Source organism: Phalacrocorax carbo, chromosome 4 (assembly GCF_963921805.1).
Source record: "Phalacrocorax carbo chromosome 4, bPhaCar2.1, whole genome shotgun sequence".
In the NCBI taxonomy this organism is placed as follows: domain Eukaryota; kingdom Metazoa; phylum Chordata; class Aves; order Suliformes; family Phalacrocoracidae; genus Phalacrocorax; species Phalacrocorax carbo.
The window spans coordinates 61,012,869-61,290,519 of NC_087516.1; the positions used below are offsets into that span (position 1 = coordinate 61,012,869).

At 41.2% G+C, this 277,651-nt stretch overlaps 1 protein-coding gene and 2 long non-coding RNA genes across 4 annotated transcripts; 1 reads left to right on the forward strand and 2 right to left on the reverse strand.

Moving 5' to 3' along the window:
• Positions 1-16,441: 16,441 nt before the first annotated feature.
• On the reverse strand, positions 16,442-74,889 carry LOC135313134 (uncharacterized). Its single transcript, XR_010372732.1, has 6 exons — positions 74,659-74,889; positions 32,439-32,585; positions 31,856-32,008; positions 23,728-24,247; positions 21,392-21,572; positions 16,442-21,090 (listed from the first exon to the last, which is right to left on the reverse strand). It is a non-coding gene; the product is annotated as an uncharacterized LOC135313134 (long non-coding RNA).
• TECRL (trans-2,3-enoyl-CoA reductase like) lies at positions 29,118-102,893 on the forward strand. Of its 2 annotated transcripts, XM_064450183.1 has the most exons (13): positions 29,118-29,283; positions 32,376-32,495; positions 46,789-46,840; positions 72,932-72,976; positions 74,268-74,371; positions 86,510-86,625; positions 89,264-89,369; positions 91,161-91,233; positions 93,286-93,329; positions 97,022-97,079; positions 98,395-98,480; positions 98,907-98,952; positions 100,511-102,893. In XM_064450183.1, exons 1-13 carry the CDS (start codon positions 29,194-29,196, stop codon positions 100,636-100,638), a joined length of 1,068 nt encoding a protein of 355 aa, XP_064306253.1. In that variant the 5' UTR covers positions 29,118-29,193; the 3' UTR covers positions 100,639-102,893. The 2 variants fall into 2 exon arrangements, with proteins under 2 accessions (XP_064306253.1, XP_064306252.1); XM_064450182.1 differs by lacking the exon at positions 29,118-29,283 and having other exon boundaries at positions 32,224-32,495.
• Positions 89,238-180,671, reverse strand: LOC135313135 (uncharacterized). The gene is made up of 3 exons (XR_010372733.1): positions 180,531-180,671; positions 156,830-156,998; positions 89,238-89,351 (listed from the first exon to the last, which is right to left on the reverse strand). It is a non-coding gene; the product is annotated as an uncharacterized LOC135313135 (long non-coding RNA).
• Positions 180,672-277,651: the final 96,980 nt, after the last annotated feature.

Here is a 277,651-nt window from a genome sequence, read left to right on the forward strand (position 1 = left end):
TGCCCACCAGCAGGTTTACTTTTCCAACAGCACTTGAAGTGAGGAAAGAATAACTGCAATTTTAATAATGAACACTTTCAGATGTGTATTTATTTTTAGTGAACAGTCTGTTCCTCCTTTCTATGCTTTCCCAGGTAATTGGGTACACATGTCCTACTAAATTACCTTTATTCTCTGCCACTGATAGTTGGACTTGATCTCGGAGGTCTTTTCCAACCTTAATGATTCTGATTCTTAGCCATTCTACGATTATCTTCTTACGAAGTTTTCCCTGTCACTCACACTTCCTCAGTAGTTTAGAAAGCTGGTCGGTATGCAATATGTTTTACTGTTTGTTTTATGACACTAGTAATGAAACTCCCTTTGGTTTTTTTCCAATTTTCCTGGACTACAAATTACACAGCATGCAAATACAGTCACTTAGGGTCTGCAAAGTCTAATTTTTCCTCTAGTCATTTAACTATCGAAGCAACCTTCCTCTATTTGACATATAGTTGTTGGCATTTCCTCTCTTCCTCTGCTTTCCTATCTCCAGCTTCATGTAAATACTGATAATAAGAGAATACAACACCTGGCTATTTCAGGATGCCAGTGTTACAGATACTCCTCAAGGAGTAAACGAGGGCACCCTTTATGCCTCTGTGACTTTTTTTTGCCAGGGGTGGTTGGCTGTGGGTGAGAACACAAAGACAGACAGATACCCCAGCTCAGCTCACCGTGGATAACCGTACTGCGTGTAAATCTTCACAATTAGCAAAAAAGGAAAGCTCGATGCTTCCTAGGGCTTTTGACAGTCAGAGCAATCTGCTTTGGAAAGGAGGTTTGTTTTGTTCTTTTTTAGGAAATAAACAATTGTGGTCCTGATTCAAAACTCTGTGTTGCTAACCACAAATTACTGATGCTCTTCAAACAATCTTTCAGTTATTGCTCATATTGTTTCCATGACATTTTCCTCTTCTGTTATTTTAAATGTCTGCTTCTACACAGCTGTGATTACCCACTAACCAGACACTATTGTCTTATGGTGTTGCACTGTAACACAACTGCATTACCTTTTTTTATCAACGGAAACAGGCAGTGTTGAGATGTGCTTGGCATCAGGCAATATCCAGGGAAAAAATTTGTTTGAGAGTGAAGTTCAAGGTCACTGTAAGAGAAATTCAACCTGGTTTTGGAAGGTAACTTTGCCTCAATAATTTTAAAGAATCTTTACCTGAATGTTAGCCAAGCACTTATTGTTATTCATTGTGCAGGGCTGTATTAAAATGCTGAATGCTTGCTTTTTCTCAGTTTTTCCTGTTTCATTCAGCAAATACTGGAAAGTTCTAATTAAGATGGAGGAAAAAAAAGAAATCAATGGAAATTGTGCTGCGTTCATCTCAGCTGCATCAAGTAAATGCTGAAAAACTGGACCAAGTGCAATTGCCAGTAGTAGTTCTGTATATGGTAATATCTGCTGCTCAGCTCCACCAGAATGAAAAAAAAATGCAGTGGTAACTCATAAGTAAGATCATAGAATCATTGAGGTTGGAAAAGACCTCTAGGATCATCAAGTCCAACCATGAACCCAACACCACCAGGCCTCCTAACCCACGTCCCAAAGTGCCCCATCTACACGTTTTTTGGACACCTCCAGGGATGGCGACTCCACCACCTCCCTGGGCAGCCGGTTCCAATGCCTGACCACTCTTTCAGTAAAGAAATTTTTCCTAATATACAATTTAAACCTTCCCCGACACAGCTTGAGGCCATTTCCTCTCATCCTATCACTAGTAACTTAGGAGAATAAACCACCCATCTCACTAAGATATATATATGTGAAGTATATATCTTATTATGAAGTTAAGTGAATATATGCCAGGCTAGTCTGAAAACAAGCAGATCCGCTTTCGGATGATCTTTGTCCTACCAGCCACTACACCTAGGGCTAGGGAAACGGTGGGGTTTGTACAATGTATGTACCTGTACGCTCTGAGGCATATCGCATAGTACCTTATTTGTAAAGGTATTTAGGGGCAGTTTCTTCTAGTGATTTTACTGAGTACAGGTGCCTTAGCAGCTCTTGAAGTATGACCCTTCCATTCTTTGTGCTCAAGTTACCTGGATGTAAAAAAGCAGTACAACATTTCCTCATAGTTAATAGGGATTGGTGTACTCAGATTTGAGATACTGAGGTAGTTTGGTGCCGGGAGGGGTGTAGGTCTCTGAGAAATCCCCAACAAGGATTCTTCACGTACCTAAATTAATCCCTTCATATTCCTGACCCCAACTCGACATTTCTGAGCCTAACTCATCAGCTCCAGTATGGCTGGAAGCAATGCAAGGAAGAGACTCTGCTGGTGTCCCCACAGAGGTGTGCGTGTCTTTCACCGACCAGGCACTACCAGCAGGCCCCAGGTGACAGTGGCACCTTCCCTTCTGGGCTGAATTGAGCTGCACTGAAATCAGCATCACCGTGCTCATCAGTTCCTCGGAAGGGTCATTCAGAGCGGCTTTGTTCTGAGGGACGTACACCACGCTGTATGATGACTAGGGCCTCTGGCAGACTTTAAGAAGGTTAGGTTTTTATATAAGCCTGTTAGGAGAGCCTCAAAGCCTGTTGAATTAACAGACATTTGCCCCTGTAGGTATGTGCCCAGTAACCCCAGCCATAGAGCTCTTTCCCACCTAGCATTATGGTGGCATTTCAGGAGACACTAGGACTCCTGTATTTAATAGGCTTAAGCCAGAGGATCTTCTTCGCCAAGTTCTTTCTTGCTGTACCACTTGATGGCACACTTGCATTAGCACACTGCAGCCTGAAGGCAGGACAAATCAACAAGCAAACCCCATCCAAAGTTGTTCCACTTAATTTGTTTTGCATCATGAATGTACCTGTTTAATTACAGGAACCTAACACTGTAATATTGAGTAGGAAAAAGCAGGGCATAGAAAATAATACACAATAAACCCTGAATTTTGCAATTTTAATCCCAGATACTGTCTTGATAATTCATTACTTTTTCATTCTTTCAGTAAATTTAGTAAGAAATTTGCCTTTGCCTTATTGAGCCTTTTCTTCCAAGGGTAGCAAATTTTCCTTGCCCAATATTTTCTTCTTTCTCTCTATCAGAAGGTTTGTAGCAGGTTTGTTCATTGCATGTGTTCATGCATGGTGCAGGGTTTTCCTTTGCCCTTTCAGTTCAAAAGCAGCAATGAATTGCTACTGAAACTAAACAACGATACCGTCTGTTTGGCTAGGCAGTAAATGGAAAATAATTTATGTCCTCCGAGCAATAATATTATGATCCAACTTCATATCAAATAAACATTCTCCAGTGGGCTATATGAGGTTAAGAAATGAGTATGAAGTGTTATCACATGCCCCTTAGCTCTAGATGGTTATAAATACATCAGCAAATGCTGCAGGTGGTTATAGGCCACAGGTAGACACAACTTGCTGGTCTGTTGGATTTTATAACTTCATGAAGAATGTATTAAAACATTTATTAGCTCTTTATATGCAGAATCTTAATGGCAGATGTAAGTGACCAGTAAAAATGTTTCAGGGACTGAGGTGAAATCTTCAGAGGGGGGCTGACTGTCATAGGAGCATCTTCTGTTCAAGGGCTGGGATCCAAGTTCTGAATGAGAACCTCAAGCGAAAACTGGAAGCATTTCAGTACAAATGACTGAGTGCCAAATGACCCTTGCATTTACCAAGGCCTAAACCCCACAACCCTTTTTTAAAGAATACCTGGTCCACAATGCAGCTGCCCGTGACTTCAACATGACTTCAGTCTTTCCTGCCCATGACTTCAAGGGCTGATCCCTTACTTTGACACTTCATCAACTCCCCTGAGGGGTGACTTAGTGACTGCAGGCTTCTTTGTTCTGTAATTACCCTTGTTTAATTTTTGAATTTGTTCCCCTCCTCCCCCAACACTCCTTCCCTACTCCTTCAAACACACAGGTGAAAAACGAGCTAGAGGTTTAAACTAGGGAGAGCTCATGCTTTTTATTCTTCCTGAAACAATGGAGGAGCAGAGATGGAGCTCTCATGACATAAATAAGTGTCATGGGTAGGTAGCACCTGAGAGGTTTTGAAGCATATACTGTCCTGACTTCCTCCATTACCCGCTGAATTGCATTGGCAACGATAATTGCAGCTTCAGGAAAAATAACGGCTAAACAATGATAGCAGTAAAGCCCTACAGCCTTTCTCAATTAAATTAAGTGGAAATTTAGTCCTTGAGTACTACTTCTGAAACTGGCTGAGCAGAATAAGAGCAAGCGCCCTGGTGGGTTGGGGGACAGTTTAGGGCAGGAGAAAGACTGCTCGCTTTGCTCTGTGACCATCCTTCTTACAGCCCCACCTGAAAAAGACAGTGGCCACCACTGCCCTATACCTAATGTTGGCATGAGAACAAAAGCAACGGATTGCAAGTTGAATCTGCTCTAACAGAGGCCATGTAAGCTGGTGAATTTAGGGGAGGGCCACTGTCATCTGTAGCTGTCATTTCTCTTCTGGTGCCTTAATGCCTTAATGAGCATTATTTGGGATGAAGATGGGATAGGAAGAACAAGTATTTATGGATAAGAGCCTGCAAATTGATATAACCTTTTAACATCTTTCTGCAGTGCTTAGAAAAAATAATCCAAATAAGTAGCAAGGTGTTTAGCCAACCTCTACATAAGGTAACTCTTAAGGAGTGCTGTCTCAAAGTGATACTGTCACTTCAGTACCAGTTAAATGAAGGCCATGCAAAAAATAAAGGTGAGATGAATTTAATGTTTTCTATTCCTACTGAAATAGAGTTTTCTATAGCTCAGAGTATTCACCTCTCTGTACAGTGTACAAGATCGCACATGGGTTTCCATGTAGAGTTTGAAGTGAATTGTATCAATGCAAATACCTTGCATTGAGAACAGCAACACGTGAGTTGGTAGGATAGGAAGCAGTGGCATGACAGAATAACAGTGACTTCTGAAGAGTCTCCTCAGCATGCTGGAGAGAGAATTGATTCAGGTCAGTCTCCAGGGGACATGGCTCCAACTGGTGCTGGGGAAAAGAAGCTAATTTCTCCCCTCCATTTCCTTGGAACATACCTTGGCTGAGGGTCCCTGCTTCTAGCACAGACTGTCCCCAGTGGCAATTGAGGAGTTTTTATCCTAACAGCATTTTTGTCAGGGGTTAATATTGCTTCCTTACATGCATCAGACCTTCTGTGAAGCACAGAACTGGGTGGATGCTTGGATATCTCTGCTGCTCAGTGCAAAAGGGAAGACGAGGATATGTCCTTACGCTTTCTCCCTTGCATCAGGCAATTCTCATTCACTAAAGTGCAGTTCTTATGTGAAGTATCTGAGCAGATTTCTGTATCAAATTTCTTCAGTTTTAGATAGTTTTTCTAAGCACTTTGGAAGGCAGGTTGAAACAACATGTCTGTGACAAGAAAACTGGGTGCGTTCACCTTGTCTACCGCCCAAAGATTGTCCACTGAATTGAATTTGTGCGGTTCTCCCCATAAGGTGACCAAGCTCTTCACAGTGCTTGGGCCTAGCCCGAAGTTCCCTTTCTCCCTTTCATCATCATTTCTCATGCCAGTTCCCCATGGCTTTTGGTGTATTTTGAGCAGCACTTAAGCCCAGCACTCTGTGACAGGCACTTTATCAGTGTAACAAAGCATCTCTGGTCTTGTGGGAAACACGAGTTGTCGTCTGTCTGGAAGCAGCCAAGACTTACTATGGGTTGTCATGTAGAGTCAGAGGCCGAGAAAATAGAACTTGTCAGCCTTACCTTGATAAGCCCACGAGTGTGAAAGACATGCCACATGCACTTTCCATTACAGAGATCACCAGGAATCCATGAGAAGCGTGAATGAGTGGAAGGAGTCAGGCATGCAGAAAATTACTCAGACCAGAGACCTTGGGCAGTTCCAGGTGTGCCTGCTTTCCATAGGAATCAAGGGGATTCTCAAAATTGTCTTACAAGATCAAGAGAAGATCATCCATTACAGAGTACATCATGATAGCAAGGTAATGTTTTCAGATTAACCTTCCTATGTTTTTTCCCCTCAAGCAAAAAAGGTGATAAATTCTCTCACAGTAAGAAAGCAGTTTCAGTATCATCCAAAAATGTTTTAGTGCTTTTCTGCATACTTAGGACCATCTTTCTGGTTCACCTAAGAGCCACGTACTACATCCTCCTTGTCTTTCCCTGACACCGGCAACTTCATCCGCAGGTACAAGCATCCTCTCCCTTTGTGCTGGAGGAGGGATTATGGGCTGTCGGTGGAGTTGGCTTTCGGAGGCTGAGAACCCCAGCTGTCCTTACAATGAGAGGTCAGAAATGAGGATCCATTTCTTTACCAGCATCTCAAATTCTGCAGCTGCACGAGCAACTCGCAGCAAAGGAATGGGCATGCGCCATGCTGCTACGCAGGAAGGTCCCATCCAGGAGCAGACTGCAACTTGGCAGGGAAGACGACTGGCCATCAGCTGGACACCTACCACTCCTTTTCCTCCCTCTGGAGCACAACAATGAATAAAGATCTACAGTAAACACTTGCACTGTGCCACCATTGCCAAGCAGTAGCAGATGTCACATCCTTGAATCTGGGGTTTCTATCAGATGAGAAGCCTTGATTTGAGGCATGTATTTGTACGGCAGTCTGATTAATTCATACTTGCACCAGCCTACGGTGGAAGAGGTCATGGCAGGAAAGACCCCGGAGGAAAGCAGGTGTTGTCCCCCACATACACTACGCACATGCCCCACTGCTGGCCATTAGGACCCTGTCAGCTCAGCAGCTGCCTTGCAGCTGACATGAGTCCAGCTGGGAGATTAAGGCTCATCTTCCTGAAGCTGGCTGGAGTCAGCTGGGGGGGTGCAAGGAGCCATGCAAAGCCCCCATGTGTTTGTGCTTGGCTTCCAGGCACCAACCTTGTTTTAAAAGCTGACTGCAGGTGAGGAAGGAAACAAGCTTTTGTTACTTGCATTCACCCCCTCACACAAAAAGCTTCTGCACCTGGAAGCTGGTAACAGCACAGCATATTATATGAGTTAAAAATACTGTTTTGCTTAGGAAAAATAACTCCCTTTTGAAAACAGCAATTAGTTGAAAAAATTATGTAATATGCTTATAAGATCTTTCAAACCAATGTTACCCCCAGCAAAGTGTTTGTTCATCAATACGGTGCTAAAGTAGCATCACTGTGAAAGTTCAGTAGCCCAGTTTAAAGGACTAAAGTCAGATAATGGTTACTTTTGCGAGACAAGTAGAAGCAAAGGCTGCTTCTGTCAATCAGTATGAAAATGTAATTTAATTCAGTGCAACAGAAATCAATTTTTCTCCTAGGATCTAAGATAACTAAATATCACACAGTCAGCTTAATTAGTTTCTGATATTTGTACAACTTCACCTTTAAACTCTGGAAAAAAGCACAGTTCATGTGTTTGTTCTTTGTAATTCCTTTCTGGTCTGCTTTACTGCTTAGAAGAAGGAGGCTTACAAAGCTTCACAGTGGCAATAAAATCTTACTCCAATTCACACTTTCTTTTGGTGACCAGGAGATGGAATCAATACTCCATCAGATCCATCAGGCCATCTCATTAGTATCTCTAAAGCAAGCTCAACACAAGGAGCAGCACAAATCCAGAGCTCCTTAAACCTTTCAAAAATATCCCTTTTCTCAGCAGTTGCCTTCCTGAGAAGCAGAAGCACATGAACTGCACAAGAACCTCAATCAAACAATTATCTCTTCTCCCCAAAAATGTATCTGTCCAAGCCTTTTTCAGTATCAGTGGCTTCTCTTAAAACTCCTGCTCTGCCATCTTGCAGTCCAGGGGCACCCAGGCCCCCAGGTTTAGGCAAGGCATTCTCATAAAGTAACCCAAGTCTGTTTACCGCAAACAAACTAAAGGCCCTGTGCCTTCATGTTGCTCTGCCCCGTGCATTCCCCAGCTGCATTTTCTGGGCTCTCACACGACACCTGGCCCTGCAAGGAGCATTAAGTTGCCAGCACCAGAGCAACTTGCAATAGCTGTGGCATGGGCAGGCCTCCTGTCCCAGGGGGTGCTCAGCCAGCCTGACCAGTCACTAGCACACAGGGCACCTACCTTGGAGGGCAGCAGCAGGGTGCTGGAAGAATAGGGCTGCTCCATTGCGGAGGACAAACTAGGATGCACAGGTTACCATGCCACAACAACTTCACCAGTGTGGGGCACACTCCCAAGCAGAACAGAGCTGGCAGCAATAACAAGTCCCAGGAACAGCCCAGTTACTATCAGAAAAACGTGCAAGGATGAATTAAGTCCCAGGGCAAACTGGGAAGTCTGGTAAGCAAGTCAGGCTCAGCAGAAAACAAGGCTGGGCCCAAACCCTCTCTACAAGACAGTGCACAGGAAGAGTTGGAGTGGTCAGACCTGACCTTATATAGAGCTTCTGGGTATGGGTGGAGGCACCAGGAGAGGTTGATGAGGGAAATTAGAGTCAATTAAAGCCCTCATGCCATACCAGCTGGCTCTCCTCAGGCTGCTTTGAGTCAAGAATTTACTATTGGTCCCTGCAACACAGCAGATACTTTGGTTTCCAAAATTCAGACTGCACTTCCTCAGCATTTTATGAGTTTTAGTTTTTATAAATGTTCTCAGCAGGCTCCTGCACTCATCCCTTATCCAATATAAGGTTTATAATGGCTGAACTAAATAGACTTTTGCACTTGAGTTTGCACCTCTAAGCCCAAGAGAAGGATAATTTTTGAGACCCCTGCAATGTCTCTTTTCCAGTTTGCCCTGAAACACTGTGCTTTTTCCACATACTCCCTTCTGGCTCCATAGTCCTTTTCCAGGCTCATAGGCTTGCCATGAGCATTATCACTGAAGAGCAAAGCCAGATCTGTGAATTTCAGGCATTCTGAGTAGGCTCGGTCCTACTGTGCTTATAACGCAACCTGAATGGCCCAAGGTCACATAAGTAGTATAGGATGAAGCACAGGTTTCAACCCCCATATGATTAGTGATATTCTCTAGACCACAATAAGCACTTTTATAAAGCCATGCTCATTGGAGGGGGCTTCACGGCATACTGTAGCTATCTAGAGATTTCTTGGCAACTGCTGGTTGGAGAGGGAGGGGGTGGTAGTTTTAGCAAAGCTGTGCACTCCTTTAAGTGCAAAGCCATGATGTGATAAGATGAAAGATGGAAATCTGCATGGCTGTGCAACGTGCAGTGATAAAGATGATTATAACCTCCAGTTCTCTTTAAACTTACCAAGGGCAATGGGGTGAGAGCTTAGTTAATCAATCCTGAGGAATCCTTTCCTGCTATCTTTTCCATCAGCAAAAGAATGAAAGCACAAATGATGAAGATGATTCATACCCAGCAAACAAAGGCATAAGAAGCTCAAAGTGCAGCTGGCTCAACAAAGCTTAATTAAAACAGGCATTGCAGGAGACTGGTGATAATGCCCTCTCAAATCTCTTCCCTCTGAAGTGGCTGCATCCCAGTCAGACAGGGTCTTGAGGTAAAACACCTCTGAAATAGACGGCAATGAGCGTGTCACTGTCCTACCCTAACACTTAGATACATTGGGCCAGAAGGCAGCAGTAGTATTCCAGGCAGGGTACATATGTCAAAAGTTGTATTGGGATCTCTGTGGTTTTGCCACACGTGTAGCTGCTTGAGGCTTTCAGAGGGATTATCTGAGAGAGAAGCTGGTTATTGGCAAAAGCTGAGGCACAGTGAAAAAAACACACTCCTGCCCTCAAAAGCTCACAATTCAGAATTTCATTATTGACTTTTGGCTTAGTTATAGGACTGCAGAGGTAAAAATGTTGAGAAAGGCGTGCATGTGTGTGGACTGATTGTAGAGGGAAAGAGAAAAACATAAAAATATTAAAATTCAGCCTGCCAGGGAAAGCAAGTTGCAGTGAGGTCAAGCCTCTGCAGCACATTTGATCACCAGTGATGGCAAGAATTCTCTGCATGGTTGAAAGTCCTCACCTTCATATTCCCATTGGAGTTGATTGTAATGGTAAAAGACGCGCCTTTCTAGACTCAGGGCTCCAGTCATTCTCTGCTAAGACAGACACTGCCCTACCAACACTGACATTAAAAACATCATGCATGGGGCATCAAAGATGAGAAGCCTAACTTTTTGTTAGCTAACTTTTTGAAAGCTGATACTGTAGCATAATCAATTTACTCCAAGGGGGTGGATTTTTCCAGGAAACCTCAAAACTTGCAAGGTTCATGCTTAAAATCTCTGCAGATCTGATTTACAGCACAGGGTGGTTTTGGAGAAAAATCAATCCTGTAGCCATAAAGGTGCTCATTATTGTGAGCAGCAGAATTAAAACAGGTAAGTGATGGAAAACAGAGGAAAGATCTCCCTGAGGAAGGAAGAGAGAAAATATGCTTAATTTCCCCTGTATTTCATTAGTTTAAAGATCAGCTAGTTTCAAATTACAGCCTTTAAAGTCCAGAATAATTTGCAGTGCAGTGCACCAGCTTGTCAGAACATCTGATGAGAGCTTGATTCAGGTCTCGGTTTGTCTTTTCAGCCTTACTTGCAACTTTCTCTTCCTGGAAATTGCTGGACAAACTGCTCAAATTTCAACTTTTTCCTGAATTGACTTGGCTCTTATCCTCTTATATAATTCATTTTTCACGTATACTCTGCTACATACAGCACCTCCTTTATGTTACTCAAAGTATGGTTAATTTTGGTTATTTAATAAGACATACCAAGGAATTGTCTAAATAGCAAATATTGTCTGATACAAATTGTCCAATGCTGAACAACTGACCCCTCCGTCTGATCTTTGGTGAGCATGAAGGGCTGTTTATTACTAGTGCTGTTTCCAGCGTGTCTGAGGAGACAGTTTTTATTTCGTTAACCTGCACGTAGGTAATTCTCAGGTGGCAGCCTGTTGTTCCTCTGTGCATAGTTTATGGGATGCAAAAGGTGTTCAGTTTTAGCGTGGAAGGGCAAGAAGCAAGCTACAGTCATCCTTCTAGAAGCTGGCAGTCACGCCACTGTCCCTTATGTAGCTGTTCTGAAAGAATGGGCAGGATGTAATTCCCTTCATCTCACACAGAAAAACTACTTGGCCATGTTGACATTTGCAGCCCTCTGGGATAGCCCCAGCTACTGACCTGTTTGCTAAACACTAGTTCAGCTGTGTCAGTTCTGTTGAAAACTATTTCCTGGCATTTGTGTTCAGCTCGCACTATTTTGCCGTACCCCAGCCATGACTGTTTCCTTTCTTGAGAAAAATAACCTCTCTACTTAGGCCATTCAAAACCTGGGTGTTAAATGCCTTTCATGTCTTTTATCAGCATTGCGTGCCCCCTTCTGTGTTGTGAGAAATCACTGCTGTTCATAGCATGTCCATTTGCTGTGCTTCACGTCAGCAGACTGGCTGTTAGTGGGGTTGTTTCTGAGAAACTGCAGGGCACAAAATGACCTCTTAACGCTCTGGGCGGCACGATGGCATTTATGCTTAGAAGCAAAACTCAGTAGCACCGTCCCTCGTGCAGCAGAAACAGCAACATCTGCCTTGGGCTGGGAGGGAAGCTGAGTCCTGAGAGGCACAAAAGCCTGAAGCTATTTCCTTCTGTCAGTTATTCAGCTGAAGTCATTGGGAAATTACTGAGGACACTACATCTAATTAGAGAGATCAGTTCTGCACATCATGACAGCACTATGCAGTACGCATAGTTCCTTCAGCAGCAAGCAATAAAAGTTACTCACAGACATGCCTGCAATTCTTTGAACGTATTCACGCTGCAAACAACATAGACAAGGAGTAGGTTTCTGTTTGCATAGCAGCTCTAACATTGCTAGGTAATGGTTCAGTTTGGAAGACAGCACTTCTGCTTCATTCCTCTGGTTCTGTGCTGTGGACTACTGTAAGCTCCACAGATGTTCCCCACATATCTCCTAGTGAGCAGGTTTGATCAGGTATTATGCCATTGCATTTCAGAAGCAGCTAATACCATACACTTAACTGGTGCCCACTCCAAGGAGATTTATTTGGGGCTTATGTTTTACTCAATGAGATAAACAGGGCTGAGATTCTGTGATTCAACAAGAGACAAATGCATTGGAGCAGGGAAAAACTACAAAACTATACATGGAAATGAGTTAAGTTGTACTAAATTGTATTTTTTCCAATTATTTTATTGAAAGCATCCACATGTGTACAGCACAGGGAGAAAATATTGAAGGAGACAGAGAGTCTACTGTTCTGATAGTAGCCCAGAATTGGACATAGGCTTGCAACCCATTTAGAAAAAGCCAGGGGCGTCTGGGCTGCCTTTACAGAAGTACTCTGGTGCCCTCATTTGTTGAATGTCGTGCTGAGTCTGGACATTCTGTTATTAGTAGGGAGAGATCAGAGCTGAATGAGAAAAAATTGATGAGCAGATCGTTGACTTGGAATGAGCAACTTGTACAGTATGAGAAAGATTAAAAGTACTAAAGTGATTTACACCAGCTGAGGATCTGAGCTGGTTAGTTTAGTTTTGGCCACTAGCCAACCTAAAGGGTGCGAATGGAGCTCAGCAGTCTGCAAACAACTGAAGGCTATTAAATACCAAGGAGGAAATGAAATAATTTAATGAAGGTGTAACTAGAAGTAGTTGGACTTAATTAAGGAAGGAAAAATTGTAAATGAGTATCCAGAAAGCTTCCGCTAATGAAATATAATAGTCTGCAAAATCACCTTTGCCTGAGACTTTTAAAACCGGGTATGATAGAATACAAATGTCTTGCAGGTTGAGAAAGATTGTATGTTTGTAGCATATGAATTTATAGTTACCATGGGGCTAAGCTAGTTGAGGCTTTACAGTCTTGGGCTCATCATATCGAGTACTTCCCAACAGACACACCAAATAATATGTGCATCTTACCTGCTGCATGCCATCATGTATGTTTGAGAGTTATAAGCACATACCCACTATATTTTTTTGCTCCCTTTAATGTATATCTGCTCCTCTCAATTCTGGAAAAAAAACAAAACAACCCCTAGCCAGTAAGGCACACTTACTAGAGAGCTGGTTTTATGATTAAATGAAAAAAAATGATTATAACTATGTGAAAGAGTAGCCAGGATAACCCTTGCCAAAGTTCTTGAATCCAATTATGTTTTCTGAGCTGTCCCCAAATTCTTAGAAAAAGTCCAGCCTGAAGTGAAGGCACTGCAGAAAGACTGCCTGTGCAGTCCCAGGCAGGAGAGAAACCTGAGCTCAGCTGGAGCATTTAGGTACCTCTGTGATGCATGGAAGAGGTATAGAATGGTATAGAATTGTTACTGCTCCCTTGACGTTAAAACCAGTAGCAACAGACTGGGAGAGTGACATTTCCATTTGTGAACAAACTGTGAATCATTAGCTCAGATATTTGAAAGATGGAGATTATTCTGAATTTGCTAAAATGGCCACATCTGAATTTATTTCACAGCTCATTAGGGAGCTGTGTATAATAAATTACCCAGCATGTTATGTTCAGCTAACCTGCCAGCTCCCTGGTTTGTTTTATGCTCTGGGTTGCTGAATGTGAATAAGCAAATAGTGCCTGTCTGACCATTTTTTCATTGTGCAAATGACAGAGGCAGCGACTTGACAGAGCTTTTTTTTCTTTCCATCGAACCTAAAGTGGTTTCTCACAAACCTAGAGGTGATTTCCTGCGCTCTACATCCATGAGGGCTGTTTCTAGTTGATAAGAAAGGACACATTAGCAGAAGGATAGAGCTACCTAAGGGCAGGGGGGTCTATTTTTCTTTCCTAATTGGTGCCCACAGGCACAGTTCCTCTCTGCCCAGTAATTTCCACTACCCCATGGGCAGGATTTCCAGACAGGCTTGAGATGTCTTGTAGACCTCAAGGACACGCTGGACACAGGCTGTTTTGTTATTCACTTTGGGCTGTGGTTTCATCTGGCTGCTGCACAGCATTGCGCGTAGGGAAAAGTCTTTGCTTCAGTTTCCATCTGTAATAGCTACGTGAGGTTTGGCTTGGTGTGGGGTTTTTTTTGGTGGTGGTGTTTGGTTTTTTTTTCAGTTGACTGTGCAGTCCCAGTTTGCTTTGTGGTCCCACATTTCCATCTCTAGAGTCGTCAGAAGGCACAGTTGCCGATGTGGGGGAGAGGGGCAAAGCAGGAAGAATTCCTCTATGTGTTTTTCTAAAAAATTCAGCTTTTCAAGGAAGAGGAGCCTTTTAAAATTTTTTTTTCCAGAATTTGAACCCTCTTGGCAAGATTTTCTTATTTTTGCTTAATCTTTTTTTTCCTTTTCTATTTTACAGTTATTACCTAAAATAGGTCTCTACAGAGTGAGAAAATATTTCATTAATTTCTTTGGTGTTTCCTGGGAAACAATAATGCATTACTGGAACTAGTGAAAAAAAATATGTATGTATGTATAATAGTATTTATGCTTTCTCATAGCAAAAGCTTTTGATGATGAACAGGGAGCTTTTGTGAGATGTTTCAGTGTAGGCTGTTTCCATTTTCTGTCAGCACTGTTCATCAATGGGATTGATTTTTTTCACAGGCTGGCTGTTCCAGGCCATAATGCTGGCTGCCCGAGACTGTGGGGACAATTCCTGTTTCTGCTTCTCTGGCACGTTTGCATTAAATCTGCTCTAAACACAAAAACTGTACCGACTATCTATGCAGATTTCCCAGCTGATTTCATTAAATCAACAACATCCATGACTTCGATAAGTATTTTAGATTGGAGAGTGCTTTTTTTCAGTGTTCCCTGAGTGATTAAACGGGAAAAAAAAAACCAACCCAGACAAGTACTGGATACTTTTATTTCATATAAAGAGTGTGCTGTGAAATAAATAAGTGTGTCTTTATCAAATCAGATTTCAAATAGATATAGGAAGATTGTTGCTCACATGGACTCAGATTCTTCCATAAAGTAAGTCACAATGTAGACTTTAATTTACAGGCTGTTGTTAAGGGATCAGTAGCATTCACAGGTGCGTGAAAGCAATATGCAGGTGTTAAGACACCTGAAACGAGCAACCGCATTTTTAAAATGATCCACTTCCATCTGCTGGGATAAGGGCAAGGTTTTGTCATGTGGTTGTACATAGTGCTGACCAGCTCTTGCACTGAGCTGGCATTTGAGAACCGCAGGCACCTTGGAGCAGTCAGTAGCTGTGAGCATAACTGGAGGCAGACTGTGCCATGCCTCTGTTTTGCCAGCTGTGGTCAGGGAAAGAATTGCACTCAGTTCTTTATATGTGCTTTGATGACAAGTGCTCTGTTATAGCCAGGCACTAAGGCTAAGAAAAATGGCCTGTTTTTATTCCCCTGTGCAACTGGTAACTCTACTAAACAACCACCCCCTTCGCACACACATACACCAAATAGCTCTGCAAACTTCTCATGTTTTCTGACACTGACCTAACGGGATAGAAACAACCTGCTCTATGCAACAGAATAGAGGGATTTCCATTTGCTCCAAATCGTACAGTGTACCTTAATTGCTTTCCTATATTAATACAGGGATACAGTGTTGGCTTTGTATGAATAATTCAGGGCATTAAAATGATAAAGTTATCAACAAAAGATGGCTTACAGTGATTATTCAACGCATTTCATAGATATTTCAAAGACAAAGATTTATCTGCAGATGGAATGTGAAATACTACATTGAGAATGTGTACAAATGTATTAACTCTATTACTGGGGTAGAGCAAAAATAAGAGTCAGCTGAAGATAGTGAATAAAAGATTTTTACATTCTCTGAAGGTATGCCATCTTCCTCTATTAAATAATGAACAGAAGATCTTTGCAAAATTCACATAATCTCTTGTGCAATAGGTGCACTGTATTTTATGAAAAGGAATGGGAAGACTTGAAGAAAATACAGGACTCCTCTCGTGGGGTGGTTAGTAAGGGTGGCAGTGTGTATGCAGCAGCAATATATAAGGGGACAGGTTTTATGTGTGGGCTACACTTATCTTGGGTGCTAATGATTTAGATTAGAAAGCATGCCCTGCATGCAAAAGCTCTCCTTTCTTTGCCCTCCTCTCTCCCCCAGTCTACATGCAATGCACGGAGTGGGAGGGGTGACCCAAAGTAGCAACTGAAGGCAGGTTAAAAACAAAGCATGAAACGTTGCTGCTCGGGGCTTTCAGGCTGCGGTAGTGTTTTGTGCCGCCTCTCTGGCCCAAGCTAGTGCTCGAGCCGAAGTAACTGAGGGAAACAGCTTTTCTGAGCAAAACCCAGTGGCTACTAAAACCTCTCGATGGCTTCAGCTGTGCTAACAAAAATCAGCGATGGGATGAAGCGCAGCCTGTGTTTCCACAGGTTGTCGTGGTTTAGCCCCAGCCAGCAACTAAGTGCCACGCAGCCGCTTGCTCGCTCACTCCCTACCAGTGGGATGCAGGAGAGAATTGGAAGGGCAAATGTAAGAAAACTCAGGGCTGAGACAAGAACAGTTTAATAATTAAAATATAATAATCATAATCATCATAATAATAACAACAATAATAATAATATTGTAGTGAAAAGGAAAGCCACAAAAAGGAGAGAGACTGGAACGAAACCCAGGAGAAACAAGTGATGCAACTGCTCACCACCCGCTGACTGATGCCCAGCCTGTCCCCAAGCAGCAACTGCTGCCCCCTGGCCAAGTCTCCCCGCTTAATATACTGAGCATGATGTCATATGGTGTGAAATATCCCTTTGGCCGGTTGGGGTCAGTTGTCCAGCCTGTGTCTCCTCCCAGCTTCTTGTGCACCTGGCAGAAGCATGGGGAGCTGAAAAGTCCTTGATTTTGTATAAACACTACTTAGCAATAACTAAAACACCAGTGTGTTATCAACATTATTCTCATACTACATCCAAAACGCAGCACTATGCCAGCTACTAGGAAAAAAAATTAATCCCAGCTGAAACCAGGACAGTATCCCAAACTGGCCAAAGGGATGTTCCATACCATACGACTGTGCTGCCATATGTCCCCAAGTGGGGAATGCATGGATGCTGAATTTTTAGGGACAAGTCTTTACTGCAAAGAACTTTACTGCATGGATAAACGATTTACATAGACCAAACTGTGGTCCAAACTTCAGAGTGACTTGAGACTTGTCCCTAAAAATTCAGTCTCCATCTTTACCGTCTTTGTTCTCCACAGCAGCTGAAAAGCAGTGGTCTTTGGTCAAGTAGTTCTCAAGGTCTAGGTTGCAAAGTCTGGAGGTCTCTTGAGCGGGCTGGCTGTGCCCATGCTGCTGTATGGAGCAGGGATAGCTACACCACAGTCTTTTGAGCCTCCACAGCAGAGGCAGCAGTTGAACATACAAACTGCCAAGAGCGTCAGGCAATTCTCCAAATAAGCATCCATGCATTCCCCACTTCTCCAAGTGCTTATATCAGGACATTGAATGGGAAAATCTCCTTGCTCGAGGGGGAGGTGCAGAAGTCATATGGTATGGTAAATCATTTATCCATGCAGTAAAGTTCTTTGTGTGCATTTAGCCTTGAGAAGTGCAAGAACCACTAGAGATCTGCCCTGAAATAAGCTTGCAGATTTCTCTTGTATTAAGTAAATTGCCTTGTTTTACATTCCCTTTTTTTCAGATTCCTCCACACTTAAAGCAAGTTAAAGAGGAACCTTTACTCTTCAGCATCAGAGAAAAAGAAAAAAAAATCTTGACTTTTTCCTCCCCGTTCAATCACCCTTACCTGTTCACTTACCTGTTCACTATTAAAATAACTATCTAATGGTGGCATTACTTGATGAAGTGATACAGATATGCTAAGTGGAGTGCGACAGATGAATTCCATAATTTGAAAACCTGCTAGCTATGAGGTAGCAAGCACTGCCTTTTTCTGTCTTTACTGACTATTAAAGCTCCATTTTGCAGCACATACTGTTCCAGTGACATAGTTTTCCATGCAAAAAGTCTTGGTTTTTTTTCTGAAACAAAAAATCTTCCCTTATGAGTTTGGGTGGGCTGTGTAATATTGGAGTCATTCATTCAGGCCAAAGAAAATACTTTGTTTTGTTAATAAAATGGCTTTGCATTAGCTTCCTAGAATGTAATTTTTTAAATAGGTAAATTAAAACCTTGCTTATTAATTGCAGTGCAGGCAAGTGCCATTGGCATTCTTTCAGTATACGCGTGCCAAAGCTGTTGCTGGCCAGAATGTGACAAGGCAAAGGGAGAGTTCTGAGGTTGTATGAACCCATCTGGTCTGAGCGATCCTGATGGAAGATCTGATCACAAGTCCCTCCTAATTCCGTTCTGCGATTGCTTTCTGCTCTAATTGCTTTGTGAAATACAGAATTATTATATTTTTGATAAGCTGACATACTTTTTAGACTGAAACTGCAAAGTGTTTTCCTTTGGTGGAGGCTTCCACTTTAATGGACTAGGAGTGATTACAAACTCAGTTAGCTTCTCATTTTGGCTCAATTCAGTTCAGCACCAAACAGCTGAGGAGTAACTTCATTAAACATGTGCTGTGTGGCAGGGGAACATTGCTTTGCCAAAATCTATACTTATTGTGAAGTATGTTATTTTCAAGAGGGAAAGCTAGGATTTCATTATATGTTTATTCCCATAGTAAAGATAATTGTATTTGTCTCTCATTCAGCCACCTTCATGGACTTTAACAAACACAAATTAAACCTAACCTATTTACTCTGCAAACAAAATGATAAATAAAAGCTCTCAGAATAGGCTTTTATTTAATATATGTATCTGTTGTTAATTGGGCTGCGTGCTGAAAAAGGAAGGCCAGACCTTGATCTTGGCTGCCCACTAAGGAATGACAATAAATGTGCTGGGGCTAACAGATTTATGCAGATGTTTTCATAATAAAAAGCTTGTCTGCAAGTGTTAACGTTGGAATGATGACCTTGTCCTTCACTCTCTGGTGGCAGGTGTGCACATGCGCTGCCCTGAGAGTGGGGTAGTAAGTAACTCGTCTTAAGTCTCACGGGAGTCCTGTGCTACTGGAAGGCTTTTTGTAGCTGAAATCTCAAGTGCAGTTTCTGATTACCTACGGCTTGACTGGACCCCTGCCCTCCATTTCTGAGAAGTTCGCCAATTCCAAAATTTAGGTTACATAGTGACTAAAGCAGACCAGAAAGCAGAGCTTTCATTCCTTGTGAGTTTCTGATGGTGGACAACTAGAAGGATATTCAGAGAGCCCAACCTTAGGCATGCAACTCCACAGAAAAGGGAGTGTTTTTTCCCAGGCCTGATTTAGGTGCCTTGTTCTACCTTCTGTCCACTGATTATGTATATAGGAAAGGTACATTTTTGTACCATCCAGCAGTTTCCTGTGCTGGATGGTGTGAATAGCCATATTTTATTAATTTCTAGGCTAAAATAATCTGAATGAGACAACAACTAAACTGAAATATCTCTAAACCTTTTATCCCATAAAATGTTACTATCTTTCTTAGGTTTCAAAATATTTCCTTTTTTAAGTCCTTCATTCAGATACTTTTAATCAAGGACATAAACATGTTGGTGTTAATCAACCAAACCCAAGTTTCTTCTGGCTGCAGCAAAGAATTTCATTTCGGTTTGTGTTGCTTCTGAGCTCAGCCTCCGGGTCACTGTCCACCGAGCACCCTGAGGCCTTCAGTTTTTGGAAAGCTCTCTCTGGCCAAACGCCCAACCCACGCTAATGCACTTGCTGTGGTTTTCAAAATTCTGCCCAGATGGTCTTTTACTCTGGAATAGTTTGCGATGCTCAATCTCCCATTTTCCTCAGGGGAGAAATATATAATTTAATTTGTGGGTTTCAGTAGTCTTGCTAATGACTTTCTGCTTGTTCTGGTGTTTTTAAGTAGTTACAGATGCTACAATGGCACTTTTATATTGTCCTGTATTGTTTCCATCAGTTGTTGGATTTCAGGAGGGAGAGATGTAAACTGTACTTCAGCTTCTTTGAGACAAAGCTGACAGAGCTATTGAAAATGAGGCACATGCTGCTGCTGAAGAGTTTGCCTTTTTTTGGGTTGCATTTTGCAAGAGAGCTGGAAAAGTATATCTATGTGAGAAACTACTGATACTGAAATGCTTGTCTCTCAAAATCTAGAGAGCATCAAGTAGGAACCCATTAATTTTTGGCTCAGAACTTGCCCTTTAGCAATACACAGAACAGTATTAAAGCAATTAAAATTAAGGATTTTGCTGGTGAAGTTGTCTGACTACTTCTTTATCAGCATCTCAGCAGTGCTAACTAAAGGCATGGGCCTGAGGAGCTCAGCCTGTCTCCTGGTCCGCCAGGTTTGCAGGTCTGCGCAGCGCCCCACCGGCAATGACTCCAGCCTGTGCATCAGCCACAGCAGGGGACCTGCTGGGCTGTACGTCTAGGATTCCTGGGGCCTCCACTGTTCTTAAAAGAACCTTTCACTTTGTTTAGGAGTGTTTTAAAAAGGTGCGCTGCAGTAGTTAGCATGTAATAACACAGTTTATACAAGCAGAACAAGCAGAAATTATTTCATCCTTACCTTCTGGTAAGATGTGCAAAAGCAAGATAGACGGTTGCTATGTTTCTGTTCTGACAGATTCTTTTTTACCCTTGAATGCTACAGCTAGCTGAAAATAGAGATATTTTCTGGGAGAAACTTCAAGAGAAACTCTTTTTTGGTCCTATTCATTAAAGCTGTATTTTTATTCTGGCTTAAGAACCATGTATTTAAGTTTAAATGGGTGTTAGTCTGGTAAGGAAGTGCTCTGAAGGAAATGTGTGAGGTCCCGGGCAGGGGGAATGGCCACAAGTTGCTCTTGGGGAGATTCCGATTGGACACAAGAGGAAAACTCTTCACAGTGAGGACAGTCACCATTGGAATAATCTCCCCAGGGAAGTGGTTGACTCGGCCATGTTGGACACCTTCAAGAGTCGTCTGGACAGGGTGCTGGGCCATCTTGTCTAGGCTGTGCTCTTCCTAGGAAGGTTGGACTAGATGATCCCTGAGGTCCCTTCCAACCTGGGAGTCTGTGATTCTGTGAAACATTCCAAGGTGGAGTCTCTGTTTCCCTCTGTATAGGTAGTCCTGTGCTTAGCTTACACCAGTGATCAGCAGCACCACCAGTGGTCAGTCTGCTTTGTTCTAAACGCTGTGAATTCAGAGAAAAGATTTGAATTCAAATGGTCATTAGGAACCTAAGGCTTTGCAATATGTCCATTTTTATTACTAAAACTGTATACACCAACAGTCCCCATGGCAGCTGGGTGCTCTAATAGCTAAACCTACAAAGAAAAACTGTAACAGACAGTGATTAAGTCTCTTTACTAGTTATTTTCCATGTCTGTTCTTGCCTGTTGTTCTTCTGCATGCACAATCAGCTTTTTTTGAGAACGAATGCAACTCCCAATTCCTCTGCATTAACAGCAGCAACAGCAAAGCAGGTTCTTTACCTGTAATGAGACTTGCAGGTACAGCCAGTTCCTCTTGAGGCTGTAATAACACCAAGAGCTCTGGCACAAAGACCTCTAAACTGCGGTACTGGTATGTGGTTTGCTCTCAGTAGAAAGCTGCAGCAGAAAGCAAGTTGGAGCAGGGATTTTTTATGGTAGTGATGACCACAGTTGTCTGCAGCTGTGGAGAGAGAGCAAAAGAGACAGGGACTGTGAAGGTACAGCATGGCTGTCACACATGCCCAGCAAGCAACCCTGGTCAGCTCACACCTCCCAGTCAGCACAACGGAGCAGTACACAGGGATTATGCTTAAGTACATCTGCAGCAGTACCTGGTTTGCCAAATGTCTGACAGCTTGAGGTGCTGGGCATATGGAAAAATATGATGGTCAGGGAAGAAAAAGCAAAGCTATACCTCATTGCTTTTCAGACAGGACACAGGACCGATTATTTATTAAGGCTGTATAGGATGTCTAGCAGCCTGGATGATGAGACTGATCCTTTCAAATGCAGAGAAATACTGCAGTCTCCTGCTGTAAGGTAGCACAGGTAAGCCAGGGTTCTTGGAGAGTTTCCCTATTTGTTAAAAAAAAAAAAAGAATTTATGTATCTCATCAGCTTGTGGAACTAGCGATAACTGCATCAAGTCCCACTAGACAACTATGGATTTTCCCTTTCCACTGGTAAATTTCTAGCCCTGGAAGATTGCAGATGTGATGCTGAATCTTCCTTAATTTCACCCTTATAAATGAGTAGCACCTTCAGCCTCTTAGAGTACTTCTTACAGTTGGGTATAGAGGGAGGACATTATTTCTGCTCAGGGGCTTTATTTTACAGCATTTTTAAAGCTGTCTGTGGATATAAGTTGCCTTCTGCAACAAGAAATCCTGGTGAAGCATGCCCATATCTTACTTGTAATCCTCCAGTGTTGCTTCCCAGACTGTTAAATGCCACACCTCTCCTTGTCACATCTATCTGTCTGACCTTGCCCCCAGGACGGCTATGGAAATTGCAGGAATGCTTTACAGACAGTTGCCAGCCTACAAACAGCATCAGCCTTTTGTTTTTTTTTTAAAGCAAAGATAATTCTGACAGCTGGATAAAACCACACGGTGGTTGTCCTGACATTGTTTGCAAGATGGTCACAGTCAGTCCTGACTAGGAGCTGTTAAACTGGAACTCAGACTCCAGAGGTGTTGAGTGACATGCTGTTGTCCTAATGTGTCAAGCAACAAGTGCTGTCTTTTGGCAGCCTGAGCATACATATCACCTCCTGTCAAGGTTTTAGAGTCTACTGTGGCAACCGTCTGCTTTGGCTTTGCTTGTCCTCAGAGCCAAACTACTTACCGCTGAGTTGTCACATGCTAACTAATATAAGCAGCAAGCCTCTCTCCTTTCTGATTTGCTACAGGACAAGGGAAGTCTGTGCATTGCAAACTTTACACAAATTAGTACACTATTCCCTGCCAACAGTGCTGTACAGAAGCAAATTTTTTTATTTTAAAGTGCTTCTGTGCCAATGTTGGTGTGATAAAACAAAGTATGAATAAATTGGGATGTGCCAGCAACAAAGAGCCAAGTGGAAAATGCTTTCTTCACTAGGAATACAAGCGTTTTACAAGAAGCCACAAAAGCATTGCTAAAGCTAACATTTTTCCTTGGAGCTCAAGTATAAAACCCTGTTCTGCTCAGCTTGTTCCAGGTTGCTGTGTGGTATAATACCATTACACAGATGAAAGGCAAACTTGTTTGTGTCTGTACTTCCTTCTGGTGATTAACAATGGAAGCGAACAGAGGCCTGGAGCTCACATGGGCCCCGTCCTCTTGTGCATGGCAGGATGCCCTGACGCTGTACTGAGATCCATCGACTTCATGTCTGCAGGCAGCTCACTTCCCCTATGGGTCAATTCTGCTTTCTCCTCAGAGTACAAACTTGTAGCACAGAGCACAGGCCACATCCTAAAAGGGACGCAAGTGCTATGGCACTCTGCTCTCGGGCAGGTGGGTCCTGGAGAGGTATTCAGAGTCCAGTGTCAAGGTACCGGGGCACCCTGTCCTGTGCAGGGCAGGCAGGTGTCTCAGCATGGGGTACTTGTCTGTACCTTGTCCTTTGAAGTTACGCAGGGACTCAAGAGCCTGATCTGCTGGACATTCTCCAAGAAGAGAGAGGTAGTCGGGACGCAGGACATCCTGAACCTGGTTTCTGGAGCCTTATCATGTCCAGGCATGAGTGAAAGGGACATCTTGCCCAACTAGCTTGTGAGAGAGCCAACTCTCACAATTCCGAATGGCACACGTGGATGTGCCACCGGGCTCCCCATGAAGCTACTACCTACTGTGATTCTGTCAGGATCCTGCAGTCTGGCTGGGTTTCCTCATGAAAGTCAGGTTTTATTTCAGGGTATGTGTCGGCTCCAGGTGTGAAGATGGCAAGTTCGATGAGGTGGTAATCTTGACCATGCGATCCTGCTGAACTGGAAGTAGTAGGTCAGTGACATTTTCACCCAACCCTGCTGCAAGCAGAGCTGCCTGGCTGAGCCCTGCTGCCCATGCTGGACCGGGCCCCAGCCCTAGTGGAAAAATGGTCTGATCTCAGGTGAAACTTCAATTCTGCTTCTGAGGTATAAATAAAGAGTGGGTTTCTTGTAGTGTCTTAAATATGGTATATTTCCTTTACTGTTTTAAACAACACTAGTGAGGGGATCCTGGTGTAGTCTTGGCAGAAATAAAGATGAAACAGAAGGCACTAGCCCAGGACAATATCCAAGTTGGGGTAGCATCACTTCTTCATCAGGGTCATTACTGAGAATGGTAGTAGTCTGGGGGCAGCTGATTTAGCTGTATAGGCAGAAAAGTCTAAACAGGAGACAAAAATTAGGAAAAAAAAAAAAAGAGTATTTAAATCTGATGAGCATGCTTGCTTTTGTTTTTAAATTTTGCTGCATGGAAACATTTTTTCCAAACATTTCAAGCTTGAAAAAAACTGGCACTGAACAACTGTTGTAACAAAATAAATAAAATCCTCTTTTGATCACTTGTCTAATTCCAAGTTTTCAGGAATTCTGCTGTTTCTCAAAATCGTTCTGCTTGGAGAGAAGAGTGTCACAAGAACATTTTTTAGTCACAAAATGAATGTAGAAGAAAGACTGATCATTTTTCTTTTAGCTCAAGAATAATTTTTGGGCTAAGCCTGAATATTAAAAATGTCATACTAAATGGCAACTTTCCTGAAAACTTGGAAGTTTGTGAAAGAAGGAGGTTATGCTGACAGATGTTTCAGAAACCTAATTAATGAAGCTCTGAAATGAAAAAGACTGAGAACAATCTGACTTCTTGTATGAGAAAAAATAACACGTAATATTTCAAAAGTAATAAAAGACCAACCACCCCAAGAACTTCAAACAAACAAAAAAAAGTAGTAACGTGAAACAGGAGTTAGGCTTCCTTTTGTCATCGTAAACTTTTTAAACCTCTTTCTGGCTAGAACTGGCTGAACGACCGTGATTATATTTTGTGACAATAATTGAGGTTTTAGTATTTTTGTACATTCTACATTAGCAAACAAAACCTTTTGAATATTTTTATGTTGAAATAGGTCCTTTAGGAATCTGTAGGTGTTCTAGTCAAGGTTGTTCTTCCCTCCTACTGGTCAGAAATTATTAGAGAGGCCAAATTGTTCTGAACCTCAGAATCTCTTCATCCAAATAAGCAAACCTTTAGAAGTGCTTCAGCATCAATAAAAACTGCATATTTGAACAACATTTTGCTTTCCTGAAACTGTTCCAAGTGCTTGCAACTTCATCTTGCACATAATAGTTTTGCACAAAAGAAAGATGCATTTAATCTCAGCTGGAAGAGCGTGGTTTTGCCAGTTCTATATTGCTGCCGTTTGTGAAAAATGGCTTTGCCTTATTGTATTTCTTTTCATCTTCCTTCCTTGGTGGCTGATCAGCTTCTGATAATGTGGTTACTCGATCTTATCCTGTGAAATTACAATCCATTATCTCCTCAGGATATGTTCTAGGAGGGGGATTAAAAACATGCTGTCAGTAATACATATACTCAATTGAAATTAAGTGAGAACGTGAAGTAAGGTTACAGTGCTGCAAAGTACAGAGGATCAGCACCTGCCCTTCATTAATCCTCTCAGTCCTCTCTCTTTACACTGTGAAGTGCCATGATAACATAAAGCCACAATGAAATACATGGAAACTTTTTGTCTGTCCATGTTTTGAGGACTCTCACCCACCTAGATGCTGCCTTGTTGCTTGCTTTGCCGCTGGGCATGAGTATGGGTGCTGAGATTGACAGGGAGCTCATCACAGTAACTTCCCTCAAGTAAGCAACGGCACCTGAGAGTGCACAAAGCCTGTTGTGAAACCCTGAAATGAAGCCAAACATTTGGAAGCAAGTTTCTAACCTTTGTTAACTGAGGTGCCAGTTTTATTAGGCAGAATTGATGATACAGTAAGGGGATGTCACACCATATTAAGGTCAATGTATGGAAACACTTGTTGCCATTGAAAGGCAAAGGCTGCTTAAGGAGATGTTAAAAGCTGAGTGTAATGCTGTAGGGAAAATTCGGCAGGTAAAGGTCAGTGGAAGTTTCCTTAAAAGTAGTTCTTGGACAAGCATGGGTGACATTTCTTTGTCTGCTTTCTACTACTGCTTTCTAATCTTTGCCTCAAAGAAACAGTGGGGTACAAAGCATATTGTCTGTGTGAGGACTTAAAAATGAACAGTGTTGATCTCCCTGTCTGTCTGCAAAATGCCAAGACTGGCTTAAAAATCATAGACTTTGTTCAGAAAAAAACCCAGTATCTTTGTTTCTAGACCTTTTGAGATCATGTTTTCAGGCATTCCTGTATGTTTCCAAGGTCTACACACTTACCTAAGTGAAAAAAAGACCATCACATGCCTCAAATAATGAGAGTTAATAACATCAGGAGTAGCACAAGTTGCACGGATTTAATTTAAACAAGAACTGAAAATTCTCTGCTCCACATCTGTAAATATACTCTTTATTGTCAATATCATTAAAAGACTGATCTAGCAGGTCACCTACAAAGATTCCTTTGGGCCTCTTCATCACCAGGAGCATCTCCTCAGGCTTCTTCTATACTGCAGTCCAACAGCTGCCTTTTACAATATATCCTGACTGTCATCAGATTTCTGTATCATGCTGTACTTATTTCTGGTAGAGAAGTAGGTGTGTGTTTGTGTGCGACAGGGACTGGGGGAAGAGGTTTCACTTTATACTTCTTGCAGATAGAATTACTGTGCCTGTCTATTGGCTTTGCTTATTTATCTTATGACTCTTGTGGCTATCTGTGAGGGGTAAAATAAGCACCAGCTTTGGATTTGATTTGCACTGTGAATATGCTTCTAACTGGCACCACCCACACCAAAGGTTAAAGTCAACATTTTCAGTTTTCAAAGCCAGAAGGATAAAGCCAGGCTACTGGAGTGAGATTTTAAACAGCTGGCAAAACTCCATTGCTGTGATAGTCAGTGTTAAAAACTCCTGCAGGGACGAGGTGGGCACTGGAGATCTCTGGGCCCTGTTTGCAAGCGGTTCCCTGGACTGTCCCTTCTCACAGGCTCTGAAGGATGTGGCCTGAGGCTTGTGGCTTTTGGCCATGTAATGTCTCCATTGCACAGCTCACAGGGTCAGAAAGGCTGTCATCCTTTGCTGAGGAGCCCTGCCAGTATAGCTGATGGGGAAGGCTATGGGTGTGCATCACTTTTGCCCTGTGCCTTAGCACTGATAAGGCCTAGTTCTGACTTCAGTATTATTTAAAATAGCTTTAGGATTGTTTTGTGTTACAGAGTCAGTGCATTCTCCTTCTGTGCCATTCTATCCTCTCCATTACTGATTTGTTAAGAGATGTAGCTTCTAGAGAAAAAATTAAAGTACCAAGTAGTTTTAATAGTAACACTGTGGAGCTCTTTTCAAGTGGCTTTTTTATGTGTATGCACATGTCAATGGAATGCTTTAAATTGATTTTGAGGCTGCTAAGGTAGGCATGTGCAGGCAAAGAAATCCCAAAGCTTCATACAGGTTTTTTTTTGTTGTTGGTGTGGGTTTTTTTCTTTTTCTTTTCTTTTTTTTTTTTTTTTACCATGCAGCCTTTATAAACAGTATTTGGGAATGATAGTATCAAATGTCACATAGTATACACTGCTATCTTAGATCTACATTCTTAATTTCTAATAGCTGGGGTTGCATGGTTAGATTTCTACTATGATTCAGAAATGTGGTTGTTACTGATATGATATGGATATCAGAATCAAACCAAATATTTAAAAGCATTAGTCCCCAAAATAACCTGGTAAACCTATTCCTAAACTGTCTGCCAGATGAAGCCAGGAGCCAGACAAACAAGCGTTTTTCCAAATGAGTACATTGTATCAGGTTCTTAAATCCTATTTTGGACACCTCAGTAAGAAGAGACTGAAAGCACAGCTACACTCTTCCCTGGCTCTGAAAACATTAAATCCAAGATTGAAATGGGGAGATGTGGAGCAGCGCTGATTAGATCAAGCGTGGTACCAGGTGTCTGGGCTGCACAGCTGCTAAGCAAGGGTGGTGAGGCCACGGAGCATGGTACCTACCACATGCACCTACAGGTTCAGACCTCCTTTAGCAAGGGGATCTCACTGCTTGTTTGCAACATAGCTGAGCACTTGGTCCCAGTGTTTCCTTCCCCAGCAAAATGAAGGGCAGAATCTCCAAAAATGGGACACTGAAGTTAAGTGTGTGTGACCTTGGGAAATCAATTTGCTTTAGGCTGCATGACCTGCAGCACAAAACCCCATGTACTTTGGGCTCTGGAGTCTTATGTCTTGGGGGCATTTTTCAGTTCTTTGGCATTGCAAAGCCGGTGGGAAAGGAATAACCCTGCTTCCACCAAGCATTCAAAGTGCGTGTGATAAAAAAGCAACTGGTAAGGGGCTGCTGACAAGCATCTGGAGTGACAGAGATGACCCTCTGATGCTTACTTAACAGTCGACATTCTGCAGACTGAGAGGAGATGACCAGTTGTCTGAGGAAGGAGGAGTACAAAACATGACCAAAGATGAAAAGGAACTTCAGAAGCGCCTTAAGGCCCCAGCTGGGATCTTGTGAAATCCCTTTGTGCCAGGCTGTCTGCAAAATCACAGTGCAAGAGAGCCTCATGCAGAGAAGGCATGTGGAATGGGAACGAAAAGCAGGAAAAACAGCAGTTCCCTAACACCTCACAGGAACTCAGTGTCATAAGCAGAAACTGAATGCTAAGTCTTAGTCCCTGCCCAATGCTTTGCCACCTGTTTTGTCATGACCTGTACAGGTTGATGCTTGTTCCAAGATACTGTATTAGATGGGTGCAAAATGTCCACTACCGGTGTCACTTTTGTTGTGAAAATATCAGCAGTTCAGTCAACCAGAAATTACGGCCTTGCTGCATGCTTTGGGGGCTAGCATCCCCTCCCTCCTGGAAAAAGTGCCTTTCAGAAGAATGGCTTAGCAGAATGCCTGACCATCTGCAAAACAGCTCATGTCAGCCAAGTGCCAAGTGAGGAAAGGAGGTATAGCCACAGTTTGAAAGAAGTTATGCCCATCCTCATGGCCCCTCGAAAATATTGGCCCCTTATATGGCAGGAAATTCAGTGCGAGTTGAAGCTGTCAGAGATGATTTAATTCTTGCTGAGTGCTCTTTGACTCCTCTCAGAGTCCCAGAATGAAGCTGAGGTCAGGGACTCAGTGACTGCTGGCTACTAGCCCTGACACAGCTCCGGGAAGCTGCTGTGGCACCAATGTAATGTGGATCAATAAATCTCACAATATAGGACTGATTGCTTGTCCCCATGTGCAGGGATTCCCCATCTCCGGTGTCGGGGACCGAGACGAGGTATGTATAACTGCATTGAAAGGGAAGATGTGCCTTTTGTCCAGCAATTAATGTTCCCCTTCTATGTGCACTTCTACATAGAATGGGCTGAATTACTTTGCATCGAGCCAGAATATCCAAACCCATTGACATTTCAAGCAAGTGCAGCAGTTGTCACGCTAATGGCAAAATCTCCACTGCTTTTATTAATCTCCCTTTTAGAGCTTAGGTTATCAGTGGTAACTCTATCCCTGATTATTTTTGGTAGATTAGCTCTCACCCACCTTGTATGTAAGTAATATGTTTGTTGTAGACATAGTGCTGCAGTCTAATCCTAGACCCATAATTTAATATAGAAAGGAAAGGGCCATCACCTTCACGGAAGCCCTACTAGTTTATGTCAGCAAAATATTTGGCTTTGTAAAGATTGTTGTTCATCAAGATATTGAAATTGAATAAGATCAGCTTCGATTGAAAAAAAAATATTTTTGTAAGCATTTTCCTGGAATTAGTTCAGATATTCAAGCGTTCATTGGTCAGTAATAACATTCAGATCATTTAAATGTCTTCAGTAAATCAAAAGATTTTTTTTCAGAAGCAGCAGCTCAAATGTTATCATTTTAAATAATGTTATAAATAAACCTACGGTAATGACTGCAACACCAGTTTCTTATATACACAGAAATTAACTATGATTATCAATATTATTCTTTATTGCTTTAGAATTGAAATGAATTTAGAAATGAGCTATTACAGCTCATTGTTCCATGGATTTTACAGCTAAAAGGGGATATTATATCAGTTTGTCTCATCTTTTGTACAGCAATTCCTTATAGCAGTCTCTGCAGAGAAGTGTATCTTACACTTGGAATTTAGGACCTGCATGTTCTGTTGTCTTTATCTGGCTGTTTTCAGTAAGCCCCTTACATCAGCCAATAATTTCTTACTCTCCACATTCTGACTAGTTTATACCGAAATGTCTTCTTGCTATATTGACTCCACCAAGGTGGTGGTTCCTTGCACACCTTTCATCTAAACTGGGAAACAGGGGTACTTATAGGCAAGACACTAACTGATTTCAGTATAGCGAAAGTTTAATCCTTATTTGTATTAGGTGACTAATATTGTTACACATCTGCATCCCCACAGCCAGGGCTTTCCACTAAGAAAGCCAGAGGAGGCATTCAAAGGCTGCACAGCTGCATTAACAAGTAATAGGGGCTTTCCTTTCAGACCTTATCTACATAGAAGTTTGGCATGTAATATGGACAAAAAGCATCTTAGTTATGAGTTGGGCTTAGCCTCTTTAGTCAGAGCACCTGGCTAAAGAATCATAAATAAATCAGACTAGTCTTGGTATTGCAAGTATTTTGTCATTGCAGATACCCAGCCCCGTTACCACTGAGCTCAGACCTGTTTGTGAGTTCAGCCCCTGCTAATTTGCTCTTTCCTTCTCCTATGTCTTTTCCGTATGCCTATGAGCAGGACACATTTCATGCATGCAGGCTTGATCCTCCAGAACTTAAGCATATATACAACTTGATGTAGCATGGATTATTCCATCAACATCAATTAGGTAACTCATAGACATGAAGAGGAGCATATCTGCGAATATTGTCAGGAGAAGAGCTTTAGTTTGCAAATTGCCTGTCTTTGGGCATCCCCCTCACTTTCATTTTTAATTCTTGCAACAGCTTATCAACTAGTTTCTCCATTATTTCATAGAGCTTCTTGCTGTGTGTCACTAGAAAAGATGCGGTGACCACTAAATTTTCTGTAAGTTATAGTACAATCAAAGAAAAGAGACCCGTTCTCTTCCCACCCTGCTTCCCAGAGTGGGTATTAGTTGTGCAGCCACTTTTATCTTGTGGAAGGTCTTTTTCACTTAATTAAATTTCCTTAGTGTCACAAACCTATATGATTTTTGTAATAGTGATCATAGTTTCCCTGTAGAAATAGTTTACCATGTAGAAATGCATCCAGAACTTACTCTGTCTCCCCACTGGAAAGAGCTGTCTGCAGGAATCCGTGGTGCCCTTCTCACACTAATCTTAGGCAGCCCAGGGAAATTCAGGGAGAATCTCAGGATGGAAAAGTGCTGCTAGTTCTATTAAATCCTATTAAAACATCATTCAAGGCAAAATGAAGTTCAAACAAGGTTTGGGGAAGCCCTTTTAGAGAAAATTTGTTGTTTTAAGTAATCCTTATTTTTACCTCTAAGGCTACTTTTGTTTTGCTGCAGTCTTGTATTGTGAAAATTACTTGTCAGGAAAGAATAAGAAAAGAGTAAAATGATCCAAGCCCTGAATTAGTGCCTTTATGGTTATAATTTCCTTTACTTCAGTTGAGTTTCCCTAGCAGACCTGCAAGGAAAGCTCTACCGCATTAAATAACAGAGTCCATATTACTAAATACAAGTAGGTAAAAGATCCTCTCTATATTGGCAAGCAACCCCTACATTTTTGCTGATGAACTCCTGGCATTTTGTTAGTAAATATTTCTAGAATAGATGACATCTGACATAATTTTGTAGATACATGCTAAGGGTGCATTCACACACACATATATATAACATGCATATATATACGCATACCTATACCTATGCGCGTAGGTAGACACTTTTAAACATCCGTCTCAGTAGGTAAGAGTGGAATTTGCTGCATTCATACCCGAGTCCTCTGGGGCTCTGGAATTTCAGGATCTGGCTTCTTCTAATAGGGACTCTCTAGATGTGTTATTTCAAATGCTGGTTTAAATAAAAACAAAAAAATAAAGCATCAGCAATACAGCACATCACAATAGCAGGTTAAATATAGACATGGATTACAGAGCCATTGTTTTCACTCCTGCTAAATAAGACAGTACTCTTAAAATGGAACACCACTTGACCTTTCGTGTCTCATCAGGCTGTGATTGTATTTAACTGATGCAGGGAGGAAACATTTTCCCCCTGGAACTGTCCCCTGTGGATATGACGAGCACTACTGCTGGGTCACACCATGCACAGGAGGCAGAAACCCAGCGCTCCAGAACACAAGAGGGATCTTGCAGCTCATGGAGGAGCTCTGTCCATGCCCCACAATGACACACGCTCTTTTTTCAACTTCTCTCAGCTTGTGCTCGCTGCTGGCCATCTTAAATCACCACCAGTGCTCAAACATTCAAAAATCACTTACTTTGAAGTGGAAATTCTTGATGTGCAAAGCAAGAAGCCGATCTGCATTGTGGACAAGGTGAGTGTATTATTCCGGCACGCCGGGGCCACACCTGGTTCACATGGTGCCGCTTCAAGGACTCTGTTTTCACTCTGTTGTGGTCGTATTCTGTAATAGAAAAAACTTTCATTCTTTTCTTTTCTCTGGGAGACACTCATAATTTCTTGTGAGTCACAATCCTTGGCTGTTTTTCTCCAGGATTTTTACAAATAATCCAACACTGGTTTCTCTTAGACCTCCTGGATGCTCTGTGGACTGAAGATATGTCCTTACGCTGTCTCTTGACACTTAGATTACAGTGTTTATTTCAGAGCATGGTACTTAAACGTCTGCTTCAGAATGGATACTCAGTTTTAATACATTTGTAAAGCTCAGCATCTCTGCAATGCTGTGGGCTCTTGTTGGTATATAAACGTACTCAGCTGCACCCTACTTATCAGATTGGGCGGGAATTTGGCAATTTAAAAAAAAAAATTTTTTAAACAAAGGGTCTGAGTCAAGAAAGGTATGTTTTTTTAATAATATGAATAAAAATTATAAACTACAGTCAAATTGTAAAAGTAGGATGAGAGAACTGGGTAGGAAGGAAATTTATAGCACAGTAAACAACAGCTGAAAAAATGCTTCATAAATATTTTCTTCACAGTTTTTGTGATTCATTGTCCCTCAGCAAAAGAGCTGGTCTCTTGCATGCCATGAAAATGAGAACCCTAATCTATTTAGACTATAGGATTTTTCAGTAACATAGTAGAGTTTTGAGACTTACTGTTTTGCTAGAAGAAAAAAATAAAAATAAACAATTCCCTAACCTCACTGGCAACAGCGGGAACCAGTGGATAAATTTGCTTCAGATGTTTAATTTAATGCCTTTGAAATATGCAGGGTGGAATACTACCAGGTTTCTAGTGATCCTGATTGATTAAAGGGTGTTTTTGCAATTTGTGTGACTAGCTCAAGGTAGATGTCTCATTTGGTCATTCTTAATGGGGCAAAACATTTTCTGAGATATTTTTTAATCTAGCTAAAGGGGAAACGTACAAAATGGTCAAACAAATATGATTATTAATACCAGTTCTAATGATAGCGTTTGCATTATTTAATTTACTGAGTGATATTTATGTAGTTATTAAAAAGGGTTATCTAAATTTTATACTGAACAAGGTTTTGATCCAAAAAAAGACTGAGTCTGTTTCTTATCATAAGCTTTCCTCTAGTGTCATTAAAAGAAATATATTAACAGAAGCAGAATTAGGCCAAAAGCCACATTTCAGTAATCCTTCCATGATGCTTGGAAGAGCAGTAGTCTGCTGGGACAATAGCAGACCTGCGTTTTAATCTTTATTCTGAATTCTGATGAGCCTGAACACTTTCTACACCTTCTCCAAACCATAGATTCTGCTCCTGTAGCAGCGGAAAAAGAGTTACGAATGGTGATTGCAAAGTACTCTCTCTCTAGAGGTAAAATACACACAGAGGATCAATAGCAACTGCAAACGGAAAGCGTCTGCTCAGGAATCTCTGTTCAACTTAGATGGCAAATGGCCAGCAGCAAGGACCTGTTCTTATTTTTTTTGTTTTGGCGCAGTACCAAGGGATTGGTGCAAGTTTAGCACAAAGCTGAGATTTCCAAGACTGCCTAAAGAATTTGGCTTTTGAATGCACATTCACATGGTTATCTAATTTGCTGGGATAATCCCTTTCTGAGGCAACCCTGAAAGTACGGAAGCTGAGTTCCTTACTTCCATGAACACTTGTTAGTATTGGTGAACTTAATTTCAGTTGGTTATTAGAGCAGACAAGAGACCGTTTTACTGGATTATGCATGAACTTCTGCTTAATTAGATATAACACTGATACAGACCCAATATGGCACTTCTAATGCCTGTTTTTCTGTTTGTAAGTTACGATTAGCTTCACTTCTTGGGGTTGCATGTAATTTTACTTGTCAGAATTTATAATAGGAGAGAATGGGAAGATTTTTAAAAGTATATATTTATACTCTTATTGCATAGTGTTAGTTGTTCAGACTATTATGATTTAGCAAACACATTTGTAATATTCTCACATTAATAAATCTAAAGGGACGAACTATATTATAATGGCAGAGAGAAGACCCCTTTCTTTCTCCACCTAATAGAAACTCAGGCAGAGTGATTAGATGATTAATGCTGTGTGGTTAAATACCAGTCACTGCTTCCAGAGTGTTAGTTTCTAGGAGACTCTTGCATATGCATATAAAACCTGTTCAGATTAGTGGGAGCTCTGTAAGTCTGCAAAATAATGATACATCTAACTAGCTTTGGTATTTAGAAAGAAAAGGTGTCTTGCGCTCAGTGCAGCGTCAGGGATTTAGAAGAGGTGTGTTCAGCTGGGTGATCTTGAGCAATCATCTGACATCAGTAGGCTTTGGAACCAGCATAAGTAACTGTGAATTAATTCTCCATCAGTAAAATGAAAATAACATTATCTTCTTTGGCTTTCTTAGCCGTCTTACACTTTGGGGAAGGATCAGTCACTTAATATAAGTGAACTGAGTGGTTACTACAAGGTCCTGATCGTCTTTAAGATTGGCTTAAAGGAACAGAATAAACACATATTTGCCTGGTTTTTAAGCCCATAAGATACGTGCACATACATACTGCAGGCTTTTCCACAGTCAGGAAATGCAGAAAAAAAATATTGAAAGAAAGTAGTAGAAGAGGAAAACCCCAGACATTTTGTCCCATAGTGACCCCCTCCAGGAGCTGGGTCTTGAAGAAAAATACCTAATCATGGAAAGCTGGAAGTAAATTCACAAGACTCAGCAACACTGGCAGTTCATTTTACACATGCGTAGTTTGAACATAAAATTCATTATAGGAGTATCATTCCTTTTATTTAATATTACCAACCTGCTTTGGGGACTTTCTCTGCTATGGATACGACATTATGCAAGTAGTTTGGTGCACATGAGATTTTCCAGCAAGTTACTTAAAGAATTTAAAAGAGAAAAAATAACAGCCTTGCTCCTGTTCTTGCTCCCCAGTCTTGCTCCTGGTACAGAAATTAATTCTGAGGTGAGATGTCATGGAGAAGAGGCTTCAGATTTTGGGGGTGGGGAGAGAAGGGACGAAACACAAACTTGTCTAATTTTTTTCCAATTATTCTACAAAATGTCCCCAAACTACTTCTGGCAGGACAGCAAGCACTGGTGATGAGACAAAAGGGGGCTACCTTTGACAGTTGGAAAAAGGCTTCAAGAAGGAGTTAATAGGGAAAGCTAATTTAAACCTAGGCTATAACCCCATCCATCTGTCCTTAAAAGCAGCATAAAAATACTCAGAGGAGGCATCCTGAGACTGTACTCCCATGACCAAAGGTATCCGCACGCTGATCTGGTGGCGGCCGCGGGACAAAAGGCACCGAGGTTTCCAGGAGGGCTATGAGCAGCCTCCTGCTCTGCACGCTGCCCACGGGAGGGCAGGAGCCCAGGCCTGTGGGCCAGTAGGGACGACAGAGTCCTGGGTCTTCCCTCCTTCCCAGGGAGGCAGGCTGGTATCCTCAGGCACAGCATGGCTCGGGGACACGCAGAGCACCTTGCCTGACCTGAGATCCCTCTATGGCCTGGGAGGGGATTTCTCAGAACAGAAAGGTGTTTACCCAAGCAGGCAAATGCCGTACAGGAACTGGTGGCTGAAAGCCACAATTAGGCAAATTTAGCCAAGAAATTTGGCCTGTATTTTGACGATCAAGGGGTGATAAGTAACAGCTGAGCATATTGTGGGTGAATCTTCACTGCAACATGCAAATCGATACTGCATTTTTTTAAGACGTTGTATAGTTGAAACATGAGTCATACAGGTTTCTTGCTCAAGGAGTGAAAGAAGTATTCAGCAAGGAATAAATCTTCTCTTTGGCCAGTGTAAAACAGCAGGTGAGCCTAGATGATCACAAGTCCCTTTTTTCCCTCACAATTTATTAATTTCTATGGAAGAAATTCCTGCCTGTCTCTAAAGAGGAGAGGGCATGTAATTAGTGATTTCTTGCTAGAAATGTTTTCAATGAAAGAGAGTCCTAAAATATCTAAGGATTTTGGCTCCCATATTACTTCCAAAAAGCTACAGAAAACAACAGAACATGCAAAATTCATCAGGTCTTAAAAATGAAAGAAAATAATTCTTTTTTGTATTTTTTTTAACAAATAATCCACATTTTTCATCATCAGCCACAACTTATGAAAAATACATAGCTACTCAAAAACTGTTTTACTTTTACATTATTCCAAAACCCTGATGTAGGTTAGTTTTAAAGTAATGGATGTGCAGTGATTTGATTTATAAATGCTGTTAAGGCAATTCGTAACTGTTTCTCTTATAGCAGCCATTGTATAATTTTTTTTTCTTCAAATTAACTTGTAGTAAAATGCATTTTCCCACAAACATAGTGCAATGTAATTAATTTTGCATGAGTTGCTTTTAAGGCAGAAAGTGTTACACAATATAGTTTTTACAGAATAAATCACCTTTGGGGAAAACGGCAAAGAAAGCTTTTTCCCATCCAAAACCTCAGAGCTCAGTAGTTTCGTGCTATACGATTTTGCAAGTTAAGCTATAAGCTGAGGTGCAAGCTGAGGTTCTGGCTGCTATACAGCAGCCCACCTTTCCAGAAAACTTCTTAAGGCCTACAGAAGAGAGCTGGTTTCCTAAGGTGTGCAGGACAGAGTCTCTTTTCTTGGTGTGCTGCAAAGATGATGGAAACTACTTTCCTACTGTTCCTTAAACCAGCCCTCCAAGCACCCAGCGCCCTCTCCCACTGAAACCTCTTCGGAAAACACAGTTACTGATAGCTGAAGGTTTGTGGCTAATGATATATACTGTAGAAACATTTATATGTTTGTGAGTGTAGCCACACTGTGCAATGCCTATAGTGAAAGTCATGTGAACATTGTTATTTTTCTTAAGTTAAAAGACCCTTGCGTAGGGTCCTTTTGTTACTCATTTTTATTGCGCCCAGTATAACACAGATCTATGCATCAATCCAGTCACTTACATACACAACTCTTCTTGGTGTTAAATATTACACCGTATGTGTATTACTACATCTTTCGCCAAAGATGAATTAGGGCTTATTTTCATTACCTTAAAGGCTCGTCTGTCTCTGAAGGAGTTCACAAACATTTTTGTTTGTAAACCACCTAAAACAACAGTGTCCTCTTATCTGCACACTATGGCTTAGCAATACAACGGATTTATACTGGCATGACAACAAAATCAGACACATGCAGAAATGGTATCTTCAGTACCAGGAATCTATTGCACTCACTTGTGGGTTGCAGCTCTGTCACAGAAACTGAGCAGCCAAGAACAGTCGTCACTGGCTCTCTTTTGCCTAGTCATCTCTAGCAAATAAAAATAACTTCTCACACCATGACTTGGAGGTTAGACACACCACATTTGTTTCATGTGAGCAAATACAATCATTAAAGTACGCAATGCGACTCTGCAAAGGAACTCTTTGCAGTACCAGGACATTTCCTTCATTCTAGGGAAGTATAGTAAAAAGAAGTCTGTTCCCAGAAAAGAGATTAATATTGTTGTTGCCTTGTATTGTCTTTTTTTTTTTTTTTTTTTTTTCCCCTGCAATTTCAGTATTTCACTTCACAGGACTCTATAGTCTTCCTTGTGGAGAATGAGCAAAACCTGTGTACTACCACAGCAGCAGCCTCATTTCATGCATAGGATTTTTAAGATCATCATCTTTCCCATTCAAGCAGTCTACCATTAGAGATGCCCTGCCTCTGATGCAAAGATGACCAAGGGATTGAATAACCAGCTATGTCACAGGAGGAGGCTTCCATGGGAAGACCACATGTTGGTGCCGAGTCCCACAAACTCAGGATTCCCACAGCAATACAGGTGAAGGAACACAGACACAAAACTAGCTGGATGTAGGCTCATTGCTGTGGAAGTCCTCTTTTTTACTTCCTTTTGGAAGGAGGATTTCATAGTGTCTTGTGTCTTTTACTGTATATTTTCACAGCATCCAGCACAACAGGGATCTGGTCCCTGCTGGGAGGCACTGCAAGAAAATACATTACATTTATAAATATGTTATGAAGTCTATGCCTTTTCTTGCTCCTAAGAATTGAATCTGATGTCTACCCCCCAGTGCTGGAGGTGATGACAGTAGTATTTTCTTCCTCAGTTATTAGTTACACTTGGTAAAGTAGGTAAACATATTCAAATTCTGTTGAAGCAATGCATTACACTCGTTTCTTCCTGCTCTACTAGAAATTCACATCATTTTAATGTCAATAAAGATACAGATAGTTTCAGATGAAAAGAGGCAACTAGACACATTAATTTCTGCTTGCTCTTTGCTGTCACCATTCTTGTTTCAATATGGCTTTTAAAATGGAATACCTGGGGAAATGGCCTTTGATTTATCTAGAAGAGAGAGACTGGGGAGGGGAGAAGCTGGTAACTTTAGGGGATTTAGCATTTGTAAAGGTATAATTTAAAGAATTACAGAAGCCACTACAGAAGACTAATGCTTCAGCTGATACTAATTTTCAAAGCTTAGAAGTGCCTTTAAATGACAGGTTTTATTCATCTCTTATTTTAGATAGAAAAGTCTAAGTTTGGGGGGAAGAAAGAAAGAGTGAAATATAATAAATGATCAAAAAAAATCTAAGCTTGATTCAAAGTTCAGTGAAAGTAAGAGAATGGGTTTCTGAGACACCAGTGGTACTCCAGCTCTTCATGAACAGAAGCCATTTTGGCCACCAATAAAACCCAGCTACGCTACCAGAGCAGTGAATATTGCCAAAAGTGTATCTGTAGAGACGGATTCCCAGCCAGCATGAAAAATTCCTCTTTCCCAAGAAAGTTATGACATTTCTCCCCAGCTGCACGTTTGCCTTATTGCATCAAAGATAATTCACACATTATTGCAAATTATAAATGTACTGGAGCAATGTAAGACCATAGGGAACTGTAGGTGTTCTATTAGTCTAACAGTTAATCAGCACAACCCGTGATGGAAATTTAGGTGTATAATGGCATCTCATATAGGCATTATTGTATCATTAAAATACTCCTGCCCATGATTTACTGGTCCATCAGAACATGCTTCAGGTTCTTTCTGAAATCAGGCCTGTGATTCTTCACAAAGTACCTGAGCCGTGTAGTAATGGATCTATAAATATCTAACAGTATATATATTAATGCTATCATTTTAACATATATGCCTACATTTAAACAATTTTGGATTTTAAAAAGTTCTTAAAATGCAAGGTTTCCTTTTTTAATATGTAGAGCTCTTGTACTACACGAGAAGAAATTGTGGCAGCCAGAGAATCTGTACCAGAAGTAGAGCAAGCGTGTCTTCATTGCACTCGCTATAGTGAAAAGTACCTAGATTTCTAACTGACCCGATGACGTCTCATTGTTCTTATATATCACTCTCACTTCCCTTTCTGCTCCCCTTTCTGCTTTTCAGCTTCATACTTCCCCTCATGGACCACAGGGGGCTTCTTGTCTCACCATCTTTCCCTGCCTGCTCTGCCCAGCATAACTTTGGACCTCCTTGTCAAATTTAAATATACATGAAAGAGAAAAAAAAGATTATTTAGTTCCTGCTTGTCTAGCAGAAGCTGGTGGCTGGGTGGGTAGCACACGGTTTCAGAGCAGGGAGCACAGGCAGAGTGCAGTTCTCACCCCCGCCGACCCACAGCAGCCAGCTGGCAGCTCAGTGTGCACATTCTGACTGGCCAAGCAGCGAGCGCACGGCAGCAAAACAGCCCCAGTTTCTTGCCCGCTGGAAATGTCATAGGAGACAGGGAAGGGATATGAGGCAGCTGGAAAACGCTTTGGGGTCCTTTATTAGTAGAAAGTAAGGCTTTATTAGCTCTGCTATTCATAGAACCACTTGTTTTGCCAATTCATGTTCTCCTGTGAAATTTCTTTTGAGTTGGTTGATCTCTTGCAGTCTGTTTTCATACTGTCCCCCAGATAATTTGTGACCATCCTGTGCTAAGCATTGGCTGAGTTTCTTGGGTGCTCTGCTTGATTTTAAATGTTAGCAGTTTGTATAGCTATAAAAAAAGCAAGCATAACTCTCCTCAGTCTTTTGATAGAAAAGGGAAGACAAAATGTAGAGATATTTTGCAGCCAAGCTATATGCTTAATCTGTGCTAGGACCAGCAATCAAAATCCAAACAAAACTCTAAACCTCACCTTCTTCCATTCTTCTTCAGAAGAACTGGTCAACATTAGCTTTTTTTTTTTAAGTGCATATCCAAAATGTTGTTTTCTTTGCAAATTACAGTGAAAACAAATGAATTTTGAATTTTTAATGAGGTAGAATTTGGGAAAGATTGTATTACAGATTAATTTTTGAATAATCCAATCTGTTATGACACAATAGATATTTCAAGTGGAATTTATTTTACAATTTAATAGTGTGTTTATCTGAATATTATTTCCTATTGGATTATTTTCCATGGCATGAAAGCCATGTGTTACATTATTTTATGCTATCATGATTGACATGTCATAAAATAATGCCAAAGTAATGAAAGTTCCATACCAATGAGAAATAAAAGAAAAGAAAATAGCACAAAGAAATGAATTTTCAGCATGTTCCTGAAGCAGGATTTAAAAATAAAATTCTATTTAATTTTTAAAATTTGTACTCGATACAGACTTATACCTCCAGAGTTTTGCCAGAACAATTCCATTTTCCTAATAGAAAAGTGTTGTGACAGAGGCTTCCTGACTGGTTCTGCTGTTAAGCTCTCAAAGTGAATACAGCAACTGTACTCAGTTTCCTTTAACAAAAGGTCAGAAGGCACACAGGGGCATGCCAGTTCTAGTCAGATTTGCTCAGATATAGGTGAACATAGCAAATTCTGTAAATTGAGGGGTGGCCTGCATGCCTTTTGTCTGCTAATGAATTGCATTCTTTTTACCTCCACTCTCATCTTTAGCAGAGGGAGAAAAAGCTCTTTCTGGTGTCTGACACTTTCTCAGAAAATTTCTTGCAAATGGAGAGGACTTTTTTAATGTAAGTACTCAGCTAGCAGTACAAAACCAGTATTATATCTTTAAAGATGAACTTGGCTAGCGTAAATTGACATGACTGCACCTGGAAAGCATGTGGTTATGTGTATTCTTAGATAATTTGTCCCATAGTCACTGGAAATATTGGTCAGTTGGATTATGTCATATGCCAAAATTCATGTGACCACACAATAATCTAGGAGATTACTAAGCAACACAGTCCCCTACTCACGTATACTGGAAGTGACTTGAGCTAAAACCAGTTTCTTGAAAGACTGGCTTGAGATTAGAGCTAGCTCTTTAGCAGGCAGTTCATTGCAGTCTACTGAGTAAAATACTAAATTCCATATAAAGCCTTTGTGTAGTTGCTGACAACACTTGTCTATATGTAGTTAGTTCTATGTCATCTCCGTGGTGGGCTCATCTATTTATATCTCTTTGGACATGACCAGCACACTGGTTCACCAGGCTAACAAGAGAGCAGTGTAGGACACACTGAGGGAGGTTACAGTAAAATGGTACCCAAATTTTAATACTGTCTTCGAAAATTAACAATAAGAAAAAGTAATCTGATCTAGAATCCAAATTCAAAAACACAGAGATCAATTAGAACAGGTGTTTCCCTTATTAACTTTCTGTGAAATACAGCTGATTTCTAATAATTAAGCATGGTCCCAAAGCAAGTACAGGGTGCAAAAGCAGTAATGATGAATTATTTGTTGAGTGCTGAATTTGGAAATGACTTAGCTTTCGCATTAGCTGGTTACCTGTTTTGGGGTCGGATCCTCAGCTGCAATAAGCTGATGTAACCCTTTTGAACAAATTTACCCTGTCTGAAGAGGAGCTGTGTGGAAAATGACTGCCTGTTGGAAAGTAGGTGACTCAGCAGTGCAGCGGTACTCACTGAAAAAACATTCAAAGGGAAATGCTGAATGAAAGATCGCTTATTTGCTAAAATTATATTATTCAGATTCTTATTGATATTCTGCTAAACTCTGACCCCTAAAATAATTCTTTAGTGCAAGAACTGTGTGATGCAATTACATACAGATCATCAGATTTGTTATAATTCCTGGACTTATACATGTGAAAGAGGTATGAAAGTGGATAACTATCTGATTAGATTGCACTCACAGAAGGTAGTATTAAGTTCCCATAATATCCTCCACTTAGTGCTCTTCCTTGAGTCATAGCCTAAGTTACTAATACGGTATTTTAAATCTTAACAAGAAATGTGATGCTTTGTGCATTGCTGCATAAAGGAAGGCTAAAACTGGAATGGATGACCCAGAAGGTCCTTTCATTCTTGAATTCCTAAAAAATGAAGAGTTGCCTCAAATTGAAAAGTATTTTTGCTGTGAAGGTACAGGACAATCAGGATTTGAGGTTTTAAAATCATCCTTTTCTGAATGAAAAGCGCAATGAATACAACACACACCTGTAAAATCTGCATTTCTTCATAACATTTTTTTGTGAAGAAAAAGTAGTCTTGAACCTCACACATGACAGCAACTTACTAGAGAGTTAACTATATTTAAAATCTGGTGCTAGACTACAAATTATGAAGTTGGAGGGGCAACTGCCTTCACCATCAGACATACAAGATACTTGCCAGGTAAGAGGTGGTTTTACAGTGAAATCCGTCTTGTTTTAAATAAACCAAGGGTGGTCTTTCACTCTCTTTTCCCTTTGCATATTTGAAAAGCACTGAAATACAGGAAAAGGAAGGTTATAAAACAGAAATAATTTAAAAGAATAAAAGGAGAGTAAGGCTAATAAATACAGCGAAATGTTCCAGGGTGTTTTATTCAGTTAGCACAAAGGGGTAATAAGAGCAGATGCTGTTCCAGTCCTTACAATTCTTTAGCTTGTATTGATGTACAATGAAAAGAACAAAAGATAATTAATGGACTACGAAGAGGACACTCTTAGTAGTAAGCTGATGTCTCGGCATCCATCTTCACATTGATCAATATTAGAATCTATAACTTCACCAGTTGTTTTATGGGGTCTTTAAAAAAAAGGACACAGAATTATCAAGATCATAAAAAAATGTATGTAATTCTTTTGTGGCTGTAGCTTCATTATTCTGCCTGGGAAAGGACACTGCGATTCCTCTATGTCATAGCCCATTCGGAAGAGGAAGGTATTTGTGTTATTTTTCAACTTGCGATCTGTGTAGTTTGTCTCAAGTGGAAGGGTCCTTCTCTAAGCCAGCTGGCCTGTAAAACAAATGTCTTCCTGCCCTCCTGGCTGGATGTGTGCTCCAGGCCTTCCCTGGGCATGTGCAGCCCGTACAGTGTGGTGCCACACCGAGCTGCCAGACTGCGACTAACCAACCAAGTACATGCTCTGCCTGGGCCTGAGCTGGCAGGATTTAAACCAGCCTAAAGCAGCTTGGATGTACTCAGGCACAGCAGTGCTCTTGCTAATGAGCTCTGCCTCTCACAGGTGTCGTACAAAGAACAGTCCCCCTCAGCTGTAGCTACGCAGTTCAAGTACCGGCTTCGGATGTAGGGGAGGAGGTGTGTGATGGTTCACATCACACCACATGGGTACACTCACTGCTTCCTCTGCTGCAGCAGGCCATTGTAAGCACAGATCCTGGCAGGCACTTTGTAACTTTTAAACACCTAAGGCACGTGACTGGTTCTACAGGTAGACCTAAAACACAAGCTTAGATGGATTTTTTGATAGCTAAAGTTAGGTGATATGAATCCCATGGCTGGCATAGCAGGAGGGGAGAAAGCACTGAAAGCCTCACGTTGAAAAATGGGAGAGGGATGTAAAAGTAGAGTTTCTAAGAAGGGCTAGACTAGAAATTTTGCACTGATTGAAAGCAATGCTGACCTGAAGTCAACACATACTCAGAAGTGCAGGAGATGGAGACTGTGGGCTCTGTTTTGAGCTAGCGCTGCTCTGTTAGCATGCCCAGCTTAACAGTTTTTCAGCTTCCCTTGACTTAATCAGATGATCAGCTTTCCAGAGCATGGGTTGGCCCTGGCTACTCTTTCCCAGAACCCAGCATGGTGAGATGCTGATCTCCTGTAGGGATGCCGGCCCTGCAGTAATGTGTCTTATACTGTATTTAGAAAGCTAGATGATACTCCATCACATCAGAAAAGAGTATCCAGGTCTTTGGGCTGGCAACGCCAGCTCTGAAAACCTGCACAGCTGCCCTGAGCTAGGAGACATGACAGATTTTGGGCTGCAGTCTTGTGTGCCATGTGGTCATTGCCAGCTAATGGCACTTGCATCCATATCTGACGGATTCTGGGCTCCAGACCTCACAGCTGTGAGATTACAAGGTGTGAGAAAATAACTTCAGATATTTTTAGAGGTTTTGAAAATATAACCCCCCCCTTCTCCTGTATTCAAGCCCATAGCAGTAGTACACACTACAAGAAAAGGCACATGTAGACTATGGGAGATGTGGTGTTCCACTGGAGGTTGCATAGAATGACTTAAGTACAATGAGTACAGATCAAATGTTTTCTTTCCTTTTTGCACTGAGAAAGATAAGATGATGACTTCTACTGTTCCCTGTAGCTGGGAAGGAAAGGGATCCAACTGGCTTCAGGAATTCCAAAAGCAATGTCCCCTTCATGGCCCAATACTGTTCAACATGGTTTGGGTGCAACACAGACCTTGGTGATGTCAGGGAGGGGGAAAGCGCACATCCTTGTTTCAGGGAATCCAGCCCCTGATTTGGGTGAAGTTGGAATTGTTTAGCAGGTGCATCAGAGAGACAAGTGGTGTTTAAGTAGAGGTTCATAAAGAGCAGTTTCCACAAATAAGGTCTTTTCCAGTGCCCAGTAAAACCCTCTGTGACTGTGGAAGAGAAAATGTTTTCTTCTAAACCCAAAGAAAAAGCTAGGAAAAATCTGAGCTTTACATACCATTTAGCACAGGTATCATTTTACAACTTTAGACCATTGAAACCTGTACTGAGGTCTCTGCCTGTTTGTATTATTACTGGGAGCAAGTTGGCTTACTCCTAAGCACTAACAGCACATATATTGTATATTTGCATGGGGTATCAAATTATATGAGAGGAAAACTTCCCTTTCTGCACTGATCTGTTGCTTTTGAGTCAGCAATTTTATTTCCTTACATGAGTATTTCTCCAGACTTAGTCTTTTCAGCAAAACAACCTGTGTTACGGTGCTGACTGATCTCTGCTAGCAGAATTTCTTACGTTCTTCTCTACAGTTTTATGCATGGTTATTGTTACAATTCACTAGTTACTGTGTTCTGCTTGGATTGAGGGAAGCTGGAAATGGAGTGAACCAGGTGATAAGTGTACAGCCAAGGAAAATGGTGCCATGACTGTTTTTCTACCTCAGCCCAAAGAAATTCTGCCGCTCCTCAAGATTTTGCTAGGTATTGCCACCACTGGTATTAGCCTATGCTGCGCAAGTTCCTGAGGTCTCCAGGGAAGGTGGTTTTCTGCATTCTGCTGTCTGACTGCAGCGATGAGGTCTCTCACTAGAGGCAAAGCAGATGCTCATGGTTAAGACACAGTTCAATTTACTTCTCAGTCTCTGTGCTTAAATGAACAATGTAGAATATCAAATCAGTGTCAACTGCAAAGGGATGGTCTTGTTAAGACCTTGTCTCTTGCCACCTCGATCTCAACTCAACATACTACTTCCTGAAGTGTTCCATTGCCTTTCTTTGTAAATGCAGGGTACTTCTAAGCCTTTCACTCTAGTAAATCCTGTTTCTCAGACACTTCGTACCAAGTGTATTAAGAAATCAATATAGGTAATAGAAGAGAGCCTAAAAAGCCTCCAGACTGCCATCTTACACTGTGACACCTGGATTGCTTCATTGTACATGAACAACAGCATGCAGAAGCAAACTCATTTAAGGCAGAAACGACGGAACCTGCCACCTTTACTACTGGCCCCTTTCAAGTCTCTAAGAGCTAGGCCCCAGCATGCTTGAACATAACTTTAAAGATAACCCTTCAAGTAGTCCCACTGGTTTGATCTTGGGGGCAGTTGCTGCCTCAAGCAGGGCCAGAAGCTTTCCCTCTTGACCCTTGAGATTTAACCCTTCCATTGGCCAAGCAGAGGTGGCCCAGGTAATGTGTAAGTCAAATGTGGGCAGTCAACATGTGAGAGCAAATTTGCCAGTTTGCTTCATTATTGCCTAAGGAACTTGCAGAGAAATTGAATCATCCCTTCGTTAGAGAAGGGGAGAAGGGATTACAGAGTGAAGAAGACAGAAAAATTAATCTGCATGCATTTTGTTTTCTTTTCCAGGTACCTCCATCATCTACCCTTCTTGATGTGAAACACAAATTTCACAAAGCATGTAAGTACTATGGCTAGCAGGCTGGAGGTGTGGTTAGAGGCCTTTCAGCTTGCATAAACTGTCAAATTTATTTTTCATGAAATATCACATGAAAGCCGAGACTGGCTTGACAGCTCTAGTGCTAAGAGCAGTGTTTGGACTAAGGTTCTACTGTAGCTATCGCAGATGTGAGAGGCTGGAAGGAGAGGACTGCATAATTTATCACTGCCAGCCCATAAAGGGCAATACTTACCTATCCTCTTTTTAACATTACACAGTGTCAATTCAAGACAGCAACTGCACTTGCCCTCACAGTGTTATACTAGATAAGCTTCGATAACATTAGACTGCTTCAAGCTGACCATAAACAAACCATATAGACCAAATAACTACTGTAGTGGGGAACTCAAGCGCAGAGTGATTAAATTACTTATTTGGGAATGTACAGGCAATCTGACAGACTTCTCAACTGACTTAGCCATGTCTAGCTCCTTAATGGTCACGGTAATGCCCCTTTCTTCTTGTACCAGTTTTTGTGTTTTTCATATCCATGAGGAGGGGAGAAAATAGGGGGGGAGAGGGTAATTTTTGCACATACAGACTGAAGATATGGACCTTGAACATGAGAAGGGATGAGAACAATCATACTTGTAAATCCCTCTTTTCTTCCTGTCAGAACAAAGCAGTTTTGCTGGATGCTTCCTTTCTGCCTCCTCTTAGCCACATGCCTCCAGCCTTGACTAGAATGAGGTGGTTGGAAAGGTGGGAGAAAGAGCAATGAAAGTAGCTGAGCACCAAAGATTGATGGCATTTACCATTATCCACAGAACTGATGGTCAGGATTTTGGGGAGTGGAGCCAAAAGTACCTGCAATGTACAGGATGTATATGTGTGTATTTTTTTTATTCAGATTTGAAAAGACCTTTAAGGTCATCGAGTCCTACTATTAATCTCGCACCACTAAGTCTACCACTAAACCATGTCACTATGTGCCACACCTACATGTCTCTTAAATACGTCCAGAGATGGTGACTCAACTGCTTCCCTGGGCAGTCCGTTCCAATGCTTGATAACCCTTTCAGTAAAGAAATTTTTCCTGATATCAAATCTAAATCTCTCCTGGTGCAACTTGAAGCTGTTTCATCTCATCCTATCATTTGTTACCTGGTAAAGGAGACCGACCCCCACCTTGCCACAGCCTCCTTTCAGGTAGTTGTAGAGAGCGATAAGATCTCCCCTCAGCCTCCTCTTCTCCAGGCTAAAGAACCCCAGTTCCCTCAGCCACTCATCAGACCTGCTCTCCGGACCCTTCCCCAGCTTCGTTGCCCTTCTCTGGACACGCTCCAGCACCTCAATGGCCCTCTTGTGGTGAGGGCCCCAGTAGTGTGCCTTGAGTTCTGACATGCCAAACTACTGCTGTATCTGTGTTTGTAGAGATCCTAACTGTGCCACCCTTGCTCCTAGACTGAGAAATTTTTCTTTTGCTCCTGCCTGCGAAGTAAAGTGCAGTTGATGAGAAGGACTGGTAGCCTTGAGTGTGACTGACATTTGAGACGTACAGGTCAATGCAGGGCCTATTAACTTGAACTGGACTTCTTAGAACTGCAAAGGTATTTAGTGGAGTAGAAAAAGATGTAACAAGAATTGAGGGGTGGAAGTGAAGGCCAGAGAAACTCAAATTCCAAAAGGCAGGATGTTTTACTCTTGGAGTAAACATCTTAGATGATGGGTTTTCATTCTTTTTACAAAAAAGGGTATATTCAACTAAAATCTAGATGCCTTTTGCAAAAAAGCTTTAGTCAGACACTAATATCGAGTTCAGAGTAGGGTAAGTAGAAGAAATATTATGATTCTCTCTATCCTTAAAATTATATAAAACACTAAAGTTGAAGGCTTCTGTGGTTGCACAAAGGTTCATTTGATGAAGCAAAAGGCTTTTGACCTGACTGCTCCAAAACTACTTGCTTTCACTCCCTATAGGGGCTTGTAAAATGCAAAGTGGTTAAAGTTCAAAACCCCCACAGCTGAATATGAAAAGACTGAGAGCACAAGTTTTAATATTTCAGTCAGAGTATGTGTTCCCATCAGTTTCTGAAATCCAGTGCATTTCTGCCTAGACTCTCTTGAACCAGTTGAAACTGGATTTATATTGACGCAGCTTAAATCAATTGATGATCACTGGCACAGAGGTTTATGCCCATTTAACTGTAATGAGGTTTTTAATGGATTTGGGCTAAAATGGTACAAGTCTGTATGTAAGCCATTTTAATGTCACCTGTTTTCATATTTAGAGGTACCTTACTTCTCAAATACTCCCAGTGATGTAAGTGGAGCTGAGTGTAAAGGAAGACAGTAAGCAATACAACAACGCATGATACAAATAGTGAACTGAAACTCTGGAAGGGCTGGCATGTGCCTTCAATGCTTTTTCAGTTTTCAATTTTTTAGTTCACTTCCCACCACTCCCAGGAATACACCATGTCAGTGTCCTATGTCCTTTCTTCCCATTCCAGCTCATTGCTTTGATCTCTCTTTTCCAGTTCAGCCTGGATGTTGTTGTCTCATGAGGTTCCCCCCTCCTCCTCCTTTCCTACTTGCAAAGAACAAACCTTCCTTTTTTTCTCATCATATGGTTTGGAGCATGACAGCTTACAGAATACAGTTCTTTCAGGCAAGAGCTGAGAAGGGGCTAAAGCTGATCTGTGGATGCTTTTGGTTAGCACGCTTTTTTGTACTAGCTCATGCATTCATTTCTGTCATTCTGTGTGTGCCAGACTCGCGTGTTCCCCTATAATCTCTTGCTAAAACGCACTCCTACGCACACCCCCTTACAGTCTCCCTGTCTTCATACATTCTTCTTTGATCACTCATGCAATTAAGCTTTTTCCTCAGCTGGTATCTTGCCAGCCCTTCAGTGAGAGGAACCCTGTGCAGCAATTTCACAAGCATCATCTCTGTCACTGATCAGTTTTCGCTGCCTTACTCAAGAAAGGAGGAAAAAGACTGAATTATGAATTGCAGCACAAGAGGCTGTTAATCATAAATATATAAGAAATGGGATGCAAGTGACACATAACATGTTGTTGCTCAGTAGTTTCTAAGTTAGTCAAACATTAGTCTGGGTCTGTGTTTATATGAAAAGCAGAATATGGACTTAGAAATCCAGGAACAAATACTGAAATACTCCTCAGACCTCACTTCAGCAAAACTGTCTCTGCAGAAACAACCCTGGCAAAGCCTAACCCTGTGCTTTCTGCGGCACTGAGTTCAGGGGGCCAATCCTAGTTTTATCGCTGGAGATTTGGGGATCTATGAGCTCTCAATGGAGAATAACCAATTAAGGCAAACTGCCATTTCCGTGGGAATTCAAAGGCTTTCTCCAGACTGAATCGGCCCCTGTTTGCTGAAGTCCCTGCCCCTGGCAGCACCAGTCAGGGTCAGCACAGAACAGCAGTTTCCCCTGTTGCAGCCTTCCAGCCATCAGCTCTACAAGGGCTTTCTGTAACAGATGTTAGATCCAGGCTGTCATGCTTAATAGCAAACATCACACCTGCCCACCATGAATATGTCTAATCCTTTTTAAACCTACTTACACTTTTGACCTCAGCAAAATCCGCTGGGAAGGAGCTTTGCAGTGTAAGTATGCTGAGGACAAAAATACATCTATAGTGGCATCATACAAATGTCTACATTTTTATTGCTTGGTGTTTTCTGCCTGAAATTGAGTGGCAGCTGAGTGCCTGGCTGTTACTGGCCATCACACTGTACTGTCTAAGGTATGGTCAAAGAAGCCTCAATCAAATTGGTGCTGTGCAGTAGGAGACTTTACTATTTTTCTCATTCCTTTGGCTAGGTGGCAGAGGGGAAACCAAGCCGAAAACTAAGTGTATAAAAAGGAATCCTTTTGTCCCATTTTTTTCAGTTGCTTCTGATGAGTTGGGTACGTGGCATTTTCTTTATCTGTAAAGATTATGTTTTCAATGGGGAAGGAAATACCTTGTAGGCTAAACTTCACAAGGTCTTGTCCTTGTCCATAACTCTTCACCTTTAATTTATTTTTATCTTTGCAAAATGTATTGGACTGGTGGGGGAGGAAATCTTACAGATAGAATATGAAAAACTGTAACAATAATGCTAGTAATTCAAGTACCACATAACTAAAAATACCTCTAGAGCAGGTAATATAGTGGAGTCAGTGATCATTAAATATTTTCAAGGTTACTGCACAAAAGTTGCTGAAAAAGCTCTTGAAAGAAGAGGAAGAACAGAAAGGAGGGGAAGAAATAAGATCTTAGCAATACTGTAACAAACTCATGGATGCAACCTCCTGCACAAGAAGGCAGCACAACTAGAGTTACTCTTTGAAGTCAGAAGAGTGAGCTTAGGGAGGCCAGAAATTGCACTCTAGGTAGAAGGAGCAGGCAGGGAAAGAAGGGCAGATGGGAGTAGAAATAGGTGGAAAGAAAAAGGGAAGTTGAAGAACAAACTGAAAACAACCCATACAAAATATCCCAATCTGCAGAGGGGAATGAGGTGCTCAAGGAATAAGGAACAATACAGGCTGCCACCTGTCCCAATAAAACATTAACTCCTTCAGCTCCAAAATTGCAGGCCCCCATCTAAGCTAACAGATGTTACATAGCGTATTTAAAATAAGCAATGTCAATGAAAGTAAATAATTAAGAAAGAAATTGTCAGTAGATGGCACTCAAGAATAAATAGCATCATTTCTGGACACTATGAAACTTCAGAAGTTTGCTATACGTTCTTCCAGCCGATTCTTACAGGTATTTCTCTAGCGATCCTAAGAACTATGTTCCCTGGAAAACCACTGAGATATTTTCTGTTACTTTCTTCTAGAGAGGTCAAGGAGAAAGACAGTGTAATTCTTTCTTCATGGTGGGGATCAATCTCTCTTTTACTGCCTTACAGGCTGTAGGGCAGTGTGTTAGGATGCATTCATCCACCAGGTTTTAACTACAGCTCTTGACCTGGATATACCCCAGAACCCATAGGAGAACTGTCAGCCCCTTAGATGTCATCACCCTCCACACCGCCCGGTCAAAGTGTACCCTGTCTGACTCCCTGCACAAAAGCAAGGTCAGAGGCTCCTGTGCACGCCCTTCCAACACTCCATTTCACTGAGTCTGTCAAACACTCCCACTGATTTCCAAGTGTCTCGAATAAGGTTGCCTAATGCAAGGAGATACCGTACCATCTCAGAGGACAAACATAAGCAGATGTACCACATCACACAATTCTTTCCAAGCTGCATGGGAGACCTCTGGAAGCTGGAAGGACAGCAGCATTTTAAAACCAACAGGTTATTGTTTACCCAAAACCCTGAAGCAGATCTTCAAAACACAGAACAGTGGAAGCCAAACTGGCCTGGTGAAGAGCAAGAGGAAGAATCCCTCATTGCTTAGAAATCACAAGGCAAGCCTTGTGAGAGGAGCTTAAGGCACATGAGGTACTAAAACTAATTCTTTAGTGGAAGAGGTTCTCTTTCTTTTCTCCTTTCCAAAAAGTCTACTAAGGGTTTTCATTCTCTGAATCTGCAACTTTCCTGTTTTTCACTCTCTGAATCTGCAACTTTCCTGTTTTTAACGACATCTGAGAGCTAGTAGTATGATTCCAAAGGCAAAAGCTTAAGGAAGAACTCCATATTTTGCCAGGCCCGTGCTAAAACACAAGAGCTGGATGCAGAGCTGTTGCTGGAAAGGATGGCTGTTCGTACTGCATCATGTAATTCCCTTCTAGAGGCTGGCTGTGATGTTAAACTGCAAGGCTCAGAGAGGTGAGAAAGGATGCTGTGGGGATTAGTCATTAAGAGCAGTACCAGGGAGAACGGTGACTGCTAAGCCAGTGCCTTGCCTACCGGCTCTGTGTAATCAGGACTGTCTGATAACAGTCCTGCTGAGAACCTGCAGTTCCTCTGATTTCTCCACACTGTCTATTACAGATGGATTCTCAGGTTGAAGAAAGTTAATGAAATGTGTCAATTTTGATGCCTGGAGAGACTCATGTGCCCGATGAATACACCTGCTGGGGACTCAGAGAAGCTGAATTATGCTATTTATGGCTCTCCCAAGCTGACTTCATAGTCTTGGCCTGTCAATCACCCAGAAGCCCTTCATGTGTCTCACAAACTGAAGAGACCCAAATAAGTTATATCTAGGACATAGAGCCTTCCAGAGGGATCTTTCTTGTGCCCTGTATTAGGAAATCAGGCTTTGAAAATGCCAACATTTTGGAAAGAGGGCAATAACCGGGTACTGCCATGAGTCGCCTTGTGTTGGATGCACTTCTCGGACAGAAAGGCAGCTGCAAAGTCTATGGCTTTTAATAAATCTCAGACTCCTTCCTCTGTGTTTTTATCCTAAGTAGTTCATGCTATCCCAGAGTCACAGCTCGAATCCATATACGAATGAGTTTTCAAAGGGACAGGCAATATCCTGCTGTGCAGGCTGTCTGACTGCAGAGCTCATAGGCTCACCGTTACGCCCCCAGTGCAGATTTGCAGAGTGCATTGGGTTGGCAGTCACATCCAACTATTGTTTTCAATAAATTTTTCCCTTTCTGCATTCATAACAACTCAATTGGAAATTAACAACGAAGGCAAATCACTAGGGATGGGCAGTTATTGCAAATGGGCACTAAGAAGTACAGTGATTTCATCTGGGTAAATTGCTCATTCATCTGTGCTGACTTTGTAAATGAAAATGACTAGATTAGGAGGAAACATGATTATATTTATTTCATCTTATATTTATAATTTATTTTTGGTTTAGTCACACAGCAGATAGCAATAGAAGCCGAGTTTACGGTGATTTTCAGTATCCCTCAAATGACACAATCCTAAGTTCTTTTTACTTCTCTATGCCTGTCAACACAACTCAGTTTACTAGAAACTCCTTGAATTTCTTGTTACTGCCACAGTGAGGCTTGTATATTCTTAAACTCTTTCCTTTGTGTTTTACAAGGCTAAGCACAAAGTAAGCAACAGCTGCTGGCACAAAACTCAAACCATTTGCTACCCTGTTCCTCCCCAGCTCACAATCAGAGATCTAGTGTGTGAGTAAATTGCTTCCTGCCTCTGCAGCGTGTGCATGTCAGAACAGAGACCTAAATTCTTGCCTTGGCATGCTGCTTCAGCCACGAGGCCTGCCCGTCCAGTAGGCTTCATTTCTGATGTGTGCAGGAAGACGTGTCAGGAGGATGACCTCCTCTCAGCTTATTTGTGGCATATCTGTGCAAACCTCTCAGCACAAAATACAAGAGTCTGTCTGCTGGTGCAGATTTGCATAACTTGAATTTATGGCTTAGCTGTCAAAATAATTGAAGCACGGTTGTGAAAGCTGGAAATACTTTCACTTCTTTTGTAATAACCAGACAGGAAATGAAAATGGCATCATTAACCTAACACAGTTAAAAGAAAGAAGCAGCCAAACTGAGTTAGCCTCATGATTTTAATTTTCAAAGTGACTAAAAATTAATGTTATACTTAGACCCCCCAAATCTCTCTTTTTCCTTTTTTTTTTTTCCTCCCACATTCTGTGTTGGAATAACAGAAAACCTTTTTTACAGAATTTACAGAAAATTCTGGCCAGTTTTTGAAAGGGAGAGACAATGCATGGAGCACTCCAGCTGCAGTTGCAGCGGTGTAGCTGTTGGGCAGCTCTCCAGAAGGTGCCATGCACTTCACAGACACTGTTTTGCATCCCGAGCTGTGGTCATAACCCTCCCATTTGAGCCCTGACTCATGTGTCTTGTTGACACTGCTAAAGCCCAGAACTTGCATTTGGGCATTCTAGCTGGGGTGGTGATTTCTGACTTCTTGCTCCCAACTATTGGACTTGATAATGAGAGCAAGCACCAGATGAGGCACCTGCAGTTCACTTTTGCTGAGAATTTTAATCTCTTTATAAGTTGTGGAGAAAGAAACGTTATATCAGTCTGAAAAACATCTGATCAGATATCCCTGGAGTTTTGCTTTCTGAAATGTACATGTGGTTACAAAGGATATTTTCATTATGTACTGAATTAAGAAACTATGGTTGAGGTCTTGCTCACCCAGATGATTTAGAAGCAGTGCACTTAGTAACATAGGATCTTAAGCAAGACTTTTAGGGTCAGACTTTTAAAGCATTTTGGTCTTTTATAGATAACAATAAAAGCCAAGGGCCAACTAGAATTTTTGAAGCCTCCTGATTCACACTGAAATGAAGGTGATGTTTAAGACTTAGGTCTTTAAGACTTGATTCAAAACGAGTGGGAGTCACACTATTGACTGGGGTGAGTTGTGTGCTAGACACTTTCTCCCTTTTGAGCTTCATTTTCTCATCTATAAAATAAGAATAATTAACCTGCCTTTCATCCACCTTGGGATCTTTTGTCTGTTTTGGCTGTGATCCCGCAAGAAACATTTGGGACAAAGAGTGACTTAAATATATGCCTAATGACCTATTGAACCAGAGGGAGTGAGGTGTCTAAAACACAAAAGCCAGGCTTTCCATTAAATGCTCATAGAATTAAGACGACCTTCAGAAAAAACCAGCAATATTTAAACTAGCAATATAAAAAGTGAATATCAACTCAAAAACCTTAATGGAAATTCACATTATTTCTCTTTTTTTTTTGGCAGCTGCTACATCTGATGTTGTTGCATTTCATTAGCAGGATTACAGATATCATTTCAGATGAGTAACATAATAAAAGAAAAGGCAGCAAATCTATTGAGATGTAGCTTGAAGCAGAACTGGCCCTCTCTGCTCTCTGGGATATTGTTCCCAGCTGAGATTTACAGGGCTCTAACAATGCATCACAAATGACATCTTATGTAAACAATCAGAGAACAAATGTGAGATGCTATTTAAATGCCTCATTAAGAAAAGGAAATTTCATAGCTAGATTCTTTGCTTTTCGTGCCTTTGCAGTAGATTTAATTGACAGATCTAGATGAGAAACAACAAAATTTGTTTACCAGAATTGCCTATTATTAGTTACAATGTGTCTTATATTAGTGCCTGTGGCTCAACTGAAAAAAGGACAGTACAAGGCCCTATAGAAACAATCCAGGCCCTAAAGAATATCTAGTCTCAGGTAAAATAAAGAAAGAGATCTTACTGAACTGTTAATAGAAGATGCCAAAGTAGTTTGGGTTTTTAAACAGCTCCTACGTTAATTTAAACGCAGGTATTACACTTTTGTCTGAAAAACAGATAGACTTCCAGAGTTAACCCGGTGTTCACGACCAGATGGATGTGGGCTTAATGTTCATTCAAGGAATTTAGGATACTAAAAGCCACAGTGGGTCTTCATGGTTGTAAAAAGAATCTCATGTCTGTTAATAGACAGATGCCTGTTGATTGCGGCAGGGTCAAGGGCACTTCAGGCCTTTAAACACGCTCTGAATCTACGTGAGGTTTTTCATAGGAATCCCTGGGCTTTTGGACAGCGGAGTTGGGCAGGTGGCTTTACAGAAAGATCCAACAGTTTCTCTTATGAGTAGCTGCATGGAACGAGTCTGCACGAAACATTGCAGGGACTTATTGTAAAACAGAGCTGACAGGCACTGGATGACAGAAGAGTTGGAAAACTCAGGGAGAGCATGAGAAAAAAAAAGACACGGTGTCACCTCTGCTAGAGAGGACAGAGAAGAGGCAGCAGCTTCAGCTGCGAAGTTAAGAGCTTCCTCCAGGTCTTCTCTGCCTCATGGCTTCCCTGGCTGTTCTTCTGCAGCTCCCAGCTTCCACAGGGCCAACATAACAAGTAGCTGCAATTCTGCGGGTAGGGTCAGGTGAGCAGGACAAGAGCAAGGGAGGCTGTTCAGACCTGAATGTGAGGGATGTCACACAGTGACAGTGACTTTTTTTGTATTTGTTTACACTGTCTCTTTCTCTCTCTCATATTTGTAGCCTATATATTTATTTATTTTCCTGTTTGGGCATGGGGAGAAAGAAACCCTAAAAACAACCAAAATAAATCTTTCAAACAAAACTTGATATCTGCCACTGTTCCAAGATAATGAAAGCAATACATCAAAGACAAGAAGCTAAACAAATGATTCACAATAAAAATAATGTAGTAGAGGAGACTTCTGCCTCTTTCTAAATTGTCCCCAAATTGCAATCATATTGAATGTATTTGCTGTTGGAGAAGATTCACCATTGAAATAATCAATATGCGAGTTATACTGGATCTGCAGCTCATTCACAACCTGTGCCGATGTAAAATGTGGGCTGGCCTTGCCCAGTGTCTGGTTCTCGTTGCTGCTACTGGATTTTAGGTGTCTTTATGCATCTACCCTTGTATTCCAGTCTTGCATTTAATTATTTCTAGTCTCCCAATCATGGCCTACCAACCAATGTTTGGTTGAAACTAATTCCTATCCCCACCAATTAGTCTCAAAGTTGTCAACGAAGGACCCAAACACCTCATCTCATATCTGGGGAAACAGAAGTAGAGACACCTCTAGAACCCTCAGAAAACCTGGAAAGAGAAGCCAGTCTCTGAGGCTATGGGGTGTTTAACCTACTACCTTCCCTTTCAAATTATTTTAATCTCGTTTTTGAACATTTGAAAAGAAGCAAACACCAATGCAAATAGATGGGGCCTCTGAAAGTGTGTAAAGCTTAGTATCTAGCTAAAAGCAGATGGGGACATTTCTGGAATAGTCTCATCTTTAGAAGAGCAATCCATTTTTTCCTGGAGATAAGCCCGGTATCCATTAGGTAAGAGCAGTGGTTGCTATATTCCCATGCAGAAAGCTGACAGCATGTGGTTTAGATTGACCGTTGCCAAGGACTGTCTTAATTTACACTGAGATGACTGTGTGGCAGCACCTTTGTTGAAGGAACATTTCTGATCCCTAAGAAAATGACACTGTTCTCGAGGTTTTGAAGATCTGTCACAAACTTTCCATTTTGAACCGAGTAGCTTTTGTCCAAACACACTGAATTCAGTACTGGCTAGATGCCTTGATATGAGGCGAGCTTTGAATGTGGCAAAGTATAGCCATATTTGCTGTATGATCCAAACAAGATTTACCACATAAAGCTACAGGCATTTGAGCCCAGGGAAAAGGCTGGTGTTTCTGTATACAGTGTCACTGAATCATAGACTCATTTGGGTTGGAAGAGACCTTTAAGATTATCAAGTCTAACCATTAACCTAGCAATGCCAGGTCCACCACTGAACAATGTCCCCCACCTACACATCTTTTAAATACCTCCAGGGATGGTGACTCAACCACTTCCCTGGACAGCCTCTTCCTGTGCTTGACAACCTGTTCGGTGAAGACATTCTTCCTAATATCCAACCTAAACCTCCCCTGATGCAAATTGAGGCTCTTTCCTCTCATCCTATCGCTAATTACTTGGGAGAAGAGACCAACACCCACCTCACCACAGCCTCCTTTCAGGTAGTTGTAGAGAGCGATAAGTTCTCCCCTCAGCCTCCTCTTCGCCAGGCTAAACAATCCCAGCTCCCCCAGCCACTCCTCATCAGACCTTCTCTTCAGACCCTTCACTAGCTTTGTTGCCCTTCTCTGGACACGCTCCAGCACCTCAATGTCCTTCTTGGAGTGAGGGGCACAAAACTGAACACAGTATTCGAGGTGCGGCCTCACCAGTGCCGAGTACAGGGGCACGATCACTGCCCTGCTCCTGCTGGCCACACTGTTCCTGATACAAGCCAGGATGCTGTTGGCCTGCTTGGCCACCTGAGCACATGCTGGCTCATATTCAGCCAGCTGCCAACCAGCACCCCCAGGTCCTTTTCCTCCAGGCAGCTCTCCAGCCACTCCTCCCCAGGCGTGTGGCATTGCATGGGGTTGTTGTGACCCAAGTGCAGGACCTGGCACTCGGCCTTGTTAAACCTCATACAATTGGCCTCCGCCCATGCTGTCCAGATCCCTCTGCAGAGACTTTCTACTCTCGAGCAGATCGACACTCCTGCCCAATTTGGTGTCATATGCAAACTTACTGAGGGTGGACTTGATCACCTCATCCAGATCATTGATAAAGATATTAAACAAAACTTGCCCCAAAACTGAGCCCTGGGAAACCCCACTTGCAACTGGCCACCAACTGGATTTAACTCCATTCACCATAACCCTTTTGGCCTGGCCATCCAGGCAGTTTTTAACCAGCAAAGAGTACACTTGTCCAAGCCATGAGCAGCCAGTTTCTCCAGGAGAATGTTGTGGGAAACCGTCAAAGGCTGCTGACTGGGGCTGATCACCTGATTGTCCTGTACATGCTGTGTGATGGCACTCAAGACCTTCCCCAGCACTGAGGTCATACTGATAGGCCTGTAGTTCCCTGGGTCCTCCTTCTGGCCCTTTTTGTAGATGAGTGTCACTTTTGCTAACCTCCAGTCAACTGGGACGCTCCCGGCTAGCCAGGACTGCTGATAAATGATGGAAAGTGGCTTGGTAAGCACTTTCACCAGCTCTCTTGGTACCCTTGGGTGGGTCCCATCCAGCCCCATAGACTTGTGTGTGTCTAAGTGGTGTACTAGGTCATTAACAATTTCCCCTTGGATTATGGGGGCTTCATTCTGCTCCCCATGCATGTCTTTCAGCTCAGGGCTGGGTACCTGGAGAACAACTGGTCTTACTATTAAAGACTGAGGCAAAGAAGGCATTAAGTACCTCAGCCTTTTCCTTATCATTTGTCCCTATGTTTCTCCCATCCACTAAAGGATGGAGATTCTTCTTAGTCATCCTTTTGTATCTAGTGTATTTATAGAAATATTTTATATTGTCTTTTATGGCAGTAGCCAGATCAAGTTCTAGCTGGGCGTTGGCCCTTCTAATTTTCTCCCTGCATACCCTCACGACATCCTTGTAGTCCTGCTGAGTTGCCTCCCCCTTCTTTTTTTTTTTACTGAGTTCCAGCCAAAGCTCTCTGTTCAGCCATGCCAGTCTTCTTCCGCACCAGCTTGTCTTCCAGCACACGGGGACGGCCTGCTCCTGCGCCCTTAAGGCTTCCTTCCTGAAGAATGCCCAGCCTTCTGGACTGCTTTGCCCTTCAGGGCTGCCTCCCAAGGGACTCTGTCAAACAGTTTCCTGAACACCCAAAGTCTGCCCTCTGGAAGTCCATGGTGACTGTTCCGCTGACTCCCCTCCTTACTTCTCCAAGAATCAAAAACTCTATCATTTTGTGATTGCTATGCCCAAGACATCTTCCAACCATCACATCACGCACAAGTCCTTCTCTGTTCATGAACAACAGGCCCAGCAGGGCACTTTCCCTAGTCGGCTCACTCACCAGCTCTGTCAGGAAGTTATCTTCCACGTGCCCCAAGAACCTCCTAGACTGTTTCCTCTCCACGGCATTGTATTTTCAGCAGACATCTGGTAAGTTGAAGTCCCCCCATGAGAACAAGGGCTAGTGATTGTGAGACGTCTCCCAGCTGCTTATAGAATATTTCATCTGCCTCTTCATCCTGGTTGGGTGGTCTGTAACAGATCTTCACCATGATATCTGCCTTGTTGGCCTTCCCCAATTCCTATCCTTAAACACTCAACCCTATTGTCACCATCATTAAGCTCTAGACAATCCAAACACTCCCTAACATACAGGGCTACCCCAGGGCCTCTCCTCCCTTGCCTATCCCTTCTGAATTGTTTCTAGCCATCAATCGCTGCACTCCAGTTGTGTGAGTCATCCCACCATGTTTCCATGACGGCAACTACATCATTGCTTTCCTGCTGCACAATGGCTTCCAGCTGGTCCTGTTTGTTGCCCACACTGCATGCATTGGTGTAGATGCACTTCAGCTTTTGGGGAAAGAAGTCCTTAGTCCTATGTGACCATTCTCAGGTGCTTCTGTAGTTTCTAATACATCAATAGGCCTTGCATCTTTGCTGCCTCATGGATCTCCATCCCCTACCTCCACTGAGATGGCAGACTGAAGGACCTTGCTAGCACACTGTCCCTCAAACATTGGTGTGCCACCCTCAGGCTTATCTCTAGCAAGCCTGGTTTTATCCCTTCCCCCCTTCAAATCTAGTTTAAAGCTCTTTCAATGAGCCCTGCTAACTCCTGTGCAAAGATCCTTTTCCCCCATTGAGACAGATGTACCCCATCTGTCGCCAGCAAAGCTGGTATCATGTAGGCTGATCCATGACCAAAACCCCCAAAATTCTGCCAGTGACACCAGCCTCAGAGCCAGATATTGATCTGCTGGCTCTTACTGTTTCTTCCCTCATCATTCCCTGCAACTGGAAGGAGAGAGGAGAACACTGCTTGTGCTCCTGATCCCTTAACCAGTTCTTCCAAGGCCCTGAAGACTCTCTTAATTGCCCTGGGACTTCTAGTTGCAACTTCCTTGCTGCCTACCTGAAAAATCAATAGTGGATAATAATCTGAGGGCTGTACCAGGGTAGGAAGTTTTCTCTTCATACTTTGCTCCAATTTGGTCTTAGATAAACTTTTAAATTATTTAGCACACACCTTGGAAAGTCTTAACTTTCCCTTCACCTCTTTTGTTATTACTGTTGTGATGACATATTGGGTGTGGGTTTAAGGCTGCAGTCTGGACACTAACCTGTTTTCAATGCACACTTACATTTTGACTTGTTTTTTGGGTAATATGGCTCATACTTTTGATTTACCATCACAATGAATATAGGAGGTACCATGTTTTCCAATCAAGATTTACAGCTCAGAAAGCTAAGTCATGCCTAGCATCTGTTAATGAGACTGGATTTTCTCCTTAAGGCAGGCAAGCTTAACTTCATAGCCTGCCAACCAGAAGTTACCAAAACTTCAAAGGTAAGAAAGTTTATAGTCTAAATTGTTCCGTAAACATAGTTAGAAACAAAATCTGATGGTAGAAAAAGTAAAAAGAGAACTGTACATGGAAAATCAGAGGCTGAAAAAGAAGCAGTAAGCCAGTCACCGAACACAAGACTAGGTTATTTTTTTCTGGTTTGAAATATACATCTTCACTTTCTCCATAAGCAACTCTGAATTCTGAAAAAATATCTTTGAAAACTTTCAACTAATTCTGCCTGCAAATAAGGCCAGATCCAAAAATGGTTACCGAATGGCACAGAAATAGAACAAACAGAAGGTCATGCCAGTGATTTATTTGCTTTGAACAACATATGTTGCTCTGGTTTAAATACATACTAACAGGAAGGCAATTTTTTCTTATATTCTGCCATTAGAGCACAAGTTCAGAGTTCACAAACAGTCTAGACGAGTTGAGGCTATAGCATTTGCAAAGGAAAATCAGTAGAGGTGTTCAAAGGCCACGAAGACTTTTCTCTATAGATTGGGATGAAATGTCATCCCTCAGGTATGACAATGAACATATTCACCAAGCAATATCACCATAATCAAGTCTCTCATGGGCTGTGTCTGTATAACTGTGGAAAAGCAGTTTGCTGATCAGTTTTAAGCACATTACACTTCTTTCTACATGGTTGTGTCGTGGTTGACATGCAGACAGCCTTCCTGGGCTCATTTCCTGCTGGGAGACCTTGGGATGGCTGGTCCTGTGTTCTCTGTGTGGGCTAAAGCATCACTCACAGCGTGCAGAGGAGGCGACCTGGAATCAGCCATGTTTGCAGTTAATCCTCACATCATTTCTGTTCACTGGAAAGGTACTATAGCCTCATCTCACAGCAGGGGAATGGCAGCATGCAGAGGGAAAATTATTTGTCCTCTGTCATAGAGCTGGGATGGGAAAAGCAGTTTCCCAAGCCTCGTGGCAGTGCTTCTGAAGCACTGAAGCCTCTGCTCAACCTAATTAATGTGGTGGGTCGGAGGAATTAAACCAGGACAAATAAACTTCTCCCAGGAAGGACATGGGAACATGACTGAGCCTCTGGCTCACATGCTAGTGTCCAATCTGCTGCCAAAGCAGGGCAGATCTGTGCTGCCTTTTCCTTGTTGCTTGTGGAGAAAATACAGTTTAGCCCTCTTATTAGTGGAGATTAATTTTCAGTGAGGTGAATTTACCAATGAATTTATAACAAATTAATTCGCACTAAGGAAGAAATCATGTCAGTTCAAATGTGTTCTGTTAATTGTCGATGGCACTGGTGTGGCCATTAGATACAAAAAACCTGTTGCTATTAGGGGTTAGTTGGGGAATGCATCCTGATTAGATTAGAGGCTGGAGGGAGCGCTATTCCCTGGACAGGCAAATAATGAAAGAAAATTATACTTCATTAGCATATTTTATTAGCTAATTGACTAAGGAATGCTTTTAAAGAAACGTAGCTAGAGCCTGGGATAAGACTCTTCTCTGCCTAGTACATCTGAGGTGGAGGCACAAACGAGCTTTTGAGGTATCTTTGCTGTATCAGCTGTGATTGTTGGACCACCGGGTACTTTCTGCCTGCTGTAACGTGCACGGGTGCTGTACCGCATTCAGACAGCATGCAAGCAGCACGGAGTAAACCAGCTACCTCGCCAGTCCCTGGTGCAGCAGCGTGGACAGCTGTTACTTAAATGTACTTCGCAGTTGTGCTGATTGTGGTAGTGTCCAGACAAGAGCTTTCTGAAGTGAGGGGGAAATGACCTGTGTTATCAGTGTTCTGAAACCCAGCGTATCACATACCACCTTCATTGCAAGGCACAGTACTCTCTGTTCTCTCAGAACCTGGGACAGGCTGACCATGAACAAAGGCTTTAAGAGCGACAACAGTTTAAAACTGGCCTTTATATCTTATTGCTTGTGTTTTCTGAGACCACAAGGACGGTCAGATACCTCTGTTTAAATGCTCTGCTTCGCCCCCTATGAAACCCTTGGCTGGGCTGGCTACTGCCACACCAGTAAAAGGTATTTGAGCAGTTAAGGATTCAGATAGACAGCAACTGGTTTCATAAACCACCAAACATTAAGCTGCCTTTTTAAAAATCCCATGTTAGAATATGGACAGACAGAGAAGGAAAGATATTTTTAGTCCCTGAAACACATATTTAGTGTGGCAAATGTATGTTCCTTAACATGCAGTTTCTCATGTTTGGGTCGCCCTTGGTATGAAGGTTTCGCTGAGAGAGTTTGTATTTAGGATGAGAATTCTGCTCGAGTTCTCACATCCCCCTGATATCTCACCAATTATCTTTGTTACCCTTTTGGAACTGGTAGAGACAGGAGAATCAAAGACAAAGATAACTGCCAGAATACAGATCCTCAATCGGCTTAAATGATTCATCTCTCTTTTAATTGGGGTTGGCATTTCAGAGCCAGAACACGATTCTGTAGATACGAAGCAAACTCAGTGCCATTTTAGCGTGTGGATCACAGAACACAGTCCCTGGGGGTCCCTGGTCAAAAGACTCCCTGAATCCATTACGCAGAGTCCAGCTTCACTGACCAACATGCCCACCACCACCCTGCAGCAACAGTGTATGTCTCTGTGCAGTGACTGTGTGTCACACAGGCGGTAAAGGCAGCACGAAGCCCACGCGAGGGGAGCCAGTCCTGCGGGCACGCTGCTCCGGGCCAGGCGGAGTGTGTGTCACGCTGCTGCGGCTGGGCACTTGCAGCCCCACTGCTGTGCCCTGCTGCAGCGCGATGCGTGCAGCACCTCCTCGCACTGATTAAGGGCAGCCCCTTATGGGAACATTGCTTCAAGCTCCAGGCTTGTCAGAGTATCTATTTTTTGTGTGTCTGTGTATTCTGCTCTATGGTTTTTATTAATGAAATAAATGGTGAGCCTCATTCCCTTTCCCTTCCCTTGCCCACGCACGTTAATTTAAATGCAAATCCACACAGAAAGATCAAAATTAATTATACTTTCTGCAGCAGGCTACATGGAAAATTGAAATGCATAGAGCTGGCTTTTCTATTTCTCTTTTCTGGTTTTTTTTTTTTTTAAGTGGAAAGGAGAAACAATGTAGCAAAAATATTAAAATCCACCTCTAAATGTTGCATACTTGCTTGCTCTTAGTTTCTGATGTTTTTTGCTTGGCAAAATTTCCACAGTTGCTTTCAGCATCAAGCTGTTTCAGATGGAAAATTGAAAGCTTAATCTGCTGGTGACATAAATTGACCTCTAAATGACAAATAATATTCTGTTTAGCACTAATAACAATCGATCTTCATTAAGAAAAACTATGCTGAGTCTTAAGAAATTTATCAAGTTTTGCCTGATCAGAATATAGCTAGAGCCTGAGGTTCTTTTTTTTTTCAGGTAAAAAAAAAAAAAGGTGCATGGGCGAGAGGAGCATTCTGTTCCTCAATGAATTCAGGCACTTATGTATAGTTTTTCAATATAAATGCAATCAGGTGAATTTGTGACCCAAGGTGTAGTGCAGAGTCCCACGGGCTGGAATTCCACGTCTGGGCACAGTCACAGAAGATGAACTGCTCCCAGGAACCAACACATGGACAGGGCTATCCTGTTCACCAGATCCTGGGCAAGGAAAGCAAAATTCTGATGCTTTTTAAGGGGAATGGCTGCAGGCATGGTATGCAATATAATACTCTCTGCTATGGAGACATTAGGTATGCTCTGAAAAACCTTCTGCATCAGGCTCTGTGGGGCTTCAATGGAGATGCTAGGGTGACAGTTACATTACTTTATGTAGGAAAAATGGATACTCACAGATTTTAAGCATTTAAGGCCAATGGGAACAATCAAATGGATAATTAAAAAGGAAGCATGTAGCCAGAGACTTTGTCAGACTGGGTCTTACTTGTGTAGTAGTCTGTGGGAAATGTGTGTTGTTCTGCCCCTTGGCTAGGCCCTTTCCTTAGCAATGCTGGTCTTAGCCAATGTCTGGAGACATCAATTCAGCCAGCCTGCTGCTTGTTCTCCTTGTGCAAGCAGCATGGTTGTAGCTAGATGCATTCATGTATTACAAAAACAAGAAGAAATGGATGCTTATGATCAAACAGTTCCTTTTCCAAATTCTATATGTCATTACATGGTTATTTGTGTCCTCATAGCAACTAGAGGTCAGGTGCCTTTGTAAAGCATGGGGCCAGAGATCTTCCCTGGAGAGCTTACAAATTAAATCAGAGAAAATACTCAGAGGAAGAAAGCTGACAAAGAAAAGGGATTTATCCATGGGTATGGAGCCATTAAAACAACATCTATTTCAGTACCCTGCTGAGATTTTACTGAACAGGACACACTGGATCTGCTCTTTCCACTGACTTCCCATAAAAACATGAATCTAGTTTAAGACCTTGCTCCCACTTTGCAAATATTCTATTTGTGCCCTAAAGACTTAGCAAGAGGTAGAATCAGCAGGTGGAAGGTGATATTTGGCCCCTGTGAGCCAGCTGGGCTCAGGAGCTCAGTACGGTGCCAGGCCAGTACAGCTGGGTGGTACCAGGAAGGGGCCTGGCAAGAGCTGGTCATTCTGCATTAGCCCTGAAGAAAAAGGTCCAGATGATTGTGCTGGCATTTAGCAGGTCAAAGCAGCAAAGCGTCTTTTGGTCTGTGGCCAAAGAGGGCCTTTTGAATGGGGTGATGTGAAGAGACACTGTGGCCTTGCCTGCCCCAGGCTTGCTGCTGAGAGCTGCCATTCTTCAAGTGGGCTGCTCATTCAGATTGCAGTACTTTGTAGTTTATTACAGTGGAGGCAAACAGTAAGTAACAGCTTCAGATATTTTCCTTCCTGGTCTTGTGGCCCAGCTTAGTTTTACTGTGGTTTCTCTTTACCGTGCTTTGCTTACCACCTTCATGCTCAGGAATCACTCAAATGCAATGTTAGTACAATAAATCCCACAGCCTTTTCTTCCAAATAAAAACAGAAAGAAACAATTTCAAGTCATTTCAGCATTCTGCTTTCCTGCTGTCAGGTCAGTGAAGCAAGGGTATGCAAACTTTAGTCCAGCAAAGGCTGCAACTGTCAGCATGGTGATATCTCTATCTATTCCTGTTTTCTCAGAAGCGTTCCTGAAAATGCTCAAACACACCTGCCACAACCAAGAGGAACAACACTTATGACCATTGCTGTTTAAGGTCACTGTTGTGGTTTAACCCCAGCCGGCAACTAAGCCCCATACAGCCACTCGTTCACTCCCCTCTGGTGGGACGGGGGAGAGAATCAAAAGCGTAAAAGTGAGAAAACTCGTGGGTTGAGATAAAGACAGTTTAACAGGTAAAGCAAAAGCCACACACACAAGCAAAGCAAAACAAGGAATTAATTCACTCACTATTTCCCATGGGCAGGCAGGTGTTCAGCTGTCTCCAGGAAAGCAGGGCTCCATCACCAAGTTCTCCTAAGTTTGTCCCCCTTAACGGGAACACAGAATGCCATCACTCTGAACATTCCCCCTTCCTCCTTCCTCCCCCAGCTGTGTATGCTGAGCATGACACCATATGGTGTGGGATGTCCCTTTGGTCAGCTGGGGTCAGCTGTCCCGGCTGTGCCCCCTCCCAGCTCCTTGTGCACCCCCAGCCTGCTCACTGGTGGGGTGGGGGGCAGAGAAGGCCTTGGCTCTGTGTAAGCGCTGCTCAGCAGTAACTAAATCATCCCTATGTTATCAACACTTTGTTCACCACAAATCCAAAACATAGCCCTGCACAAGCTAATATGAAAAAAAATAACTCCGTCCCAGTCAAAACCAGCACAGTTGCAGACATGGAACAACTGTATTTGTTCAGCCTTTACTTGTCAAGGGAAGACCTCGGCAAGATTTCATATAATCTGTGTGTTGGTATGTGTGCCAGTCTCTATATATAACACACAAAACCACCATTCCCACACATACTAATATGTGAATCTTTCCTAGCAATCTCTTCTTATTGCTACATAGATACCAGAACTACCACCTGGTTAAGGTGGCAGAATGCATTTAGCCATGCTCAGTTTATTTGCATAAGTGCCATTACATTTCTCAGCTAATGTGTAACATTTTGTGATCATAGAAGGGATATTGGTGCTGCAGTGGTCCCCAGAATTTCATGTATTTCTGCAAATTTAAACAACACACTGCTGCTGATTGATCATAGTAATTTTGTTGTTCATATCATCCTATTCATATCACAGCAGGTATTGCTTGTAATTATTAAGGCTATTTGTTATTAGAGATGCATGGGTGGTAAAATACAATGAGAAGCAAACAATTTACCTGATAACAAAATTAGCTGATCATGGAAAGTCAATCTGCTAATTATCTCCAAACTTTGTCCATCAGCTCTGTTTTGCATTTCCTAGACTCCTCGCTCCCCAGTGGAATAGCTTTTGCAGGGCTGCATTCCAACGAACACACCGAATTTCCCAGCAAGATAGGCCTTTATCATGTTACACCTTTGCTCTCACTCAAGTTCATAAAACTTCATAAATACCTTGTGACAAATAGGCATTTGATTGTGTAATATACTACAGAACAGGCAGCGCACTAAAGAATTTGTATGGAAGGTTCTTTAGGACACTTAAAATTAGACTGGCCCCTTCAATCTCATAACTATTGGAATGTACCTACCTACTTAGACTTCTTAGTCATTAAATTTTCAAAGCCTCTTGTGATACTTAAGCGGTTGGGCACACATTAAGGTCAATTGGAATCATGTGATTGGAGAGCACCTTTGGTCACTTTTAAAACTTCATATGGGCTTTTAAAACTGTCCTCAGTTCTGGTGATTGTCAGCTGATTCGTTCACTGAAATTCTAGTATAAATACAGTGAAAAAATCAAGCTGTGTGAGCAGCAGAACAGGTAGAACTTGGTTTTCTGTGCATCTTTGCATACTGGTATTGGCAGTTGGGCACAGCACCGATGCTGTCATTTTAGCAAGCATTTGGATGGTTATTTAGTAGCACTACATATCCTTTTTATATCCAGTATTAATAGATGGTTTCATAGCTGAGTATGGTCAAATTAAAGGTGGCTGTCAGTTTTTATGTATCCTGCCAGTTTGCTTATGTTTTAATTTTTATTTCAAATCCTTGCAGGTACAACAAATAACCCATCCAAAATTAAATATTTTTCCTCATGTCCATTTTTTAAAACAGATTATTGAAAGTAAACATTGAGTCATTTTCCAAGAAAATACCATCCTGCGTTGAAAAATGATGATGCTTTATGGGTATTAGTATTAAAATATTTTCACTGTTTTCAAATAAACGTATGAGTTTTTCTCCACCAAGTTGGAACAGATTCCTGACAGAGAAGATGGAATAAGGTATCAGGCTTGAAACTTCTCATTAATTGCTTACGCTTCCAGAGTAAAGGAAGCCTGTACACATAGAAGAAATACTGTGTGAATCTTAACAGAATGAATCATAGAATTATAAAACAGTTTGGGTTGGAGAGGACATTCAGAGATCATCTGGTCCAGCCCCTGCCATGGGCAGAGACATCTTTCACTAGGTCAGGTTGCTCAGTGAATGAGAATGATGTTGATGACACTTAAAATCAAGAAGTTTGTGAATAACCTCTCAGCTGAGGAATGGGCAAAGCTTTCAGGTGCCTATGTGCATGCAATTGAGGGGTGATGTTATTAAAGTCTGAGACAAACATCCTTAAAGAGAAGGACAATTCAGGAAGTAGAAATAATCAAATAGGACACGGAAAACCAATAAGACATCTCAATAGCTGTTTAAACACGCTGCAAAGAAATAAACTAAAACTGTTCTACACAAGTGTTAAAAATCTAAGAAATGTGATGGAGAACCGCAGTATCAGGTAAATATCAGAGGATATAATATCAGCTAAATAGACCTGTGGTTTGAACCATGATGGCCATTCTTATTTTCTGGTCAGCCTCTGTCTGCTTTTTCAAGTCAAAAGCAGTCTGGGATATAAGTGGGCTGAAATATAATTTTTACAGTTTTGTTCCAAGTCTGAAATGCATAGCCAAAACCACAACCCTGCAAAAGGGAGCTGAACACCGCTGCTGGTCACAAGGAATATACTGGGACTGTGGCCTACCAAGTACCATGTGGCTGAGTGCTGATACACCATCACAATATCAGAAAGTAAATAAATAATAATACATGCCTGATCTTAGATGCAACAGGAGTTACAAGATAAAACTTCAGTCACCGATACCCTTGGAATGCCATTAATCTCTGCAGGAGGCACCAACAGAAAGTGTTAATAAGAATAAACTGAGAAATAAACTCTGCTAAAATAAAACAACTCTGGAAAAGAGAAACCCTCCAGCTTTAGATTTGAAGCAAGGGGAACTTTGCCAGGTGTGGGAGTGCAGAGAGACCTTCAAGTGCTGCACACAGCTGCAGCTGTGTCTCTGTCTTTAGCGAGTGCTTGTTTACTCCGTCTGGGAGCATGCACTCTCCACATGCACTTCTGAACTCCTGCTGATGGCAGGTGAAGCTTATCTGCCAGATAGGTCTGGCTGTAGGTATCCAAGAGAGCCATCAACCCCCTATTCTGACAGGCAGTAGCAAGAATTAATGAGTGATAATGAATCACTGTGTTTGGCTTCTTTTCACTATTAAAAGAAAGAAAAGCTCTTCTCCTATAGGAATGGCATGAATGCGTGTTTGCCATTCCAGGCTGGACTGGAATGGCTTCCCACATTGCCAAACAGAAATCCAGAGCTGTCCTAGTGAGAGCTCTGGAGCATCCCTGTGGAAAACAGTCACAGTAAGGAGGCAGGTAAATGGTGACAAGTGGGACCAGGGTCCCTTAGCTGACTGCTACCAAGTGGTGAGCAGGAAAATCTCTGATGTCTAGGAATGTGTGGGGTTTCCTGTCTCTGAAATGAGTTTCATCAGGCTGAGAGAGCAGACCAGCCAAACCTCTGAGACTTCCCAAGAGCTAAAGTGTGGTCACACTTCTCTCCAGAAAGCAATGCTGTTTTTTGCAGGACCCTGGGCAGCTGCAACTTGGGAACAGCCTTGCTGAAGTCTGCGGCCAGTAATGACTGAAAATGGGGAACTTTCATGTTCAGACTAAAACCAACAACGCTTACAAACAGGCATGTGTTTGGACTCCGCTCCCCACTCCATTTGCATAGCATTTCTACTTGACATTAGTTAGTGGCCCCCCACCAATAGTAAGAGCTGGGAAGGAACATCCCAACACTGAATTCCAGGTCCCTCCAGCAAAATACTGGAAACCAGAGAGAGACAGTGGTGTGATAACAAGGTCGCTCGCTGTAGACAAGCAGCATCATCTGTCTGAATCTTTGAGAATCTTTGAACATAATGGTGTACTGAAGCTAAAGGACTGGAAATGTGGGATGACGTGCTTAAACGCACAACCTCTGTTTGCCCTTGTGAAGATTATGAGCCATACCTAAAAGCGCACTGCCACAGGATCAGGTAAATTGGCTTTTATTGAAACATACTGTGATATGGGGGTGGGGGCGGGGCTGGGGTGAAGATTCCAATTTAAAACAAGTACATTGCATTTCAGGCTCCCAAATAACTATTGATAACTGCTGTCCTGGAGCAAATCATATCTTCCTTGACAAGTCAGACAGCTGCTCTTTCTCTATCTTCCTTTTGTTATCTTTAATAGCCATGGATTGTTGTGGTGCCTTGAAAAAAAATGTTTGCGACTTGATGGATGTCTCGCCTCTTGCTATTAGCCCCGGTTCATGGGTTCACCTAATGCCTGTTCTTGCCGACAAAACTCAGATCAAGTGCTTTTGAAATGAGAGTGCGCTGGGTGCCGCTGCACAGTGGGTGCAGTGCACACTGTGTACAGCTCCCCTTCCCCTCCAGCTGGCAGCTGGTGGGGCTGAACAAACTCTCTTGACCATCCTGAAATACAGTTAAAGTAGAAGCAACCTCTGGAGCTCAGCTGGTCCAGGCTTCTGCTTAGAGCAGGGCCAACTTTCAAGTCCTATAAGATTGTTCAGGGTCTTTGCCGTCTGGGCCTGACTATCCACAGCTTCTCGGGGCAAATGTTCCCATGTTCGATCTCAGTCATTGCGGAGAATTTTTTTTCCATTTGTTTAAGTTACGGAAGTACTGGTATCTTAAATGCAGGAATACTAAGAATTGTAAGATGGGTCTAAAGAAAACCATGGCTATATTTGACTAATTTCACCCAGACTTTGTATTGAAAAGACAAAGCAGATCTCTTTCAGGCTATCAACTGTCCTAAGGTGTGTCGAAGTAAATAAAGACTAATGTGGTAGAAATGGCCGCCAGCGGTGATAGTGCAGCTCTTCCCTCGCTTTCCTCTGTCAGACTTTGCTGCCCCCAAATCTCAGTCAGCACTATGGGCTGTGTAAGGTCTCTCCAGGCTGCTCTAGGTCAGCCCTAAAACGTGCCAGGTCGGACCTAAAAACCTTCAACAGCTAACTGAAGTATGTGTGTGGGTTAAGCTAAGTTATGTGATGCCAAGAAGGAGTGCTTGTATCATCCATTCAACCAGCACAGCTGTAGGGCAGCCTTCTGCATACAGGCACTACAAAGAGCAGGACAAGTTAACAATTTGAGCAGCTGTGATCCCTTCTGCAGTCTTTCTGTGGCACCTACCTACTTGCCCTGACACAGAGAAAAAAATGCAGCTGGAGACCTGTACCTGTTCGAACAAAGTGAAGGGTGTCTGTCCAAAGTCATCAAAGGGCACCTAATAACTGCCAACCGCTATTGTGCATTTGGAAGAAAAATTTAAACTAAAGCATTTAAAAATCTGCTTCTAGGGAACATCCTTAAGTTGATGGGTATCATGGAAGTCATACATAACCCGGTATTAACTATCCAGGTGCCTCTGGTTTTTGTGTCTCTATTTGCCCGATTAATCTGTGAGTAAGGATTAGTGCTACCTGCATGTCCCTAGTAAGATTTTATATGCCTAAATGGGAAAACCCAACCCCTTTGGACAAGACTGTAGAAGAAGCATAATTTTGGAGGGCAGGGCAAGACTGACACATTTAGTATGGAGCTTTGGCAAATGTAGTAATAAACAGGTCCTCTTTATAGTTCCCAGTGGTGCATGCACATACCCATTTTTTTGCGTGCAGATAGAGCATTCAACACTGAGATTGGCCCTTCCAACCTCAAGTGGGGAGAAGGGATTTCTGCTCTAATATGTGTATTGTGTGCTCCTCCTATCTCTCTTGTATTATCCTTGAATAGCTGAGTCTGAAAAAGAGGATTCTTTTTCATCTCACATTTGTAGCTATCAGCTAAAAAGAATACTAACAGAAAGAGAAATTTAGATCCTCCACCATGAAATTAACAGCCATGCTTTGTGATTTCAACAGGTCCCCAGTGGTACCCTTCCCGTGTTGGCCTGCAGCTAGAACGCAGTAAGTATCCATATGGTTGAATACAACCACCTAACATATTACTAATCCTCTAGCAAATTCTCATCCTGACAGTATTGCTCTCTATATATGTGTTATTGGGTGAAATGTTAGTACTTTTTCATTAATTGATATAAATTATTAACTTATTAGCTTTCTCATTAATAAAGGAATCTAATGGTGGTTTATGAATCTAGTGGTTTATTCATAACCACTAAATATATATGTTTCATAATACAGTATATGATCAAATAATGAAGACAAGGCAGTTTTAAAACCATTCACTCACTTCCCTCACTAATTCACTCACTTACTGCATTAACTGTTTTAATACTTGCTTACAGCCTCATCAGAAGGTGCAACTGGCTGCAGGAGGCAGCCTCTTGTTTGTGCCAGTACACCAGGTCTTGGTGGACGTGGCAGTGGGAGATGAAGCTGCCATGCACGGGCTGTGTGGCATTTGGTCTGTGGACATGTAGCGTTGCAGAGCTCTAGAAAATGAGGGCTCAGTACCTGGTGGAATTTAGCACCCTCACTGACTTAAAACAGCCATCAAACATATGTTGATGGGGAGACACAATACACAAAGTGGAAAAGAGGAAAGAAATGCTGCAGCCATGGTAACACCCCATGCCAGTGGCTGTTGGTGTTTCCTAATATTCAACTCACTGCCTTTATAAAAAAAAAGAACAAGGTATTGCCATTTTATGACTGTGCCTGTACACTCTAGGTCCATCAGGACTGGACTCAGATGCCTCAGAATAATGTGAAAAGAAATGTAATGCTCAGATACACCTGGCCTGCCTACGTCAGACAGCTTACAAAGAAAACTTGGTCTGGGGGCCTTTGCCCAAGAAGTTACGTTCATCATGATGGTCCCACCTACTGTAAAATAGCCTCAGAATGCAAATGCTTTAGCAAAAGATATCAGTGAGGGAGACACTGCTTAACATCGACTTTCCTATTAGTCTTGCAAGACAGAACAAAAGCGCTCTGTAGATTGTCTGTGATTGCATGGCATGTTTCTAATGGTCTAGATTAACAGAGATAGCGTCATAATAATTGCTATGCATTGCTGCCCAGTGTCATGTCAGCCTAATGCTCTCATTAAAATAAGAGGAGAATAACTCCCATAGTAGCTAACCTAGAGAATAAGTACCAAGTCAACAAAATAAATCAGAATACAAGTTGGGCCTACACCTTGACCCAGGCAGGGCAGCCTATACATTGTGCTGAGCCGCTGAGAGGATGCCTGTTGTTCATGCTGTCTCCTTTTCCCTTTTTGTCATTACAGATGGGCCCTATTTGAAGGATTCCGTTAACATTCAAAGCCTTGCTGTTTCTTCCATCATTACACTGTATTTTACAGACCTGGGTCAGCAGGTCGGTTGGACCACAGTAAGTATGTCCTTGTAACAATCAACACAATATATCTTAAAGTACAAAGTGTTTTAGTATCAAATTACTCCAACTTCCTCAGCCTGTCCTTCCCTTTGTCAAGTAGCATAATTACTTTATCAGCAGTCAAACCAGAATTAAATAGTTAGTAAGCTAAGTTATCAATGTACTAACTCTGACATCCAATTAAAGATTAGAAGGTGGACATAACAATATTGCCTGAGGGAAAAAATTAAATTTTTAAAACCAGTTTTAGCTTATCTAGGGTTTATATGCAGGTGCAGTACCTGTAGCAAAATACAATCATTTGCTGCAAGGCTTCTCAGCTTCACAATGAGGACAGTCACCATTGGACTAATCTCCCCAGGGAAGTGGTTGACTCGGCCACGTTGGACACCTTCAAGAGTTGTCTGGACAGGGTGCTGGGCCATCTTGTCTAGACTGTGCTCTTCCTAGAAAGGTTGGGCTAGATGATCCCTGAGGTCCCTTCCAACCTGGGATTCTGGGATTCTGTGATTCTGTGATATTAAAGAGAAAAAAATGGATATCTGGTAATCCTGTTACTAATGCAGGAGAATTATTGGATGGGAATGTCTTACTCTTTAGTCATCCAAAGAACAGTTCTGAAAGAGTGGTGAGGCCAAGGATTCCAGTCAGAAGATGCCCAGCCAGGCTCAGGAGTCACAATACCTTTGAATCTTTTTGTAAAACAAAAGCATTTGCCGTGAGCAACAGTACCTGTATTATGCTGTGGGTAGAACCATGGTCTCTTTTTACTTTTGTTCTCACATTGACTTCAGTTATTTTAGTGTAAGCAGCTGTTGGAAGGTCAGGGTGGCGGGAGAGAGGCAACACATTCCACCCAAATGAGGTTGTGGGGAACTTTAATCTTATAGGCTCATCTGTGCAAGGATGAAGTGAAAGGTTCAATTCTTTCACAGCCCAAAGACAAAAGGCAGCAGAAGGGTTTGAAGAGACAGTGAAGGAATGGGAGATGAAGAGACCTTTTCAATGTCCTGCAGCAGGCATAGGTGGTGCAGCTGAAAGTAGTCTCACTACTAGACCAACCTAGCTTTTGCTGTAGTTTGCATGTACTGTGTTAGCTGGAGTAACACACAGCCCACATCTATATATTGGGTAATGAGAGTCCCGATCTCTGCAGTGAGAAACACGAGTAAGATAGAACTACTGTTTCTGAAAGCCATAAAAGCCACGATGAGACTATTCATAGCAATGGAAAACAAACTGCCAATTGCTTGCAGTTCCTTTAATGAAGCAAGTGAATTTTTCTTAACAGCCATCATGGCTGTAGGCCAAATTATTAGATTCTTACCTCAGGCAGCCCACAGATCCCATCCTGCTCACGTGAGGTGACCACAAGGCCACTGTCTTTCCTTGGCTGTGCCTATATGGATGGAGCTTATGAGTGTCAGGACTTTAAACAGATTGCAGATATTAGCACTGGTTCCTCTCTCCAGTAGGTCCCTACGGGCTAGGAAGAATTACTACAAGACACCTAGAATGGATATGATATTTTACAGCTCCTTATTTGTTAAACAGTACACTCAAGGTGGATGTCACTGCCAGAACTGCCCTTGACTTTGGGAAGAGTCAGCTTCTGGATCAGCACTGTAAGGTCACATATCCATCTCACCTGCTCAAGCTCATGTCCATTTCTCTCTCTCCAGGAAAGCAGATAGCACCTAGCAGCACACCCCCTGGGAGGCTTTAGCCCCTATGAACATGACCTATATCTGTCCTTCCCAGTTCTAACAACAGGTCCCAAATCCCCGGGTGGTGACAAGCAAGTAAACACTTCAGTGGAGGTAGAGCAGTTCACACTGTGTGACATACCTGTTACAGCAGAGGTTTGTGAGTTTACCAAGGCTAAGCCTTTACCCCACTGATTCCCATACTGATTAATGGCCTACTGGGGCCATACTGATTAATGCTAGTTGGGGTTCTGCTTCCCCCCCAGCCCATTTCACCACCTCTCAAACGTGGAATTTCCTTGCAAAGCAAAATTGTGAGTAGTGCAGCCTCCTGTTTGTTACAACTAAGTAATCTGCAAGAACCTTATTTATTCTCTCCTTTCCTGGTGGTTTATGTAGCCTAAGACAGTAACATAACTAAAGCTTAATATCCCGTTATAAATAGTGCAGTTGATACTGCAGGCAGTGGCATTTTTTATGATTTAATCTGTGTGTGCAGAAAGTTGACTCCATGAGTTTCTGAATATTCATCTTATCCCATTCTGTTCCATATTCTAAATTGTCTCCATTCTCAGTGGGAGAAATCTTCTTCCTAGCCACATCATTTAAACAGTCAAGGGATTTTAATATTATAGCTAGTCTATAGCAATAGGGAAAAAGTTCACAGAAGACTGTATTCTAACAGTAGCAATTAAGAATGTATTTGTACACAGGATATATAGTTTTACTGCCATTTTTACTGTGCTTAGAGCTCCCGTTCTCCCGTCCCCCTTGATGCTCTATCAGATTTATGCACACAGTGAGGGATGCTTCTGATTTAAAGGGTTGACATTTAAATAAACAAGGTGGAGAATAAAAATATTCTTATCATCATCAGCAAAATGATAGCTGAGGTGCAAAGGGCCACATTCCGGTCTGGACTCCAAAAATAGATACAAAAGCACATGTTGATATGTTGCTGTTCCAGTGGTCAATGCATTGGGCATGGATCTGTCTAGGGGAAAAATAAGCAGAGAATTGGGTCCTCTGGGGCTTGGTCACCTCACTGGAGATCACACTTGAGATGCCCACTTGAGGATCAAAAACACTAAGACCCTCAGTGCTGGGGATTTGCACCAAGGTAATAAGCTTGTGTTTTTTAAAAGGGGAAAGTGATACCCACCTCCACCTCGTGGGAGCAGTACGCTCTCCAAGTATGTTGTAAAATAAAAGATGATGCTATTGTCTGTTCACAAAGAGTTTGGGTCCCTAAGGGCTAGGAGCGTATTTCTGAATCAAGAAACCTCAGCTTCCCTTTTGGAGAACGTACAGTCTCTGATTTACAGTCCTTGTCACACTCTACCTTTGTGGCTCAAGAGTTTGTCATCTCCTCTTGTTGTCTACTCAGTCCCTCTGTCAGAGGCTGCCACTTTGTAGGAAGGATGTTTCCTTCTCATCCTCAGCCTTCTTAAAATGTGGTTGCACAGTGACCAATATATTTTTGGTGGCTTACACCAGAGCTCTGAGATTGGTTGACCAGATTTCAACAAGTTCTATAGCCTGGGTTGCTCTGAGGGAGGAAGGAGGTCAAATTGGGGTGAGGGATTTGCAATTATTCTCCACTGGAGCAATTACTTGCTAATCTCTTCTGAGAATGAGGCCCTTTCCTGGGATAAGGTGGGTAGAAATCCAACCTCATCTGGCTCTTTTAGAAGAATGGAGGCTCTCAAGGCTCGTCTCCAGAAAGCAATTCAGGGAGAAAACAAAACCTGTTTCTTAGTACCATGGATTATGTTAGAGCTCTCTCTCTAGTCTGCCTTGTTTTTTGTAAAAAAATATTATCTGAAACACGTAATTTACTTCTGCACAAGATTTACCAATTCCTTTACCCTACCTGGAAGGCATAGTTGAGGTTTGCTGACTGATGCTGCAGAGATACTAATGGGAGCTGTGTTTACAGATCTTTTCTATAAGCCTCCTGCAAAGATTGTACCCCCAGGGGTGTTTGAAATTCCCACCACTGGAGTGATGGGGTTTATTTTTAATCTCTGTCCAATTTTGGTCCTAAGCATATTTGACAGAGACCTCTTTTTACATATTGCAATGCAGCATGTGAGTTTTTGAAAGATGGCTGGTATTTTACTGCTAAGAATGCATACTGCTGCTGTAGTCAAAAGGAAGAAGAAAACCATTCTTCCTGCTCAGACTCAGACTTCTGTTAAAGCTTTCCTTCTTTAAGCAGTGATTGCAATTTCTGATTTATCATCTTCTGTTGTCTACTTGCTACCCAGGCAGGCTACCAGAAGGATCAAAATAAAGCTGGGAAAACAGCATAGAACTGTGGAAAAATATGTTTTGCCTCCAAGTCTGTGAATTTCATAAGATTAACCCTGAAACACAGTACTTCAGTAAATATTTTTTGTAACTGTTGTTTAAAATTAGGGATTGCTTAAATAGTTTGACTCCTGAGAGCCTTAAAATATTGAATCTGGCAGCAGAACTGTTCCATTTGCTTAGATTATAGTTCTTTGGGTTGTGCATTTTTTTGCTTTTTGTTTGTATAGTCCCCTTGCCTCACATACCCTCCCTACGTGACTCTGATTTCACACAGCTCTGTGATGCAAACAAATGATAACACAGAGAAAACCGTTGATTCTCTCTGATATGAGTTACGACTTCAATAGGCTTCTGCTGATGTTAAACAGAAACGGCTGAAAAATGGAACTGTATTTAATAGGTTTAAGATTGTATTATGCATAATTTTTCTGGAATAACTTCAAATTTCCCAATGAAAAAAATTCTGCTCAATTTAGAAATGTAGAGACTAATACTTACTTAAACCCAAGAACCTCTTTGAAATTTGAAAATCTACGCTTGCACTAATTGGTCTGTTCCCTTCTGGCTGGCAAGCAAAATTATCACCAAGTTAGACATTGCGGAAAATGAACAAGAAGCCAAGAGATCTGTGTCTGAGGCTTTGTGGTTATGTATAGCAGGTGTATACAGTGGGGAAGTGCATGCTGTACTGAATAACCAGGTGTGCCTGTTCCCTCAGGGGGAAGGCAATGTTTTGGTCAGTGTGGTTCTCTCCTCTTGCTCTCATAGCAAAGTTTTTCTGTCCTGTGGGAGTGGGTGGTGGCGAATAGGGGGGAAGCAGTTTGCTCTGGCTGTGGCTGGCAGAGTTCACTCGGTCCTGTAAATGTGGGACAATCCCATGAAGTCTGTGGGATGAGTGTAATACGAAGCAGTCTATGACTATTGATGGGTTTAAAAAAGAGGCAGCCAAATTGCTGCAGACTAATTTTCTCCACCTTCTCTATACTGAGGTCAGCTTTGGGCTTCCTATGCGGAACAACTTAAGATGTTTTGCCTAATTTGGGAACAGAAGAAGAGACTTCAGTAAAGGTTTATAATGTCTCAATGTGATTCAGAAGTACAGAGGATCATAGTAAAAGAAAACAGAACAGGATCTGAGGAATTTGAAGGAGTAGGAGGGCTGGGAGTCCCAGCAAACTAGTGGGCTAGTGTGAAGAAGATAAATGTAAGAAAACCCATATGATCATTGCTTAGGAAGGAATTTGAGATCAAGGTAAGAGAGAGAGCTGAGGAGTTGGAGGCTATATCAGTGGGGAATGTCAATGAATATATTTTTCAGCAGATACATATCAGAGCTTGCATATTTTGTGGCCAATTCAAACACAGTTAGTTGTAGGACAGGGCCCTACAAATTGAATAACACTTTCAGGGAATTGTGGGTGCCTGGAAAACTTTGCAGAGGTGCCAAATAAACAGAACATGTGATTCTGTGTAAATCTGTGAGTGGCTTAAGAATGACTGCAACAGAGTGCCAAAGAGAGAGAAATCCCCAAATGGTTTTTCATTGCTAAACCTCTTGGATCAATAGATAATTTGATCATAGCAGATGATCTCCAGGAAAAAAAGAAGTCACTATTTCCTCTACATCCCTTTTTCCAACTACAATTATTTGTAATGCAAAGCACCTCCATTTTACAGCTAGCAGTTTGTGCTTGCCAGACGTTTCTGCTTGAGCAAAGAGTAAGTGCTGCTCTACCTTGGTACAGCCAGCCAAGTCTCGAGCTGATCCCGGTCAAATGCTGTGAACTTTCAAAACATTGTAACCTTTCACAAAGGCAAACTACATACACAAGATTGGTCTTATTTTTCATTTAATTGTCTAATAGTTTTCAGCCTCCAGGGTTATCAGGAGAGAACAGCTTGCATTTGCCTGTTTTCTTGCCATGGTTTTATATTGTTTGTGCCTTTCCTTGGGCCACATATACTTTTGGCTCTTTGTTACTGCCCAGTGGCAGCATGAATTCAACTGATAAGTGAAGACCTCGGAAACTGCCCAGCTGGCTGACTGGGATTCCTCAGATGTTGCTTCTAATGAGGCAAACAGTGTTGCAATTATTTCTCTTGGTCTCAGCAACAAATGCCACAAGCTTACAATGAACCATGCCAGCATGTCAGTTTTTCAGGTGCCAAATGGAGTTAGGGAGCTACTAGGAAAATTAATTCTGAGGGGTGAACATTTTGGTTGCTGTTAAGCACAGTACAGGCTGAAGAACCTATGCATAAGTGCTTATAGTTTCAAAAGAAAAAAAGAAAGTAGAGGGAATTCAGTAAGCATAAACAGAACAAACTCTTTCTTTCAGTTGTATACAACTTTATGTTTAAACCCTTCCTGCTACTTAAGGAACAAAGAGCTACTTGATGTATGGTACTGATAAGTGCAAACCCTTTCCTATTTGTATTCAGAGTAACTAGGGAGGTTGACAATTTGTCAATCTACTCAAATTTGAGAAGTTTTAGTCCCTCTATAACGTGTCAACCTGGCAAAATTATTTTGTATGGGGAATTTTTGCCCAACCCCATACATGGGGATACGGAGAGCACAAAGAGGAGGGTGAACCAGTGTTTCAGAGAACCAGGTGCCCCTTTGTCAATCTTTGCCCACTTGTCTGGTGACCTTGACAGGTCACTGAATTTCTCTGTATCTCAGTTTCCAGATCTACAGCAAGAAGATAACAGTATTTTCCTCTTTGCAAAGTGCTTTGAGGCTTCTAGATGAAAAGCAATGTGGAAGAGCTAGCTGAGATTAGTAGTAATAGCCAGGTGTTAAAAAGCACTATTTCATTTAGGTATCTACACAGCAGATGATCAATATACATTTTAAAATGATATATATTATATGGCAGATTTCAAAATGCTGTCAAAGTCCTGTAAAGATTTGGCAGCAAATCTGAACTCACATTGGTGTTTGGTTACAAATAGAACTTGAGTGCTCTGCTGAATATGTATAGGTACCAACACATGTAACATGCAGATACGTGTGTGTATAAGAAGTGCATTTGTTAATTTGCAGTAATTTTCCATTTTGAGTAAGAAACATGTTAAAACTTGTGCTGTCAGGGAAGAATCTTGACCAGAGTAGGAGTGATACGATGCCAAACCAGTGGTTTCAGACAGCTCAGGAGAAAAGGCAGGAGGAAGCTGGGATTTCACCTCCCGTTTCCCTCAAAGGGAACACAGGCCTGGCTCAAGGAGGAAGAACGTCCATCACCCTTCAATCCCCAGCTCCTGAAGCTGGCCTGAGTCAGCTGCAATTTGCCTATAAAATCCTACAGCAAATCCATCCCTAACTCTGATATTTGCAGTAAATATCGAGCTGTAGCCCAAAATACTCTTAGACACTGAGTCACTGCAAAATCTGCTCAGACAAGGGAAGTTTCAGGTGCCCCTGCATGCACTATATAAGTTTTGTTGAATGGATTAGCCAGTTCCATGAGGAACAAAAATCACTGAATATTCAAGCAGCCCTTAAGAATTGTACTACTTGATACAAAACTGCTACTGCTGCAGATTTTTGCAAACATGAAAATACACAAATTTTAAGAAGATGAAGATTTAGATATGCTGCTAAAATTAGACCATTATTCCCAGGTAACTGTCTTTAATGAGGTAGCAAAGCATGTGAAGTAGAATTAGTCCAGAAATCAGTAATGTTTCTTAATGATCATCAGCTCAAGAGTACTTAGGGCTGGCATTATAAAAGGAGTCTGAGGTAGTTAGATGCTTAGTTTAATGTGATTTGTGGACTTGTGGGGTTCAGCTGCCTGTTTGTTTTGGGTTTCTCAGAAACCCCACTCTTTTCTGTACACTCACACATAGCAATGGTCTGTCTATCTGATAACAGTAGATCCTCCTCTATGTGGTACGTACTGTATTAGTCTGACCCTGGCTCAGACCTGCAACTAGTGCCTTTGTCTCACATTTATCAGAGAAACTAAGCACTGTCCATTAGATAATTTATATACTGCAGCTGCTTTTCCATCAAAGTTACTCAGGACATGCTTGAGCTATTTTGTATCTCTTGCTGTGCCGAGAGCTTCAGGCAATGACCCAAAGTCATTGTCCCAGCTGCAGGTATTATCCTCATACCATGCCCTCCGCCTCCCCTGCTTGAACCCAGACATCCTGTTGGCATTGGAAGAGAAAACATCACGACCAGCATCGATGAACTGGGAAACTGCCCCTACATGGCATGGAAAGAGCTGCAGGAAGGGATCAGTATGGAAAAGGCTACACGGCCTTTCCTCAGCTCTGCTCTGCAGCGTGTCGTAAATGAGATAATGTGAGACTATGCCAAAAGGCAACATGATACAAGATAGGGTCTGTTGTGTGGTATTACAGAAAGGGCACGCCGTAAACATTACAGAAAGGAATTAGCTGATGCCCTCATGTGAAGATTGCTAATCCATGGGCTGTTCATTTATAATGATTCTGTTGGACTTTTTTCAGACTCCCTCCACTCCACCACCTCTGGGTATAGCTTCCTTTTGTCCTTTTCACCTTTTCCTAACCAGTACACATGGTACTATTAACTCACATCAAAACCTTTACATTCCCTGTAGTAGACCTGCTGGGATGGTGTCAGGCACACACCAACTGCCCCTAGCAGCCAGAAAATTCACCTCACAGTCCCTCAAATAACTCTAAAGAGCTCCTTTCACCTCTGCTGCATTCATATCTCCCTAAATATCCGCCTTATAAGGTCTGGGATTATAATTCCTGACCTGGTTGTTACTCAGTTCAGCAAGGTGTTACTGGCATGATCATCTGAACAGAGATGAAAGAAGCCGGTATAATCTCTCTCATGCAAGATAAAGCGCTTTGCTGGTTTGCAATTTGTTTTCCCAGTTGTCCCATCATCTCTCGAACGATGGAGACTCCTACATTAGCTCCCTTTTGACATATTTCAGATCTCTGTTTTGTTCTTTATGTAGTAGATACAGTTTAGGTATTACTGAGTCAGGTCCCCAAGGACCTGATAATTGAGACAGTTAATGAAGCTTGAGTTTAGCACCCTGTATGGAGCTCATGCCTGGGAGAGGTTTGATTCAAGAACAGCACTTTCTCTATGCCACTGAGAATAAGAGGTATATACAGTATATAATGCCAGACATTGTAGAGGAGAGAAGGAAGGTAAGAGAACTGGACACTGTGCAAGGTATGAAATAGCATGTATAGGTGTGGAAAAAAGGGGCAATCTCCTTTTCTTGCTTCAGTGAGTTAATGATGAGCTCAACAGTTAAATTTTGTTGAGCTATCCACGTTGTAATGGAGATGTAATGCTCCTCCAGGAAAATATCTTAGTGTTTACTATCACAGAATCACAGAATCCCAGGTTGGAAGGGACCTCAGGGATCATCTAGTCCAACCTTTCTGGGAAGAGCACAGCCTAGACGAGATGGCCCAGCACCCTGTCCAGCGAATGTTAAAAGTGTCCAGTGTGGCAGATCCACCATATTTGGCTGCACCAAAATAATCTAGGCAGGCCCACAAGACGGTAAAGAAAAAGTAATTTGCTTCTAAATATTGGATATTTTTTCACAAATCTGCTGAAGAAAAATGCTCTGTGTTTTAAATTATCACTTTTCTGTTTTTTACAGAAATGGTATTTCGTTTGTCTAGAAACTACAAGATACAATGTTATTATTTTCAGGATTGTTTAAAATTTGTTTATTATTTTTACAGGATATGACAGCAGGAACTAGTATCTTAGTAGTTTTGTAGTTTATTTGAGCATCTGTAAAAATCATAGGTTGAACTGATCCTTACCACAACTCCACAACTAATAACTCCACAAGCCCAGCAATTAGTCAACTATAGGATGAGCTTGAAGATACTAGGTAGGCTTAATTGCATATATTCATTGAGAATCAACAGTAAAAGAATGGTGCTTGCCTTTGACTGCCAATGGTTAGAACCAATTGTAATTTTGTGTTAAGACTACTTTCCCTTCCACCTGTTTGAACCTGTGGGATTTTTAGCAGTTTCTCTGCCTGCCTTTCTGGAGTTCACTTTTCATTTTTGTTGAGTTTAAAATCAATGGGACAGAGAAGGAGAGCAGAGGTTGCAGCATGGGAGATGCAACAGGGGGAAACAGACTGAAACTCACCCAAAATGTAAAAAATAACCCCAAACCACTACAGCAAATTGAACTTCATCCTCTAAAACAGAATGCTACTGATCTTGGCTATGTTCTAGCAGTGTGCCACAGTTATGACAAAGGCAAATACAGTCCTGCCTGCCAGACAATACCTACTTTGATTGCAAATCTCACAGCTGACCCTGGACCGCCTGCCTCCGCATGGGTGATTAATGCTTTGTGTTGGATGTGACTCACACACAGATAAGATGGGACCTTGTCCCTGGCCTGTAAAGTACCCTAAGCATGCTGATGCTGCTCACCCCCAGAAACGTCAACTCAAGAACTGCTCTTGGTGCTCTCAGGTGCTTCTCTGAATTGCTCTGATGGGAGGCTCTGCATCCACCTTCCTACAACAAAAACACCTCCTCACCCAGTCACAGGGTTTCAGGAATCATGTGGTTACTAGCTTTGGCTGTTACATAGAGACTGGATTTTTTTTACTAAATTGTGAAGTTCTCCTTCTCCTTTCAACATCTGAAATGGGGATAAAGGGGGGAACATTTGGTGCAGCAACAAGTAACCACAACTTGGTGCTATGTCCTGCCAAATTTTCCTGGCAGCTTTCAATATGCTTATGCCAAACAGATGATAAAAGCTGGCAGTTACGGGTGTATTTTTTGGTGCAACTCATGACTGAGAGGAAAAGCTACACTGAAGAAAGCAGCTCATTCCTAGCTCTTACACTGACCTGCCTGGACCATATTACGTGCACCTCTGCCTCCTCTACCACCATTGTCTATATTTAGTGTATTAGGTTTCAATAGTGGAGGCTGTCTCTTACAGTGTTTGCAGTGCCTAACACAGCGGACTCACAGTTAGGAAGAGAGCCATACAACTGCTATTAGGACAAACTCTAATAAGCCCTTGGCTGTGGTGTGTTCCACAACAATGTGGGCTCTTAGACACTCCTTGATTAAAAGTTTTCATACACACACACACACGACCACTCTTGGGATCATGCAGAGTCTAAATGGAGCACAGAAATCATAGTGTTAGATACATAAACATGTAGTACGACACCATTTACATTTTATTCTGAGATTCATTGCAGGTGGGACAGATGATCAAATCCAGACCTCACATCACTCTAACCACATTTTACTTCCTCCAGCTGTTTGTAGCTTCAGAGTGTGCCCTGACAAAAGGCAATACAGGCTGTACCAAACCAAAGCCAGAACACAAAACTGAGGGTGGCTCATGGCAGCGCTATAAGCCCACCTTCTCTCCCTGCCCCCGTACCTCCTCTCAGCTCTCTGTGGCTAGCAGCGGTGACAGTGAGGAGATGAAATGATTTCCTTCTGTTTTACAGAGTAACTTACTTGTCCAGTCTGCCTACCGCAGGCTACTTCTGCTGATGCCTGCACAGGGAGGAGTCCCACTCGGTGACTGAACAAAGGCTCAAAGCGCCATCCACCAGGCAGGCAGGTCCTGCTCTTCTGCCCACCACCAAATTTCAAGCAATGATGCCTCCCTTCCAGATGACTCTGCTAGCAACCAGGATTCAAAGCTATGTTGGTTTCTGTCCTGCTTGGTTGGCTTTTAACTGATGTATCACTTAATTGTAAAAAAACACTGGCAGAAAACAAGGTGCCTTCAGCTTTTGGGCCTTGATTTTCAGTGTTATTTAGATTCCAAAGAGGCAAAGCCAAAAGCATAAGGAGGAGATGACTGTGATTTTGACTACCTTCCATGAAGCCTTCCTGGCTGGGTTAATGTTTTGCACAGAAACCTCTCTCTCATTTCCTAGATGGATTTTACTCCTTTGCTAAAGAGACAGCAGACAAAAACCTATGTGCCACTTAAGTCCTCAAAATGAAGCCAAAATGACATTCAAAGGATGAATAGCTGTTGTGGATAGGGGTATTCTTTTTCTTGTGCCTTTATTGGTACAATTTTCTACTCTGATACAGCTATTTTCTTTTTCATTTCTAGTTTTTTCTAACAGAATACACCGGGCCTCTTCTAATATATCTGCTCTTTTACATTCGTCTCTCAACTATTTATGATGAAGTGGAAAGTACGAAGAACTTCCGCCACCCAGTGGTTCAGTAAGTGACACTTGCGTGAACTATTTTCCTGGAGGACAAGGAGCCAGAGGGATGGAGACTGCATTTCCAGTTCTGAGGAGGTTACAGGGGGTGTGAGGCTGCACGCCTGGTCTCAGAGTCAATGGGAGTTTCAGATTGTTCTTACCAATAGTGGTTTGGCATTCTAGCAGCACTCAAACCCAACCAAAAATGGGATCCCAGTTGCAATGGTCACTGCACCTGGTCACGATGGGAGGCGTAGTATTTTCCCCAAATAGTTTGCACTCCAGACACAGAGTCTGAACAGAAGGTGAAATAATAAACACAAAGGGTAGTAACCCAAAGTCACACTTGACAGAGAAGAGAGGATAAGACTCCAGGTGTCCCACTCCCAGACTCTTCCCACCCATAAGATGAGTAACACCAGCATCCAGCACAGAAATAACTACCCCTAAGCCAGCTCTCACCTAGGCATAACAAGGAGGAATTTCGAGAGGTCTGTATGTCATGAGTCAGGTCAAGAACAACTGAGAAACTCAAAAGGAGTACCACAGGAATTCAGAACTGGTGATCTGATTTTTGAAACTTACCTCTTCAAACTGTAATTGTTTCTCTATTTAAGTTTTGAAAGACTTTTAAGAAATAAAACACTTAAATGACAAATAAAAATAAGAGCTCAGCCACTGTTATAGAACCGTGAAGAGCACAGGTTGTATCTAGCTGTACAGAAACAAATCAGAAGAGCTCATATATAAATATAAACCAAATAGCTTTGCTTCTTTCCATCACTGGAACAGTATTGCTAACAAGGAAAATTAAACAGGTCTGACATAATACAGTAGGAGCTGACCAGAAGGAAACACAACCTGCTTAGTCTGCTAGAACTCAAGAGCGTGCCAAAAAGCAATTAAGAGAGGACAGCCAACCAACGTAGCTTCTTATGACCTTCGACAGCCCCTGCCATTCCCAAGATTTTTTGAGAACTCTGGAAGAAACAAAGCAGACCTGATCAATGGGAGGGATTAAAAACTGTTACAGACAAGAAGGTGGCAAGCATCTACACACGATAACTGCCAGGGAGGCTCGAGGCACTGCCACCACCAACTGTACCCCTCCACAGGATGGTAGTTAATGCACCAGGCAGGCTGGGAACTTTCACACTTAAGGAACTTACTTCTCTTCAGTGTTATTGTCCCCATTCTAGTGGATTAGTGCCTGGCAGCGGGGTGGAACATGACCAAGGAAAGGCTGTCAGCTGCATAAGCTGGAGCACTGGAAGGGGGAGGGCACACAGGGAACTAGAAGCCCCAAGGAACTGTACAGCTTTCCCACAGTACTTTTTCCACACTATGACTGCAGAATCAGGGGAGCCGCTACACGGCAGAGAAACAGAGTGAGTAATAATACCTTTTACAGATGGAGGAACAGAGACTTGGAGAGACATTAAAGGAGTTAGTGGAGCTGGGAATGAGAACACAGACTGTTGAATTCAAATCCAGAGCTGCAAGACACTTGCCTTCCTTCTCTTGCTCATACACGTCAAAGGAGCGTTTCTGGTAGCACAGAAGACCCAGCAATATGCTTACCTTCCTTTAAGCAGGCAAGGGATGTGCAGAATCCTTCCAGTGACCGGTCTTTAATGGGTTCATCTGAGGTCCCCATCCTAAGCCAAATTAATTTTAAAATTCCCAGCAAGCTAGAATTTTGCTCCAGACTTTGGATAGGTCGTTGTTTGAAATTTTCTTAGCTCAATCCTCTCTGCTTTAATTACTTTGAAATTGTTTAATCTTTGACTCTGGCTACCATGCAAGATGCATAATAAAAGTGTTTTGGATTTCACATGCTGAAAACCACTTTTCATTGATGTCTTATAATTGGTTTGCAGTGAGACAGACTCCGGTAGTATGGTAAACGTAACCAAGATAAAATACCACTAGGAACCACTCTTGACATTTGTTTCTGAAACTCAGTCTCTGTGAGCTGCGACTCATTCTCAGAAGCAAATCAGCAATGCCTGTTATTGTTTCATAATCTCCCTAAAAAGAGAACCAGTATAATAATTTCCACAACAATTACCTCATTTCTTTGTAACAGGCAAGAAAAAACCCTATCAGAATGGATAAACCTTGCAACAAAATCTCATTTTGTGTCCACAAGAAAATGAAATACAAACTACCTCCATGGAGGTACTTGAATTGGCAAAGGACAAGGAAACCATTCAGAAGATGTTAAGAATGTTCTTAAATGTCAGACACAGCCTACAGGAGTTTTAAGGTGGCCTTAAAATGTGGGAGATGTCTTTTGGAAAAGCACAGCAGATGCCTGCTTGTATACACAGCTGTCCTGTTTTAATGTCTTGTCAGGGCTATGTATCACATTCAGAGCTTGAGGAGCTCTTTTTAATTCAAGGCTAGTAAAAATAAGTTGATAAGTTGCTTCCCTGCAAAATGAAAGCAACTTTGCATAACACTGAAAATGATTCTGTTAATTTTTGCTTCCAGATGCTTCAATTAAGACAATATCTTAAATCCCACGATTTCAGTGTGACTCTGCAGTTTTAGAATATTAGTCCTTATTCCTTTTGTGACATTAAACCATGAAGTAATAAAAAGCAATCTTTCACTTACCTTAATTTGCCTTTTTTTTTTTTTTCTTCCAGCTTGGCCTGCTTCTGCCATTGTTTACACTACATCAGACATCTTCTGGAGACATTATTTGTTCACAAGTTTTCGGGAGGGCACACTCCTCTGAAAAATATGATAAAGGTGACAATATGTTTATCATATTGTGTAAGAGAGACCATCCTTATATCCTACAAGCTGTCCTTGTAAGAAGATGGAAAAATAAAAAATAATTTATTTTCTAGCTCCAGGAATTATGATTAGTCAAAGGACAAATATAGGAAGAATTTCAGGGCCATGTCCCCAAGGGCATGAATGGAAATCAATGTCCATTTTAGCTCCTGCATGTCAATGTCCACTTTGGCTCATCCACCCAAGGGGCTGATTGTCATGCCCAGGGTATTTTTCAGACTGAACGTTATTTTATTATGAGATATGCTGCTGCAACATCTAGCAATGCTGACAGAAATGACACTCCACTTCCTCAGTGCAATATAAATAGAGAGCAAGAGACAGGCTTTGCATTAGGAAAATAAAATCTAATTACAAGTAGAAAAAAAGAATGTTCTCCTATAGGTGGAGGCCTCAGGAAGGAAGACGCTGAGCTGGCCTAAAGTGTTCTGTCTCCCAAAGCCTCCTGAATTTCACCTGTGTGTCATTACTCATAGGCTCTCCTTTCTTTTATTTCACATACTCAACCTCAGTCATTTTGTGTCACCCCACGCCCCATCCCATTCAGTGTGATGTGAAGACCCTCCCTTTAAAAGTTTTGAAATACATTAAGATTTTAGTGAAGGATAAACATATGGCCACGACAGGGGGCTCAACTCGATTCCAGCCAGAAAGGAGGCAACGAGATGCACAGCTAGAGATGTTTTACAATACACAGTGTTTAAAAAAAGAAAGGAAAAAAAAGAGGAATATAGTGTAATGAGCTTTGGAACAGAAGTGCCATTGCCAAAGTGATTCATACATGTGGGGGTTAAAGATCCACAGCTGCTGTTGTCCCCTCATGTCTGTGGTATATGTACCACAGTGGCATTGCATAAAAAGATTAAAAAGAGAAAGCCTGACTTGTGCCCCTGCTTACGGGATGGAGCTGTAGCCGGTCCCAGCACCCTGCTCTTCCTGAGAAGGTGCTGAGCATGGGACCCTTAACTTGGACGCATAGAAAGGCTTTGTCCAGTCTCCAGGGTGGTTTCATTGTTTGGCTGGTGGGTTTTATTTTCCCCTTGCACAAAGGATGGGAGCAGTGACCCCTACACAGAGCAAGAACATGATTACATTATCTCTGCCTGGGCTTTCCCAAGCCCACAGCTCCAATCACCAAGCAAAGGCTGCTCGAGTGCTGATCTTTAACAAGAGGATGGAGTGGGGCTGGATCCATGGGAGTAGGTGCAGTGTGCAGCTCAAGTACCTTTATAGGAACTGCGTGGGGTTTTTTTTTTGTTTTTGGGTTTTTTTTGCCAGGGTTAAATCAGGCCTATTCAGTTTTACTCTCTATCGTCTCAGCTGTTTTAGCATTCTGTTCAGCTAGCTCTATCTTGCTTAGAAATGATGAGTTTAAGGTATAGTAACAGCTCAGCTGTTTTAACCAGCCCTAGACTTTTAGCAGTACAACTCAGAGAAATGTGCCCTTCAGCAGTAAAATCAAACAAGGAGAAAACAAACATAAGTTCCTGCAACAGGCATAAAACACACTGGACACAATCCAACAATCTACATTGTGCTTCCTTTTATTTTTTTATTTTTAGTGGCTTCATAGCATCTTAAAAAGATCTACATTTTGTAGAAATACTAGAAACTACTGCAAAGTCTTTCAGTGGTCATCTGGGTTTTGCACTTACTAGAATTTATATTTATGAAGTTATGGTTTGTACTTACTTATCGCCCTTTCTAACAACAACAACAAAAAGTATCTTTTGTCCGTTCCAGGGCTGTGCCTTTTACTGGGGCTTCACTTCCTGGATTGCATACTACATCAACCATCCACGATATACACCACCATGTATGTATAAGCAGAACACTAAAGTGACCTTGGTTTTAAAAAGTTTATGCAACTTTAATTCCCCCAAAATCAAAAGGTGGCCCCCACATGAGATCATGTGCCTAATCTAGCCAGAGACTAGCCTTTACTCCGTGTCAGAAGGAAGACTGTTGTGCGGGAGGCACTCCTGCTGTGCCACTGAATGTACGCTCCTGTTCAGAGATGGTCATTTGCTGTCCAGTTTTACGCGCTAGAAATATTGGCCAAGTGGAGAAAACACAAAGATCGACATGTTTTGCTCATCTTCACGGTGTTTGTATTATGAATGCCAGGAGAGAACTAGAGCTGGCTGCATTTTCTTGAAGGAGATACTTATTTGCCAAAGATACATGCTTTTCATGAAAATTAAGATTTTTTAATTTTAATTTATTTTTGTTGAAACTAGTAAGAGTCAATCAGATACTGCTGATGAAAATGAAAAAAGAAAAAAGTCCTATGCTTTCACTTCCAGATTTCATTCATCATGTTGTTTCATCATATTTTATTGTTGCACTGCTGTTTCTTCTTGATTTTTTTTCTTCTTGTTTGCTCTTTGAACTTTTGCTTCTTTTGAGCATAACTGTCATAAGTTTTGTTTCCTACTACTTTACTTTCCTTGCTACACCTTAATCTTTCTTTCCCTCTGCATCTTATACTTATCTATAAGCTTTAGGAACAAAGGATTTATTTTGCTGTTTTTATTTACACTCGGCTAAATTGCTGATTTTTGTCAATCAAAACTTTCTCCTACATAGCACTTGCTTTCTTTTCAAAATAACACAGAAGTTCTGTTTCATAATTATGCGATTTATTAAAAGACAGTTGAATTTGGTGTGGCTTTAGCAGTAACACTGCAACAATGTTGAAACTTCCCTAGACACATTTTTTAGCAGTCTGGGCCATCAGATCAGTAGGTGCAGCTTCTTTATAGAGGAAACCATTTCTTCAAGACACAGCTTTCCAACACAGAAAGCATTCAGAAGAAGTACTTCTAATTGCTTGCCACTGCCTTAAAATGACAATTATAGGTACGTGGGTCTAATGCTGGAGGTCACCAGCCCTCTGGCGTAGTTAGCTGGATCAGTAAAACATTGATGGTTTGTTTTGGATGCAGGAGCAGGTGACCTCCACAGCCGTGCCCAGAGGTGGCTGGTCTGGGGACAGGTAGTTGCAGAATGCTATGTAGGAGCGGTACATTAAATCAGGCTGACGAAGGGCCCACGAACAGCGCCTGCTTAGCACCTACATACTGACATGTTGACATGTGCTGGTTGTTCTGAGGAGTTTTAGCACATGCCTTTGGCACCACAGAGGATTCATGTGCCAGCCAGAGTAAAACGGTTCTCAAAAGTAAAGGCTCAATGAGAATTGGTCAGGGAAGTGAGGTCCATACACATGGTTTGTGCCCCTCAGCCACGACCAAGGTTTACTTGAGAACTGTAAACCATTGGAAGTGAACATCATACAGCACTACTGTGGTCTGGGGACAGCAGCAAAAAGAAGAGGCCAGGCAAAGGGCAGGCAAAAATTGCAAAGGCTAAATATATTTCTTGCATGGTGAGACTGTGAGGCAGATAGTGGCTACATAGTAAAGCCTCACTACTTTTAAAAAAAAAAAATGTAGTGGATGAGTTATGTCTTGGGTTCTCTGCTTATGGACGTACAAGGGCCTATGCTCAAGGCTGTGATTCCCAGTCTGGTTCTGGTACTGACTTTCACTTCATCCCTCCCCTTGCCTTTCCAAGGAATTTAATACCACCAGCTTCTTTGACAAAGCACTTGGATATATGAAGCTGACAAATACAAGAAAAAATTAGGTGAAAACTGTCTTGAGATCAGTGGTGAAGAGACTGGCATTTGTAGAGTGCTGTTACTATCTGCATTGTCTTCATATTGTGTGTGATAATATCCATTATGTCTGCAGAGCCTGTCAGGAAAGAAGTATTTCTGTTGCTCAGCACTAGATTAATTTCACCCACAGCAAACCATGTGCATACTGTAAAACGCAATTTACAGTTTCATCCTGTTTTCTAGCATTTGGCCACAGACAAGTTTCTCCTGCTGCCCTTGCCTTTCTGGTACGTACAAAAATAAAGTTTAATTAATGATTGTGGAATAGGAGTAACTCATAATTTAGCAAAATGCAGTAATGCTGCTATGCATTTGTGTGCGTATATATCTCTACGCCCACAGCCCTGTGTCCTTTGACTGATTTTACTGATGATCTATTAAGGTTTCTAGGCCAGAAAGTTGTCTAGTGCTATTTACCTATACAGAGCTTAACTGAAGTACTGTGTCTGAGAGCTGTGAGAACATCATCAGCATCGTTACTATTCATGATCGTGTAAAAATAATAATATTTAGACAGATTGGAACTTGCCATTTTTAAAACACCAAAGAATTCCATCCTAAGCAGACTCTGCAATAGCATTGTGTACCCTGAATAACTTATCCTCAACAGCTATTAAAAACAATAAAAACATCCCCTGCCAAAGTGGGTTAAGCCAAGGGAAAGCACAGGTGACAAATGACATCTGAGACTACCAAGCCTGATGTCTGAATGAACATAATCATATAGTGAGACAGAGGCTTGGTAAGAAATTCTCACATGAGAATATATATTCCTTTCCATCCTCTGTAGGCATTGCACTTGGACATGCTGAGTGTTGACTTACCCAAGCAAGCATGGGTTAGTAGCCAAACAGTCAGCCTCTTTGAAAATCATATATAAAACAGCTTCCAGAAGTATAACAGGAAGACAGGACAGTAATATGTCTAGGATCCTTCAGGCAAACACTATTCAGAAAAACACTCAACTCCTTGGCAATATTTAAATGCTTTTGTAAATCAGGGCCCTTAAAGATCATGGTTTTGGTAGTGTTTGTCACCGGGGGTTGGCTGTGCAGTGCTCAGCTTTTCCTGCCCTAACAAGGTATAGCGAAGACGAGCAAAATACTCATATGAAGTAGTTCACATACTCAGTTAGGCTTTCTAGCTGAAAACAATAATCTTGCGCTGCGGCAACAGGAGGTTGTGGCAGCGGTCGGCAGTGGTGTGCCCGGAGCCTTACTGTCTGCGCCCTTCCCAGCCTCAGGGATTACCTGAAACCAGGCAAACGGCTTGCCTGAATATTCAGTGCTACCAGTAAGACTAGTCCTCATCAAAATCTCTGCATAGAAAAAGCCTCTTTCTCTAATGAAACATCCCTCCTCTCCTCAATGTAACATGCTCTGCTATAGCTTTTATGGAAAATGCTGCCATCAAGCAGAGTCCTGTGGGGGTATTTGCTATAAAATATGGCCACCCCCTTCAGACCTGCATCTGCACCTGCTCTGTGGTCTGAATTCTTGCAGGTGTTTTGAGAACTTCCTACCCATAGAAACTCAAAACACTTCCCTTTCAGACCTTGTTCTGGCAGGTTCCCACACAATGAATTTAAAAGAGCAACATGCAAAATAAAATAATTTGAAGCTGGTTTTACAGGTTTCTAAAGCATATGAGTAAAATATCTAGGAGGTTTATTTTTTCCCCCTCTTTTAAGGCTTGTCTTTATTACGTATCCTGATTTAAGTGTATGTGTCTGCAGCTGCCATAAACAACGGTGCTGAGTAATTTGAAGAATGTCAGCAGGCCCTTTTGAAAGATTCTCATATTTAGAGAAATGACTCTAAGCTTTGCAGGGACGTTTTTCGCATAGGGTACACATGGAATATAAAGAGGGGGAACAGTATGTAGACTTCAGTATTTTACCATCATAAATATTGTAAGCCGTCTTTCTGCTGTTCCCCACTGCCCCGTATTTTTATATTATATCTGAGACACTGACTAAGGACTAGCTTACATTTAGCAGTACTTCTTGATATAGAGCATTAGCAGCCACATTTCTAAAGAGAGACATAAGAGCTAATTACAGCAGAATGCAGCTGCGGAGTCAAAGGTAAGCCAATAAAAATCCCTGCAGAAATGCCCTTTGCTTGTTTTAGTTAGAATTGATTATAGAGTTAGTAGGTGTTAACTACATTAACCTCTCTTGCTCCACAGTAGTATGGGCGTAGCACATTTCGGTATGTATAGTGTTTCACAAAAACACTTTTAACTTTGAAAATTTTTTCTTTAAAATAATAGTCATCAGAAACCATCATGTTCCTCGGTCATAATTGGAAGCACGTAAATTAAAATTACTTCTATTGCTATGGCTAGAATTATAGCTTCTGATATGATATTTTATAATAGAATTTCCTTTTCTGGCTATTTAGCATTTTACATCTGGTGTTTATGATAGATGACAGCCAGTTAGTTGTAATTAAAAAACATAAAAGGACTGAAGGATTTGACCCATGACTACACATCCATGCAGAATAACCGCTTTGCTAATAGAACTGATTTAAACTTTCCTAACAAAACCACAGAAATCTCTCTGCCAAAAAGCAGAAAATCCTTCTGCAATGCTCTCTGCAATGTTCTGTCAGATAATAGCACATTCCATTATAAAATGAAGTTACATATTCCTTCCAATTAGTTTTAATTGAAGTTTCTTATGGATGAATTTCAGAATTAGCTTTAAAAAATTACAATCATATTTCTTTTTTTCTGTATGAATTTTGGGACTTTACACTTTTAACATCTCTAGGTTTTAGCACTCTTCATTTTTATTTTAATTTCTTAATTTTTCCAGCCATGCAAAATCTAGAATTACAAATGATATAAGAAAACACAACTTTTTAACACTGCATTTTTTTTTTCAACTGAAGAGGAGAAATGAGTCTTCAAAACTGGAAAATAATTTAAAAAGTTCAATTCACTCTGAGACCGAAATATATAGAGTGTTTAGGTTTTCTTCATAAAGCAGGGGAAATACGAAAAATATAAAATTATATTGTTGTACTGACAGGCTTTCTTTCTCAGGAATTGAAACTAGTTTTCCTACAGGTTCCCACTTTAAATATGGGTACTAATTGGTTTTGATTCTATAGTAGTTGTAATTGATGAAGTACTGAAAGCCACAAGCAAATCTGAAATCACCTCATACTACATGCTGTATAACCAAGTAGGGAGACGTGGTAGCTCTTCCAAAGATTTAAACCATCTAAATATTAAAGACCAAGTCTGAGAGTTTGGTGAGGGCTGGAAATGGCATCCCCAGAGAGTAGCAGAACCAGGAATATAATATAACAACAGCTCCTTTCATTTATCAGTTCCCGACTACTATCCATTCACCCAGTCTGCCCTTCAGAGAACCACTGCCTGTTTGTTCGCCCTATTTCTCCTTCCTCTGTGACTTACCTAGAGAAATGGTGACTGTGCTCTGTAACCGGCGTAACAAAGGTGTCACACTGAACACCTTTGGAAGTGTATGTACGAAGAGGGTAGGTAGGCACATTAACTCAAATGACTGTAAAATGTCACATTTTACAAAACCATTAGTCAACTCTTCATCTGCTCCTTTGCAGGTTGGATTCAAACCAAATCCTGATGATGATCAGTTCAGAAAAGCATCTTGCTAAATTTCCTAGACCTCAAGGAGTCTCTCTGGTCTCCCCAGACCAAAGCATGTTGCTCATGCTGGTCATTCACCCAGGCTGTGCCCATGGTGCTCACTGGACACTTGGCAAAGATCACAGAATGTATTTCCCATGGGAGAGTTGTTTCAGAGTACATATTTTCTGGTTAGAGACTAAGCTGTAACGAGGGGATTCTGGTTATGCACTGCAACGCAGTTACCGCAGCATTTTGGGCGTAAAACTGACAATATGTTTTTAATATCTTGCAGATGTGTGAAGCTGGAAATCACTTTATCAATGTAGCTTTAGCTCACCAAAATTATTCAGGTCTGTCTTTGTTTCCTGTTTGTCTATTTAAGACTGAAGTGTGCTTTAACCTATCCATCTTCTGCTGGTACACAGTAATTTATGTATCTAGATCCACAGAATAAAGAAAGATGAAGTAGGTACCATGCCATTGGTATAACGTCTTCAAAATAAAAGTGGTGACAAGGAAACATTAGCAAGACTGTTGTTGTTACAAAGCTTATAGCAAATTCATCTTAATTATACACAACTGCAATTTAAATATGGATTTAAACACAGAAGTTCTCTAAAGCATCCTGTTGACTGACAACAGAAGATTCAATTTTAAATAAGTTTCAGAAACTTTTAAACTAGATTGCAGAGTTTTATATATGTGCATCTCATGCAAAGATATATACACGCACGTACAAATAGACGAAGACAGACTTATGAATAGCTGCACAAATATCAGTGTATATGTGTGCTCTTAAAAGGCTGCTCCAAGCATGGGTTTTCTTTTGTACCATGAGAATAAAAGTTATACTATATATAGTAGAAAGTAAAATATATTTTTCAGATAATAATAGTATAATTTCGCCTTATAACACCCTATTCAAGAAAATACTTCACCACAGTATGATCAACTTAACATGCTGAAGTCAGTTTCTATTCTGGAAAGATTTTGATGTACTATGGTTAGGCAGGTGCTTATGTTGTTTGTTGCAAGGGGCCTAATTCAGTTTAAAAGCAGCAGGAGCCAAATAATTAATCAGTGTTCTCAGTGCCTACAAGTATTAAAGATAGCATTGTTGCCAGAACTTAAAAATGAAGTGTTGCATATGTGGCATTTTGCGTGAGCGTTATCAGTGGCTGTAGAGAGTCATGCTGTTAGCTCTGGAGTTGTTTTGCAGTGATACCCTGGGATGATGGATGAGGACGCGAGAGGGGACAGGTTCAGATTCATGAGTCAGGCTGAATAAGATACAGCTGCATCCTTTACATCCCAGAAGAATGCCCTTAGCCCTTGCCTGCAGGCTAGTCCGCATTAAACTACTTGTCTTTCTCTTCCTCTGACCAAAGGTTGCATCCTTTGTATGTGCCAGACCTCTCCTGTAAAAACTGATACATGGCTCGCTAAGCAGCATTCTCACTAGGACAAATGCAGCTTTTGCCGTCTCAAAAGATTTCACTGAAACTTTTTAACAAGTTGTAAAAAACTGAGGGCACTGGCCAAGGGGATGGGTGTTGCATGAGCAAGGTGTGATAAGGCTCAGTATCCCTCCCTGTATTCAAACTGGTTTTGTCTGTTTGCTTTTTTTCCCCCTTCTTTTCTTTTTTTTTTCTTCCTTTCATAAAGGAAGTAAAGCCTGTTTTCCAAGTCCAACCTACAACCCCTTCACGTGGCTCTTCTTGCTGGTTTCCTGTCCCAACTATACGTACGAGGTACATGACTTTCTTCTGCTTATACGCAAAGGGTAGGTGGTTATTGTGTTTCAGATTTTGCCTGCAGAAAATCTGCAGTGCCTCCACACTGTTCCCTCTGCACATCAATCGTTATGTTCGTATGTCAGAGCCTCCTTGCTCCCGCAATGTTTCTCCACCAGACCCTTCTCTTCCCTCACATCAGCATCACGACTTTCGTGTATATTCTACAGACTCCCCAGTGATCCAAGGGTTTACCACCCATCTCTTCACCCCCATCCAGCACATTGGGGGGTCCCTTTCTAGCTATTTTCCCTCTGCCATTTCTATTATGAGTATCTTGCTTTTCTGCCCGGGGGAGCTTTTGGGGAAGTGGTCACTTTTGAAAACTTGCCCTTTTGCTTTACATAAAGTATACAATTAACAATGCCTTTTTCTTTGCAACAGGTTGGGTCTTGGATTAGTTTCGCAGTGATGACACAAACCCTGCCAGGTAAGCTTGAAACAGAATGAAGATAGCCTCTAAATTTTTGTTTGCAGGAGTGAATTCTGGAAATATAAGATTTGCCAAAAAATTTATGCCATATGAAATACAGCCATCAAAGGGTCCCTGTGACTTACTCTATAAACCCTCAAAGTGCTACCCTCAAAAGCTGCAGAGAGCATGAACACTACTGCAACACTGTCTTTTTGTCAAAACCAGCTTTTTGTGACATACTGTTTTTTCTTCTGTTTCCACAGTGAAAACAGACTTTGAAATTTAGAATTAAAAAATCAGTATTCTTCATTTACAATCAATCATTTTTGATATAGGAAAATTTCTTTGCATTATAAATCTGGAATAATACTTCTAATAGGGAAAGGAAAACAGATGTACTTAGTATTTCAAAAAAGGACAGACAAGCGTTCCTGGTAGCATTTCCCTGTTTGCTTATTTGCTTATATCAGGCAGCCAGCTCGTAACAGCAGCCTGCGTAGTAGCGTTTGCAGCTCTTGCTCAGTTCTTTCCTTAGAGACCTAAATACCCATACAAATATGGTCCCTGGGACTGAGCTCTCCAAAACATCCACTTTTTAATTATTTTTCCATTCCAAAATAGAAACCCATAAAAGCTATTTGCAAAAAGTAGCCCCATATGGTTTACAAATGAAGAAGAAAGGAATTTCAGAAGTGGATTAAAATGCATCACGCAAAAATTAAACTTTTAATTTTGTTTGAAAATATACTACATTTTTGTGCTTTATGCTCTGGTATGGAAATGACCTGAAAGTCTGGGGACCCTGTAGGGCTGCATTTATGAGGGCAGGGAGCAGCACCATATGCAGCACACTCATCCTTGCTGTAATTGTCCCAACCATAACTTGACCAGATGCCAAATTAATGTTTCTGATCCACCAGCTCATTTTAAGGAAGAAAGGGTAATTAATTTGCAAAAAACACCCATAAGAGTATTCTCCAATCAGTGCCACTCAGCCCAAAGGGAGAGGTACCCAAGAGACCACTTACTGCCTCCTGACAACCACAGCAGGGGCCCGGGCATCTATAGGTGTTAGGCATTGTGAGATCTTGCTGCCAGGCAGCTAAATCTGTTTGTACACGTACTGCGTGCTTGCTCCAGGGCCGAGTTCTCCCTCGATGCAACAGGAAGTTACAACACAGCCTCCTGTTATAATTGGGAGCCAGAAGTAAAAACGAAGAAGTGTTATAGACCAAAAGCAAACCAGAAAAACAGTTGACAGAGGCCGTGGGTGATTCTGTGTTGAGACAGCACCATGCCTAAGGAGGCCTTGTGATTTATGGTGAAGTCACAGGTGTACAGGGTGTGTCTAATAGACGTGAACATCGTCTGTGTGAGTTCTGGTGCGGAGGCTGACCCTCAGGCTATGGTATATCAACAACTGCAAGGCTGAGAGCAGGGGCAGAGTTAACTTCTCTCTGTCTGCAGAAGAGACTGGAGTCTTCCATAAACCCTCTTGTACTCACAGAAACAGACATTGCAGGAAGACACATGATCTTTTTTTTTTTTTTTTTTTTTTCTTCTACCTTGGTAGTGGGCATTTTTGCTTTCCTGATGGTCATCCAGATGTCTCTCTGGGCCCAAAAGAAACACAAGCTGTACCTGAAGAGATTTTATCCAGAGGTGCGGAGAAAAGCAGCTATGATTCCTATCATCTTCTAAGCTCTTCAAAAGAGTTGAAGCCCAAGTGTACAGTTCAAGAGCTAACTCAGAGTAAACGAGCCATTTCACTCAGTAACCAAAGTGGATCAGAGGAGAACTACTGGATATCTTTTCCAGAAAATTAACAGTTCAAGATGAAGAGCTTTTAATTAACTAAAAAAATGTAGCTCTTGAATTCTTGGTTCCTGCTAAAAGATATGATTTAATTAGATTTTCTGTAATGGAGCTAATTGGGAAGGGACAAGAAAATTGCTTATATTGAATGTTAGGCTAGATATTTAGCTGGTGTAAATGGGCACAGATGCTGCTAGAATTAACGAATACAGCTCATCTGCATGCATTCAGGTCTGGTGATTTTAAGGTTCAGTGTTAGATGTTGATGAGAGTCTTGGATTTTTGCATCAGAAGATGTTTCACAGCCTTATTTCTATTAAACAGCACAGAAACAGCACGTTCTGCCTCAGCTCCTCTAAAGCATCACATCAAAGAATGACAGCTATGCTGTTAACACAGTTTAGCGTAGCTTTACAAGGTTTCTCTCTTTTTTTTTTTTTCTTTCTAATTAAATCTCATAGCAAATTGTTCAATACAAATTGGCTTAAATTGATCACTGGAGAGAGGTCTGGCTTTCTTTTATTTTCAGGTAGGCAGTTCAGTCCCACGATCCCAGGAGGGGAATATTTGCAAGGTGCTTCCCATCTTGTTATTAATTTGCAGCATGACCTTGGGTACACCATTTAAGTGCATCCCCCTTTCTCACACTGAACAGTTCTGGAAGTAGCAGATGATTTTCTGGACTAACAAGTGTGTTAAGATCCCCTTGACTGTATGCAGTCAGGCACTGAACACCATTCATCTTACTTGTATAAAGCACTGTGAAATCCTTGAGCACAAAGCGAACCAGAGTACAGCTCGTTATCGGAAAGGAAAGAGAACCTGCCAAATGCATGTCGGTCCATAACCGAACTGCCTCAGATGGGCACTGCTGAAAGGCTTCAGCTCCCCTTCAATTTGGCCGGTCTCTATCTGCTCCAATGCTTTCCAGGACATTATTTTTTAAGGGATTCTCTGGGCTTGTTATTCAAGTCCTGAAAACCCTTGTTTAGCTCTGTTTGCTAACCAGTGGCATCCATGTCATGCAAAAGTACAATTTTTAGCAATTTTAGTAACAGAGAGTAAAAGAACCAGAACTGCTTCAGTGAGTATTAAGATATGGAGGGTTAGAGCATTAAGTCCAGTTTTCATTCTACTTCTGTTGCAAATTTATCAATGTCTTTTGGCTCCCTTGGGCTGGTGAAAAAGCTTGTCTAAAGAACTTTAATCATTAGGGGAACACTGAAGTACACAAGCAAGGCAGGCAGTTTGTCTCCTAAAGGCGTTGTTATCTTTGCAGCGGCTCAAGTGTTCTCACAAAGTTAATTTGCCCAGTAAATTGGGTTCATATCCCTCTTCTAATGTTTAACTCACAACACTTATCCTATTAGCCACTGTAACTCAATTTCATCTTGGTAATGTAAATAAATCATTTTTTAACTTGTAACCTGTGAACACCTAGAATTTTTTATTCTTCTCAATGGAAAACCCAAGCCACAGTGAACATCCAGTTTTCTAACCCAGACTGCTAATAAAGACCTATTTCTGAAAAATTATCTTCTGTACTCTTTAGTCACTTATACCTAACAACAATATTTCTGAAACCCATTTTTTCCAGCCACTGTTAGATGCATGAGTCAAGACTGTAATATATTTTTTTAATCCAGCTACTGGGACTGTTTTCATTTCAAGTTTATTAAATCTCTCATTTTAGCAATCTTCAAGTTTAAAATAGTTCATGTGGGAGGGTTTCTTGCCAAAATTACTTACTTATCCATTGGTCTCTTGACTACAATGGCTGCAACTTTAAGTCTGTTCAAGGCATGTTTCCAGAGTGATTCCAATTGCTAGGAGCGTGGTTCCTATTCAACAGTTAGCTTAGGCAAAGGAAGCACTTCTGGAATTTTTTACCTCCCTGCGTAGTAGTTGGTCACTCAGTACATGGCATGGCGGGGAGAAGGATTTTGGCTCCTGTAGTGAATGACTAAAGTTTTCAAATGGGGTTAAGAGCTAACACTAGGTAAGAACAAATGAAGATACATTACAGAAGGCTGCCTCAGATAAACATGGCAGATGTTTCGAGGTTCACCAATGAGGTATTGACCAGCTACAATTGCTTTGAACAGTGTTAAATGGCTTCACAAATAGCAATAAATCCAACTTCCTGCACCTTCACAGATCTTTCTGTACTACTCTTCCCTCTCTGATTTTCAGGGCAAGTTCCATATGATTAGAACAGGTAAGTTACCTTCCTGGCATGGGGGGCATTTTTTGCTTTAAAACAAAAAATATATAGAAATGGTCAGTCTTTTTTTGATAAACTTTTGGGGGTGCCTTTCTTGTGGAAAAAAAAACAAACACAAAAAACCCCAAGTGAACAAAAAAAACAGGCAAAAAGTAAGTATCACTTAACAAAAAATTGCTATCAATGGTGATTTTAGCTACAAGCGCCATGCACCTTTTGAAACAAAACAATTGTCTTCACACAAACATTTTCATAGGAAAGTTTGTCACAACTGTGCTGATTACCTGGGGAAAAAAATACCTTACTGACCTCTAAATATACTGGTATGTCTGGTATTAGGGGCTGATGAGGAAGTAAAGGCTTAAGTGCAAATTCCTTTAGGAATATTTTCTCTTAAGCACAGACCTAACTTTTTCAGACCCATCAGTAGAAGGAAGGCACAGGCAAGGCCACACCACCACCAGAATGTCATCATGTTTCAAGGTCAAAGAGAAGGAGTTAACCTCCAACATGAGCCATCAGATGCAGCTCAGGTAGTTGCTCCCCATGTTGGTCACTCTTAATATGGAGCTGCTTCACAGGCATTGCTAAGGATGTCACTATTCTGGTGCATTGGATGCACTGGTGTCCATGGAAAAGGGAAAACAATCAGGACAATGTGAACTACATTTTGCAATCCTGCTTCTCCATGAGGACCATGAAATCCACTACTTGCAACAAAACCCAGTTTGTCCCTTTGAGCTAAATCTCTTTCTGATGCTGTTTTCCTCAGTTTTTGCATCTGGAAAGGTGATAGACTGCAGGGCAGTGAATTCACTCCCCATGGTGTCCTTCCTTTGCCTTTGATCCCAGGTCCAGCTTGAGCTGCCCTGTGGCTTCTGTCTGCCCCAAAGCTTTCCTAACAGCTCACAGAGGCAAATGATGGCATTTGTCATAAAAGGCAGGAGGCAACAGCACTGTACAGGATTAAAATTGAGTGCTTGACATTGCAGACACATTCTGGTTAGATATGAGGAGCTGGTGCAGTCACTGGCACAATTAGGGCCCCATATATAGGGGCAATTCCTGCTCAACTCTCCTCAGAAGCTAAGCCATCTACACCAAGAGACCAAAAATAAAGCAAGGTACAGAGACATTGGGCCTACTAGACAACAGTTTTGGCAGAGACTGTGTAAAAATAAATAAGATGATGTACTAATGGGTCCTTCCTAGCCTGTCCAACAAGGGCTGTGTCAACAGCATTGCTTGGCCTGCGGGCTCAAAGCATATCTCAAAATAATTGCTTTCTGGTCCACCTGGAGAGACTGCTCAACATCCAGGTCCCTCTGTGTTCACCCTGCAGCTTGCAGCTGGGTTTCTGCTGTGATCCTCCAGATGAGTGAGTCTCATCTTTCCCAAAGTATTCCCAAGACTTTCAAATTCTGGAGCCTTCAGATATGCAGCTCAATTTTTGTGGCCTGCTCTTGCCATGAAATGCCAACCTGGAAAAGAGCAGGCACCAGCTCAGGCTTCTTGGTAGTGCAGGGAGGCGTTGTGATGGGGAACAGAAATGGCAGATGCTCCTGTACACAGTTTGGCAGCCTATATTTGGATCCCCAGTTTGAAAAAGCCCTTAAGACCCAGACATATGCTTGTCTTATAAGACAGTTACTACATCTTCGCAGCTGACAGGAGTGAAAATGATCTCAGTCGTTTCATGTTTCCATAGGGAAAGTAGAGCTTGAAAGGACACTGAAAGCAGAAGTGAATAAAGGCAGATGGCCATCCTTTGTAAAAGATGCAATTATCATCAGAATATCTTGTACTTTCCATTGTTTTGTATAAAGAAAGTTACTCTAAATTGGCTTTTATCACACTAGGAACTGAGATAAAGCAGCCTGATATCAAAGTAGTTCTCTGAAAGAGAGCCTGCAGTGATAGCTAAATATAATAAAATAAAAATCACTGAACGTAAAGACTTCTCTAGCATATTATAAGAGGAAGAAAGCTGTAGGAAAGCAAGAGACTATTTATCTATTTATAGTTTATCAGGTGCTACTGAACTAAAAATTAATTCAAACCATAAAAAGTTTTCCAGCAAGGTAATATTTTCCACATAATGCTTTATTGGCTTCCCTTTTCTGTATTTTCCTAGGCACAAGTTTCGTCTTCAAGTGATATTCCCTGTCATTAACATTCATGAAAACTTTTAGAGAAATGCACTGTATGACTGTTCCAGTGTTCCACAGATAAACGTAAATGAAGTGTCGTGCTGTCACTGCACACAGATTAGTATCTACATGAATAATATTTTATTATGAAAAGCCTGGTTTATCATAAGTGACTGTATAAAGGCTGCTGTATAGCTACGCTTAAAGGCAATTTTCATATCACACACGTTAGCATCGCGGAAGAATGTTTATTTTAATGGTCTCTGCATATCTTCAGCCATATGTGACTCAAACGTACAACTGTTTCTGCAGGTGTCAGAACCAAGAGCTGAGCTGTCCCGGGCCTTTATGATGGTCCTGGTGTTTGGTTATTTATTTGTCTAGCATACAAGAGACTGACCCTCACCTGGCTCTGCCCTGTGAGGACAGCTGAGAAAACATTTCCTTGTCCATCTTGTCTGACTGGACAAGCCGTTGTCCAGGTGAGGAGTGTCAGTCACTGTGTGACTGAAATAATCCACAGTGAATTTCCTTGCAATGTAACAGTCAGTCTAAAACCTCTTTACCAAAGGAAAAGACAAGTTAATGGGTCCTGAAATATGTGTGCTTAGATTAAAAAAATCTACCACATATTAACACCTCCACAATACTCAGGCTTCTAATGTGTATCTGCTTTTATCTAACTTCTAAAGCCTTTGAAGACTGAGGAACCGAGTAAGAGGAAATCATTTATAGTTAAAAGAAATATGATAAAAGTATTCAATAATACTAATGAATTCCTTATTTTAAAAAGCAAACTTCACATCTTTTGTCAAAGAAATCTGATTGTTAGCCAGCTCTCTCCTAATACACAGGATTATTCCTGTGAAAAAGTAATATAGCTCTACCAGTGATCCCAACCATACTCAACAGGAAGGCTTTTGTTTTAAAATTACAGGTTTCACTATCTGGGGGCTCTTTTAAAGCACAACAGGTCAGGCTCCAAAGAAAACAGATGACATGAAACATTCTTTTCCTCTTATTCATAGTGAATAGTTGAAGAGTTTTCAGTTGACCAGTAAAACACTGTGACACTAAGTTACAAAACAAACATTTTAAAAGATGTCCCTCTCCTCAAGACAAGAATAGTAAAAAAAAAAGTACTTTTTGTCTTTTCTATTAATAATATGGGGCCATTTCACAGATTCAAGGGCATACTTGCAAAAGGAAACATTGATTAGAGAGCTGAAAGGACCAGAATGTGGTCACAGTGGGCTTTTAGGGATTAGCAGCTATGTCTTTTTGGAAAGAAATTTCACTCTTTTTGACAACTGAGCTTTACAGAAATGGATTAAAGATGACACATCTCCGATATTGTATCTAATGGAAAACAAAGTGCCTATTCTTAAACCAATAGGGAATATTTGTCACCTATACAAATGCTGTATTCTTCTACCCTCTGGTTTACATCATCGCTTTGCAGAAGGTTCTCTGCATTTGGACTTGTGCGCCTTTCATTCTACCTCTTAATTATTTACCTATTAGAGCTTTGTTATACCAGTGATGTCACACCGTTAACCAATTCCAGCCCCTGTTGCCATTTTTAGATATCCTTCCAATAGCCACGTGAAGCACGATGCCATATTCAGAGGCTTACCAAACATCCCCACCTTAATCCAGTTGCAGAGCACAGAGCTGAATCTAGAAGCAGTGAATTGCAATACTCTTCATGAGTATTAACTTCATGAGCCTTAACTTCAAAATGACTCTCCTTGCTTCCTTTGCTCCTAACCTCTGCAGGGCTAAAGCCATTCAGGGACTTCTCTCTGCAAAAATACGGGTGTAATTCCTCCAGGTTTGCACCAGTGTCTTACTACTAAACCATAAATCTGTAACAATAGAAGCTACAACACTCTCACGTACATGTTTGATATGTTTTCTTATTCAAAGGGCCTCGACAGGTGAAAGGATGATGGATATTGTGCTTATATGGGTACAGGGACAAAGTGAACAGGGCTGTAGTAATCTGAGAGCTGGTGCCTACTCAGGGGCTCAGTGCCTTGGGCACATATCCCAGGAGAGGACAGTGCAATAAAGATTTACAGCAATCTAATAAAGGCACTGCTGATCTTGATTATGGATCTGAACTTAAATAAACAGGTAATCTATTCTGATCACATGAAAATATTGCTGGAAACTACACCTCAAACATTTTTGAACTTGGCTGGGAAATACCAATTTCAGAATAATTCTCGCTCACACACTCTAAGCATGACAGACTTGCACAGAGTAATGCAAGTTACACAGGGGATTACTGCATGCCCTGTTATTATATGTAGTTACTTGTCTTCATTTTTTCTCAGGGAAATTAAGTGCTTTTCCTACCAGAGGGGTGGTGGCAGATTTTCCTGCCCTTACGAACTGCAATACCAAATCCTTAGGGGAGACACAAGATTCTGAGCATGTCAAAGCACGAGAGCTTCACAGAATCATTCAGAAATCATTCACAGAGAGATAACGGTCTCCACAGGCTGTCCCGCTCCAGTGCTGTTGGCCCTGAGCCCACACTGGACCAAAGCTCACCACAGCCACTGCTTCTCCCTCAGAGTCCCTTTGTCCAGGGGCTGTGGCCCTGGCCAGCAGTTTCAGCGCACAAGTCCTCTTTGGACTGCTCAAGAGCTGAAGTGTCACAAGCCACACAGCTGCCTGCTAGGAGGTGTGCTGCTCCTGCAAGGTCAGGATGCTGAAGCCAGATGCAAGATGGGCTTAGCCATCTAAATAAGCAGCCTGCTAAACAGTTTTTCATCCTTGAGCAAGCTGCTGATGTTTGCTTCTCATCCCTTAGGCAACTTTTGTGGTCCTTCCCAGCCTGTGCTTTGTTAAGGCTCACATCTGACTCACTCTCAGTGGTAGAGGACTGCCCAGACAAACAGAAGTAAGCACAGCAGCCATTGACATCAAACACTTAGAAAAATGACTACTTTTATTTACTGGCAAACGGTTTATATAAGAGCACTAAATCTGGGAACGTGCAACAGGCAATATGGGGCAATCTTGCCTACTGCAGTTCTGAGGCCTTGGGACTGCAGATGAATATATCATTCAAAAGGAATATCTAAGCAAGAAAAGGAAATATGTTGTGTAATCACATTGTTGTGTTGTAATTATATGTGAATAACACATTATAAAACATGTTGACAAGATCCCCAGTTCTCAACAGCCCTTCGAGCAGTCACTTTTCAGATATCATTGAGCAAACAGAATGAAAATCAAATCCTTCAGTGCCCACAAATATATGGTTGACATATACAATCAATAGGCAGTTACAAAGAGAGAAAAACTGCAGGAGTTTTCTTTTTGGAGATACAGAGTGGGGGGAGAAACTTTGTTCCCCCCCTTCAGCAGAGAAAATAAAATTGATTCATTGGTTACAGTGCAAGGAGATGAGCATCTCCAGCAGAAATTAAGGGCACAAGCAAGGTCATGACACATAAAATTTCAAGCAGCAGCAGACAGGACTGGCTAAAATGACAGCCATTTTAACTGCAATTGTCGATAAAATGGTCACATTAAGAGGCAGGCTGAAGGATGGTCAAAAGGGCAGGCTGGTAGAGAAAACATAAAAAATGTCCTCTGTCACAACAGATGTCTGCAGACGGGCCTTCTCCTGATGCTGTCCTGATGAGGAGAACGATGGAAAACTCAGGGCAAGTAGGGGTCCTGATGTCTTGGTCTCAGGCAAACCCTGTAGGACTTGCCAGTTGAAGGTTAGTGGCACCAAAAGCCATGCCTGGCATTTCTATTACTTCTAGAGCTTCTAAGGAATTTTCCTGCAACATTTTCTCTCCTTCATCCCCAAAGGATATACTATATGCCTTTATGTTGCAGAAAAACATTCTAGAGCCCCAAGAAATGAAAGCCATCTGTTCTTTGAAAGTAAAGTGCCTCATCTAGGATTTTTTTTTTTGGTTTAGGATTTTTTTTTTCCTTTTTCTAATTAATACAAGTAATCTATCAGCTTGCTCGCACTTCACACATAGCTGAAATACTAAGCATTTCAGCATAAGCTAGGAGAGAAAAAGTTCAATTAATCCAAAATCACTGGTTTTTTTTTTACTTCCATCTTTGATTCATGGAAAGTGTTGAATATTTATGTTTACACCAGGAATCAAAATGTACTACTTCCCACTGGGGACCCCCCTCTCCAAATCTCCTTTTTAGGAATGAGTTGCTTACAGTGCTTCTTACCCTCAAACCAAACATAACTTCATTGCTAATTACTGTAAATTATAAGTGCAAGGGACAGCATTCCCATCTTTTCAGAGCAAGAACCAGCTGGGCTGAATGCTGCAAACTGGAAAGCATAGTGTTTGATTTTCCCCGCAGAAGCATCCTCTGATTGCTCTGTACATGGAAGTCTGACATAGCTTGAACTGAGAGTGAACCAAACCTGATGCTTCAAACTGCTGAAAAGTCAAAAGCAGCAGCGGGAAGATTCAGCATGCTGCCAAGGGGGAAGCAAATGTAGCTGGAAAGCTCTAACCTTTTCTTTAACAAACGTAACTTGGGGTAAGAATATCAGGGGAAAAAGGGTGTACCATAAACGAGACTTATTGTACACCCAGACTTTTGCTCTGAAAGTGGGCTACCCTTATACTTGAAATGGGAGTGTAGATATGGGGCCAGTGTCCAGGTTGTTCCATCCATGGGATGTATGTGGGAGAGAAGCAGATGAGAAACAGACTGCCTCTCTCCTCAGCTCCAGTTTAAGTGCTGGAGTTTGCCACTAGCATGAGCTCACTCTCTGGGAGGAAGCAGAGGGTCTGACAGAGCAGAGGGTCTCTGAGACCCCCTGGCTCCCAGAGATAACCCGGTGGTGCAATGGGTCACACTTTTCCCCATACCTTGCTTGGCGCTTCAGCCCCAAGAGGCTTCTCGTAATGTCACCAGTCTGCCTGACTCCAAAGCGACCTCAGGACAAGAAGGGCCAAAGTTACCAGAGACACCAAAGCATCCCCTGATGAGTCTTCTAGCAAGCCTCAGCGCCCCAAGTGAGCTAATAGCCTTGAAGCCCCACGTTCCCCCGCCCTCGACAGTGCCATAGCGCATTCCCCCAAAACAAAAGCTGCCTATAGTTGCAGATGGCCATTGTAATCTCCCTGAGTGACATAAATAAAATAGATGGATGCAGGCAGACTAATGATCTACTCTAGGACGCTTGGTTATGATGCATTGAAAAGAACAGCTGGTTGTCAGCAACATATTTACCAGGAATTTAAAAGACAACAACAGCCATATAATCCAGAGGATTTAATGACAGAGTGGAATGAATGCTGAATAAATGCTCCTTTTGATAAACTCACAAACATTTGGGGGACGCAACAGTGATTTATATTCTTCTGGGAGAAATAAACAAATTAATGATTTCATGGCCTTGTGGAATCAGAATTTTGTAAATGTGAATTTCTGTGTACTTTCAGATTAACCTTTCCTTTCTTGGTATTAGAAAGAAACAAAACATGGAATTTTCAACTTGCAAGAAGCTCCAGATTTTTGGTATTCACTTCGCTTGTTCTGCCTTCCCTAAATCAAATGAGAAAAATTGTTGCATAATCAAAATGTATTGTGCAAGAGAATTTCGAACCTGGTATACAGTAAAACCATGAAACGACCATACCAAAATATTGTGGTTTAACCCCACCCGGCAGCTAAGCCCCACACAGCCGCTCATCCACTCCCCCCTGGTGGGACGGGGGAGAGAATCAGAAGGGTAAAAGTGAGAAAACTCATGGGTTGAGATAAAGACAGTTTAACAGGTAAAGCAAAAGCCGTGCTCACAAGCAAAGCAAAACAAGGAATTCATTCACTCCTTCCCATGGGCAGGCAGGGGTTCAGCCATCTCCAGGAAAGCAGGGCTCCATCACGCGTAACGGTTACTTGGGAAGACAAATGCCATCACTCCAAACGTCCCCCCCTTCCTCCTTCTTCCCCCAGCTGTGTATGCTGAGCGTGACACCATATGCTATGGAATATCCCTTTGGTCAGTTGGGGCCAGCTGTCCCGGCTGTGCCCCCTCCCAGCTCCTTGTGCACCCCCAGCCTGCTCGCTGGTGGGGTGGGGTGAGGGGCAGAAGAGGCCTTGGCTCTGTGTAAGCGCTGCTCAGCAGTAACTAAATCATCCCTGTATTGTCAACAGTTTTCAGCACAAATCCAGAACATAACCCTATACAAGATACTGTGAAGAAAGTTAACTCTACCCCAGCCAAAATCAGCACACAAAATTTTACCTTTGTGCATGTCAAAAATGTTTGAGTAAAAAGTTTAGTTTTCATAGTGTCAAAATATTTCCTAGCAACATGGTAGAATCGCTGCAGTTGACATTGCAGAGTATGACAGTTGCATTTAAAAATAACATATCATCCAAACTAATCCAAATAGGCAGTACTAGTGATGGGTAGAATGAAACTATTAAAAAAAAAAGTGCTCTGTCTGAATGCGTCTGTTGGATAAATTTTACAGAATTTTCAGATATCAACAAAAGAGCATTTTCCAACAAAAATTGTTCCACAGAATGGCTTTGGTCATCTCCAAGAAATGTGCTGGTAACTGAAGTTACAAAGTGCATGAGCCTCTGGCCCTACCTGCTCTCAGGCATTGGGCCTCTTGCATCTGTTCTCCCCAGTCCTCATATTTCCACACTCTCCAAAGACACAGCGACGGGCAACACGACACAGCCTCTCCTGGCTGCAGCAGCAACAGCAGTGCACCGAGCACTGTCAGCTCCCAGCTCGTTGAACCCGAGCATGCAGAAGTTGCTCCCTCCAGTAAGGCAAACCATAAGGTACAAGACTGGGAAGAAGCACCTTGGTACGTCAGCAGTTTAGGGTGCGAGGGATGCACTGTGAATCAGGGCCAACACATTCAGCATATCAGATGTCTCCAACCCATCAGTAAGAGTTCTCTCTCCTGTCCCACCCTGTGGGTGCTGGCAGGATTTGAAGCACAACCCATATGGACCCCCTGGCCAAATCAGGCTCTAGGGAGGATTTCCCCTCCTGCACACGTGACTCGGTGTGGGGGATGGTACCATCCAGATGGCTCTCAGGGGCCTGCTATGGGCCAGGAAGCCCTAGATACGTAACACCACAAATCAGACATTGCTGAAATGCTGGCAGGACTGTCAGATATGATCAACAGGTAGAGGACCATACTATTTACTGACAAAATCTTTTTCTTACTTCTCAGCATAAAAAGATGTTGCTGTCTTTTGCTGAAGTCTTTCCTGCAGTGCAGCCCCTTTCATCCTGCCTCATCATCAGACACAAACCTTCAGCTGTAAACGCGCAGCATTTTTACTGTGCTGTCATTGCTACCACTGTGCTGAAGGTAGTTATTCTGTGCCCTGACTAACTGCTACCAGCATTGTTATTAATCTGCATTACACAAATATTCAGAGCTCTCTGGTCGCTATCCTGAGCCGAGATTCAGGAACATACTGAACCGCAAGTAGACTGCAAGCCCCACACAGATCCATGGGCCAAGACTTTGGCAGCCCTCAGTCCCTGATGTTTAACACTGAAAGCAGTATTAAAACTCTTTCCCTGCCCACAATATTCAGCTATGTGAAAAGGCCATTCTTCTGGCATTGGCAAGAAGTTCATGAACTCAGCAGGGGAACAGTGTTGCAAGTTCACCAGGGTGCCTGCTTCTCTTTCTGTTGGGTGCTGGAGGAAGCCATGATCCATATTTCCTAGCACATGCTCTGTTCCCCCAGACAGCTCACAGCCTCTTTCCGTTTCCCATGCTTGGACTAGTTTTGCTTATTAGTTGCTACATTAGCACCTGAAGCAAAGATCGAAACATTGTTGTGCTAGATGCTGTAAGCAAAAGTAAAAAGGAGAACAATCCCTACTCCCCTCTGAGCATGAGGGAAGGCAACAAATCCAACAAGGTATGAGGGCGATAAGTCTTGAGTTATGGAGGATGATGTGGAAAGAAAAAAATCCTTCTAGATTTTCATTACCAAACTCATTTGAGATAAACTGGAGGGACTATAATTTCTTGGAGGGGAAATGAACTTCGTACAGTTAAGTCTGTGCTGCCAAAAGCAAAAGATAAGAATGACCTTTGCTTTTAATGTATTTGTCTTTCCATATCCGTTCATAGACAGTGAACCCAGCCTATTAGCACCATTGGTCTAACACTAAAAGTCAATTTGATTTAACCATACTTGCTGGCACTGCAAACTGCCTGACTCACTCAATTAGAAAAGAGACATTATCTCAGGTGTTGCCTAGAATCTAGCTGCTCCCTTGCCTTTTTAATGTACCAGGGATTCTGCTTTAATTCAATGTTCTGTAATCACCTGGGTTTAAATCAATCCAGGGTTGTCAAAAGCATATGGGATCAAATGAAAATGTGAAATTTAAAACACAAATAACCATTGAAGGCAGATTTTAACTGCTAACGCTATATCATTACGGCAAAGTTGATGTCATTTACAGCAACATTAAAGCAAGTGTTATTAAGAGAAAATGAGGCATTTGTCAATGAGTGTTTTTAGTGTCATTGAAGGTCTCAGAATTAACACACTTGCAATATTTTGACTAAAACAAGCTCATTCAAAGGCTCTTTCTAGTACATTAGCATCTCGTTAGACTTTGAGGATGTTTTGGATCTTCCTTCCTTAACTAGTAAAGGAAGAAATCAAATTCCAGTAAGAATGGTACAAAACTGTGGAAGTGTATCATTTGCTGTTGCGGGTACACTTTGAGATAAAAGTACTCAGAACAGAAAGATCAGCCTTTTGCCAGAAAGGATAAAACTTGATTTCCATGGTCCTAAAAGGAAATATGAACCAAATTCTGATATCCCCAACCATTATTGAAGACTTTTTGATTATATTAATTACCCATTACCTTTTATAGGGCAATTTCTTCAGTGAGAATGCACCCGCTGAGATTAGAGGTCTGTCTCCAGCATCATAAAGTTAAAACAAGCTGCCAGTGAAAATCACAGATGGGTATACATTTATTGTGAAAGCACCTTTCGAATATTCAATTGCAGGAGGAAACTTCTGAAAACCTGAGTTGTTTGCAGAGTCCTTAAAAAACATATTCCTCTGTCTCTTCTCCTCCAGACACCTATAGTGTCTTGTACAACTGGATATCTCAGTACAGCAACACACATGGGAAACCCCACCTACTGCACACTATACCGAGAAGGACAGACAGATTTCTCCCTGCATGGACAGACATCTGGATTTTGCTCCCAAATACTCGTGCATCACAGGCACCCTTCCTGGGTCCTCTTGTTTTCTCCTCTACTGCCTCCATTCCCAAATCCTTGTGTTTCCCACTCTCTTTAATACAACATTTCTGGACACAGCTGCCTCAGGAAGATGACATTTCTGTAGTACACTCCAGGGGGACTTTCTTAACACAAAAAAGCAGGTTTAAAAATTAATGTCTGGTTCTGGCTGTTCACCTTGTGGTGTTCCTAATAAAAGCCCCTGTTACACCCAGACTACATCCCTACTAAACATTACAAATAGAAATGTGATGATGTCAGGGAAAGGCTCATGAGCACATGGAAGGTTTGGGGGCAGCCTGGTCCAGAGCAGAGCACAAGGCTATGGCCAGGCTGCATCACATGAAGGGCCCCGCTGACACGGCATCTTGTCTTCTAAGGCATCCAGACAGGATGACAGAGGAGGGACACCATGACAAAGCGATTGCATATGCCTCTGTGCTGTGACTCAGCAGGGGTGTCTATGTGGGCAGAAGCCGACAGGCTCAGTGTACAATCCAAAGAACCAAACCCAAAGTATTGCTGGGGCAGAAAACACGTAACAGCAATAGCACATATGCCCAGGCAAATACGCCCTGCTTAAAAGATCTGCATCTTGCGGGCTACAGTTGGCATACATATCCAATCCAGAGCACAGCAAGAGAAACAAACCGTAGTCTTATTTGGGGGTTTCACACCTATTTACCTGGTGTTAACCAAGATATACACCCCTAACCATTGTATACATTCATTCGCATACAAAGCCGTCTTTCTGCTATGCTGAAGTATGTGAAAAGGAACTACAAGTTTCTTCCCCAAATGGTCTGCATTCATGCTAAATTATATTTTCAGGTCTTAGGCAGCTTGTGCCAAGTAGCCAGGGCTGGCATCCTCATTTACTGAAGTCCACATGTGATTAGATACAGAGAGGCTATGAGAATGCCCCTGCAGTTGGCTTACAGACAGGGTGAGACGAAAGAAAAACGCATAAAGGCAGGTAATAAGAACAAATGCTTTAACTTATAAAAGACTGTGATATAAACAGAATTGTGCTGAAATGCACTTTGAGCAGGCTTTACCCTGCCACCGCGAGTGCCAGCCCTTTCGGCTGAGGAAGGTCTGGCTCTGTGGCTTATTGCTCAATTATGAAGTTAATCAAAGAACTAATTGAGCTTGGTCAGCTTGGTCTTTTGAGCCTTTTCTTATGGATTAACTTTTATTAGAGCTAACAGAGGACATAGGGAAGGCTGTAAAGGGCAAGGAGGTGATAAGCCTGGTATGTGAGAGGAATGATAGTAGTATGGCATATTTGTGAAGACAAAATGGGGATGATTTATTAAAGATGCCATTAAAAGTGAACTTGCATTATTGGATGTGGGCTTTGAAATTAAGGCACATGATTAAGTTATGTGGAAAAACAGCAACGAGTTACAGTTCTTGACACTTTCATGCTATTTTTTTCTCTGAGACTAATATGGAGAAAAAAATTGTTCTATACTTCAGAGAAATTAGAATATTTAATCTTTTAAAATTGTTCTGGAGAGAACATATTCTGCAAATGTCTTAGCTCATACTAGGTAATGATGAGCAAGCTAAAAAGAATTTCATGCTTTCTAAAATGTAAATGTAAGGCGGCATGCTTTCCTCCTTCCCATGATCATCCAAGGCCACAATTGCCTTCCTTTTGGCTGTCTAAATAATATTTTCTTGATGAAAAGTAAAGTGCTCATGGGAACACCCATCACATAGTTACAGAGGAAGAAACTATCTTATTTAATGCACAGCAGCCAGGATTCAAAGGGGAAATATCAGAATTGAAGGTGCTCCCTGGCTATATGATTTTTCTTCATTTCTGGTATGAGATGAAAGCTACTGACTGGGAAATACAAGGCTAGTGTAAAGTTCAGAGTGAGGTGTTCAGGTGCATGCATTCACTTCTGAAGGGTGATGCAAAATAGGCCACTTCGGTTACCCCGATTCCTTCCTCCCAGGAGAGAAAAGTATAATTTTCCACATAAGACAACTAGGGGAGACCCTGATTCTCCCCAAGTTCAGGGAACAGTTCTTGCTAGCTCTGTGCAAAAATATAAACCCAGCAAGGCATAGGTGCAGGATGATAAAAGAAAAGATAAGTTTGTCTCTTGAGAATGAACTAAGAGTGTTTGTCTTACTTAGCTTAGCAAAGTGGAGGCCAAGAGAGATGTGATTGAGCTCTATAAATACATCGGGGTAAGCATCAGGGAGCCAGAAGAGCAATTTAAGCTAAAGAACAATGTTGGCACAAGAACAAATGAGCATTAATTGGCACGAATAAATTTTGTCTGGGAAGCTGAGGGTGATTTCTAGCTATTTGAGGAGTGATTGCCTGGAAGAGCCTTCCAGTGGGTGAAGAAAAAGCAAAAATAATAAAAAAAAAAACCAACAAAAAGCAAACATTAAGGAGATTTAAGGTAGAGGTTGATGCAGGTCTGACTGGGATGAGACAGCATGGCCATCTGTGATAGCAGCAGACAGAATTTAAGTGATCCTTTCCTGCCCTACTTTTCCATGTTCATTTTCTTGGTAGGATTACCATTTACAGAAACTACTCTGCTTTGCAGTCTAGGATGTTATTGATGCTTTCAAAGAAATGTAAAGACATCCTAGGAGTGCAGATGCTTGCCTTGGTGATATAAAGCCTCTGGATTTTGAACCAAATCACATGCTCCTGCACAGTATGAGAGTACGCCTGCCACAACTTATATGATTTGCTTAAAGTTAAATCTTTGCATGGTACAAAGCAGTGGTCCTAAGATGCTAATGTCACAAACAGAAATATAGAGCAAAAGACACAGCCCTTTATTCTTTAATTAGCTCACACAGTTCTTTGGCCATATCGTACATCAAGCTTGGCCATAAAAATGGCAATTTTATAGTGCATAAAAAAAAGAATGAAATGATTCACAGAGATTGAAGATCCATTTACAGCAAACATATATGCCTTTCTGAGTACAAGAGATTTCTAACAGATACATTACTGTGACCCATAAAACTACTTCGATAACTTATTTACTGTAACTTCGGGTGACATTGTCACAGATTAATGGTTTTATAAAAAGTATAGGTGCATCAGGTGATCATATTGTTCTTGAAGGGATTTTTTTGGTCAGATGTGTGATATTGGCATGTAGTGAACGGCCATTGCAATTGCTTGATGTCCATTATTTTGTCTACCTATTGTTAGTATATAAAAGGAGCGGATGAACACCAGAATAATCTGGGCAATTTAAGGCAAACCTAATTAGAGTATTTCTTGCCTAAACTTTTTACCCTGAAAACTTGAAAGACAAGATATAAATGTAACATAAATGTGACCAATTTGAAAAAAAAAAAAGATAAAATTTAAAATGAAGATAGGAATAAGAATTAAATGCTGTAATCTCTGAAGAGAACCAGCAATCAAAGTCTCATATCCTCATATTGTGCCAGATAATGAAACATTAAGCTGGAGATAATAAGATTTCTTTCCACTGGATAGTCTTCAGCATAGTTAAACCTATGAATGAACAACTGAAGTGTTTTATATAAGCGAAAGGTTATATGTCAAGGATTCTGAGGGGTGAAAAAAACCCAACCCTGCCTATTTACTACAAGCTAGCTAGAACTCACATCACTCACTCTCTTTTAAAATCGTGCCATAATTAAATGTTTTTTAGGAAAGCTTCACCACTGTGTACTGATGGGGCTGGGGATGCATTGGACACTTTTTACCTAGCTTCCCTAAGGAAACAAAGACTAGGTAATTGTGCTGTGTGTATGTGTACATGTATGCCTTCATCCTCCCCAGCAAATGTAAAAATTTCCATAAAATTTGTCAAAAAGGCAGAGAACTTAAAGACAGTAAATTCCTAAAAACATTGACAGAACTGGGAAAGCTAATAAAGAGAGATATATTAGCAGCTTCCCACTGAAGGAACAGATGGGGATGAGTCGCCCCCATCAGCCTCCAAGAAGCCAACACTGGCACAAAAAGTCATCAGGAACCAAGCTAAATTCATCCCACCACAGATGGAGCTGCCAGGTCTTTAACATGCCAGTGAGGTGCAATAACACTGGCAAATTACTGTCCTGGCTGTCTATGGTACTGGATTTCTGCGGTCATTCACCTGAGGGGTTTTACATTTGGAGCTGCAAGGAGGGGATGAGTCCCTTGTGCCAGCTATGGAGAAGAATGAAAAAAATTATCTTTACACTGTAAAGAGAAGTGCAGAAAGGAAGTATTTCAGCTGGCACCTTACAAAATCCTATGGGACCGAGACAAGCGCAATTCAGTGAAACACAGCTCCCTGCCTCCTTGAACTTCACATGGAAATCCAAGACAACAATCTTAGTAAAAGCTGCAAAATGCAACATGGGAATTACATACACAGGCCTTGTGGATCAATTCAAGTATCTACAGAGTGAGCTTCTACCTCTGAGCTCGAGAGGAAAAGGCCATTGCAGAAGAACATAGAGGACAACACAGGCAGAGCACCCATTCCCCTGGGACCCCCTCCCACCTTCTTGCAGCGTAGACACTTGCATCCCACAGGTTACAAGTGGGCTACTGCATGTAATATCTACCAATGATCCTCTTTCTTGTCAATATCTTTAACCTCTTTTTCCCCTGATCCTTCTTTTTGACAGATGTTTGCTTGCTTTTACAAAACCAGCATAGCTGTTTTGCCAATTTTCAAAAATGCCATTGAAACAACAAATCATAGAATCATAGAATGACTCATGGAATGGTTTGGGTTGGAAAGGACCTTTAGAGGTCATCTAGTCCAACCCCCCTACAGTGAGCAGGGACAAACCATCAATGCTGTAACACCATGCTGTGTAACAGCAACCTGCTGTAAAATGAATGAAAAGAGAACAGTCTTTTGCACTATTTTTGAAAGTGCATTAAATTGCTAACGCAATGAGATGACCAGTGTTTTCTCATGGAATAGTTTTTGAATGGATGTTCTCTTTTACATGTTTATGAATCCCTATGCTCCCTTTAACTACCACAATTATTCACAGAGCATCTCTTCTTCATCCCAGATTACAAAATCCCATCGATTAATTTTTTTCCTTCATCCATATATTGCATGATCCCTTTTGTAGACAAATTGTGGAGAGGCACACTTGGTCATATAACCAACATCAAAGTCAGAGACAGTAGGACCTAGGTTGATTTTTATTTTCTAAAAAAAGATGAAGATAGTACAAGCTGGATGGGGAGGCATCACTGAAGTGCAGTTTGGGAGTTAACCCCCCAAACCACTGTAACATACAAGATCAGACACGGAGTGTGGCAGCACAGAATGCAACATCTGGATTAGAGCATGGGATGCCAACATAAGTAACATCATATCACAGACAAATAATTTGCTATTCATGAATTGCTCTGTGGATTAACACAAAAGGCAGATATTTTCTTTTTTTTTTTTTTTTTTTTTTTACTTCTGCTAAACTTTTTGTAACAGAATCCCACAGAAGCACTATTCTTTAACATATTAGCAAAACTGCTGTAGAAAATGTGGATAGAGAATGTGAATTTACACTTGTAGCTGAACTACCTTTCCAGCAAAGGCAAAGCCAGGTTCTCTCGGGAGCATGTTTGGTCTTTGCAAAACAGTAGATATGTTAGGGTTTTTTCTTCTCTTTCTAAAATAAACCACAGTAATGCACAAAGGGGGTGGCAGATGGTTGCTTCCTAATCTGTACATGAAATATCTTCCAATTACAGAATTTGTTGCCTAATGTCTCAAAGTCCATATTAATTATACACACTAACAGAGGGGCAGTACTGAAAATGACTGGATCTGGTTGTGAGGCTGAACAGTCTTCAGTGTGGAGTTTAACTGTTGCTCCTCATAAAGCAAGTGAAAAGCTCACACAAAGAAATTTTGCCAGATGGCAGTTGATAACACAACATGCTGTGCTGCTTTTTCTGCTGCAAACTGCCAGGGGAAAAGCAGTCCACAAAATCTCACATGGGTTTGAGGATTTGGGATTTTTTTAAGCATGGGATAGAATTCATGCTTGCTTTTGAGGTGACAACAAGGTCTACTAAGTACACTGCGAGACTTCAGAATAAGCTATGTGTGGTATTCAAATGCCATACAGGCCCTGTCCTGATCTTCTGCCACAGTTAAATACTCAATAGCTTACTATCAGTCACTGCACTGCAAGAAAAAATATTTTCGATACACTCATTAAGGAATCAGATTAATTACACACCCACACCCTTGTGAAGCTGCAATCCTGCAATACAGAAATCAGCTATTTTATGATGCGGAAAGGAAGAAAAATACCATGGCAACTTTCTGTGCTATTTAATCATATTTACTGAAATTTTATTAGGTGCTTTTGAAGTAAAATGGCAGGAAATAATCTATAAAAAATAATGTGCTTTTAAATACAAAGGCCTGGAATTTGAGTATAAAAAGGAAAGCAAATCTCTAATTTACTGGAACCAGTATGATTAAAAATAATTACATTTGTAAAGTGAACATTTGGAGAAAAAAAAAGGATTAATGTGCTTAGTAATAACATCCATCTAATTTGTATAATGAGCATTTTCATATAAAGCCATGTTTCTATTCAAAATATGAGGAGATTAAAAAGAAATAACTCAGTGTCGTTAGCATCATCTACTCATATTTACATCAGCATCCTGATTTTGAGTACGACATGGTTTTATGGCACTCTTTGCCATTCAGTCTTTACAAAAAATCAAGAACGACAACTTCTAATTAAATTTTTTAATTTATAAACTCACATACATGCCATGAAACATTAATTGTGGCAAATCAAAAGAAATACTAGACATTTAAATACTGATTGCTCACCATGTCAGCAAAAGCACAGAAGTTAGCGATCTATACGGATATAAATTAATATTCATTAGGGCTCTATTAACTTGACCTGATAACAACCTTGGAAGATATTATTTTGCCTTTCCATGTGTGGTTATAACTTTAGATCATCAGTTTATTTTTTGCTCCATCCCTGACTGCCCCCTCTCTTTTTCTGCAAAGGGCTTGGTCATTGTTTTCATTGGAGGTGGTGGATGATACTGGGTCGTGAACAAAACACTATAGCTCTTTCAGTTAGCCTCCTGACAGGTGTCAGAATGAGAAGTCACTTAACCTAAAGAAACAGAGATGATGTTGCTTAGGACGTGCCTCAAAAAAACTGCAGTGTGAGACCTGCTGTCTCAGAGTCCACCCCGCTCCCATGACACGGCACGAGCATCTCTCCCTCCCCAGGACTCCACCCCTTGGGTACTATGAGGAGATCAGCATGGCCTGGTCAGTGGCTGGGCTAGGAAACCAAGCCCTGCTGCAGGAGAGAAGACACAGGTTGGTGCCACCCCAGAAAATGTATTGCTGTGATCTGGAGAATGCCTGCGTGTTCCTGCTGGGTGACTGGTGCCACCTCCATCTCATCTGCTGGCACCCAAGTCCCATAATCTCAGTGCTCTGTCTCTCCCATCAAAGGCAAGTCCTGACTCTGGCTCAAAGACGGACTACAAACCTGCTCCTAGAGAAGGCATTTCACTGGCTTTGGTCCTCTTTCAAATTAGCAGATTTCCACTAGCTTTGTAAGTGACCTGAAAACACTGTACGCTGCCAGGAAACCTGTACTGAGATGGCATTTGAAGGTTCACAGTGCCTAGAAAGCCCTAAGGGCCCCATAGGTGGCTAGGATAGGCATCACCAGAGACTGCACAGGGTCACAGAGCTTCCTTGCTTTCCTGCCAAATCACAAGATGTGCTGCACATGGCACACCAGTCTCAGAAATACAGCACCGTGCTTCAGCTGAGAGCTTACAGCCACCCTGAACATACATCTTACCTTACTTCCTGCTGCAAATAGAGTAAAAAGCGTCTGAAGGAATTTCCTGGTAAATCAGCCACTTAGCTCACTGAAGTTTGCTCTGATGAAGCCTTAGTGCTTTATTAGCTCCCATGAGCTGCTTAAGTGAATAATTAACAACATCCCCTACAAACTCCAAATTTATCCAAGTCTGGTGTGCAGGGATGATCCAGAGAACCGGCACAGTCAGCTCTAACTTTTATATTCCTTCCTACTCCCTATAATTTAACTATTCCTAGAAGTGTGTGTCTCTGATCTAGTTCATTGCATTTCAGGTCAAATTCAAGAGAAGTTCCACAGAAAAGAATGAACCTCATTTATATTACTTCTCTAATGCAGCAGTTAGTTAGAATAACTTCATTCCCATGCACTCCCTAAAGGTTTTTCAAGCAGAATATATTTTCCATTTGCTGGCTAAATGAAGGGAGAGGAAAGGAAACCAGTTCACATTCAATCCAAATTACTGTAAGGCACCAAAACCAAGAATTCTGTTCTTAGTTCTAATTTTTCTAGGAGACTTCAACAAGAATTTTAAAAAAAGAAAAGGTAATTCCCACAAACTTTCTCTAAGTGCATCACATTCTGTTTTCTGAATGTTTAGTAACACTTTCAGGCTTGCAGACTTATTAAACAAGACAAGGACATTGAATTTCTCCTGCGTCTCTAGCCTTGTCTATGCCAGAAAAGTTTAAGTGGTTTTTATGTTGGCTGACTGAGCTGGTTATAACCGTCTGTGCTCCCAGCACTGAAAGACTAAATGCATACAAGAGAGCTGCAAAAACATAATCTGATAGTTTATGTGTTAGATGCCCAAGGTCAAGGGTGCAAATCCCTTAGTCTGAATGGTGCATCAATGGAAAATTAATGGGGCCGTTAAACGTTAAGAGGAGCCTTAGTTACGTTATTGTACTCGGTACCGGGGCACAGGGCTGAGATGCCATGGAGGGCAAAGCAGATGATCTAATGTGTCCTCCTGGCCTTAAAATTTATGAAAATGAATAAAGGCTGAACTTAAACTCTCATTTTGGTATAAAAGTGCCTTCTCCAGTCTGAATCAAGTTGTGTGGACATATTGCTGAACTTATCTGAAATGAGAAGACCCCAATTTCAGCTCTGCAATGTTTTAACCATATCTTACTGAGACAAACTTAAGAAATTTCTCACACAGGCAAACCAGTTAAATCTTAACTTTAAAAAGTAGCCCTTTGTTGTTCAGGGTCTCTTCAGCAGTTATCTGTCCCAGCTATGGGACCGAGTTTAACCAGCTGAGCATTTTGGCAGATGAGCTGGGGTGCTCCTCACCACAGTCCTGTGAGTTGTCATAGCCTGCTGCCCTCCCTGAGGTTGTGTCACCACCCTCCCTCTTTCTGTGGGATGATGACAAGTGGGGATCCTTGTTAAAAGTACATTATCTCTGGCAAAGGTGGGAGGAGCAGCATCTCCAGCCACCACCAGCCTATGAGACCCTGCAGGGTAGAGGGGGCAGATCCTCTTCTGATGGCAGAGCTGATGGTACAAGTGTCCTCCCCTTGCTGCCAACCCCCAGTCCTCCATCCAGAAGGCATTGCTCATAACTCAGACCATTTCTATGGTCCTTTTTATAGAATAACCCTGCAAGGAGCTCTCCTGCCTCGTCAGAGAGGCAGCAATCTGCCACAGCTGAGGTGGAGGAATTTCTTCCAACAGCTCTGCTGCTGCAAAGACCACATCCTTCACATGCATTCCAGGGTAAACAGAGGTGCTTATTGCTGCAGTACCCACTAAAGTTTTTTCGCCTTTTCTTCCCACTACGCTTACGCAAGGAGAGAGGGAAAAACCCACCCCCCACAGATCTCAGCTTCTGCTGCTGTTTCGTGAGTATAGTTCCCTTTAAGTAAAAAAGGTCACCCGGGATAGGAAACTAGACTGTCATTTCTAAGGTAAGACAAGGAAGAATCTGTCATGACCATTATTCAACTAATCATGGATAACGTCAATGACCTCATTCTGTCAGAAAATATGCACAACAATGACCTCTTCCTTTATCAGGAGCAATGTGATACGACAGCACAGCCATTATTTCTGTGTAGATAAGAAATCATCCCCCCGCCCTTCCCCTGAACAGTGATGCATGCCCGTAGCTTTTTCTAATGTCTCCCATTTCTCATGTCTGGCATATTTTGAGTTTGATATTAATATTTTATTTGAATAGCCTTGTAATCATTTACAGACATACCTCACTAATGAGAATTAATTGTTGATGGTGGGATATGGTGTTAATTTGGAGAGTGCTGGCAGCCCCATTTACTTTGGAAAGGACAGATGGTGAGTGTGGCCTCGCTGCAGTTTGGCTGGGAAACCTGCACACAGGGTAATTGAACTACCCAGTTGTACAAACTCCTCAGATAATTGGTAGTGGCTTAAAGCTTTATTATTCTAGTTCAGAGTCCATGACCTGCATTTCCAAAGTGATTAATAAATTTTAAGCCATTTTAATAAATTTGCAAGGACCACTGTAATTTTACAGACTTGTGCTCTGCATAAAGCCAGGCCGAAGATCAATACCAAATAATCTCTGCATCGACCCCATAATTCCTGAATGAGCACTGGCAGTTGCTTTAGAGAGATGTCACAGGAAGAGATGGATCATTCACCCCAACTTGAGGTTAGTTGTTCCTTCCCTGCTAAACATTTCCACTTTATTTATAGACTCATTTTGACCAGCTTCATTTTCCAGCCAATTATTTTCATGATGCCTTTTTTCTAGAGATTTCTAGTATCAAAAATCCCTGCTGTACTTCCCCCTAACTCTAAAGTCTTTTTGCGGTTCTGGTTTGTGAGAAGCTGAGTGGTAAAGACATCATGTGAAACCAATGAAGCCCAAAATTTGGGAAAATGAACCCCAAATTACTTTTTTTAAAAAAAAATCTTTAGCGGACAGGAAAACAACTGGAAGGCTGAGAAGCCAGAGGCATGTGCAAAGAATCCCTTCACGGTTTTTAAATTGAATTCCTTAATGCCATTCTCATTAAAAAGTTTTTCCTGCCAAATGCTGTTTGCTTATTCCTTCAAACTGTCTACATTAATGACGAGTAACTATTCTGCAAGGTATTTACATGTTGCCTTGTCACTGCCACAGACAGCAATTTTATAAAGTGTGAGAGAAAGAAAGAGGGAAAACTTGGGTAGTGAATTCACAAATTGGGTCTCTGTACTCACCTCAAATGACCATGTGATATTGCAGAACAAATGCTTTCAGCACGTGGATCAGTAAAGCATCCCTGTGGGTCTGTTATAATGATTTGGTACGGGTAGGTTTTTGCAGAAGTTGTCAACTGACATTCTGTTGACTACTTCTCTTGCGACGCTCAACACCTTTCCTGAGACACCATTTTCTGGGACACTCAACACCATGTAGTCAGTGGGAATTATAGTGTGCCTTCCTACACAGTCTCATTTTGATTGTGCTAAAGAAGTAGTTCAAATCAAGCAACGGCACCACAAAATCTCACTTGCCCCATACAACTTGATTGTTCCCATTGCTATTTTTTACTCTACCAGTTCTATTATTTTCATTTTTTTTTTCTCATGAAGGCTGGACAGTTTCTTCCAGACCTCAGCAACGGATAATGTAAACTAATCTGTCCAAATAGGTATCCATCAGATAAGCGACCATTTTGTTGCTGATTTCCTGTTTTCTAATGCTTTTGGGTGACTATCAGTAAACACTCTTGGAATTGGTTCAATAACAGAGATGTGAAGTGAATGAGATGAATGTCAACATTTTGCAGAAATCTACAGACATTCTAATGTCAGGGATAACCATGTTCAAGCTCATTGTCAAGGACAGACTCACACTATTTGCCAGCGCCAACAGTTAAGTTCAGCCCCAAATCCAAAGCTCTCTGAAGTGGGAGAGCCAAGGTCGCACTGAGCTGGACACAACCAAGCAAGGAATAGCTCAGCTCACCCTACAATGAATTACAAAGCTCTTCAAATCAACAATGTGAACAGGAGTGTAAACCATGAGACTTCACATGCTTATACCCACTTCCACACCTGCAGCCCCCCAGGCACCCAGAGACACACCTCCCTGATGGGCTCGTACCTTCCCCTACCTCTCTCCTCTCTCCAGCACCTGCTATCCCAGCTTCCAACACCTCATCAATGGCAGCATGCAAGCATTTCCTTTTCTTTCTACTTCTAAGAGGCCTTATAAGACCACAAATGCTCAAAGAGCACATCTACTGACCAGTTCAGGCCTTGACTGCCCCAAAAAACCTGCCCAGAGTATAAACTGTCAGTCACTTGTGAAATGAAGGATGCAGGTTCAATCTTACCTGCTTCCACTCAGGCTGTACTTTATATTAAATGTCTACTGGATAAGCTACACAAAATTAAGCATTGCATGGAAAACCACATATGAACTGGAAAAAACAAAACCACTACAGATGCCAAAATCAGCTTCTTTCACACCAATTATAAAGCCTCGTGCCAATGTGCAGTAACAACAGGTTGCCAACTGCATTTAAACACTGAGCAGGAACTGAAGATATATATTTTACAAGGTTAGAGGTAAAAAAGAAAATGGTGAATACACAGGCTCTGTGTGTTGCTGGCACAATTTGTTTTGACTAGTACATTAAATAGGTAATAGGCGTATTTATGGCACTCACAGTGGTCCCTGTTGACCTGAAAAATCTGTGAATCAGTCAAACTGGACAGTGGTTCTTTGGTGGTTGCACCATGGGTGCAACTTCAGTGTTTCTGGAAATTTGGCTTGGCTAAGCAGAGACAGGAAGCACCAGGTCTGGAGAGATGCACATACGGACCCGCCTGCCTGTGCACATGCTGACCCCATGCAATGTAGATTCCCCAGTCTGGGCAAAATAAGACCAATCTGGAACTAGCAGCAGCAGAGCTGCATAGACAGATTTTCTGTATTGCACTATCTGAATGACATGATTTTCAAGATGAAATGTACTATCCCTGCAGGGTGCTGCATGGTAGTATAAACATGCTCAGAGCTTCAGCCAGCTTTGCAATATGCTCTGTTGAGTACACACATACTTGGGGCAGACACAGCCCTTCTCCGTGGAAAAGCAAGGGATAGATGGAGCGCTGGATGGGCACACAGAAAGCAAGCTGCCTGGAGGGTGAGCGTGCGCTTGTACCATGTGCATTTCTACATATGTTATTAATTTTATTGCTACCCTTTAAAATTGAGTACATTTGGAATACCAGCTATGTACCACTAGAAGCAATGTGGAGTAAATTCTGAAGAAATGAATTAAAAAAGCAGTTAATTTTTCCGTGGGTTATAGCCAGATTTTACTTGCTATACAGATTCCCAAGGAGACTAGAACTAATGAAACATTAATGCCTGCAAAATATTTTTAAGAGTGGTACTTTAGGAACTATTTGGCTTTGATGAAAGGCTTGACTGCCTGATAACCCCAGAGCCTGCAGTTATAGTACAATATTTATAAATGGAAGAGACATTTACAGCCTCATAAAAGCTTCTGTTTATTGTTATCAAATTGCAGTGTTGCAATGAAACATTAATATGTAGCTTAACCTGTTTCTTGTAGCTTTGTTATGTGAACAGATTAAGTAGCTGAGCAGGCATAATGGGCAGAAAACTAGCAAACGCCAAGTGACAGGGATAATGCATGACAATTAAAGAAGACAGTCCAAACACTGCTTCCAAACCTGTAGCCTGCCTTTGGTTCTTGAGATATCCAGCTCAAGAGCACAGACATGTTGCAACTCCAGTGCAATGTTTCCTGAGAACAAGAAATTTCTTTACACTGACTGAATCCTCTGAGGCTCTACGACACAGTACGGACCACAGACCTCATGAAAACAGGTCTGAGCAGAGTACTGGGGTTGTAACTGGGTCAATACTTTCCCTTGGACATCCTCTTGCTTAGCAGATATCCGTCCATTTCTCACTTGGTCCCAGCACTGACTCGTTCTGGCATCCTGCTCTGCTTCTGCTCTGCCTTCCAGTATGCACAACTACAGGGATTGAATAAACCTACAAGAAACATCATCTTCTCTGACTGAGCAGAGTCATAGCTGGATCATGTAATAGGTAGGGTTTGGTGTGGGAGCTGGGCAACGAGCTGTCCTGGATGTCTCTGAAAATTTCCAATGCTCATGCAAGTTCTGGCTACGAACCCAGTGCCTTAGAAAAGCAGCAACCAACAGAGCACGACAATGGAAGGAGGATGTGACTGAAAATTTTTGTTTCCCCAGTTCCACCTGATTAAGTAACACATTTGACCTAGAACAGCAGCCTCTGATGCTCTGTACATCTGCTGATGAAATCAGGAATAGCGTGATACTTTATTTTCCTCTCTGATAGATGTATACGCATGGCAGTCTCTGAACAAATGTATTTAAATTTAAAACATTATAAATTCAAAAAGGAATGCAGATACTTTTGATACTTTTATTTTCAAACCAGCTCAATGTATAACCTCTCTCTCTCAAGGAAAATCTTCAGCAAACAGACTTTGCAACATGATGTGAAGGTTAATGAGTATAGTCCTTTTCTGGCTAAAATTGGCAGAAAAATGCTACAGTGGCTGCTTCTTCCTTTGAGATCCTCAGGATGGCTCATGGAAGTTGTAGGTTTTTTGCCCTGCTTGTGGCCCAAGCTCCTACTACAAACTACATCTTCCCTAAAACACTACGGCTATGTTGGCGGCAGGCTGCACTGTACAGTTTGGTTACATGTATTTTAGCATAGTGTCTCTTGGAAATACCAGTACTTCAGGACACCCTGTCCAGATGAGATAGAAAGGGCTGGAAATACAGGCTACCAGAAGAATGCCCACCTTAACCTCTTATTGAATTAGCTTGGAATGAAACTCTATAGATCCCCACAATTTCAAATATTGAAAGTGACCCGAAGTGGACTTTTCAGCTTTTCCACTGAAAATAAACGCCTTTAACAACCTTGCAGGAATAAAAATTTCTGCTGAAATATCTTTTGGATATAAATTTCCTGTCCAGCTCTATGAATTCCCAATGAATTCCTAAAAAAACAGTCTTCATAAATCCCATAACTATTTTGGAAAGCCTCATTTGGTTTTTTCTCACCACTGAGAATGAAAATCTGGTGTTCCACATTTCAATCACCCTTTTTGCTACAACTGGTTAGGCAAAACATCAGTGAGACACTATAAAGGCCCTCAAAGTCTTTTCAGCATATACATCTCAGTGCCTTTAATACAGCTAGTGAACATGCTGTGGGAGGACTTTATGTTCCATGTTCAGCACTCTGGATTACAAGCAGCAGCGAGTCCTAGAGACCAGAGGTGCAACACACTGCAGAAGTGCTCCTTGTGGGGATATATGTAAAGAGCTGAGCAAGGTAATTCTAGAAAATTGTATGGCTCAAACTCTCCCACAGGCTAATGGCAAGAAAATAATGAACTGGGGAAGTAATTTAAAAAATATTAATTCAGTTGAAATTTTCACTTTTCTTTATGGAAGGACAGAGTTCTAGGAAGACTGTGAATACATATGAATATATAAAGCTAACTGCTGAGCTGCCTATTCTAATGTGGGTTGAACCTAGCTGAAACAGAAGGGCTTAATCAGTCATGGGTCTTTGTTTACACGAGAGAAGACAGCAATCCTCAAGTCACGTCCATGCACAAATAAACTGGACCCGGTCAGGAATCTACAGGATCACCTCTGCTGCCACAAACCACTGGGTCCCGCCGCGGATGTGGATGGTCAGAAAGAGTTCTCAGATTTGTGCAACAATAGGAAATAAGGCCAGAAGAAACTCCCAATAACTGTCTATCTTCCTTCCCACCCATCTTGCTCCTTAACTATGAAATGTTTATGTCTCATCCTTGTCTTCATATTTAAGGCTTAGTATCTTTTCTTCCCTTCCTTAGGAATCTACAGACTTAATATAAGCCATTAATAAAAAGAAAAAAAAAAAAGGAAAACATTCTTTTGGCAATGGGAATGCAGACACATAAATCTTAACTGCTTTTTTTCAGTTCATGTACTGCATCGCTTTAGACTTGCTCCCTGCTGAAACCAGCATGATATCTGCAAATTTAAAATTGGTTCTTAATTTGAAGAACTTTGAGTTTTGGTTCTCTAGACTTGCATTTGAAAACTTCGTGACATTTATACCAAGGCATCAGGGTTATTTGAATTTATTTTTCATTGTCAGTAAAAACCCCTTCAAAATATTATGTCATGATTAATTTGAACATGAGTGCCTGGAACAAAAGAGGAGCAAGGAGAACACTTCTAACTCTTAAGTTTTAGTACTAAGCAGCTTTTTATTAATGGAAGCTTCCTACCTTTTTTACAGCTTCCTTGAGAATTTTTGGAAGATGGAGATGAAGCTTTTAATATCCTTGTCCATTTAAAAACTTCTCTGATCATCTCAAACCTCAAAAGGCTACATTTTGATTAGTTTGTTTCCTAGTGGTCAAAACACTATAAAGCACAGGTTTTATTAATGTCACACAGTCACCCCATTTCCAAGCTGATCTGACATTTTGCCCAAAACAGTTCCTATGAAGACCAAACACATAAAACTTTACTTCTAGCTGTAAGTACAGTTTCTATGTAGTGTAGACCATGACCTAAATGTGCACAGAGGTGCCTGCTTCCAGTTCTGATGGTTAATTTGGTGCTAGCTCACATGTGTGTGTACCAAACTGCTGTCATGTGCATAGACACATTTGCCAGCTGTATTGACTCTAATGACATTCCACATTTTCCCTCCCTGGGCAGCTCTGGGGATGTCTTCCCTTCTGCAAAACAGTTGTCTCCCCAGCACAGATATCCCAATCTTGCAGAACATAGAAACCATCCCTGCTCTGGCACTCCTGGCTGAGGAAGCAGCAGCCCTCAGTGCTTGCTTCCTCCTGGGAACGGGCCCTACAGGCAGAGGTGAGATCACTGGCTTAGCCTGGGTGACAGCAGCAGGGTCACAAAGGTGTCACACCTGGCAGGTAGCTCCATCACTCTGCTCATTTCAACAGCAATTGCTACTGCCAGCCCTGTGCCACATAAGCTGGCCCCAGCGAGCAGTACACACCCCACAGGAGAAAGCTTTGCTAGCAGCAAGGTGAGCTGAGGCCATGCCTGGGCCTTAGGGACAAAGAATGGAGATGAAAATATGATGGGACTGTAATAGACTCCACCCCACAAATTCCTCCAGCAGAAGCCGGCAAACAATTACTGCAATTTATGGCTGCCAGCCCCAAACATAATTAATGTGCAATCGCAGCCAGATGACCATCTTAAGGGAGAACATGGTCTACTTAGCTCACTTACCCATAGTAAAAGGACTTTATTTTTAGGGATCACTGCTAATGGCAGACAGTTTCTTGGGGGCCATCAGGACTTAAGCAGATGTGGGAGCAGATGGCGGGACAATAATGCTTTTTGGATGATTGACTAATACTTTTTGCCAAATGCCAGTGGTAATAAAGATATTTTGCCCATCTTAGATCAAGTGATAAGGAATTTTCATCCCAAGAGGTGACAGGAGTTGAATTTTACCTTTCTTTGTGTTTTTGCAAGCACCAGGAAGTACCCGTGAACTGTACTCAACAATGCTTTTTCCTTCTTTCCCTCCATCCAGGAAATTGTAGTTCTTTATATATTTTGAAAAGGTAATACAAATATTTAATCAGTTTTGTCATGTCTCGACTCTGCTGAAAGCAGGACATATACCAAAGCAAGGGAGTAAAATCTGTCCAGCAGAAGGGAAAATTTACGGCTGCAATTTTGCAGAGGGGTCCCTATGATGCAGTAAACTGCAAGAATGAAGCATGAAGAGTTTATTAAAGCCATAAGAATCCTGAGATGAGATTACAGCCTTTATATTCTGCCACGCTTCAGATTTGATAACGCATGTCTCCCACCCACCCCCTCCTCCCGCCAGCTCTCCTGGAAAGGCGGAGAAGGGAAAAAATCCACAGTAGATTGATTTTGATTTCACATGTAGCATTCTCATTAATTTTCAAGGCATCAGCTCACGCAGATCAAAGTGGCAGAAGACGCTGACATCAGCTTTCATATCTGAGAGCTTATCACTCCCTGATGATAAAATTGCAGGATTATCAAGGAGTGCATCTGTCTATAGCTACTGTAAAAAGCATTGTGACATATAAATGCACAATGTGACACCATTACTGTATCATTTTTACTGGAACACTTAGCAAAACATTTTCAGTGTCACCAAATGACAGTCATGCCTTTGATTTTATTTCTCAGTTTTGTAGCCTTGGAAATTATAATTTGGGGTTAGTCCATTTTTTTTTCCCCCTTTGTCCTGGCTGCCCCCAGCACTGACATGGCCATCTGCAACAGAAAACGTGCCATGGAAGATCCGAACTAGCACGGGCAAGGAATCCTTCATCTTTTTCAGACCTGCTGTCACAATGTAGTATCATTGTGATAGCAAATGATCCCATAAAACCACCATTAAAAATGATTATTTTATCATTCCAGGGGTTTGGGGTTTTTTTTGCAGTTGGTTTGCTCCTACACAGACCTCAGGAGTAAGGACATGACATTCCCTGGACTTTACACAAGCTATGCCCCCTTGTTTGCTTTTTTTGTTAGCAGGGGGGAAGCAAGTCAAGGAAAACACTATATCTTTCTTCAGTCTTCCTCTTTAATGCAGAGGACTGATACAGTCCTATGAGCTCTTAGGGCATTAAATAAATGGAAAGACAATTTCCCAATAACCATGAAATGCAACATCCCTGATATGTGGTTTCTGGCAGCAGAGAGGGGGGTTGCAAATTCTCTGTTATGCAGGAATAACAGATACATTCACAGCCACTCTTCTTCTCTCTTCTATGTCCTACCATTCAACAATGCAGGATGAGGGATGAGTTTATAACAGGAATACAGGGGAAGGGCTATCTAAAGAAGCTTGGACTTTTAGCTAGACATTTCACTAAAAGCTTTATTGGTGGTACTGCTCTGAGTAAGCTTTAGAGGAGATAAACCTGTAACACTTCTCCCCATTCTGGCAATCATACAGGAGGGCAGATCCATCCTTTCTTGATAATTGCGGTACCATCAAAATGTACCTCACCAAAAGTCAAAACAAGTTTATGGATTACAAAGGTTGTAAAAGTAAGGGTAGAAAGTACACTTGTGGCACACCTCGTGTAGGTTTGCTTTCCACCAACCACTGGGCTGGGGGGAGGGGGGCGGGTAAGGCTATGTTCTTGTTTACCGCAAACACAAATCAGTCCTGGAATCTTCAGTCAGAAATACTGCATGAAGGCTAAACTTGAAGATGCAAGACTAACATCAAGCTGTTCTGAAGCTGTTGAACTACATATTATGTAGTCCTCACCCTCAAAAAGTTGTGTGTGAGCAGTCCCAATGAATTTCATTTTTACAGCTCTAGCCTCGGTCATGCCAGTCCGTACAGCTTACCAGCTCAGACTTAGTGCACATCTGCCTACTACAGCTGCTTCTGCACACCTCTATCGTGTAAAGCACTGCATCTCCACTTTGTCTCTGTTTTCTTCTGATTATCTTTGATCTGACAGTGCAAAAGCTCACTGTCCACAAGCTACTCATGTTGCTGATAGTGCTTCTCTGAAGGCTTTGAGCTGACTGTAGCCTGCAGAACACACTCAGAGTGCACACATCCAGATGCCCTGGATGTTAGCCCAGACCGAACTCCATAGCTGTTGGCTATGCTGCCTAAACTTGCTTTGAACTAGACCATTTACCACATGTACTGTACGTATGCTAAGAAATCATTTAGATGAATGATAGAAACAAGCTCTTTCTAAGGACAGGGACTAACCTTAGCAATAAGAAACAAATAGAAAGCCCAGCCAGCTTCTTAATGGGAATAGCAGTTTGGTTTGTGATTAGGAATATGCGACCCAGAGGAAAAGAAAAAAAACACTAAACCAACAAAAAACAAACAGCAATGAGTGCAATGCTAGCATAACCTGAATAGGAGTTGCATAAAATGCCTTTTTGGTAAGTCACTGACCATGTCCTTTATATATGATGCGAGGTCACGATCACTGAAACACTGAATAATGCATACTTCTTTCCTTTAAATGTAAAGGAAGAGCCTGTGGTACAAAACCAATATGATGACTGCTTAAATACATTCTAGACAGAACTCAAACTGAAGACATAATGAAGAAATACCACCCAGCAGAAGTAATAATACATTCTGTCGGTACTTGTAACAGTCCGAAAGCAATTTAGCCACTAGAACTGGGAAGAAAATACTTCTGCTCAGTGGGATCTTCTGATATTTTGAAATGCATTTGTATTGTAAAATAGCACAAGAGTTGAATTTTCTTGTGAAACTTAAAAATTGGGAATACCAAAAGGCTGTGTTTTGATAATGTTGAATCTCTTTGTTTAAAGAGAGAAGAGGATGTGTTAAATCAACGTTGAAGCAGTATAAAAGAAAATAAAGAGCATTTTAGCATAAAATGAATGTTATGGTACAGAAGTCTCAATAGAATTAAATGAAATAGCATGGAAATTAAATGCTTTAACTTATTGAGACAAGAAATTCAGTATTACTTAAATGATGTGAACAAGTTACTTGCTTCCACCCCTTCCCAATGAAAACAGCATGAACATGTAAATGTGCCCATGAAATTTCTACTTTGCTGAAACTGCAGTATTCCAGTAGAAAAACCCTGTTTTGCCACAATTTTCTCTTATTTTTACATATAGAGTACGGAGTCTGGGGCAAAAAAAGGCTCAATTGCCCTGTTCGTGGGTAAGAAAACTGGCTATGATAGTAAAAGCCCCCTTATTTTGCAACTTTTATCTGAACAGTGGAAGCTAGTAGATGGTGAGGTCTTTTGAAAACAGTGTCCCTTTTTAGCTCAAAGTCTAAATATTTGCCAAGAAATCTTCAGATCGTGCCTGGGAAATTTCTCCGTTTAGTTGACTTTTGAGAGCTACAGCATATCTGATAGGACCAGATGCACCTCAGACCTGGTGATGGGGATTTAGTAGCAGCAATACTACTAAATATCACTAAAAGTCCATATCAGATTGTCATATTCCCAAATTCAAAATATAACATTAAGTACAACACAGCCTACCATAACACACTTTTGCAACCTTCTATTTCCTTTCTAACCGGTCACCTCAGATGAGGCTTTTTACAGCTATTCAGTGACACGCCACTGATAAATCCAAGTATTCTCAGGCTGCTTTTTGTTGCAGAGCTCCTGGCCACTTTGGCACACAAAGTGAGAGCATCCTCTCATTTGGCAAAAGGATGTCTTTGTCGGCTAGGGCAGGTGAGGATCTGCTAAGCTGAATGAAAAGCGGCCACTGAAGACACCACTTGGAATTTTAAAATCTAGCTCAACTCAAGTCTCTCTTACCCATCAAAAGGTTATTATTTAACCTGCAAAATGATGTGTGATTAAAAGGTCAACCTTTTAAAGGCGTGCACATTTTAATGCTATCGGTAGTGGACCTGTTGAGTTAATGCCCATATTAGGTCACCGAGTCAAGTATTCTGGCCTATTAATATTTATAGCCAAGCAACTGAGTGAAGATGTTTGGCACCTACACAGTGCACTACTTGGGTACACACTCTACACACAGGAGATGGCAAATAGCATGACTTTCAATTTACAGAAGGATAAAATGAGATGCAGAGGGACTTGTTGCCACATGCTTGCCCAGGATGACTCTGGTTCTCATGATGCTGGGAACTTGACTTAGCACTCCTGGCAGCTCCCCCTTCTGAGACACAAGCTCTTAGCCAACGTGCAGCCCTGACCTGAATGGTGGAAAGGAACTTCCACAGCTCCAGGCATGTTTTATAGAGAAGACATGGGAGAGACGGGATGCTACAGCTCATGGCACTACCAGAGATGGACTCCAGAAGAGCAAAGGGCAGTCAAGACAGCAGACAAACATAATTACCCATGCAGATCACTATTTTTGGATTTTTTTACATTGAATTTTCACCCACAAAAGTGGTGCCTTTTAAAGACACTAAGAGTATCTGAATTTTCAGTTCTTGTAAAGAGTTTGCTGCTGTGTAAGAGTACAAAAGGTTCATCCTAACAGTCATGAAAGTGATCCCAAAGCAAAGATTTCAAACTCCACGTTGCAACTTTTGTGCCTTACGGGTAACTCATTCCTATTATTTCTGTCCTACTCTCCTGTTGGGTCAATTTTTGTAAGATCTTTTAGGTTTAAAATTGGATTAATGACTAAAGAGCCTTCCTATTTTTTACCCTGTATGAGATTTTTCAACATAAATTGTTCAGTGACCTTAATTATTCATGACAGGATTTGTTATACATATCTGTTGAGATAATTCATTTGCATTTTTTTCAGTGCTCTGTCTTAGTATCCCTCCTTATAATTACTTCTGAAATCATAGATCGCTTGTAAACCTGACTTTTGTTTTCATTTTGTTGTCTGTTTAAGAGCCATTCACCCTGAAACGATCTCATCAGCCTTTGCAAATTGAGAAAGAAAATGCTGTTAAATGAATATTTCATCCTCTTCTTAATAAAAAAAAAATTGTATTTCTGAAAAGTTTCATATTTTTATCTTTTTGCTCTGCAGAAGTGTCTTGTGAGCACTGATGTTCTGGTACAATATTAGAACTGCAGCCAATTTATATGGATTTCCAAACCATACTTCTCATAATATGGCCCTAAAATAGTTTCCTCAGGATCCAGTACGAATACACTATATAAAAGCTGAAAACTGAACGAGATTATACAGTGACCTCAGAGTCACACACAAAGAATTACTCAATCCCCTCAAAAAGTGTGTGGAGGTGTAAAGCAGAGTCACTCTGTCCCAGCTCATCCCTCCTCCAGCCCTTCTTAATTCAGCAGCCATGTGGCTCTGCAGCCTTTCCCTGCAGCAGCTCCCTTCTTTCTGTGGGCTGATGCCACAGGATAGGGAAATCAAAATGACAGCTTGATTCCCATCTGCTGCAGAGACCCAACTTCCCTCCCAGCAGCCGTCATGTCTTGTGTTGCATCCTGAAATGGTGCTCCATCAAGGACAGTAAGGGATGTATCACTTCTCTGACCAGCCCACACATGAAATAATGCAAATGATGTCATATATGCACACACACCAGAAAGTCAGATCGAACTTGAAATGAAAACTGTTCAACAAGTCCACCGTTTTTCTTGGTCTGGAAGTGCATATAAGTCTGTTTTGAGGATTGTTGGAACATGAGGTGGAACCAAACCAAGCCTACCTGAGATGCAACTGACCTGAATCCTTAAGAGGCACATACACACAGACATAAACGACCCTGCCCATACTCCAGACCCAAACCTAGCTGGCACAGTCTGTCCTGTGTTTGCAGTTAAGTGTTACATTATGAAATGAAAATTGAGAAAAAAAGAAAAAAGCCATTGGCTGCCTTTGATAATTTGTTTTTTTTTTTTTTATTATTATTTTTTCTCTTTGAATGCATTCCTTCATGGCATCTGACCTCCCCACAGATTATAGAAGATATTGCCAGGATATGCCACCTTCAGAGCCCATGTAGTGAAAGTGACAACAATAAACTCATTTTCCACAAGAGAAGGACCATCATGTGGCCACTGACGAGGACTGCCTTTGGACATACGTAGTGGAAAAAGGAAAGGATTACCCTCACACTGACCTGACACCAGCCATTGCAGCAGACCTGCAAGTGACAGCACAGAGCTGCTCCACTTCCCTTTTCATTCATTTATGTTTGCATTTATAGCCTCAGAGGTATCACAGCTCTGATGCAGGATAAAGCAGTATGTGGAATTTCTTGCAGAGTGAGCCAGGAGATCATGGTACACATCTAGAGCCAGTTGTAAGTGCACGTAAGAGCTCCCTGTACAAAATCACAGAGCTTCCTTATCCAGGCAAGCCTGCTGTATATCTTGTACAACCTTATAAGCATATACATTAGTCCTACAGTGTTCCACACAGCAAATGCATATGCGCATTCATTTGCTCCAGTCTGATAGTCAGCCCTTGAGCATGTTGTCACAATCTTGCTTTTTCCAAGTAATTCACATCTAAGCTATTGCCCCTCCAAGAAGACGATGTCAGCCAGAAATGATGAAACTTTGCAGTAACTTCTGCTTCTTTTACACTGGGGAAAATCCTGAGCAGAAACAGCCCAATGAAAACTTCAAATACCGATGTAACACAAGACAGCAAACAAAACAGTCACACAATAAAGTGGCTAGAGAATTCACATGTGCTTGCAGCCCCTTCTCAGGCAAACTCTCCCCAAATGTTCTTATGCATGAATTAGGAATGACTTGATGTGCCAGAGAGCAACAGGATCTCTCTGTTCCAAGTAATATTTAATGATGCATTCAAAGTGGAACAGCTGTCATTAGAGGGATGAGGGGAAAAGCATCTCAGTTTAAAAGCTGGTAGGTCAAGTGTTCTGCTGGGGTGCAATGAACACAGGCTGACTCACGGTTGGGACACGGATGAGGTTTCCTAGATCCCCTGAACAGCTGAATCCTGACCACAAGGAGTGCAGTAGTTCTAGAGTTAGAGGTCAGTATATACAAATACATATGCAGACACGCACATATTTATTTTCTCTCATTTCTTATTTTCCGTTTTTTATTCCACCATGCAATAAATGCACGCTCTTCAAATTGATTTTCTCTCCCCAACAGAATCCTACATCAATGGTGCCATCCCCTCCATTCTGCTACCGGTAACCACCTGCATGGCTTCTTTTAGTGATCAGATTTATCCATTAAGGCTCTAATTCACTTAGGAAAGCGCTTGTGTATGTGTGTAAATCCGCTGCCCAAATGTGGTTCAGCTACAGCGCGTTTATCTGTGTCTTCTTCAGGAGTCAGGCTTACGTATTCTTCCCTGTAATGGACAAGTGTAAAGTGGTAGGTTGCTGGCCAAGTGGTCACCCCCTGGGGACATCGCAAGATATGCATACTACTTCACTTTAATCATGTAAATGTCTGAAATGAATTTATATTGGGCTCTTGAGACATTGGATAGGAGAGGTAATTGCAAGGGTATCTGCCCTTGTGCTAATTAAAGAGAGGAATAACAACAGGGCAATGAGCTGGCCAGAAAAGACACATCAAGCATACGAGTGGGTTTTGTTCACTGAGCCAAACAATCATCTGTGCTCCAGCTCACATCTACCACATTCCTCCAGCAGCTACCTAGTTAGGCACAACAGTCCAGACAAACACTATTCAAAAGCGTCTCATAGAAATTATAGCTGCTCAAAGACAAATAATCCAAAAGGGTATGAAAGAAATGACACCCAAGTACCTGGAAATAATAATATGGTTTTGTTCTTATTTTAATTAAATGTGTTCAGGTTTGAAATGCAGATACAGAGATTCAAAACTTCCAGGTCTAAAAGACTAGATTTAGATTGGATATAAAGATGACATTTTTTACTCTGAGGGTGGAGAGACACTGAAATAGGTTGCCCAGAGAAACTATGGATGCCCCATCTCTGGAAGCATTCAAAGTCATGTTGGACGGGGCTTTGGGGAACCTGATCTAATGAAAGATGTCCCTGGCCACAGCCGGGGGGGTTGAACTTTGAAGGTTTCTCCCAATCCAAACCCTTATGCAATTGTATGATTCCTACCAAAGGCAGGAATACACACAGGGAGGCAAATATGTTTCTGTTGTCAATTTGTCAATGAAAACCCTAAAATTTAATAAAATACCAAATCAGTGAAAATGGAAATTATTTTGAGAACTGAATTTCTTAGCCACCTTTGATAAAGATGTTAAAACTATACCGACCCAAACATAATGAGCATCACTCTTAGCAGGAAGAATTCAAGCCTTGAAGTCAATATATTTGCTTATAGGAGTAACTGTCGGTAAGATCACAGCTTTCAAGATAATCTCAAAAAAGAAGTACGCCTAAGAGAAGACATCTACTGTAATCATATTTTGTCTGTAACCAGTATGCCATCATGTCAGGTAGAAAAAACCCCCGCCTTCTCTTTAAGACAATGTAAAAAAAGACCTGCAGTACATGTGGAATATTTGGGTAAACTTGCTGTTAAACAATGTTTCAGCTACTGTTGAGAACATGGCTCAGCTGAAGGCACTGAAATCACATACTATGAAAGCAAATAGACTCAGAATATCTTAGCCTGCTTCAGCCGTTGTGGGCTGCCACAGAAAGCATACTAGAAATAAAAGCCAAGTTGGAAGATTGCTATGTGGCTTATGATAATTAAACATCTCCTACAAGACTCCTCTTTCCATTCCTACATGCAGGACATCATGCCCAAAACACATCAACGGTAGCCAGGAAGCTTTCCTTCTGATGATGTTCTTACGTGGATTTGTTACTGGAGCTTCCCTCCCATGTGCCGGACAGCAAGTAACACAGTTTACTGTCGTACATGATTGGAAGGATAAGTGACTCAAATATTGTGGAGATGCACAGTCATTTCAGTAAATATAGCCATATAGAAAGGTAGAAAAAGGTGTTTAGGTGTTGAAAGTGCCTGTTATTATCCCATGTTGTCTGCCATTATAACTATTGGAAATTTACTACAAATATTGATCAATACATCATATTTTAAATAGGAAACGACAATGAAAAAACTTTACAAGGTGCTGTTGGGAACTGCTTTTTGATATACTGAAGAGAAACCCTGGCTTTGTTGCTGATCTGCCCTGTAATACTGATCGTAGCATCTTTGTTTCTTTTTCCATAGCTTATGCACTTCAGAATACAGTCTGTCTCTTCACAAGTACCTGCTGCAGCATATTGAGGAGTAGATCGCCTGATTTTAAAGAAAAACAGTAAGGAGCAAGTGGACACTGAAGATGCAATTCAATTAATGTTAAAATGCACCTTACTTTCAAGATCTGCAAACATTTCCAACTCTTTCACGCAGAGACTTCAATGCTAGTAACATGTCCTCTGCCAATCCAGAGGTTGATTCAAATAAATATTTCCATATCTACTTGATAGTGTTTATAAGAAGGCATGTGACTATCCACAGGCATGCTTTAAATGCTGTGAATGACCTGCTGCTGCAGTTCTGCCTGCTATGTAGTCATGTCCTCCGTGTTGTCACTGGTATGCGAAGCATGGGCTTTTTCATTGCAAGACAGAACTGGCTGCGTGAGTCTGACAGCTCCTTTCCTTTTGCTGCACAGGAAAATATGCTCTTAAAATCAGCTCTTAAAAAAAAAAGGCATGGCAGGAAGAGAAAATAAATTAGTTCAATAGACAAGAAAGCATCCTTCAGAAATGTGTTTTCTGTTCAGTAACACTGTGATCTGCTAATAAGGATCTGATGCTGCAGGGAACAGGTGATGCCATCTTCACTTTTGTGCCAGTAGGTACCAGATGATTACAAGGCTATGCCTGGGTATATTACCCCTGCAATCTGCACTAAAGATGGAGAAAGAATGGTCCAGAAAGGAACATGCTTGTGTTATTTACTCAATACAGTCAAACTGACAGCTCTGCCTACAGCCAAGGCTCCTCACAACCACCAATCCTTGTTGCAGCTCCTCCTGCTCATTTTATTTTCTCTTTTTTTTTTCCTCTGGGAAGTTTTTCACAGAACAATTCTTCACCTAAATGGCTAATCTAGAACCTGCAAAATCCAGTAACACTGATGCCACTAAATGCCTGCAACAAGAAACAACAATCTTCTGGACCAGCCATCTTTTCAACTTTGACTACATCCATATGACATTTCTCTGGTAAGGTCAGATTGAGAAGACTAATTTAAACACACACTTATTAAAATGCTTTCCTAGGATACACAATCTGCTGTAGCATTAGAAGATTTTATCACAGGGTTTAATGCCAATGAACAATTTCCAGCCCACTGGTCATCACTTTGTCAAGCATCTACCCTTCTCACCACAAAGGATCTCCCACCCTTCAGTCACAGCCCAGACTTCACAGCACTGAAAGATCCTACCTCTCCCAACAGCTGCTCAAATTTACTACTTGAAGCAATATAAACTAAGGGGTATGCCCACACAACATACTGTCCCCCTGCCACAGATCCCACATTGATGTTGGCGTAGACAGCAAGCACCACTGAATGATGGAAAGAGCAAAATGCATCTTAGACTCAGTGAAACGAGTTACCCTGCTGTCCCTAATCATACACCAACAGAGAAAGTAGCTGGTTGCTGGGGTTTTCTCCACATAGACAGCAACACTACAGTGGGATACTTGGCTGAAAGGTGAGCTGAATACCCGCTGGAGAGAACTGCATGCTATTATTTAGCAGAGAATAAAATTAACAGTCACAATCTAATTAAGGGATGACATGGGATTCTTTGCCATTTGAAGCATTTAAATGAGGATCCAGTGTCTCCTCTTAGGAGAGGCAATATCTCTGCCAAAACTACAGGCTCCTTGCAGGATTTATGAGCTCTGATCTAGAAGTAATACTGAAGGTCAGAAAAGAAATATCTTATTTGGTTTTGAAATCTTGAATCTAGGCATAAATAACAGGCCCATATCATCATGCATTTTCTCTGTTCATCTCCATTGTTTTCCTCATAACATTTTAACCCAGTTACTGTTCCTCCTTCACTGGCACACTGGAGGGATTAGAGGGAAAGGAGAGTCAGTCTTGGAAACCACTTGCAAATCTCCAAGCGTTAGCTAATATCACATCAAAAGTGGCAGAAACGTGGTCCCAGCTATGTAAAATTTATAGTTTGTCAGGAACAGAAAGCTGGGAGAATGGAACCACTTCTACCCAGACACAAGAAAAGGAAAAGGCTCACCCTACACTTGCACAGCAGTCTTTGTCACAGCCAAAATCTGAACTACCATGGTATTTTCAGGATACTGTATCTGTGTGGTTAACAAACCTGTAGCATTTCCTACCCAGGAACAAAGAGGTTCCTATGTAGAAGTATAAGATAAAGGTATGCCTTGGTCACTGATCCCTCTTTTCTTTCTGATCAAATGAAGCTTTCACCACAAATGCTGAGCAGGAATGAAGAACAACATGCATTCAAGCAGTCATTGCAAAAAAAAAAAAAAGTTTTGCCTATTAAGCCTTAACTAAAAGCGTTTTTCAAAAAGATTTTACATTGAAATAATAAAAATGGGGAAACTTATCGATATTGATTATGTGTCCTAGGCAGGAAAGGAAAGAAAGCAAAAGGAACAAAAAGAGAATGATGTTATTCCTGGAAGTAATGCTGATCCATCTGTTACAAATCAAAAGAAAAGAACTTGACATATACTTCAAAGAGTAACCGATGAACAGATTATTCTATTAATTCTATCATACTGTTTTCTATCTTCTGCCGTTAAGTTCTTTCTCACTAGCTCTCATTTTACAAAATTTTTTTCTTTTCAGTTGAAGAATTATCTCATTGGTTGCGAAGACATGAGATACTACATGACAGACAGACCATAGAGGACACGGAAATATTTCTGCAGTATGTGCATTCTTTGAATGGCCAAAGTTCACAAGAAGTCAGTATGTGTAAAGTCTGCAGAAACCCGGTGTGCATGACTATCAGCATTTCAGATTTCACAGAATCCCAGGTTGGAAGCGACCTCAGGGATCATCTAGGCCAATCTTTCTAGGACAAGCACAGTCTAGACAAGATGGCCCAGCACCCTGTCCAGCCAACTCTTAAAGGTGTCCAACATGGCCGAGTCAACCACTTCCCTGGGGAGATTATTCCAATGGGTGACTGTCCTCACTGTGAAAATTTTCCCTCTGGTGTCCAACCGGAATATCCCCCAGAGCAACTTGTGTCCATCCCCCCTTGTCCTCTCCATGTGACTCCTTGTGAAAAGGGAGTCTCCATCTTCTTTGTAGCCACCCCTTAAGTACTGGTACATGGTGATGAGATCCCCTCTGAGCCTTCTTTTCTCAAGGCTGAACAAACCCAGCTCTCCCAGCCTATCCTCATATGGCAGCTTCCCATCTTGGTGGCCCTTCACTGGACCCCTTCCAGCCTGTCCACATCCTTTTTGTATAGCGGGGGTACCTCACTGACAACATATGCAGCCTGATTTGCAAAGAAGTTTGGGACATACAAGTCGATCTCCATTGGGATTCATGGAAATCAGGGCTTTTAAAGAGGCCTGTCCCTGGGGAACTGTGCTTGACAGTGCTAATGATGTGTCTTCAGTTATACAGCACGCTTCTCCCACCTCCCTGGCTGCTGCTAGGAGACAAGCACTTTCAAGAATCAGACCACATGAATCCCCCAAAAGTGAAGTTTTATAATATTTTGTAGACATAATGTGGAAGGAAAAAAGTAATATTTAAGGGTAGAAGCCAGGATACATTCTGCTATTCCAAACCATGACATTGGTTTGCCATAAACATCACTCAAAGCAACTAGCTCTGGAAGTCCAATTTTCCATCTAATCAAGGACTAGAGTCACCTCTTTCTTTTTGGGCTGTTGCATAACTTTATAGCTACCAAGAACTGATTTGGGGTACAAAACTAGGGTTTAAATAGACAGCACAAGATCTAACCTTCATTAGAGACATCATAGTTGTTACTTCTCTATCAGTAGCACTGTGGCTGCAAATGGAAATCTATACCATGAATCTCATTAATATCACACTATTGACCATCTTTCTCTGCCCATGGTAATTCATAGTACCATCTCCCTGCTTTATTACTCTGGGAGTTCAGATGACATACTGCAAATAGTGACTGGTATCTGTATTACAGTTTGTATCACCCAGAATCACTCCTTCCCAAGTTTTCAAATGTGTGAGGCTCTTAGCTGGCCATCGTGACATCCACTGATCAGTTACACACTCAGGGTTGAAGTTTGTTCCTCATGAACTGGCTGGAAATTTTGCTGCTTTCAGTAGAAATTGCAGCTGGTAAAACTGAATGTCCCATGGGACCCAGACCCAAGCCTTTATCCGGGCTATATACAGACATAAAATCACATACATAACTTAAATCAGTGAAAACAATTGAAGGACAGGCTTCAGCTTTTGTTAAATGAATAGTGTTAACAAAAACTGCTGGGGATGAAACACCTTCACTCAGAAGTGATGTATTCAAAATCTTACACTGGAATTTGAATATCAAATTATTCAGTGCCCTCAGCTACTGGGGATGTGCAGGAGTAGCAATGCACTTTGCAGAACGATGTGTTTTGAGTAGCAGTGGTGGTGTTTGGTTGGTTGTTGTTTTTTTTTTTTTAAAGAAAACACAAATCAGTGTTTCTGGAGCACACTGCTGTTGGGACAATCACCTCAAACTAATAAGTAAAATTGGGATTAAAATATAGTTGACACAGGAGTGAGGGCATTACCTTTGGAAGAAATCCCCTCTCCAAGGTTTATTACATTTCAAAATAAATCCAGTTTGCTTAATCTACAGTTAGCATCTGCACTTCATGCATTTTTTTCCTAAACAAAGATAAAATACCATGTACAAACTAATGGTTTAGAAATAGCTTTCACATTAATCACCCAAGTACCAAATTGGTGCCAATACATTTATCTTGGCTGTGACACTTTCAGAAGAAGGATAGATAAGTAAACAGCCACAAAATACGGAGGTGCTTAGCTCAAGTAGAATAAACTCCAGTGTTGGTGAAAAGGGAAATATGAAAGAGGCCATTAAACACATGCTCACACAAATCTATTTACATTTAAAGAACAAGAGAACCATTTGCTGTAACTAAATGTAAGATAATTAAAAGTGGGAATTACCAATTAGAACTATATATTAGCAATAAGTACTCTTAAAAATACTGCAATGCTGAATGTGCCAATACTATCAGTCCATTTTATTTTTCAAGCACTGCCATTTCTAAGAGCTCTACACAGAACTTTTAGTATACAGCATAGTTCACTGATTTCTTATGAGGACAAAGCACACAATTTCCCCTGGAATTAAATGTCCACTAACGGGCAGCACATACTAAGTAGCCTCCCTTCCAGAGGCTGCTCACTCTCACTGTGTATTGACCTAAGCATGCATGCACATGAGTCCAAATTTTATGATTGTTTGCGTAGGTAGAGCATAACCTGTATCAGCAACCACAATAATACAGTGCACCTGCAGAAGCAGCCAGGCCTGATGGTTGCAGGTTGGCACTTTCTTCTCTGTCCACGTTCTCCAGCAATGTCTAACCCCTCAAGATGGTTACCCTTCTTCCATGGATCTCTTTATAGTCCTTAATATCAGGGAACACTTCCAAATACCAGGGGACACTTCCAGTGTAAAAACTAAATTTGTTCCTTTGAAACCAAGCTACCTGAAGACCCATTCAGTAGTGCTAAGCACCACCCAATTCCTGGCAGAGGCAGGGCCAGCTCCAAGTTTTTAGTATTGCCACCAACAGACTGATGAGGAAATCAGTGCCTCTGTCAAAAGAAACCAAACCTAGGCAGCATTACGAGGATGAGTGAGACTGGGTAAGTGACACATAAGTACCTTCCCAGTTATGACTGAAACAGGGATCTGCAGCTGCTTCTTGGGTAGGTAGGAATCATGGTGGGCTCTGCTCAGACCCTGCTCGGGAAGGTCTGGAGAAAACTGTGTACCATTTACAGAGTCCAGACCTAACTTCTCTGCTGGAAGCCTGATGCACTGAAAGCTGCCTTCTCAACTATTACTCCTTTTTTTTTTCTTACATCCTTCACCCCCCACCAAAGCCTAACCAAAAGCATGAAGAAGTGTAGAAGGTGCTGCCAAAGTCAAAGCTGTGGTGAACGCTATGCCTATGCAGCTACCCACCGTGCCGAGGCTTATGGGGCTGAGAGGTAGGACAAGAACAGGACAGGGGAACCACATGTTATACCCTGAGACCAGCTAAATCTGTAGCCCAGCTCAGGCTTGGGACCAGGCTCCCTGAGCCCTGCTCAGCAATCAGCTGCAAGACTCTCTCCCCCTAGTGCATAAGTAATTATTCGAACTGGAGTCACCTTTTAAATAAATGGAGTCTCCTGTTCTTGCGGGGAGGAGAGAGATAAAAGAGCATCAGATGCCGGCTCCTTTTTGCATGAATGCAGCCACGTGTATCTTCCATTAGCACAAAAGAGCTTCACACGCATATACACACTGAGAAGATACTCTGCCCCCATACCTCTATTGAAAGGAGAACAAAAGTACTGAATGAATGGCAACCCTAAATACAGTGGTTAATAGAGTACCACATATATCTGACAAGCAAGATAATATGCCTGCAGCCAAAGAAACACATTTTTATTATCAGTAGGTAAAAGCAAGTGGATGTAGTGTTTCTTACAAATTCCTATTTACACATTTCATAAAACCTTGATTCCCTGTAGTCCTGTCCATGAAAGCACTTCAAATTCATTTCTGTTAGTAACCCAATTCACTGTTATGACAGCAGGCTTTAGTCCCTACAAAACAGCAAGACTGAGACTATTGCAGGGTCTTTCTCCTGCGGACAAAAGAAATGTCATCCATGAAGATCTCCTGGATGACAGTCCCCATCAGATGACACAGATGCATATGAAGATGGTGATTCAGGTCAAGGAGAAACACTGCAGTAAGACTGTTAGAAACAGCAGGGAACGTGTAAAACAGAGACAAGCTGCTTTGCCAAGGAGTTATAGTTTAGCATCTTTCAGAAATATAATGCCACCATAGCAGCTCCTCAAGGCCTTAGCAGAGGTATGTGCTGCAGGCTAGGAGGTTCCTTCACCCCAATGATCTTGTAATCTGAAGAGGCAAAATTACACAATACTTGGCAGGGGGTAGGTAAGCAAGAGGGGAAGACAGTTGCTTATGTATTTTTCATATTTAGGCCTAAGCTGCGAGGTGTCCTGAGTGCAGGCTTAAATACTGGTGTTTGCAAAATAGTATACACCTGCTCCTGATACCCACAGACTTCTTGAGTAGTCCGGCCATGAGCCCATATGGGAGGCAATCTTCATAAAAATATAAGACCATCTGTATTTATCTGATTTAGTACCATAAATTGCTCTCACATCAGTGGGAATCATTGTTTTAGTTTTAAACTCACCTCATTTGGTACCTCTGAACACTTATTTACCTTTCAGGTTGGGTTGGGGGGGCCATAATACCTCTTCTGTTAATTGCTTTAGAAAACTTTGTCCTGTATGTGTTTGTCAGGATAAGTCTTCTCTAAAGCTTACAAGCGCAAAGCTTTCGAAATTCTCCAGTCCCCTTTCTGTGGCCTCATATTTCTTCTCCTTACCTCTGAACTCCATTTATTTGCTCACAAACCAACTCATGACAACATTTGTCAATGAATTTAATGCTCTAGTTAGCAAGGAAGAAGCTTGTTCGCTAACATTTATTATAAATACTCTTCGCTCAGCAGGCAATGGACTATACAGACATTTGACTAAGAGATAAATTGCAGCAAATAATTTTAGGTATTTTTTTATCCACTAGAAGTAGTCAATCTGAATTAAATGCAACAGAATGATTTTCATGGTGACAGCTGTAGCAAAAAGGCTCCTATAAAAGATATGTCTGTACATAAAAAATAGTTAATAGAAAATGCTGTCTGTAGACAGAAGGGACTACATAGTATTGCATAAAGCTCTTGTTATGCCAGGCAAATGGCCACTGGTCAGCAGCTGTATGAAAGCAGACCAAGAACCATCTGAAACATTTCAAACAGTGAAGGAAGGAAAAGTAAGTTAGGCAGCTTATAGGGTTGTACAGAGTGCCTATGGAGATTTGGCCTCTAATTCATACTGAAATTAAGATGCTAGGCTACTAAAATACTTTTGAAGATCATATTAGGTACATATCTGCTTCTCAAGGGACCCATATGGTCTGTGGTGTCTGGTCCTCAAGTAGGTCTATAGTGCTTCTAAATCCATTAAGGACTCCTGAACATCTCAGAGTATTTCTAAATTGCCATTTTCATAACACATTTCCTAGAGGAAGCTCTGAGTCAAAACAACTTCTGCTGGAAGCGCCAAAAGAAAAACATTACTATGATGCATGGAGCATTAGTCGCACTGCAAAAAGAAACAAAATAATGGAATCTCACTGTAATGATTTTCAAAACTATTAACTTTGTTAATGAGTCATTAAAAATTTACTCCCTGCACTGATTCAGTGAAAGAACAGAGTCATTCATTAAAATCTCATCCAAAACGTTTTAATCCAGCTGCCTCTTAAAATGTATGGACAATGCATATGTTTGGTTTTAAATTACAGAAGTTTGGAATGTGGAAAAAAAAATCTTTTTGGAAGAAATAATGTAAAAAGTTTCCAGTAAAACTAGAGTTTTACTGCAGATGTGTAACAGCAGTTAAAAAAACAACAAAAAAGGGGTGGAGTCACATCAATGGAACTATGATACACATTAAATACATTTTTATCATTATTAAACACCTCTGCTCTGTTGCTAATCATATATTTAATGCAAAATAATTAAACATGAGTCTACAGAACAGGAGGAATGTATTAAAGGACACTAATATTTAATTTTCCAGGAACACTAGTCCAATTTTAAAGGGTTTGGTTTTTAAGGACTAGGCAAAGGACAGTAAGTTGGCAGCCCTGCCAGCTCTTATGATTTCGTTACAAATCCAGTGATATTTCATGCGCAAGTTGTGGTTCCCAAAGCCCTCTAACATGAAAGAAATTCTCAGCTTTTCTTTTATTCATAAGTGACTTGCCTTTCAGCTGGCAGAGGAAAGCTTGAAAATGTAAACTCTAAAGAAATACCCAGGAGAAATACACACACACACATCCTAGTGTCTCAGGATTTTAAGGCAATCTCATGATTTACGGAATCTTTGCTCGCAATTTCTCTACTTTGGCAAGTGACTAACTGTTCTGAAGTAATCTATGAATATGAATACACAACTACAGTATCAACACCGGGTGCTATTGTATTTTAAATTTGAACATTTTTCTTTGAAATGCAATGAACTAACACACAATGGTACTGTAAGAAAAGTCGCTAGGAAATAAAAAGCAGGTGCTTCTCAAGAGCACACCAGAGGGAAGGTGGCCAAGTTTCAGGCTTACTATCCTCCATCATGCTGCCAGTTCTGTTTTGCTATGGCTTAGGATCCTAGATCAAAAAGTCCTTCCCAGGACGGAAACAGGAGCATCTACTGGAGCTGTCTAGTTGGACAAGTTGAAAGAGATAATTTGGAAGAAGAAAGAAACTGAGAGACATTTCAAGTCAAGGAAAGAAAATCTGTAAGTCATAGTTTGTTTTACTATTTCAGCACAAGCAAGAGGGTGACATGCAAGACTGCAGGAATACCCTTTCCAGCATTGATCTGGACTCTCAGTCACAAGAACCTCACTACCCTCCACCACTCTAGTAGGCTTTTAAACTGTTTCTCTCGGCATCCTTTATAAGCAAAAGTGCAGTTTTCAATTAAACCTCTGGGGGTATGATTGGAATAGAAATATCTTTAGCTTTGGTAAAGAGAGCGAGCATGAATTACTAAGAGGCAGGACAGTTTTATATATTAGTTTCGATAAAAAGGTTGTAGATCTGTAGAGAAGATGATAAACCTACAAGAGCTGCCCACATATTCAACATGAATTTTCTTGTGGGCCCCAGAAATTCTTCCAATCCTAATGGAAATCATTCTATGTATTTTCCAGTCCCCCCCCCCCAAAAAAAATCCACTAGAAGAATACAAATGTTCAGAAAAACGTAGAGAAAAATACTGCATGCAAAAGGCTGCACAAATCCTATGCAATGGTACATAGCATCAAGTGAAAGGAGTATTCCGGTTACCTGAAGGTCAAGCTACACAGCTGAGCTGCTTTAATCATCCTGACAAACGCGTAAACTATAATTAATTACCCATCTCACCAGCTCAGGCCAAAGATGAAGAAAATAATAAACCTTGCTAAAGACCTTCCCAGTCAGTTCACCAATGAGGTTGATTAAGGAAGTCTTCCCCCTTGGCTACTACTTATAAGGACCTAGGAACATTTACAGCAGGAGGGTAAGGCATAAAGCACTCCTGTTGCCGTCATCTTTTTGGGACAAGAAGGGGAAGACTTCGGAATGGTTCCATATGTGTTCGTGTCACAGGCCAGAGCATATGACTGCTATGCCCCTGATCTTCAAAAAGCATTTATGGTTGCTAAATAGCAGCAAGACAGAAGGAAAACAACAGCTTCATGAATTTCACTACATTTTTTCCTGTCATGAGAAGCAGCAGCTGTGCTAGTTCCCTTTCCCAGTACTACTCCTGGCCAGTCCCTTTGCTGCTGCAAGAGTCTGTAAATCAAAGGCCATGAAAGCAAACATCAACCTTTCTAAAGTTGTCATTAAAATTTAAGTCAGGGCTAGTAACTGAGTGTCTGTGTTGGTGTAAGGCAGTGTGACACTGCTGGATACTGGGTTAAGATACAGATTAAACTCTAAGGCTCGCTAACTCCAGCGAGACCCAGATTTCACCTCCGAATGTATTCTTGCCTCTGACATCAGGTCCCTGGGCAAGTTATTTCATTGCTCACTATTTACCTTGCCCGTGCAGTGCCAGCACCTATGCTGATAACTGTGCCAGCATGGCAGGGACCACTTCTTAACCATACTTTTAAAACAACTAGCACAACGAACCCCTGACCTCTATTCTTTTCTTATCAACAGTGACTAAATATATTTAATCTTTTTGTAGGGGCCTTTGAAGACAGCCACCCCCATACTCCTGTTTTATTTTCTATGCCCCTTTCTAGGAGTAGCTGTGAGCAGGAGGACAAGGTTTCAAAGTCTCTCCATGATAACCTCTATCCACTCCTCACCAAAGTCAAGAGGACTTTTCCCCAGGAGATCCACAAACTTTCTAGTGTACCAGCAGTCTCCCTTCTGCTGAGCTGTTTTGTGGAGATCTCTGACAGAAATGTGTAAAAACATCTAAGGAGACACTTTTCCAAAACAGCAATTAATCATTGGAAACAAGGCAACAACCGTGTTAATAAATCATGGATAGATGCCATCATCTTTAGTTACCACAGTTTTCAATGCATTTCATTTCAATTTCTTGTGTTTTCAATTCCTTTGTGTTGTTCTCATTGCCAGTGCACGGGCTGCTCTTGTCAGTGGTGAGTAGGCTGATCCTGGAAAGTGCTCAGGGCAGCCACTGAGGTGCTGGGTGCCCCTAGTTTCCATCAACATGGCATAGGAACTGAGCAAGCTGAGCCTTATGTAGGATGAAGCACAAAAAATACTTTGAAAATAGATGTTTCTCCTCTGGCATCCAGCAGGGACAACATGCAATTGGCTAGTACACTGATGATTATTTTTCCATTACTCTGAGAGCAGTTTCATCCTTCTTTATTTCCTCTAATTGCCTTGACAGTATTTCATAATCTGATCAGTGTGGAGCAGATTTTAAAAATATATGTTTTCCTTCTACACATACTGTTAATTGTTGACAATCCTTAAGCAGTTTTGTTACGCAAAAACGGCTGCTTGCTCTGGACCATTTCACAATGTGAGAAACACAATGTTCCCCAATTGCTGTGTTCCGATTCCTGTGCACATGAAGGATAACCACAAGATTCAAGTATCCTACTGGAAACCAAGGTACTAGTGTCTGCCTCAGGGTTGTGCTTGCAACACCATATGTAATCAGAAAGTATCTCTTAATTTCTGCTCTATGTCCATGTGTTGACCAAGTGAAAATAATAATAATAAATCTTCTTTCCCTAAGTATTTTTGTCTTATCTACTTATCTTAGCACAACTTCTGGGACAGGAATGTCTTGCACTGTGTGCACAAACAATACAGCATCACACAATATACCAGATACTGGCTTGGCTGGTAGCCTCTAGCTGCTACAGTAGTATAAAGAATAAAAATTATTGGCCATATCTAAATGGCATTTGAAAACTGATCCTTCTGTACCTCTGCTGAAAATCCCTACTGCTCCCGCATTAGAACTAGTTAGCTCGTCATCAGACATATTCCTCTTGAATTTTTCATCCCAAAACTACAATACATAGTACTTTCTTATTACTTTCTGCTATGAATGCTGCTACATTAGCCTCAGCATAAACAAAGCAAATGGCCTTCAGTCCACATCCCAAAAAACATACTCCAGATGGACTCCCATTTTAAACATGAGAAATGGATGTCCACCGAGGTCAAAATAATAACTACAAAGTCACATGGGAAGCAGAAGCAAAGAGTGGTTGCTTTGGTCTGAGCTGTGCAACATAACATTGCCTCTTCACATTAAAAATCTTCCTTCCCATCCCTGCACACAACACTGCGGTTGGGTTTTAGCATAGTTTTAACCTTCAAAAATGGTACTCTCTCACATTTCCATAAACTTTATCTCAAGATATGATTTCTAAACAATCAAACTATTTCCTCTTTGAAAATGCCTCCTTTACTTCAGCATTTTTAAGCAAAAGCAAAAGGGCAAGGCAGGAACAAATTATTTGCAGATTCAGGCTACATTCAGTGGGTAGTTACAGTTAACAAAACCCAGCATTTTTTCATCAGATAAACTATTCAACCAAAGCACTGTGCACATATCTGCTGTGAACACTTTAATTTGCTGCTTCTTTATTGGGTTTTGGAAGGAGTTATTGAGTTGCCTTATTGATTTTTAGTGAGTGAAACAGTAGTTTTCGTTGGGATCTTGACTGAGCTAATTGATAAGCTCTTGGTAATAAACAATAGCAGTGGCAAAAAAGTAAATGAAATGCAGTCAGAGCAAAAAAACACCTTCAGAAACTTGTGAAATGGTATCATTGTATCTACAAGCCAAGTGTTGCTGCAGAAACACTGTTGGAGTAACGAGTGCTACTGGAAATGTAATGACTGCACACTGAGTAATTAACATGTTACATGAATTACTGATACATCTAAGGATGCATGTTTATTTTAGCTTGCTGGGCAAGATTAAGTAAAATAAAATATTCTATAATTTACTCAGTATGGAGTTTTTATTTCCTACAGCCTGGTTATAACTTAAAATTGAAGATGCGATTACAGACATATCCTCTGAATGCACAGTTAAATCAGTAGGGTTCAACTTGAAAACCATATCGAAGACCACAGGCTGATCTCTCATTGCAAACTATTAATAACTATTGACCCATTGTTCAAACAACTTGCGAATGGCATAATACAGTATAAGTCACTGCATTTCATTGGTCTAATGCCTTCTAAGTCATGCCTGATGCAATGTTAAGTCAATTCACTCAACAAGCAAAAAAAAAAAAAAAAGCCATGGTTTAAGGGGAATATAGTCACTTCACCCAGATAATACAGATATAATGTGGCTGTTCAATCAACTAAGTGAAAGTGCTTGTTTCCTTGTTTCTTTCCCTTCTCAATACACATGTACTTTTCAATATTATTAACGGCCATTATGAAATCTGCTACAGTTGACAGTTCAAAACGTTAATCCATAAGGTCAAGGAGGAGAGGCTAATGCAGTTAGTGTGGAGCATGTTGGGCAGCTATAGAGTTCATAGCTTCCACAATTGGATAATAAGGTTTAATTATGCAAAAGATGTAGGCAAATGCCTGGGGGGGGGGGGAAGGGGGAATAAACAACAAAACCAAAACAAACATCACACCCAAAATCTTTAGAAAAGCATTTTTCACTGAAAAAAGCTTTCCTTTTTAAAAAGGAAAGTTGAACACTGACTATTGGCAAGTGCCACTGACACTTGGAAATACCGCTGTAGCTCCTCATAGGTGTTTCTGTACCAGAGCTTCTCTTCTTCCACGTTGGGGGGCTCAAGTGAACTACATTTCCCATGAGATGCTGAAAAATTCCCCCTTCCTGAGCTGCTGTGACCTCAACTCCCTGCATAAGACATGGTCCAGAGGGCAAGCTCCATCGCCAGGAGGGAGGGAGAGGCTTACTGCCACCCTCCACAGAAGCTACTGCAAACTGTCAGAGAAAACATGCCCTGCCTGTCACCAAACATATGTCCCATTGCAACAAGGCTTGCCTTGGACACAAACTGGCATTTTTTGCCCTTTCCAGATTTTGAACTTTGCTACTGCTACTGCTTCTGCTTTCCTGAGCTCACTTAGAAGATACAAATGGATGCTCTCCTGAAACTTTGAACACATTTCAGACTCACCTTCACCAAGACTGCAAAAGGAGATGGCAGATGAACACAAAGGCAACGTGCTTGACAGAAAGACTCTTTGCCCATCACATTAATTGTATTAAGTGAGACATCGAGAAGCACCTCCTCTGAAGTCTGCTAGCCTGCTTGTTTGTATGGAAACCACTGTAAATTTATCAAGCCAGATTACAAAATAAGAAGGAAATATATGCAAGAATGCCTGGAAGTCTAGTATCTGAGCACAGCACACAATGACATCCTCACACTTTGCATGGAGAAAGATAGCCAGTGGATTGCTGAGTATGCTGAAACCACCCAAACCACCATACAGACCTTTACAGGCCAGGAAATTGGGACAAGGTGCTTTGGAAGGGAAAATTCCTCTTAGCACCTGTTAGGCACCTTGCTAGGTCAGGCTCCCATGTTTACCACGTGGTTTGAGAGAAGAAGGGCTGGAATTGGAAAAAGTGGAAAAGGAAGCTACCATTGCTTGCTAACAGAAGGATGCAGAGGGAAAAAAGGATACAGATGAGGAGGTTTGAAATAGGACTTGGTGTTAAAAGTGCCATAGCAGGTTAGCAACCATATTACTTTGAGGCTTTTTTCTTTCATTTACAGAAAAAGAGTTGAGGCTCTTCAGACAAAAGTGATAAATGCCCTTGCTCTGGCTCTTACTCAGCCAGTGCTATTATACACCTGCACAGTTCAGGTAGAGCACAGCTTCCTGACAGGGAGTCAAAAATAGCTCCATTTGCCTATAGTTCAGAGGCAGCTGGAATCACAGCTCTTATCTCATGGAGAGAAGAAGAGTTTCAGCCTTGCCAAGACAAGTCAACCACAAATCACCCTGATCCCAAACAGTGTCTCTGTCCAGCCGTACATACGCAACCCAGGCTCCTGATATGAACAGGTTCCCAAGCATCATACTTATTCCCTTCCTTAGGAAGGAAGGCACATAAGAAACTGCTGCTTTACCCCATAGCCTTCTTTAGGGCTCAGCATGCCCCAAGCCTCTGCAAAGTAATTGCTCAAGGAGTTCCTGGGATTGAGGAGTGGGTAGATGCTTTTGCAAACAATGAAGGCTTCATCCACAGATGGAGCAGGATTAGGCATACCTATAGGCAGAGCTGGTTTTTAAAGCAGCTGTTCAGCTACTTGTATCCTCGGTGAGACTTTCAGGTTTTTTAAAATATTCTTAATGCAATTTGTCAACTTGCAGGGAGAAGGAGAATCAGACAACTGTAACTATGGCAATAAGATCATTACTGGTGTGGAAGATCTAGCCTTTCCCAATGCTTCAGCAGCCTTCATGCATGATGCTAATTAGACAAACTCTTTGCAATTCCTTGAGACTTCTACAGCATTGAATGCAGAGGCTCAGCCTCTAATGAAGAAGATTCACTTAAAATTATGTGACATAACCATTGTTGTAACGTATGTTAAACAAACCTTTTGGCCTTTATTTTCCAAGGCTGCATATCCTTTTCCATTACAGCACCAACTTTAAGGACTTACAGCTAGTTATGGAAGGCTGACACACATACCTGTGTTGCAGTGGGTGGGAGTATGCCCTGCTGGCTCACCCGGTGCATATCTCTTCATGCTTCTAGGAGAATAAATAGTTCCCAAAGAGTGCCGAGCCATTTAGAAATCTGGTCCCTTTGAGTGCAGAGCTCTTTAAACAATCATCCCTGAAGTGGGTGCTATAGATATCTGAAAATGAGACATAAAAGGTGGTTAACAAGATGTATAATTTTTTAATCCCGTGGTCATATCTGCTCAATCTTGCAAAGACCGGGCACTCATTCAGTTTTCCTACCATGAGTGACTTAAATTATATTCTTTTGACTATTACTGTGAAATAAAATACATGTGCAAACATCTCTGAGGGCTTAGAGGTGACATTGGCTAGTTGTTTTCCAGCAGAACTGTTTCCATTAGGAACAGCTTATAGCCAGAATTGAAAGGCTTCTTGGGACCATGTCCCTTTTGATGACGGATCATCACTTGCTTTTTCCCTGGCTGGTTTACCTTACCAGATCCTCAGTAGCCCTCCTGTGAGCTATCACATTCCCCAGTTCTCAGGTACCAGTACATGGAGGACTTTCAAGGACCACATATCCTAGCTGTGGTGCTGCTCATCCAATTAATCTGACTGTAATGAGAAGGCTAGCATCCCAAGCCCCTTGATTTCTCATAAGGTAGCCATAGCCCCAGACCCAACACTGATGTTCTCTAACCACTCTTCCATTTTCTAGCTCAACAAGGTTTTCTGCAACCTCTGCTCAGTGCCCAATTCTTTATTTCCTCCAAAGCTTTACAGATAAAATAAGACAAAGGTGAAAGAGGGAGGTCTTGATTGCCTGTGAAGCACTCAACCCTTAAAGTCCTTTTTTGCACATCAGCTTCCTCCCATGGTTTTAGCCTTTCTAATTCTGGCCCAAGCTGTTATGCTGCCTGTGCTGTTAAGTAGTAAGTTTCAACCTTGAGCTATGCAAAACCTTTTTCTCTAAATACCCCGAGGCTACTGAGAAGGCTAAATAATCAAGGCTTACATAATGCTTTGATGCTAATTGTCAGATGAAAGATGCCTAAGGAACAGGATACAATAAACCAGAAACAACCTTTTAAAAATATTTTATTATTTTTTTTTAAAAAAAGGATTTCTCCTGAGTCCCTGCAGACAGATCTAAGGCAAAGGTAAGACATTCTGGATGGGGCAAAGTGAGGCACCACTCCACTAAAGAGATGACAGCACTCTAATGGCAGCTTAAAAAGTTATGGACAGAAGAGGCAGCAACCCCAAAAGCTGATATAACCTTCTTATTTGTAAAGCCACTGCCTCCACTGTTTAACTCTTCTGAAAGAAGAGGACAGAATTCAACAGGAAACATTTTTGAGCAAAAGTGGACTAAGAGGATGAAGTTGGTATGATGTAGTTACAGAACATAAGCTCCCATCAGGCTTTACTATATTACTGTGCCATCAAAGCCAGTGGAATTACTGTGCTAGAGTCAGGAATAAAAAGAGAGAGGAACCTGCAAACATCTTATAATTCTGGTTTTGTGTTTTGTTTTTTTTTTTTTTTTTTTTTTAAAGCTGTATTTACTACAAATCTTGAAACAGCTTCATTATGTGCCTTGCACTGCTTCAAATGTTTCAACAGTTGTTCTTATTTACTGTCATCTACATTCCCCTTTTGAAGCCGATTATTATTCTTACTGATCAACTCTTCTTATTGCACAAAAGTTCCCTGACGCAGGCAGACTTATTAGGTGGTTTTTGTAAAGGTTGTCTGGCTTGTTACTGTTCGACAAGCAGCCATTTATAATCCCAAAGCTTAACAATTACATTAATTTTAAACTAATGGTTGGAGCCATAAATTCTCTCCAGTATTCCCTGCAGCTAAAGAAACTCAGTAATCAACAAAAAGAAAACACCAATGATATTTCATTACTTCTTTATTTTCTTGTCACACATGCTGCAGTAATATACAGAGATAAACAAGTGCCTGCTTTTCAGATTTCATTTTGAACACAGAAATCACTGTAGGGCACACAATAAAACTTTATTTTTAACTTATGCACCACAATCAATAGTTAATCCTCAGCTCAACATTTGATACAAGGTGCTCTGCTTAACCTTTTGTCTGCTGTCTCTCTCTCTCTCTCCTGTTTGCATGCACCATGATTTCAATTAAGCTGTGACTGAATAGATCACCTCTGGGCAAGATATCTTTCCTTAAATTAAACAGCACTTTGCCTCGTGATCTTAATCAGGAGCTCCTTGAGGAGGAGGCTCTGCAGTTGCAACTGGGCACCAAGTCCCGGCCTCTCAAGCATCTCCGAATAGAGCAGTGTATGTGATAGACAGGGAGAAGAAGAGTGGGGCTACCACATGCTGATGAAATGATCGGTCATTGACAATAACAAGAATACCGGTGCCAAGAATAACAACCTGTTCGAGGGGAGGATGGTAAAAATTCAGCTTTTCAACCAGGACAGTACAAATACAAATACAAGTTATTCAAAAGCTCACTTTAGATTAATTTGTCTGTCTGGTCTATCTTCTCTGAGCAAAGCTTTCTTTAGGGTCACCACAAAATTTTCAGAAGGTTAAATCATAAACTTTTTGTGTCTGATATTTCAGTTAAATAAATGCTAGGCAAAGCACCATAAATTTCACTATTGTGAAGAATAGTCTACCTTCTGTCAGACCCCAAATTAGCATTTCTGTGATCCTGAAAAACCACTTTTCTATGGATTGTGAAGTGCCTGCTTGAGGCTCCCTACAGAGCAAAGAGATACTGTTGCTGTAACATGACCACTTATTTTAATCAGGTCCTTGGACATTTGCTTCTAACAGGACCTGCTGAAGATGTACAGCTTGGATGGAAAGGCTAGCCAGCCCTAATAAAGGCTCCCAATGTTTTCATTAGATCCACTGTCTTCCTTCTTGATCAGATCTGGTGCAGTTCAAGAAGCTTCACAGAGCAGACGACCAGCGAGACAGACATAACCAAACTACAAGTGTTCTCCTCTTCTTCTATAACCACGTAAACTACAATATATTTCTGTTTAGGTATTCAGAGACACTCCCAATCTGAAATGCAGAGTCCATGCTAAAGATTCCTCTAAAAATACCATAATTGAGTAAGTACTTGACTTCAAGCAAGCCTTACAAAAGATGGCAACGGGCAGCAAAGGGGTATTCACACAGCCTGCATTAAGCAGTTGTCTTCAGATGCTTAAGCCAGGAGTCTGGTCTCTGCAGACTCCCTTAACCATCAAAGGAGAGAAGCTTGGTTGGAATGACAGTGCCACGACTGGGGCAAGATCAAACAACACTTTGTCTTATGTCTGTAGATTCAAATGCCATAGCAGGTGAATAACAAAAAAAGCAAAGGAGCAAAATAAGTCTAAAATCAATGTTGCTTCACGTACAATCATTAAAACTCCACAGACCAAATTGCAACATGTCAAAATCGTATCAAGCGTGTTGAAAGCTGATACCACAGTAAAAGTTTCCAATTAAGAAACACACTTCAATATGGGAATATATATTCATTTTATGATTGATTTTGCCCTTTTTTGTTAAAATAAGATAAAAAGGTCAGGTTTTAGCTAACCACTACACAAGAAGTGAATATTTCTGCTGCTGCCACATAACTCCCATGATCTGTACCCATTAATTCTCTGTGAGTTGCTGTAAAGGAGTACTGCAAAATACTGCAATCTCCACAAAAAAATTGGTGATGCTACAGAGGGGCAGTGATGCTATGAATCTGCAGATCTGGTTGTTTATGCCCATTTCTCTGCTTGTACAAGAAAAACAACAAAAAAAACCCCAAGAATAAAAAGAGGCTTCCCCACCACTGAGGATGCGAGAGGTGTATGCTATGTGTTTACCTACCTGTCAAGTAATCCTCCTTTCTATGCTCCTTACAGATCAGCAGGGCAAGACCACTTTCCTTCTAAAACAAGTACTTTAGGTTTACTGTATCCTTAATGATTTGACATTTCAGGGCCTCTGTGCGGACATGTGATGGCAGGCTTGTAAGTAGGCGCCCTTCTTGATGTATTATGGGATGCTCCCTCAGCAAATCCTACTTCTATACGTAGAGAGCCCGGCTCCTTAATGGCACGTTTAAGAAGTGCACACAAACACAGGTAGGGATCGTATCCCTATGCAATGAAGCACAAGTGGGGTTGTTCATCTCAAAAGAGGTTGGGGAGAGCCAGGGGATCCCCAGAGGCTATGATGCTTCTTTGTGGATCGTTTCAGCCTTTCCCAAGAAGTGTCTGCTCCCCAGATCGATACCTGACCTTGTTATACAGTAATCCCCAACTGCACCTGAATGTGAACATGGACCAACGCAAGTATGATTGCTCTCTTGTGTCTTTTTGGGTGTTTTTATAAATGCCATAGAAAGTTCACCTGCATTTCATGAGTGGAATAGAAAACACTGAACAGCTCTGCTCTGCAACGTCATTTTATATTCCCAAGAACCAACATACATTGTCTTGCAGGTGCCATCATTCAAACATGCATTCAGCATCCAATTTAAGGGTGAAAGAGGCAGAAATGGGGGAACGGTTTTGTCACATGGGCTTTGCTTAACCCTTTTGCACATCTCCCTTCTCTGGAGCGCACCATTTACAACTGCCAGGCAAGAGGAAAGACCTTGTAAACTTTGGTGCCGTTTCCTTCTTTTCTGAAGTAAATTGCTTAGCAGTAGACCACACATTTGTTTTAGTTAGCCTCAGTTTTAAGGAATTTATTACAGTTTGTGTGTGGTCTTATTTTTAGCAGCAGAGATTAAATCTCCCTTCTGACAGAACCACACTGTGGAACCTTGGGCATGTCTGGTGATTTCTGTACCTCTTCCTGAAGAGAGTGATGATCATTACCTGGCCTCTGTCTATCATGAGTGGATGCAGCTTTGGGAAAAAGGCTGTCTAATTTTTAACGAACTCAGTGACTCACACACCAAGAAGCTGCTGTCATTTGAGATCTTAATCATTATTACAAACAGTTGAGGCAGGAAAACACCCTGTGCAAAGAATTGGTTAAAAGATTCCAAATGCTATGGTTTTTTAATTCTTCTGTATTAAGCCTTCTGACGGGAACAAGATGGTATTTCTGCCTGGAATAGTCTTCTGCCTTGAGTTCAAACTGACAAAGCATTAATGTATGCAAATATGCAGCCTACAGCTTGTTCATTAGGAAACGGAGAAGTAGAGGAGAGTATGTAGGCTAAATGTCACTAAGACATATAAAGCTCTGTGGCTATATCAAACTCTTCACCATACTAGAAATAGGAAGGTGCAAAGTGTAAAAAGGAGACAATATGCAACTGCTCTGCTCCCAAATGCGTAACAACGGGTAGGTGCAAGATAAGCCAGGAGTGCACGGAGACTGTAAACTTCTGTGAAGAGACCTCTGTAATAAACCTGAATATATTAAGAACTAAAACTGCCTGCAAGATTTCCTTGTTTTGCACGGACTCTTGACTCAGAAGTTTGTTCTACCTGGATGTATTTGCTGCACTTTGCAATGCTTTGACCTAGTTTTCCCCATTCTTCTTCTGTATAAGTTCAGGTTTGCTCACTGCTTGTACCACTAACAGCATTGGGGATGTTGCTATAAAGCAGAGACAGCGTTAGCCCAAAGGACTAAGAAGGTACAAGGAAAAAGCGAATTCCAGTCTTGGACTACCGCTTCCATACCTCAGGATTCGCTTCTCTCAGCAGGTGTCTGCTGAAGAAACTGGGTTTGCCTTTTCCTTCATCAGAATAGCTCACAATTTCCTCCTTTGATCAGCACCTTACATGTAATGGTTTTCCAAGTTCACGGCCACACACAAATACACAAAGCAAAATCTGCAAGCTCAAAAAAGACACCAATTCTGCTAATTGCCAAATGGGGGTGAAGAATTATATATGTCAGCCACATTATTAAAATTCAAAGACATGTCTTTGAGGCTGTCCAAGCTGTCACAGAGTTTGTCATGTTCAGAAGGCAAGGACAGGCAGAGGATTTAATTTTAATATTTTTAAAACAAAACCATTCCGTTTAGAATACATTTAAATGATATGAACTAGCCTAAAGTTTCAGCCCTGGTGTTGTATCATTTCACGATGGGAAAACAGCAAAGAATGTAAGTTTCACCTGACCTTACACGTGGCCTTACTAATTCTCACTGCCCTACTTCCAGGCCCTCACGTTTGCACAAAGCCGGCAGAGGCAGCACAGCTCACTGCCACAACCCACTGCTGCAAGCCGTTTTATTTTTCACCAAAAAACTGTTTCATCCATTTGCATCATTTATTTTGCTGAAAATGTGAAGCCAGGCCTGTATTGTCTGAACAGAACAGTTTCATTTTTTGAGTATTGCCCTATTTTTTTCTTTTTAAAACGTGATCAAAATCAAAACAAAAACTCTGCCAGATCTAACACTAATTTTTGATGAAAAATTCATTTCAGAATTCTTTTTGTTATCCCACTTGGAATAAAAATAATTTCTGACTACAAAACAGCTTGCATAACAGCAAATCGACACCCAATGCCTTCCTAATATAAGCAGAGAAAAGAGCAATGAAGCAAGAATATACCTGCTTTTAGTACTTGGCTTTTAGCACAATATGTTATTAGTGAAGAATTAGCTGCCTGGGACAGTCAATGGGTATTTCTGGTTTTAGAGCTGACTTGAATCTTTGTTCCAGGGGTCGCACTTCGAGAGGTATAAATCAGGAAGGCAGTGCAACTCGGATACAATATTTGACCTTCCTCATAAAGCTTTACTTCCTGCTCTTGAGAGATAAAGGGGAGAGGTGGAGGATAATTTCATACACATATATATATACACACACACACATATATATTTAAAAAAGTTTTTTAGCTCTCATTGTTGAGGAATAAAAGCCCTGATCTCTAAAGGCATGAAGTCCAGAAAATACAACCCCCCAAAAAACAGGAATTAAAAGATAAGGGTCTTCTCTTATTATACAGCATCTCTATCTCAAGAGAGCTGACAGATGTCTGGTGCTATACTTATTTTTTTCACTAGACAAAAAGCAAAATCACAGACGATATATTTCAGCAGTTTTGTCTTATTAATCCACAGAGCCACCAGATGGAGCTGAGGTTATGCTTTTAACAAGGGGGAGTACAATTAATTTCTGGAAGGATTTCAGTGAAAAATATGCAAGTGTATAATAAACAGACAAATGTGCATTGACACACTGTACTCTGTATAAATTAGGTATATTAAAGGTTTAAACAAATAATTTGAACGAGCCATAGGAACTAGTAAATCAGTTTCACAAGTCTCTCTTCTGCCTACTTTCTGGGTGTCTAATAAGGGCTAGCTTTCCTTGACTGGGGCTCCGCTATGAACCATTAATACTTAAAAATGTGTGGGAGTGCAGTCCCTTTGACACCTCTGTTTCTTTTCCAAATATAATTGAAATTGGCCAGCAGCTTGAAAAACTGTGAGACTAAACAGATGAATATACATGTCCAGACAGCAGAATTATTTGAGCCCCACTGCCTGCCTTAGCAACCAAGATGTAAAACACCTAAGGAACTTAGGCACCAAAAACTGGGCTTACGCTTCAGAATACTTTGCATATGGGAAAAATATAAGCTTTTCCCCATATATATCTTTACACACACATATATACATACAGGGGGCAAGTACTGCAACGCTACTGCTAAAGCATCGGTACAAATCTAAGGAAACCGTACCGCTTCCTCCTCACACTCACACAGTGGGCCAGAAGACCCAGACTAAATTACTGGGACAGCAGTGATTCAAGTCAAAAGGCGTATCTATGCCAACTCCATTTAAAATATCTTGCTAACATTTTCTCTCACATTTTAATGAAGCTGGCTTGAATCCCTGGAGTTTAAGGTTGTTATAACTCAAATGTGTCAAACTTATTATATACACAGTTGTCATTAATGCCTGCTACAAAATATATGGCCTGAATATAGTACTATAGTAGGTCCTGGAAAACTTGATGACAATTACTGCTCCTTCCAGCTTCACAGTTTACACAGGAAAAGGCAGGCCTTTTCTGAAGGGATTTCAGCCTGACCAGAAAAGATTCAGGGTGGGAGGAAGGCACTGCAGTCTGTGTTACAGAGCGACTCTACCACAGCCAAACAGAGAACTGTCCAAAAAATGATGAACATTTGGTTTCATCAACAGCTTTGAGATTTCCAATTCTGAATTCATTAAGAAGCAAAATTAAACATGACATTCCCTGAGAAAAAGAATTGCTTTGGACTGATTTAACACTGTGCTATGAAATAATTTAGATTGCATTTATACATTGCATTGTAAGTTAAAGATTATACCATAAAAAAAAACAAACAACAAAACCCAGAGACTTCCCAGAGTCAAAATGGGATGTTTTGACATTGTTCAAGCTTTTCCTCCCCAGCTCCTTCCAAAATAGCAGCACAGAAATCAATTCATTTTCAGGAATTATTTGGATTGTGATGACACCAAAATGAATATATCAGTTTCACCAAGGTTTCTCCGGCTCACCTCATCCTATGGTCCAGTTGAGCCCTTGAACCTTCAAAGCTCATTTAGCGCACTAATAATTACATTTTACCAGGACTGAAAAAATTGCCCAGCTGTCCTGAAGGCTACTTGCATTTCTCTAGATGGCATAAACTCTGGGAGGTTTAAAGCATTCAGCCACACAAGGTTCATCACCCACGTCCCTCCTCCCAGCCACCTTCAAGTATTTTCTTACTTAATCTTCCTCATGTCCTATGCTTCCTTTGCAGTAACTGGTTTTTTTCTTGACCTCTTTGCCTGCAAAACCTTTCCTGATCATTCACTCAGAGCTCCACATCCAGCCAGACCTGCTCCCACCCACAGTTGGTGCTGGAGTGACAACACAAGTGCTGCTGATTGCAAAGGAGGGCCAGAACTGTGCCCTGTGACTGGAGAAACATAAAACAGCCAGCAGGGAACAGCATCCCCTGGGAAATCTTTCTTTTGTTACGTGAGAAGGTCATGCCCTTATTAGCCTCCAGAGCTGATGTGCAATTCCCTTTCTGGGCTGGAGGCTTATGCCTAGGCAGCCATGGCCTTTTGCTGTGCCGCTGAACCTGCTACTGAAGCGAGTTCTTCCTCTGTACTAAAGTATTCATGCTCCACATATAAGGTATATAAGGATGTGCCTCCAGGAGAAAATACATATATATATATTTTTTTAGCTATTTTTCCCGATAACCAGCGCTGTAGATAAGCTTTGTTCTTTACTGACTTCAGAGAGAACTATTGGTGAAGGACACTTTTGCAGCTTGCATGATCTGATGCTGCTGCTGGCTGGCAGATGCCTGAGCTGCTGAGACAGAAGAGCCTTTTCCCCCCACTCTGTTTCCTCAACCCAGTGCCTTGACTACCATGGAGTACAAGGTGCCTTCCTACACCATCCCATGCGGTCTGTTAAATACCACAACGGGGGCAAGAGGTGTTTACCGTGCAACCTTCTGATACTTGCTATGAAAAGGGAATGCCTCCACTACCGAACTGGGTTTAACTGTGCCCACCTGCCCCAGAGGTTATACCACAGCATCTATTTGCTTTGCAGTTATCGCACCTTGTGAGAAGAGAGGCCCTGCTGCCAGTGGAGTTTAGTTGAGTTAAGTGGCTATTCACTCCCTGCCTCAGGAGCCATGAATTAGCAGCCAAGACAGAAGCTGCATTCCCAGATGTCCCATGACTCACCTATGAAATACCAGAATCAAGCCGATATTTCTTCAGCAAGCCCACAGTCTAAGCTCTGATGACTCAGCTCTAAATTAAGGATGGAAGACCCTCTGCATTAATGCCATGGGTCTTTGGGAAAAACACAGCTGTCTGAAAAGAGAGTTAAGAGGCATCCTAGTCTCAACATGGGTTTCTAAGAAATCGCTTCGTTCTTTTTCTCAACACCTTGAGCATGAGATGGATGAGAATTGCCGAGCTGTAGATGAATCTCCTCCTTTGCCTTCTTTATACAAGATTTTATCATTAACTGTACAAAGCATGCAGTTTTCCCAGCTTTATAGCTGCTTTAATATGTAAAGTCTCCAGTAATACCACACGTAACTACCACCCAATAAACCACGACATCACTGGTGCATACTCCACCTGTATGAACAGGCGAAGGAGTAGACAAGAAATTGAGGATGAGTCAGGATACAGGGTAACATGCCAGTACATGTATTCAAAAGTCATGAGTCAGCAACACTGGTGTCAAGTCCAGCCCTGGATCCATAAGAAACATAGAACTGGACTAGAAGTTCCAGTGCCAGCTGAACTTTCAAGCTCCATCAGCACTCTTTAGATATGCCAAACCCCAGATAGGACTAAAATGCCATTGAAACAGCTCCTATCCTGAAGGATGCACAAACCCTAAAAGAACAGAGAGTCTGAGGTCACTGGAATCCAATCCTACATTAAAGCGATTTCCTCGGTAATCAATAGTCAAAGCAGCCTTCAAACAGTGCAAACGCACAAACCTTTTGCTCCTTACAACTTTTCAATTAAAGAGGGACAAAGATATATTTAAATTATGAAGTGGTAAAAGCTTTCTAAAGTGCCCAACCCAGCATAGCAAGCTCTAACTGCAATATTTCTCACTCAGCAACACTGTCTGCAAAGTTTCAAGGACAACTGCAAAAAGAAAAGGAGTAACACAATATGGTTTTACACTGCACTCAATGCAAGTATCACAAGGTCTCTGTTCATGAGTCCATGCCACACACGCCCAGTCTGGACACACTGGGGAGGATAAGAGGCCACTTTTTGACCTCTGCTGCTGATGTGAAATCCAAGCTCCACTGCCTTTAGACAGATACTGGTCTGATACTGGGCATGGCGGTAGCTCTGGAACATCCTGCTTGTGCAGCCACAGCACAAAGGTCCCCAAAGGCAGGTGAGGCCATGTGCTAAGCTTTGAGGCGGAGCCTGTGCAGCAGCAGCAGGTGAGGCAGAGCTCAGTTCACTCCTTGTAGCAAGGCCCAAGCCAGCCAGGTAGTGCTTCGGGGTGCAGACATAAAGCAGCAGTGCCATCTGCTACCGCTGGAGTAAAGGCTCATTCCTTGATTTTGCAATGCCTGGGGAACCACGGGTTAGAAAGAAGCACGCTGCTGACAAAAACCTGCTGTGACAACACAAGAAGTTGCCTTGGATGTAGCATTTGGGCCAGAATACCTCGGACTCAAGGAGTAGAAAAAGCAGAGTTATGGCTGATGATATAGCCTGAAATGATACGTGAACCTCCCTGGTGCCAGAAAAGTTATGCCTTTTTACACCAGGAAGAGGCTGAACAAGTGTCTCATTACCACTATTACTTTACGTCGCCAAAGAGACACTATGAAGTCAAGTCCTTCACCTTAAATGACAGTGTGGGGTATACAATTTTGTGCACTGTGTCCTGCCACTGCAGAAGATGGGACTCTGTGCTGTGCAGATGGGTTTTCTCCAGGTGCATATTCTTATCTATCAAGTCTGGTGAATAAATTGGCTGGAAATGCAGATACCCATCCAACTAATAAATACAGATGAATTGCTAACAATGAAACTGAAAATATTCCGCTTCAGGCAGAGAAAAACATTTCAGCCCAATATTTAAAGTTTATCATTAATAAACAGAGAGATTAGCTTATTATAAGGAGTAGTCGCAGACATGCTTTAAGAATAAGTCTCACTGCCACGATTAAAAGGCATTTGCCTGATTCCACAAAGACCTGTAGTCCTCTGTGTATATGCATATGCACGTATATTCTCATTTTTATGGAAGATCACCCATCTTTCTCTTCCTAAGGATTTCATGCCTTTATCTACATTCTTGTTACACTGGGATTCTGCAATAACGTTACCAATGAAATTGTCTATGAATAATACATTACTGCATCGCATAAAATAGTCAATGATTTCTTGAGGGATAATGAAAACTACTAGTACTTACTGGGTGTTCTGGCCAGGCAGTACATTGCTAACTAATTTATTTTAGTCTTTGTTAAATAAAATATACAATTCATTCATCTCTACTGCCATATATATCATACAGTGCCAGAGCAAATGGGGAGGTGATCTGAGCACCCATATCAACAGCCCATAGCTCAGCTCTGCTGCAGCACAATTACAAGGGGATGCTGAGGACACATTGGTATTCTGCACTGGACGGCAGGAGCCACTGCTCAGCTTTCAGCGTGATACTCATAAAACCTGAGTTTCATGAGCAGTGCAGAGTCTAAAACGGCCACCGTTGTGCCCATTAGTCAAGAGGAATAACTGAACAGGCCTAATCAGCCAGATCTTCTCAGGTAGCGGGAGTGTGTTCAAACAGCTCAAGATGATTTAGAGGAAAGAGGTGGAAGCCAGCTGATGGATCCCACCCCATGTTTTGCCAGGACTGCCTTTTCTACCTGCTAGGACAAGATGTAGCAGTGAATGACTGTATTTGACACCTCAAATATTTAGGTAACTTTCAGTTCAATCTTTTTATGCTCGAGCACTTAAGCCATTGGCCTCTGCAAATTCCACCCGGGGAAAAGCCCGCTGTCTAGTGAGTGCATCAAGACAGAGTGGCAAATGGTGAGTTATATTTCCAAAAGAAAATTCTTATTTTAAGTAATGAAACTGAAAGGTGCAAGCAAAAAATGCTGAGTAGAAATCAACAAAATAAAAGTCTGGTTTGGAGGGCTTATTCTCTTTTTCAAAAATAAAGACATACAGGAGAACCTATTTTACTAAATACAGCTGGCTTTCTGAAGTACCTGCTTCTAACGTTTACTTTGCAAAATACTGCTTTTGAAAACAGCATTTTCATCTATACTGCATGTTCTGAGGTTCATTAAAATTAACTAACGTCCTAGCCTTGACAGTGAATTATCTCTACTGGGGCTTAGAGCTGTTACTGACTTTCAGGTCCTGAAGCAATGACAGCATGTGTTGCACAGGAGAGCGCAGCCAGAACCCGACGACACAAATACCGTACAAATACGGAACAAAATCCTTCTCCAGACCCTTAGTCCCGACCTGCCAGTGGCACACCTATACAGATACAAAATCCCAATATTTGATTGTCAGATACCTGAAAATATGTAGGACTTTGCCCTATAATACTTGGGAAACCAAATGATACCAAACCCAATAATCCCTACTTACTCCTCAGGGAAAAACTGACACAGCAACTTTATATTCCAGTGATTACCAGACTGAAAACAGGCAATCATTATCCATTCTCTTCACACACTATTCTATTTGCTTACAAAGGATCAGAGTGTTTTGTTATAAAATACATTATGGTGTATGCAACCTTACCTTATTTCAGGCATACCCAGCTGACACACTTCTGACTCATTCACTTCACCAATAGGTAGAGTTAGCCAGAGTGGTTTGCAGGTAAACCTTTCCAAGAAATGAAATAAGTTTTTCAGTGGTAATATTTTCATTAAAAATGGGTTTTTGTAGCTCAAGGATTTGTGTAATTTTAGCAAAATACTTCAAATTAAAGGAAATTCTATGCTGATACAAACCATAGAGAATAGCTTAGGTTTTCAGGTTTTACTTTTTTTCTTCTTTCCCTGCCCTCTCTTTTTTATCATTACCAAAGTGGATTGAGATAAGAGATAAAAATTAAACACAAGGAATGACAGTCTCAGGGGAAAAAAATCAAGACGTTTCAGCCCCTTTCAAAAAGCATCTAAAGGAAATTGTTGTATTTCTATTTAATTCTAAAACAACAGTTTTTGATTCATTCCCTCAAAGAAACAAGCAAAAAGCATGACAAAATCTGAATTTTTTTTTCATAGTGCTCGTATCTTTTTCCACAAAAGCTCAGCCCACCTTTTCAGGAGGCCCTATTAAAAGCTTAATTTCTCTTTTAGTAACTGAATAAATTAATGCCATGCCTTCAGCTGCTCCAAATGCACTTGCATGTGAGCCACCTACGAAATGTCCTTATAGAGGACATAGAAAAATTTTTTAAGAAATAAGTGCTCGATGGTGGCCCTTGAGTGACCCTGTTTTGTTCAATACCAACTGACCTTCAGACGCATGGTAATTGGTCGAGTGGGATCCACCTCAGAGTGGATTCCTAGGGAATCCAATAACTCCAAGATGGATCTGTCCTGAACAGGCTGAAGTGTCTGCAGAATTGGCCAGGGTTACTGTGGCAGGACAGGAGTGAACACACACAACTTTCATCAGACCACTTTGGTCATGCTTATGTTCTTACCCTCCTGACACCCATCATAGCAGCAAAGTCTATACAGTTCCCTGTGAAGCTTTATATCACGATTCACATGAGATGTCCATGAACTGCCACTTTCTGAGAAAAACCAGCCACTGTGGAAAACTGGTTGCTGAGCATTCAGGGGAGTCAGTCCAAAAGGGTGCAAGGAGCACTTAATAGCATCCAGAAAGTCTGGGCTGTTTAGAAACCAGGATCCCCAAGCTCAGGCGCAAAGGAAACTGCGTCCTTTTCATACTTTACACAGATGACCCTTCAGAGCCCCCCACCAGCTAGGCTAGAGGAACATTGGCAAGAAAAACCCAACTTCTAAGGCACCAGCCCAGCTCTCAGTTTATACAATAAATGTAGGAGATGTTTATAAGAAAGAAAGGGCTATAATTTGATTAGTGGAACATCAAAGTGTTATCTCCCTAAGAACAAGGGGGAAGAAGGCAGGGAACTATGTATCCAAATGGGTGGTACACAGGCACCTGTGTTGAGCAGTTTATTTTGAAAACACAAGGAATGCTTTCAGGTGTCTTTTGCTGTAGTGAAAAACAAAACAAACCCCAAACCAAAGAACCAAACAAAAAATCCCCAAACAACCACCCCAAAACCCCACACAGAGAAAAACCAGTAAGTTGAACAGAAAGTTAATACCCCAAATAATGAACTCCAGAGCCACAGCAAGTTCAGCCGCAATGAACTGATATACAGGATTTCATCCATATGAAGAATGATTATGATCTTTCTTAAAAAACTGCAAAAGACTTACAACCTCTAAGTTAGTAGCTTACTAAACTCTGGCTGCCAGGGAAAATAACAGCAAGTGCTTCTAACATTTTCTTCTATATAGAGACTCTATGAATCAGGGGAGGAAGGGAAGAGCAGCAACCAGAAAACCTTCACGCTCATCGGCTGTATTTCCATTTTCCATTATTATTCCTTCTCTGTATTGCAGTGTGCATGCAATCTCATTCCCTGAGAATAAATATGAAACCTGCAGTCACTTTTTCTTAAAAGGCAAGTTTCTTAACAGTCTCATCTCACTGCCCTGTGTTATGCATATAATCTCCATTTCTCTAGGTATTCCCTATCTGCCTGAAACCTCAATAGTACTCTTCAAACCAACAGGCTTTGTCACAAAGTCATGAGTTTACCAGAACTTTCTGCTTCCCATGAGAATCTCCTGGCCCTTTGGATAACTGGCCATTGTACAAGTCCAAATGCAGTGATCCCTAGTACACTGAGAGGGACTTCTTGTGGCTGGTGACGCTAATGTTGAAAAGTAAATGGTGGTGGTCTGCTTCACACTGCAATCCACAAATCCCCCAACTCTCGTCAGAAATTTGGTCCTTCCTGTGTAAGCCTGTGGCTTGGAATGGCCAATGATGCAGTATAGGAGCAGAAAGTGTATTTGAGCCTTAAATACTGATATCTAAATCATATGTTTTAAACTAAAGTGTAACAATTGTAGCAGCAGCAAACAGCCAGCTGTTTTATCCTTTATTCCTCAGGCAATTATATACACCCCTAAGCAAAAGGATTCAGCTGTCCCATTCTGTAGGTGGAGAAATGGAAGTGCATTAAAAAGGTTGAGTCTTGCCCCTGACCAAACGACAAACCAGGAGTTAAGCTGGGATCAGCACCGGGTGTCCTGGGCTCCAGCCTAACCTGCCATCTCAGGCAGACTGCACTAACATACCAGAGCAACATCAAAGTACATTTAAGCCAGTAAATCCTTCTGGGGTGGGACTGTGGTAGTGCACTGGTGGGAGCCCACAGGATGGATCAGCACTTCCTGAAGGAAGCTTTTTTTTTGTCTGATACAGCTCCTCAGGAATACATTTCCATGAGAAATGAATTTGAATGCTTTCCAAGGAAGTGTGACACTGCCTGGCTATACACATTTCAGCATGGCCCCTTCGCTGTCATCTTCTAAATCAATTTCTTTCACTCGGTGCCAATGCAGCATATTAGTTTTTAAGTTGCCTTCTCGCTGAATAAGATACAGTGAAACTGTGAATTTTATTGGTTGTAAGAAAGCTTTGAGACAGAGAACAGTAGAGAGAAATATCAAAGCTAGGCTTCAGACCATATATTGCTTTTTCTTTCAACAGCAGAGGGGGGGGGAAAAAGCCTTCTTTATCTTGTAATGTGATTCATGGGTCTTTCCATAAGGCATTGATAATGCAATTCATGAATTTGGCATCAGTAATCTTCACCATTTTCTTTGTATATCTTCTGCTAGTATGAGCCTGTCCACACATTAAAAAGTGTCCTGCCCTAAATATGTCAGCACAAGAGCAAACCTGAAGCAGTTGCATGGGACAGGATTATTTTTGTGAGGCGAAGTTACCCAACATCAGCAGATGTAAAGCTAGCCAGAAACTCAAGAGGATGGTTTCAGAGTTTTGGAGTGGCTTTTTAATTCATTGTTTTCTTCTTATAAAACCTCATCTTTCAAGAAAAATGTGACTACTCCAATAGTTTCTTTTCTAGCCTGAAAAGCACTAAGGTTGCTTGGCTTTTGTTACAGAAATTAGACTTTGAGACAACAAGCAAAAATAACAATGTTAACCAATAGACCACTCCCAAAGCACTTTACAGAGAAGGCCAAAATCATTGCTCTTTCTGAAACAGAGGCAGGTACAGAAGCCGAAGTACAGCAAAATGAGACTCTCAGCAGTCTAACAGCTAAGGCAGACCCCACATTTCAGCACTGTGCCCACTAGCCTGAAGTCATATTCTTGGAAGGTCTAAAATTGCCATTAGAAAAAAAAAATTAGCAAGCATCAGATTTACACTCCTGTTACACGAAAGGGAAATTAAGATAATATTAACCTATAGAGCACTTTAGTGAAGTAGTTTATCACCACAAAGTCAGGTTGCTGTAGAACTATGTGGGATTATAACAGCCTATAAAACAGTCCTACAGAAAATGGCACATGCAAAACTACATGCCCCCAACCCTGTAAGCTTAGCTACTTAAAATTCCTAAAATAAAATATCTAGTTTGGATTTTCAAAGGGCAGAAGACATTTAAGCACACATTTCCAGTCAACTGTCAATGGGAAGAGCTGGATCCATTTATGCTTTGATTTTACTTTAAATAAGAACCGCACTTCAATTTTGTGTGAACAGGCTTGGCTCTTTATACAAAAGTCAGCCTTGTGATACTCCACACACATGCAACCCTAGAGACCCGTAAACATCATTTGATGATAATTTTCCCACTTATGTGGCAAATAAGAATTTTAACACAGGGAGGGAAATGTTTGTGCTGCACTGCCTTCTTTGCTGACCGGTGACTTGTGGCTCATGTGGGGCTGATATTAGCTGCAGCAGCTCATAATCTAAACTTTTATATTTTAAAATGTTTTGCATATGCACAATGGTGTGTAAATGCCAAATAACTTTTTATTTTAACAGCACTTAACACTATTCATGCACAACTGAATCAATCTATAATCGTTTGGACACAAGAACACTCTGTAGTGTACAAAATAAAAGGGAGCAGTTAAGCATCAGTTTTCACAATAATTAATATTACCTAATTTCTAGCTAGTTCTAACAGACCAGCTTGCCTCTGTCTTGTAATGCCAATTCATGCTTGACAGATAAACAAAATGCTCTGTAACACAAATGTTTTGAGATAATGTACTGTAACAAAAATACTGTAATATCTAATGGTAGGTGTTCAAGGCTTACCTTTATTTGCCATTATTATGATGAGCATCTATCCAATATCCTTACAGTGTTCCTAAGCACTGCATTTGCTGTATAGTGCGCGTTAAACTTCTTTCAGCTGTTCATAATGGATCAACTAAATTTTATAGGACATAAAACAACCCCCAGAGCAAATAGTGTTTTGGGAGAGATAACTTCCTTATCTTCTCAAGTAACCTACATTCATGGCAACAGTGCCTAGAAAGCACTGTCATCAGGTACCAGTTATGGTGCTAACTGATGAGGGTTGGTTTAGGTACTCCATTGTGTTTGCAACTGTCTGTGCTATGTTACCTGCTGTCCTGCACTCTTCCCCACATTGCGTCTCCTGTTTGTTCACCTGCTGCACACTGCCGGGGTCCTAGAGCACGAGCTGTTGAGGAGGAGAATGCCTTTGCACTGCTGGACTGCATGGCACCAGCTGCTATGAAACCCTGGTGCCTGCTTATGCTCCTTGAGAGGCTGCAGCACCCACAGAGCGTAGATAGCAACAGCACTGCCGCATCACGTCTTGGTACTGAGAACAGCTTGAATCAAATCCATGAGGCACAACAGGGCTGCTCTGCGAATACCGATTAAAACACCTGCAGGATCTTTGTTTTGCTTTCCTTACGAGGCCTCCAGGCTGAGGCAATTAGCAGCAGGTTGTAGTGACTCATGAAGCATCAATGTAAAGCTCATCTTCAGAGTCTTGTAGTCATGACAAGTTAAGCTACTCTGAATTGTACAGCTACTTCTAACTATACAGAGATCATAACAGACCAATAGGACCAGTTCTTTCCACTTCAGTATTAGCATTCATTTTTTTTCTATATTAAGCTCACATTTTCAAAGTCTCCTAGAAGACCAAGGCACGGAGATATAAATATATATGTATACATATACATGATTTATCTCACTGCTAAGCTGTAACATGCAAGCCAGATCTGAGCCTTGCAGCCCAGGTACTGGAGGCATCTGGTTTGCGGCCACTTCCATACTGAATTTGCCTGAGCTACATAGGGTATAGGTACATAGCCATGTAGGTTCTCTTCACTTTCAGGTGAAGAGGAACCAGCTCACAGTTTTACATTACTGCAGCATGTGTTCCCTGCTGTACAGCACTGGGCCATGTAGATGTACCCTAGGGGGGGGTTACTCACTGAGTTAATGCTACTGATATATGAGCAGGTTTCCTGTTCCTACAAACAGCTTTTGTCAATAATTCTCCCTGCTGTAAGAAACGCATAATTTAAGGAGAAAAGGTACTAAATAATTTCTGAAGGTGATACTTATGAAATGAAACCATTTTCATGGTAGAGTCCCAAACAAAGGATTATCTGTCTATAAATCGATCATGCATGACATCCATGCTCCCATGGAGTCAACCCCACTGTAAACAAACAAAAGGCTCTTTCAGTGATTCACCATTGCCTAGAGGGGAGGAGGAAGAAAGCATCCATTTTTCCTGAAACTTAAGTTGACAGACCTACATTGATAAGACATTTACATCAAAAGGATATTTCCCTTATGCAGGGACACAGCTTGTTTCTGACATCCTCTTTCTATCAGGAAGTGGCAGGGAATATCCTTTCTAAATCAAGTGCTCTTAAATTGTGGGGCATAAACCACTGATTGTCCTTAACATCCCTCAGTAGTCTGTGAGATCAGATGGTCTAAAACTTTGGAGTGTCATTAAAATAGCCAAAACCAGCAACATCCTCTCTCAACTTCAACGATGAGGAGGACTTGAAAACTGCTTTCTGCCTTCTGTCACCACTTACTGGTGGACAAAAGAACATATAAATTGCTTCACAGTCAAAGCAAGAGCCTGCCACAGAAGCCCCAAGTGTATAGAATTAAACTCTTTTCACTCTTCTAAACAAGTCCCCAATCTACGTGGTGCTTTTACTTGAAGAAAGGCACTTGGGACTTGTGTTTTCCTTGTTAACCACTTAACCATCGGACAAGTCTTCACCATTCTCACTGCACAGCACACCAGTTAGGGGCTTTTCACTGCCTCAGAGCTGAGCCATCACAACTGTCTGTTTGGCCCTGCACATTTGGAGTGAGATAGATGCCACTTAAGAAAGCCATGCCATAGCCTTATACAGCCCTGAGTCTCCCTGGTATCATGACAAAGCAGCAGGAAAATGCTGGAGCTGGAAGCCAGGGTGTAACACTGAACATGAGTCCAAAACTGTGAGGCCACTCAGTCTTCCAGTGAGGAATTTGAGGCAAGAGCATAAAAAGAGGCTCACAGAGACTTTGCATCAGCATAGCTGCAACAATACTAACAAACAGTAGTTTGTTAGTACATGCAGGACTTTACAACTGAACTCCAAGTTGCTTGCATGAACATGCTAGTAACAAGAGTTATCAGAGTATCGGTATCAGAGAAGCCCTTACTCAATGCTACATCCTAAGGACACTACTCAAAAGGGCTGAGGGAGAGCCTGTGGTCAGCTTTAATTGAGCAATTCCTTACATTAACCTCTTTAACAAGGTCCCCCAAATTTTCTTTCCAAGTTCCTGTGCAACTAAGTCACCTGAACTAGAGCTCACATGCACTACTGTCTGCCAGGAATGAGCTTTCATTTGTAACAGACTGGGAAACACTTGGGGATTCAGAATTTGATGGTCCATTCTATCAAACCACTTCCCCATCACTCCTACACCAAAGCTGTCCGTGGTCACACTAGCATACAAGGGGGACAAAGCAGTGGAGAATGGGGTCTGTAAAGCACTACAGATTGTATTTCCTGAACCAAGCTGGGCTTTGTCACATGGAAATACACTTGCATCTAAGTATACAGTTTTCAGCATCTATTACAACTGAAAAAACATACACATTATTGCTAAAAAAATCATCCATTCCAGTCTAACAGGTCCCACTGGTGAATAATGCCATGCACAAGTTGCACTGCTGAAGATAAGTGGGCTAGATTACCTAGGTAATATCTCATCCACCTGAGTAAAGGGTGCTAAACAGTGTACGAATACGTGTAAAGCCAAGTGACAGAAGTACATACTCATTTTTGAAAAAGGAAAAAGTAATAGAATAATGTTACACCCAGGCTTTCTAACACAGCTCAAATTAAGGGTGGAATTTCACTCTATCATTATTTCCATTATATGCTTTTATTTGGAAAGGTTAAGAACTCATCTATTAAAATACACTCTTGGATGAAATTTCACAGGTAGAGCATTCCAGCATGAAAAATCAGCATTATGTAGCAGGAAGAGAAATTGTTTGTAATTTTTACATCAGATTTCAGCACAAAACAAATTTCAAACTTTTCCATTTCTTTCAACTAAAGCGTCAGATGTCTGTGTTCATAATAAAGCTCTTAATGAATAAATTATCATCACCTAATGAAGTACACACCAGGGCAAACATTGCAATTACCACACATGTTAAAAAAAAATTCTCTCTCCTCTACTGCACATACTGCTTAGTTCTTCCAAATTTCAGGAGGCAAGATGAAAAATAAAAACCCGGAAGATATGAAGATATGTCCTCTGGCCTGTGGATCAAGATTATGGCATCTGTTGTCTTCTCTCCTGACAGAGCATAGGGGAAAGTCTGAAGACAGGGAGGAGTTGGAAGAGTACTGCACCCTAGTCTCCTTAAAGCCAGGTCCATCTCTTACTTATCCCTTAGCACAAGGATATTGCTGCAGCTTCAGACTTCACACAGGTGGTGTTCAAACTCTAACATTAAGACAGCAACATTGGATTGACAGACACAACCCCCATTCTGCACAGCACTGGGTGCTCAGTGGAGCCGCAGGGTGCTGATACCTGCGGAGAAAGTGCCCACCATATGGAAGTGATGTAAAGTGCAGGGAGCTGCCTGGAAAGTTTGTTTCCAAATATTGGCTCAGCTTTAAAAGATGACCTTTGATGATTTGAACTTGTACATTGTTGTCTGTTTAGTTAAACAATGGGAAATATCATTAAATACTTCTATATCTTAAGATTAAAAATCTTATGGTCTGCTTATACTGCTACATTCCAAGCTATTCAAGTGAGAACAATAAAGACGAATTTAATTTCAGCAGGATCCCTTTAATTAGTCTGCAGTGAGCTTTGCCCTGTTAGAGGTTTATAGCAAATTTTGTGGAAAATGCTCTGTGCAATTCTATTCAGTCTTACTCCATCCCATACGTATACCCCCTAAAAATATTTTAAAGACCTACCATTATAGGAACGTGCTGTTCAACGAGTCATAATTCTGAGCTGGCAGGTCTCTCACTTGGGAGAAACACTGCCCAAACCACTACCACTTATAATTTACAGAGGAAGGAAAAGACGTATCTCCATCAGGAAGGTTCAATGTTTTGACTTTATGTGAGCTCATTCAGCGGAGGCCATTTGACCAGTCCTGCAGGTTGCAAGAGGTCCTGATGACCAGCTTGTTTGTAGAGCATCCAAAGTCCAAATATCACAGCAGCAGCCCCTTGTAGGAGGGGGAAGCAAAAACAGGAGAGATGAAATGGTATTACAGAGGTACCCAGCCCTTTTTTGCGGTGGAGCGTGGAATTGCAAATCTAGTGGCCCAATCACCAAGATAAGCTTTCTCTAATAAAAGGTTTTTGCAAGCATGGGAGGAGGAGCAAAACACAGGCTGAGCTCCTAAAACTAAGGATACTTCATGTTACAGCCATTGATCTGGCTACATGCTGGTTTAGCCTCCAGTCTAACAATAAGTGGCATGGGCTCAGTTACGTTCAACGGTGGTAAGTTAATAGCATGTGGACAGTGAAGTACAGCATAGGCTGCAGCAGGAAAGAGAAAGGTAAAATTTTCAAAAAGCAATGTATACTGCAATATAGATAAAATTCAGGCCTCTTATTTGAAAATGTAAATGCAGGTTTTAAAATCTCCCCAACAGACAATCTCTGCTCCACGAAAAGCAAAGTGTCTGTTAAACCTCACAGCAGTTATTTAATTTTATTCCATCCTTGTCTTAAACAAAAGCAGTAAGAGCAAAAGTGCCAATTCATAAAGTCTTAATTCTCAAGCCACTCTGTCATGTCAAAATGTGCTCTCCGTTTTCCGAGGCAGGAAGGTCCCGACTCCAGTGGGAACAGCACATCAGTAGCTGAGGACAGTGTTTGGCTCCACAGGCACACATTTGCCTGAAAGCAGAAATATTTAGTTCTCAACTTCTATGGTTGTTTGAAGTGGTGTCTCTCTAGCACTTGAGAGGAATTGGGAGTGACTATAAGCGTATTTGGATCTTACCTTCTAAAAATAAACTCCTTTCTCTATGCGTCCTGGCACTCAGCACAGAGATAATAATAAGTCATTCTTAGAAACAGCACTGTATGACAAACTACACCAAATGACTTAGCACAGAAGAGTTCCTAAATATTACAGCCTGGGGTACAGAAAAAGAAATCACGACGGGAAAAAAAGGATTTGAAAGGTCATGTCAAATGCTTTACAAAAGCAGTTTATTTGTCCTTACAAGATGAGATAACCAACTGCTTGACACACAAAGGCTGATGCCCATCAAAATCATAACAATCAATATATATCATCCAGCTTTCTGGCAACCGCCTGAAAATAAATTTGCATAAAATCAGGACACAGCTGGAACCTACTCGATGATGCCACATTACAGCAGCAAATGGAAACAGAGAGAACAAACCTGGGTCCACGAATGAAGCCCTGGAGAACACACAAATTAGTCACTGTAGAAAGAGAAGTAAAACAGGTAGAGTGAACAAACTTGGAGAAGTTTCTAACCAGGAGAAAAACCAAAGCAAAGCTGTACCTGTGGTTCCAAGGCAGGAGGGAAAGGGGCAATACTTTGCTTCACTGTTGACACCACGCACAGTTGTTTCTATAAGCACTTGCAGACCAGACTTCTAGTGTGAACCTGAGAAGCACATCTTTTTTACTCCTGAAGGTCACTGCTGCTGCACAGACTGAAGGGACAGCAGAAGGATTAAAGTGAGGACAAGAAGAGGTCTGAGAGGCAGGTGTTAGTTGCATTTGAAGGGAGTACCATGGAGTTTCTCACTTGTTGGAAATTTAGTTTACAGAGAAGGCAACATCCACACCAACCTGTCCCCTTTCAAAGAACAGCTGCAGAAATTTTGGGGCATAAAAAATATCTTCCTGTTTTTTAATAAAACACTAATAAGGGAGGTATTATTGTTTAAATCATACAACTTTCATTAGGTTGTCCGACAGTCCCACCTATGCCTTCTCTATTTAACAACGAGCTTTCTCAAGGATGTAGTTCCTGTATTTCAAAATCTTGTGTCACTCCACCTTTTGGACCCTAAATGCAGGTCCCAAAAATGACTCCTCAAAGACCAGGCTAGATGATGAAGACTTCTCAGCACTGAATTTGGGTAGAAGATCACTTCAAAAAAATGATGAGTTCAGTGATACAAAAAGTATTTAAGGCTATCAAAACTGAGGTGAGAACCAAATTTGCCCAACTTCAGCAGAACTTCTCTCCTAAAGATCATGAGGACTAGTCATGCAGTAACATTCAAAAGATCCCACCAGTGACTCCCTGTCGCAAAGAAACCAGCTCCCAAGGTATATAACAACTCGTACTCCTTCACATGTGCTACAATCCTTATTGCACAGAGGTGAATCGAATTTTTTCAGCATCTGAATATAACACAGTGTTTCAAAACATGTATACACTGATAGTACACTCAGTCATTTTCAATAAATGGCACTAAAGAAAATAGTTTGGTAGGAGCTTAAAAATATATTTGTCTACATCGTTGTTCCTCAACAGTCATAAAATAAGCAAAAAGACATAACAAAACCAACCAGCCAGATTTAAAGGCCTCTCTTTTAAAATGTTGCTTTTTTAAATACTACTATATTATGAAGGTTGACAGGGAGATAACAAAACCAGTTGTAGCAAAATCTAATCCAAAAGGTAGTTGATTAAAGAAATATATTGTGGGTTATTTAAAGACTGGCAATGACTGGTTTTGACAGGAAAGATCTCAGAAAGATGTCAAGCTGTCTTATTTAAAGGCACAGCCACATTGTAATCACTTACCTGAAAGTAGTGGAGAGTATTTGGCCTTAAGCCATTGCAGAAGAACTATATTACAGCTCTTGTGAAAAGCACAAAATTCACTGTAGAACTCCTAACTCTAAAACAAATAGGTTTTTAAGCCATTGTCCCTTCAAAAGTATCTTTTCAATTACTTTGGACTCTGTCTTCAAAATAATTTTAGACTTAAGCTTTTCAAGCCCAAAATTTTGTACAGAATCAAATGGAGTTCTGTGTCCCACCATCAATCTTCTAGAACCACAGATTTCAAAGGAAAAAAATCTGCAGCTTTATTACTAATCTGTAAGAACCACAGTGCCCAATACAAATGATCCTCCTTTTTAACAGCTACAGTTTTTTCTCTGTCAAAGAAGGAAAATACCATCAAAAGATGGTATGAATCTCTTTTCTCTTATGCTATTGTTAGTACTCTGCTAAATCATAATGAAAACAAATACCAAGGATGTGTACAGTTATTTGCAAGTGACTGTTTTTTTCAAAGTAGTGCCAAATATATCTTAATGTTTTCAAATACCTTCCTCCTTCATTTCCCCTACCTAAAAAAAAGAACAAACCCAACAATAATCGATACTTAGCAAAATGGAAGGGCAGAGAGACAGTAAAAAAATTAATGGCATGAATGTAATCACTGCAATACAAGTAAGAAACTCAGTGCCTTGGTAGAGCAATGCTGAAGCAATTTTTTTCAAAATATGATACCTAAAGTCAACCTGATATTCAAAAAGACTTTTACATTCAATTTTGTATGGCATTTCTGCAAATCTACAGTGTTGAAATTAGCAGGAGCTTTCAGGAACTCAGGATTTTTGAAGGTTGAGGCAAATCAGTCAGTTGCCTGAGGATTTACTAAGTAACTTAAGTGTGGACACTGCAAGAATGATTCAGTGCTGCAAATGTGAATAACTCAAGAATCACCTTACCTAGAGTGCCTTAAAAACCCCAGTATTTCCCAAGCACACCAAGGTAAGCTGTGTGACTGTAAACCAGCTGTGTTATCTCAAAGAATATAATGAAACAATTATTTATAAGCACGGTCCTTTTAATGGTAACCTCTATAAGCAACATTTAAAATTACTATATAGACCAAAAAATCTAGATAAAGCCTTGGAAGCAGAAAGATGTTAGATCTTTGTCTGTAAGATGATGTAATCTACTCTAGCACCAAGCACAGAGCCTTCCACTGCTCTCAGGCAGTCTATAAAAACATGGTAAGGGACAACATCTGTTTGGGCAAAAAGACAAAGTGTGAGAAGAGGAACCATGCCATGCAGGTAATTGGTTTAGGGCTAGACAGCAGGAATTGAGCAGAGAGCTGTGGCGGTCATGGTAAAGCCACTTCAGTGTTTCCTTCTCAAGGCTCCAGCCCTTCACAGCCATGATTACTGAACGCAGCATGTCCCAAGGCAAGGACTGCAGGCATTTTGGGTACCTGGCAGGTGAATGCCAAGGACACACGACAGCAAACAAGAGATTTAGGAAGAGAACATAAGCAACTGGAGTTCCTGCCTAGTTGTCTGGCTGTCTCTTAGGCATTTACCATGCATAGCTGCAATTTTATTTCACATCAACATTACACTTCTGCTTGCTTTTTAAGTGATTTAACCATTTACCTGCTTCCATGACTAAAAAGAACTTCCCAAGCTACTGCCAGAGAGTAAAATCTACTTGAGGCATGATAAGAAAAGCACAGCTCCAGAATCACATATAACAGAGGCAAATTACTTCCTCTGACATGACCTTGCAGAGAATCTTGAGCTGGAGTTAAAATTCAGGTCATTTAGCACTTTGGTCCACGTACTCCCCAGCATTTCTCTATGGGTAACTGCCTCCCTGAGTACAAGCTGGTTTCACAATCAGCAATCCCAAGCAAACAGTGGGTCTGCAAGCTATTGAAAACACTGCTGCAACCTAAAGCATGTCTCAAGCCTCATTTTATACCCATCCACACTGTTGGAATAATTCATTGAATTTGAAGATCATTCATTGCCTCTTCCCAAAGGAAGCCTTCAGAGCAGGTGAAGGCCCAGCTGGGAGTTGTATAGGTGCTCCTGTCCCCACCACATGCTCAGCCTCACATCGGCCACATGTTGTCAGCTTATGCAACTGTGCTGTATGATCACGTGCCGGGGTGTCTCTGTGTGGGCTGAAATCACATACCTAGCAGCAACGCACATGTCCAGCCACAGAATAAGAAACAAGCCATTGTACGTAGATATTTTATTCTGTCAAGGTAAACCAGCACTGAAGGAATGTTGTACATCACTGAGCTAAAAGAAAGGGCAGCCCTTTCCTAGGGCTCACTTGCTTGAAATAAACCCAAGTAATTAAGTTTGCACTGCACTTTGCAATGGTCTGTCTGGAAAAGAAACGGTTGCTGTGGAAGCAATCAGAAGAGTAACGGAATACCAGTTCAATAAAACACGAAGCACAGAGCTGGACCATCTTACTTTGCAAATAATGGGGGGAAGGAAGAGCAAGAGGGGAGCTCACAGGGTGTATAACACTTCAGTCACACATGTGAAGTTGTCAGATCTCGGGTTAAATGGATATTTAACGTGTGTGGGGGAGAAGAGCAAAATAAACAGCCTAGTAGTCTGACCGTGAAGACCCTGTGATGTTTGATGCTGCTCACTCAAAATGGTGCAGTGTCCCAGTAAAAGTACAATCACCAACTGGACGATCAATCAGAGTGGCCTCAGTGACATCACCTGATGTAATAAAGAGCAACATTTGTAAATTTGTGTGTAACCGCATATGCTCATTGACTTTCTAACAATCTGTTGGCAGAAAGTAGCTCTCATCTTTGTGCAAGTTGATATCCAGGTTATCTTTCTGTGCCATGATCTTAACTATATCATTTGTCACATCGTTAAAAAATACACAGTAGTTAAAAGAGCAGATGTCTTTGGACAGCTGCAACATCATTAGTGGTATAAATTTCTTTTGTGTGATACTCTTGTATATTGCTACTACCTCAGGTTAATAGAAAAGGAATCTAACACTCACACAGCTACATTTGGGTACTGATATAAGAGAAGTTATTGTTATTTTGGGTAATTAAAATAATTTTTTAATGAGCATGTCAAATCAGCAGAAAACCACTATTTGAGAAGGTCGCATATCAAGTAACAGATGCAAACCTCCAATTACTTGTGACATACCTATACCCTGATGCTGTGGAGAGAAAATTTATCTACTCACACTTGAAAATATAAAGCAATTTTTTTGTTTAGCTGCTCTAATGTGACTTTTTCACCTCATGTCTGCTGAGGAAGGACAACACCAGTCTCCAGCCCCTTGTGAAAACAGATGAGTGTTGAACTACAGCCGAGAGCTAGTACAGACATCCAGATATTCTGCTCTTCTCATAATGAGATCTCAATTTCCATGTAAATACCACAAGAATTCCTTATTTCTTGATTAAGAAATGCAGCCGGTAGTGGGAGGCTAAGGTGCCCATGGCCTCTGATCACCTGCTGGTGACCCAGAGCTTGAGAGCCTGCAATGTGGGTAGAGGCTGAAGGAGTTTCCAGACTCTTTGAGCACATCTTTTCACTAAGGGACATTCAGGGAAGATAGGTTAAGGCACACAAGTGGTCTGCAGGAGCCCTCTGTCTAGACACAGGATGAAGACAAGTTGTCAAGCATATTCATAGCTAAATATTTATACATCAAGACAACAGAGTACGTAAAGAAATGAAATATAGTGAAAACAACACCCTGCCTTTCCAGGCCTGCCCTCCTTCCTCCCTGCCTCGGAAACAAACAAGTCCAATCTGAAAACATTTTGACACTAGAAACAGGCCTGAAGTAAAACTTTGCATCAGGACACCACATCTAGACTAAACACTTTAGCTCAAAAGCAGCCAGATATTAATCTCTGCAGCCAGGTCCACACTTCTCCAAAATTCCAAAATTTGGATTTGAACTAAAGCAGAGAAAATCTCAGTAGAAAAGCTTGGATCTAAAACCAGGAACCCATCTGGGGACTTGGTCCTTGTGCTTTTGAATATTAAGCAAGAGACCCAAGCTTAGTTGTAACAGAGCAATGGGATCCTTTTCCACTGTGGTGGTCTTCTCCATTTAATCTTTTGAACTTTACCTGGTAACTCTTGAATTATACATCAGAGAAGAAAGAAATTCTCCTTCACATTAACACCTAGTTAAACACTACTTACTGTAATTGCTTGGCAGTACAACAAAGTATCTCCCTTAAAGTCATAATTTATGCTAATACTACTATAGTAGCTCTTGTCATTCAATATCCAAACACCACTTCAGGTATGTGAGATGGTTCAAAGTGGCTTACCTCAGTCTCAGCAGGCCTGCAGAGACCCTCTCAAGCATTGCTTTCTCTACCCTGAATAGTGACCAGCTAATATCTAGGGTTGCCAAGCTGAAGCGAAGAGTCTCAGCATTGTTCTTCCAGTGTAAGCACACACTTAGTAACCTTGGGTTTGCAAGGATCATGTTGTATGTATGTACACTCACATTGTGCTCAGCCAACACATGCATGTGGGTGAAGAACTGTGTCCACCAAGTCTGAGATGATCATTATTCGAGACGACGAGCAGTCCAGCTCTTTCACACATCATATGATTATGTAGTGGAGGGCTCCACCCAGGGTACAGCGATGTTGTCTGCTAGACTTAACCAAGGTCAGGCTTAACCCAGCCTTTTTGTAAAATATGTGAGTTACATTCATGCTATTAAGAGAGCTGGACTTCTGTTCTCAATACATGTTGCATCCAAAACATTGTGGGTCAGATAATTAAAAGACCAAATGATTAGTTCCTCAAAAACTTAAAGTAGTAGCCAGGTTTCAAAACAGCTGTGCACATCTATGAACAACAGGAACTGTTTGCTCCTGAGCTTTCCTGGGAATTACGTTCTTATAAACACTCTGAACTCTTCTAAATATTTGTCCTCCAGTGTTTGTGTTGCAAACATAACACAAAAAAACCAAGCAAATATATGTTAGTAAAAGATGTCTGTGTTTAATGATTCAGACGGGCAGTATAACTGAGTGTAATGGAAATTTCAATATTTTGTTTTTCTTGCCACAGAGCATTCATCCTATTCATCAGCAAGGCACAAAAGCCTAGACTGTAGACAGCCAAAGGAACTGGACTGCAGCACTTCTAACTCATTTTTCATGGAATATACTAAATAAATTAATTAGATATAGTGCGTTTCTCATCCACTTTGAATCAACTCCCTGCTCCTAGAATAAGCTGTTCTTTAGTGATTCTGAAGGCCCTCAAAAATTTGAGAAACATTTTTGGTAGGATCTAAAAGACATAAGAGTGCAAGCTGCCCAAAACCCAAAGAGTATTTTCACTTTTCTCACACAGTTGACAAAAATTTCCACTTTCTACTCTGTCATCAAGCAGCAGTCCTATTTCCCGACTGACAAATAGGTGGTTTTGCCTGTGCAGATACATACTTTTGCAGCTGAAATGAAGATGCAAAAGTAGTTGTTGAAAACAGCTCTGTCAAAAATTACTATCGAAGTGTTAACATACATGAGAACAGTCATCAGAACGCTGAGCCAGACACATGCGTCAAGGGAAAGCCTCACAGTTTTCCACTGGCTGACTTCAGTGGGCTTTGAATAGGAACAACTTGTTTCTTCATCGGACACAATGGAATTTCTCCATGTAAAGGGCAAAGAGCTGCTTGCTCATAGCTACATTTCTTTCCAATGCTTGTTGAAACCTCTCTTTACTCGCCACTGATTCTACAGGGTCATAATTTCAATAAAAACACATATTTACTCAACTATAGAACTTGTGATTTCATATCTGAGCATATTTCCCTTTCCTCTTTCTAGTCAATATTTCATTCTAAAACATGCTATTAACAAGCAGAAAATCTAGCAGGCACTCTTTTTTTTTTTTTCTTTCTTTAATAATAGATGATATCTATTTCAAAAGATAAAGATATTTCCTTGCTCTGGGATGTGTTCTTTTCTTTCCAGATAAACCACTATTTTGCACATTACGTTTGCTGCCTTCCAGAAATAGCAGATAACATTGAAGAGATTTAATTAATATGTACCACAGCATGACCTCAATGGATAGAATATCTACCCTAAAGGAGCAGAGCTGTAGGAGGTAATTAGAGCACACCATGACATTTATTACTAATGCTCTTCCATTGACATTTGCTGTTGACAGGCTGCATATAAAGTTTTCCTCTGTTCGCATTGACTTACAATGATATAGACCTTCCGACACACATAAGGGAAGAATGCTTTTTCTGTTTACAGTAAATTAAGCCATAAGAGACAGGACAAAATCTCGGCCTTTTTAGAGCAACTAGCTAAACTCCCACCACTTCTTTGGACCCAGATTTCTTCTCCACAGAGTACTATGAAGGGCCACTGGTATGAAATGCATCCTTTGAGAAGGGGAGCAATCCCCTGTTCCTCTCCCTATTCTCTTCTGTGGTGTGGATTTTAGAAAACAATAACTATTTAGTATAAAATGGATAAACAGAGAGCAAAAGAATCTGGATCAAAGATCCCCCCTTCCAACCCCTCCCCAGGCCTAGAAAACTGCTCTGCTATTAGTGCATTACAGAGGGAGTGTTTCAGGATTTTACTAGCAGATACATCCAGATAATGAAATAATCCCTTCAGGGTTTAAAATACATCTCAAAATTAGTAAAATTTGGCAAAAAGCACAAAATAAGTGGAGGAAAAATCCACTGATATCAGCAGAAGTATCTAGAAACACTATAAGACCGCTGGTAAAATTTGTCAAGTTTTGCAAAATACAGAACACTTAGAGGTAGAATGAATCTGGAAGGATTTCTTTTTTAAAAATCCTTTTCAAATGGGCTGAAGCAGCCTGACTAACTGAGCTAATTTAATTAAATACCTTTTTTTAAAAAGTACTCCAGTTCCCTTTCCTTTCTCCCTTCCCTCTCCCAGCACATTAAACAATACAACATAAAAGAAGCCTTTTACTTTTAATGAGCATGTTCTGTTTTGGAGTGGCCTTCTCTCACCAAGAAACAATTATACCTGTAGCTGTTGGAGGACGACTGTGTCACCCAAATAGAGACTGATAATTTGAATATGTTATAGTGACTTATCAGGAAAGGAAAGTGGGTACTTGTAATGCTGGAGGCAGCACAGGTCAGGTACATATTCAGAATACCTCAGAAACTACAGGAATTAATCACTACAGTGAATAGCATCTCACGTATACAATGCCAAAGCCTATTCTTGTGAAATATTCCACAGGCAGGAAGCGGTTTATGCTATTGGTTAATGGGAATGTAATGGGACCCATTACATCCCCCTTAAATTACGTCCTGTCTCAGGATATAATCTATACTTGTTTCAAATTTTGTGGATAAAGAAGATTTAGCAGCCTCACTCCCTCATCACAGTTATGTCTCTGAGAGCATCCTGGATGTCCTGTTCAATGAATTTCCTAGGATCCCACTGATATCAAAAAAACACTAATAGAAAGCAGCAAGGAGAGTACACACAAGTACATTGTAATTAAAGATTATTTACTAAGAGTGAAGAAAGGCAAACAATTTCAGATAGAAATCAAAAGAAAGCCATGTTTCTGCTTAGGCACTTGCCACAGCTTTTCACTTGATAGGAAAAAAATAGACTTCTTGGCACAGAGAAAACAACTGCTATGATTTGGCCAGGATCTATTGCACTAATCACATTGACCTCATTAGCAACCTGTGCTTTGTTCACTGCTCACCCTGTAGTACCCTCCCACTGTTGCTTATCTTCCACTAAAGTTACAGGCTTTGGGTCTGGGATCCTTTTTGCTTGGGCTGGTTACACGAGGCCTTACCCCCAGAGCAGACAAATAACAAGTATAAACACCAATCAATTAAGATTAATTTTACTTTTGGTTAAAAGGAGAGAAAAATAAGCACCGTGCCTGTAGTGCTATTTAAGAAGGTTTTTGTGTTTGTTTTTAAAAACACAGATGATTCAAAAAACTCGAATCTTATTTCCTGGTAGAGACAAGAGTTGCCTACAACTTACTGTGCTCTTCCCCATTACCTGAAGTGACTGACTGCTGTGTAAGATGTCCAGTATGGAGAGAGGGCTTGGAGAGCTGGGCGACGTGGATAATTCCGGTAATTGAATTAGAGAGGCTGAAAGAGGTTTATTAGTTTGGGCACAGCCTTAGTCCAAAACTCATTTGTCTCCAGCCAGGTTGGAAAAAAGGCAGAGTGAACTTAAGTCTGCCAGCACATGTCCACGTCAATGTGCTTTCCTCATTTCCCCATGAAAAATGGCTGCACACAGAGCTGCTTCTTTGCTGTAGCCAGGCACAACTGGTCAGTTGGCCACAGACTGTTAAAATAGTGCTTTAACATGCAAGAATGGTATTTTGGTATGATCAATCTTCTAACACTTTTTCATACTCATTTGCACTGAAGTATTTTGAAAACAGCCCCTTGCCAGTCCAACATGTGCATGAAATATGGGAAGCTTCACATGAAAAAATGTGTTTTGCCAAAAGGTTAAACGCTACAGAATGTATTGTTATGCAGACATTCTTAACTGTAAAACATTAAAACACTCATTGATGTCATAATTTGAAATCACCAAAAACCCAAATGCTGCATTCTGAGCAAATACACTTGTTGTTTGGTGATACAGCTATAGCAGTCAAAAGCCAGCAAAAGCAGAGATTTTCTTAGGTTTCTTGAGACAGTATGTGAAGAACAGACTTATTACCCCTCTCCCCCAGCTGATAGTATTTTTGAAGGACTTTGCTTTACCTATATATGTGTAATCAGGACACATAACATCTTCCAACAGCCTTAGGACCACAAATATTACTGTCTATGCACTGAAAAGAGAGTGAGGTTTGTAGGGTCTAGCTCTTACGGCTGGAAAAATCAGAATTGTTTCCTGATACACAGTCCTCCCGCCACATCTGGTCTTAAAAAAGGGTCACACATGCACTTCCCAGGAGCTTAACTCTGCTGTAAGAGCTTGGCAATATACTGTAACAACACTCCAAGAAAAGAGACATCTTATTAAATATCACATTTAAGGAAAACATTATAAGCTCTTCTAATAAGGTCTTGATGGACTATTTTGCAATTCCTTCACTTATGTATGTACACAGAAACCTCTTCTCCCCAGATTTTACTCTTTTATTTTAGATTATGAACATATTTTTTGATTCATATATGAAAGTGCTACTGAAAGTAAAGAATTTGCAGAAAGTGGGAAATCCTTTGAGTATTCCTAAATTGGTTTCTGTTTATAGCAATGTCCTCCAATTCTGTCAGAAAGACCTGCAATGTTAAAAGACTTACAAAAGCCACATCTCCTTGGGAATACTCAGCCAAGTCAGATCAGCTGAAACTCAGAAGAAAATATACATAACTTACAGCATGTTAAATCCAAGTGGTTAATATCCTGCTTTCAAAAAAGCAATAGCTCCATGAACATGACACTACTGCAGTTGTTTCTGAGGGACCCCATGTGGAAATGTGGATCAAATGCTGAGCACTTTAGAAAAAAATGAAAATCTAGTCCTACATCTGCTTCAGTGAAAATATTTTTAGATCCTATCTCTACAGTTTGTTATTTTAGCCTTAAAAAAAACAAAACATGCACACACACAACACAAAATGTCATTTCATACATTTTACACAGGGGACTAAGCTGTGGATTTCCCTTCTAAATTAAGCAAACACTGTAGAACCTGAGAGAAATCAAACAAGATATAATTTCTTTCTTAACCAACTCTAAATGGTAAAAGCAAAAGAAAACCAAACCCTAAACCCACAAAACAGGCTCAAGACCTCCAGTTTACCACATTCTTTGCCAGCTTTCTCACTGAAGCTCTGTGGGACCCCAGGTACGTTCCTCTTGGAAATACAAAGCTAATGCTTGTTCTGAAAATTCAGAATCAAGCTGATTATAGCTGGCTTGTCACGGTTTGTCCTTGTATTAGATTTCAGCTAAATTCAATTACACAGTGTTCTCCTTGCTGCCATGAGATGAATGGCAGGACGAAGATGAATGAACACAACTGCTGAAACTGATTGATCCCAACATGCAGGCAGGTTGATTAAAGTGTCCAGAAACAAAATGAGGAATAGTATTCATCTGTAACTACTGGTTGGGTCTTCAATTAAATGCTGTTTTCACCAAATGCCAAGAAACAGTCTGATTCCTGTTGATTTTGCAACAGCATGAGTGCAGCACCCAAACTGCAGCTTGACGAACTGGAATAAAACTTATTTTTACATCAGTCCATCTATAGCTTTCTTATCAATGGCTACTCAGCTGCCCCAAACATTTACTTGGAACAATTAAACTACCAAAAAGCATGTTAATAAAATGCAAATTTGAATTAGGGACTTACTGATAGTCATACAAGTCACAGGTGAACAGATCGGGAGTTTGGTAATTGCTCCATCTTTGCACAGCATTACTCCCTTAACTCCCATGGTAAAGTGGGGCAGTGTTAAAATACTCAGCTGCACATTCCTGAGTCTTAGCTGCCTCTGGAAATATTTCTTAGTCTGGAAATACTCCATCCTGGTGGTATGAAGGCAGGCATTGATTAATGAGGGGAAAAAAAAATATATGTATGTACTTTCTGCATGTGGTGGCAAGGGCTGACAATTCAAATGCACCTTGATCCCCAGCAAATATGCTCAGAGTCTGACAGAGTGCAGAAATGTTGAGGAATAGTGTCTGAGCACATCTTCAAGGAGACAGATGTGTAAATCTCTACTCTGTCAAAAGCAGCATTTTCCATATGTAACCAGGCACTTGGTATGTTTTTAACCCAGGGGTGATCCATTCCCAGACGCTATTACAAACAGTATCTATTTCACCTTGCTGGTTATGTCTGGTTCATGTATTTCCAAAGCAGAGGGCGAGATCCCAGCTTTCAACCTGGAGTTTTAACTGTTTTCTCTCAACCATCTGTGGCTTCTTCTGCAGTGCTAACACCACTGTTTCTGGCACCATGTTGGCTTCTGAACCTGCATCCAACTTCAAATTAATAAGTGTCCCTTTACTTTCAGGCTGACGGCTCATTTGTCTTGTCCTGGCACACCACCCTGTTCTCTGAATAACCCTTCAAAATGTAGTGCTGTCTCCTCCCTGGATATACGCACTGCACTAATGCTTGCAAAGTCACACAGAGCAATGCCATCTGTGCAGGGCTTGAGCCTTCCCAAACCCCTCCAATACTAGATTTTGCTAGGTTTTGTTGACTTGGCTTAGGTAATTTGCTTGGATCCACTTTCTGCATTTCCCTTCCCTTCTGAAATCTCTAAAAAAGCAAGGCTTAACTGCTCAGATCTGTGCTGCATCTGCAGAGACAACCTCTTTGGCCAAGTTAACAGAGACCTTTTCAAACCTTCAAATGCTTCAGAGTCTGTCTTTCTCTCTATTTGCATTCGCTCTCTGCAGTTAGAGGGTAAAGTGTGGTTGAAGTATTATTCTCTTACCCTATGGACTTTCAATGAATTTCAGTTCTGGTAAGGTTTTCTAAGCACACTGTTTCCTTGCATTGCTCCCTCTGCTGCTATCACACGCTGTACAGAAATCGCTGAGAGCCAAAGACTCCAAGAAAGAATTGCTTCAGCACATGGCTTGTAAGTGCCTTGCCCTGCATCATGTAAGTGCATTCAGAAATAAACCACAGGCCCCAAAAAAGCTCCTGGGAGAGTTTATAATCCAAAGATACATTTAATTGCAAGACACCTTGTGACACAGTCCACGGACTAACTCTGCAAATGCACAGAAGTAGCTACCTACCAACTTTACCTGCTTTGTCCAAAATCCAGATGATCAAGCACTTCACCTCCTTGAGCCATTCCCCAGCAATTAGCCTTTGCAGCTCTTTGCTCATCTCATTAGTGCCTCCTAGCTGCCTTACCCTTCCTAATTCTGTACGAGGAGACTAGATTCTCAGCTCAGGCTGAGTTCGACGTGGCCAAGGGCTGTGAAGCTCTGTGTCAGCAAAGGCTGGTGAAGCCAGCATCCAATGTCCTCTGGGATCTACTAACAGGCCAGTGCCTTCCCACAGCAGGGTGGTGGGACCTTTAGGAAGTTAGTGTCATGGATGTCCCACTGTTGTGGTTTAGCCCCAGCTGGCAACTAAGCACCACACAGCCGCTCCCCCCAGCCAGTGGGACGAGGGAGTGAAAAACAGTAAAAGTGAGAAAACTCATGGGTTGAGATAAAGACAGCTTAATAATTGAAATAAAACAGAACAAACTAACAAATTGTAATGAAAAGGAAAATAACAAAAAGAGAGAGAAATAAAACCCAAGAAAGACAAGTGATGCAAATGAAAAACAACTGCTCACCACCAACCGACTGATGCCCAGCATGTCCCTGTGCAGCAGCTGCACCCTGGCCAACTCCCCCAGTTTACACACTGAACAGGACATCGTTTCGCATGGAACATCCCTTTGGCCAGTTTGGGTCAGCTGTTCTGGCTGTGCCCCCTCCCAGCTTCTTCTGCACCTCCAGCCATCTCATTAGCAGGCCAGTAGGGGAAACTGAAAAGTCCTTGACTGCTTAGAAACAGCTAAAACATCAGTATGTTATCAACATTATTCTCATACTAAATCCAAAACAAAACACTCGACCAGCTACTAGGAAAAAATTAACTACATCCCCGCTGAATCCAGGACAGACACCCACCCACCAACCACACGTACAGCTCCCTTTCCCTTCGCACACCAGAAATGCTGAATGGATCTTAGGTGCACAAAGACTTTGACATGTGGCTTAGAAGTTCTGGAAAGCTGGTGGCCCTCAGACTTACTCATCTCTGAGTCAGACAACTGAGGCTTTTGGATTTATCCAATGGAAACAGAGTATCTGACTGGAATACATTGCACTGAAAACTTCAACTTCACTGTGATTTCTGTGTATCGTGCACTGTTAACACAGACAAATAGCGTATCATAAACTCAACACTGAAGATACCGCACGCGTAGTAATGATGACGTAAAAGTCCTGGTTATGGTGGACTAAAAAAAACTAAAAGAGAAAGAGAAATTCCAGTCTTGGTGAACTTCAAGAAACCAGATCTGAAGCAGAACAGATAGAGACACACCTGTTTTACAGGTGCATGAGATGGGAGGGACAGGAATGTGCCCCTGCACAAAGTGGGAAATTGCACTATAAGAACATGCTGTCAGCTCATTTCCCAAACTCTGAACTCTGTCCCTGCAAATAAAGAAATCACTCACAAAAGGAAAGAGGCAAGTAAATTCTTATTCACATGTAACAAGTCCACTGATTTTCCCGCACACACTAATATGCTCTGCCTGATGAAATGAAACACAGCACTAAAAAATAATGCATAAATCCAACAACTTCATCTGTTAAAAGTAACTTTGCAGATGTTTCACTCCGGTTAGGGACTCTCCTGTATATGACTAGTGTCAAGAACGGTATGGTCACAGGACCAAGGGTTGCAAGAAGCATGCCATAAAAACATCAGGACCAACTCCTGAACCCACCTTAATGTCAGTGCTGTCACCAAGGTCAGAGTCAGGCTTGTTAGCCAAAGGTCTTGATGAAATGGAAACTGTTTTCCACATCCATCATCTGAGGTCAGAAGCAAGAAACAAACACCACTTGGTGCAGAGTTGGCTACATATGGTGCTGAAGAAAGAGCTAGTGACTGTGCGGTGAACACCCACAGAGCAGATGCAAGATGATATTGGATGCAGCAGGCATCAGTTAGGTGCAAAAGATGACAGCTGGGGACTTTGTGCATGATGAGACAGGAGCACATGCAGATCTGGCCTCCTGGGGACCAAGGCAACAGGGCACACGCAGAGCACTTCCACTATTCACACTGGATGTGAGGGTGCCCCTTGTTATATAGTTGAAAGCATTGGCTTGGCACCAACCACAGAATCTCGGATATATGAAAAACTGATGGCCAGACTTCTGAGAAACTGCTAAGAGGTGACTGACCCCATCATTCTGGGATGAGGAAGAGAAGCCAGGGCAGCCCCCTCTCTCATTACGGTCGGTGTTTGCACTTGAGCCTTTGGGAGAAGCTACCTGAAAAAGCAGTTTGAAATGGCAGTAAAACTAAACGAGAGGAATATTAAATATGCAGGTGATATTTTGCTGATGCAGTGAGATCCTTCAGTCTCAGTTCACTTCTTTATTGGGCCTTACAGCACAGACTTGCCAAATCTCTGGCTTTAAGATGAAGTAGAAAGAAAATAAGTTTTAACTGTGTGAATCCCGTCCTAGTACACTTTTCAACAAGGATTGAACTTGAGCACATCCTTCACATTTTAGCATTCACATCAACTCTGGGCTAGACAAAATAATAAATGTGTTAAAAGAGTTAGGCAGATTATTATTATTTTTAAAAGGGATAAATTGAGTCACCAAAACTTTTCATTATGGAACAGATAGGATTTTATCAAAATAGTTAGCTGGAGAAATAAATTACATTCTGTATTCGTTTGCTCTGGAGATACTCTAGATGTATCTTCCCAGGCATGATTCAGTTTGTGAAAATGATCTTTTGGGACAAGAAGAAAATTGCAATATCCTTATATATCATGAATTATAAGACTCTATAAAAAAGAGGACTGACATTGTTCCCAGACCTGTGACTGTATGCAGGAACGAACACAATCCTGTAGAAAATACATTTGCACAGTCAGTTGTTAGAGTCTCATTTGGGCAAAACAGGCATACTCCTGCCTGGGCACACCTGCCCTGTAGCATGGCAGAAACTGGAGGGCAACAGCAGCTATGAAGACTCTCACAAAACACAAATAAACAAAAACTAAATACAAACGTCCAGTTGAAACTCATCTGTTCTATTTCAACAGAGCCCCAGATGAAATACATATAGAGGGAAGTTATAATATTGGGACCAATGAGATGAAAAGAAGACGTACGAGACAGAATTTATACACTTTGAGTCCAAGGAATTGATCAGCTTTCAAGAGCTGGAAAAAAATCATTTAATAAGTTTAGCTTGCTGAACAAATATTTCCAGAGAGGTAGATGCATAAGAAATATCTGTGGATTAGACAGCCTGTCATATCGATAGGTCAAATGCAGCTATATTCAACAGAAAAGTTTCACCTGGTTGCGAGGCTGATTAGAGTTTTCTGACAGTGTGCATATTAACAGGAAAACATGGGGTCAATCCCTCTCAATTTAGGTCAAAAGTTTAGCCAAAGTCAGAAGTTTGTCTCCATGTTTTAAAATGGAGCTATTGACTTTTCTCTTCAAAATGACATTTTCTATTTTTCCCCCCCCAATCAGACAGTTAAAATTTCATTCAAAATGAGAGAAATTATTTTCCACCTGCTGAGAAAACAAAACATTGAATTTGAGGTTAGTGCTATTTCTTTTTGAAATCTGTATTGTTTTACAAATACTCAATTCTCCCTCCACAAATCCAAGAAAATTTCTTTTGTAAAGCTTTTTTCACAGAATAACAATTGCATATTTTAATCTAAATATGTCTGTGGGAAAAAAGTTAAGCTCCCAAGTCTTTATGGACAATGAAGCTTAAAAGATTTCATCCTGTGAAGACCTAATTAAAAAAAATATCTCGCAGTAGCCAGTCCCACTGAAGTTTGCACCCCAACACTGAGTAACCCACATTTGTTACAAAGAAGTTGCGTATATCCTCCACAGCAATAATCCAAGCTAAGTACGCCATTAAATGCTGAATCTAATTAATTACAGCCTAGCAAAACATCAAAGGTCAACCACAAAATTTCCACATCTATTCACTTTGACAGAAGAGATAATTCAATAATTTCCAGTTGTAACTCAAATATAGTACAATGTATAAGCCCAAACTAATTTTGATGGGTTTCTGAATGTCACATGTATAGTATATTTGCTTCAGTTCCTGTGTAACTGATAAGAGCTGCATTTTCACACATGAAATTATTTGTTCGTATTGAGAATAGTGCAAAATTTTATTCACCATTAGGAAGAAATGAAAAGATTATATACCAAGTTATGCAAATTGACATTGCTGATCTTTTAAAGTATTGCTGGAGGTTTTTGAGATACATTACCAGGATAACCTCTGTACATCAGAAAAACAGTGGAGTGCTGGCTATCTCATTTCCATTTTATAGCCTGTGTTACAGACATAGGTACATTATATTTCAGAAATATATAACAAGGAGGCTTATAATTTATCCTCATCTGTAGAATGTGAAGTAGGGTTTTAGAGACTCCTGCTCAGGGCTATTCTGTGGTGCAACTTTGATAAAATTGACAACCTATCTTTTTAGTCAAAGATTTATAGGACACGTGACTGCCTCCAATTTGCTACTTCAACCAAAAACAGCATTTCATGTAGAAGACTCCTACAGAAGACTTCGGGTGCAAGCGTTACTGTTGAGAGAGAAGGGAAATGGCTTTTGCTGACATAGATTAATTTTTATACGTACGTGAACCTCTCAATCCCTGGGGCTGGCCAGTGTAGGAGCAGGATGTCCAGCCCCGCAGCTAAATTTTCCACAAGGAAGCTCAGGAGAAGGAGTGCACTCTCACTATGAGCAAACAAGAGCCATGCAGGGGTATGATTCCTTCCACTAAGTTAAGAATATTTCATGTCACAGAAAAGGCTACCACTACATTACCTAAACCTTAAGGGATCTAAGACAGAGATCACTGTCTCCATCCGTGACCCTGTTCTTTTGGGGCACATCTCCCTGTGGCTACTTCAGCTCTGCAGCCAGAGCCTCTATATTCCCCCAAGTAAATGACTGGAAATTGGAGAATCTGATTGCCCAATATGCTCTGACATATCCCCAATACAGAGCCCACGGAGGAACTGACTGGACACCTGGGTGCAAGCACAAGGTCCTGCAATATATGCCCAATACAACTGTACCTGCTCAACAAGGGTGTTATGATGATTAATTAATTCATCCTGGCAAAGCACTTTGAAAGATTAAGAGCTGCAATTAAAATGCTTGGCTTGTACAAAGCTGAGACAACAAAATACTTTGGGAGAAAACAATAACTGGTAACTTTTAATATTAGTGCTGCCGCTCAGAAAGAATCCATGGACAGTGGTAAGTTAATGAACTGTTTTTTAATGAATACTATAACCTGAAAAATGCAAAGACGTGCTGAAATATTCTGAATCGTTTAACAACATCCAGAGGCTATACCTGGCTATAAAAGAAGGATGAGGTACCGTTTTTGTATGCTGCTTACAGAGTCTAGGAAAGTTTCTAGAAAGTCACTTATCTTTCCAGTATCTAAACATCAAATAAAGTTAAATCATAAAGCAGATGCTACACTCTCTGTCATGAAGAAGCTGGAACACTGTGAAAAACTCTGCCCTGCCTAGGAGTTGTGTTGAAACAATCGATGTAACTTCAATTTCGTGTTTTAAACCCTGATCAGTGCACAGCAAAGAAAAAGCCATCTTCTCATCTGCTAATAGTAATGTGACACCTGATCTTTAATTTGTACTTGGAAAGAAAACAGATTTGTTCTCTCCAGGAAGAAAAATTCCCTACCGAGAAAGGGCCCTTGAGTAATTTCTTTTGCTACCAATGCTTTTATGTTTTGCAGCACAGGTTCGTATTGTGAACCTTGAATTCCACAGTGACTATAAAAGTAAAAGAATGCAACTGAAAATATATGTGCAAATATACTTTGACAGTGTTTTACTTCCTTCCTACCTGCAAAAACAAAAAAAACCCAAACCCCTAAAAACCCCCCACAGAAATTGCAGATCTCTAAGATTAATGGAAACTCAGCACTGAAATGAGCAGCATCAACTTGTCTTGCATCTCTCAATTCTCAGGGTACCTAGTTTCAGCCGGGCTTATGTGTGGGTATGACTCAGCATTACATAATTCGAAATTCATCCAAGGTAGCTCTGAAGAAACCTGTTATACCTCTTACTACACTATGGTGTGTCTTACGTTTTGTGTTGAATCCTTCACTGCTGTCAACTAGACTAACATTATAAAAGAAAAGAAAACTGCAACTACAGCAATGAGGAATCCAAGAGCAGGTCAACAGCAGCAGATGGAATAATATAAGCGGCAGAAGTAGAACTGGTCCTCTCTGAAGTGCCCATACCACACTAATGACATAATACAAACCAATATGCAATTAGAAAACTAGAGGCTGGAAACCTGTGCAGTCACACCTCCACACAGTGAAATGGACCTGAACCACAGGTGAGTAGTATTGTCCAAAGTTATAAATATTATCAAATTTTTACACATATATTCCATTACGTTAGGTAATATTTTCCAATAGCTGTATATGTGATTATTAGTTGTTTATAATGCACAAATCATCTAAAGTATATGGGATCCAAGCATTGCTCAACACTAGAGCATTCACTCCCTGGTTTTATAGACCAGATTTATTGTTTACTATTTGGTTGTCAGATTTATATGGACGTGCAGTAGACTACAATCATATATCAGCTAGAGCTGAGGAGTCAGTCTTGCTTCTTTTCCTTAATTAAGCAAAGTTAAAGACTGTATTTCTCCAAGGACTGCGGGAGCAGCTACCACACACCTTATTAGTGTCTCCAAGTCTTTCCACATCCTGACCATTCTTGGCTACAGCATCGACCGGTCTTACAAAGGAACATAGACATGGTGCTCACTCCACGCACCTATCTCATCATCAGAATTTCAGTCCCAGGAAATCACTGAAGCTGAGCACCTCTACGGCCTCAGTGTGAGCAGCCCCCAGCAAATGCCCACCTGCAAGATTTTCCGTTTGCCTGCCTGTTGCCTTGCCCACTTGGCTAAACCAGAGTCTTATGGCCAGCATTTCTGCTTCTCTTCCAAAATAGCATGCACACTTTCACAGCAAAGCAGCAGACCTTGAGCCAGAGTTTCAACTTCCTGCTCACTTCTTCAAGGCTCTGTTGATTCTGCAGGGTGTTGCCATGCAGCAAAAAAGCCAATAAAACTCCATTGCCACACAGAATTCAAAGCTTATTTCAGAACAGCTGCACATCCTTCACATTTTTATTGACATAGCTATCACAGGCTAGTAAAGTTTCATTAGCTATATTTAAAGACATGATTATCATGTTGTGTGTTCACATTATACAGAAATAAATCCGGAAAGAATATCACATCATTTTAATCCATAAATGCATAGCCATTTACACACGGTTATGCAAGTATGCAATGTATTGTATGAAATGCAAACTTCCCTATGCCTTCCTCTTGATAAGACCCTACAGGGACCAAACCTACCTTAGGGATAACTTGCTTCTCCATTCTTAATCACTCCTTGGCAACATTTGAAAATACCAAAAAACCCATCAGTGATAATGTCTTCTGACCTGGATACCTGAATGCTTAGCCAAAGTCCTCAGGTGTACAGGAGTTTGTACTATTCCTGCACTAAATTCAGAATTAAAGTAACTGTCAACATTCAAAATATCCCTTCAAGTATATATTTGTGCCAGGATTTCACTTCATCAATTAAAAGAGAACATCTTTTAAAATATCATCTCAAAATTTCTTATCTAAATTTCAAAGCAAAAAATCAAAAAGCTATCTTTTAATGAGGTAAAAAGCTACTTCACTTTGATTTCTTTTATAAATGGAGTTTGATTGAAGTCTATGTTTCACAGAATGTTTTGATCTTGTTGAATAAGCAGTTTCTGTTGGAAAATTGTATTTTCATTATTTCTGTGCAGCTTGGAGAAATTGGTATTGCTCTATTAACTCCAGTGATTTACAGCAAGTGAGGGCCTGGCTTGTAACAGCAGCAATCTTTGTCAGTATCTCACGGACACTTTTAAAGAGAAAAGGTATTGCACAATGACAGAGCATGCATTTTGGAAAGATGGAGAATGGTGGATGTGCAGTAAATTACTTTATATTAGTATGTTTTGTTTCAACGTCAGTCTTGGCAAGCAGAGCAGAAGATGAGCCTTAGCAAAGAACCATTCTAGTATAAGCCCACAAATGGCTACCATGCTATTCGCTTTACAAAACAGGCTTCAAAATAGTGCCTAAAGCCAGCCAGAGGGACCAAGCAGGGCCACAGCAAGCCAAGCTACAGCTGCTTGAGAGAAAAAACGGTATTTGCATAAAGTGAGGGCTGACAGCGGGTCTTATCAACCACTAAACAGTGGGGACAGAAACCTAGAACATTTTTTCATACCTCTTTAGTGTGCGTGTAACCTGCAGCAAGTATACATATATTATATGCATGTACCAAAGGCACCTTTAATTTAAAAAACAAAAGCTGAACAACCAAAAAACAAACAACCGCTAGCTTGCCGATGTCCTTAGTTGACTCATTCCATTGTGGCCACCCAACATGGATTTAACAGAAGGTCTCAGAGTCTCCTCTGAGAGTGGCACATCCTTATGGTACATTATGGCCTATTGTATTCACCTGCCTATCTGTGCATTTCTTTCTTATTGTTAGATAAAAAGAAATATTTTTATTCCTTCTCTGCATACATTTAGGTACGGAAGATGTTCTGTGGCTTTGGTACCATTAGGAATAGCAATAATGAACAGCTCTGTCAGTCTTATTTAAGACCTAAGAGCAAGTCTGAGCTGCTTCAGTAGCATTTTTATTTTGATGGGTTAAAAATTAATTGCTTGGCAATTATTAGGAATGATTCCTATGGAAGGGTAAACACTGACAGACATAGGAAGAAGGGGGAAATATGAAAAAAAAAAAATCAAAGCCCCCACAACTCATTTTTAACCAAGTTGTACAATTTCAAACAAGCACAACATTCATCTAGAGATTAACAGAAACAGGTAACCCCACTCTTAGTGTCACATGTTTTTAGGCTTATTCACACACAGGGTTTGTTCTAGGACAGTAGTTTAATTAAACAACCTGAATGAAGCAACAGTAAGAAAAACTTACAACTGAGGGTCATACTGAGCTAGCAGGGACATAATTCAAAGTGAAAAAAAAGCATGCAAGTCCAAAATGGTCCTGGCAAATTGGGCATACTAAATGGAATAAAATGGAGCAGCCAGACAAAATCCAGAAGGGAGAAATGTCAAACAGCACCTACCAACAAGACAGAATGAGTTTAAGGTTTAACCTGAAAGGAGAAGCCTTAAGGGGAAGTATAAAAGTATTAAATGTAAAACATCCAAATGTAAAAGATGGAGGAGAGATTACTCTCATCTCCTTGCCATGTCCTTAAAGATGCAGACAAGTCACAGGAGTAAGCTGCAGCAGTGCAGTCTTAGGATAGATATGGGAAAAAATTTCTACATGAAGCTCTCCAAAAAGCTGCCTGGGAAAGGTGAATAACCCTCACCACCGGAGGCCCTGAACAGAACGGGTAAATAAATATCCTCTGTCATGAACAGCAGACAGTAGATCCCAGCTTTCTTCAGGGCCAGGTGATTTCTCTGCCCCAAACCTTGCAGCTCTCTGAACCATAACTCATCCCACTGACCTCACTGTAAGCAGCCTACCAAACCATAGAAACCTCTCTGACAGCATGGAAGAGCAGGAGGGCAGTTCCAATAGTATTCATGAAGTTGTTGGTCACCAAGTGTAAAGAAGGATATTTTTTCTGCAGAACATGTGCACGAGAGAATATGTAAACACCAGTTTACACACCTTTACTCCAAGAGACAGATCACACTGTTTTGGAATGAAATACAACTTCACAGGGACCAAAAATGAGCATGATTTAGATGGGTTACACGAAACAAGACATCATCTTGAAAAGACTACCACAAATCCAAAGGCTGCATTATCAGTGTAATAATGCAGTAATATCAAATTTGATTTAGAGCAGATTACAGGACACAAAGTATCTTTGAAATACATCAACGTTGTATGGCCAAGGCAGGTATTTGAGCAAAGTCTACCAGTTTTGCTGATTTCACTTGAGAATTTCTGCAAGAGTTCATTAAGACTGCTCTTAAGGAAAACAAGCATGATCTCCCTCATGGGCAGAAAAAAAAAAAAAAGAAAATTTGACATTTTTTTTTCCAGTTATAACCTAACCTAGGAATTAGTGTGGGGACTGAAGGTTTCACATCTACTGTCTACATAAAAGTCATTTTTCCTCTTTTTGAATTTGAAGGAAATCTCAGTTACAGTGTTACTAAGAAAGAACGCCCAGCTCCCAGCATTAGCTTATTAGTTTTTTGTGATTTTGATTTCTGATTAAGAAAAAAACCCCACCAAATAAAAAACCCAACCACATTTCTCTTGCTTAGGTTGTTTCAATGACTGAGAAATTTTAATCCCTGAGAAATAGGTTATTTCACTCAGTAGCTAGAAAGCAAAATCTTATCTTGTTACTACATAGAACTCACTTAGTTTGAATTACCAATTTTAAATGCACACAGGTCAAATACACACAGAGCAGAGCACACCATTCCCTCCCAGCTGTGCTGCAGCCTGCCCTTCCTTTCATTTTTCTTCCTTACCCCTCAGCTGCTGCCAATGCTTATGCCATGGGAAACAGTCCACACAAAACAAGTCCAGCTCTGAATCTCCAAAACAACAGGAGCAACTTAAAGTAATTCAACGTGCCACTAACATTGATTAAATAATTCTCAAGGTAAAAAACTGGCAGCTCCAGTGTAAAGCAGCTAGTTGTTTGAAGTTCGAATATGAAGAAGTTTGTTGAAGTTGCTTCATAATCGCTAACACAACATGGGCAAGTCCCTTCAGTAGTGCTAACAGCATCTCTGTGAAATACAGACCTCAGTGTGGGAGATGTGGCATGCACAGGTCCTTACCTTCATATAACACAGATTTACTCTAACGGAAGTGAAAACACACACAAAACAAAACAGTGAACAAGTATGTCTCTAACGTGATCATACTAACGGAGAGACAAACGCTGACAAAGATTACACCTTATGGTTCAACAGAGAATGTATTCTCTAGAATATTATATTCTGGAGATTTATTATAGATGAGTTACAGTGATCCATTTCTCTGAAGTAATTAAATTTCTGTTGACACAAAAACCTCATAACACAAAAGGTTCAGCAATCCCTTGAGTTACTTTCAAGAGAAAATGAAATTAAGGTATGCTGGATATAGACAAAGAGAACAGACAAGGCTCATAAAAGTAAGCTAATCGAAAAACTGTGTGCCATAGACACTCACGCACTCAACTACTTCTGTAGCCACTTGATTATTCTAATGTCATTCCGTTTATAGCTCATACCTGCATTAATTTATGGTCCATTGCACCAAAATGTCAACTGTATCAAAAGTAAAATTTTATAGTGGAATAGGAAAGCATGATTGCATTCCACCACTTCAGGCTAAAACAGAGCTGTTATGTCGCCTGCTCTCCAAGGTAAAGATCGCAAAGTGAGAATAAACAAGCACTGGGGTTTTAAAACTACTTTTACTGTTTCAATTGGTTTTAACTAACGGATATATGATGACATGTTCCCTCACAAAACCCAGCCTGTTAAAGCGAAGGTAAGGTGGTGGGTGCGTACTAGACTGTGTCCGTTACCCTTCAGGAAATCAAAATAAATGAGGGTTAGCATCCAAGAGCTACCCTGTTTCGCCCTCACTCATAGGAAGCAGGACTTCAACTCCGCAAGTTGCTCAGCTTCCAATAATAAAGGTGTCCTGTGCAAAAAGGCAGGCACAGCACCACTGCTGGGTCCCAAGGGAGGGCAGAGCAACACCTCCACAACTCTTACAAGAACTTCCTTGCTAAAGAGACACAGCTCCTGGGAACCAACAAACCTGCCACCCGCAGCTGCCCCTCTTGCCAACCAATTCCAGGAAGAATAATTTCTCTTTTTCAGCAAGCTTTCTGGATGATCCGTGTTTCTTTCTGATGTTTGTCTCCAAATGGACACAGCACAAGACAGTAACTTAACATTCACGAAACTGTAGATCCAACCTAGGAAACTCTGTGCTACACACTGAATTAACTGTGAACAGAATTAACACCTAGAACAATGTGTCCGACAATCCCCCTCTTCAACTACTTGATCAAAGCCAACTAAATGGAAACTTCACTTCTAACTTCAGTAGATCTGCAACCGTACTGCAATTATGTTAGCTTAGCACATCATACTAAAACTTCCAGCTCTGGCTGTCTGCAGCAGCATTTCTAGTTTAAACGCTAAAATTTAATACAATTTTGCTGCAAAATCATACCTTCTAATTTTATTTGGTTCATGTAGGCACTGTTTTTCCCATTATATAAGATTAAAAAAAAAAAAAGAGAGAGAGAAGCAAAACCAGGAACATACTAACAAGTAGTTTAAGGAAAATAATTTTTAAAACACCACCTCCAAATATTTTGAATTCTGGTCACCACTTCATTGGCAGATTCTTACCTGGTATAAACTGTGATTAAAGTCAGGTCAGGGCTTCTAATTTACACATGTTGAAATTGCTGCCAACTGAACTCCAGGTTTACCCAATATTACTAAAAATTCCTGAATACTTTAAATATCTGTTGTGGTTTAACCCCAGCTGGCAACTAAGCCCCACACAGCCACTCCCATGGTGGGATGGGGGAGAGAACCAGAAGGGTAAAAGTGAGAAAACTTGTGGATTGAGATAAAGACAGTTTAACAGGTAAAGCAAAAGCCGTGCACACAGGCAAAGAACGAGGAATTCATTCACTGCTTCCCATGGGCAGGCAGGTGTTCAGCCATCTCCAGGAAAGCAGGGCTCCATCATATATGATGATTATTTGGGAAGACAAATGCTATCACTCCGAACGTCCCCCCCTTCCTCCTTCTTCCCCCCAGCTGTGTATGCTGAGCATGACGCCATATGGTGTGGGATGTCCCTTTGGTCAGTTGGGCTCAGCTGTCCCGGCTGTGCCCCCTCCCAGCTCCTTGTGCACCCCCAGCCTGCTCGCTGGTGGGGTGGGGTGAGGGGCAGAGAAGGTCTTGGCTCTGTGTAAGCCCTGCTCAGCAGTAACTAAAACATCCCTCTGTTATCAACATTGTTTTCAGCACAAATGCAAAACATAGCTGCTTACCAGCTCCTATAAAGACAACTAATTCTATCCCAATGAAAACCAGCACAATAGCAAAAACTGACCCCTATCAATACATATTGATAAGTGCATGTTATATATTGATCAAGGACCCCTATGTAAATCACACCGCATTAAATTCGGCAGTATGTTAAAGGTGGTTAATTCCCACAATTCATCAGAACATAGCTTCAAAAAACGCAGCAATTTTATTCCAAGACATCTCGCAAAGCTGAAATTTTGTCTTCCTGCTATCTACACATTCCAGGATCCTCTAAAATATCATGCAGAAACTGAAAAAATATCAAGGTAATCAGAAAGGAATGATTTTAAATTGCACCACCCAAGTACGAGCAGCTAAATCCACAGCTAATATAAATGCACATAGTGGTAATAGCATATCTGATTTAGCGTAGCTGTTTCATGTGTTTATTTTCCTTATCAAAAAAAAAATTATTACACAGCAGTACCGCATAACTAATAGGATCTTGTCGCTTGATTTGTTCCCTAATTAGTTTTCAGACTTACATAGTTGCTAGTCCTGAATGTCTTTGTGTCTTCACTCTCAGTCCTTAAATTACATTTAAGCTAACGATGAGCTTTAATCCAAATCCTTCAAGTTGAACACTCCACTTCAAGAAAAAAAAATCATCTGGTTCAGCTTTGACTTTTTCAAAAAGCTCCCCGTTAACATGAAAAAAACCCACAATCGTCAAAGCAGTTTTTTAAAAAGCTCCTTTTTGAGTTTCAGATTGGAGCATTTCAGATGTTTATATACTCAGCTTCCTAAAAAGAGTTCCAAAGACCACTACCAAATTAAAAATAGGTCTTAAATCTATAGTTTAAAGTGCCTTCCTAATATTATATGGGCTTGTGAGAAATACTAGTACCTAACAATGAGAAGCCAAACAAAATACAATACCAATCTGGAAAATTAAACTCAACTTTAACACCTGCCCAGCATGCAGTGCTTTCTCAGTCCTGACCTTGTGTCCTGGCAGAGGCTGTCCCCCTCAAATTAAGATATTCCTACAGGTAACTACAGAGTAGAGAGAATCCTCCTTGCTGTTCTCATGAGATGGGACAAGACCATGAGATGCTCAGAGCGCGAGAGAGTGCATACGTCAGACAAGATGGCCTCTGTCAGGCTTCCGAGATGCCAACAACTGAATTTGGATGGTATTCAAGACATACTTCTTGGGTATCTGGATATTTCCTATTGTGCCCTGAAAGGGTGTCAGGAATCCCACAGACTCAAGGAAGACCAGACAGGCATGAGGAAAGGGAAAATTAATCCTCAACACAATGCGAAGAGAACAAGGAGTAAATACACCGTTCAAATATCATCAGCATTCATGTGCAATAAGAAACTAAATCAAAGGAACTTATCAGATGGGAAATACATCTTGCCTGTGAGACTACAGATCTGCCCACTTCCCTTTGGGCATTGAAGAGCCTGGGGAGCAACTCAAATATTCCCTTTATTTAGGCAATTTAGACTCTTCATATAGAGAAGTTTAATGAAGGAAACAAGACCAACCCCAAATCCACCAGAACAAACAGCTTCAGACAAATGAGTGATGTACATTAATGACTGCTTTCTCTTGCTTATGCAAAATATTCCCAATACCCAAGTGGAATTTAAAGAAAACTGAACAGTATGTCTCTCTAACCCTTCAAAAGGGACACATACATTAAAAGAAAATCAACCTCCTGCTGCACAGTGTATTTGACCACACTCTTCCCCAGTATCTGGTACTGTCTCAAAAGAAGCATTTTCACCTAAGCAGTGAGAGGTCATGACTTCTTTCATACTTGAACATCCCTTTGTTAGTGGGAACCTGAATGCACCACTTATTGACACCTCTGGCAGAAGGCAGTGTTTTCTGGACCATCTATTTTCAGAAATGTTCAATCCGCTTTAACATCTTTCTCTGAAGTCCTTAAGGAACCTTTGAGTCTTTGACACATGTGCCTCTCTTCAAGGGGGGAGTGCCAAAAGCTGTCTCAGCCAACACATTACCCTTACCCTGTTGCTCCTACTGAGCAGAGCGCTGATTTCCCTCCCCATGGCTTTCCCCACAACCTCCCCATGCCTTTTTAATAATACATTCACCTCACCAAAGGTCCCAGTCCTGTTGTCTGCATCACATTTAAGAACTGAGTAGTCCCCAAGCAGCAGGCTGAGCTTCCTCCTCACCCTGAGTTTCCTTGGCAAACCAAAGGTTTGTATGCAAAGCCTACTGAATCAAACAGCCAGCAATGCATACCACTCAATTTGCTGTGCTGGGTGGAAAAAAAAAAAAAAAGAAAACTGAAAAACCTATTCTTGCAAGAAACAGAAATCAAAAAGCAGGAGAAAAACAAAGCAGCTCACATCCGTCTCAAACGGCATTCAATCTCAAAAGGCGCTCAATCCCAAGAAAAAGGAAAGAAAGCCAGCACTCAGTGTGAGGAAGTTCCCCTAAACATGCAGCTCCTTGTGGCTTTGATTCCTCTCTCTCAATAAGGTGTACACAAATTTCTCTCCTACGTCGCCAGCATAATTTCACAGAATCCATGGCAGAAACAGGTGAATGCTGTTTTCTGAAAGTTATTGCACATTACCACAGCTGACTTCAACAATAACTTCTAAATGAAATGTAGATAAGCTCTCTTAATTCCAATTACCCTTTATTTTAAAGCTTAATTACAGTAGTACAAGACTGTCATGGAATGATAATTACAATTTATTTAAACATCGATAAGTAAACATTAGGTTTTATTTTCCTACTGTGAAACGTATCTAACCTAATGGGCTGATAATGCCATTTAATTGCGTGCAATCAAAGAAACTGGGTAATTTCTGTCAGGTATCATAAAATGGCAATGGCTGCTTTATCACAAGATATTAACATTTTCCAAAAACAACTGTTCTTTTTATGAATTGGCAGTTCCACTCAGCTGTATTTAGGTCTCAATAAAAGGACAAAGGAAAAAGCTGGGGTCTTGTGCAGTCAGAGAACAAGGACCCCTTCAGGCCTTGCCAGTAGAAGTGTAAATTAAATTGTGGCAGAACAGATCTTACACTATTCAGGCCTCAGGAGAAGTGTAGTGACTCCCACAAGGCTGTCAAAGCCCTGCCTTGAGACCCAAGATACCTACATGGCATTAGTCAGTCAAGTCCTTTAAGCTACATCTACTTACATTAGCTAAAATCTGACCTGCATCTAGTTATGGCCTCAGTTCTGAATCAGGCAGATACTGGTCTCAGACACACTGCTGTAAATCAGAAGCCGTTCATTAATAAACCTGAAGCTGAGTTTTAAAAACATTCCCAAGATAAGAATCTTCCTAAATGGGCCTTGTTTTCCAAGCATCCCAACTGTATACCAGCACTACTTTACTGATTACTGAAATAAAGTAAAAGAATCAGTAGCAGATTTGCCTGCCTTAATACTTATAATCAGCTGCTGAAGATGGTAAGAAGGACTCAGTTTAGGACTTCAGGGCATCATCAAAAGGTAACAAAACAGTTGGATGAAACCCTTGGGCACTTTTAATTTTATTTCCACTCCAGAAAAACTAATAAAAGAGACTTACTCTGAATCCCACCTACCAGATGGTGGTTCTCCTTTTGCAAACACACTTGGGTCTATTTCAGGATATGAAATTAAAACCTTTTAACCGGGGAGAGGTGTAGGGGTGAAAGACATGATAGCATAGGTACTGAAACTAAGGACTCAAAGAATATGGAAACTTTGTTCTTCACTGAAAACTTTCCCTGCAAATCTCAGACGAATTTTAATAGCTGCAAGTCCACAAATCCAGAGCCTCTACAGTTGAGGCAGTTACACATGGTATCCCACACCACATCAAATCATCTTTCCCAATATGGGCAGAGCTGCACAGTGTAGTGCCTGACTGCTGGGAGGAATGTGGCTTCCTTTAACACCAAAGAAACCAGTGCCTACTTAGCAACTCTGATGACTCAGTACAACACCCACACTGCTCTTCACCGTTACTGACAGAGCTCAGACTGAAATCAGCTCGATTTCTTCCTCCCATATCAGGAGGGAAGCAAAGCAAACCAGATGCTGGCAAAAAAAGAGTCTCTGCTTCTTGAGAGGATGGACTTCCCCTTTGCCTGCTCTGTGCTCAAACTTCCTCACCCACCTTTCCAAATGCAGCGTCAGCAGGAGGAGAACTCAACTCTGTTCCTCAGGCCTTCCCAGAAGGAATGCTTTTTTTTTTTTGTAAAGGGATAAAGGATTTCTGACAATTCCTTCTGTAATGTTGACCTGGCCACACTGATTTACAAAGTCTAGCATTGGTTTGTAGCCAGCCAGCCACCATTAATGCATTTTTTTGGTTTCCCAGAGGACCTTTCTGTGATGGAATTTTGTCCAGAATCCACCAGTCAGAGACCTGAGCTACGCAACACTATACTCATCTTCTCTCAATATCAACCACTTGCTAGTCTTCTGCCCAGAGACACGAAGCAGGTGAGAACCCTTTCCAAGTAGTCCACTCAGATGAAGACAGAAAACTCCTTGAAATGTGTGCAAGTATCTCAGAACAGCATTTGCATGCTAACTAACATCAGTTCCACTTCACCAGCCTGTGTTCACGATGAGAAAGTTGAAGCATCTGAACATTTTACAGACAGAAAAAACAATTTGCAATGCTCCGATTACAAGACCCTTCATTTTACCTAAACAGAATTTTCTTTGTCTCTGCACTAAACGTTTGCCAATGATTCAAGAAGGTACTATGTCCTGCTGCATCAGAGTGAATATTGTTTGACCTAGAATATTAATGACAAAAGAAGGGAAAAGTTGTTGTTGGGAGATTCTTGTCTTCAAAATGTGGTGTTATTTTTATTAATAAACACAAGCCTACACAGTTTTCACTTGTGGATTAAGCTGGCAACAGTCTAGCAATGTAATTGTCACAGAGCTGTGCTGGTAATTTTCAGATTTGTTCTGCATCGATAATAATTTTGATTATATTTCCAAAGAGGAGAAAACATGAGAAGGGGGGAAATATCATACAGAAAGAACTATAATTTTATTATTGCTGCATCTAAAATAATTAAGTTTACAGCACTGCTGAATGCCGAGGCCTCTGCATGCAAATCATCCTGATATCTAGGTCACAACATGCTTCAATGTGATTTCTAATTAGCAAGCACAAATTACCATTTCAATCAAACATTTCATAAAATTGATGATAGTGAACTTAACTAACCTTTACCGATATGGTAAGCAATTCCAAAGATGAAATCTGGATATTTATGGTGTCCACAAGCCATGCAAGCTAAAGGAGTCATTCCTGACACCTACCACACCCACAACCTCATTCAGTTGTAGCTCTTTGGCCTGCATGAGGCTTTTAATTATCACACAGATGGAGATCAGGTTCAGGTAAGCAGGCTGTTTGGATTAGATACATTTCTATAACAGTGGAGTAACTACCTGGCAGTAAATAGATTTGCACCAAGAAAGAGCAGACTCTTACTTTCTACCCCTAACATGCCGACATGAGGCCAGAGTTGCAAAAGAAAACAATGCTTTTTTTTTTTTACTGATACAGCAGGACAGATCTTTGTGTGGCCTAAATTAAGTCCAGCCACATCACTAATTTTTTCAGATTTTTTTTCCCTTATAAAATCAGATGGGTTATTTTACTCTGTTCTCTTCCAAGTAAGCTGGTTATGGATTGTTTGCCTGACTCAAACAGATTTTAACTATGTCATGGATGTGCTCACCCCTCCTTTTTTGCCCCTTTCATTTCTAAAGGTGGCCGCCTTGTGAAGCAGACTCCTTTCCCTTCGAGAGCCATGGCATTTCCACCAATGACTTGAGGCACAGTATGGCTGATTCTACATTATAATCTCCATAAATTAGAGATATTACAATCAAATACAAAAGTGGCAAGCGTTATTTGTTGTGCATGTGAAATTAGCATAAATGAATCATTTAATTTACTCAGCTTCACCCTATCTCTGCAAATTAAAAAAAGGCATCAGCTAGTCTTCTCATCCATAACTTGTTTATGAGCTTGTCTCTGTGGCTTACAGTCACTTACAGTCAATGGCATCATGTCCTATGAACAGTACCATTTATGCAAAATGCATCCCCTTCATTAGGATAACTAAGTAATATTCCCAAAGTCAGGAATTAACTCCCAGAATGGTCTTACTTGGGCCAGGTGTAAAGGCTGCTATACAAAACTCAGCATCAAAATAATATTCTCCAGTACTAGAGTCACGGGACTGCTGCCTTGATAGCAAAATTCAGAGAAGTCATTTCCCTGTTGAAGGTGACAGAAAATGGATTTGGACATTACTCAAAACACCTACTCAATATTAATAAGCACAAGGTAAAGAAACATGCAGGCAGAACAGCACTAGGGAGGTAGAAATATTCAGAGAATAGCAGGATGAAGACACTGAATAACTGCATTTTTGCTCATTCTCCCTCACTCGAGGAAGCAGCTTTTCCCTGTACTTACACACACCCTTTTTTAATTTTTTTTTTTTATTTTTTACACACATGCATAATAGGGTCTTATTTTCTCCAAGGAGAAGATGAGGTGGGCCCCCTATTTCCCCTGAAATCACCCTAAAATACACTGCACATGAAAGTCATGCACCTCATTCTTCAAATACAGATTCTGCACAACTATCAGTAACTCCACAAACCAAAAAAATACGGTGGTGAATCCAATCTTTCCCCCATTTTCTTTTCCCTTACATTAAACACACTCAGTCCTAGCTCAGCCCTGAACCAATTAATTGGCATACCACAGCAAGAATCCTTCCTTCATCCCCAACACTTTGATGTTTCCATCCCTACTAGCTAGGAATAGCCAAGTTGTGAAACTTCTACAAAAAGACCTCACCCCAGCAACTTGGTAATTTACCCTGTGTTTCATGACACATCTAAAAAGATAAGTGAAGCCTGAAAACTTAAACCAACACCCCACCCTGGTGACTAGACTGAAAGTTGGCACATAGTGATAGCCCTGCAGCACATTTGGTGTTGCTCTTGAGCCAAGACTGATGCACAGCACATGCTCCAAACAAGTGTGTTTTAAGCAGAGCTTTGCGTCCTCAGAGGTAAAATTATTTTCAATATTAAATAACATTCAGAAGAGCTCAGGGAGCATGGAATAGTGTTCCTTACTTAACATTTTGCCTCCACGGACAACTTCTTCCAACTACAACTCTCAAAATAGCCCTAATTCATATGGGGTTAAGAGGCTCAGCAAGGGTTTGGGACAATTTCCTAGGACAAGGAATTGCTATAGTTTAAGTGCTGTAATTACCATTTCGGTAGGCTTAAAGAGACCATGCCCTAAGCAGCTCCAGAAAACAGAAGTATTACAACCAACAGAAGTGAGAACAGGCAGTACTTGGAGGAGCTAACTGAAGGTATCTACACGTTTGAGATTCCTAGACAGCTAAGGCTCTCCTGAGAGGAGTTCACGGGACTCAAGCGAAGTGCTGGGATACTACGAATCCCCCTCCAAGCCCCCCGGACATCACAAGGCAGGCTCTGGCACAGAGCTCAGGTAGCTCTTCCTTCATGCTCCTAAGTCTGATGGTGCAAATTCTTTGCAAGGGGTGGAGAGAGAGAAGGTGAAACGCAATACTGAGCTGAGACAAATATACTCTCCTGCGGAGTTTCACTTTTACATGTCACTCCTCAAAACTTTCTCTGCAGATACTGCTCCTGGTGTCACTCAGTCACACAGGCCTGACCCACTTTGAAGGGGTCCAGGATCCATCCTCTTTCTTCTTATTTACCTGTTAGGTACACAACCTATGATCTGGGATTTATCTTGCTCAGCACATATAGCATCCTGGATCGGCAGGAGTTGCTGCCTTTGTTCCTAACACTGCATACTATCTCCCCTTCACCCATCTAGTACTGTATTAAATTATTCATGAATGAAATAACAGTTTTCAGCATTAATAATTTACTGCTACACCAAGGGGATGTGTAAGGTAAAATGTAACTGATATGGGAGTCTGAGCTTTGGCAGCTTTTATAATGCTCATTCATCTAGTATTTTCCATCATTAATCCTTGTGCTTTGCTGACTAGAATATTTGCTCAATGACAGGCATATTTCCCCACTGACATGAATCTGGTACGTAGGTTCAGTACCTGCAAACAAGAAGCATATTTTTGTTTGTAGGATTTAATTTATTAAAGTGCTGACATCAGATTTTGTGAAGTCTTACTCTCAGGAGAAGTTACACAGACCTAAGTAGGTCTACTTTCTTAAAAAAAGCCTGCTGACATCAGTACAAGCTAGTGAGGATAGGTCCCAGGTATGCATGTAATAATAATGTAGTTAATAATGATTGAAGATTTATTATCCAGCTTCACAGACAGTCCTTCTGCCTTTCTTGTCAGAAAAATGATACAGCCTTTCACTTTGGGGAGACCTGAAATAATTATATTTACTGAGAGCCTCATCAGAAATCTCTAATTCACCGTGGCGACATGTAGGCACTGGAGCAATTCAGGTGTGGTGAATTCCCCTGGACAGGACCAGGCACAGGGGTGTTGACCACTCTCCTCCATTAAGGTAACGGTACGTTTGGCATTTCCTTGATCTGATCCCTTTAGCCACCCATAAGATAACAGTAACAAGACCATGATCAACATACCTTTGAGTAAATTCATGAAGACCAGGAAATTCAAGTGTTCATTTCAATATTAAGCCATTAAATCAAAGAAAAATGTTCCCTTCCTTGCCGCTTCTTCCTCACAACAAGAAAGACTTAACAAAAAATACACTGATAAACTTAAGCTGCTGCTTCACCTTCAACGCAACATAGGCTGCAAAACATGCAGTTCTCTCTACCTATAACTCAACACCATTGAAAAAAGTGAAGTTTGAGCTGTACTTCCCCGACAATAACTCCCACTGCCCGGACTGGATACCACAAGGTACAGAACAAAAGACAGAGTTCCCGATGACTCCATGGCACCATGCCTACCTCTGCAGTTATACATTAGAGATTTGATTTGCAGACCAACAGAGACACAATGGTTCATCTAACAAGCCAGCTAGCTCAGGGTAAATGCTGAGCTGAACAGAACTCCCACAGAAATGACATTTAAACCTCTTGTTGAAAAATTCTCAGTTGAAAGGAACACAGGAAAAACAGTATTCCCACCTAAATTCAATGACATGGTGATCTATTTATTTAATTTACCAAGTGAAGACCTCAATGACAGAATGCATTTGAAGACCAGGTTCATAGTTATTGGATCTCTGCTTTCTGGTAACAGCCATATTATTTGGAAAATGCTAAGCAACAAATTGAACACATTTTTTTCTCTTGAGATCTGGGCAAAGTCCTAACAAGTTTTATTACCTTGGCATACTGAGCCCTCTCACAGACTTAAAACATGCCAGAAAACATGTCATGATTTTCATTCATTTGCTTGCATTTGCAATGATTTGCCTGAGTTTTCCTGAAAAAACAGTGTTCAACCTCCAGCCTACTCCAGACTCATCCCTGGATGAAAACTCACAGGTTTGCTCATCTCCATACCTTTGCAACAGACCACTTTCTTCAAATGCAGAAGACAGAATGAGGAGTCAGAAAGCAATTTGCTTTCCAAGACACCTGTACACTAGTACTGGTTTTTCCAGTTGCCTGTTGCACCGTGTTAGTCAAGTCACCGCTTCAGTTCCCCCATCCTGGGAGCTTGCTAGCTGAGGACCTGTCCCTTACAATGCACTTACACAATCAATAGCATAATAGGGCCTTGATATTGATTGGAGCTGCCAGCTGTTACACTTAAGTACATCTTAACAGCAATAATCAGAACAAATAAGAAATGTTACGTGAGGTTTCTGGTGCAGGGAAGGAATTGTCTGTATTGTGCAGTATGTCAGCATCAGTGCAGTAACCAGCCGTTCTTAGAGGCACAGAAGGAACACACTCATTAAGCAGATACTACCTGATGCAGTTGCTGTTTTTAATGTAATCACAATTTAATGATATTTTGGCTTTTAGAGTACCTTACTGGGAAGAACAAACAAACAACAAACAACATGACTATTCTGACTCAGTGGAAAATTGCTGCTGTTTCACAACGAAAACTGCAAGGGCTAATAACGCAGTTGGCTCAATTGCACTTTCCTTGCTGCACTAGTACTGCAGGGAATTCCTCCCCTGGGTGGCAACTGGGTAGTTTGTTGTTGAACCTTACTTACACTCTGCAGGTTTCCCACTGGTGCAGCCAGACACAGACATTCTGCAAAAAAAAAAAAAAAAAAGAAAAGAAGTACCTTTGCTTAAAGACATGTTAAGGGGCCTGTGCTTTCAGACAGCCTGAGATACATACAACTGACAACTAAATAATGCTTTTTTTTCCTGTAAACTTTTTTCCTGGGAGGGAAAGCTGATGTACCTATTGCTTAACACATATAGGCAACAAACCAATAATCTACGTGGAGGAACATGCACTTAGCTAACTGAGAACTAAATAATGAAATAGAGACCTGGACCCCCAATTCAGTCATATGCTTAAGCTTGACAATATCAACACTTACCACCCACAATTTCCTCTTTGATTGGCATATTAAATCAATTTGAAAATTGCTTCCTAAACCCAACACGGTTAAATAATCAAGACAATCTTAATGTTAGGGACAGGCTATTCCTTCTGGTTCTAGCTAAACAATTCCCGTTTTGCACAGTCAAGTTTTCTCAAGGCTTTTGATTCAAACTTTTAGTCAATATATACGGTCATGGCATGACCAAGGGAAAAATATTTGCACTAAGGCCTTGCTGCTATATTCTTAGCCGTGATAAGCTGCTCCTAGGATGCGTTAGCCACACCGCAGACCCATGTGTCCTCAGGATGTGTATTCCAGCCCTTCAATGGCTAGTAGAAGCACTTGAGACTTGATGTGCACACCAGAGCTCAGAACTGTCTAGCTATCCAGACACTAGAAGTGAGTTTTCCAGAGCAGATGAAATCCAGTTTTGCATAAAGAGGATCAGGGAAATCTGTGGAGCCAAACAAGCTGTTGTGCAGGTGTAGGAACACACAAACTTCACCAACGTGGTGTTAATGTGGATGCCAGAGTCCCCTTATGTACACGGTTGGAAAGGCTGGTGTAGCCAAGCTGAAATTCCCAAGGGGATATGCTATCTCTTCCCAAACAATGAGTTTAAAACAAATTTGCATGTGTCTATACGAGCTAAGAGATGTCGATAGAGAGAACAGGGCAGAAATGGTATATGGAGATGCCAAGTAGCTTAATGGGCCTATGGCAAATTCTCCAGAAAAATACATCAAGTCCTTCAGAAAGAAACTACAATTAGTTACAGTGCTTAAGGGGTAGTTTCCCAATATCATTAGCATGACGCCTATGTGGTGCTGCAGAGGTATGTGTCAGCACAAACAGAGCAGGCAAATGCATTACAAAATGTTGCAAGCAGCTGATGAAAAAAGATTTTGTGAAGATGCATCACAGTATCACAGTCACATGGCCTTTTGCTTGTTAATATAACTGTACTCTTAGGAATGCTTTTTTCCCTGCTAGGTACTCACCTAGATTACAAACGCCTACCTGACAGCTGCACCAGAGGCCTTACTCAAATTTGCCCTCTTAACCCTTGTTTAAGAGGTCATACCTGCCTCGAGTTACCTGCCAGGGGCTGTAGATTCTGCATTAACTGAACAGACCCTCTGAGGCTGTGCAAAACCTCTGCCTCAGGACTGATCTAACTTGCCAGAGCTTGATCTAATCATATTTATCCTTCTTGTATCTTTGCATCTCTTCAACTTTAAGCCTTTCTTAACTTAATTCCTTTGGGAAACATTAATACATTTATATATTTGACAAGTTTCTCCTGCCTGCTTCCCCCCTCACCAGCCATGGAAGATGTTATACCCCTCAGCTGACAGTCTGTAGAACAAAGGTGTATCCAGCCCTGCTACATGATCCAAAGGAGTCTCTGGGAACCATCTGTCTTTAATAATGCAGAAGAATAATCTTTTCCCAGTGCACAAAAATGCCAAGATATACAGTTTTTTAAAAGTACTATAATTTAATTCTCTCCCCTTAAAAGTAAAAAAGAAGATGATCTTCTAGAACTCACTCCCACATGAATCTAAAGCTCTGGGATGCTGGGATGCTGCAGAGTGCAATATGCACCTACAAGGGATATTTGAAAGATAAGGAAATAAATTCTGCCATCAGCCAATGAAGACAGACTCTAGGAACCATTACAAGGTTCATCAATCCATTCTGCAAATAGACACCCTATATTGGCAGTTCTCTTCATCAAGCACATTTCAGGAATAATAAACTGCTAAAATACCAGATAGTATGTAAAGTGAATTGATCATGATGTCTGAGTGCCAATATAGGAAGCAAATAACCTAAAGTAGAAGACTTTTTTAATCCCTCAGGAAAGTCATAAGATCATCTGTAACTGGAACTGAAGTGAGAAGAACAGAAAGTAAAATAAGGTCAATTTTAGGTGCATATATTTAACAGATGTAATTTTAGGTACATATATTTACCAGATGGGACAATTAATCTTCAGAATCTGCATGGAGAAACAGTTTGGGTGAGGTTATAGTTTTGCATAGTCCTAAACGCTGCTGCTTTGTGAGCAAGGCAGGAACTGGAAAAGCTTCAGACAACTACAGCAGGACAATGACAGCTACTCCTTGCCAGATGCTTCTGTGGGAGACTGAGTATGTGACTGACCTGAACAGCCTCTGCATCTGCAAAACTATTTCAGTTGCAGTCTGTGATAATCTCACGATAACTGAGACTGGTTAAGTGCCTCACCAAGTCCTGTGTCCCCCAAAATTATAAGCTGCCCTCATACAGATGATGGACTATTTACCTTCTGCTTTTCCTAGTTATCCCCTGTTCAGCTTCATTCATCTCCCTGTGGAGACAGCTACCCACTTCTAGAATTATCATGATCAATCCCAGCCTGAGGGACTGCTGACAGCTGGAAAACTGCAGTGTGTGACGAGGTGTGATGGAGCACCCTACAAAATGCACAATAAACTCTGCCCAAAAGAGTTCTGCCTAATTAGATCAGAGGATTAGGTGCTGGGGGGAAATCCCAAGCAGAGAGAGGTTAAAGTAGCTTGCTCAGGCTTATGCAACAGAGCAAAACAGGGTAGATTCTGCTCAATTCACTTTTACCTTCACTCTCATCTGTGGCATCAGAGAAACATTTATTGATAAAAGGTTCATTTAAAATTATTTTAGTATAAAGACTAAACTAGGGACAAGAGAAACAGCTGGAGTTATGACACCTTATCTCAGCTGACAATCTGACCTGTTCATCTCCTGTAGCACAGATAACCAATTTCTCCCACATCAAAATGTGTTGACAGTTAATAGCAGCGACTCTCACTCTTTTTGTTAATTAAGAATGAAATGTTCCACAGATCATAATTGTTTTGGAAAAACGTCTATGATAATTCAGCATATGAACAGACGGAACATTTTATCATCCTTTTAAGGAAAAATACAGCTAATGTTCTTGGAGAAGACTATTTTCTAAGATTTTAAAAGCAAAGAAAGAGAAAAATCAGATTCAACAATGGTATGGAATTTTAGGAGAGATGAGTAAAGGGACTTTTTTTTGTTAATTCATTAAAATCTGCCCTCTGACCCTATCTCAGTACACCAAGGCCTGAAGTGCAGAGGTAGTGTAATAATTGGGTTGTGTGTGCAGCATATGCTTTTTACTGAATCTATGATGCACTGTATCCAGAGCAGGAGTGTGTTAGTTCAACACATTTTGCCATTTTTGTTTTTTAACATATTTAGATATTTACAAAAGTACGTAACGAGGTGCTACATTTGCTAGAGGACAAAATAGGTGCAATCCTCTCTTGCATTTCATGTTGCTATTAAGGGTTTGATCTTCTAGGAAGTCTGACAGTTGCATGAAAATGGCCTCATCCCTCTCAACCCACCTCAGCAGGATCCACCCTACTCACCACAGCGTTGAACTCCAGCTAGATGAAATAAATACCTCTCTGTTCATCTGCTTAATCCCCAAAGGGCAGCACCCAGGTCAAGACAAACAGGCACTTCCCCCTCCCCACTGCTAGTTTTTTTCATATGACCTTTAAAAGCAACCAAGATGGTACTGTGCGCACACAGAGCAAACTCTGAAAGCACACACACAAGCTGAGCCCACGGTCCCCACTCCAAGCCCCAACATACAAGGACCAGATCTCCCTCTGGAGCTTCGCAGACTACTTGAATAACAACAAGCTCCTCAGACTACCAGGCAGATGCTTTTACCTGCTCTAACTTCCCCAGATAAAGAGAACCACTAAAGTAAGCATCAGATTGCCAAAAAGCCAACCTGAAAGAGGGAAGGAAAGGTCTTCTCTGGAAAGTGCTCATATTTAATACTGGTGACAGAACTGTCTGGATATCTCCATTTAGTCTACACTACTAATGGCTCCAGCAAAGTATTTATAGCATTATAACTCAGCTAGCTTCCTTAAACTCTGTGCATGAATCTATAGATTATACAGTTCTAGATGTTTATAATAGTGGATTACCTTTTTATTCCCCTAGCTCTAATTCTTGAGGTGAAGAGTTGTTACAAAAATCACTTACAAATTAATCCCGATTCATCAACAATTTGCATTTGCTAATGATGTTTAACAGACTACAGTGATTGCTGTCCAGAATTCTTCTAAGAGGCAAAACGAACATCTAAATTATAACTTTCTAACATCTGCTTTCTCTAGGGGAGGATCTGTATGAGGTTTGACAGATGCGAGAGCTCCGAAGAATGGCTGTTACAAATAAGCCAGCTAGCAGAGTCTTGGAAAATGCAGCCAATCTCAGCTTATTGAAATGAGCTCCAACCCGAGGCAGAAATAACACACAGCTGTTCCTTCTGACTGCTGTTCAGGAGAGAGATGGTATCTCATGATGGTATTAATAGATCTCTCTTACTCTGCATACCACCTGGAAAATGAGACCCCACTATTTCATCTCATTTGATGTTATTTATAGTGTATTAAATAAAAAAAAACCCAAGAGAGCCAGTGCAGCAATGACAGTGCTGAATAAAACAGTCAACAGCTACCAAAGTCCGTATATTAACTTTTCACTCAAAACATGAATTTGAGCACACTGCAGTAGGAGCTTTTAGGGTCATTCCATCTTCAAAGAGTTGAACAACAATTCTGTGAAAAATTCTTACTACAACTTAATGTGTATTTTATTTACTAAGCCCAACACAAAGAAAATTGGATGTAACATACCAGCAATCCCTTTTAAAGGAATTTTCAAATCTGTCTCTACACCCTATTCCCAAGACACTCCCCCCCCATCCCCCGACTCAAGCAATAGCTCCCTTCTAGAGAAACTGAAGGAAGGAGGAAATTCTATGCTTACAACAAGCCCCCCCAAAAAAAGGAGGAACACCACAAATTATAGAGATGTTTTAAATTCACTGAGGTGGGGGCTTGGGTTTTTTATATTTGTTTTGACAGAACTAGTGAGAAAGTGTAACAGGAGTCCTGTGGGTCCATCCCGCCAAACAAATATCACAATCGGAAACAACAGCGCAGTACGGCTTACAGCTGGGGAAGAAAACAGGAAGAGAAGCTGTTGTTAGGACCAAAGCAGTCCCATGAAATCAGTAAAAGACAGCCTGCTGCCATGGGCTGGGGGCCTTAATTAATGCTGTGCAGAATCCTCTCTCAAACCTGTGCAGTTTATTGTTTTGGGCCTGATCCAGTGCCAATAGGAGGACAAGCAGCTGGGACTTGGGCTGAGCTCTGCAGGAGTATGTCTCCAGGGCCAGCTGTTGACTCCTTTCCTGGAAGAGGTGGACAAGGCCTCGGTAAATCTGTTCTACCAGATTCCTATCATAAGGCAAGCAGAGTTAACTTTCTCAGGCAGCAGCAGTAAGGACATATGTTAGCTGTGTGTTGAGCTACGCATTTTAACGCTACTACTGATCAGGGGAACGGATGTTTGGCTGTATAGCCATTTTTCCCCTGTGTAAGAGAGCCTACCCATACAATTTCTTCCATTCAGTTTTGGATCAAGCCGTGCACAGGTTGTCCACATCGCATGCAGGGTATAAAACTACAACCACATCTGTTTCTCATATGGTTATTCCACACATCTCTGCACCCTTCTGGCCTCACACTCTGTAATCCCTATTAAATTCTGTCTGTATCTGACAGCATAAATTCTCGTTAGCACCTTGTGCTTTCCCTCCTGAGATCTCATAGGGAATAACGTACATTACTTGCCAAACTAAATGGTACCTTTCCCTGTACCCAGCCTCTAGCACACAGAGAAACAAAGGCCAACTATCCTGCAAAAGGGATCATCAGCACAAATTGCAGAATATGATGGCTACGAGCAGTGAATAACTTCCATTAGTGCCCAGACTGACAGGATGCTTATTGGCTTACAAAAGTTTGATGGGCTCGCAGCACCAGTGGAGCACGCTAGGCAATGCTGTTGCCGTTGTTCCAGCACGTGTTGGGAAAAATGTGGTACCCACATGAATGCATCTGTATTGCCTACCACCCAGCCAGGAGAGAGAATATAATTTGCAGATATTTATAATAGTATGGTATCTCTTTTGAGTTTCTTGGTTTTTCTCAGTTTCCCCTAAGATACCTTTACCAAAGCAGCTCAAAAATGAAGGATAAGTATTTAACCCCTTGCTTCAGAGATGCACTAACACAGAGGAATAAAATTTTAATGAAATAAACATGTTATGTTGTAATGCTCACACTGTCACGCAAGAGTCACTGAATATACAGTTCATGTGCCATGACTGAGGTATGTTATCACATATCCAAAATAAAGTTCCAGGTGATGTGAAGCAATACACAACACCTGAATGAATACCACACGTTATACAACTGACAGTCTTTCAGGATATATAGGTGAGTTACCTAAACCTTTTATCATTAAGACTTTCTTTCCAATTTACAACCTTGAGCTGTTGAGGCAGAAACCCAACAGGCCACTGTGTGAACCATGTGGAGCTCATACTGCTCACTATTAGGATTAAGACCTTTGACTCAAAGGCTATGTGCTACCTGCTGGACAGAGTAACTGACCTTTACTAGTACCAGATAGCAGTCCTCAGATATGGGGAATCTTATCAAGTCATAGTGCCATAGAGCCTTCCTAAACATGCAGTGTCATGGTTTAAGTTTAGTAGGTAAAGCAAAAGCTGTGCATGCGACCAAAGCAAAATAAGGACTTCATTCACTATGTCCTATCAGCAGGCAGGTGTTCAGCCATCTCCAGGAAAGCAGGGCTTCATCATGCGTAATGTTACTTGGGAAGACAAATGCCATCACTCCAAATGTCTCCCCCTTCCTCCTTCTTCCCCCCACTGTATATGCTGAGCATGACGCCATATGGTGTGGGATGTCCCTTTGGTCAGTTGGGCTCAGCTGTCCCGGCTGTGCCCCCTCCCAGCTCCTTGTGCACCCCCAGCCTGCTCGCTGGTGGGGTGGGGTGAGGGGCAGAGAAGGCCTTGGCTCTGTGTAAGCACTGCTCAGCAGTAACTAAAACATCCCTCTGTTATCAACATTGTGTTCAGCACAAGTGCAAAACATAGCCCTGTACAAGCTACTATGAAGAAAATTCATGCTATCCCAGACAAAACCAGAACAAGCAATCATAAGAGTGGCCCAAAAAAGTAAAAGTACTTTCCCTTAGAATATCTTATCCCTCACAAATTATTGAGCAGTCCCTGAGAAAATTAAGGGCAGAACATGTTATTGTCCAAGACACTCACAGATAGCAGACTGCAAGCAGGTGCAGACAGCACCTGCAGGTGAGGTTTTATTTTTCCAAGGTACTCTGAGAACTCCCATTCAACTATATACCATGGCAACCTTTCCCCAAAAAAGGCTTTGTACACCTGTTACTGGAACTGAAATCAACCATGACCAAGGCAGCAATTCAGAAGTGAAGTCCTTGCTGCAAAAGTGCACTACTTGCAAAAGTCAGCATTTTACAACTACTTTAAGGGGTAATGGACTTCCTAAACCCAAAATTAAACTCCTAAATTCATACTTGAACAGCTGTAGTTTTCTAGAGCAACGAGCATCAGCACATCCCTGGGGAAATCATCTCCAAATAGCAAAGCACAGAAGTCCACAGATGGAATAGAAGCAACCCCTCCATTATCTGTGTTCCAGTAGAAAGCTGTTGTCCCTTTAATGGATCAGCCAGAGAGTGGCAAAGTCATGTGGAGCTGATTCTGAATTGGGAACGTGTGAGTGAGAAGGCTTCAAGGATCATATCAATTGCAGGGAAATGTAGGACTTCCACAGCCGGCATGGGCTGGAACGACAGATGGTTTTCTTGCAGCATGAACATTTCTAAAGTACAGAGCCACTACTCCTCGTTCCTCTAGTCCACCAAAAAGCAAAATTTTGGTTTGGGAAGAAAAGCTTCATGTCTGAGCAAAAGATACGGGTCCTTTCTTTTTTTTTTTTTGTTCTCCCAAAGTAGAACAAAATGAAGGGATTAACAAGATGAGGAACAGCAGCATCCTAGGGTGTGGTTCCCAGTCCTACAGCCCTTTCTCAGACGCAGAAAGCAGAGGCCTCCTGCAGAGATGTGTAAGGAGCTGTATGCTGCCAGCAGCTTTCAGTAAGATGAAAACAAGAATTTAGCAGTAGCTGGAAATGTACTTTTTTTCCTGACCACAGTCGTGTCATCTGTAGGATGGACAATTCTTGCTACCTGCGTTTAGAGCCAACAACATTTCATAAAAAAAAAAATGTTTGATAAGAAAGAAAACCTTTCTGGATCAAATCTTTTCCCTGCTCAGTTTGATATAAACAGCAACATTAAAGTACTCGCTAATGACGTTACCTAGAGACAATGCAGCATGCTGAAGATACAGCAGCTTCTACTGCGTAATGAACTGGAAAAAGACAAACACTTCAGTATCATAAAACTGGAAAAGGAATCACTTCCAAACCAGCTGTAATAGGGCAAAAAAGGGAGAAGCTGCTAACAGGGACTGATTAGTGTTAGCAACCTTAGTGCTGAGTAACTGGGAAGATCTTGAAAACGTTAAGTGAAGTTGTTGGACTATATCACTTCTCAGGTCATGTACGAGGATAAATGAATGTAATAATTCAAAATGTATTTGCCCTGGGTTGGTGACAGCTTCACATCCACAGATACAAGTCTCAGGGGGATCTGAGAGTTTTGCTTGGTAGTTCTAATCAATGGCTGGGAAACGGCTCAGATGTCCTCTGCTCAGCGATTAAAAGATCAGCAGAGCAGAGCAGCAGCTTTCAACCTCTAAAAAGTTCGGAATTTGTGTTTGTACATGCTGAGCTTTTAGGGCTCGCCAAGCAGGAGATCATTTGAATAGGATTTTCAAAGGCACTCAGAACATACCTAGTGCCTTTCCATATCATAAAGTAAATGAAAAACACACATTTCCTGAAATTAAATCTTGATCCTCCAATAAGCCAAATGAGAGAACAGACCTCTTCACAGATGTGTGGTTCATGGAGGGGCCAGGACTTAGTGAGTAAAGCATGAGGCCCAGGGAGTTCTGAGAAAGTTTTATCATTATCTGCAGGGCATAAAGATGAGAAACGGGAGTATCAGAATTTCACCAGCAATCTCTGCCACCAAGTACTTCATAAATCAATTTCTTGAACTTGAAAATAGTCTTAAATTAATGAGTGACTGGATTAGATACTGGATTATTGAGTACTTGAAATCCAGTTTTGAAAGAAAGATTTATCCTGTGTTTGAAATGCATCTTGAGTGAGGCACCCCTGTTTTGTTGAAAACATAATAATGCCCATAATTGCTTGACATGGCTTAATTTTCAATATGGCTCAAATGCTTTTCAACGCAGGAACTGGCAGAATACATTAAGCCCTTTCTACACTCATCAGGTGTCCTTGAACCTGGCCACAGCAGTGCAGGCTGCTTCATAGGTAAAGCACAAAATGAGCATGATTGACAGCACAGAATAATCCATTTATGGGGGATGCATCTCTGCAGCGCTTTTAGCTAGCCTACCTCCCAAAGTTTTTCCCCTCTACAGTTATGAACAGTCATAGAGATACTAATTATCTCATTATCCATAAAGCTACCTCGGCTTTACTGCCCACAATGCCTAGCGCATTAGCAGTCCACCTGCAAAAACACACTCCCCATTTCCGTCATACCTGCCTAATTTCAAAGATCTCAATCTTCTGATCTGTTTTCTTCCTAGACCTGTGATTTTTGCCCGACAGGCAGACTTGAATTTTGTTTTCTATTTTAAATGTGAAGCTAATTAGGCAGTGGCAGCTCAAACCAATCAACTGGCATCTCTTCAGCTAAGTATGTTAACTCTGAAGCTCTCCTCCTGCTCTTAAGCTCTGTCAACCCTTAACACCATCCTAAGAGCTTGATACTACCTGGAAATCCTTGTAAATGTACTTTTTCATGTTAAATTAAAGTAAAAGTTTTCTACATGGGTCCTCATACAATGTTTATTGCTTTATACAGCTCTCGTTTCTGTAACTGTTATTCAGCCATTCTCTGGAAGAGTTTACTGAACTTCAGAGCCGTGTTTCTGTTGGAGGCAAACACAAACAAATACCTGGAAGCAATAAGCCTGCTTCTGTGCTAATGCATTCCTTGCCAGTCTGAGGTGATGACAGCTAGCAGGCAAGGCATCTGAGATACTAGAGGAGAGGACAGGCACAGCCACATGGGTGATGGGACCAGCATGCACCTCAGGCAGTGCCACCTTCCCTCCCCTGGCATATCAGGCCAGATATTATGGTAAGAAGGGTGAACATACAGGCTCACAAGGTGGGCAACACACCACATCTAGTGCACCTCCCTGTCTTCAGAGGACATAGGGAGATACCACATCACCGCACTGTGCAGAGCAGTTGTCAGCATTATAGCAAATAAAGGCAGTGATGTGGAGCATAGAGAGAAAAAATAAAACCCTTTTACCCTATCCTGTAACTCCACATGTGGCAGAGTACAAGACTGATGGTTGAAGTTCGACAGTTTAAACTAGGGATATGGTACCAACCGATGGCATGGGGACACAACTATGAGAACAGCTTGCCTACATATCTAGTGGGTTCTCTAGCACATTAACTTCTTCTACAAAACGCATATCTTCCAGAAAAAAAAGAACTAATTTCTGATCAAACTTGAAACAATAGTGAGCTTTTATGGTTGTCATTATTACTGTATTTTACATAATGTTAGAGTAACTGGTTCCTCGTGATCTAAAACCACAAACATCCAGGAAACTGGAAGGCTAAAAACTAACACAAAGCAACACCAAGATGCATATTATTCCAGATTGAACCTTGCTGGCAGTAGTCACTTACCTGCAAGTCTGCAGGGCTCGCAGACTTGACGCACCTCCGTTCTGCCTGCTTGTGCAAGGACCGTGCGGGGTCCCAGGCAGCCGCTCAGCCAGGCCCCAGCTTGCCATGCCCTGACTCCCCGCCTAGCCCCAGCAGCAGCAGATCTGCACTTCCAGCCCTTTCAGGCCAGGAGTGTATGCATGCATGCACACATCCTCTCCAGGAATAAGAGAGGGATATTTTAACCTTCCTTTGGTTTTTTGTTTGTTTGGTTTTTTTAAACAGGCAGGGGACATACAAAAGCCACAACCAGATACTGTGTCAATACTTATGGTGAAAATATTTTAAATATTCCGAGCTGTGGCTACCAGACCAGCATCATTCCTGCATAATTAAAGAAATGCATCACTGAGCTTCTGTGCTATTTAGTTAACACTAGAGCCACAGCACAGGAGTTGAAATTAGACTCGTAGTTTGAGGAGAGAAGAAAAATAATAATTTTGTAAGCTGAAGTTATGCCAGCCATCCAAAGCTGTTAAGGACTGTGGATCTCCAAAGTAGTGTTTTTGGCATCAATGCAAGTAAATGTAAACTGAATAAAGGCTATATGAAAACAGGATGATGAAATTTAAACGCCAGTAAATAATGATTTTGCCCAACAGGAATTTAAATTCAGAGATACTCTTTTAAATTACCAACTACCATAGCATTTGCAACCAGACAAAGAAGATAATTCATGGGCATTTTTCTTCATGGGCCAAGGATATATTTGTAAGTATAAATACAAAAAAATATTGACATTTTATTATTACAGAGAACCTGCTATCACCATGTAATTGTCAAAATAATAGCCAAAGTTGCATATATCAAGTGCCTGATAGTGTGGGGTGTTATCTTTAGCAACATAAGTTGAGAATGAGCCACAAAAGCCAGATGTTAGAGATACAATCTACATGACTGTAATAAATCCTTCCTACTGTACTGTACAGTTGCATATGCTTGACTGACCACACATTGTGGAAGATAATTTTTTTTCATCAGAATAAGTGGTTTGGGCATTTCCAACTGCAAAGCAGTAGGCACTCATAGCAGTCCTTGGAAGGACAGGCAAACATTGGTTGAATGAAAACAGTGCTTCTAAGAGGAAAACAATACAAAAGTAATTCTACTCAAGTAGCTCATACGTGGCTTAAAGAATAAAGTTATACTAGGAAAAGACAACCCAAACAACAACAGATGAGGCCTAAGACTTCCTAGAATGGGAAAGGTGGTGGTCTGTCATCCACTCCTGACGGTGCTGCCTCTCTCCCACTGGATTGGCACCATGACTTGAAACATGCCTCCAGTGTACTTGAGTCACTGATGACACGTCCTCCACGCCCACCCCACAACACTTTGAGTTGTATCTGCCTGTTGAGAGGGGCTTTGCATGCATGCAGACAGAACAGGCCAGTTCTCTGTCTGTCTCCAAGCTGCCATCAGTCATGGAGCTTCTGTAGAGGAGTGAGGAGAGGAAGATAGATTACTGAGGTTCCTGAATCCTTGGGGTCTGGGACTCAGGTGCCTAGAGCTGGAAACATTGGGTCAGCCCCCTTGCAGCACTTACTACATTTCAGCTCAATTTGCTTCTATTTCAAACCAGCGTTTCTGCACTAGAGACTTTCCCATTGCTACAGCAAGTCAATCCCTCACATTTTTCACCAGTAAAATCTTCAGTCCCCGTGTGGCCAGCTTTCACTATGTAGCCTGGCCCCCACAAGACCAGCACTAACAATGGTCTCTACAACACAGGGAGGAGTGGCTGTCTGGCTATAACACTTAAGAGAACTTTGCAGCTTTTGAAAGCTGTGACACAGCTCTCCTTTCCCCCATCACATTAATAATGCACTCATTACTGTTCTTTTCCTGTTTTATCCGAATATGATAACTTCTTCAGGCTGAAAGCTACTCCTGTAATCACAATATTTCATCCACACTCACCCTGTAACGTCTCATTTGCACTAATATAGAAATGTGGCAACGTGTTGCCTAGTGACCAGAAGCATTCCCCTCCACCCTTTCCTCCCACGAGTGGGGCTTTTGCCATGGCAAATAAGTGAGCATTTTAATGTTATGGAATTAAGTTTTATTAGATGTCAGCTTCCTAATAACATTGGAGAGATCTATAAAACAGAACTCCACACATCTGCTTGCCAAATGGCTTTCTAAGCCTCCTAATGTTTCCATTTATGCAATACAATCCTATTTTATATGGCATTTTACAGCTCTAGGAAAAACACTTTCCCGTCAAAACACATTCTAATACACATATTGGGCTTACACAAATACATACAGGAGACAGTCCTGTATCTATCCAAAGGATTTGCTCTCTTTTCATACTCTAATCCCAAACAATCGTGGTATGTATTTCACCTGTATCTTAATTGCCCCTCCATTACACAGTTAATACATACAAATTGCAGGAATTTGTGAGTGAAGTTCTTTCATTTGTGATCTGCAGGTGGTGACAGTAGTCCCTTTGGCCTTAAAAATTTATGTGTCAGATGAAAACAGAAAGAATGTGGGACGATGCAGAGCAGGATGTCAGCTGCAGTGCTGCCAACACCCAGCTCACAAACGTCGGGTCTGGTTCCAAGAATTCACATGGCAGGCTTAAAAAGCAAGGATTTTAAATGTAAAAAAGTGATGGGATGCTTGTTTGTTTTAGTTGCCTCCTGTTTTTTGTCATGCTTCACTCATCACGTGTTTCTTCCACCAATAGATAGGAAGAGGGCAACAGTTAGAAACCAACCATAACATATTTTCAAATGAAAAATTTCAAAAATGAAATGAAAGCTGCCAGTCTCACATAAAATTCCCGTTTCTGGAGACTCTGAGTGTGGTGGGTTTAGCCTGGTTTGATGCCAGGTGCCCACCAAACCTGTTCCATCATTCCCCTTCTTCAGCCGGACAAGGGAGAGAAAATATATCAAAAGGCTTGTGAGCTGAGATAAGGGCAGGGAGAGATCACTCATCAATTATCGTCATGGGCAAAACAGACTTGACTTGGGGAAATTACCTTAATTTATTACCAAAAAAATCACAGTAGGGTAATGAGGAATAAAAACTAAATCTTAAAAACACCTTCCCCCCACCCCTCCCTTCTTCCCAGCCTTAACTTTACTCCTTGGTTTTCTCTGCCTCCTCCCCACCAGCAGCGCAGGGGGATGGGGAATGGGGGTTGTGGTCAGTTCATCACATGTTGTTTCTGCCACTCCTTCCTCCTCAGGGGGAGGACTCCTCACACTCTTCCCCTGCTCCAGCGTGGGGTCCCTCCCACAGGAGACAGTCCTCCATGAACTTCTCCAACATGGGTCCTTCCCACAGGCTACAGTTCTTCATGAACTGCACCAGCGTGGGTCCCTTCCACAGGGTCACAAGTCCTGCCAGCAAACCTGCTCCAGCGTGGGCTCCTCTCTTTCTCCACAGATCTACAGGTCCTGCCAGGAACCTGCTCCAGCACAGGCTTCCCACAGGGTCACAGCTTCTTCAGGCATCCACCTGCTCCAGTGTGGGGTCCTCCACAGGCTGCAGGTGGATATCTGCTCTGGCACCTGGAGCAGCTCCTCCCCCTCCTTCTTCACTGACCTCGGTGCCTGCAGAGTTGTTTCTCTCACATATATTCACTTCTCTCTTTTCAGCCACAGTTGTGCAGGGCTTTTTCCCCCCCCCTTCTTAGATATATTATATCCCAGAGGTGCTACCACCATCACTGATGGGCTCAGCCTTGGCCAGCGGTGGGTCCGTCTTGGAGCTGGCTGGCATTGGCTTTATCAGACATAGGGGAAGCTTCTGGCAGCTTCTCACAGAAGCCCCCCCGCTACCAAAACCTTGCTATACAAACCCAATACACTGAGAAAAACAAAGTACTGCAAAATTCAGTCATTCACCTGTGGATGACATGGCAGTAAAGTTCCCCTGACATCCACATCTAACAACTTTTCTGTGGCACCACACGATACTGCACCATCTCAAACCTTCTCAGAGGGAGATATCATCCTTTTAGATGACTCTTCACTCTGCCTCCCTTGAAACACTGTATTGAAATTTCTGAAGCAACCAACCACCAGCACCCAGAAGCTTCATCCATAACAAGGACCAAAAAGAGATGTCAAAAACATCCCCTGGCAATGATGACTCAAGTTCACAAAGTAAATTCTGGCATTTTCCTGTGCTCTCTGGAGCAGATTCAAATACTGACTTAAACACGCCTGCATGAGATATCCTCAGCCAAAATGAGCAGATGAAATGTGCAAAGAATGAAGCAAAAATTCTATAAGAGGACCCAAGAGAAATAACAGGCCCCTTCACACGCCATGTTGTCTAATGTTAAGAGCATTAAAATCCTTGAACGTTGCAGTAGACAAATGCTCTCTCTTGTGGAAATGAAATATCATCTCTCTTGTAAGGAAGCAAGAGAGCAGTCTAAACAAAAGAAAAAGTGGAAAAAAATCCAACCTTTGGGATTTGGTTATGAAGTTATATTTACTCCAGCCCTTTCTGAACAGGGGTTTGGTTTAACATTTTAAAAGGCTCTAATTCCCAGTTTCATAAGTGACTTTTATTTTTTAATATAACTGGCGTAGTTGAATATATCTGAAAAGTACACAGTTAAGTAGAAACCATAAAAATATCATTCAGCTTCCAGCAAGCCTTGCTGCAGTTGGCAAGGGTAACAACCACAGTTCAGCTTGGAAAAACCAAGGGGAAGGACATCAAACGCACAAGCGAATTAAGTGAGAAATTTCAAAGAGGCGGATGGAGGGCTTCACTGGACGTTATTAGAGTATGGGCAAAGAGGAGGGACCTTCAGACAGCCTGGAAGGCTACGCGCAGCTGAAGCATATAGGAAAAGCCACCGAGTGATGTGCTTTAGGCTATGTGCAAGAAAACCTTCCTGCTGTTAGATTTCATTCTTGCTAAGGGAATTGGAATTTGTCCAGCCCTTTACAAAAGAGCAAGGCTCTTCCAGCTAGAGAGAGGATCAGGGATGGAATTGCTGAACTACATTTCTGCCTTTGGAGCTGGCTATAACAGTGACAGCTGGCATAAAATTTTACTATGGGTTGCACATTTATGGTCTCAGATCTTATCAAAAAGTGATGGAAAATATTCTTTATAAAGCCTTGCTTGGGTTTTATTTATGAATACCAAAGGGCCAGATTCATAAAGTGAATTAGGGATGATGGCTCTTTTTGGGTGTAAGCAGATCCCCCGTCACTGAGCGTAAGGAAAAGGAGGAGAAGACATGCTGATGTAACTTATCAAATAGGTCCTATCAGGTTTGCTTCTGACTTGCAGTCTTCTCCCATATTTCTCCTCATTTTGCCTTCTGTCCTGTCTAGGATCCTCAGATGGCTGCTTTGAACAATACAGATGTTTCCTCTAAAAAGGGACTGAAACCAGGTCCTGGAGCTCTTATACTGACCAAGGAACTTACCTTTGTTTCCTACCTGCTCCACCCAGAGTGAAAGCTGGCATCTGAAATGTGGCCAACTCAGTCGGAAAGTCAACACACACAGAGAACTTGGCAGACATTATATGTATGGATATACAACAGAATAACTACCCACCCTGTACCAGAGCTCTATTGATGCCAGGGATCACACCTTTCTAATTCAAGGCCTGGAGAGTACAGCCCAAGAGTCATTTGGTTGGGAAACAGGAGAAGGTTATTACTCTTGAGGAACACAAGCAAGTCCAATTCCATCTGCACTGCTGCCTCTACACCACATGCAATAATTCACTAGACACAGGCTGCTGCATCACCTAAGGCAAACTGGCATTAGCTGCCTCACATCTGTGCAGCTGACACAGCATCTGTAAAGTGCTCTACAAATGTGCTGTGGCCTGTAGGAAAGCAGAGAATAGACTCTCTGAGGGCCCTCCTTGGTCTAGTATGTTGCTGCTTGTGGGAGCAGGAATCTTTCCAGCCCTGCTTCTTCCTCCTGAAGCACTTATAACACGATGGGCTTCTTTACCATTGAAGAAACAGAAATAAAGTTCTGAGCCTCTGGCTTTAGAGTTGTGTGTATCCTCACCCCCAAATTTCCCCTTACGTCCAGCTTCTCCTTTCACTGTGGCCCTGCACAACCACAGTCTTAAGACCCCTCAACCCACTGTGGACTGTCCCACATTGTTACCTTCTCCAAGTGCTTTACATATTTTTAAAAACGTCACCACATTCTGCTAGTTCAAAAAACACTAAGTCAATCTCAAAAAGAGAGAAATAAAGGAATTACCGGCAATCATAACAAAGACATGAAACTTCTGTTTCTGGTTGCCATCCATCATATTTTTAATCATATCATTTGTATTACAGATAAAGCTTTTATGAAGTTCTCGGACTTGGAAGTCAGTCCTTTCACTTGGACAATACCCTCAGACACATGAATTTTGGGATTGTCACGTGCAGGGACAGGAGATGGACTCAATGATCCTTGTGGGTCCCTTCCAACTGAGGACATTTATGATTCTATGAAAATACCTACATAAACAACAGGGGAGGGAGCCAAAAGCTGAAGACCTACTGAGAGAAAGAAAAGCATCTACTGAGAGAATGGACAATAGGGAAGACAGAAAAAGTAAGAGGCTCCTGAGGAAGCAGGACCCCTGTTTTACTCCCACACATGTGGAGAACCTGCAGTGCTACTAGATCAGGTATTTTGCCTCCTTTTTTAAAAAGAGACAAGCTAGGTGCTGTGGGTGTGGAAAAGAAATACAATATTGTTCTCCAAAGCCCAAGCGCCACCACAGCAAATCAAATTTTTCCAGTCAGCAGGACAATGTGTTTGATAAAATATTGTACGTGTTTGGGCAGCACAATCTGGACCAGTATGATGGGGAAAAAATGTAGGTAAGGGCATGCCACGGAAGTCAAGCTGGGTGGAAGCAAAGGAACTAAAGCATGGACTCTATTTCAGAGCAAAGAAATTATTAAGAAGCTTCTCAAAGGCAGTACTAGATACTCATCACATGCATTGTTTAAACATGAAGGGGAAAAAAGCATCAGTTAGCTATATCATGAGGGATATTTGTATGTTTACAAATGGGGAAGTGCTCTGATTGACAAGGCAGAACAGCAATAAGCCTTGCTTCATTACACCTGTGAGACCAAGAAGGGTTGTCTTATCTACTTTGTATCTTTAAGGCAGAAGCTGCCCAAACACTGCAGATGAGTAAGGAAGTATCCTTTTTCTGACGCTTATTTGGCATCTTCAGTCTCCCAAGATTTTATAGCAAAACAATTAATAAATCCCTGTGTTTTCATGAATTTTTACTTATTTTCACAGAACAATTCTGACAACTTTTCAGTTATTCTAACTTGGGGATAATGGGAAAAATATATTTTCAAAGTTTACTAGATGTCAACATTGTTACAGATTCTCTTTGCACTGCCCAAGTTTCTCATTTATTGTATTGACATGACTTTCATCTTCAATATCTCCTCTCGTCTCTCACACCCTGAACCTTTGGGCAACAGTCTGGTTGAACGGTAGATGAACCTTGTATCATGGTAACTTCCTTAAAGAAAAAACAATGTACTAAGATTAAAGTTTCGTATGCTTACTTAAGTATATTCAAACATGTTCTAACACCTGTCACAACATGACCGCCCAGCTGTATGACAAGCACAATCAGCATGCTTTCCAGACATAGTTCATAACAGAAGGGGAAATAACTCCCTGAAGATCTTGATCATTAGCTAACAATGCTAATATATACATATTATATACATATATATCTAAAATGCAAGTAGCAGCAAACACCACTTTCTTCCATACCTTCTATTTCTTCCTTCCTCCTTTTTTTATTCTATTTTCAGCGGCAGTCTTAGAAAATCAGACACCAAGCTCATCCTCTAAGACCTGACTAATCAAATAAGAAAACACACACATTAAAAGATAAGCAAACAATTGATATTTGTTTTCCTAGAAACCACCACAAAACAACCCAGGACAAACACCACGCATACAGCAGGTAAACCTTCATTCATCTTTTGTTTTTATAGACAAGTGAAAAGAATTTAAATCAACCAATGGTTCTTGTTCCATGTCACTTTCTAACTTTTTTTTTCTTTTTACTGTTTGTTGCGTACAAACCACAATACAAGTTATTTCAGTAGTGAAACTGAAATGTTTCATCACCCCCCCCCCCCCCCCCCAAAAAAAAAAAAATAAATCAACAACAGTGAATGTTTTCCAGTTTCACTTTTTTACTGGCTGCAACAGGCAATCAAAAAATATATCTTTGACAAAGGGACTTTTCACCCAAAAAGATATACCAGGCTATAATAATCAGCATGTATGCACCAATTTATTCCAAACCTGTAATAAGACTTATTGATGAGCACTGGTATTAGTATCCCCAAAATAAATATTGGCTTATAGCAGCATGCCTTCACTACCCACACACTCAGAGGAGCAAGACTGTTGGGCATGCAGCCATTTCTAAAATTGTATCAAAAGAGGTGCTTGAAAGAAAGCATGATTCACTACATGTTGGAGGAGTTACCCCACAGAAAGGAAGCGTGACCACAAGCTCCACAAGGCAGCAATGTAGCTGTTCCATCCCATTTCTTTCATCAGGACTATTACTGTGTAATCTAGAGGCGTCACTGAAAATGGACCACACTACGCTAAACACTTAGCACTTTACATACGTACAGAGAACCCAAAAGTCCTGGTACTGACATTAGCTAAACCCTGGAAAAGGAAACAAGAGCAAAAAGGGGTAGGTAATTCCTGGCCATAAAAGTGGCAAAGTTAGGACCAAAGCTCCAAACTCCTAATTTCCAGCTCAAGATTTAATTAGTCTCAACAACAAGAGCTTTCAGATTGTAAAAACAATCTAACCAACAGCAAGAGTCAAGAACATAGGTTACATTTGCAGAAGTGACCTGAAACCCCAGTGTTCAGCATCCCAAATACTGAAGAGTCAAACTGAAATCAAGATGACCAGGAACCATAACTATTTAAAAAAAAAAAAAGGATATAGCTGACATTTGTTTCTAAATAGCCAATGGTCTTCTAGAGTGAGCTTCTCATTTAAGCATCCGTTTTGTGATTAAGGAGCACAAATGAAGAAAAAGACCATCCCCAGCAAACTACTTGTCATTTTAGATTAACTGCCAGTGAATCATAACCCAGGAGTGTGATGACAGAAAATATTTTGATGTGTACTTCACTTGCTTGAAGGCTGCCAAACTTTAAGCAAATTTAACACAGATTTTCCTCTTTAGGAGAAGAGCTTCATGCCTTTTAATCAGAAGCATTTGATTTTTTTTTTGTTTGAAGTTTTTGAGGTTTCTTTTAAGCATATGCCTTTTTCTTTTCTGGTTTTTGTAATGTGATAGAAATCCTAATCCTGCAAACAGTATGGTATAGGAATAGTTTCATACATTTTTTATTCTGCCAAACTCCTACACAGTTTTGATCCAAATACAGCCAAGGAACACACTTCTGCGCACACTGAAGAAATAACAGATTCAGGCTGGCTCACACCTTAAGTGGGGTGAATATTGGTGGGGAAGGGGAGGAGACAAGCTACTAAACTTCCATTTATCTATCTGAACATAGCATTCAAATCTTCAAAGGAAAGATATAATTCCTTCTGCTAAGCAGCCCAAATATTTGCCCCTCCCTTTCTGAACGTGGACAATCATGCCACGCAGAGCTACTTACTATGAGATCTGACAGTCATGGAAAGGAAGCATTTGCAGTCATGCAGACCATACCTTGGAGTCAGAAGCCTTTAGCGTGACTGCATGGCTTGGGGTGTGCTATTTGCAGCATTCCTCAGTGCTGAGAATCTTTGTAATTAGAGAATTAGCAAAAATCTGTATTAATATAGAAGTAATAAATCCCAAAACACTGAAAACATGCAGAACTTAAGTGTATGCGGGAAGGCCAGAATACAGAGGAGAAAATCTTGCTGGAAAAGAGTCTAAATTTCAGTGCTATCTACAATAACAACAAACCAACAAAAAAACTCCACACACCAAAAAGAATTCCACCAACAAATAAAAAAACCCTAAATGTCTAATTATTTAACAGCAAGCATTTACTTTGCCCGACAGAAATCAGTGCCTGAAACTGTAAAGCGACAGGGCTCAGAGTGTGGTCAATCCCAGGATTCATTGGTTTCCTTTGGTTTTTTTAACACAGTGAAACTGGATGCCTCAAGACCTGCCCAGAGATTTGCAAGAAAAAAAAGAGACAGGTATTCTTATATGAAGTAATGTTATTATAACAAACCCTGGAAAAAATACCCTGAGCTCATTCAGTACTTTTTCAATTGAAGTTTATGGCTGGGTTGTCAAAGATAAATACATAAAAATAAGAACCACACCAATGTTTAAATTATACCATAGAAAGTTAGTCATTCTATTGCAGTACTGTTTTAGGCACATACATTGTAGAATGAAAATTTCAGGGAACTTAATTATGTCAATATTTACCCCAAAAGCCTCTTAGCAAGCTGTATTTGTTTTGAAGAAAGCAAACAACTAATATTTTGGAAACAGTATTGCCTTCAAGGAGTAGAGGATTTTTTTCTTCCCTTTTCCTGTAGAAGAGGCATCTGGTGGTGACAAGAAAGGCCAACTGCAGTGAGACACAGCCCTCTTGCAGAGACTTGTTAGAGAGCAGTATAAATTCAGCAAAGAACCCTGACAGTTCACTGTCCCCCAAAAAAATTCCTTCAAAGCCTCTTCCCAGACAGATTTCTGGGGAACGGCACAGTGACAAAACCATCTTGTTTTGACAAAACAAGCCTGACTTTTATTTGAGAGTCCAGAAATAATCTAGATATACTCTATAAGGAGTGAAGGAAAACAAGTATAAAAAGGGGGAGGCAGCTCAAAATGTTCCTTTTGAAATGGCCAGGAGGAGCTCTCTGAACTTTACAAAATAGACCCATTCCCATTTATCTCTTAGAAAATATTTGTATAAACTGACATCCTCAAAGTCTCTTTCATCTAGTGATACCGTTGGATAGGAAGACACCTTCCTTCCCACCCTGAACTGAAACACTGGGGTTGGTAGGATGTTTAACAACGACTATGAAGCAAAACTGTGAAATATATGATCTGTTTAAGAGACTGGCCAAGCTGAAAACTATCTCCCTGTTGGTTGGTATTGTATGGAAGAGGGAAAATAAAAAAAAGGTGACCAATGCCTGGGACTGTCCGGAGCCAGGCAGGCAGAATTTTGCCCTTTCAATTTACCTAATGGCAAGGCGTTAGCTGTATTTCTTCAAAGGATCTACACTTACACACTCCTCTTCCATAAGAAAAAATGGATAACATTTTCTTCCTATGAAGAAAAGTCAGTGTCTCTAGACTTGTGTAATAACTCACTGACACCTAATATCCATGCCAGAGCTCAGAAAAGTCTCTTCCAAGTAAAAGTGGTTGCAAAGTCTTTGCTAGGCTACTACACCCTTAAATCCTGCTGTTCCTCTGCTTCTCAAGCCAAGTCCATGCAGCTTTAAAGTCCTTTGTTCTTACATCATTACACAGATCAACTCATTCTCTCTACCTCATTTTTAAATATTTTTTTTTTCTTTTTAACTTTACCTTATCTTCTCTATTTTTTCATTTTAGAAATGTTTCCTTGTCTGGGCTACTCCACTGTGAATTCTTCTGACTCAAGCAAAATATTTACGGCTTTAAATATTCTCTGACATCCAGCACCACAGGCCATACCCATGGCCGTAGGCTTTCCGCTAGCTCGAATCAGGCTTGTTACATCAATGCAGCATAAGCCTCAGATCAAGGATTCCCAATCTCTTTGTAGTCAAAGCTTGCTTGAGGTGACTGGAAATTATCTGTGTCCCACTGGGTTAAGCTCTTCCTTGTCTGCTTTGGCTGCAGAGAGTTCCTAACCTCCCACTCCCTCCAGAGCAGCTCCTCCTTCCTCACCTCTCTCTTCCCAGCACCTACATTGAGCCTGTGCTCAACAGATGTTTTACATCCAACTGATGTCCAGAGCTAGGCACAGGTTCTGCTCTGCAGTCCTCCATCCAAAGGAACACTTACCCTCTTGGGAGACATTGGTCATCTCATTTTTTTCAGTCTGAATGCAAACAGTGTTGCCAGAAAACTCAGTCTGACCAGCCTTTCCCTTGCACTGCTTCTTTACATCTCCAGGCATTTCACCTGCCCAAAACACGACATATATAGACACAGAAGCTGCTGGACACTGAGCAGCTGTGTGAGTTTTTAGTGGGCAGGGGTGCAAAGATGTCTCCTTTCAAAAGGTTCTTAGTGAAAATCAGGGTCTACCAAAGCACTGTGCAATATTATGCCATTAACAGCAAGATCTACCGAGTTCTGGGTAGTCCAAATATTCCCATAAACTTTTCATATGGTTTACTAAAAAACAAACCACTGATGAGCAATAACCTACATTGGTTGGTAAGGATGCAGAGATGTTTGCTCCACGTGGATTTCCCCCGTTTCACCTGCAGGTTCCCTGTTAGCCCCTTACCTTACTTCCCATCCTCATTCCAACATTTTTACATGCATTAAATTTTTGTTACTTCAAGCTGATTTTCCTTTTAGAGCAACACAATTTTTACAGTTGCCACTGCATGCTTGATTAAATTACAGTTTTTAAATTCATATCTTTGATGATCTCAGATTTTAACAGTTCCTTGCCTGTAACCCTCTCTCAGATTTCATATTTTCTACTACGCACCACAGAAACCCAAAATCTGGTCAGTCATCCTGAGTAGGACTGGCCCCACAAGAGGGTAGGCAGCACTTCAACTTCACAGATGTGTCACAGACCTCTAGGAGAGTGGTCCTATGAATTTTAAAGCATTGATCTGCAAGGTGTAGTATAAGATGACACACCTTGATGCACTCTTCAAATGTTAGAAAATGTAAACTGTTCTTGAATATGAAGAGATATCTGTCCAGATAACACAAAGCTATTTATAATGCTTTAACTAGTGACAGAAGCAGTGGTCTTATTCATGGTCGCAAATCACTGTTTACACACACTGTGTAAATACTTTTTGAAGAATTTTTGGCAGGGATTTTCAGAGGAACCTGCAGGGGTTTTGTTGCAATAGACCACCTCCCTCAAACAGCAACATTAACTTTCAACTTAATCAGAGTTGTGGTCAGTTGGAAACTAGGCATTATTCCTACTTTCAGAGTTTCAACAGGAAAAACACCCTTTTGACTTATTCCTGTAAGGAAACAATGATTTTCCGTGGGAGAAAAAAATTACAAAGCAAGAAAATACAGAAGAAAGGGAAACTTCAGCCATTTGGCATGAACAACTTGGCAACATTTGCCTTTTGGAGTGAAAATGGCTTCAATCCCTCACTTTCTAAGAAATTCTATTTGTCCTTCTCTTCAAAAGCAGCCATAAATATTTGCAAAGCCACACTGATAACCTCATGGAAAACCCTCAGCAGAATTCTCCTCAGCTAGATACTAACACAGCACCTGAGAATGGGAAGACAGATAAAGGATGGGCTGCTACTTACCATACCATCCAAATCTCTCTCTCACTTGGATCCATCAGTCCTTCTGCAGCATAGTCTTGTACTCAGTCTGGAGTCTTTGCAACGTGGTCAATCCTTCTGCTTTGACCATCAGAGTACGTAGCACAAAGACTGCTCATTTAGACTAAGCCAACACTTTAGTGCAGCACTGCATGAAAAAAACTTCCTGATAAGCGTCAGCGTTTAAGGTTTAAATGTCACTGCCTAATTGTTTACTTGTAGTTAGTTTTTCTTCTTTTCAGGTTTGTTTCTGAGAAATTCGGGAGCTCTAGATTAAAGGAAGTGGGCAGTACTTTATCATTTCAAGACAACTTTTCTTGTACAGCAGTTCTTTTGTCCATACCCTGTCAGGGTACCCTTGTTCCCTGTCATCATCACTTTCACTAACAGAGAAGAGGGGACAAAAAGTGTGGCACCTCAGTTTCCCAAAACTCCTCTAACACAAAATCAGAAACAGCTGACAAGCAGGCCGAACGACAGATTTGTACCAAAGCACTTTGGGCTATAACTACAGCACAGAGTTGGCTGTGATGTCCCCAGCTAGAACTTCTATGTCATATTTACCTTAATGCTACCCTAAAATAATCCTTTCTTAAAAGGAACAAGATCTTATTGGATTTGTAGGGAGAAAGAACCAGTCTGCCCTTACCTTACAGCATCATGGCTGTGCACATGAGTTAGTGTTACTTGTTGACAGTTTGGCACCTGAAGGGCAAAGTTGTTGCTCAAGCAATTCACAATAAGTCTCCTATTTCAATACTGCTTTAAAGGGTCTCCCTTATTTCTTGGATTAACACCACAAAGTTTATTGTGTAAATCAATTTTTATTAATGCTTTATATAAGTCTATTAAGGAAAAAACCAAAAATTTAACTAGAAATACCTTGTGAAAGAAAAGCAAACCACTAATGTGAAAAATAATTTAAAATTATTATCTAAATCACCTTAATAGGCAAAACAGAAAACTGGATATACATACATTTGATACCGTTTAGCTATCCACCAATGCAAATACACTATGCTTAGAGTACAGAAATTTAAAACAAAATAAAACATGGCTTCTTAGAGGGACAAATGTTTACTTTATTCTTAATGAAAAAGCTAGAACCAAGACCTTGCGCCATACTTGGCATCCAAATATCCCCCCACCCTTTTTAAAGGTTCCAACTTTTTATGTGAGTAGGAAAACAATTATTGTTACACTGTGGCCTTGCATGCTGCAAATTCAGCATATCAGCTGCTGGTGGGGTGTGGGGGAGAAAGCAATGCACTCTTCTGCTTCAGCTTCTCCTAAATGCAATACTCCTGAGGAGCCACAGAGCTTACGGAAGAACTCCGGGTTCAGGTCGACAGATTTTGCTAACTCTTCCCATGCTGGCTATGGATGCTGTTTGCTCCAGCTTCCAAGCCCGCCCCCTTCTCAGTGGCAGCTGCACCCCAGCAGCAGGACAGGGGGACACCCCCTTCTTAGCTGCCACAAACCCCATCCCCTATTCTTTTCACGCACCAGCTACTTAATGCTGACATCTGCATGTCTGAAAGGAAGGGGCTGCTATAAACATGGTCTATTTCTACTGATATGTGGTGGGATTCACAGGCCTGACAAACCCACTTAGGGTTGAAGACTTCCTCCAAACCCCTGTGTATTTAAGAATCCAATCCCTTTTGAAGGATGGCTGCCAGAGGATAAAGGCTGGCTGCATTTTGCATTCCTCAGGTATTTAATGCACGGTTGCAGATTTCCTGAACAGAACAAAGCAGGCTTACTTGTTTGTTTGAAGAAAAAGAGCACACAAATGTTGTGGTTTACAAGGCAGGCCACATGTCAAACATTCACAAAGAGCGGCATAATAAAAAGCAGGTGCTATGACAAGCTTCTAAACTTGCCATACAAGAACCAGCAATGATTTATTTATAACTACAGTTCAACCCACTTAGGTTGTTTTCCAGAAAGCGTTTCATCTGTTGGTCTAGCATATGCCTTAAACCAAGCACTTTTTCTTCTTATCATCTCTGTTTCAGTGGCTGTTCTCACACTCTGAAGGTCCAGTTCTGCATTTGCTTTGGAGCAGGAGAGAGAGAGAAGCACCACAGACAAAAAGGAGTGCATTGCACTTGGTACAGCCAAGATGAGCAGAAGGTGCTCCAAGAAATGAAGGATAAAGAGGCACAAAATATTCTGGCCCTGCAGCCCATAAGAGATTAACAAAGCCAACAATAAAATTTAGAAACACTGAAATATTCTGTTATCACTACAAAACAATGAAGTAAGAGGCCTCTGTGTTCTGTGAACTTTCTGTTGAATCATTTCAACTCTTTCCCCAATTTGAGATCAATGGTGCTAAAATGCTGCAATTTTTTGACACATCAAATCCAGCTCCTTTTGTCATTGTTTTTTTAATTGACTGCGATTTCAAAACCGCACTTTGCAGCCCTGCTAAGCACCTTCTAGTTTACGTTGAAACAAAGGTGAAAAACTGACCTCATTTAAGTGCCTAACGTGAGACCTGAGCTCCTCTGAACATGGTCCCCGCCCCGTGCCTGGCCATAACCCTTTTCAGGATGGCCTAAATAAAATGAGTGATATTACTTTCACCTAAGTTTAAACATCTCAGCCCGTCACTTTACAACCACTGTAATAGAACCAGACAGATCAGCCTCCAAAGGTGGTGCACTGATTACACAGAAGGCTTCAGTCAGTAGTTTGGATTATTTAAACATTGACAAGTTAGCACACAGGGATCCCACCTCACACCTTTGGGGTAGATGAAGATTACGCGGCTGCTCCAAGAGCAGAAAATTGAATCCATGAGTACACAACTCAGCTTTGAAATCAAGAGTTTCCCAGTGCTCAGTTGCAGTAGCCCACAAAAGGCAATTAGGGAGTACAGAGGACAGAGTCCATCCAGAGGACAACACAGCATTCCCCACAAAAACACCTATGTGTTTGCCTGTCTAATGAGGAGTGGCAGCATCCTACTATCAGAGAACTGCTGTCACAATAATGAGACAAGCAAACAGAGACAGAGGTCTTTTCCAGAAAGTAATCAGCTTTTAAAATTACACAACACTTTCTAGTTCAGTTTATTTCTACATTTACAAGCTGACGAGGCTATAAATTTGAAGAGAAGTCTCTTCCATCCTACTTTGATAAATAGATTGCAGACAGTATGACAGCCTTTTTAAATTAAGGACCTGACTTTCATCAAGAGATATTTTGCAGAAATATTCCCCTCAGCAAACTTAACCTGAACTTTCCTAATCATAAGCAGAAAGCCATGCAGCCATCCTTCAGGAAGTATTTGTTATGTCCAAAACATTTTTTTTTCCTGCAGTAATTCCTAGCATAGATTCATTCCCTTGCTAGTGATGATTAAATTTCAGCTATTACTTGTGGGGTTTGGGTCACAGTCCTTAGACTGCCCGCCTTCAAGCAGCATTTTTTGTTGTAGATCCATTAGACAATGAGTCAATGCTACTTCCGTCTGCTGAGATATTTCCTTAGGTACACACTTTGAGACAATAAAGGGTTATGGAAATAGAGTTTATGGCAGATGCAACTGGCAGATGCTTCATAGCTTTGGAAATAACAACTCTTTTTTGCAGCATGAAAATGAGAAGCAGTACCACACCCCAAGATTTTAAGAGCAAGCTAGATACATAAATCAACCAAATGGATTAGGTGACTCTAAGATGTTAGCAAGTGCCACACTACTGTTTATCCAGATGCCAGACTATCAAAGGCTTGGCAGCATAAGACTGCAGATATAGCAGTTCATATGGGACATATTCCACCTCCTCCCAAAGCATCCACCCATGGTCCAACAACAGCAACAGAGCAACATCAAGAGGAGCTGAAGAATGTGACAAATCAGTTGAGAGTGTTAGCTTGCTTTCAGAGGTCATCCCCATTTTTGGTTTGGATCCCAGAGTGCTTTCGGTGAGCATGAAAGATTCATTTTGGCTGGAACCACCCCAGACGCACAGTGTGCTCAATGCCAACTGGAGATAACAGGCATCCAAACCAGCCAGCAAGCCACATCACTGCAAAGTCCTTCAGTACATATTGAACATGCATACTCCAGTAAAAGTGCTGGAACCTTCACATTTGCTGTAAACTTCCATTCCCCAATTCTTCACAACTTGCTGTTTTGTCTTTCACCAAGACACCTCTGGCCTCAACATCCTGACTAACAGCTACAAGCTCAAGAAATAAGTGGTAACAAGTACCAAGTTAGTTACTCTAAAGATGTTTATTTAAGCCTGAAAGGCACTAGCTTGACAGTCGGTTCAACTCCCTGCTCAACCATAAGCTTTCTTTTTTGAGGGTAGGAGGTAAGTTGCTCAGGAGACCTGGGAATTGCTGTGATCAACACAGCAACGCTGGGGCTGTAGGGACAAGGAGGGCAGAAGCCAGAACCATGAGGGGATGGAAGTACCTTTCTGACAGAGTGACAGTCTAACAGAGAGCACACGTCTTTGGAGCAGGGAGATCTGTGGACTGTCCTCTGCCAAGCTGACTCTACCCACCAACAAGTGCTCTCCACTCTGGCCTGGTAACCCTGGCATTATTTTCTGCTCAGACATTTTGTGAGAAAGAACAACTTATTCCCACCATAAAATGCCTTAGCTGCCAGGCTATTGCTTGTTCTGCTGGGAGATGTGAAATGTTTAAACAATTCGAACCTTCTAAGCAAAGCTGGGCATCAAACCCTTCTCTCCCCACACCCCAAATGCACTGTCTAGGCAGTGGGCCACTGTACTGCCATTCAATAGCTTTTGAACATAAGCTTCTCCACCCCCTTCAATCTCTTCTCGGACCCTCAAAACACAGGTTGATAAATGCCTAGGCAGGGATGTCAAGCTGAAAACAGCTGCCCATTTCCTGTGCCCAGGTGGGATGAAGACAGCAATGAAAATACACAGGACTTAAGATGCAAAGGCAGTCTGGGCACTTATAATATTCAGTAGGAGGCTTGTGGCCTGCACTGTGATTTAGCCATAGAGGTGCACTTAGACAATACTGACTGCTGAAATCAGCAGTGGCTGAGGAATATCCTCTTAAGCCTCTTCGTGCTTCAGTTTGCTAAGTATAATACAGAGAATAGTACTTTCCTGCCTCACAGCGTTGTTTGCAAGGACAAAAGAAACCTATGCAGCTCAATTCTGTGTGTTACAGTACCAAAGACTGATTTGAAGAGTCAATCACTCCAAACATTTTTCACCGAAAGCATCCACTCTCAAAAGAAAAAATGAGCCACATACATTTTACATCAGCTTGTGCATGAAGAAAGACAGGCTTAGTGAATGGAGACACTTCACACTGAAACATACAAATTGGCTCATTGGCGGAGTGAGGGGGATGAAAATAACTCTCAGAGTTAAGGAATGACCCCTAGGCCAGTCTAGGACAGGAAGTGTCATCCAGTCCGCAAAAGTAGCACCTGCGTCTTCAAAAAAGTGAGAGAGTCCTTTTACCAGCAGAAGCTAAAAGCATATTTCACCCAATATCTCAAAGCTAAATGCATTTTGGAGGGGAAAATATGATGACTGAAAGGAACCCCTGGAGGACTACAAGTCTTCAGGTGTAAGAGCTGGGATCCTCTTCCAAGAGCTCCCTGCATAAAGCAAGTCTGAGACGTAGGGCATGCAGGAGGACACAATCTCTCATGAAGAGTCCAAAAGGAACTCTTCCAAGTACAAGGAGAGACACTTTGTAGATCAGTGAATTTATATCAAGTGTGTTTTTCTTTCATGCCTTTATGTATAATTTCTTTAGGGGTTCATATCTTGGATCTAGTTTGTAAGCTGGGTTTCATTTGGGATGTTTTATGTTCTTTTATTTCCAGCTTCACCTCACCTAATCAGAATTGAAGGGAATTTCTGATACCTGGCTAGCGTCAAGACAGGACATGAAAACCCTTAAACCCAGGTATTAGTGCAACAGTTGCACATCTCTTCTGCACATTGCTCCACAGTATGAAAATGGTAACCATCTGTGCCAACCCAGAAGCTGTATAGGTTAATTTGGTATCGATGGGAGAGCAGGAAGTGCCTGCCAGTGGTCCAAGATAGAACACGAAAGCCCTCTGATATGGGGTAAAGCAACGAGACCACACCTGAATCCCAGGGAACCATTTGCAACAGTACACAGTTTACTGAAAGATAAAGCTATTGGGCTTGCACAGTTCTGGCTTAGAGAATCAATTTGCAACTTATAAGCCTCAGCTCCATGGTTTCTGTCTTGCAGTGTGAGAATTTGTTTCTATCAAGTTTGCTATAAATTTTTAGCAGGAGCCTTAACTTCTCTCACCAAGGGCTCAGACTCACAAACAAGTTACTAGGGAGCAACAGCTACTGCATGTCGAATAACCAAGTGTACTTAGAGCCTTCTTCCATCCAGCTACTTTGAAAGCTCCCGAACTTGCCAAGATACATTTGGCCAGTCGTGCCTTAACTTGTTGATACCCTCAACACTTGATTGTAGCACTTCAGTCCCGGAAAAGCTCATCCAGCTCTGATGTTGAACTTAAACTTCAAGAATTATCCCAGTGCTCTTTCTGTTTACAAATTATACTTGACACACGATGTTACAATTTCCAGGCTAAGTGTTTCTTTTTGGTATTCACAAATAGTCTTAAAAGCTTCACAGTTATATCTGTAATGGCACCATCACATCCTGACAGAATCATCAGCTCAGAACCATCCTCTCCCAGTGGTAAATGAATAGTATATTCCTATAGCAGGGCATCAGATTCTTTAGAGGGAAAAGCAGTATTAATGTGTTTTTTGCTTCTTTAAATACAGCTAACCAGAGGGAAATGAAAAACAGACTGCTGTGGCTGCACAGTCAAATGTTTGAAAGAAGAGCAGCAATATCCTAGTTTATGCAAATTGTTTTGTCCTATAGGTTGTTCGTATATGCTTCATTTCATCTTTGTATTCTCTTTACTTATGTTACACAACCAGGCTTGAGTAAAACGGTATTGTGCACCATAATCAGGTAACAACAATTGTATAGGATGAGTAAGAGGAGTAATGAGCACGAGCCCAGATGCAGGTTAATACATATTAAAAACTTACTGAATTTTAGGTATTATAGAAGTCCCAGCCGTCATACATGTACACACAAAAAGGGCATAATCCAATCCTTCATGCACAGAGGAACTTCCATTTCCCCTTTCACTTGGAAGAAGTTATTTTTGTATTAATTGCTGAGCTCTAATCAGGAGGCTCAGACATACCAGTAACCTATTGCACAAATTTTGTGTAAATACATTAGGATTATTATTGCATTTGCATGACTGTTGTCACAGAGTTTTGATGTTTATAATTGAGACGTGCTTTCTCTGACTATATTTTAACAAGATTTATGAATAAATACCACAGTAAGAAGTTTGCAACATCTGAATGAGGCTTGCTCAGAATCATTATGACAGCATTTACTTTATCAGAGTCACTGGAAAATACTTTTATCTCTGGTTACATGACAAGGAGCAAAAATTCAATCTGTGTCTGGTGCGTAGGCTGATTGCTATCCCTTTAATAGTCTGTATTGTTAACAGTTGTAGAGCTTGAGCTCTTTGAAAGCATTTTTCCTCCATAATGGAACATAAAATCTTACCACCACCACCAGATTTAACTACTTGTTTCCCTTTCAATGAAGATGCATTCTTCTAGGGAAGTATCATGGTTTAACCCCAGCTGGCAACTAAGCCCCACCCACCCACTTCCTCACTCCGCCCTGGTGGGACGGGGGAGAGAACTGGAAAGGGTACAAGTGAGAAAACTCATGGATTGAGATAAAGACAATTTAACAGGTAAAGCAAAAACTGCGCGCGCAAGCAAAGCAAAACAAGGAATTAATTCACTCCATCCCATGGGCAGGCAGGTGTTCAGCCATCTCCAGGAAAGCAGGGCTCCATCACACGTAACGGTTACTTGGGAAGACAAATGCCATCACTCCAAATGTCCCCCTTTTCTTTTCTTCCCCCAGCTGTGTATGCTGAGCATGACGCCATATGGTGTGGGATGTCCCTTTGGTCAGTTGGGCTCAGCTGTCCCGGCTGTGCCCCCTCCCAGCTCCTTGTGCACCCGGCTGAGCACGGGGAGCTGGAAAAGTCCTTGACTAATGCAAGCGCTACTTAGCGACAACTAAAAGATTCCCACGTTATCAACACTGGGTTTAGCACAAATCCAAAACATAGCCCATACTAGCTACTGTGAAGAAAACTAACTCTATCCCAGACAAAATGAGCACAGAAGCTAAATCCCAGCATGCTCTTTCCGAAACAGACCTGCATACAGATGCTGTCCATCTTAAATCAAGTGACATATAAACTTAATGGGCAAAGGTGTTACTGAAAATAGTAATCACAGCCAGCAAAATTACCCACACACCACAAACAACCACAACAGCAGCAACAAAAAAAGAAACCTAACAGAAAAAGGATAATGGCCAAGTTGTAAATCTCCTTAGTTACCAACAGAGGAAAATATATTCCAACATCATTATATCACATGCATATACTTTTTAATTATTTACAGAAAACATACCTTTCCTACAACATTGTTAGTTCTACCATCAGCATATTAACTTGTCCTGTTCAGTGTTGCGTGAGATGGTAAACCTCATTGCAATGAATGACCAGGGCAAAGTTACAGTAAAAATTATTGCCAAACTTTATACCATACCATTTGATGTCCAGCATGAGTGCAATGCAGTTTAATATTTTCAGAATTCAAAAAAAAAAAAGAAATCAAGTGAGTACACTCATCATTCTCTTCCTGTCATAGTTTGAGAAATTTCATTTTTATTTGCAGCTCTCAAAATCCAGTCTAAAGAATAAGGACCTGCTGCTTGCTGATGCATGAAAGGCCAGTGATGCGCTCTCATGGCTAATGAACTCTGCTTGGGAGGAAGATTAAAAAAAAACTTCATTAGGACTTTTTTGCATGCTGGAGCATCTTAGTACAATGCTTTCAGGTTAACTCCATAGCATCACACACTCAGAAGAACTAGAAATCTTTCTACAGCTGTTGCTATCAGGAACACACCAACTCTTTCCAGCAAAATGAACTATCAGTGTTTAAGCATTCAGCCCAACAACTCAACTACCTAGTGAAGTTCTGTGCTAAGAGACCCACTGGAGAAGGTGGGGGAAGCAGACAAGGGCACTTACTGCGTTCTTGTTATCATCAATTGTATGGTTTTATATTATTATTATAAACAATATGCCAGCTGTATTTAGTGGCAATATTTTTATTAATTATTGTTCAGGGAACTCATTTAATTCTGAAAGAACAGATGTTGCTCCATTAAAGTAAACCACAGCATCTCTTTTGAGGGAATAAATGATGTTTACTAACCTGAGACTGGTTTCGTGAGAACATTTATGCCTTTATTACTTCACTGGTACAAAAAAAAAGCCTTATACCAATGGAATTAAACAAAGAAATATTACGCGACAATAAAAGGCAGAGTTAATTTTCTGTGTATGTTTCTTCAGTGAAGCTGAAGACCAAGAACTCCATTATGGAGTTTGCATGACAATAATATGAATTTTTCAACATTTAATTAGGTATACTCTTTTTTTTTTTGCCAAGACTGAATCCTCTTAATTCAGATGTCTATAGTTTAAATTTGTACACATATGTACGTATTTTGAATACTTATCACACTTAATTTTTCCTACAGCTGATCTTGGTCATCCTTTAGGAAAAAGCACAGTGAAAGGAATTTGTGTATACATCACATATATAACATGTAAATTCAAATCTAACAGTCAAATGTTCATTGAAAAAGGTTGCAGAACAAAAACACAGGCTGAGATTAGAGATGTGCATTGGCACAAACTGTTACCACATGCTGTATGTAGGGACGTGGGCAAAGCTGCTGTTAAATCCCCAAATTAAGCCAAAGCTTTCCAAACCTGGAAAGGAGCTGCATCAATTCAGGGATACTCATCATTTCACACATTTCTCTCTGTGCTGTCATGGGGGTTGAGCACCCTACTCAGGTAATCATGGTCCTTATAACCCTGGGGTAGCTTCCACAGCCACAGCTCACAGCTGTTGAATATGGGCAGTCCCATCCATCTATCATCTCCCAGCACAGGCAACTTATCAACTCATCCTTTAAAGTACCAAAGAGGGAACAGACTCCCACTGACATGACAAGAGCCAATGCAAAGGGAGGCCTTCCCATCAGCAGACAGCCAGACCTGCTTATCTTGCGTTGGCCACTATCACTTCTCCTTTCCCGCAAACAGGAAGAGTGCATTATACATACTGTACATGCTCATTTTCAGCTCATCATCACTATTCTACACACCCAAAGTCACTGACCTTCTGGTTAAGCATCTTTAAACAAAATGCGTGGGCATTTGACTGTAATAGAAACAAAGTTTAGAGTTGGTGATAGACATTAAAAAAGAAAAAAGAAGTACCAGAAGCTGACTGAGGCCACATACAAATATGCAGAGGTGCAAGCACAAGTCATGAAAGTCTGCAACATTACCATCCACAAATACGTACCAGACTTGCATCCTTTACTAGTTAATCACAGGGAAACTATATAATAGAGATGGATTGCTGCACTGCCTTGGCTTTCCACAGAGTTACGTACAACTGCAAAGAGACAGCCAGAAACTACTGGCAGTGAACAACCTAACTTCCACAAAAATAACCTCTGAAATGCAGATATGCACCTATTTTTTTCCCCAAGCCCATGATTTATTTATTCCACATCCGCTTTGGACTGCTATCCGAATTGCCTGGAGCTATAAACTGCCACAGGCGTGATTCTTGTTCATGTGAGTCAGGACAGCAACAGCCACCAAGATCCCCAGTTAAACAGGGATTTGGTTTACGGAACTTTGGCAGAGAACGTGCAGAAGGAACAAAGATGAGAACTTCAACCGTGTGTCCCAGGGTCATATGCAGGAACAGCTGTCCATGTGCTGCACGTCTTCAAAGCATCTCCTGTGCACATGGCTGAAGAGGTTTCCAACCCAACCAGTACTTTCCTGTGAGCCTGAGACCATTTTGATGTGGCATCACCAGCAAATCATCTCACCAATGGACTTCTATTCTTTCCCACACTATTTCTCTCCCCTGTACATGCCACATCTTCAGCCTCTGAGGTCCAAAACTGTATGCTTAGGAAAATCATGGTTTCAGGGGTGCTTCTTATCCTTTCACAAATGGGTTTAGCCAAACAGCTTGCACCTTCAGCTCAGATGTTTTGCTGGGCATACATACCCTTAGGAAGTGGAAAACACCAGGAATGCAGCACAGCCAGAGCCATGTGGCGCTGCACAGAGGACAGTGAGCTCACTAGGACCATGGAGCAGGAGAGAAGCCTATGGGGAAGCAACAAGCATGAAACCAGTCAAAGCCTCCAAAAATATGAAGAAAATTAAGCCTCTGCTTCCAGAGCAGTCTGGGCCAATCTAATCGCTTGCTGCCACAGTACTGCTTTTTTTGTCCTTCACAGACTGTGGCCCTGCACAGCCTCTGTGCCAGCAGTGGCCTTCCTCCAAAAACTGTACCGAGCCGTTTCAGCTTGCTAAGCTGGCAGAAAGTAAGTCACTGCATCATCTAGGGAGAAGGTATTGTTCTCTCCCTCCCATGTAGGTTCCCACCAGAAAGTCTGCCTTCTGATGAGCAGGAGCGGCCCCACATCCATCCCTCAGACCCTGTGAAGAGCTTCCCAGGCTGAACTCCCAGGTCTCTAAGTAAGTTACATGAGAATGATTGGAGAAAATAGAATTTCATTTTCTCCTCATTTCTCAGAGTAAGAGGATAATAAAAGTCCCTTTTGAAATCTGGTTACTCATATTTTACACTAGTATTGGAGTATCACGGTTGGATCACTGGACAAACCCTTCTAGAAGCAACCAAGCAGCTTAGGTTTTTTAGATAGTTTTTCGATTAAAGGCCATACGTCCATCACTGAGAGCATCCACAGTAATCTCCAAGCTCCTCAAGACTAACAATCCCCCCTTTAGAGTTCAGGGGATCTCCTTCATCCTGTGACTCCTCTAAAACTCACAGGGAACAGAAAGCAGCTGGGATTTCATACAGCACTGGCACCTTTACTGAAGGATGCTTCTCTCTCTCCATTCACACACTGAACCCACCTTCCTTTTTCTCTTCCATACAAGATATCATTTCACATAAGCAGAACAACTCACCCAGCTATCGATTATCTCTCGTCAGCTCTTGCTTAAAAGAGGAGAAATCAGCATGCCAAAGCAACAACAGCTCTGCTTTGGGTAGAGACTTCAGATGCTGCTTAGGTAAGATCTGTGTTAGGAGTTCAAGAGGTTTCCTACCCAAGACTTCCCTTGAGAGGGGCTTTATCTCTCCCTGACATAGTTTACAGAGTAAAGAGGAATGTTTCTACATACAAGTCTACCCAGATAAATGTGAGCCTGAAAGCAGGAATTCAAGTTACTGGCCTGGGACCGTCTGGGCAAAAAGAAAACATCCTAGTTCCTCCTCCCTCAGCACCCTGGTAGTGAGAAACAAAATGATGACAAAAAGCTGCACAAGCCACCTGCATTGCAATGTAAGTACATTTGACAGCAAAATGAATGCATCAAATCCAATGTTTGTGCATCAAATCCAAAGCCTTTTACTGCCTTTTTTTTAATAATACAGTTTGGATACCTCAGGCCTGAGTTGCAGATGGACAGTGTGCTGTAGAGCTGGTTGTACTAACCTTGACCCAGCTTTCTCTAACTTATCTTGATCTGAGTTCAGGCCTCTGTTGAGTACACAAGCAAAGCTTGGTCAGTCTCACATTAATTAATACCTGCAACATGTGACTGCAAAATTGCTTTAGACATGCCTAACACCTAATCCCATAGAAAGGTAAGAGCTGTTAAAGCATGGATTGCTCTAACAGTTTAAAATCGTTGTGCAAAGTAATTAAAAACATCATTGTACATCCAATTGTTAAGACACCTCATTAATTCCTCAATACTCTATGTCACTTTCTTGGGATCAAGTACCAGATGGGTTAAGCTTCCACACAGAGGAAATTCAGTTTCAAAACAAAATCAACCTACAATAGTTATTCCCCATAATGACTGCAAATACTTAATTACAGAGTACCAAGCAACCTTCATGTTCCTTCCCTCTACCCACCTTATCAAATAAATTAATTCCTATTTCTCTGCTCCCCTGCGGATCTTCTGCAGTGTTTTCCTCTTGGAAGCACACATCCAGTACCCAGTAAAGGGAATAGCTGCAGCCAGATATATTATGGCTGTCAGAGAAATTTGTACAATTGAGACTATTATTTTGAAAGTTAGATATCAATGTGGATTTAATTTTATGCTTGATTTTCCAATTCTAGATATCTGGCCACGTACAAGTACTGACTTCACTCTGCTACAAGGGATTCAACAATGCGTCTACGAGAAACAACATTAGTCATATCCTGAATTGTTTGCAGTCTAAGGTTTGAGGGCCTTGTCTATAAATAGGAGTACCATGGACAGACTTCTTCACAGGCAAGCAGACATTTTTAAGCACTAAAATACAGCATTAAGAACCTATAGTGTCACAGACATACTAAACCCACCTAGCTAGCTACTTTATCAGCCCTTCTTTTAAAAGCTACACTAGATTCACTACTTGCACAGATCTGCAACTTTCAATTAGAGGTACAGATTTTCCATCAACTGTGAAATCCCTGTAAAATTTAACGTGACGGTAGGGGGAAAGGGAAGAACCAAGTCAGCATGTAGTTCAGAGACTCCACTCCCGTGAAATCCCTACTTGGAAACAGATCTAGCACCAGACTCCAGTGAAAATCATTGCACTTACTCCACCACCCAGCACCAGCTGGATCTGTTCTGAGCCAAGGCAAAAAAAAAGTAATGTTTTGTGACAGAAAGAAAATCCCATTACTACAAAGTCAAAAGTGAAACGTGCCATTGCAGTTTCATGCAAAGATAGACTGCCAAATGATTTTGTCAAATATTTTTTAAGATGCCCTGGAAGTTTTTCCATGTAATAGCAATTTCTCTGATTAAAGGCAGCATTATGTTAAGAGTCATACAACAGTCTTATTCTGACCCTGGGTAATAGATCTGAAAAGGCTTCATCAAAAATTTGCAGTTGTTGGGGAAATGGTTGGTTGCATGGGTTTAGTGTTTAGGTATGACCCCCAGGGTAAGAGATGCATGTGTTTCGGATCAGATCTCTCCTTGGAATCCACTGTGCTACAGAAACAAAATTTTTCTCTACAGCTATCACTGAAATCATTCATCAAACCCTATAAACTGTCAGAATGTGTAGAAGAAGCTCCTACGGCAAAATAAGTTTAGGAGTCTTGTTCAGGTGTGTTTCACTATTCATCCAGACAGGCAATCATTAAAACTGGAAGGCTAGGCAATACAGGTTTCTACTGTGGATGAAGTAAAGTACACATTGTAAACAAAAAGGTGTATTTCAAGGGACTGGAAAATGCCACGTGAGTAGCCTTAAAGTAATTTTCAAAGAGTTCAGATGTGGAAGGACCTACCTTCCAAACAGATCACCACTTTGAATCATAGAATTGTTAAGGTTGGAAAAGACCCTTAAGATCATCGAGTCCAACCGCTAACCTACCACTGCCAACTCCACCACTAAACCATATCCTCAAGCACCACATCTACCCTTCTTTTAAATACCTCCAGGGATGGAGACCCCACCACCTCCCTGGGCAGCCTGTTCCAATGCCTGACAACCCACAGTGCACTCTACCATATTCCCAGCCCTATCTGCAGGAGCCCACAGAAGTCATATCCCAGTAGCTTCATAATCACAGAATCACAGAATAGTTTGGGTTGGAAGGGACCTTGAAGAACATCCAGTTCCAACTCCCCTGCCATGGGCAGGGGTACCTTCCACTAGATCAGGTTGCTCAAAGCCCTGTCCAACCTGGCCTCGAATGCTGCCAGGGATGGGGTATCCACAACTTCTCTGGGCAACCTGCTCCAGTGCTTCACCACCCTCATAGTGAAGAATTTCTTCCTTATATCTAATCTAAATCTACCCCCTTCCAGTTTAAAGCCATTACCCCTTGTTCTATTTAGCAGGACCTGTAGTGATAGTTCCTCTCCAGCTTTCTTGTCGGCCCCCTTCAGGTACTGGAATGCTGCTATAAGGTCTCCCTGCAGCCTTCTCTTCTCCAGGCTGAACAACCCCAACTCTCTCAGCCTGTCCTCATAGGAGAGGTGCTCCAGCACTCAAATCATCTTTGTGGCCCTTCTCTGGACTCGTTCCCACAGGTCCACATCCTTCTTGTGTTGGGGGTCCCAGAGCTGAACAAAGTACTCCAGGTGGGGTCTCACAAGAGTGAAGTAGGGGAGGAGAATCACCTCCCTCGACCTGCTGGTTACACTTCTTTTGATGCAGTCCAGGATACGGCTGGCTTTCCAGGCTGCGCATGGGATGCAACACATCTTAAACTAATTTTTATTCTGACTTTTGCTTTGCTAGTTCATATCCAACACGGACTCTACACACTATAAAATGTTTATCATGCATCTTACAGGGGACAATTCACTATATGCAGTGTTTTGAGGGAGACCTTTACTGGAGGGATGAATGCCACACTGGATAGGGGAAACAGCTTCAGGAACACAGGACACAGTTCATCTCATGGGAACGCTTTGCTTGCAAGAAAGGTGACACAAGGACAACTTGAAGATTGGTTATAAATATTCCAGAACAAGCCATGAACACTTCAGACAACACAGCTGGCATGCCTCTTCAGGGAAGAGGTCACTATGGATATACAGCTCTTTGATATATCAAAGTTATTATTTTGCACTATGTAGTACTTACTGACATCAGACATTTGAGTCCTTTTGAAAGGAGATGAGAAGACAAGTAAGACTAGAGGAAACAGACACAAGGCAGATTGGGAGAGACAGGACAGTCTATCACTGGTTTTATCCCATATGTTCACTTACCCAAATCAGCTCGTGGAGGTGAAGTGACAATAAAGGAAAAGAATGGTTATGCACTCCTCAGCAAAACTCAAATGTCTAAAGCCTTCTGGGTTTATTTCCCAATAGAGAGAATACATGCTCAATGGAATTAGGAAAAGTGCGAGAAAGCTACATGCAGATATTTTACTGGGGAAAATCAGACAACTAATAAATACTACATAACATTCCAGTAAGGTTTGGGGTCCTTACTACGCCTTCAGATGTTAAGACCTCTGAAAAAATTATGTATATGCAAATTCAGTCAACTCTGACATTAAATCAAAAGGTGCAAAGTTTAGCGAGAATGTGTTAATAAACCTTAAGTTAATGCAGAAAAATTCCCCACCTATGAAAAAAGTTTTGATAGTAAATAATATCTCTACCTCAAAACATTATATGAATATGGAATAACCATATTTGTTTTCATAAGAAAATACAAGCCAATATTCCACTTGGTGACCCTCACTAATAGTAACAGCTCTCCCCAAACTGACAGGAGGCAGAGATTTCACTGAACATTTTCCTATCCAGAGCTCTTTGCAGAGAAGGAAGGTGCTGTCCTCTCAGCAGTCATCAGCTGCTCCAGTTTGAACCTTTTCTTCCTCTCCCTGAGATCCACAAGAGCTTTATTTCATTATACAAATGAACAATTAAAGATGACTAGATTTCCTAAACAACTAGAATATCCAGCTTTAGACATTCCAGTCATTTTGAAAGAGACTGATCTTAGAAAGGCTGTATTCTCCAAGCATTCAAGACAAAGGGTAAAGACTGTGGCTAAGCTTGCAAGATGAAAGAGGAACAAGAGTACAAAAAGGAGGTTAGTGTCTCTGGAACAATATATGACAGACCTCTTTATCTGTAGTCAAGTTTTTCAATCAATTAGCTATGTTCCTAGAAAAATGTAGTGTCTTTCCTTAGACTTTAAGCTACAAATGCAGGCACAAAATCATACATACTTCCAGCATGCACCTTCTGCACGATGCTCATATCTGGACTGCTGCCCTGCCCATTAACATCTCCATTTCTCAGCGCTACAGAACAAATGGGGAAGAACAAAACATGAAGACTTGCTTTTACATCTTGATTTTCACTCTTCTTTGGGGACATGGAAGTAAGTAGACATTAATTTCTTGGTTCCATATTTTTAGTACATAGCTGTTGGAGAAAAGAGTGGGTAGAAAAAGGAGAATATTTCAGGTAAACAAAGAAAGCAGTCCACGAAATAGGAAAAAAGGATCTAAAGGTTCTGTGCCAGAAGGACAGAGTGGGAAAAGACATTTCAAAGGAGTAACAGAACCCTCGCTGATAAAAGCTTCTGAGCAAGAGGCAGCAGGGGCCTCTGACAGCTTCTTCCAGGGAAGTGCTCGCACCAGCCAAACTTGGCTGACCACCTCAGCTGACACAGCCTGTTGGCTCATCATCTAGTGTTTTTTCTGGAAGCTTAGGGGTAGAGGCAGAGATCAGGGTTCCTTCAGAGTCCTCTTCAAAGAGGAAACTGAGCATATTTCAAAACACTATAGAGGAGCCACACCCTACCTTAGCCACACAAAGACCAAAGGCAGTGCAGTCAACTAACCAAACTGAGTGACTAAAATTAGAGATGTAGACAGATCCTCCAGTGAAATTGCCCACAGTGATAGCTACCCAAACACGGGGGAAAAAAAAGATGAAGAAAATACAAATTATTTTCCTTTACTCCATTTACCTCTGCTAAGAGATTTTAGAAGGGCCAAGTATAACCTCTGAGTGAACAGTGGCTAGGGTATGGTGGGTTTCCTTGTGGCCATTCCAGTCCATTTTAAGTTAGAAAGCTTTTTCCTCATACCTACATGAACTAAGAAGCACTGGGAAGACCAGTCTCTCTCTCACAGAGTATCTATAACAGATTACATATGCTTGCTGGGAAAAAGGAATTGTTGATCCTTCCTTAGACGGGAAATTGGTTTAGGTGACCTTTTGATAATGCTGTCCATAAACCTTTCTGCAAGACTTGAGCTTGTAGATCTTCTAAGTATTTAAGCTACAAATTCAGAACACAAAAAAGCCCATTCAGAAGAAGAAATCGGATCTCTTGCACAGCATTTTACTTCATTAGATCTCAAAGTACCTTACACAAGGCTGACATGAATATCTCCATTCTGCAAACTTGTTATTGTAACTTTCTTAACTTTAGACAAACTCAAGTGTGAGAAGAGCTGCAAGCGCCAGGTAGTGAGCTACCTCTCAAACCAAGATCAACCTGCCAGAAGTCATGTCAATACTGGATCAAGGACATGTTGACACACTTCTTCAGGTTGAAAAAAATTTAGCCTCCAACCTCAATCAGCACTGGAGTCAAGACCCATAAAAAGCAGGCATTTTATGATGTGAATATCCCTACAGTAGAAAAAACAGTGCATTGAAACCTTGCCAGCCGACTCATCACATGGACACGGGTTTGCTGTTCATCAGGCCTGGATTGCAAACAAAGACTTAGCAGTTAAAGGCTAAACTGCATCCTCATCTAGTCAGGCACTCTGCTGCTCTCCCTACAACAGTATTGATTACAATGGATTCTTACAGTAGGTTTCCCCACCCCTCATTAAAATAGGGTTCTTTTCTAAGAGCTCCTCCTTTATGTCTTGTTTGTAAATTCACTGATGCTGATTCATTTCCTTCTAAGGAGCTCATGAATAAAATATGAGGATTATAAGTTCTGGAGTCTTTGATGTGTTTTCAAGCATTAGAAACTCAATCAGTTCCATGCAGTTATCTCTTTGAATTTTCAATGGGACATTTCTTCCTCAAAAAAAGGAAAGAAAAAACAACTGTCCTTTTGAAGGATGACTTTCTTAAAGTTATACTATTTGTTTTGGTGTTATTCTTGGAAACTGTTTAAAAGTCAGAGGACAGAATGAAGATCAGGGAAAAAAAATGGTAACTAATAAGAAGGTCTACCTTTGTGGTAAACACAGATTTATGAACCTACAAGGACCTTTTGACATACCCCATTTCCATAGGTATCAACATCAATGCAATTATTACAACATCAACCTGGAACAACAAGGCAGGCCTCACCCTTGGTTATTCACAGTGATGCATAGCAACAGTAATTCCAAGGGTGGGCTTTACCTCTGATCTTATGAGCAAATTAATTGGGAGTGGAGCAGTGAATAATTTCAGAACGACACACAAAAGGAAGAAACCACTAAATTTTGCCCTGTCCCTGCTTACACAGAAATATTGCCCACTGTATTCACTTAGTGCTTATAGTGTGTTATGCTGCTTCATAGTTTTGTCAGATTTCAGGAATGAGATGTGATTGTTCAGAGCCTGAGCTGCTCCCGCAGCTTAAACATCAACCTCCTTGCAGGAGAGCATTAGTGCCTTGCAGTGACACACATCATAAGGTACTGTGATGCTCAGAGAATACTTTACCCAAAGGGCTGCCATACAGTTATCCTAAGAACAGAAATAAAGTCAATTTGCTTTAATTCCCTTTCTACAGACATTCTGGTCTACCAGGTTTTCACAAGGAATACTTCTGTTAGAAGATGAAGTTTTCTTGCAAGGAAACATGATTTTTTATTCTCTCCACCAATTGCTTTTTTTCAAGCCATAGCCTAAAGAAGTGACTTGTGCAATTTCTATGGTTATGGTCTTCTCTAACAATGACATGACTCCAGTAATCTCAACTCAGCATTAAAATAGCCTGTAGTAAGCTGTGCTTTACTCAGCTCAACACAGTTACAAAATTAGTCAAATAACGAGTCTTTAATCCATGTTGGACTCTGTGAGGCTTCAGCATGGCTGTCACTGTCACACAAAAATTAGGTATTTTTGTGCCTGCAATGTCTGAATACTAGTCATTTTGCCTACAGGTGGGTTCATGGAAGCAGTGAGAGAAAAATCAAACTTAAACACCCACTTATCTATAGAATACCATGAGTTTGCAAGATGAAACGGCCAGATACTCATATAGAAACATCTACCCTGACTGCAGAGCATAGCTCTGCTTCCACCCACCCACATGCAGGAATCTGGGGTCTTACCTTCTAATAATCTCCTCAGTAAAGATGGGTTTGCAAAGCTGATGTGAAGGCAAGTGTTAGTCTCCTAACCACATATGCATACCACCAATGATCAGTGCATCTCATAGAAGGTCAGCCTCTCTCTGCCCCATCCCACTTTAACAATACAGTGCCTGGATGATACAGTCCAGGAGACGACTCCAACAATACTCTCCAGACACAGTAGATTCTGGTCTGCTCAAGGTTTCCCAAGGAAAATGATGTCACACCATCACCTCCTTTGGGCATCTGCACCTGCATCTTCTGTTTCAAGGACTCAGAGATACTCAGACCTTAAGCCAATACTGTACATTATTGAACAATCAAATGGAAGTCTAAAATAAAGCGATTCTTTGAGTACACTAAAGAAACCCAGGTCTATTTAATATTAAAAAATTAAAAATTAGGGTTTTTTTCCCCTCCCTGGCAAGAGACAAGCTTTACTGCAGCGTAAAAATGCATTCACACCATTTGCATCAGGATGAAGGTGTGAAAACCATGAGGGAGACCATCAGCTCTGCAGTGAACTAATATGTTAAAATGAATAGTTTTATTAGAAATGAGGATGATGTATTCTTGACCTAGCTTTGCTTCCATAGTGGATATGGGTGCCAAATTGCACTGTGCAAACGGCACACAATTGATTCTCTTACATGTCTGTGAAGTGAGGTTTACAAAGTACTTTTCATGGAAGATGTTTAACAGTTATCATTTTTTGTACTTTTTATCACTAGTTAAATATGAATGAAGATTACTTTAAATACATGATATTAGGCAAAGAATAAATAAAACTGAAGATTGACGAAAGATTATTTTGATACATTTTAACCATTGAAATAGTCTAGATATGTTGGTAATGAGCATTTTAAAACAATTTCCTTAACTCCTTGGATCAGTTTAAAGGAGTACATATGTATAAAAAAATTCTCTTCAGGCATAAATGCATTTAAAGTAGTTATTACAGCTTTTACAAATTGCAGTTATTTTACATGCACTTAGCTGAAAATAGTATTCAAAACATTGTCAGCTGAATTCCAAAAAGCATTGGACTCCTGTTGCTGTGGCAACACATTTTTCATGGTTTGCCTGAGGCAACAAAAAGTCTAAAATATTGAATGCTTTAAATATATTTCAGCCCAGCACTTAGATTGCACCACCGTGTCCTAGTCAAAAGCTAGATTATTCCATTTCCACCTAGAGGTGTCCTCTCATTGAGAGCCAAACTAGTACTTAACATACTCACTGACAGCAAAAGGCTTTCCAGATGCTAAGAAAAAACCCAACTGTTTAGCACTCTGTGGAGCAGCACTACTAACAATAACAAAGAAGGGGGTTCTGCTTTCTCTACTTGCCACCAAAGGTTGGGGTAGAAGCCAGAAACAGGCATTGCTCTTTGGAGCGGGAGATGTTCTGCTTGTGGAAAACTAATTAGGAACTTGATTCCCATTTCATTCCACTGACCTCTGTTCACTTCCAAGCAAGCGAGATTTGGACACCTTATCTGCTTTGCAGCTGAACACCCTGGTGTCAGCTGTGCTGCTCCAGTGAATGCTTTCCTTTTCCCCAAGGCAGAGCTGCTGGGCGACGGGGTGCAGAAGCAGCAAGAGATGTCTCCTTTAAAGCAGTGCAGCTCACTGAGTCTAGTACCAGCACTGCATAAACAATGTCAGAGATGGGGAAGAAGCAGAGCTCTGCTCAAAGCTCCGTCATGTGTCATCTTAAAAACAACCCCAAAACACAACATTAAGGACAGAATGTACACACAGTTTCTGAGCAAGGAAATTAATATGACCTGAGCATCACCACTGCCCTCACCTTCCTTAGTAAGCATTAGTATCTGACTTTTTGTAATCCATCTGTAAACAATTTCATATGAGGATAATGTTAGGGAAATTTGCAATTAATTAATTCACACATTTTCAGGAAATCCTCCGCAGTCCTATGGAGTACACACTTTACATACCTACACTCTTCTGCAGAACTCCCTTCTGGGCAGCTGGATAACAAAATTGTATCCAGTAAATGTTACCTGCATCCAGAAGACACTGGGTTTTGTTACACCCTGACTCTCACTTAAGGTAAGCACGTTTATGACCTCTGATTACTGTGTTCTGTGCAACCAGTGAGAATGTTAACTTTATTACACGTTTGCATTTTAATTCCAATTATAACAATATGCAGCTGCTCTACTTTGGACCTGAACAATATGCTCCTAATATACAAAAATAAAGACCTGCCAGCTAATCAGAAATCATCTCCCTGTATCTAAAGAGAAGGGAAATATTCCCTCTATGAATCACCCACGGTGACTTTGATATAGCTTTCATATAGCTGCAAAATGACTACCTAATACCTAGCTACTAGTGTAGAAGGCAAATGAGTCTCCCAGGAAAGAAATTATTTGGTGTACGCACATACACACAACTTCACAAAGCAGAAAGCTAATTTTTTTGGAAGAATGTCAAAGAAACACATCATTAAAGCCAAATCTCCAATGTGATTACTTCACCAAAGGGAAGTAAATATACACATCTCAATTTCACATCCTCTCATTCCTTCAAAACCATCTGCATATACCAGTGATAGAGGGTAAAAGGGAAGTCCAGCCCGAACAGCAAGGTGATGCTCTTCATGCAGGACTTACAGGTACATTTGACAATTGCGACAAAACAAGTTATGATGACCATAACCTGATCATAACCCACTGCATTTGGTGGGACTAGCCTGAGATCCTGCAGCTGTCCCCACAATTGGCTGCCAGTTCTTCCCTTTAATTGTACATTGCTGCCTTTGGCTAATTCAGGCAGCAGGATAGAAATTTCATTGTCAAAGAAACCAAGGAATGGCCAATGTACCATAAAACCTTGCTCATAGAAAACCTTCCTGAAACATGCAAAAGCCACTTCATTAAAGAAGGTGACAAGAACTTATGGGGGGAAAAAAAAAAATATGTATTGCAATACATGTCCAAAATATTTAAAGTATTTTGTATGCGGCAATTTCCTGTACCATGTTGATAGCAAACTATTTTCACTATGACTGGCTAAAAAGGAAGAACATTAAGCTTTTCTTAAGCGTGACATTACTATTAAACCTCTGTGCTATAGAAAGCCCAAAACTTTGAGGGGAAATGCTCTTATAACCTGGACTAAAATCTTCCAGAAACTAATCAGTTTAGGTCGACATGCCCGTGTGGTAGAGGGAGTGAGCAGGAACAATCCAGAGAAGCAAAGAAATACTCAAAATAAACACAAACAAAAAAGCCTCGAGGAAATCCTAGTGTGAAAATATTTTAGGTTGAGTACTGTGTGTGGGAAAGAAAAAAGAAGCCTTAGACCTTTGACTAGCCCTCCATTTGATTCTTTCTCCTGCTGTTTGATTCTTCCTCCACTCAAGCACAGGGCTTTTCATTTTCTGGAAAGAAACAAGACTGAATCACATAAGTAACTGCTTTCATCATTAGTTCTTTGCCCTAGTTCCTATAACAGCCTGCAAGCCATTGAAGTGTACTCAAGAAACTTAAGCACCTGCAACGTCTGTAAAAGTGGGGATTTACCATAACAATTGAGAGCTCTAGCCTAGGGGTATTTTTTTTTTTAGAGCGATAGATTAGAGCCAATCCTTTTGTTGAAGGCCTATTGTATCAGTCTAAATCAATCCCGTGCCCATCCTCAAAATATTGGTACTTTTCCTCAGGTCTAGAAGCCTCTGCTTTATGCTGCCTTCAAGCTGTCTGCAAACATTACAGCAGAACCTGCTTCTCCTGGACTTCAGCTGGCTCCTCTGCGGCTAATCAGCTCAACAGAAGTTATACCTCCCCCACCTGTTTCTCCACCCTCGAAGAATTTTCTGGATATACTTTTCAGTGCGGCAGGAAGGGCCCACACACTGCCTCAGTTCACTTGGTGGATCAGAAATTTGAGCAACTGATTCTGTGTATTATGTGGGTGGATGTATGAAGGAAAAAAGATTCAAACCACCAAACCCTTTGGAGAGGGAAGGGAAGGTGCCTTGTGAAAGAGGGAGCTTTATATCTCAGAGAACCTGACATCACATCTGGACCACATTTTACCACAGGGTTTTCAAGACATTCTGAGTTCATGGATATTGGGGTACTTCAAGGGCAAAAAAACCCTCAACATGATGTTGAGGTGGCAGTTTCTCAGGATCAATGACAACAGTAGTCCCACACTAAGCTATAGCACAAGGATTTCTCCAACCCTGGGAACTGTAACCGTTTTTGCTATTTGGAAATGTGTACCACACAGCGTCAGGATAAGGTTCCCTTGGGACATAAATAGCAACTTCATTTCTTTTCCTCACTTTGCCTCAAAGCAAGTCTATGAAAATCCCACACGCTGTTACTCTTCTCAGGCCAGGCCCAATGATGTTCTTCATTCAGCTGCAGTTTCCACTGGTTTTTGCCTTCCCACTAGAGAGCCAGCCTTGCCACTGCCATGTTTGTTGGCATCTATTTACTCTCTTATTCTAACAGCACTTCCTGATTTTGCTTCAGCTCTTGGAAAAATTCAAAAGGATTTTGTGTTCAAATGCTATCCAAATATTTATATTATTCTTATATTGTTTAGTTAACGTGAAATCACTACCAGATTTTTTTTTCCTCTTCAAATAGTGAAGTCATCCAGAATAATTTTCTATAAAGCTTAGCTCTCATTTTCATGCCTCCATAAAGCTGTCTTTTTTTTTAAAATGGCATTGTTTAAAGCAATCATTGGAAGCTGCACACTTTTCAAAATCCAATCTTCAGTTCCACTGTTTCAATATTACTATAGCTCATGTGCCCAGGAAGTAATATCACTTCCCTCTAGTGAAGATATTATCAGCTATTTAGCTCTAATAGTAGTATCTAGCGGTCTAATTTTTAAGATTCTGAAAATATCAAAGCAAGGACTCCGTACGACTTCTTTAATTATCAGTTGTTGCAGTACTAAAGTAACACATTCACAAAAACAGAGTTTGGGGTCAGGTTTGCCTTTTTTTATTCTTTTTCTATCCCTTCTCCTCCCTTGAGAGATTTGTCAGGTATCACATATGAACAATATTACTGAAAAGGCATAATAAATTTCCATCTGTGCAGTGGGATTTAGAGAAGGCAGTGATTTATTGATTTATAATGATTTACTGATGTATTCCCTCAAATTCCAGTTTTGACATCTGAGTATCTGACAACCCTGGCTTTTGTACCTACAAAGACTGTCTCTAAAAGTCTGTATTTGTGTCATTCTTTTCACAGACTAAAGACTGTTTTTTAAGCTGTCTTTTAAGACAGATATAGACATAGTGGAGCATGTCCAGCAAAGCGCCTCAGAGATGATTAAGGGAGTGGAGCACCTGAAATATGCTGAGAGAGATGTGATTGCTTAGCATGTAGAAGAGAAAGTTTAAGGGAGAGTTTGTGTGCGTGTGTACCTGACTAGAGCAGAGGGGAGGCTGGTAAATAACACAGAGCCAGACTTCTCTCAGTAGTACCCATTGGCAGTGCACAATGCAATGGACAAATGGAAATACAGGAAATCCCATTTAAAAATAAGGAACACACACCCCCCCAAAAAAAAGAAACCACCCAAAAAAACCCCAAAACACCCCCACAATACCAAACCAAACAGAACACCACAAACTTTTTTATTATCAAGGTGATCTAACACTGGAACAGGATGCCCAGAGAGGCTGTGGAGTCTCCATTCCAGGAGATATTCAAAACCCAGCTGGGCAAACCCCAGAAGTACTTCCCGACCTTGAATATTCTGCCTTCATGAACTGCCTACTTCAACATTTTCTTTTTCCTAAGAAATAAATCAACAACAGGACACAAATAAATAACTGTTCTTTATGAAATCAAAAGATACTCTCACAGAAAAAGAAATATTTTATTTCTTTCTGTGGATATCAAAAACTAATTTCTCAAAGACAAACCCTCAAATGTTTCTATCTCAGAACACAAAGACAGAAAAGTTGGAATATTCCATGAAAAGCAGCAAAAGGAGAGAGAAATGACTGAGTTGCTTATAGCATCTCTGGTAACAAAAACCACTTTCCTGCGTACTTGCATGTCCGCACATCCACAGCTGTTTGCCATTCAACTCATTCTAACCTGCCATTTCCCCAACTTATATTTTACATTTTTCTTCCAGCTTCAAGTGTGAGAATCCCTTTGGAAAATCGTCTTCACAGAAACCCATAGCACTCAAGCCCAAGGGACCCTGTTGCCTACGGAGTATTGAATGCCGGCAGGCTGTCAGACCTCACTCGCAACTTCCTTTTCTCCACAGTACCTTCAGAGCACTTTGCTTTGCAGGGAGAGGTAAGGCAGTATAAGCCTTAATAACAACAGCTTTTCCCATTTCTGCCTATCTGGCTACTGAGAGGTTTGAAATACATATTTGAAAAAGCAATATGCTCACTGTTGGGAAAAGAAAGTATGAGACTATTTCATGAGGTAAATTAAAAATTACTTGAAATAGCATACTTCTTGTTCCAAACTTCGGAATAGTAACTGCAGAAAATACAGACACTTCAGTCACTCCCCACTAATCTGCACCTCCCTTAAGTCTCATTGCAATTTCAGTTCGTGTTTTGAAGCTTCACAGTGATTTTTATTATCCTAAAAAGGGTATGATCCCACCAAGAACCAATTTTTCCCTACCAATTTCCTTCATTTAGCACTTGCACTGAGTCAGTATTTGGACCACTTTGCTCTTACTGTGTGCAATGCAAAATTGCTGAGAAGTTTGATGGCCCTCCAGCTTCTATTATTTCCAGATCCCATCATTTTTACTTTATACTTCTGGGATTTTCATATTCTTAGATGGTGCTGTCACAGAAATACTCATTTCTAACTAGGTGAGGATCAGAGTTTTTGCTCTCTGTGCATATCTAATACCTCTCTTGCTTCAGCATTTGTGATCCTTCTGGGATCAGATTCTTAAAACCAGATGCTGTTAATTGCTTGATTCCTAGAAAACTGGAAATACTTATAGTGGCATCATCTCTTCTGTAAAGCTTATGACAACAATTCCTATGTTAGTTGGTAGAAAACTAGCTGGTCATTATGAAAGGACTTCCATTTATCTTTTGATTCACATTTGAGTTAGGTGATAAAGGCTTCTATCTGCAATCTAAATCTTGTTCTCTCTTCCGAACACCAGACCATGTATCTTGTCAGTTCACAGATTGACTAATATAATTCCACACTGGCAGGTCTCCCAGATAACACTGTAAGAAAATGTCAGCTGGTCCACTGTATTTCTGCAGAGTTAATCATCAGTTCAAAATGTCACCATCCTATTTCCTTCTTTCTTCACTTATTTGATTTCCTTCTCATAAACTTTTGAATTAACTTTAAAAACTAAAAGACTCTCTATTGCACCAGAGCATAAGAAATAGTTTGGAAATGAGTAGTCCACAACTGGAGTGAGGTTCACTGAAGCTTGATTCCAATTTAAAGTAACCAGCAAAAGCCTTCAGTGCCATTTAGATTCTCATCCCATCCCCATTAATTTGATACACAAGGGCACTAGATTGCATCATGTCGTCCTGAGGAAGACACTGAATAACAAATGCTGCCACATCTCCAAAACTCTAGGCGGAAATGCGTGCCTGCTTGCACACAGGCCTTCCAATCACAGGACTTGGCTATGCAGTTGTTGGGGAACAGACATATTTCATACAAGTAATCCTTACGACTATAGCTGGCCTCCTTCAGCAAGTACTGCTCAAGATGAGCAAGGACGGAGCTGCGGTCTCAGATAAGCAAAGGGCAAGTTTTTCAGATACACTGTAGGGACCATTACCACATAAAGAGTTTACTGTCAGGTATCAGGTGAGATTCCATTACAAACCTGTTATCTTTATGTTGGATAGTCATAGAGTTCCTGCACCTCTGATCATTGCCCTGGGGCACAGGTCTTTTGTTCCTAAACCCCCAAAAATATGGACTCTAACTTCATTCCAATGGTAGAAAAATCACTTGATCATAACCAAAAGCCAGAGCAAGCAGTTCCTTTTGGAACTATGATTAAAGTATATTCTTAACAGAAATGTTTTCCTAACTTAACCGCCTTCTTGTCTCTTCTCATCTACAAGATGAAGCCTGAAGTAAAAGGATAACTCTTTAAAACTGCATATTGACAGAGGTGGACAGTAGATTCCAATTCTTCAAACCGATGCTCTTGGGTGAATCCAGAGAATTAAAAGCCAGCACCCTGCTGTCCAAATTAGATCAGCTGAATGAAGTATAACGACAACACAGATACAGCTAAGTATACTTAAGACCACCCTATGTGGATTTTGCAAGGGAAAAATCCTATCTCACAGGTCCACTAGTGGGGTTTTTTTTGTTGTTGCCATTTTTTAAACAGCTGCTTAACACACAAACATGGAAATCTAGCCGACACAGACATCTAGCCTAGGAAGCAATCCTGACATATGCAGTGGGGCAGAGCAGAGCGGAAGCAAGCAAACAATATCCATTATTCTCAGTTAAAGGAAAATGGTTGCATCCCCAACTATCCCCTGGAGAAATCCCCATCTCAGTGCCTATTCCATAAGCCTTTGTGCCTTTCAGGCCCCCCTGCCCTCCCCCTTAGACACTGTATTTAGGCATTATACTGACCACAACAACAAATTCCCAGAGAGGTGAACTGTATGCATAGACAATTTCTAGGTAGCACTCATTTAACCAAGAAGTGGGAGAGCCTACAAGGATGGAGTCTCACCATTTTCTTCCCAGCTAAGAGCTAGAACTGACGCAGAAGAGACCCCAAGACAGCTGCCCCCCTGCCCCTGCCAGCCAAGGGGGGAACATACAATTACAGATTTCACTACATGCTTCCAGATAAATATCTGGAAAAATTCCCAGGTGTACAGCCAAATACAACAATCCATACCGACCACTTGTGGACATGCTTGGTCCACAAATAATCTATCTCCGCTTTCTTGATGATCCCAGCTGTGAGGCATGGAGCCATTCAATCTTACTTTCATAAAGGCTAACTAGCCCTGATCCACAGCAGAACAAACCAACACAGGTACCAGACAGCATCCCTTTTGCCTTGTGACAGGGCTTCAGAGTCTGGCCATATGCCAAAATGGGTGTCCTATTTCACATTAGTGAGTGCTGTTTTGTCCTAGGGCAGGAGGTGAGGGGCTAGTGCATGGCAATAGGCTCTTGCACATTTTCTAAACTGTCTGAGAAACAGATGTAAACACAGAGGTGAAAGAGCTTGAGCTGTTCAACATAAAATAAGCCAAAAGCTAACTGCAAAGAGTTGCAGAAAGACTTCATGATACTGAGTACATGAACAATAAAAGTGAAAAACAAAGTTGAGGTTGAAGAAATGTAAGATGCACCAACAAAAAGCAGTCCTAACTTCATATTCACAACAATGGGGTCTGAACAAACTATTACCTCTCAGGAGTGATTTCAGAATTAAAAGAGGGAGTTCTATTAAAACACTCAATCAGTAATCAGTGGCAAAGAGGCAGAAAAAATGCTAGAAATTATTAGGCGAGAAAAGGCAGAGAACAAAATAGAAAATGTCTGTATAAATCCAAGGTGACCTTGACCTTTGAATACTGCTTGCAGGTTTGGCCTCTCCCCAGATCTCCAAAAATACATTGTAGAACTAGAAAGGAGAAGGGTAACCAGAGGTATGATATGCCTTCAATACAAGGAACAACTGGATCACCTACAGCTTTTCAGCCTAGGATAAAATCAAGCAAGAGGAATACGGTATGGCACAGGTTTAAAACAAAAAATAGTATTAAAATTAAATGAATATTGACTTTTTTGCTAAAACAGAAGGCCTAAAAAGCATCAAGCCATGTCATCAGGTAGTAGGTTCAAAACAAAGAAAAGGCAACAATTTCTCATGCATCATACAGTCAAAATGTAAAAGTGATTGTTAAAGAATGATGTGAACACCAAAATTTTACATGTTTGAAGCGCAATTAAACATTTTTTATAGAAGGCCAATGCTTCAAGCAGCCTTTTAGTTCCAGGCTGCTAGAAACGACATCCCAGGCAACTACCACGACTCCCCCATGCACATGTCACTGCCAGACCCGTTGTTTAATTTGGTTACATTGTTTTTATGCTCTCAAGGAAGCTGTATTACTCAATGAAGCCAGCAAGTCCTGCAGCTTGCATTAACAAAAAACACAGAGTGCATGTGGACCTTACTCAAGAAGCCTCAGCTATTAGTCCCACTGCAGCCAACAGGTTTAAAAGCAGCTTGTTATTCAGCTCTTTCTGGCCACAAAGATATGCTTACTCATAAACTCCTATTTCAGCTCCAGATATAAATAATTTATATCAGGTAGCAACTAGTTAACTGATAGTTCATTAATATTCATCAGCTAATAAACACAGCTATTGAGTTCAGTTGATAAGTTATTTCTACTCACTTCCTTCAATAGCCTTCTCAAGTTCCATAATTACCAATAATTTAGCCCTAATTATAACAACTATTATTTGTTATTAACTGGCAAATACTTTGCAAATGAGATATTAAAGCATCTGTAACATAAATTGAATAACAAAATAAGAACAGGTTAAGATATTAGCCCATGACATTCTGTGCCTTTCCAAGCGACATCTGGAAGAGCAAGTAAATTCTCACTACATCTGATCAGAAACGTTATCCATTTTTCCAACCCTTTACCTTTATTTTTAACTATCTGTAGCAAAGCAAAATATTTTATTATCTCATCACAGACTGCAATGTAGATAAGGGGTTTGAACTGGGAACTTGAAATGCTGCACATAAATGCACATAACAGCTATTACTGTAAGGTTGCCTGAAGCAAACCAAGTACGTCAAGCGCTCGCTGCTGGTGAGTTTTGTCCGATTTGATGTGTCCACACAGTGCAATGGGAACAATCACAGAGAACTCAGCTACTGTCTAATCCACTTCAGTTCAAGCCAGGGCTAGGTATTTGACTGTCACCGGCAATTCATCCTCTCTTTTTCTTCCTGTTTTTAAGAGGCTTGGAGTACATAAGAAAAAAAGGCAAGGCCCATCTATTCCAACTCTCTCCTGATCTGTCTTTTGGTATTAAAAGAGAACACAACAGCTCAACAGCAGATAAAAGGCGACTAAATGACACACATCAGCCGGCTGTGACTATGTGCAGGGCACACGTGGCCCATGGGGTTCGTTGTCTTTGGGGCATACCTTTAGTCCGAGCATCCCATGTCCCTGCTTGCCTTGGCTTCTTTTAGAAGAAAAACCCTTACGTGTCCACAGGGATGAGGGAATCATAAATGGCTTCAGTAAGTCCCAATGCACAGAGCTGGTGAAGTAAAACCACCTTGGGGTAAAATAAGTCTTGTAGAACAGGTACGGCCAGGCACACTCCAGATGGGCCAGAGAACAATCCTACACTGCAGAAATTGCAGTGTATATCCTGGCACTTTCATGAACAGGACTGCAGGGGAAGCACGTCCCTTGCTAGAGTTTTTAGATTGCTTCACCCAAATGCTACATATCCATAGCAGCACTGCCCAGTTTCCTTTCAGTATTAACATGTTTATGTCTGTACATATAAAATAACTATTGCAGGAAGTAACAGCTGTATTTAAGGTTGTCTATGCCTTTCTGCTTTATACCGAAACTCTTTTTTGACTTTCTGCAGTTATATAAAGCAAGAAGCGGGGGGGGGGGGGGGGGGGGGGGGGGATTGTTCTCTGGGGCCTTTTTTAGGAGAAGATCTTTCACTCTTCATCTTTGTTTTCAGAATATTGGCTGAAATTTGTTTAGGTTTAGTCAAAGGATGCATTGGGAAAGCAGACAGTTTTTGCACCTGCAGCCAGTGCCCCATGACAAATCCACTTCACCCACTGTTTGGAGCCAGTTGGGTATGAGCAGACCTCTCCTCTGGGAGCTCACCACCAATAATGTTATTTAGGCTTTGGACAGGAATTAAAGGAAATCAAAAAAGGGAACAGCAAAAAGTGGCTTCAAACATGCCTCCTTCTTACATAGGGGTTGCTGTTCCTCTGGGAAAGAGCCAGACTCCCTGCATCCCCCAACACTGCCCTCCATACAGCTCCCTGCCAGGGAAAAGTGACTTTGTCCCTCACCGTTAGGTGCCAGGTGCCTCTGGATAGGACCCATACATGCCCTCCTCACCCCTAACTCTCTCTCACCTCCCTCTAACTGTGGCTACCTGCAGGGCAATGGCTCCGCCCAGTTTAGCACTCATGACTTGGTGGTAAAGCCAAATATTCAACAACATGTATGAGGCATTCACATTAAGACCAGAAGGACAGGATAAATTGCAGAGAGGTGTCTTCAAAGATGTGACTGGAGAAACGTCTAGGTTAGGTTAATTTTGAGAAGAGTGGAGAAACCCAAAGAAGAACATAGCGGCTATACTTCCAGTTTCCCATCTCTTTCTGGATAATAGTGTTATTTATAAGCACAAATCACCTTGGCTTTCTGTGGCACAAGCAATCATGAAGGCGAAAGGTGTGGGGATTGGAGGTCTTTCACTCTATCATCATACATTTTATAATTAAAAGCTGAAATTCTAGGCTCAGGAAAAAGAGGTTTGGGGGGTTTTAAAATTTATTTATTTAAAAAAAACCAAAACAAAACAACAAACCCAGCATGGAAACAGCCAAAGCTTACAGCATGCAAAGTGTCAAATCATCTTTCAGGGCAACAGCTAGGAAAAGGCAAGCCCTGCTAATGGACTTGGATGGTTACATCTCATCTGAAAGCTCCAAACTATACTTACAAATCTCAAACTGCACAGTCCTATATCAACTTCTGGCTAATGCAGAATGGGTATGAAGCCTGTAAATACACCTTTTCCCTCCAAAATTTCGTTCGTACCTAAAGCTTTAGCTCCAGACATGCCCAACATCCCTAGCAGCCCAACGCCTCTTGTTCTAAGCAACCCATCCTCCAGCTCAAGTTCTCAAGGGACCTGACCTGCAAAGCCTTCTCCAAGCCTACCAGACTAGGCTTGCCACAAACCAAAAGAGGCCAAAACCCTTTTTCAGAGAGCAGCAGATACCTACCTTCCCAAAGGCTGTAGGAAAGGGGCCTTCCTTCAAGACAGCAGGAGAAAGAATCAAACCAGCAGGACAGCTCTCAGAAGTCCAGGCTACAGAACTGAGCTAAGGAGCCCCCACCTGCATGCTGCCACTGTCTGAGGCAGCTGTATGGGCAGCTCCTTTTCTGCCAAATGATAATTCACTTATTAAGGGTTGCTCAGTACATGCTTGAGCTACAAAATTACAGATTTTTATGACTAAAGTGCACACTATTTCATTAACAAGCTTCATCTTAGACATGAAGATATTTTCAAGTCAAACCCACAAATTTTAAACAAATTTTGTCTTCTATGGAAGGCAAAAAAAGAAGAGGTGTGGTCCCCTCTTATGTCAGGACTGTTAAAATGCATTCATAGAGGTTCAATAAATACACAGTAAACATTATAAGAATATTACTTGAGAAGTAATGTTGTATATATTAATATAAACCATTATTTCAGGCAACTTATGTCAAGTCAGTTTATCTGAGTGCATTAACCATTTAGTCACCCCTCATAAATTACATAGAAGAGAAACAAAGTATAAAGCACCACTGAATTTTGATCAGAAGACAGGTCTGGTCTAACATATAATTTATTTTCTGTAAGTTTATTTTGAAGCAAGCTCCACTTGACATGCCAATAACCAGCACAGTTTGATACTGGGGACATAAAGCACTGCCCTTTCCCAGGTCTCTCACTACCATCACTGCTCTGAGGTGAAAGCAGCTATTGTACCTGTACTTGGGACAAACCAGGTACATCCACAGAGGCTGGAGCTTCTCCAAGTATCAGAAGAAAACCTCCCCTAGAAGCTTATTGCCAGCAGCAACTCACCTTCCAGACAATCTCCAAAGCCAAATATTATTTAAGCTTCACACAGGAATTAAAGCATAATAGGAACAGCAGAAAGCAACTATAAAGCATATCTCCCTTACCATGATGACAATGATGCTTTTCCAAGGATAAAGCAGTTTACTTGTCCACATACCCTTCCCTACAGCCCCCTATTAAGGAGAAGTGAGTTTGTCCCCCAGTGTCAGGCACTGGCAGGGCCCACAGGTGTCCTCATTATCCTGATAAGCCTTGTCTGCCCTCCCACTGATTGAAGACACCTGAAGGGGCCCTGTCCAGGGCACGTGCACAAGTCCAGGGAAGTGGCCACTGCCCTGCTCCACCACCCCACAGATGGGCTGCTTTGGAAATTAAACTCATTTTTCCTTACTCTAAGCATTCCCCCATTGTTTCAGAGGACACACATGGCAATTCTGATATAAATACTGCTCAGATTGTCTGTGGTAAATTCATGAAAAGCCCTGGTTGTGTTCTGCAAAGCTGGAGACAACATTGGCTTGAGCTCCCCTCTCCTACCCCCATGAGCCTCACCAAATGCATTTAGGAAAGCAACACACAGTGGAGATTCACCTCCACTCAATGCCTCAGCAAAACCTCACCTCTGTGCTTCCTCAGGCTCACCCTTAGGACATCATGTAGACTGCACCCATGGTTGTCACCCAGGGCCCAAAACCCCACTGGAAAAGCCACAGCCTGACAGCTACCACCCAACAGACACCACATGCACCCTTCAGCAACATCTTGAGGACCAGGAGCAAGCACAGCTCAAGCAGCCAACCAACAGATGCAGTGAATGGCTGTGGTCCAGCTGTTGCTTTTGCCTAAGCCACAGCAGAGTGTGGGGAAGCTGTGCCAGATCCCACTGCTGTCCCCTGGAAGGGACAAATGCCAGGCTATCTAAGCAACAGCAGGAGCACAGCAAAAGTCTTCAGAGATGAAAGTCTTAAAAGGTCTGATTGAAGAGATTTTTAGGCTTTGTTAATTTTGGAACAGTGGAGAAACTCAAAGACTGAACAGAAAATTGAAAATAATCCCCAAAATAAGTAAATGTGACTGCAGCTTAGCTAGCTGGTCCACAGTTCTGGATGCTGCATGGAAAGACTGTGATGGTCAAAACCTCTATCCCAAACAAATAATATGTTTGACCATCTACAGCACCGACTTCAAGGTTGCTATAGCAATAATGCCTTATCCCCTTTTTCTCATTCAAAGTTCCTGCAACAGAGAACAAATAGTGTGCTGTCTGAACCAGAGTCAGAGCTAATTCTGCAAAACTGTATAGGAATCAAAAAGCCATTTACCCGAGCTCCGCTTCTTTCTATCACTGTTAAATTGCAAGTCAAACATTCACTAACTGTCCTTTCTTAGCCTTGGAAAACAAAAAAGCTATTGATTTTCAGCACTTTTTTTGTGTGTGCTGACTTCTTGCTCCCATTAAAAAGCCTGCAGAAAAGCAAAAGGTTTCCCACTGAGTTTGTATCCATTGTGAGTTTTCACGGAAGCGTTAATGAAGAGTAATAAAAGACCAATAAATGATGTGTGACAGGACTTGCAAAATGTCAGCTCAAGTGGCTTCTGTTCCTTCTGTCTTCTCCCAGAAGATGGAGCCAAATGACCAACTGTCTGTGGCCCCACAAAGCTGCACATAGGCACTACTGAAGAAAACCCTTTCCAATAAAGGTAAAGTTAGTCTTACTCAACTGCTCCCTTTGCCAAGGTTGGCTGGGAGGCAGTCAGATTTCTTGCAGATATTTTTTGCATGTCACAGCTGTTTTATAGCCCTTTGAGAAGCAAAGAGGCCAACAAGATCAAGGTCAGCAGCCTACATTTAAGAAAACCAACAATAAGGCAAAAAAAACCCCACCAAACCTCTCCATAGACAAAAAGAAACCTTTACTTCTGACTGGCAGCATTACAAACCTATTTGGTATCCTCACGGAATGAGTTTCAGAGCCTAAAATACTAACACATTGCTCACCCTTTC

Excerpts from the sequence above, each read along its gene's own strand:
- TECRL (XM_064450182.1), top strand. The coding sequence starts at position 32,262 with ATGCACAGGAGGCAGAAACCCAGCGCTCCAGAACACAAGAGGGATCTT. Across the intron at positions 72,977-74,267 it reads TGGCCTGCAGCTAGAACGCA|ATGGGCCCTATTTGAAGGAT; the intron begins GTAAGTATCCAT and ends TTGTCATTACAG. Across the intron at positions 98,953-100,510 it reads GATGACACAAACCCTGCCAG|TGGGCATTTTTGCTTTCCTG; the intron begins GTAAGCTTGAAA and ends CTACCTTGGTAG.